This window comes from Leucoraja erinacea, chromosome 33, assembly GCF_028641065.1.
Source record: "Leucoraja erinacea ecotype New England chromosome 33, Leri_hhj_1, whole genome shotgun sequence".
Lineage (NCBI taxonomy): Eukaryota > Metazoa > Chordata > Chondrichthyes > Rajiformes > Rajidae > Leucoraja > Leucoraja erinaceus.
The window spans coordinates 9,422,395-9,710,752 of record NC_073409.1 but is presented as its reverse complement, the minus strand read 5'-3'; the positions used below and the strand labels follow the sequence as shown (position 1 = coordinate 9,710,752).

At 39.3% G+C, this 288,358-nt stretch overlaps 3 protein-coding genes across 21 annotated transcripts in view; 2 read left to right on the top strand and 1 right to left on the bottom strand.

Moving 5' to 3' along the window:
* Positions 1-12,535: 12,535 nt before the first annotated feature.
* On the bottom strand, positions 12,536-85,499 carry znf280d (zinc finger protein 280D). Its single transcript, XM_055661247.1, has 23 exons — positions 85,374-85,499; positions 69,953-70,103; positions 59,863-59,955; positions 59,500-59,645; positions 58,345-58,462; positions 56,990-57,193; positions 52,128-52,307; positions 48,375-48,475; positions 47,874-48,094; positions 34,430-34,587; positions 33,991-34,091; positions 30,534-30,680; positions 29,673-29,807; positions 28,572-28,834; positions 27,736-27,876; positions 26,628-26,690; positions 26,098-26,219; positions 25,461-25,488; positions 20,662-20,730; positions 17,076-17,118; positions 16,153-16,214; positions 15,260-16,012; positions 12,536-12,995 (listed from the first exon to the last, which is right to left on the bottom strand). Exons 2-22 carry the CDS (start codon positions 70,089-70,091, stop codon positions 15,271-15,273), a joined length of 3,276 nt encoding a protein of 1,091 aa, XP_055517222.1. The 5' UTR covers positions 70,092-70,103; positions 85,374-85,499; the 3' UTR covers positions 12,536-12,995; positions 15,260-15,270.
* A 33,556-nt stretch (positions 85,500-119,055) lies between these two features.
* Positions 119,056-260,329, top strand: tcf12 (transcription factor 12). Of its 17 annotated transcripts, none has more exons than XM_055661230.1 (21): positions 119,056-119,279; positions 121,158-121,250; positions 121,839-121,911; positions 144,089-144,162; positions 153,671-153,773; positions 180,042-180,106; positions 188,341-188,476; positions 192,285-192,337; positions 209,654-209,759; positions 210,126-210,262; positions 213,914-214,055; positions 214,306-214,370; positions 230,233-230,311; positions 232,053-232,123; positions 235,815-235,886; positions 236,375-236,581; positions 253,488-253,602; positions 253,715-253,877; positions 253,992-254,221; positions 256,180-256,330; positions 258,033-260,329. In XM_055661230.1, exons 2-20 carry the CDS (start codon positions 121,179-121,181, stop codon positions 256,320-256,322), a joined length of 2,106 nt encoding a protein of 701 aa, XP_055517205.1. In that variant the 5' UTR covers positions 119,056-119,279; positions 121,158-121,178; the 3' UTR covers positions 256,323-256,330; positions 258,033-260,329. The 17 variants fall into 17 exon arrangements, with proteins under 17 accessions (XP_055517205.1, XP_055517206.1, XP_055517204.1 ...); XM_055661231.1 differs by lacking the exon at positions 119,056-119,279 and adding an exon at positions 120,318-120,474 and having other exon boundaries at positions 253,760-253,877; XM_055661229.1 differs by lacking the exon at positions 119,056-119,279 and adding an exon at positions 120,318-120,474.
* Positions 260,330-272,187: 11,858 nt separating this feature from the next.
* Positions 272,188-288,358, top strand: part of cgnl1 (cingulin-like 1) — a 126,630-nt gene continuing 110,459 nt past the window's right edge. For 2 of the 3 annotated variants that reach the window (XM_055661228.1, XM_055661225.1), the window contains exon 1: positions 272,338-272,495. The gene's annotated coding sequence lies outside the window, so the exon portion shown is untranslated. Of the gene's footprint in view, positions 272,262-272,337; positions 272,496-288,358 lie in introns of those variants that run through there. The other variant, XM_055661227.1, reaches the window with a different exon arrangement.

Here is a 288,358-nt window from a genome sequence, read left to right as displayed (position 1 = left end):
AAAAGCTTGAAAGTACATACCACCAGACTCAGGAATAGCTTCTTCCCTGCTATTGTCCTCGCATAAATTAGGATCCAATCCCGATCTCCCAATTTAATTCATTGTGGACCTTGCACTTTTTAAATCTGCACTTTCTCTGTAATTGTAACGGCGTAACACTGTAACAATACATTCCACACTCTAGTGTTTTTTATTTGTTTGCACTATCAGTTGTATGTATGTACGGCTTGATTGTACTCATCATGTATAGTATAATTCCTCAGGAAGCACACAAATGTTTTTTACTGTATTTTGGTAGACATGAATAATAAACCAATACCAACTGGGAAGTTTGTGGATGAGATAGTGAAATAGTACAACAGGAAAAATCATGGGAAATTAAACCAGCAAAATATATGTGAGGTCTAAGCTTGCTGGTCAATAATCATCTATTTATCAAATTTAATTAACATAATCGTCAGCTAATAGCATAAACAAGGCCACCACTCTTTGCTGTTGACCAGTCTCTCTTGAAGATAGACACAAGATGCTGGAGTAACTCAGCGGGACAGGCAACATCTCAGGAGAGAAAGAATGGGTGCCGTTTTGGGTCGAGACCCTTCTTCAGACTGAGAGTCGATGCCACTCTAGAGTTGGCCATAAATGGCTAGGTGAGAAAACCATCATGTATCTTCTTTCCACTATTTATTTTTCTCCTGACAAAATAGTAGCTTTCAGCTGCTTCTCTTGTTCAGTCTGGTGATGAGGGCTAAACTGAAACTTATAAAGGAGTCTGCAAATGGCAGGAGATCGAGTATCAGCCATGATCATATTGAATGGCGGTGCAGGCTCGAAGGGCCGAATGGCCTACTCCTGCACCTAATTTCTATGTTTCTATGTTTCTATTTTGAAAAGGCTTTCTCCCAAATAAAAGTGAGTGATTTAAATAGTCGACCAAATACTATATTTAAACCTGTCCAAAAAATAGCTCCAGTGGTAGCATGCTGCTTCTCCATAAAATACCTTTAAGTTTAGACTTGGTTGACTATCCTTGTTTGAATAGTCTCACTTCCTTTCCATGAATAGAGAGGTGCTTTGAATTCTGCAGTCAATATTATGCAAAGTTACCCATCCTTGTCACAGATGATTTATTACCATGCTCCTCACTGCTGGATCTTAAGACTCATTTCTCGCAACTGTGAGAAATATATGTGTAAGCATATTTACCAACTAAACTAAAAGGATGTTACTTTATGTTTGAACTGGGGTTTCTTGTGTACAATTTCTGCATATTCTAAATCCATTGAGCTGATTTATTCTAAATCCATTGAGCCTAAATCCATTGTATCTGCGACTGGAGCATTATATGAAACTAGTTTTGTTTCATTAAATTATTCACTTTTCTCATTACTTTGCTTTCACTGCTTTTGGTTACTTTATAGAAACATGAAAACCCTGAAATGAATCTTAATATGTTGTAAATAGGACATATGTTCATCTTTGCATTATTGATAATAACTTAAATACATATTCATTTCAATGGTTGGGTACTTTTATGGCTTAGACTGTGAATATGGAAGAATTAGCAAAAATAATAGTGTTTACCTTCAAGCCATAACTAATTTCATTGAACATTTCTCAATTGCATAATTATAATCTAGAGTTAGAAAATATTAGATTGAATGGTGATTATTCTAATGAATCTCGCAAGGTTTCATTCAACATGTTGACCACAAGATGGCGGAAGAACCTTCAGCGTTACAACCATGAATATTTGGAGAGCAAGCTGGTTCCATTTTAATTAAGTTATTTTTAGGACTTTGGGATCTATGTCACATTGGAGATGGAAACCGTTGTCACCAACTAAGAGTACCATTTTTAAAAAAAGTGCTTCCTTTATTATTAGATAATTAAAGGTTTATCCTAATCCAATCACTTACACACAAATTATGGGAAATCAATAGATCCCGGAGATAGACAGTATGTTGGGATAAACCATGAGCCGGGTGCATTTTTGTCATGCAGGCCCTGATCACGATCTAGAGCTTAATGTTGTTCTATTTAACTCAGAGCGGCCGCTTGTATATCTGTACCATTCTCCCCCAACATGGCTGCACCAGCTCAGGTCCCCCCTGAGTATTGAAAAATAATGTTATCTCCCACCCAGTACCACAATTCTGTTTATGAGATCTACTCTCTGAAACACTTTATTGGCCACAAAAACAGTTTTGGATTGTCCCAATGTTGTGGGTTCATAAATTCAAGGGTTGGTTCACAGCCTCTTGTAGGTCAAGCTGGACATGTTCTTTGTTCACTTTAGACTTTATCCTATACCATTGCCTCCTGTGGTCTCTTTTTGATGTTTCCAGGAACCCACAGCTTCTCATTTCCATCATTAGGTTTGCATTCTGTTTACTATTGGGGAGCAATGGGTATAGAAACATAGAAACATAGAAATTAGGTGCAGGAGTAGGCCATTCGGCCCTTCGAGCCTGCACCGCCATTCAATATGATCATGTATGATTATCTAATTCATATAAAACTCTTTATATAAATATTACAAAGTTATTTTGTTTCTGAGCCTATCCTTATCTCAGAAAAAACTCTTTCCTTCTCTCAGTTCCTCCTTGCCCCCAGTACAAGGCTAGGCTATCCAACCTTCCTCACAAGGCAGGTACTAAACCTTACCTGAAATACTTCCAGTGGATTTCCACCTTTCCTTTAACTAGGAGGTCAGTTATATGTACAGTGCTCCAGACATGGTTTTACGAGTGCCTTGCAATACTAAAACATCTCAGCCCAAAATGTTGGATATTCATGTTCTCCAGAGATGCTGCCTAATGCTCCTGTTCCACTTAGGAAACCTGAACGGAAACCTATGGAGACTTTGCGCCCCACCCAAGGTTTCTGTGAGGTTCCCGGAGGTTTTTGTCAGTCTCCCTACCTGCAACCTCCGGGAACCACACGGAAACCTTGGGTGGGGCTCAAAGTCTCCAGAGGTTTCTGTTCAGGTTTCCTAAGTGGGACAGGGGCATAACTTGCTGAATTACTCCAGCATTTTGTGCCTTTTTAAAACAAAGTCTACTTTTGCATTCATTCTGTCATAATAAATGGTAACATGATATACATTTCCTAATTGCTTGCTACAACTACATGCTAGCCTTTTGTGAATCATGCACTGGGATGCATAGAGCTCACTTCAGAGCTCTATGTAATCTTTCATCAATTGATCTTGTTGCCACCTTATTTGCATTTCACTAGCTCTCTTTCTGTCTTCAGCAAATGTAGCACCCACAGCTTTAGTACTTTCATTCAAGTCATTTATATACTCAAAACAAAAAGTTTATGCTAAATCTCTGTTCCCGTTACTCTCCTAAGTCGTGAGATATTATTTTGTGCAATAATTTTCAATGCAGCACTTTGTCAAATGCCTTCAGGAATACCAAATAAGGATACCAAGTTGTTATTATTCATGAAGAATTGGGGTATGGACTTCCCACATACAACAAAAATCTTGGGTACCATCAGAAGTGGTTTACTGATGTTGCTGCTCACTACAGCTCAATTGACACAGGTGTACGTCTAGCTGTGAGGTTTTTCTTCAACTGAGGCTGCTATACGTTTACTAAGCTTGCAAGTGGTCTGTGTTAGCAGAGAATGATCTTTGCTTGCACTGCTGCAAATTGTAAATTCAAAACTGATCACTGCTTGTATCATCTGCACATGTTCCTGTGTTTCTGTTTTGTATGGCTCAAACCTATGGAAAATATAGAGGAGGGGTCTATGATTTCAGGTGTCAAGAAGCTCTGGGCCACTTGCTGAGGAATAGGTTTGTTTTAAAATCAATTTGGTGGCACAATAAATGCAGCTGGGAGCAGCTGCAACAAGGACTTCAGAGTTGACCTCAGCAGCTGCTTGCAGCACCTGAAAATTTGGAGCAATTATATTGGAGTTTCAACAGGCAAATCATAGACATCATTAAAATTGCTGAATGCTGTAGCATTCCTAGAGATACTAAACTGCCGAAAAATAGCATTCTTTATAACACGTGAAAGATAGAAGAAACAGAAGAGAAGGAAGTAATCATTCAGTAGGGTTTAATACATGAATAGAAGTGAATAGCTCTGCTCTAAGTTTCCAAATACTGGCAGGGAAAAAAGATGCAGGGATTAGAGCACTATGTCATATGATTAATACCAGAGTTGCAGTGGCCAAGAGAGGGAACACTGGTCTTCCTGTTTGAGAAAGAGAAAGTGTATTAATCTGACAACATGTTTTGGAGGCAGGAGTGACTTACCTTCACAGTCCCTGTAAACAGGGCCACTGGTTTCAACCAAGAATGTTGACTTATCCTGGAGTCTCCCTGTGATGTTGAACTGTGATGAGAGCAAACACACTGGGTCCTAAAGCAGCTGTGATTTTAACTGTTTATGTAGGATTAATACTGAGGAATGGGAATGTTACTGTTATGAGTTTGCTTTGGATATAAACTGCAAAAGCAAACACATTTTTAGAATGACTCAAAATATCCCCGACTCCGCTCATTGAGTTTGTCTGTAAAACTACATTTCAAATGTAGTGCACACAAAGAAATAAACAAGAACAAATATATTTCTGAAATATTGAAATAAGAAATATGACCATTTTTGCTTCAAAGCCTGAAAAATATGGAGCAAGAAGGATTTTCAAAAATCAAGTACCATTAAAAGTGCGAGAAACATCAATGGAAAGATAAAAGGAATTACAATGAAAAGTAGCGATGAAAAGAATTGATGCAGTGAGAAACACTGCAAATTTCACAGCCACAACATGCCTGACATCAGTGCACACACATGCCACACTGGCAGAACTCCTGAGGTATCTACAGTGCAACTGAAAAAGAAGGCATATGTCAGGTATAGGCAGCTGATACCAAGTGAATCTCAGGGAAATCAGGAGGGCAAATGGGGCACGAGATAGGTTTGTCAGATAGGACAAAGGAGAATACAAAGGAATTCTACTATTAAGGGCAATAGAGTAACTAGGGAGAGAAAACATCTCCTTAAAAGTCATTACAGTACATATGGAAGCACAAGAGATGGGTGAGGTGTTAAATGGATAGCTTACTGTGGAGAAAGACAGCGAGGGAGCTTGGGGAAGTTATGATATAAAATAATTTAAATACAGAATGCCTTGAAGGGTGCCAGATTATAGGCAAAGGTGCTAGGAGTTAAATTGCATAAAAATAGATAAATCCCCAGGACCTGATCAATTGTATCCTCAGACATTGTGGGAAGTTAAAGAAGAAATTGCGGGAGCCCCAGCAGAGATATTTGTATCAGTGACAACTACTGATAAGAAAACCAGATGGTGGCTTAAGCTGTGCCTCCATTTAAGAAAGATTGCAAGGAAAAAGCCTAGGAACTAAAGACTGTCGAGTCTAACAGCAGTGCTGGTAAGTTATTGTTGATCTGCTGAGAGGAAAAGCAAGTACTGAGTAGGGATAGTCAACATGGCTTTCGGTGTGGAATTATTTTGAACCAAGAAGATTGATGAGTGCATTAGACATTGTTTACATGGAATTTGGCAAGGCCTTTGACAAGGCACTGCATGATAAGCTGATTTAGAAGATTAGATCATGGGATCCAGGGCAATCTAGCTAATTGGATACAAAATTGGCTTGAAGGAAGACTGGGAAAGATTTGGAGGGGTATAAGTCAGGCACATGTAAATAGGAATATCTTGGTTAGGAAATTTGGATGGCATGGACAAATTGGACTGAAGTGCCTGTTTCTGTGCTGTACAGCTCTAAGGCTGTGGGGTTATCGGAATATTGTGCACATCTCAGGAAATATTGCATCAAATTAAGATCATCTTATAATTTGATGGAATTGAAAGCTTCAAACCTGTCCCAAGGTTTGCCTCTGCCCATAACACAGGCTTCCCAGCTCATCAAATCCAGGTTGGAGAGCTTGCTGCAGATATGGTAAACAAGTTTCTCATCCTAAACCTATGTTAATTTTATACACCGTCCTGAGATGGTGGACAGTGACCATCACCTTGTCTCTGCCCTTCATAATTTTATAAAGCTCTATAAGGTCACCCCTCAGCCTCTGTCGCTCCAAGGAAAACAATCCCAGTTTATCCAGTCTGTCTTTGTAACTCAAGCCCTCCAGTCTTGGCAACATCCTTGTGAATCTTTTCTACTCCATCTCCAGCTTAATCACACCCTTCCTATAGTGTGGCAACCAGGACTTCACACAATATACCAGCTGTGGTCTCACCGATGTCCTATGCAGCTGTAACAACCGGGGACCTAGCATCAGTTCTTGCTGCACTCCAATGGGCACAGAGCTATAATCTGAAAAACAAACCTATAATCTGAAAAGCAAACCTCTACAGCCACCAGGAATTTAAAAATGCTTGAAAGAAAAAATAGATTGTGGGGTGCAGGAACAGGATGCCAGGTGTTGAATGTCCTCCACATATTACCATTGTATGATTCAAAAACAAATCCTTGAATGGAGATATCTGAACCCCATTGTCAGCCATCAGCAAATATGGCAGAGAGCTGGCAAAACAATATATTAATAAACAAGATCAAAGGTAGCTGCCAAACAGGTTGCACTTTTTCTTCTGGAATCATTTAGCTATGAACAGGCTCTCATTTGCATAAGGAAATGAGGAATGCCACTGGGCTGTAATGAAATATACTGAAATCTCTTGGAAAGCAAATGCCTATAATTTACTTCAGGACCAAATATATTTGCTATCATTTGTATCCATAGATACTGGAAAAGCAGTTTGGAACAAGAAATGGCGTCTGAACATATTTTCTCTCTGCAACCATATGGAACAAAATAAATATACATTTTAAAGAAGTGCACAACTGATTGTCACTAAATGATCAATTCCCTGTCCTAGATCCCTGGATAAGTGTTAGAGTAACTCAGTGGGTCAGGCAGCATCTCTGGAGATCCAGGGATGTTGCCTGACCCGCTCAATTTCTTCACCACTTTTTTGGTAAACCAGCATCTGCAGTTCCTCGTTTCTACATCCCAGGATAGATACCAACTCTGACACTTGAACTGGAACCTAATGACAGTTTTCAATCTTGTCCTTAAGGTTGTTTTAATTAATCTGATCAATGTATTATCACCGACATAATTACACAGTAATTTTAAAATGGCATGTCACCACATATTTATGACATTTTTTAACTGGGATGGTTTTTCAGATCTGGGATCGATCTAATTCAATTATGAATTGAGAAAAAACAACTTTAGCTACTTTGATTTGGGGATATCTTCAGTGGATTATTGCCTTCCAAATACAAGAGATGCAAGTGTTGCTCTAAAGCAGGAGACCTAGTTTAGTGAAAGGGTTAACAGTGCCAACACTCGAGAAAGAGAGAATGCTCAAAACTAGTCCAAAAGCTGCAAACTCAGAGGGTGACCTGCAGATTAATATTGAGACATTGCTTAAAGTGCAGTTAGACAATGTATTATTATTGTGACCCGAGGTGTACAGTTTGGTCTATAGCTTTATTTATTATGCAAAACAAGTTCAGATTTATGCGAATTCTCACCAATTAACATCTGTTGTGCATAGAAACTGCCAAAATCTCAGCTAGTCGTGTGCACGGCAAATCCCTGCCTCTTGAATGAATTGCAAAATAATATAAAGCATCAAAATCTGTCACGTTTGTCAAAATGGCTGCTAATTCTATACGTTTCTTACTCGAGTATTTCTTATATCTTGCAAACATGGTCGTTTGTTTTCTCATCCTGTCTGTTCCCTTGCATAGTAACCAGGCTCAATGAAGAAAAAAAACTGATGATAAAATGTAGTGTGTGCACGTGACTGTGTGACAGAATTGGGAATGAACCTCTCGATCTTGGACAGGTTTGAATTTATAACTGGCTCATGAACAGAGGTGGAGCTAGATATGTGCAATCTGATTATTATTTGAATCTGAAAAAACACATAAATGTTAACTGTTGCAGATGTTGAGGGTTGATATTTGTGCTATTGTTGGGGAAACAAAAGCCTATGTTGATCCAATCACTAATTTTAGCTTAAGGTGGATACTTGTGCAAATGTGACTTTTCTTTCTTAACATTATCTGATTAAGGTAAATATACTCTATGGGAGGATCCATAATTTCACATCAGAAATATCTCTTATTAAATGTATGTAGCATTTTCCACATAAATCTATTTGTATACTGCAATCACGTGCCAGCAATTAGTGATGAGAGAAATTTGTGTGATTTTTCATAGTAGAATCTATTGATTCTGTCAACAATGGGAGCTGTCAAATAACATTTGGACACAATTAGAGCTTTTACTTCTAACTGCTCCTGTGTGCCTAAGATTGGTTCTGTGCATTGCTGTTGATAAGATTATCTCACAACCTCAAGTGTTCTGTTGATTGAGATTTACATCAAATGTCCACAGTACTATTTGAAGGAGAAAAATGTGAAACAAGTTACAATGACTAGCGTGTAATTTATCGGCTTATTTTAGGCAAGGGTCCTTTTCTCTGTATTCTAAACGCACCAATCTATTTTAACTGACATTCATCCACATAGCAGTAATAAGAATCCTGGCCTTTTGAGTACCACCATGTGAAAAAAATAGACATTCAGAGGCATCTGTATAAATTGGCCAAAGTATTATACATTTTAATGCAATATGCAATAAATGTAATATAACCTGCAGCAGAATAAGAAATTAAAAGTCATATACACAATGTAGTTATTAACAAATCATTAAAGCATCCAGACCATATAAAACAAGTGACAGTTGGTACTCCAAGGGCATCTGATCGTAAAATGTGAAATGATATTAGCAGTTTAATCCAGTGTCTTGTCTCTTTGATGGTATTTCACATATTATTTCAATGAAATACTACCACTTGGAGGGCACTGTAGACCATCACCAATAGCACAGAAAACATCTTATCAAGGAGCAATTAAACTAACTACCATTTATTCACCTAAAGTAAATTCCAGCATCCCTAGGAAGGAAGAGATTGTATATGTAGCAAAGACTGCAGGGGTTGGTGGCATTATCAGCAAGTAATATCTTCATTTTGCATTTTGTCTTAAGTTACCTGCAACTGCAAACACATAATGGTCTCTCTGAAGCAGAATTATCAAGAGGTTTATTATAATCATAAATCACATTTACTGGTTCTTAATATGCCACATACTTGAGCATCATGTTTGAAACCCCAAATCTCTGATTACAGAGCAGCAGAATGCATTACCCTTAAAAATATGTTTAGCCCATCTTATGTCAGCTATTTTCAGTATTCCCTTTGTGACTTTGGTTGTTTTGAACAGCAGACTTACAGCTTCAGTCACTTAATGAGTTTCTAGAAGCTGCAGGTTGCATGAATGCCTGGTGCTGATAAATGTGTCCCTAGACAGATTCCTCCACATATAAATCTGCATCCATGTGTCAAATCACTGAGCACAACAGGTAACATTTGACTGGAAGCAATTATGTTCCAAAGGACACCTACATTATCTAATATTATGTGCTGACATATATGCTTTGTGCTTTCTTGGGAGTTATTGCAGTCAAATATTGCAGTCACTGATGGTAACTCTCCCTACTCTGTTGGCTAAAATATATGATTGTGTAATTCAGCTGTAGCAATTTACTGCAAAATATTACCTTGTGGGGTGCAATTTAATTTGAAGCACTGGACTTCCCTTTACAGATGTTCTGTCTATGCCTGATTATAACCAGTAAACAAAATATTTGCATTAAAAGGTGATACTCCAATTGCATCCTTTCACAGTGCACTTCTAGGGATAAAATATTGGGACTTTCTGCCATGGAATTCCTATTAAATAGTAAAGTACGACTGTAAAAAATAAAAAACAACATATGCATAACACATATAAAGTATATATGTACAGTGCCCTCCATAATGTTTGGGACAAAGACCCGTCATTTATTTATTTTCCTCTGTACTCCACAATTTGAGATTTGTAATAGAAAAATCACATGTGGTTAAAGTGCACATTGTCAGATTTTATTAAAGGCCATTTTTATACATTTTGGTTTCATCATGTAGAAATTACAGCTGTGTTTATACATAATCCCCCCCAATTCAGGGCACCATAAACATAATGTTTGGGACACATGGCTTCACAGGCATTTGTAATTGCTCAGGTGTGTTTAATTGCCTCCTTAATGCAGGTATAAGAGAGCTCTCGGCACCTAGTCTTTCCCCCAGTGTTTCCATCACCTTTGGAAACGTTTTTTGCTGTTTATCAACATGACGACCAAAGTTGTGCCAATGAAAGACAAAGAAGCCATTATGTGACTGAGAAACAAGAAATAAACAGTTGGAGACATCAGCCAAACCTTAGGCTTAACAAAATCAACTGTTAGGAACATCATTAAGAAGAGATGACTGGTGAGCTTACTAGACACAAAGGGACTGGCAGGCCAAGGAAGACCTCCACAGCTGATGACAGAAGAATTCTCTCTATAATAAAGAAAAATCCCCAAACACGTCCGACAGATCAGAAACACTCTTCCGGAGTCAGGTGTGGATTTGTCAATGATCACTGTCCGCAGAAGATTTCATGAACAGAAATACAGAGGCTACACTGCATGATGCAAACCACTGGTTAGCTGGTACTGGCTCACTTATCTTCATTGATGATACAACTACTGATGGTGGTAGCATAATGAATTCTGAAGTGTATAGACACATCCTATCTGCTCAAGTTCAAACAAATGCCTCAAAACTCATTGGCCGACAGTTCATTCTACAGCAAGACAATGATCCCAAACATACTGTTAAAGCAACAAAGAGTTTTTCAAAGCTAAAAAATGGTAAATTCTTGAGTGGCCAAGTCAATCACCCGATTTGAACCCAATTGAGCATGCCTTTTATATGCTGAAGAGAAAATTAAAGGGGACTAGCCCCGAAACAAGCATAAGCTAAAGTTGGCTGCAATACAGGCCTGGCAGAGCATCACCAGAGAAGCCACCCAGCAACTGGTGATGTCCATGAATCGCAGACTTCAAGCAGACATTACATACAAAGGGATTTCTACATGGTGAAACCAAAATGTATAACAATGGCCTTTATTAAAATCTGACAACGTGCACTTTAACCACGTGATTTTTTTCTATTACAAATCTCAAATTGTGGAGTACAGAGACGAATAAATAAATGCTGGGTCTTTGTCCCAAACATTATGGACGGCACTGTATACCTCTTCTCTGTGGTTTTCATCATAATTATACATATGAACTATAATGGTCTGTTCCATGGTAAAGTAATACATCCCCGATTTAGCAACATTGCCACAAACACTAGTTTAGCAGGTAAATCAACATCTGACACCCATTCAGAGGGATGCAATTGGTCTCCATTTGGAAAGGCCAGGATTGATCAGGGATGGTTAGACCCCATCCAAAAAATTGTGCTCAGTTCTGGATGCCAACTATAAATAATGTGATTGAACTACAGACAGTATGTAGGAGATTCATATAGAGGATGTTGAATGACCTATCCATGTTCACCAAAGATGCTGCCTGACCCACTGTGTTACTCCAGCACTTTTCCTGGCCATTCTTTCCACAAGGTTCGTGCCTAGAATGGAATATATCGGTTATGTGACCGAATAGACTGGACTTATTCTCCTTGGAGCTGAGGAAACTTGAGGTATTTAAAGCCAAGAGAAGATAGGTACTAAGAAACTTTTCTCCATGGCTGAGATATCTAAAGGGCCGGTCCCACTTGGCCGTCATTTGCGCGTCACGCAGATGACGCAAAGATTTTGTACATCACAAAATCCTGCGCCGCCGCCCGTCACTGCCTATGTCATCACACACCATGCGCGCATCACGTGCATGTCACGACTTGTGCGTCGCGTCGCATAAATTATGTGCAAATGACGGCCAAGTGGGACAGGCCCTTAAGACTGGAGAACAATTGATTAATGGTGCACAATAGCTTTAAACCTGGGTAAGATGTTTTTCACTCAACAAATGGTTGCAATCTGGAAGGCACAGCCTGAGAGTGTGGAAGCATCACACCATTTGAGAACTGCTGAATGAGCACATGAGTTTCCAAAGCATTGTAGCATTGGATCAAGTGCTGGTAATTGGGATTGGTATTGATGGGTAATTAGTGGTGGGCATGGACACGATCCTAAAGGTGTACACGGAAACTTCAGGAATGCAGAAATCCATAGCCACAATAAATTGGGAACTGACCCAGAGTATAGGTACTATTTAGCCAGTAGTTTACTACATGATCACGATTCACTCTTCCCATTTGATTTGTGCTAACATTTGCTTTGATACTTCTGGCCTGTGGGAAACGAAGGAAGAATGAGTTGAGGAGAACGAGCACCTGCTATCTCCTGCTGGGCAGAATTAGACTTAGTTGAAATGTACCCCACCATAAAATATCTTACCAAATTTCAGGTTGTCACGTGAAACATGGTTATTAAGGGAAGCTCGGGAGGATGACAGGGCCCAACAGCAGAGGAAACCATAGAAAGATATAAGATTACACAGACAAGCGGAAACAGAAGTACAAGTCATGAGATGCATTGTCTTTATTTGAGCTTGCAGGCACTGGCATTAAAGTTACATTTAACTTCTACAAGAAGAAAAGTATACAAACCATTATTTTCACCCCTCCCTGTGTACAGTAATTTAACTCTGAATTGGAATCAATTGAATTCCAGAACTAAAAGTAGCAACGGTAGCAATGGAAACATATTTCCTCATCCAAGTTAACCAGTGTTAAATATAGTCACACTGAAAGGAAAAGCCTTTGCCCTGTGTGCTACCAATGTTATTATTTTCAGAGGACCAAATTCTTGACAACTGAGTCTAGTCCAATAATGTAAATTAGCCTAAGATCTGGCATCTGTCCATTTGCCAAGATGCACAAGCATGGGCATCTATAATATTTATTCAGTTGCACATTGCTTTGTTTACAGTTGCATCTTATACCATGAACAAATCATGAACTGAAGTGCGAGTCTCCTGGAGTGGAACAAGAAAATATACAATTTAGAGGTATAACGACAATGAAAGATTAACATAACTCCAACATACAAATATGGTGATTAGACAAAGTAAAGTACTAACAATTTCTAAATTAATCCTTTTAAAAACACAAAGTATTTACAACCCTGCTATAAATTAACTGTAAAGGAAATTATATTAGATGGAGCTGCATTTCTCCTTTCCCATACAAAGTAGACTGCACATGCTAAACTATAAAGACTGTGGGCAACTACAATGAAACAAATCTCATGTGATGTCTTCACATGGAATAAAAACACAGCCTAGTCTCTTGTTACAACCAAAAGTTTTAAAAATATATTTCAAAGGAGCAAGTTATAAGGGACTTTTTGCAATGAATTAGTTTTACCAGTCTGAAAAACAAATGCGTTTCATTATAGAGAGGAGTTTTTACACCTTCAATATCTGATATCTAATTTTGCATTAGGATAGCGTTTTTAAACAGATTTTTTTATAATACTTCTATGAAGTCAACAGAACTGGCCATATGGGTTTGTCATATTCCATTGGTGTCAAAACACTGTCATTAATTTTCAATTTTTTCCCCCTGGTAATTAGTTTTAATTGATAGTTAAAAGGATACAGCTGACTAATTCCAAAGCCACTTGAAATTTAAACTCGCCAGAGTAATCACCAGCAATTGAGAATTTTGAGGAGGATAAGGAAAAGCCACAACCAACTAATATCATGAGCAAGAACATATTCAGATATAATTTCAGAAGCACATTAATGGCAATCAAGGACAAGCCCACCCGAACATCCAAGGAAAGAGGATTGATATTAGTGTGGGTATAGGAAATGATATGGAAGTATTTGTTAAGAAATCCTGCAGAAAATGTCATGCAAAAGTATATTCGTTTTTTTTCTATAAACCAATCAAAAATTAATATTAATTTCAAGGGAGTTCTGGAATTCTATGAAAAAATTGTCACTTTAGAAGGTTTGGTAATATGTTATTAAGCAATGATAGGGGAGATTTCAATTTACTCAAAGAACATAAATAAGAAATGTTTTCATTTTACAGAGTGGAGAGTGCAACTGTTTAATACATTATGCAATGTAAAAGGAATTGAGTTTTATGTTTTATATATTGTTTTGTGGTTTTGAATCTGGAGTCTAAGAAAAGCTGTTCAATATTAAAATGGTAAAAATTATTTTTATTGACAAACGGACGAAGAATATTTTCAGTTTTTTTCCCCAAGAACTAAGAATATTTTGAAGAGCAATTTAAAAAGTAGTTATCCTATTTTAAAATCAGTAAATTAGATTTATCAACTTTTGATGCATGCTATTTTCTATTGTATTTAACTAATCTTTAGCAAAATGCACTTAACAGAAATGAACAAATATCAGCTTCAGGGATATCAGCTATTCCAAATCAGGTATTCATAAAATAAAACAACCTTTATAACAAAGTAAAATTAGCCACCTAAAAGAATCAAGTCTAAAGTTCTGAATAGGAATTTGTTTTCTGCAGAAACTGTACATCAAAGCAAGCCACTGCCAACCACTACCAAAGTACGTATCTGAAGCTATTTACCAAATATGTAATAAAAAATATTAAGTATAATTTTAAGCTGCTTTATTCTTCCTCATATATTCAGTTAGCTTGGCACTATGAAGTACTGCAGTTTACCAAAAACAATCCATTGTTACACATCCTGCAGTTCCTTCGTTGTACATCTACTGCCAGAAGCAGAATAACCTGCTGAACAATGAAAGATACATGCCAATACAAATAAAGCATTACTTAACACAACATATCCTATTTTCTACAGTGAAAGGAAAGGATGAACTGCACTTTGGTTTACCATGTAACCCATCCTAAACGGTCTATATCTATGGCAAAAACTAATAATATGCACTGGGTTACAGCAACAGCAGTATTATGTCGTCTTGTGCATGACCGATTCATTTTTTCTGCACAGCTGCACAATGACATAATTATGCTTTTTTTGTAATGATTCCACTTTCACTGAAAGTTTACGTAGGTAAGCCGAGAGCTTGCCAAGACTGCACCCATCCAAAGGTGCTTAATTTATTACAGAATTCTACAGATTTTAGTATTTTCTATTCACATGCCATTTGTTTATTTTTCAAAGACAGGAATGTGAATTGTAATGTGAACAGGATAAGAATATCAAAGCCTTTAACAGTACAAGTACTTGTGTGCTTGGTGTATGTGTATCTGTGAATGAAGTCCAGTGACAGAATCAATGTACCATGCAAAACTTCAGCTCTTTTCATTTTCTTCTAGATGCTCTGAGCTTAGTAGTATTGGAGCAGGAGTAGTTTCTTTATTATTTTCCTCTGTTGATGCTGTTCCCTTTCTCTTGGTAACCGTCACCACACTCCCTTTCTGCAGAATCTCAGTAGCTTCATGTTCTAAAACTTCAGAAGGAGTGAGTGGTTCCAGCTGAATGCTGCCCTGCTCACTCACATCAGAACCAACAGCTTCTGGCTCATCTTTGCTCCTGAAAAACTGGTCAAAGCAAACATCTTCTTTGGGATCCATATTCTGTTCCACATTTGCATCATTGCTCTTTTCTTCAGTACATTTTTCATTATCAATTCCCTCATTCCCTGTCTGTTTACATTTCAGTATTAAATCCGGAAGAGTCTTGCAATCTTTAGGTTCATCACAAGTATCAATTCCCACAAACTCATCTTGAACTATTTCTACATCATTATCCACTGATTTTAAATCTTGTGCTTCGTTAGTATCTGAAGGTGTGAGTGCTTGGTTGGAGGAATTATCCTGAACTCTCTCTCCAGCATCATAGTCTTTCTCAGTTGTCAATTCAGACAGCGGGCCATCTGCTGTATTCTCAGTACTTTGATTACTTTCTACATTGTTATTGGAGTTTGTTTTGTCTTGTTGATCACTTAGTTTGTCACCTTTGGGTGAAGGCACAGCTTCCACAGATGGATTCTCAGCCTTGTACAATAAAGGTTGGTCAGTTTTCTCCTGGTTTCTGTTGGAGAGAGAGAGAAACAGGCATTTCTAATTTTAAAAAGTACAATCAGACTTACTTTCTAGTTATAAATAAAATATTTTCAATAGTCCATGCACCGACCCCCAGTTTATTCAAATTATACAAAATATTTCAATTACCCATCAGCAGTTAAATCAACTTCCAAAGTTTCTGTGGCAAGTAATGCAGAAGATGGATTTGCCTGAAAGTTTGAACAAAAATTGAAACTTAAGAACAAAGAATTGGAAAAATGATTGCTTTACAATTCTGAGCAGAAAAAAAAATGATTTAGAAAATGCAGTTTATTTTAAATGAACAACAATTTTAGTAATTTGAATTAAACAAAACAAATTATGCAGTTATAGGGGGAACACAAAAAAACTTTAATCTGCTTATTTAAATATTTTTTTTACTTTGAAGAGCTAACGCTGCATAGTCTCAAGGATTAAAATTAGAAATGTTAGTGCCTTTTAGGTGGAAAGTAAATATCTAAAATAACTTTTGTTTATCTCAGCACTCTCTACCCCATAATATTTCTCATATGTAGATATAACTTTACTTTCCACTTGGCCACTGTTTAATGCAACCTCATTAACTTTTTTCTTTATCCTTCAAATTGGGTTTGGAGGTGGGGCATTTCCAAAATGGGTCATCTTCTGTCCGCTCCAATGTTCATTTTCCAGCCAATAGGTGGATTCTCAGCCATTGTACATATGTGGTGCAATTGCCAATGGCTGAATCACAAGCATGACTGAGTCATCCTTTAAGATGAACAATCATGCCTTAAAGCACCCAGAAAATTTAATTCATCCAGTGTGCTGTAAGAATAAATCAGTCATACATGTAAAGAGTAAAAAATAATAATTGAATTGTTGCCACTTCTGAATACTCCACAAGTCGGTATTTAGCCTGGTAGTGAACCGTCATTTTAGATTTTCATTACTATTGCGCCCATTTAAATGAAGGGTATAACCATTTGTAATGTATCAGACACAGGATTTTCACTAGCAGCTTGTAAGGTTTTGATTATACAATGCAACAGATACAAAATGATTAAAATTACCTCAGTCTTTATTTCGTCAAGTGTTGAGATTTGCTCGCTCCTCCTGTGAGATGAAAAAACGTTTGCCTTAAATTATTTTTAAATGTGGCTAGAGAACAAGAAGCTGATAGCTTAAATAAATGTATCATCTTTCAAAGCAACACAATATGAGTATTTTTAAGAGTTTTAATCGGCTAAAGATCACTAAATATTTTGGCTGCTACTTCAAACCTACATTTAAAAAAAAAAGTATAACAATGCCCACTTACTCCTCTTCTGGTCTTTCCTGTTGATCAGATAAGCCAACTTTCAATTCCTTTCACTTCTTGTCCCCCAAATTAGAAAAAGCAGACCTTTCAGAGTGCTGACATGCAAAGTTGTCATCTTCACCCGAACATCCCTATGCTACATGGGCAGTTAAAGTTGGCGCCAATGGTTTGGAGAGCAATTTTCTACACAGATGTTGGGCTTTTGACTTCAACTGAAGCACTTAGCAGAACTTTGCATCATCTGCCTATCTACAAGTCCACCACCTCACACATTAATCAATTCTTCGGCATCTTCTGTAAGCTTCCCATTCCTCTCGTAACAAGCATAGGCAGCATCTCGAGATCCTCTTCAATATATCAGCCTTTTTTCTTCCAATCTATACATTATGAGTCTTTATTCTGAACGATTTATATCTGTTTTGTCTTCTGTAAACATTCTTAAAATGCTGTTATAAATTCTGTCTTATCATGACCACAAACCAAAGTGTATCATCTTATATGACCTCTTTATTCCCAAGCTGTTGATCACCTGGTGGCTATCTCTGACCACTTCAACCTTTCACCATTCCCATCCACTGACCTTGCTGCCAACCCAATTTCCTACTACATCCCCTCTTATCAAATCTTCATTTATTCCCAATTTAAGCTATTCCATTTCCGCTCACTTTTCAAGGGATTTAAACTTGAACAAGTCATATAGGCACAGATAAGCAGATACTCTGGACGCTGTCTTTCTCTATTTTCTGTCCCCCTTGTGCTCTTAGAGATTAGCTCCGTAAAACCTAGTTTGCACATATGATCTCATTCCTATTAAATTGCTGATCAGCTAAGTTCTCTTCCTAGTCTTAAAGGATACCATTACTCAGATCACAAATCCAATAACCACTACCGGTGATTATCCACAGCAAACTTGTTGTCTATTCATTTTCATATCTGATCAACAGAAAGATTTCCTCTCGACTAATCTGCCATGTACCATACAAATGCAGACTAAATTTTGCCTGATTGTATTTTTGTATCACGACAGTCAGCCAAAAATTCTTAATGTTAAAGCCACAGGCCTCTTTTTCATTCATCATGCAGTCCTAATGTTGTACAACTAGATATTCTTTACAAAAGTACCACAGATGCTGAGGGCTTGAGTTACAAGGAGAATTGACGCACATTCTGAGATTTGGATGAGAGAGCATGAACAGCACTGATCCCATGACAGTTCACTGGAGTTTAGGTTTATTATTGTCACATGTTCTAAGATACAGTGAAAAGCTTTGTTTGGTATGCTATCTAAATCTGATCACATAATACTATACGCAAATACAATCTAGTCAAACCTAGTATAATAGGTAGAGCAAAGGGGAAAATAGGCAGAGTGCAGAATATATTTCTGCAATAGTTCTGTAGACAAAGTCCAATGTCCGAAATGGGGTAGAGGGTAGAGTTCAGAACCCTGGCCTATGGTAGAACCTGATAAGAGGGGAAAGTAGGGAAATGGGTTCAGTGATCTGTGAATTGACAGACGAACATAGAACATTACAGCACAAGAACAGTCCCATCAGCATACGATTCCAAGAAGGAAACATCATCTGGCTTGAGCTCGAGTGAACAGCTATTTCATGATTGAGAATGCCTGTGTGAACTCGTAAACAAGAGCAGCAAGGGCCTCTCTTGGGAAGTAAGACTGGACAGCTGACTGAAGTGTTAGTAAGATACAAAAAAGGACAGGACAAGTCCAAAAGTTGAAGTATTTTATTGGGGTCAAGGCCAATTTTGATGGTATTAGCCAGAAACTTTCATGTTGAATGGGGGTGTTGTGTTTGCAGTTAACAGGGACGTCTGGTAAGTGGGCGTCTTTTAAACACGAAATACCGAGGTTTAAGGCTAACATGTTCCCGTTATAGTGAAGGCCAAGGCTGACACAAGAGATATTGAGGCTCTGATCAAGAAAAGGGAGGCAAATGCCAGATATGGGCAGCTTGAATCATGAATCCCTTGAGTACTGGAGATAAACACTCTCGGCGGCTGTGCTGCTGTATGGGTGCAGACCTGCATTTTGTCCGTGGTCGGGGTCGGGTCTCCGGCGGTGTTGAGTTGCTGCTGGGCCGCCCCCATCCGCTCCCGAGTGTCCCATCCCTGTCCGGGGTTGGACAGGAATGTCCAGGGTGACCCTGGGTTGGTGGGGCGCCTGCCCGTTGGAGCCGGCGTGCAAGAGAAGCGCTAACTTCAGCTCAACTCTGCCTGTCCAGCTGGGTTAACCAACAGCGCTGGACTGACGGGACACCGGCCCTGAGCAGTGGAGTTGGTGCTTCTTCTCCACGCTGGTTGTGGGCCTGGGCCGCTGCTGCGACTGGCCAGTGTACCGTCAGTCCAGGGCTGTCGGTTGGCCTGGCGGAATTCGGCTGGAGTTGGCGTTTCTTCTCCACGCTGGCTGTGGGCTTGGGACGCCCGTCAGTCCGGGGTCGCCCTGGACGTCTCCGGCCGCTCCCGGACAGGGATGGGGCACTCGGCAGGGGACGGAGATGGTCCAGTGGTGATTCGGCAGTGCTTGCGGGACTGGAGACCCAGGTTCGATCCTGGTTGCGGATGAGGTGTGCATGTGGTGGCACGGTTGCCGAGAGTGTTTATCGCGAGTGACCTTTGACAAATCCCATGATTCCTTGCGTTTTTCAGAATACCGAACTCGCTTATTTACTTAAGAAGGAACTCAGGAGATTAAAAATGGGACATGAGAAAGCTTTGGTATGGGTGTCTAAAAGTAGAGAACATAGGTTTAAGGTGAGAGGGGAAAGATTTAGAAAGGACCTGAGAGGCAACCTATTCACACAGAGAGTCTGCATACATGGAATGAGCAACCAGAGAAGTGACAGAGGTGGGTATAATGAATTAGCATTTAAGAGATAACATTTAGATAAGTACATGAATAGGAAAGGTTTGGAAGGATATGGGTCAGGCGCACATGGATTGGTCAACTGGAACGGTTAAGAAACTTGGTCAGGATGTACAGGTTGGGCCGAAGGGGCTGTTTCTATGCTCTATGGCTCTATGGAGAGACAATATCATTCAGTGAAGCAGAATGCCTTTCTGTTGGAGATGGGTGAAGAAGTGAAGAAAATAATGGACTAGTTATATTATTAAGTATGTGCAGTCATCTAAATGCCAATTATTTTTCCTCTTAATTTTAACATAAAAAATGTATCAACCTAGAAATAAGGATGTATTTAAATTACAAAACTGGTTAATTTTAACATTCTAAGAGTTCCAAGTGAGCAGATCTGCTGAAAAGAGACATATTAAGAGATGCAGCACCGGAAAGAAAGTACATTCCTAAATTTGCTACTTACAATAGGTCAGCTGATTTGGGAATTTTGTCAGTCGGGATTTTGTATGAATTTATCAAAATGGACTCAAGACTTTGAAAGAAAATGAAATAACTAGTTACAGTCATCACACCAGAATGGTTTAGTCTGATTCCACCTATTCTCTAACATAATTAGTCTCACAAAACTTCTTACTGATTCTTGTCAGAAAATGAATATGAAACACATTCCAATTATAAAGAATATTGCTCCTTCTTGCATGTATTGAATTCACATTTTGTTAAATTGTGGCTTGGGAATTAGCAAGTTTTTCCAAAGTATTTTCAACCTGTTCATTCCACAAGGCCAGATATTATCATCTGAATAAGTACAAACTTAAAATTAAACAAGTGGTACAAAATCCATTCACGTAATTCTGATATAATTTTCCTCAGTTAAAAAGTTCAGAAATCGAATTGGTGAGATCCCTAGCCATAAGCATAGTTTACAAAGCAATTTACGTGTCATGTAGAGATGACACAAAAATGAATTAGTATTTGTTTTAATGTTCTGTTATTGTTTACATATTTCTTAATTATGTAAAGATATATTTCAATTCTTGCTTCTAATAAGTTCTACGTTTGCTTGGAAAATAACTGAAAGAAAGCACCTTTTAATTAAACAGAATCAAATTTGTAAGCATTACTGCATTAAAAAAATCATTGAATTAATTGAACCATTGCGAGAGGTTTGGTAGGCTAAGACTTTAGTGCTTAAGTGCAGGTGGCTAAGAGGTGATCTTCCGGAGGTGTATAAAATCATGAAGAAACTAGAAAATGTCAATTTTTTTCCCAGGGTAGGGGAATGAAAAAGCAAAGGACACAGGTTTCCGGTGAGGATGTAGCGGACGTGTCTTTTTTGGACTATAAGCTTGTGGCGAATGGTATGCCTTAGGATCCTGGTGCATCAGGGTCCCAGAAATGGTGCTGTTTGTGGTTTATAAGAACGATTTGAATGAAAATGTAGAAGGCATGATGAATAAGTTGGACACTAAAATGGATGGTATCGTAGATCGCAAAGACGGCTATCAAAAATTACAGAGGCTCTTGATTGGCTAGACTAGTCGGCTGTGGAATGGCTAAAGAAGTTTAATGCAGATAGATGCGAGGTGTCACTTTATTGGTAAGTCAAACCAGGGCAGGAATGATAGGGTTATGGGGAGTGTTGTAGAGCAGTGGGATCTACGAGTACAGGTGACATAGTTTGCTGAAAGTGGCATCACAAATAGATAGGGTGGTAAAGAAGGCTTTATGAACATGGGCCTTCATCAGTCCAGGTACTGAGTAAAGAAGTTGAGACGTGATGTTACAGTTGTGCAGGATGTTGGTGAGTCCACATTTGGAGACTTTGTTCAGTTTTGGTCACCCTATTATAGGAAGGATATCATTAGGCTGGAAAGAGTGTAGAGAAGATCTATGGGGATCTGACCTGGACAAAGGGCTGAGCTACGAGGAAAAATTGAGCAGGAGGCTGAAGGGTGATCTTATAGAGGTGTGTAAAATCACGAGGGGGATAGGGTGAATGCACCAGGTAAGGGGAATCAATAGCAGACAACATAGATTTAAAGTGAGAGGGACAACATTTAAAATTAACCTGTGGGCAACCTTTTCACTCAGAAGAAAAAAAAGTTGTGGAACGAGCTGCTACAGGATGGATGAGGCAGGCACTATAACAGCACTTAAAAGATAGGTACATGACTAGGAAATGTTTATAGGGATACCAACATAATTTATTTTTCTATTGACAAATATTTCAGTGTAAGTCTGTGTTGTGGACACAGCATAGCTAATGGTTATGTTCTTTCAATGCAAGAAAAACTGTGGATTTCTTTTGTGGATTTAAGTTTAAAAATGGTAATTAGTTGCATTTAACAGATTTAAAGATAATTGTATTCTAACATAAAGTGAATGTGTTGACAATGTTTCAATTTTTATCTACTATAGAAGAGCAGAGTATAAATGCTAGATATTAATCATTTATTGCATGATTCATGACCCTCAATGTCTAAATGATAGCTCTTTTCTGCCCCATCTGCTACATTAAGCATAATAAACAGGTACATTGATTTTATCTACAAGGAAACCTGAATAATGCATAAACATAATATCTGGATCACTAATTTGGTAATAAATTGGATTCTCAGTAAGATGTCTAGTATAATAAAAAATAGTACAAACTAACCCCACCTCTGAAATTTATTGTAAATCAGCTCTATGGATGAATAATAAAGTTAACTTTCATTAATGATTTCACTTCATTTACAGCAAACAGTCGTCCTTTTGGTGCAATTTGGTCATCCATTCACATTAGCTAATTTTAAATTGCTTGATTTATGATGCAAAGCTGTATTATAAAATTTATAAAATTACTCAACCCACATCTGTTGCTGTATTGTCAGGTAGATTATATCCTACAGTTAATTAGCAGTACAAATCATTAATAAAAGTAAAAATAATGAGGAAAAGCAAAATCAAAACACAATAAATGACACACTCGAGCCATTTTCAGGTCAGGGAATTAGAATCCCCAAATGTACTTAATCATGAACATAATCTTCCAATATGTTAAAAAGCACGAAGGAATGATATAGGTATGGATTACTTGTTCATTATAACCTTACTATTATTAATCGATAACAGCTAAATGACAAATTTATAATATTAACCTATTTCACAAAATGTTCTGAAAATGTATGACATAAAAGGTATCCAGTGGTGCAACGGTAAAGATGCTGCCTCACAGTGCTAGAGACCCGGGTTCGATTCTGACGGTGTTGTCTGTGCAGAATTTATATGTTATCCTAATGACTGTGTGGGTTTTCTCCGGGTGCTCCAATTTCATCGTTTACATTTTGTAGGTTAATTGACTGCTGTAAATTGTCCCTAGTGTGTAGGGACCCCGTTTCCATGCTCTAAACTAAACTAAAAAGGAACTATCCAGCATAATCCCATCTTCCACTGCTGGTTCAATAGCTTGGAGAAACAAGGAACTACAGATACTGGAATCTTGAGCAAAACACGATGTACTGGAGTAACTCAGCAGGTTAGGTGGCATCTCTGGAGTGCATGGATAGGCAAGGTTTGGATCGGAGCTCTTTGTCAGACTGACCATATTTGATTCAAAACACACATCGCTGAAAGAACTCAGCAGCTCAAACAACATCTACAGAGGCAAAAGGTACTACATCAGAACTGCTTGGCCTATTGAGTTCCTCTAGTGTTCTGTCACCTTTTTCTCCAGGTCTGCATAATTTACTCTATTTAGGCTCCTCAATTTTATACCACATAGGAACCCATTAGTAACAGCTGTCAAATTGAGAGCTGGTGTTGCCAACTGAAGAAGGGTGATAAAGGTACATCTGGAGGATGAGTTCACAGGAAGAGGTAAATGAAATCGGGAATACCATATTAGAAAATAATTGAATGCTGAAAATACAAGATGAGGCAAGATGAAATGTGGAATTCAGTATTGAGTCTTAAAGGTTATAGCATGCCTGGTTGGAAGATGAGGTGCTGTTCCTTGAGCACATGTTCAGCATTTTCACAGTCACTATCCTGCAGAAATGTCAGTGGGAAAGTGACATGAGTGCAAGCTCAAAGTCATTCTTGTGGCCTGAACAGAAGTTTCTGCAAAGCAGTCACCCAAAGTATGATTACTTTCCTCCATGCAGTCCACCTTCTAAACACTGAATACATGGAGGATGTTCAAGTAAATCCTTGCTTCACCTGGAAGGAGACCCTAAATGACAGGGCAAATGTTGTATCTAATGTGGTTGCACATGAAAGTACTCTAAGAAGTTAACTGGCTGTTGGTGGAAACAGAAAGAGTGGACCAGAATTTTCACGAGTTGAGGGGAGGGGAACGTTGTCTATGTTCCCATGATATTAGGAACGTTAGAAATTGTGGAGAATGGTCTGTGGTAAAAGCTAGTAACAGGAAGGTGAAGAAGACAAGTAGAACTCTATCCTGATGCTGAATTAGCAGAACTTCAATAAGCAGTAACATGGTTTCTTAAGTTATCTCTGCACCCTACCACAGTTTTCATGATTTATAAAACAACGATGAAATCCGTTCAAATTAGGTTACATCGACGATGAATGTTCAAAATACATTATATAAAATGCCATTTTTTATGACATTACATCAACTGTAAAAGATTGTCACATGAAAAAAAAGCCCCATTGTTTCAGTTTAGGGAGAAAATATTGAGAATATTGCATTTTAATACCTATTCCATGACTCTGTTCTGTGAATGTTGTCATAGATAAATATTCAAAACAAATTGTCAAATGCAGATTTAAGGTGCAAGTGATTGCTGGATGCAAAATATAATTACTCTAAATAAGTCAAATTGTGAGAACACCCATATTACCTTTTGTATATCCCCAGCAGCCAGCTATTGAGGCTTGACAACAAGTCTCCCTTTTCTAAGCTGCTACTCTTGTTCAAATTAAGAGAATTGAATGTATTTATCTACCATAACCAAATAATTGGTTGCAAAACACTAAACAAATTGCAGCACAACCTTATTAAAAATATACCGATAAATCATAAGCAGTAAGTTTTCCAAATCGGTATTGAAAGTGAAGAAATACCATCCCAAATTTACATGTTAATATTTAAGTTGCTTACAAATTATTTACATGGAGAAAGAAATAGTCACTCAAAACCAGCTGAGGGGATATCCCAACTGTTTAAAATACAATTTCACAGAAAAAAATGTCCTCAAAACGATTTGAAGGGTCCAAATTATATTGAAAAAAAAGCATACTAAGCATACTTACTGGACTATGTTGTCAATAATACTGGAAGCTGAAAGAAAAAGAACCAGAATTATTTAAAAAAGATTTCTCCTCTCCATCTTTTGTGGCCTTGGATACAAGACAACCATGGAACAAGGTTGTTTGTGATTCACTGTAACCCCTTATCTTCACAGAAAAGGCTTGTTGGATGTTTAAGTAACTTATTGTGTACCTTATCTTTCCTGTTCTTATTTACATTTTTAATCTAACCGTGTTGAATGTTGCTTTCTTCTTCTTCAACCAAAACTATACTTATACCAAAATTATACTAAAACATTAGTTCATTTATCCTGTCAATCTGAAATATTAATTATTTGACTATAGGTTATACTTGTGATATTTACTTCAGTTCTGAAAAATAATAGTAGAATCACAACTATCATTGAAGAAATTCTGTATATCACTCCCCATAACAAGAATTATGATTCCAGTAGGATCATTTTGAATAATATTTATCTTTCAAATAAAAGGAAGTATACCTACAGCATACACATTTACAGATTTACAATCACAAATATATTTTTTAAAGTTAATAATAATCTTTATTAATATCATTTTGCCTATGAAGCTAATAAGTAAAAATAACATAACATCAAGAATGTCAAGCTTTTCCACTTACCACTGGATTTTGAAACAATATGACAGACATGGAACTTGTTTTGATAAAGATGTTTTGCCATATCATCTGAATCAGAAACACTGGCTTCAAATGGACAACTAGAACATACTAGTTTTATATCGCTGAAACAATATGAAATACAGTAATTTACCCTGAGAAATGTTCTTAAATTATGGCACAGGTATCACTCAGTTGTACACATATGGTAGGTGGAAACTATAGTCACTTATAATAGGATTGGCTTGATACAGCAGGAAGATGCACTGACTGTGTTAATGAGTAATTTCAATAAGGCTAACTACGGTTACTAGTTAGGAAAAAATGTATGATTATTCCTTTAATGAAATGATGATTGATCTGTTATGCATTTTTTAAAATCGAGGTATTATTTTCATTGTTCATTAGTCAAGATCACTTTCTGCATTCATTTTAATATAAAATTCACTAATCAGTGGCAAAATTATATTCTTTTAAAGTTCACATTTTTTTATTGATAAGATTTAGGCTAAAAATTCTAATGCATTTCCTACCTCAGTTTGTTTGAATACTCTTTGAACATCCAAAAATTCTTTTTACATGGGACAGTGTGAGAGCTGCAAAACACAATCGACATTTAAAAAACATTGAATCCATTGCTTAGATGTTTCTCAATTGTACATTATTGGCATCATAAAAACTTAATATCCTTCCACATGATAGCATCCAAGAATAACCTAATATTTTCAAACATGCACATTGTTGACAGAAATTAATGTAAAGTATTTGAAAATTCCAGTGTGTCATAAAAGTAACCCATAAATTGGCAAGAATTAGTCGGCTTTGAAAACATGATACAAACTGTTCTCTTGATTTTGCTTTTAACATAAAACTTAAGAGATATTAAAGGAATTCAAGGTAAGTGACAACAGCTATGAGCACAATTTTAGTAAATAACTTTTATGTGACCACGCTTATACTTACCTGCAAGATTTTTTTTTTTTAAATAGAAGCACCATTTGAAAAAAATATTTAGTGATGTGGCTCTAGCTATTTACTTGGTACTATGAAAAAACTTCAAATAATGTTGTAAATTATGCACACAAGAACAGTTACAACACAGCATATAGAAAACAGTATCTTAGTGCGTAACACAAGTTAAATTTTGATTGATGGTTTCAGTCTGCAGAGGCCTATCAATTTGATAACTGTGTCAATGCTTAACTTTGAACCGTATTCAACTAGGAATGAATGCTAAAATGTGCTGCAGTAAGCAGATTTCAGATCACATTTTAAAGATTACCCAGATTTGCATAAAATGGCTAAATTCCTTAAGGCACAGATTTAATTCCTTATTCCTGCTAAACACAAAGTCTAAAAATGCATGTGTATCACATCTGATAAACATAACAAGCAAACATGCAACACACGAGTATTGGAGTTTGTGAGCATGCAAGTCTTGGGCCTGACTTTACATTGTAAGGCAGGATTGGTGGTGGAGAAGCAAGAATAGGGGAAGTGGAAAAAGGAAATTAAGAACATTTGAAAATTTAGAAAAAATGTGATAACTTATTCATGAAAATAGATTAAATAATTTTCATAATCCCTCAAGTCTAAAGTATCCAATTTGAGATGCAATTATTTACTAAAGAAAACTCGTACCTCATCACATGGGCTACATAAGATTTGTTGCAGCTACTTCTGAATCGACAAAGAGGACAACGGGTGTAAGTGGCGAAGTGACTGGCGAATTCTTCAATTTCTGTGTCACATTCAATACATTTGTGAATGTCACAGCTCGCCCTGCAATTAAACAAGAAAATTCACCATTAATGTTGTGATTCCAAAGTATAGAAAAGCATGTGCACTAAATACATGAGAAGCATATAATGCAAGCATCTACACATGTATATGCATTTTTGACCTTCTCTCACAAATGCATTCTAGGTTCAATTACAAAATAAACAACTGCATGCCTTTTCCACAATGCTCATTTTATCTATTTTTTAAATTATTCACATAAAAATGGGAAAAATCTCTAAACAAACACAATACCATTATTTATGGTATTTTAAGTTTGACATCAAATGTTTGGTTGGTTGTTAAACACCCTCTTGAAATATATGAAGAGTAGGGGTGTTGGTCATAATCTGTGTCTTAATAAAAACAATTTCGATTTGATTAGCCAGGCATTTTTCTCATTGGGAAATTTGTGGGATTTTAACTATACGGAATATAGCTGTCACACTTGTCCACATAGGAATAATTTTAAAGAAATAGGAGTCATGAAAGAAAGAAGTGTATAATTACAAATCATTCCTTCTTCATGGAAAATTGATATGCATTCAATATTTTTACTGAATGCGTAACAATTTTATATGAATGTACATGAAAAAGGCTAGCTGACAATATCAAGTATATAATTATTTCTTAGGCTTTAAAGCTCTTATTTAGACAATGGAGTGAAAATGATGTAAAAATTACCCAAGATAATTTACCTGGAAAACTGAAGATCAATATTAAACAGTTTTGTTACTTTTTCGTTTGCTTGATTTTTCTTCTTTTCCTCTTTAATGTATGGCAATTGTTGCGAACTTCCTATGGTAGTAACTTTGTTTATAGTTGATGAGTATAATTTAGTGTTTACCGTTACTGATGATGAGCACTGGAGTGTAGAGCTAGCTGCAGAATTAACTGAAGGCTGGGAAGATGATGATGATGATCCTACTGGACAAGGTGTCATGGAAGCTCGAATAGTAACCTGCCAAATGAAAGAGACCGTCAATCAAATGAAATTGGATTTCCAGCATCATTAAATACCATTAGTTAGACAACCAAAAAAAAAAGAATAAGACAATTTCTAAGGCTGCTTTATTTCATACAATAATACTTATTGCAAATGCAATTCTGCATTCTCAGCTCCCTACTATACTCGTTATATATTCATTGACTTTACAGCCAAATACCAATCCAACTCAATTTACAAGGTCACAGTTGATAACATTTGCAGATACAGGTAGTCTGAAGAAGGGTCTCGACACAAAACGTCTTGCCCCTCTCACCTATTAAGGTGAGAGCGGCAAGATTTTGTAGGATACTGTGGGGCAACCTTTTCACTCAGAGAGTGGTCGATATATGAAATGAGCTGCCAGTGGGGATAATTGAGCAAGGTACTATAACAGCAATTAAAAATCACTTTGACAGGCACATGGATAGAAAGGTTTAGAGAGATATGGGCCAAACGTGGAGAAATGGGACTAGTTTTGATAGGGCATCTTTGTTGGCATGGACAAATTGGGCTCTTGAACTCCTACCCAAGCACTCCAAGCAATTTCTACTCCATTAATTTTTTTTACAAATAATTAAAAGATCAAAGTAAGTTGTGCACCTTACATGTGTTTGTTATATATCACAAATACTTGAGCAAATTGATTGATCGATAATTGATTTTCTGTTTTTACAAAGTGCAAACCAATCATCTCCAATAAATGTAAAACAATGTTATGTTGAAAACGGGTAAAAAGCCATGAACTTATCAAGTATTAAATAACTACAACGTTCGATTTAAAAAAGCATACATTTCAGATCTGTAATCCTACCTTTGTGCCAGGAGGTAGACCTTCTAATTGAGGAGGTTTTCGAAATGTCCTATGATGTTGAGTCTTATGATCCACCTTTTCTTTGCAGGTTAAAAACTGAAGCTTACATTTGCCGCAACGGTAAACCCCTTTTTTCTGGACAAGAATTTAAAATGTTTAATTGTACCAGAATATACATACAAAACATATGAAAGAGGAGCAACAAACAGCCAAATAGCCCCCCATCATTCAACAAGATCATGGATGACCCAATCTTGGTACCAGCTTCAATTTTCCTGCTGAATCAAAAATGGGTCTCAAGTCCATTTAATAAGTCAGCACTTTCTCTGAGGTAATGTATTACAAAAAAATTGTGATCATTTGAGAGGAAGAAACCCTCACTTTAAATGGGTGATTCTTATCATAAGTGAACACAGCAATCTTTAAGTAGGTTTCTGTTTATGCTGACTATTCAAATTATTCAGCTATGAGCTACAAATAGATTTCTCCCCTGACAGTGACAAACTGAGATGTTCAATAAACCTAACAAAGAAAGTCAAAAACAACGATAATGCTGTAACTGATCACTGACCTACTTTTTTCATTTAAGTACATCATCCCTACTATTCACCATTTTCACATGCATTTCAAAATTCAAAGAAAGTGACGTCCCTTTGCTGAATTTATTTATCCACCTGACCCTATTTGTGTTCAAAGTTCTTCAAGCGATCATCAAATCATATGGTACATATAAAGATCATTACTGATATCATCAAGTCAGTTACCCACTTTCAGGAAATGTTTTGGAACCTTTAGGAATTTGCAGTGTTATTGCAGAAAGCCATTTGTAAAATTCAATGTAAATCAACATTGATACTATACCTGATGCTTCAAGTAATGCTGGACGTAAGCATTTCCAATTTTGATGACTTTAAGGCAAAACGGGCAGAGTAACTGCTTGGTATTTTCATGAACAATGCGGAAATGGATATCAACATCTGAAAATACTGATGAGCGGAAGCTGCAGACCTAAAGGTGGGGTGTACAAAAAAACAAGAGTAAAAATAAGTGAAGGCTAATTTGACTAGAGAATACTTATCTTTTTTACTTTGTTTTAATTAAATTTTCTAATTTAAGAACGTAATTAATACATGCACCGATATATTTCTCGTGCTAAGAGTCTTATACATTCCCAGATTTTGCTTACTTAAACTAAACATGGAGGAAGCGCAGTTGTCCTCTATGGATGGGAAAAATAGAGATTTGAGGGTAGATAAGGTGCTTGAAAAGTCTTATTAGTTATTAATGTGCCTCTAGCTAGTTTGGGAGGGATGCAAAAGGCGGAGTCAACAGTCAATGAAACTCACAGAATGTTCATGACAGGGTAAAGAAATGAATTTCAAAGCTTTTATAGAATTATGCAGCACCGAAACATGCCATTCAGCCCAACTCGACCATGCCGACCAAGATGCCCGATCTAAGCAGGTGCCATTTCCCTCGCATCCCGTTTGGCATACAGTGCCCTTCATAATGTTTGGGACAAAGACACATCATTTAGTTAATTACCTCTGTACTCCACAATTTGAGTAGAATAGAATAACATCTAATAGAAAAACATCTGGTTAAATGTGGCTAAAGTACACATTGTCTGATTTTAAAAAGGCCATTTTTACACATTTTGGTTTCACCATTTAGAAATTACAGCAGTGTTTATACATAGGCCCCACATTTCAGGGCAGCATAATGTTTGGAACATAGCAATGTCATGTAAATGAAATTAGTCATGTTTAGTATTTTGTTGCATATCCTTTGCATTCAAAGACTGCTTGATGTCTGCGATTCATGGACATCACCATGCTGGGTGTCTTCTCTGGTGATGCTCTGCCAGGCCTGTATTGCAGCCATCTCTAGCTTATGCTTGTTTTTGGGGGCTAGTCCCCTTCAGTTTTCTCTTCAGCATTTCAGTCATGCTCAATTGGGTTCAAATCGGGGATTGACTTGGCCACTCAAGAATTGATAATTTTTTAGCTTTGAAAAACTCCTTTGTTGCTTTAGAAGTATGTTTGGGATCATCGTCTTGCTATAGAATGAACTGCCGGCCAATGAGTTTTGAGGAATTTGTTTGAACTTGAGCAGATAGGATGTGTCTATACACTTCGGAACTCATTATGCTACCAACATCAGCAGCTGTATCATCAATGAAGGTAAGTGAGCCAGTACCTTCAGCAGCCACACATTGAATTGAATTGAATTTCCTTTATTGTCATTCAGACCTTACGGTCTGAACGAAATTTCGTGCCTGCAGTCATACATACAATGATACAATAATAAACACAAATTAACATCCACAAATTAACATGCCCAGGCCATAACACCCCCGCTACCGTGTTTCACAGATGAGGTGGTATGCTTTGGATCTTGGGCAGTTCCTTCTCTCCTCCATAATCTTGCCATCACTCTGATATGTTAATCTTCATCTCACCCGTCCACAAGACCTTTTTCCGGAACTGTTGCCCTTTTAAGTGCTTCTTGGCAAACTGTAACCTGGACATCCGATTTTCGCAGCTATCCAGTGGTTTGCATCTTGCAGTGCGGCCTAGTCATTTCTGTTCATTAAGTCTTCTGCGGGCAGTGGTCATTTGACAAATCCACACCTGACTCCTGAAGAGTGTTTCTGATCTGTCGGACAGGTGTTTGGGGATTTGTCTTTATTATAGAGAAAATTCTTCCGTCATCAGCTGTGGAGGTCTTCCTTGGTCTGTCAGTCCCTTTGCTATTAGTAAGCTCAAGAGTGCTCTCTTTCTTCTTAATGATGTTTCAAACAGTTGATTTTGATATGACTACGGTTTGGCTGATGTCTCTTACAGTTTTATTCGTGTTTCTCAGTCTCATAATGGCTTCTTTGACTTTCATTGGCACAACTTTGGTCCTCATATTGATGAACAACATTAAACGTTTCCAAAGGTGATGAAAAGACTGAAGGAAAGATTAGGTGCTGAGATCTCTTATACTTGCATTAGGAGGCATTTAAACACGCCTGAGCAATTACACCACCTGTGAAGCCATGTGTCCCAAACATTATGGTGCCCTGATATGGGGGAACTATGTATAAACACAGCTGTAATTTCTACATGGTGAAACCAAAATGTATAAAAATATCCATTTAAAAATCTGACAATGTGCACTTAAACAACATGTGATTTTTTTTATGTTACAAATTTCAAATTGTGGAGTACAGAGGCAAATAAATAAATGATGGGTCTTTGTTCCAAACATTATGGAGGGCACTATATATCCCTCTAAACCTTTCCTATCCACCTACCAGTTTAAGTGTATTTTAAATGCTGTTATGGTGTCTGCCTCAACTACCTCCACGGGCCACTCGTTCCATATACCCACTGAATTGCCCTTTGGTTTTGTATTTAATCTTTGCCCTCACACCTTCAGCATAAGTCCTCCTGTTTTTGATTCCCCCACCCTGGGTGAAAGACTGTGCACTAACCCTATCTATTCCCTTCACGATTTTATACACCTTTGTAAGATCACTTCGCAGTCTCTTGAATTCCAAGGAATACAGGCCCAACCTCTCCCTGTAGCTCAGCTCTTCAAGTTCTGGCAGCATCCTTATAAATCTTCACTGCACTCTTTCCAACTTAATGACATCCTTATTAAACTCCATTAACCATTCCTCAGCCTACTTGCCTAGCTGTTCCAAGAGCGTGCAGTAATTTTTGATAACCATTTTCACTGTCTACAATATCATCCACTTTGGTGTCATCTGCGAACTTACTAATCATGCCTTGCACAGTCTCATCCAAATTGTTACTACGAACCGCAAGCAGCAATGGCCAATATTTCTTGCACATATGATTTCTAGTAATTGGAGAAATCACAGGGTGGATAGGATTAATTTCATTTTTTACTTGAGGATTCAATAATCCTTGATGAAATGATTGTGTAGGTGTCAACAAAATCAGTTAAGAAGAAGAAAAAAAAAGAGAGAGAGAGAGAGAGAATATGAAATGTGGAGAGAGAGAGAGAATGAAATGAGGAAGAAATAAAGGAAGAAGGGACAGACAGGTAGACTACATCAACCTGGACCAAGAAAGGGATCTGAAGATCGTTTATAACTCCTGAGCATGATTCTAAGAGTTGGAGCTATGATATGCAAAACACTTATAACAGCTTGCCTATTAGAATTTTGCTTAAAACATAAATTTGCTTTTTATTCATTGAAGTGCACTCAGCTGAATATTAACTGTTATTCCTGAATTAAGGCATAACTCATCACTTCTAAACAAAAACCTTTAAAAAAAGATTTTCAAATTGCACAAATTACCTGACAAACATATGGCATTTCCCCTGGTTTATGATTGTCTTTCATATGCTGTAGAAGGACTTGCTCAGATTCGTAGGATAACTCGCAAATTTTACAAATTGCTAGAAAGCAACCAAAGAACAAATTACATCTTCTCTACATTTGATACTGCAGATACCTTGAATCTTATGAACTTCAATACAATAAGGAAAAATAGAACATGATGCAACTTGAACAAACAAGCGTAACTATTTTTTTAATTATGATGTGGCCACTTAAGCAAGATCAAGGCACCCTCCCTGAGGCACAGGCAGAAGTCTTATTGGTATTCTACGTGGCTGAAAGCAACAAACAATTCTAAATATAAAATATATTTTGCATTTTAATCAAATTAATAAGAAAAAACAGATGTCAAGTAATTTTACTATTTTAAACCTACGAAAGGCAACTAAAAACGTACTTGTTGACTCGTAGGGACAGTGAGCTGTTTCAATGTGGCATTGTAACTGGAAAGGTGTGGGGAACTGACGATGGCAATGCTGACAGGTGGTGTGGCTTTCCCAGCTCTCACTACTTTGCTTCTCCAGATCCATATGATGCTTCATGTGGTTCATAAATCTAGCAAAGATGAAGCAGTAACTGAAATACTTATGCAGCACTTAACATTTCTGTGTCATATATGAACGTAAATCTAGACAGTTGTTCTAACTTTGCAAAATGCACACAATGAAAAAATGTTGATAAAATGCACAAAATCAAGTACTTTAATGAATTTATAATCTTTGTTCATAACTACAAACTTAAGAGACTGTCATCTTAACATGGATAAAATGGTTCTGTCCAGTGTGTCTGCCCATAATGTTAACTCTTAATAGTCCTCAGTGCTGAATTTACTAATTAGGTTATCTTGCAAAATTTATGTGGACCAGATGCACATTAAATAAAGAGAATTGTATAATGATGAATAATGATCCATAGTTGCAAGAATCTGGTTCAGCAACTTTTTGATATTTACTTGAATGGGATTATGAAGCCAGGGTGGGGTAATTTTGGTTGTGAAATGCAGCATTGCAACTCCACAATTTGTTTTCCCCAATAAATCCAGATTCCCAACCTGAAAACCAATTTGTCAAGCTTGGCTGTCTGCTAGACAAGAAATACCCCAGAAGATGATGTGAGATTGGAGCAGAAATTGCATTATTTATTTGGGAGTGGATGAAGGAGCTCAATGTAATTTAGATATGCAAATGCAATTATGGTTGCTGGGGACAACAGGTTTGTTTGGCAGGACTGGGGAAAACAATATGCTTGCTCCAAATTTAAAAACAGTATTTCATAAACACCTCTTTCACAACACTGGCCCTGCCCTTTCACTGTGGATTTCTCAAACTGTAGTTTAGAAGGTTGAGGGGGAACTTTATTGAGACTTACAGAATAACAAAAGGCATATAGATGTGGAAAGGATGTTTTTACTGGTGGGAGAGTCTAGGACCAGGGGTCATAGCCTCAGAATTAAAGGGCGCTCTTTTAGAAAGGAGGTGAGGAGGAACTTTTTAGTCAGAAGGTAGTTAATCTGTGGAACTCATTGCCAAAGAGGTCTGTGGAGGCCAAGTCAGTGGATAGAGTATGGGCAAATTCTTGATTAGAACGGGTGTGAAGGGTTAAGGGGAGAAGGCAGGAAAATGGGATTAGGATGTAGAGATCAGCCATGATTGAATGGTGTAGAGTCAATGGGCCAAATGGCCTTATTCTACCCATACAACTTGTGAATGTGAAATCTTCTGAGAAGTGCTAAGCTTTGAGCAGAAGAGTGGGAGAGTTTAAAGGAGATTTGCGAGGTAATTCTTTTACATAAAGAGTGGTAGGTGCCAGGGGAAGGATTGAGAGCGCACCATGACAGTCATATTTGAGACATTTAGCCAAATACATGGACAGGCAGGGAATTGAGAGATTTTGATCATGTGCAGGCAGATGTACATTTAAAATTGGCATCATGGGCTGAAGAGCCTGTTCCAGTGTTCTAGTATACAGTGAACTCAGTATACTATGTTCTATGTAGAATACGAGAACATGGAAGGCCATTTAGTCCCAGAACCAAATCCACCAATCTGTGACTGTGAATACTTGCCATTTACACAGTCACCTCAAACCAACACATCTCACAGATTTAAAATTAATGATTGACCTTGTATTTCCTCTTAAATCTCTACCCTATCACCTTAAGTCTAAGCCTCCTAGTTTTAGAATCCTCAACACTGGAAATGGACTTTGAGCATTCACTTTATCCATACTCATCATGATGTTGTACACTTCAATACGGTTACCATTGAGCTTCCTAAAGTGCCATAATGTTTGGGATAAAGACCCATCATTTATTTATTTGCCCGTGTGCTCCACAATTTGAGATTTCTAATAGGGAAAAAAAATCACATGTGGTTAAAGTGCATATTGTCATATTTTATTAAAGGCCATTTTTATACATTTTGGTTTCACCATGTAGAAATTACAGCTGTGTTTATACATAGCCCCCCCGTTTCAGGGCACCATAATGTTTGGGACACATGGCTTCACAAGCGTTTGTCATTGCTCAGGTGTGTTTAATTGCCTCCTTAATGCAAGTATAGAGAGCTCTCAGCACCTAGTCTTTCCATCACCTTTGGAAACTTTGGGACGAAGATTGACTTATATCCGAGTGATGGCAAGATCAAAATATGGAGGAGAGAAGGAACTGCCCAAGATGCAAAGCATACCACCTCATCTGTGAAACACAGTGGTGGGGGTGTTATGGCCTAGGCATTTATGGCTGCTGAAGGTACTGGCTCATTTATCTTCATTGATGATACAACTGCTGATGGTAGTAGCATCATGAATTCTGAAATGTATAGACGCATCCTACCTGTGCAAGTTCAAACAAATGCCTCAAAACTCATTCTACAGCAAGACAATGATTCGAAACATATTTCTAAAGCAACAAAGGAGTTTTTCAAAGCTAATAATTGGTAAATTCTTGAGTGGTCGTCAATCGCCAAATCTGAACACAATTGAGCATGCCTTTTATATGCCGATGAGAAAACTGAAGGGGACTATTGCCCCAAAACAAGCATAAGTTAATTATTTAAGAAGGAACTGCAGATGCTGGAAAATCGAAGGTACACAAAAAAGCTGGAGTAACTCAGCGGGTGCAGCAGCATCTATGGAGCGAAGGGAAAAGGCAACGTTTCGGGCCGAAACCCTTCTTCAGACTGATCGGGGGTGGGGGGGCGGGGAGAAGAAAGGAAAAAGGAGGAGCCCGAAGGCTGGGGAATGGGAGGAGACAGCAGGAGGGCTGAGGAAGGGGAGGAGACAGCAAGGACTAACAAAATTGGGAGAATTCAATGTTCATGCCCCCAGGATGCAGACTTCCCAAGCGGAATATGAGGTGCTGTTCCTCCAATTTCCGATGATGCTCGCTCTGGCCATGGAGGAGACCCAGGACAGAGAGGTCGGATTCGGAGTGGGAGGGGGAGTTGAAGTGCTGAGCCACCGGGTGGTCAGGTAGGTTCTTGCGGAACGAGCGGAGATGTTCGGCGAAACAATCGGCCAACCTCCGCTTGATCTCACTGATATAGAACTGCTAACATCTAGAGCAGCGGATGCAATAGATGAGGTTGGAGGAGATGCAGGTAAACCTCTGTTGCACCTGGAACGACTGCTTGGGTCCTTGAATGAAGTCGAGGGGGGAGGTAAAGGGACAAGTGTTGCATTTCTTGCGGTTGCAAGGGAAAGAGCCCGGGGAGGGGGAAGTACGGGAAGGAAGGGAAGAATTGACAAGGGAGTTATGGAGGGAGCGGTCTTTGCGGAAGGCAGATATGGGGGGAGATGGGAAGATGTGGCGAGTGGTGGGGTCACGTTGGAGGTGGCGAAACTGACGGAGGATTACTTGTTGTATGTGACGGCTGGTGGGGTGAAAGGGGAGGACTAGGGGGACTCTGCCCTTGTTGCGGGTGGGGGGGGGGGGGGATGGGGAGAGAGAGCAGTGTTGCGGGGTATGGAAGAGACCCTGGTGCAAGCCTCATCTATGGTGGAGGAGGGGAACCCCCGTTCCCTGAAGAATGAGGACATTTCAGATGCCCTGGTGTGGGATGCGGCGTAAATTAAGCATAAGTTAATGATGGCTGCACTACTGCCCTGGCAGAGCATCACCAGAAAAGACACCCAGTAACTGGTGATGTCCATGAATCGCAGACTACAAGCAGTCATTGCATAAAAGGATATGCAACAAAATACTAAACATGACTACTTTCATTTACATGTCATTGCTGTGTTCCAAACATTATGGTGCCCTGAAATGGGTGGACTATGTATAAACACTGCTGTCATTTCTACATGGTGGAAACAAAATGTATAAAAATGGCCTTTATTAATTGCTGACAATGTGCACTTTAACCACATGTGATTTTTTCTATTACAAATCTCAAATTGTGGAGCACAGAGGCAAATAAATAAATGATGGGTCTTTGTCCCAAACATTATGGAGGGCCCTGTCTAAAAATGTCTCCAAGCCAATTTTCAATCCAATTGGCTCGTTCGTCTTCAATTCCATGCGATTTAACCTTCAAAGACAAGCCTACCAAGCAGGACCTTGGTTAAGCCTTACTAAAATCCACATAGGCAACGTTCACCAACCTGCCCTCATCAATTCTCTTGGTAACCTCTTCAAAAGACACAATTTCCCATAATCAGTTTGCATCTATGGAAATGCTGGTCGTTCCTATCTGTTAGAATCTTCTGCAAACACTTTTCCACCACTGACATCAGGCTCACTTCAAGCCTGCACTTCCCTGGCTTGACCTTGCTGCCCTTAAATAACCATATGAAATGAGCCGCACTCCAACCTTTCAAAACTTTTTCTTTGGGTAAAGTTTGAAATTTAAGTTTATTGCAATATATACCGTGTGTGCTAACCAGTCAGCAGAAAGACAATACATGATTACAATCGATCCACTCACAGTGTACAGATACATGACAACGTGGATCACTTTCAGAGCAAGATAACGTCCAGTAAATTCAGATTAAAGATAGTCCGAGGGTCTCCAACAACTGGCAATTTTCAAGTTGTTTATTCTTAATTTTTAGATTCAAGTAACTCAGAAAAGGGTTGGGATAATATTTCTATAGTTTTATTTTTTCCTTCCATTGTTTTTCTTAAATGACAGATTAACTGGCTATTTTCCAATTTAATGGAGTGATTTTATTATATTTCCTTGAAAACCCGAGGACAGAAAGCCCAGGACTGGTCACTTTTATGTGGTAAGGTCATGTCCCTGATTCAATTTAATTTTGCTTAGACTGCTCCAGTTATAAACATTGACACAAAGTAATTCCGCAATTTAAGACATTTTCTTTCACAGTACTTTATCACCATTACCCATTTTTTAAAGGCTCACATGATTCCTAGCCATTCTTTCTCCAATTACAGTTATAAAATAAAGTTGATTTTGATATCCTTTGCAAGATTTTTTTCATGTTTATTATTTCTTTCTATTTTGTCAGCTTTTCCAGTTCTCTGCAACTCTGCCACTTGCCAGGATTGATGTTAGTTTTGCTCTTTGCCCCAGTTTTACAGTCCGTTACCAGCCATCCATGGCTTCATCTATAATAATTGGAGCTCTTGCAACTTTAGGATAGAAACAAATTAAATGTTTTTTTCTAAAACAACCTATTGCTTTTCTCCTTTGGTCATGTCAATAAAGTAATTTGCCCTATTTACCGTGGCAGTTTAATGTGTTCTTCATTCTGTGGAAGAATTGTCTTAAACACAACTGGAATATGCGCAGCTGTTTCGGGCATTTCCATGTCTTGAACACCACGTTGAACTCAAACATAATATGAAAGCTTTTAGATAAACAATTGTACACCAATATGCTGTTAACTAAATCTGGCCTGTTACTCAAAAATAAAACTGATTGGGACTTTTTTTTGTTCTTCTGGAAATTCTGAACAGGAAACCACCTGCAATAATATTCCATACAAATTTTAAATTAAATTGAATTTTTACTTGATCATCCTTAAATTCTCCAAACTATATTATGAAAGAAATAGTTATACAATACCTGTTTGCGTGAATGTTTTTTTTGCTATTTTAATAATTATTTATTGAACGTTGATTGATTGAAAGGTACAGCAAGGAAACATGCCCTTCGAAAAATAGGTAAGGTACAGTGACCAGCCAATGAATAATTTTCAATCAGTCTCAAGCATCACCTTAATGCATGCTGAGTTAAATTGTGGAAAATAGACCATTTATCAAGTGCTTGATATGCCATATCATTTGCAACTTTATATTGAAATGATAAGCTAATAACATTGATGCTGGTAACCATGAACATATCATATCACACCTTTTCCAAAAATGGCAGACAAATGACCATAAGCAAAATGTGTGGAGTGGAAATGATAATAGTTGAATACTTACAAAAAAAATTATAGTCGTACAGATGAACTGCTTTCACATTCAATACTTTTCATACATAGAACTCACTAAAGTATTCATTAGCTTTCAGCTGCTCTTAAGACAAATCACTAACACAACTACGAAGGTCTCTGCTTTTAAGTGCATATAATAGTTTTAAATTCCGTCAATCACATATAGCGTTTGCATTATTTAAAAAAGCTCACCTCACCTTTAATAGACATGCAACATTTTATCATGCAGGCAATGCTCACAAAAGCCATGATCATATTTCATTTTTTACATTTGCTATTTCAGCTTTCTTTTAAGGATTCATATTCAAGGCAACTATGACCTTAACTGCCAGCAAGTGGCTGTGATACAAACGGGTTTGGCTGTTAAAACAGCTTACAAAAGCTTTTTTGCTGCATCTTACAGTAAAGTTATTCAATCACAAGAACAGTTCTTGCACAGTATAAAGTCCCAACTATTTTTCACCATGCTTTCCCAAAGGGAATACCAACAAAATCTGCTGATAACACCATCTCAGTCTGTTAAAAAAAAAAGGTAATGAAGATTGTGGAATATCGTACCATCTACTAAGAGTGAAGCACAATCAGTGATTAGTGATGTGCCAATAAATACTCAACAGATTTGGTTTTCTGAAGGTTTTGCGTTTTATTCCTCCAAGTGAAATAAGACTATTTCCTTTTTTTACACTGTACTATTTTTGTAGAACAATGCCAAAAAAATTAAAAGGGAAATATCCAAGCTAATTACGATAAAACTGAAACATACCTTTAACATTTTAGTTCACTCACATCATACACACACACACACACATAAATATATAATGGGGGAAAAAAGAACTCAGTTCCCATAGATAGAGGTCATAGAACAGAAATGGGTTCTTCGACCCACTACATCCATGCTTATTATTTTGCTCATCTGACCAATCTGTTTGAATGTGACTCTACCACTTCCACTAGAGCAAGTTCAAATATTTGCTGTGTAAAACAAAATTTGCCTCTAAATTTCTCTTTATAACTTATTCCTCTTAAATCTCGGTGCTCTTGTTTTTGATACCCCTACCATGTGAAAAGGATTTTGCCTAATTACCCAATCTGTGGCTTTCTCAAACTTAAATACTTTTTTAGTCACTCCTCAGCATCCTTTGCTCCAGCAAAAAATAAACCCAGACTATGCAATCTCTCCTCAAAACTAATGTCCTTCAATCCAGGCAAAAATCAGCTGTATCTCCTCTGCATGATTCCCAGCAGAATTAAATTCTTCCTAAAGTGTGGCAACCAGAACTACACACAAAAATCCAAATGTTGTCCAACCAACATTGTGTAGAGTTGCAACATAGTAACTTATTTCCTCCGCTCCATAGATGCTGCCTCACCCGTTGAGTTTCTCCAGCATTTTTGTCTACCTTCGATTTTCCAGCATCTGCAGTTCCTTCTTAAACATCTGAACTTCTAGTCTATGCCCTGATCTATGAAGGCAAGCATGTATTATCCCTTTTCCACTACCCTATCTACCTGTTAAATAAACATATATAAACATAATACATGTATTATGCACATGTATACATAAACATGTATTTATTTTAATGAATATAGAGACTATTATGTAATATTTTTACCAGTTTTTTTTTTAACTTCTCCATCAACCTACAATTCTGTGGGGATGACAAAAAGTTAAATATACTACCGGACTACCAAAGCAAGACGCAAAAAAAATCGAATTAAAAAGTAAAATTGCTGTAAATACCCATTAACATTAATCTGAAACATTAATACTGCTTTGCTCTCCACAAAGCAGACCTATTGAGCAATAACAGATTATGTTTTAATCTAACTATCCTGGGTTCATCCATCTGTCACTGTCATCTGGAAGTACAGGTGCACAACCTTTTATCCGAAGATCCAAATAACGAACACCTCCGAATAGCGGAAATTTTTTCAGTCCTTGAAAAAAGGTCCTTGAAAACGTTCACGGAGGGCGGCCCGCAGAGGTGACAGCGGAACCTCCGGTCGGTCCTCGAAGAAAGGGGAACTAAATCCCCATTCATAAAAGATAAGGTGAGCGTATATTGCGCGGGAGGGTTAATAATTGACAATATGCTGCTGTCTGCCCGCTGAGTTAAAAAGTTCCCACGGTAGACTCACGATACACAGTGTATCGTGAGTCTTGCGTGGGAACTTTTTAACTCAGCGGGCAGGGAGCAGCAGATTGTCGCTCCCTTCTGTTTCACCCCACCTACACCCCTCTGCTTCCCGGCCATGTGTGTGACCCCTTCCCTCCCCTCTCCAGCTCCCCGCCCATTGCACCGGCGTGGGGGCTTTGCACTGTCTTCACGTCGGCAATGCCAGTCACCGGAGACGTCAGGACCAACGGGACACCGACCCCCAGGCCCACTGCAAGCACGGAGATCCCAGAGACCCACAGCCAGCAGCAGCCCAGCCCTGTTCCAACTCCAGAGGAAAACTGCAAACTAGCGGGAGACATCGGGACCACCAGAAGCCGCTCCCCAATGGGCCGCTACGGCGACAAGTGGCAGTTCGCCCACAGCCCGAGCTGTGCCCCCTCATCGGGACACCGACCCCCAGGCCCACTGCAAGCACGGAGATCCCAGATCAGCAACTCCAGCCCCGCTCCAACTCCAGAGGGGCAGAAACTGATGGTGCTCAAGGTGCGTCTTGTTCTTGGGGTCGCGCAGCTTGGGCTGTGGCCGAACTGCCACTTGTCGCCGTAGCGGCCCATCGGGGAGCGGATTCCTCTGGAGTTGGGGGTGGGGGGGGAGGGGGAGTGTGGTATTCTGCTGTTTGATCGCCCCCTGCTATCCCAGGGACAGGGAGATGGGACATCCACCGAGGGCGGCCCGCAGAGGTGACAGTGGAACCTCCGGTCGGTCCTCGACGAAAGGGGAACTAAATCCCCATTCATAAAAGAGAAGGTGAGGGTACATTGCGTGGGAGAGTAGGAATTCCAAGACAAAGTTGAGTGAGCATTCACCGAGGGTGGTCCGCAGAGGTGACAGCGGAACCTCGGGTCGGTCCTGGAAGAAAGGGGAACTAAGTCACCTTCATAAAAGAGAAGTGGAGGGTATATTGCGCGGGAGGGTATATCGCCTACCTGGAAGAAACCAGACATTTTTTCCAGGATGTCGTCTGCACACCAAAGCTCATGTTTGGCGCCTCTGCTGCACACGGATATAAGAGTGTGAAAATGTCGCCTTAGGCCGCCTTAGGGCATGTAGCCCCGCTAGGGTGACATGAGTGCGGGAGGTGATTCAATGCTGCGGTCACATTTACAAATTCAGGAATTCATTCAACACACTGCATTTCATACAGACATTTATTCTGCAAGAAAAAACTACATTGAAGACTCAAACTCGCGACCGAGGAACTGCCGGGATCAAGGCGCAAACTCGCGACCTTGCAGATATGAGCCGGGCACTCTACCACCGAGCCAGCCATTAAAATCTACGCTAAAAAATTTCCATTCCGAAGACCGACAAATTCCAAATTACGAAAAGTGTCTGGTCCCAAGGCTGTCGGATAAAAGGTTGTGCACCTGTACTCAAAAATAATCCATGACAAAGCACTTTTGAAGACGTCCTGTGCACCATTCTGCAATAACAGACAAAATGGGAACAGATCCATGTTGAAAAACGTGGGCGTGCAAAAATCCACATTTGATCAACACTGGATTTCAACTGATTATACTAACCCTCTTTGATTTAAAGAAAACATTCTCTTGCCCACAACAGTTAATTACTGTGACGGTATGTTACAATTCAATTATTGTGAAGTGAAATGCAATAGAAAAGAGAATTAGTACCAAGTCACTAAAGTCCTTCACTACTGCACACCACTGAATAATTGCAAAATAAAACACAAACAAAGGTGTTGATTAATAATATATTAATTAAATAACCTGTGACACGATGTCCCAACAGCACAGTCAAAAATGAGCATTACAGAAATATCATTAAGTATGTTCCCAAAGGGGATATGTTAGCTTATGCTGTGTAAAAATATTAATTTGTATTTTGTTAGATATTTTTGGTTCCTTTCACAGGTTATTTTCTCAAAATGTATTTTTGCTTCTTAAAAAGATTGTCTGCCAAATTCATAAACTCATTTAATGAAATCAGCTTCTATAGTAACTTTCTGAAAAGGAAATTAATGCACATTCAAAATCACCCATTACTATCTGAGATTTTATTTTACTGATTTGGCTTTCCCCGCACCCCCACCAACTATCTGCCTTTCTTGGACAGTATTACCAGACTAACCACACAAACACTTGTCAATTGTGGCAAGGTTTGCATGCTATAACAGGCCGCATAGTGACGGTGGGTTGAATCACTGGTAACGATGCTTTTTTCCCTGATGAGCTCAGTGCATTCTGTGCTCATTTTGAACGGAAAACTAGCGGACGATGTCATCCATCCCAACATCTTCGGGTGTATCTATACACAGGGTCACAGATATCAGATCAGCCTTCCCAAGAGTGAATTCAGACAGGAATTGACCCCAAAGGAGCCCCTAGCCTTGCATCAGAACTTGCACACTTCAGCTGGTGGGAGTATTCATAGCTATCTTTAACCTTTCCCTACTCCAATCTGATATTCCCAACTGTTTCAAGAAGGCCACTATCATCCCAGTGCCAGAGGAATGCAAGGTTATGTGCCTCAATGACTGCTGCCTGGTGCTCTGACGTCTACCATCCTGAAGTGCTTCATGAGGCTGCAGATGACATACAACTCCAGCCTCCCAAGCAGCCTAGATCCATTGTATTGCCTATCACCAAAACAGTACTATCCCTGGCCCGACACTAATCACTGGAGCATCTGGCTAGCAAGGCCACCTACATCACACAATTTATTGACTATGGTTCTGGCTTCAACACCATAATTCCAGCCAAACATATCTCCAAATCCTGGGACATAGGACTCAGCTGCACCATCTGCAACTAGATCCTTGACTTCCTGACCTGCAGTCTCCAATCAGCAAGGATAGGTCACATCACATTCTCCACAATCTTCAAAATTAGTCTCCCACAAGGTTGTATAGATACCCCTTACTATACTCCATATACATTCACCATTGGCTGAATTCAACACCATCTACAAGTTGAGTAGGAAGGAACTGCAGATGCTGGTTTAACTCGAAGATAGACACAAAATGCTGGAGTAACTCGTATAGCAATTGTTCTGCCTGAGGTGGCAATAAATTAGAGAACATTGTGAATGCTACGCAGTCCATCACACAAACCAGCCTCGCCTCCATTTACAATTCCTGCCGGCTAAGGAAAGAAGCCAACATAATCTCCTTCCATCATGGCCATACTCTCTTCTCTCCTTTCTTGTCAGGCAGTAGATACAAAATGTTTGAAACACATATTTCCAGACTCAAGAACAGCTTCTTTCTTGTTGTAATCAAGTCCTCTCACACTCTAAGATGAATTGAAAATACAATCCAACCTACCTGGCTCCAGCTTTTTTTTTTTTTTTTTTTTTTTTAAACTTTCTCTGCAGTTGTAACAAAATATACTGCATTCTGTGTTTTTATGCTCTTTCGCACTACCACGATGATCTGACTGGACAGAACACCAAACAAAAATGTTCACTGTACGTGTGATAATAAAGCTAAATCTTAGCCAAACATCTTCCACAGACAAATGCAATGTTAGCGGTCCGTATACAATATCCACTATTTAAAACTGCACTCTCAAAGCAAAATGCATAGATGACATTATAAAACATAAGCCTCGAAACTGAATTAAAAAAATATTTTAACTGTTTTTAAATGCATAAATTATACATAAGATATGTTATGTGCATATTTTGAAGTGTTCATCTCCATTTCTTGCAGAAGGCAAATTGGAAAATTGGACTGAATAGTTTCTCTTGTGATCCGCCCTGACATAGATATTATTTCCTGGTCCTATTTTGTTTATGTGATTATGTCATCATTGCAAGCGCTGTACACTTGCCGGTCACGGTCACACCTGCAACCTTCACTCACAGTAAAACATGAAGCAAATCACACAAAAAGTCCACATCCATACACAATTTTAATGACTCCTGTTGGGACCTTTGTTCGATTGCCACTGAGTCCTCCATATTGATTTCCATGAGCTGCCCTTTTGCCGACAAACACCACTAATAAAGATCACGACATCTGTGCATGTCAGTCCAAGCTACTGTGATATATGACTCTGATGATCATTGTGGCAATAGTGATGCAGCTCATCACATACCAACGTTTAATCCCCATCCCCCTACATCTTTCCTACTCTTCCTGTATGTCAACTTATGAGCAATCAGGTTACCCGAGTGAGGCTGACCCGCTTCTCAGCACACAGTGTTTAAATTAGACTCCTACTGCCCTTTGTAATGCATAAATCAGGTTCTATCCCTTATAAATGGAAACAAACTACAACATGTGATAATAATGCAATGATTCCTAATTAGGCAATAACCCCCAAAGTAACAGGTAAAATCTACAATATTGAAAAACAAAGACAATATTGTTTTCTGTATAAAACAAAAAACAATGATAACCAGTGTTTTTCCAGTTTCTACTGGAAAATAGTGAAAGATTCTAGCCCAGTCATTCAAATCTGGTTTTATTTTCCGGTATCAAAAGCATCAAATCAGAATCTTGCAGTTGCATTAATGATTTCCTTTCACTAGGATTTTCAAATGATTTAATACAATTGGATGAAACCTTTCTCCCAAAATATAAGCAATAATGCAGGCATAGTTTCAAATGTCGAAATGGTCCCTTCATGCAGCAATTCCATGAAAGAACCTGTAATGCCTGTAAGAACCAGACACACCAACAATCCTCTAATATAACTGATCAATCACTTTTAGTAAATTAATGAAGGTAGGGTGGATATGAAAATACGCACATGGGTCCTTGCCATGAATAAAAAACAAATAAGAGCTACAATCAATCACAAGATGGTAAACAGTACATAATATATATAGCATGAATTATTGTCATAAGATACAGAATAATATTTCCCATCTTAACTTATAAATCTGAGTTTGCTGTCAGTCATATGGAAGCACCAAGTAGAATGAGAATCAATTCATGCTATTCTCACCTAGCCTTCTTCAGAGCAGCATAGATGAGACTTAAAACAACAATAGCTAACAGCCGGCGTAAGACCAATAGCAAAAAGGGAATCTTGGACAAAGTAATTCAAATATTTAATATTATTATCCTTTATCTCATTCTCAAGCCAATTTGGAAGATGCTGTGTAATTGCAGAGCATCTAATTGAAAAAAATAAATATAAAGAATTTAAATTAATTGTAGATTAACTGGATAATTAAAGTTATAACAACTGGTTAAACAAACTGTCATTTTGAACAACATGCTGTTTTAGAAATATGTGACAAGCTGTATATTTGACTAATTAATTTATACAAAACACATTATAGTACCTTATATTACTTTTAAGAATCTTCAGACAGCTGTAGCACTTGAAAGTTGTATTTGTCTTCTTATCTTTCTGATTTAGGTGGGCATCGCCATCATCTTTTCCATAATAAAAGTCATTGACCAACATTATAAGTTTCCCTTTTTCAATTTCTAAAACCTTAGTTGGAGTCTTCTCAGCTGATGATACAGTGCAGTAGCTGGATACCAGATCTGGACAGCAAAACTCAACAGATACAAAATAGTGGCATCATTCATCAGTAGTTATAAGATAAATATATTTAGATATGATCATTGTATTTCATTTCTTGTACACGGCATACATTAAAACTAACTTATGCCAATAGGACAAGATAATGGTTGTCCTGATTATTACTTATTCAGAATGGCTTTATCAAAACAATAGGGTATAGAAGCTAAATATGTTTCAATTATTTGCAGTCAACCTCAAGTTAAAGATTACATGCTCTTCTTATTCAAATGAATAATTAAAATAATATACTTACAACCATATGATGTCGTAAAGAATCCAAGACATTGAAGTGAATGTTGCATTTTGGACAAGCTCTTGGGACCGGTACACCATTTTTAATATTACTTGGTGATCCTGCCAAAATAAAGTAGTATTGAAACAACAAATAAATTGTTCAGCTTAATCAAATCCCTAATAGTTTAAGCAGTAGAGTTGAACCTACATATTTTACAAAAATCATTAACTTTCACAATTATTCAAAAAGAATTTTCAATTCAATGCACAGTCCATTGGCATTATTTTCCTACTACTAAACCCACGTTTATTTTTCAACAACTAAACCCAAATTTTATCATGTAGTCATAAATGTCACTTTATTTTGCTGTCATCCTTGTGCATTATTTGTTGCTGGAGTTTAAATTATAAAATATACATACAATTGCTTACCAACATCAAAATGTAACTGTATTACAGCAGCACACAGAAATGAAGATTTGAGAAAATATAACTAACAGAAATAAAGATCATAAAACAATACAAGCTTAACTGTGTTACAGTGGTTAGCTCACAGTGAACATTGGTTCGATATTGCTGACAGAGTGAAGGATATGCCAGTCATGACAATCCAGATTGTGGTACATTTCTGGCTCTGATAACGACCCAGTGTCCCCATGGTTGCTCAGTTGTGAGTTGTGAGATCTACACAATTTACAGTGCCCTCCATAATGTTTGGGCCAAACACCCATCATTTATTTACCACTGTACTCCACAATTTGAGATTTGTAATTTTAAAAAATCACATGTCGTTAAAGTGCACATTGTCAGATTTTAATAAAGGCCGTTTTTATACATTTTGGTTTCACCATGTAGAAATTACAGCTGTGTTTATACATAGTGATTTCAGACCGCCATAATGTTTGGGACACATGGCTTCACGGGAGACTGTAATTACTCATGTGTGTTTAGTTGCCTCCTTAATGCAGGTATAAGAGAGCTCTCAGCACCGAGACTTTCCTCCAATCTTTCCATCACCTTTGAAAACTTTTATTGCTGTTTATCAACATGAGGACCAAAGTTGTGCCAATGAAAGTCAAAAAAGCCATTACGAGACTGAGAAACAAGAATAAAACTGTTAGAGACATCAGCCAAAACCTTAGGCTTACCAAAATGAACTGTTTGGAACATCATTAAGAAGAAAGAGATCATTGGTGAGCTTACTAATCGCAAAGACCTCCACAACTTATGACAGAAGAATTCTCTCTATAATAAAGACAAATTCCCAAACACCTGTCCGACAGATCAGAAACGCTCTTCGGGAGTCAAGTGTGGATTTGTCAATGACCACTGTCGGCAGAAGACTTCATGAACAGAAATACAGAGGGTACACTGCAAGATACAAACCACTGGTTAGCCACAAAAATAGGATGGTCAGGTTACAGTTTGCCAAGAAGTACTTAAAAGAGTAACCACAGTTCTGGAAAAATGGTTTGTGGACAGATGGGACGAAGATTAACTTATATCAGAGTGATGGCAAGAGCAAAATATGGAGGAGAGAAGGAACTGCCCAAGATGCAAAGCATACCACCTCATCTGTGAAACACGGTGGTGGGGGTGTTATGGCCTGCGCATGTATGGCTGCTGAAGGTATTGGCCCATTTATCTTACATAGAAACATAGAAAATAGGTGCAGGAGTAGGCCATTCGGCCCTTCGAGCCTGCACCGCCATTCAATATGATTATGGCTGATCATCTAACTCAGTAACCTGTACCTGCCTTCCCCCCTGATCCCTTTAGCCACAAGGGCCACATCTAGCTACCTCTTAAATATAGCCAATGAACGTGCCTCAACTACCTTCTTTGGCAGAGAATTCCAGAGATTCACCACTCTCTGTGAAAAATGTTTTCCTCATCTCGGTCCTAAAAGATTTCCCCCTTATCCTTAAACTGACCCCTTGTTCTGGACCTCCCCAACATCGGGAACAATCTTCCTGCATCTAGCATGTCCAACCCCTTAAGAAATTTGTAAGTTTCTATAAGATGCCCCCTCAATCTTCTAAATTCTAGCGAGTGCAAATCCAGTCTTTCTTCATATGAAAGTCCTGACACCCCAGGAATCAGTCAGGTGAACCTTCTCTGTACTCCCTCTATGGCAAGAATGTTTTTCCTCAGATTAGGAGACCAAAACTGTACACAATACTCCAGGTGTGGTCTCACCAAGACCCTGTACAACTGCAGTAGAACCTCCCTGCTCCTATACTCAAATCCTTTTGCTATGAATGCTAACATACCATTCATCTTCTTCACTGCCTGCTGCACCTGCATGCCTACTTTTAATGACTGGTGTACCATGACACCCAGGTCTCGTTGCATCTCCCCCTTTCCTAATCGGCCACCATTCAGATAATAGTCTACTCTCCTGTTTTTGCCACCAAAGTGGATAACCTCACATTTATCCACATTATACTGCATCTGCCATGCATTTGCCCACTCACTCAACCTATCCAAGTCGCCTTGCAGCCTCCTAGCATCCTCCACACAGCTAACACTGCCCCCCAGCTTCGTGTCATCCGCAAACTTGGAGATGTTGCATTCAATTCCCTCGTCCAAATCATTAATATATATCGTAAATAGCTGGGGTCGCAGCACTGAGCCTTGCGGTACCCCACTAGTCACTGCCTGCCATTGTGAAAAGGACCCGTTTACTCCTACTCTTTGCTTCCTGTCTGCCAGCCAGTTCTCTATCCACATCAATACTGAACCCCCAATACCGTGTACCGTACCTTACTTCATTGATGATACAACTGCTGATGGTAGTAGCACAATGAATTCAGAAGTTTATAGACACATCCTATCTGCTCAAGTTCAAACAAATGCCTCAAACTCATTGGTCGGTGGTTCATTTTACAGCAAGACAATTATCCCAAACATACTGCTAAAGCACAAAGGAGTTTCTCAAAGCTAAAAAATGGTAAATTCTTGAGTGGCCAAGTCAATCACCCGATCAGAACCCAATTGAGCATGCCTTTTATATGCTGAAGAGAAAATTGGAGGGGACTAGTCCTCAAAACAAGCATAAGCTAAAGATGGCTGTAATACAGGTCTGGCAGAGCATCATCAGAGAAGACACCCAGCAACTGGTGATGTCCATGAATCGCAGACTTCAAGTAGTCATTGCATGCAAAGGATATGCAACAAAATACTAAACATGACTACTTTCATTTAAATGACATTGTTGTGTCGCAATCATTATGGTGCCCTGAAATGGTGGAACAATGTATAAACACAGCTGTAATTTCTATATGGTGAAACCAAAATGTGTAAAAATGGCCTTCATTAAAATCTGACAATGTCCACTTTAACCACATGTGATATTTTTTCCATTACAAATCTCAAATTGCGGAGTATAGAGGCAAATAAATAATGGGCCTTTGGCCTAAACATTATGGAGGGCGTTGTAGTAGATTTAACAGAACCATATGGAGTTTTTCTGGATGTAAAGATGGGACATTTTCAAGAGGAGTTTAAATCTGTTATTTCTACCAATCTACCATGAGCAACATGGAAAATTAAAGCGTTGGCTCTGATCAGTGGAATCGCTGCAACATGTCGAGGATGTAAGATCATCAGTCTATATTAACAGAACTGAAATTATTATTTAACAGTGGTGTAAATAACCACTGAAAGAAATAACTCCATCTCACTTCATCTGAAGTACTAATTCATTCTAAATTCAACAATGACAGTTGAACAGAAGATTTTCTTACGATGAAAAAAGACTAATATAAACCTTTTGATGTACTGGTATATGATGAGACCTTTGTGGGACATCCAGTTGAAGATGGTGATAAACTTGATGTTTTATTTCCAGATCCAGTTTCAATTTTTTTTGATTTCTTTGAACCGATATTGTTTATCTCACAGGCTGCTGGGCGCTTGTTGCTGACATTTGTGCTCTGGGCTGCACTTGCTGTGAGAAAGAAAATAAATAACTTTTAAAACATATTACATTAAAAATTAATTTAATTGGGTTTATACTGCAACTTTTTTTTTATCATTTTGATTTTTTAACAGCTGTAGCAAAGAATAAACTATCCAATGAAATGGTTCAGATACTGTCATATTTAGCAATCAATAAATTTGTTTGACCATTAAGGAAATTATAATCTAAACTAATTACATAAAGAAGAAAAAGTTATTACAAAGATTTTGAACTGATAAAAATGTGAAAACCGTTCAAGCTTGGTCTCTCAAATGGAACTCAGTACCTTGGAATTTTCTGATGGGACACTGCCTATAAACAGGATATCAACAATTTTGCAGTTGCTACCGTGTGTGGCAGTTTACTGTTTGGACAGTTAACAAAATAGAACAATGTTTAATGTAAATTTCAGTAGTAAAATTTGTGTAGAAAGGGACTTGCCAGCCACTCAAAGTCTGAAGAAGAGCCGTAATCTGAAATCTGTCTGCCCAGTTTGCAGCCGAGATGCTGCCTGACTCGCTGAGTTTCTCTATCAGTTTGTTTTTTACCTCTAATTATTCGGTATTACTTTTATTCTCCCCCCCAATAATACAAAAAAAAGCCATATAAAAATAGGAACAGATAGAATCTGATCAAAAGCTATACCAATTCTGGAACAACAGATATGTGCCTAAACTGTAGGGATGAGGACATGCTGTGTTTATTTAACAGAACAAATCTTGTACTCCAAGGTTAAATTAGATGGAAAACCTGTGGAAGCTAAGATTATTTTACCCAGAATTTATAAAACTGTAAAGGGACCCGTTTATAACGAATTTCGATTATAGCGGACGAACCTTCCAACTCCACCCCTGGCTCATAAGGTGCACCAGCGAGCCCTTCTTCACCCACCACACGGTCCAGTTCACGTGTTGTTGCGACAAACATTGTAGCCGCTGTGGACAGCGCTTTCTTCAGACTACCGGCAATGACATGATGCGCTTGGTCACTGTGGGATCCCTCCTCTCTCACCAGCTACCACATCTTTCTATTAGTCATCGCTTTGTCCACTCGGCCTCCCCCCACAACAGACCCTCCTTCACCGCCGGAGTTGCCGACATACTCCATCTTAAAAGATGTCAGCGACTCCATGGTAGAAGGCGGATGATGCTTCAGGGGTGTGGACAAATGACAGGTGAGAGGGGAAGGAGCCCCACGATGACCAAGCACGTCCTGTCGGTAGTGGCGGCCTGAAGAAAGCACATCCTGTCGGGGGGCTACAAGGTCGGCCGTAATAACAGTCGCGTCAACCGGTGAAGAAAGACTCACTGCTACAGACCAGTGGTATCGGTGCCTATTTTAAGGTGAAACAACATAAAGCGCTGGAGTAACTCAGCAGACTGAATCAGTCTGAAGGGTCCCAACATCACCTATCCATGTTCTCCAGAGATGCTACTTGACCCACTGAGTTACTCCAGCACTTTGTGTCCTTTTATGTATTAACCATCATCGCCAGTTCTTTCTTTCAACTCCATACAATAAGACCATACCCGGTTTTAGTGGACTATATGTAATAATGAACATCCTTCACCCCTCCATGGTCCATTATAACAAGGGTTTACTGAATTAAGGATAATCTGATTCAAAGTTTTCAATATTAATGGGAAAAGATTGGTAAATGGAGTCTAAGAATTGATGGGGGACATTAATAGAGGAACCAAGTCATTCATGTGTGAAGTCAGAGCAAACAGAAAATGTTAGAACTCTAAACTCCCTTCTGCAAAAGGAAATTGATGCTAGGTCAGTTGCTGATGATAAATCTTAGATTGGTGTATTTGTATTACCAAAGAGCTATGTGGGAAAGACAGGTAAATGATATTATGTCACAAATCAACTATGATCCTGCAATGGCAAACAGGGTTGATGGGGGGAGGGATTCATAGGACAAAGTCCTGCTCCTGGTCCAATGCTTGCTTCTGCTTTGCTGTGGTTTATTTAATATACTTCAGCCATATTTTTGTTCCTTGGTCTCCAAATCTTAATCCTTTCTACCCTTGTTTTACTAAATGTTTCATGCCAATCTTTCAAAGTTTATTTAACCTCTAACCCTTCAAACACTTCTTGCATATTCTAGAAATAGCCGTTTTTAAACAGTGGGTTTGATTGTTTTCAATTCCTTCACTGCCTGCTTCAGCACAACAGAATATAGTAGGCATGAATACAGAACAGAACAATGTGTCCATATACCATTATATAAATATATACACACCTGAATAAACAGATAAGGTGCAAATAAACAAATAATGGTCTATTAATGTTCAGAGTTTTGTTTGAGTTGAGTTAAATAGCCTGATGGCTGTGGGGAAGTAGCTATTTCTGAACCTGGACGTTGCAGTCTTCAGGCTCCTGAAACTTCTATCTGAAGGTAGCGGGGAGATGAGTGTGTGGCCAGGATGGTGTGGGTCCTTGATAATGCTGCCAGCCTTTTTGAGGCAGCGACTGCGATAGATCCCCTCGATGGTAGGGAGGTCAGAGCTGATGATGGACTGGGCAGTGTTTACTACTTTTTGTAGTCTTTTCCACTCCTGGGCATTCAAGTTGCCGAACCAAGCCACGATGCAACCAGTCAGCATGCTCTCTACTGTGCACCTGTAGAAGTTAGAGAGAGTCCTCCTTGACATACCGACTCTCCGTAATCTTCTCAGGAACTAGAGGCGCTGATGTGCTTTCTTTATAATTGCATCAGTGTTCTCGGACCAGGAGAGATCTTCAGAGATGTCCACGCCCAGGAATTTGAAGCTCTTGGCCCTTTCCACCATCGACCCGTTGATATAAATGGGACTGCGGGTCCCCATCCTACCCCTTCCAAAGTCCACAATCAGTTCCTTGGTTTTGCTGGTGTTGAGGGCCAGGTTATTGTGCTGGCACCATTTGGTCAGTCGGCCGATCTCTCTTCTATACTCTGACTCGTCCCCATCAGTGATACGTCCCACAACAGTGGATTCATCAGCGAACTTGATCATGGAGTTCGCACTATGATTGGCTACGCAGTCATGAGTATAGAGTGGGTACAGCAGGGGGCTGAGCATGCAGTTAGAGAGAGTCTGCAGACTCCAAACAGTCCTGGAGTTGTTCCTCTGCCTCCCCCGAACAGCTCTGTACAGCCCTCACTTCTGGGGGTGCGCTCTTCAATTGCTGCTTGTAGGCAGGAAGAAGCATGGTTGGTATGGTCGGATTTACCGAAGTGAGGGCGAGGGATAGAGCGATAGGCTTTCTTGATGGTGGTGTAGCAGTGGTCGAGGGTGTTTGGTCCTCTGGTGCAGCAGGAGACATGTTGGTGGAATTTAGGGAGCGATTTCGTAAGGTTTTCTTTATTGAAATCCCCAGCTATGGTGGCAAATGCCTCGGGGTAAGATGTCTGGTGTTTGTTGACCACGGTGTGCAGTTCCTCCAGTGCCAGACGGACGTCTGCCTGGGATGGGATGTAGACCGCGGTCAGAATGATGGAGGTGAATTCCCTCGGAAGGTAGAAGGGGGCGGCACTTTACCGCCAGATGTTCGAGGTGTGGAAAGTAGGAGCTAGATAGGACTGCCATGTCTGAGCACCACGCAGAGTTGACAATGAGGCTCTCTCTTTCCCAGATGCCTGCGTACGGTCCATACGGTGAATGGAGAACCCTTCAGGCTGGACTGCTGAGTCTGGGGAGCTGGGGGTGAGCCATGTCTCTGTGAAACAGAATACAGAGCATTCCCTCAGCTCCCTTTGATAATGCCCTTATGTCCTCCACTTTATTTTCTAGTGACTGTACATTGGCCAGTAGGATAATAGGAAGAAGGGGCCGAAATCCTCTCCGCTTTTGTCTGACCTGCAGCCTTGCCCGATGGCCACGTTTCCGTACTCCATGGAGCCCTCCTCGGTGTTTGAAGGTAGAGTACTTATGGGTCTCCGCATGATTGGGAATTCCCATACAGTCTGCATCTCCAGCTCCGTTGGTGCTGGGGGATCCAGGCCGACGGCCTCGATTCTGGACTCCTTGAAGGCCTCCCCTGTGTTTGCAGGTAAGGTTCTTACTGTACCTGCGCGCCTCCACGAGGTTGGGGATTCCCTTCTGATCGGTAGGAGAATCCCTTCTGACCGGTAAGGGAATCCCCGATCAGAAAGGAATCCCCAACCTCGCGGAGGCGCGCAGGTACAGTAAGAACCTTACCTGCTAACATCGGGAGTTCTCAGTAGCGCTAATGAATTTAAATGCGTTAGCAGCTCACTACTTACAGCGTTGATTTCAGTGGATTTTCTGATGCAGGTGAATTCATAAATGATGTGTCTTACTGTTTTTCTTTGTGCCGTTCGCAAAATGTCGCCGCAGGTAGGCGCCATCTCAGGATCACCATATCTCCTTATATATTCAGACATTTATCAACAGATTGTGGTGGCTTCTAGAAATGTTATCATAGGAAATTACTGCATCTCATAACATAATGGTGCGGTCTCTTTAAACATCCTTTAGTTTTAATAATGCACATTTCTAATAATGAAACAAAAACAATTTTGCAAATGGATTAATATTGATTTCGCAACTGAGAAGAGCAGAGATAAATTAAATCTAATACTTCATTAAAAGGATCACATGTAAACAGAACTACACACTACAATACAGGAAGTGTAAACCAATTTATTTTTTGCATTTTACCTTTTCCACTGGCATGATTAAGGATTTGAGTTGCTTGAAGAGGTTTGACAGTGTTTTGCTGCCCCAGCTTCTGTCCACTTACAGACGCACTTGGTGCAGATGAATTTATTTGAGTAGAATTGTAACTGATATTTGGAATTGCTCTCCCAGTTCCAACTGATTTTAATTGAGAAACCCCTGTTCTCCCTGACAGAGAAGCGATTCCTGTGGATAACCAAAAAGGACCAATTCATCACAAATTATCAATTAACTACTTAAATCAAACTACAGAGAGCTCCATTAATTTAATTTTGGTCGTTTGAATGTATAAAATTCAACTTTCACATCAGTGCCTATTAGCATTTCTCATGAAATGCCACTTTCCAAATCACTGTGCAAAAATAACTCTGTTTCATTGAGCAAAAAAAGCAAAGTGCGGAGGAACTCGGATTTGTTCCAGCATCTGTAGTCTCATGCGTCTCCAATAATTTTTAATCTGAGAACAATTTGCTTTGATGTAGAACAATCCTCATTTTGATTTCAAAATATTTCCACTCCTTGTGACCTCACAGCTCAACATGTCAAAAGCTACTTCAGTTCTCAATGCTCTTTCATAATGGGAACTTGCAATAGACTATTCGGCTGCATTGGGAAAATAAAAAATTGGCAAGGAAGTTGCGATACCTGGTCAAGTGCTTGGTGGGAGAAGAGTTTATTTTAGTCACAGCTTGTGTTCCAGGACTCGTAAACATTATAAAGGTTCTTTTTGTAAGAATTAAATATATCCAGCAAGCTGGCCAAGTGTGTCGATTGTGGCAAATTCAGCCAAAGATGTGAATTACAAATAAGGTAATGAGCTAATGATTGAGGGTTCTAAATACAAATATAAATGTAGAATGATGCACTTCTGAACGAGGAACCTAAACCATGAATGCATAACTAAGGTGACCATGGAAATAACTAAAACCTCACTGCACTGGATGTGAAGCTATACTAAGCCAAGCTGATTAAAAGCGGCAATGATTCAGATTAGTTAAATGGCAATGTTTGGACTAATAAGATTTGGTTTACAATGAGTGATCCAAACTGAGTGATTGAGGCAAGATTCTTCAATCACTTAGACTGATGCAGTAAAGGACAGAATGAGTATTGGGTGATCTGGTTAGATGAAGCAATGGCTTTTTTTTTGTCTGTAATTAACTTTTACTTGAGGATTACGTTAATTGGATTGATCCACAACGGTCAGCAGATGTAACCATCTGAATGGTAAATTAATGTTTCCCTTTGTGTGCATTCATACATCCCTATTAGACACGTATTCTTAAATAATTTGTGAAACACCAAGAATTTAGCAACAATTCATAAAACATACTTACCAGATAATACGGGAACACTTGGTTTGCTTTGATAATGTGCATTCTTTACATTGAACATCATTCCACCTGAACTCTGAGGTGCAGATGTTAGCGAACCCATATCTTTTACAATAAAACCCTAACAAAGAAAATAGTTTTAATAAAATCAAAGAATTGTATTTTTTGAAAAGGGGGCAAAATCAGTCGCCAATTATCACAGTAACAGCTACGGTTGCAATCCCGTATGTGTTTATAAAGATTTAGTTATACAAAGGAATATTGCCAAGAAAAGTTCCCTTTTCTCAAGTTAATTAATTTTGAACTAGACTTATAATAATTGATTCAGGTGGGCTATACAAAAGAAGAATACATTTCACTGAATTAAGACTTTTCAAACTAGTTATTTGAATTATAGAAAAATGTATGTACAGCTCCATTATCAACTCCTCCCCCCCCCCAATGGCAATTTTATATAATTAACCTTTATTTATCATTCACAATCTATTAACCAGAAAATTACTGAACTTAATCATACTCTTGTGTAGATAAACTTGTGACAAGAAATAGAATAGAGATTCCCAAGTTTGGTTTCTCTTCAACTCAAAGAACTTGGGTTGGGATTGGGAGTTACAATTGATCTCAATGCTCAAAGTATAGGGTGGAAAGAGGAGCGACGGGAGAAACAGCCAGAGCTCGACGTATGACTGCTATCCAAAACAACCTCATAACAAGATCACTTAATTCTAATTTTTTCCAAATCTAAATTTAATCAACATCTGTTTATAGATGACAGGATCAACTAAGGTGAATCCAATGGCTAAAAAGTTAATTTATTTTGAATGTGGCCCCAACCTCCACAAAACAAATATTTTCTTTTGAAAATATTATTACAATTTTCAAATTACCAAGTTAAATATTAGCTGCACAGAGTTGTTTGGAACAGATTGGTGGCTGAACGACTCGTTTCTCTATTGTAACATCTACATTTAACTGGAGTCTATATTTAATGTTAAGAAGAGACTTAAAAAATACATCGAGACAATTATTTGGACATCTTAAAGCATCCATCAAAGTGAACAAATTTCAAGATAACAGACAGTGAACCTAGGTAGATAGCTCCAAGTTCAACAAACATGAAACATTTAAGTAAACAAGTTAGAATATATATTTTATTACCTGCAATAATACCACTGGCTGTAGTGTCAATGAAACAGGCATACTTTGAGATCCTGGCTGATATGCAGCCATTGTGCTTGAAATTGATGGAGAAGAAGCGATAGATTGTTGGTTGACTGACTGAATTGTAGAAGATGTGTCTGGTGCTGCAAAAATAGAATTAAAAAAAATTAATCAAGTTGCAAAGAATTTGTTTGAAAATGAGAACACTTAGAAATGTTAAGTCATTACTTAAATTACGCTTCAAATTACAATTCAAATTATGTTTGGATTTCAACAAACATTAAACAGGTAAAATTCCAAGTAATATCCCAGAAATAATCTGTGAAGGTGCAAAAATTGAAAAATCTTAGTATCACTTACCACTGCTAAAAGACACCATCATGCTTTTACTGAGTCCACCATTTTGCATCCCGCCTCGCTGTGCCAAATGAAATGTTGTGCCTCCTGTTTTACCTTGTAAGTAAATAGATAATGCTGACATTAGTCATATTCTGTACAGAAACTTGTAATTCTGTAATCATATTGAGTGGTTCTCCTTCAATCACTGTCCATCTCTCATTATTCTGTTTGTAAATTAGAGGTAAACAGGCTCTAGAACATGTAAAATTCAAGGGGTGTTTTAAATAATTACGTCATTGATATTTGAAATAATTTGCTTACCATGAATCCCTATAGAGAACAGTACAAAGATCTAATCCCATTGGGTATCATATTGATATTCTCATATCTGATAAGATGAAATAGGGAATTATTTTCTCTCTTCCCTGCTTGTTGAACTTGCAAATGATATTATTTTGAACAACATTTTTAATTGCCCATATAAAAAGATACATTTTGCAAAGACTGACCCTGCTAAAGGTTGTTAGGGGAGTCAAACTGTACAAGCTCGATGGACCCATGTGAAGAAACCTGCAAGATTTGCTTTGGTCATAATCCTACTCCTCAATCGCAGTTCTCTAAGAGACATTCACCGGAGATTTCATAACTAACAGGAGAAAGGGGCAACAAGCATGAACATTTTCATGGAAGAAAGTAGAGTACGAAGGAAACTGACCAGCGAGATGTTTTGATCCGTGTGCTCTCAAATGTTTAAGGCTTTTATCATTAATCTTCTGCTGAGTACTGAAACCAATTTTTAGGTGTGTACTAGACTAAGTGGGACCCGTTGGGTCCCAGTATCACACGGGAGGACTGGTCTCCCAACGCAATATTCCACCTCTCCACGAATTCCAATATTGGTGGCTAGTGGGGGGGTGGGGGCTTTCTGGAGCACTAGTATGGATGCTGTGGGCTGAAAGGACTTGTTTTCAGAGGGCTAGTATGGACATTGTGGGCCAAATGGATTCTTGGGCTGGGGGCTCAGTCACTCAAGCCTGTTGTGCTGGCAGCTCACTCACTTACAGCTGGTGGGCTGGCAGTTGACTAACGGCTATTCCTTCAAATTCCATTTCAAGCCCTGTGCAAGGCCACCAAATTCAAGTGCAGTTTCTTACCACTTCAAGCAGAGTGCAAGGTCACTAAAAACAGCGAGTCACGATCTCTCCCTCCTCCATCTTGCAGAGACTGAGCCAAGCCCACACTTCTGGGTTTTATAGTCCCTCGCCCCTCCCACCAGAAGGGGCGTAGCCTTCATGGCATGATTGACAGGAGAGAGAATCTCAACATTTATTAAACACTAATAACTCTTTTATTTTTTCATCGATGAGAGAAATTCTCTTGTCCTGCACAGCGGAGGGGGACTCTGAGTAAGATGGCCAAAAATCACAGCCGTAAGTGGCAGCGTTTTTTCTAAAATCAATACACAGAACATCAGGAAGTGGTCAAGATCAGACTTTTAGTAATATAGATTTCATGAATCTAAGAGAAATTCAGCAATAGAGTTGGGTTTAGATGTGCTGAATGTATGTAGTTTAATTTTAAATAATATAATATGAAAAGGAATGTAACATTGGATTCTGAAGTGATTTATTTTTCCCCTGCCCATCTATTCACCAAACGTAGTATACTGTAACATGGAAATTCAGTCAATCCTAGAAAGGAAAATCCAAGTATTTTAGAGGTACTTTGTTTTCGATGTAAATCACATGCTGAAAGGTATATTGTAAAATTCTAGAATTTTCCAAAATATGTTCCGAACAGTACAAGATACATAATGTATATAAACTTAATATGTTTCTCTTGCATACTGCTTTCTAAATATGGTGGCCTAGTTCTAGTCATCACTGATCAGCATTACTTCTATTTCCTTTGTTCATTTCCACTGAAAACTGTAAATCAATCATTGGCTAAGGAAAATGTCACATCTGGACCATAAAACTTAGATGACATTCTTGCAATACAAAGTGCAGAATGAACATAAACCAGAATGAAGACAGTTGACTACAGACAGAATACTTTATTATTTTGAAAAATAAATTTACACTTCACTATGCACTATATAGAGAGTGAGTTTAAAGGACCCTAACGCTAACAAGTGGTTATTATCAAAGTTTATTTGCGAAATGGAGCGATCCATCAATTAGAAACTGCTCAATTCTGAATGAAGTACAGATCTCAATGCCATCTCAAATTAACATGAAGAGTCATTCTACTTCACCATACAAAGATTTTCAAAGCATTGTCACTATACTAGAACTAGCTCACCAGGGAAATTGTACTTTGAGTGTTAGTGGTGCATTCATAACATGGAACTGTTATTCTGTCAATGCATCAAATCTTTCCTTTACAGTACACTGAATGAATCTGTCCTCGAGAAATGTATCTTGGGGCAAGGATTTGCAGGAAATACTATATATTTATATATATATATATATATATATATATATATATATATATATATATATATATATATATATATATATATATATATATATATATATATATATATATATATATATATGTGTGTGTGTGTGTGTATGTATATACACACACACACACACACATACATATATATATATACACACACATTATATACAGCGCCCTCCATACTGTTCCAGCTGTAATTTCTACACGGTGAAACCAAAATGTATAAAAATAGCCTTTATTAAAATCTGACAATGTGCACTTTAACTATGTGATATTTTTCTATTACAAATCACAAATTGTGGAGTACAGAGGCAAATAAATAAATGATGGGTCTTTGTCCCAAACATTATGGAGGGCACTGTATGTATACATAAATTGAAAATTACATTGTCAGATCAACTTCAACCTCGAATTGCAAGAAAATATCTATGGGTAGATATATAGACAAGATGAAAAATCAGAACAATTCAAAGATGAACAGACATTGATAGAAGTTCTAAATTAAAAAGATAACGCTGTTATTCAATACAAAATGCATATTATTTGGGAACAAATCTAATGCCTGCAGAAAGGAATAAGATTGCAATGTTGGACTGCTGAACGGAAATAAAAATGTTGAGAGCATTCAGGTCACAAGAATCGGTGGAGAGAGAAAGGTAGGGTCAACATTTGAGGTGCACAACCTTTTGTCAGAATCAATTAATGACTTAAAGAGTAAAGGTCATAGAAGTATGAGAAAAAAAGGAATGGACTGTGATTACATGGAGGGTAATCAAGTAGTTTCTGTAGAGGACCAAATATATCAGGGAGGCATGGAATTTCTGGCAAAAGTAGGGACCCTCCAATAGACTAAAGGGTACAGGAAATGGTAGGCGACTCCATGAATGCAGCTCTTCCCACAAGAGAAGGAATTCTCATTCAAGAAACAAATATCCTCACTTATTTGTGCTGTACCGAAAAATTGAGATAAAGTACATTTAACCATAAAGATACAAGTCAATCCCAACGCACTACAGTACTCTCCTTCAAATATAAAATTCCCACTGCTGTTTGCAAATTCCTCCTTGGTCTTGTTTGGCTTTACATAATATTTGACATATTTACATAACGTGCTGGGAACTGTGTTCCTTCAATTCTAATCTTGTAGACATCGCCAGCAGTTCAGACGCCAAGCTCTAGAATCGCCTCCATTTTTACATCCAACTTGTCTCCCACTCTCTTAAAACCAACCATTCTGCCCAGTGTTTAAAAAGTTCTCCACATTACTTCTATACGTAATAGCATTACATTTTGTCTTGAAAGTCCACAAAATATTTTGGAATATTTTAAGTAGAGTTTTTTTTAAATAACACCATTTTATTGTCATAGTTTATTGTCAGACATGCAATATGAAGATCACATTGCTTTGATTATTGAACTACTGGGGAAAATGCCTCTAAACCTTATTCTTGCTGGGAAATACTCCACGGAATTTTTCACCATAAAAGGTGAGCTGTAACCTTGAGGACTGTTTGAAGTGCTGGTGGAAAAGTACGAATGTCCGCAGGAGGAAGCTTATACATTTACAGAATTCCTGTTGCTGATACTAGAACTGATACTGGAGAAGAGGGCTACAGCAGCAGAATGCATCAGCCACCCTTGGCTTAACTCATAGCAACCAAATTAATTACTACCATTTTTTTTCTGCCCATAACTCAGTAGGTCACCTTGTTTAATATCTTAAACAGGTACAAATAAACGCTCCATCAACCTTTAGGTAGATTTTACACATTCAATTGAAAAATTACATGTACTGGAAAGGGGATGTTGCAGGGGTTTGGATTGGTTTAGAATACAGAAATGTGCATAGTCATTGCTGCCATTTGTTAGTTGCTAATGGAAGATCATTTGGTCCACATTCAACAATTATGCTGTTCAAAGTTTAAAGTAATTTTTTAATTTTTGCCAAGGGATTATAAAATCTGGAAGGTTTGGCCACATGGGAGAAGAGACCAGGTGAGATCTTATACTCGTACCAAAGAGTTAGCCAACTATGATTTGCCCGATAAGTATATTGCCCATTTGAATTGGAGTAAAGTATCTAGTACATTCATTGCTTTTTGCTTTGGAATGACTTCTGGCCAGTCTGCATGCTTTCAAATTAGCCTGCTTAACATCCAGGCTGTGTACCTGGTGTTTTGACCACGTTTGAAGAACTAAGATACAGTAGGAAATTGTTCCTTTCATTTGTCCCCTTTTGTGTTTGTATTTACTGCAGCTCTTCCAAATGTTAACTTTTTATTTCAATATTACTGTTTGCCCATTTTGTTTTTTGTACATCTTCTGTCCAGAAAATGTTTTTAAAATTGATTCATTGAATAATCCAGGAAAGATACTCGGATTGATCATTAATTCGTCATGTTCTGCTACATAGGAGTGTAGCTTGTTTGCTTAAACAGACTATATTTTGAAAAATAAAGGAACTTTTTGCATGATTATGTTAATACTGTACGTATGTATAAATAAAAATATAATAAATAAAATTCAAATTATTTTTTAAATAAGTAAATAAATAGAATGAAAGGCCGAATGGCCTACTCCTGCACCTATTTTCTATGTTTCTATATTTTTCTGATCGAAACTATTGACTTTTGAGTTTTGGCTATATTGATTTATTATGTAATTAGGTTACTCCATGGCAGAATTCTCAGATTAAATTCCAGTTGCAAAGAAACACAAGTATGGAGTAAAAGAATGACACTGAAACATAAGAAAGGTAGATTATTCAGCTTTTCTCATCTTGTCACTTAAAGCAATCAAGTCAAGTCAAGTCAAGTCAAGTTTATTCGTCACATACACATACGAGATGTGCAGTGAAATTAAAGTGGCAATGCTCGTGGACTTTGTGCAAAAAGACAAACAAACAAACAACCAAACAAACTATAAACACAATCATAAACATACACATATTATTTTACATATTAAATATTGGAAGGAAAAACGTTCAGTAAAGTTAGTCCCTGGTGAGATGGGAGTTTACAGTCCGAATGGCCTCTGGGAAGAAACTCCTTCTCAACCTCTCCGTTCTCACTGCATGGCAACGGAGGCTTTTGCCTGACCGTAGCAGCTGGAACAGTCCGTTGCATGGGTGGAAGGGGTCTCCCATGATTTTATTTGCTCTGGAGTTGCACCTCCTGTTGTATAGTTCCTGCAGAGGGGCGAGTGAAGTTCCCATAGTGCGTTCGGCCGAACACACTACTCTCTGCAGAGCCTTCTTGTCTTGGGCAGAGCAATTCCCAAACCAGATGGTAATATTTCCGGACAAGATGCTTTCCACAGCCGCTGAGTAGAAGCACTCGAGGATCCTCGGAGACACTCTGAATTTCCTCAATTGCCTGAGGTGGTAAAGGCGCTGCCTTGCCTCACGAGTGCTGCGGCGTGTGATGTCCATGTCATATCCTCAGAGATGTGGACTCCCAGATATTTAAAACAGCTCACTCTATCCACAGTATCCCCATTTATCCTCAATGGAGTGTACGTCCTCGGATGATGTGCCCTCCTGAAGTCCACGATCAGCTCCTTAGTTTGTTTGATGTTCAAGAGGAGGCTGTTGTCCTGGCACCAGAGTGCTAGATCAGCCACCTCCTCCCGGTAGGTCTTCTCATCGTTGTCTGAGATCAGGTCCACCTCCACAGTGTCATCAGCAAACTTAATTATTGAGTTGGAGCTGAACCTAGCCACACAGTCATGTGTGTACAGGGAGTACAATAGGGGGCTGAGGCTGCAATCGTGACTGATCTTGTATCTCCAGAACATATTACTATGCTCTCCTCATTATCTCCTCTGGAAATCTACTAATGACCTCAGAAATATTTTGCTACTCGACTTCCACAGCCTTCTGAAGTAGATAATTCCATAGATTTTTAAGCCTCTGAGTAAAGACATTTCTCATCTCAGACCCAAATATGTTCTGATTGTGACAATTTGTTCGAGAACATCAGGAAATATATCGCCCAACATCCAATCTGACAAATTCGGACAGAATTTTGTACATTCCAGAAATCTCCTTGGACTTTTCTAAACTTTAGTTGTCTTCAGGTCTCAACCCGAAACATCACCCATTCCTTCTATTCAGAGATGCTGCCTCTCCCGCTGAGTTACTCCAGCATTTGTGTCCATCTTCAGTGCAAACCAGCATCTCCTTCCGATTCAACTATTTAAGAATGTTACCTGCAATTCCTCCAAGTCTGCCAAAGCTGTTTAATTCTTTCTCACAATTGCCGCCTTTCTCTCTTTAACTCTCCTGCCATGTTTATGTTATACTTCATTATTTTCTCCCCCACGTGTTCTCTCTATACATCTGCAACTTAATTTTCTGTTCACTCCTTTTCTTCTCAGGCACAAAACCAGTCTTCGTGGGCTAAATCAATGAAAACTGCTAAAACTATCTCCCTAATTTTTCTAAGCGAAAGACTGCTGTAACCCTTATTGCAGCTAAACGTAAGCATTGAAATAAGTCAATAAGTTAGGAATTAATGCAAGTTATAGTTTCTCTTCTGACTGAACATGCTCAAATACTTTGTGAATGCAGTTCTAGTTCTATTCCACATCCTGTGCTAAAAATCAACACATTTGGACAGAACTTTGTATGATGAACTGCAGCAGTCCAACACAGCATCCCACCTTTAACTTTAAGGACAATTATACAGTAATTGCTGGCCTTAAAATTATATTTTCACAAACTCCAAGGATAAAAACTGCATTCCTGTTAACATTATTCAAATTTATGGCACAGAAATTCTTGTGTAGAATCCCAGATATGAACGGGTAGGGGAACGGAGGGTGTGATCCACACCAAAAATTAGAGCTGGGCGAGCATCTCACGTGTTCACTGAGTGGGTAACTGGTCAATGTTGAGGGGCTGTGGTAGTACAGTGGTCTCAGAAACACATGAGGGACTTTGGAAAGGCACAAATATCATTAAGGCAGAGAATTACTTCAGTAAGAAAAAGTCAGGTATTTAAGTAGACAAAATTGCTGGGGAAACTCAGCGGATGCGGCAGCATCTATGGAGCGAAGGAAATAGGCAACGTTTCGTGCCAAAACCCTTCTTCAGACTGATGGGGGGGGGGGGGGGGGGGGGGGGGGGAGAAGAAAGGAAGAGGAGGAGGCAGAGGGCTGAGGGAGAGCTGAGACGGGGAGGAGACATCAAGGGCTACCGGAAATTGGAGAAGTCAATGTTTAGGCCACCGGGATGCAGACTGCCCAATATGAGGTGCTTCTCCTCCAGTTTCCGGTGGTGCTCACTCTGAAAATGGAGAAGGCCCAGGACAGAAAGGTCGGATTCGGAATGAGAGGGGGAGTTGAAGTGCTGAGCCACAGGGAGATCAGGTTGGTTAATGCGGACCGAGTGGAGGTGTTCGGTGAAACGATCGCCAAGCCTACGCTTGGTCTCACCGATGTAGATCAGCTGACATCTGGAGCAGCGGATGCAATAGATGAGGTTGGAGGAGGTGCAGGTAAACCTCTGTCGCACCTAGAACGACTGCTTCGGTCCTTGAATGGAATCGAGGGGGGAGACAAAGCGACACGGGTAGCATCTCTTGCAGTTGCAAGGGAAAGTGCCCGGGGAGGGGGTGGTGTGGGTGGGAAGGGAAGAATTGACCAGGGCGTTACGGAGGGAGCGGTCTTTGTGGTAAGCAGACAGAGAGGGAGATGGGAAGATGTGGCGAGTGGTGGGGTCACGTTGGAGGTGGCGAAAATGACGGAGGACTATTTGTTTTATGTGACGGCTAGTGGGGTGAAAGGTGAGGAATAGGGGGACTCTGCTCCTGTTCCGATTGGGGGTGATGGGGAGAGAGAGCAGTGTTGCAGGGTATTGAAGAGACCCTGGTGAGAGCCTCATCTATGGTAGGGACAGGGAACCCCCGTTCCCTGAAGAACGAGGACCTTTCCGATGCCCTGGTGTGGAACATCTCATCCTGGGAGTAGATACGGCGTAGACGGAGGAATTGGGAGTAGGGGATGGAGTCCTTACAGGAAGCAGGGTGGGAAGAAGTGTAGTCTAGATAGCCATGGGAGTCAGTTGGTTTATAGTGGATGTCGGTCAAAAGTTTATCACCTGCGATGGAGGTATTTAAGTGCAGGTTTCTGTTTCCGAATTGTTAAAGGGCCTGTCCCACTTAGATGATTTTTTTGGCAACTACAGGCGACTAGGCTGTCGCCACATGATCACGGTGTGACACCTGTGTGGTCGTGAGTTGTCTCCTCAAGTCGCTTAAAGAGTCGTAACCTTTTTCTTGTTGCCGCTGGATTTGGAAAGGTTCAAAACCTTTTGGCGACTGTGGACTTGATGTAGCTTGTCTTCTCCTGTTGTATGCTGTCGCCAGGTGACGTAGGTTGTCACCGGGTGCTGACTTCGGTGAATTCCATTGGCGACTATTTACGTCAACTAACACCAACCGGCAACAGAATTGTTTAAGAAGGAACTGTAGACGCTGGAAAAAATCGAAGGTAGATAAAAATGCTGGAGATCAGCGGGTGAGACGACTGAATTGTCTTCAGTTGTCGCCGACAGGGTCGTAGCTTGTCGCAGGTGGACGTAGGTTGACTTCAGTTGTATGTTGTTGTCTGTGTGGTCGTAGTTGTGGCGATAAGTGGACGTCGCAATGGGTGGTCGGTGGCTTGACGTCGTCTAGATGGTTGATTGTCATAGACATTGTTGAAGGGGGGGGTCCAGTCGCCGGTTTCTCGGCGGCCTGCTACGACTGTGACTGTAGAAAAATTGCTGGTGGGACAGGCCCTTAAGATTTATTCAAGATGTGCACATTGATTAACAATTTTTTCAGCAAGGATTCTTGCAAAAGGATTCCCTTGAATCCTCATACAATTACTTTCTTAGCAAATGGAAAATCACAGGATCATTGAAAAATATATGATTCAATATTTATATATTTAAAACATGCTACAAGTTAACTGATACACAGCTTTTATGTATTTACAGTCCATCCTCGTGAATTACATACATCAAGTATGATTTTCAAGGAAATGATTAGTAATTTTTTTAAGTTTTGTTCAGTAAATTTAAATCAGATACAGAAACTAATCAGTAAGTTACAAGATAGCATTTATTTCATCCAATTGCCTTTATTTGTTCACTGAAGATGCACATTGCCATGGATGCACACTGAACCAAATACAGAAACAGATTTAGATGCATCCAATTCTTGTGGTTTGACGGAATTTATACCGATTTCTTCAATGCAATAGCATCAGCTGAACTGTTTAATTTTGAAATAACTACAGTTTATCTATTGAAAGCTAATCATTTGACATGTGCAGTTTTCTATTGTATTAAAATGATCCAATGCCAACAATATTGCTTTTTTTTTAAATCAAAAAATAAAGAAATGTATTCAATGATTCAATCAAGTGATTCCATACTCTCTAGCATTATTATGCAAAACGCTGCTTGCAGGATTCATTACAAGAACTTCATGGATTTCACCCGTATAAAACCAAGCAACATTGATTTCTCTATCAACAACAATATGTTATAAACAATTTCACAGAATATACATTTGTGGCAGATAGTTGTCATCAATTAAATGGATTGCTCATTCTTGGAATCTCAATTAACCCTAAAGAAACAAAATATGTGTCATACTTAGGTAACTGGTGTTTTTGGAGCTTGTAATCTCTCCCACAAAAATAGGCTCATCATCATCATCATCTTCATCGTCTTTATTCCCTTTTTGCCAAGGCGCCAATTCTTCTTCTTCACATTCCATAAATAGTTCTGCCATTCTTGCTCTGTCCTGATTTTGGAGGGGGAAGGAAAAAGTTTGCTTCACTTATAAATGATTATTTAAAAATGTAAACATTACATACCTCACAATGAGAAAGATTTTCTTCAATTCCTAAAATTAGTAATGTAGAAACATAGAAAGTAGGTGCAGGAGTAGGCTATTCGGCCCTTCAAGCCAGCCCCGCCATTCAATATGATCATAGCTGATCATCCAGAATCAGTACCCTGTTCCTGCTTTTTCCCTATATCCCCTGATTCCGTTTGCCCCAAGAGCTATATCCAACTCTCTCCTAAATACATCCAGTGAATTGGCCTCCACTGCATTCTGTGGTTGAGAATTCCAGATTCACAACTCACTGGGTAAAATTTAGTCAACTCAGTCCTAAATGGCCTACCCATTATTCTTAAACTGGGACCCCTGGTTCTGGACTCCCCCAACATCGGGAACATTTTTCCTGCATCTAGCCTGTCCAATCCCTTAAGAATGTTATATGTTTCTATAAGATTCCCTCTCATCCTTCTAAATTCCAGTCGATCTTTTATCATAATATAACATCAACCAATTCTGAACAGAATTTGGAAATATTATTGCTATACCTCTTTAAATTATATTTTATCATCCTTATGCACATTAACTGTCAGTTCCATAGTATGTATCACAACTATACAAAGACTCCAAATGTTAAAGAGAGTTACGGACCAAACACGGTCATATCACGTTTTATGATCATCCACGAAGCGGCTGCTTGTCATATCATGAAATTGTTTAAACTCAGAGACATGAGAAGCTGCAGATGCTGTAATCTTGAGCAAAACACAAGGTACTGGAGGAACTCAGCAAGCCAGAATGGGAAAGAGACCCGAACAAAAACATTATTTGCATTCCCAGATTCTGCCTAACCCATTAATTTCCTCTAGCACTTTGTGTTGTGTCTTTAAAGTTTGGTTTCAAATCCAAATAATTGAGCCTCTATAAATAATTAGTTGAATAAAATGTAATTTGTCTAAATAACAGGAAGCAACATTTAAAAAATATGAAAAATTATTGGGGAGGGGGGGGGGAGAAGAATTTTATAAAATGGTCCTGTGAGAACTGGATGAAAATAGTCTGAAAATGTATACAAGACAGCAAGTTAAAGTAACTCGCCCAAAAATGAAAAGTAGGTTTAATATAATTTAAGCTGGCACAGGTATTCCTAAGTGGGCACACAGCCCGCATTCCTTTGAACTTATCTTCTCTGGATCCATAGGAAGGGTTTAGGGGAAAGTCAACACCACAGCAGCATTGCTGCAAAATTATATAAAGGGCTGATATGTGTTCACCATAACAAGCTATAAATCATTATATTCTTCTCGAAACACATGGCGAAAACCACCCTCACGCTTTCCAAAGTTTCTGTATATCTCACGCATTCAGAAATATTTTGAAACTATTAACATTTAAATAAACAATACTTTTTAACAATCAAAATGTTAACCGATTAAAAAAAAAAATGTTCATATGTCTTCTGTATAGACGTACAACCCTATTCCTGTAATTAGTTAGTTAAGCTTATTGTCACGTGTACTGAGGCACGGTGAAAAACTTTTGATTTAAAAAAAAAAGTATATCTTCTGTATAGACACACAATCCTATTCTTGTGATCCATAATCCTGGAAAATGTGGGTCACTTCCCATGCCTCGAGGACCAACTCGCAATGAAAAGTAGGCATCAGTGTTGAAACTCATATGTGCTGCATATTTTTTGATCAATAGAGAAAAAAGGAATCTCAAGATCATGAAGACTAACAAAAATGCATGGTCCTTGGCATCTTTGTCCTCTCACTTTTAGACCAAGACTCTCTGCAGCAAGTAGGTTATAGCACTGGAAAAATACCACCATCATTGCATTATCAAAATACTTAGTAATTTGCTGAAAGAATTAGCAAACTATCCCCAGTGTCAAGCTTCTAGTTACACCCGGACAGCTAAAATAGGCAGACCAAGCCCAACACCAGACTTCCAGAACTTTCTGAGCTGTGACATGGATAAAGAGTCAAGAATTTGAATTTGCTGAAAGCCACCTTGAAGAAATGCAACATCCTCACCAACTCCAGGAGATCCGTGGCATGTAATGACCTAAAGTGAAGAATAAGCAATCTGATTCTGAGAACCTTGAGTACTGGGACCTCATTCATAAATAGCCTTTCATAAATAGCACCAAACAGGCAATCTCACAAACTAACCCCCTGCCCATCACATCAGGTATCTTCTATCTCATCACTGGAAGAGCCTGCACTTCCCAATATTGGCCTTGTTAGTCACTTCAAAAGCCACAAAATTGGAGTAGAAGCAAATGACCATTAATCCTGAGAGACTGTCCAAGAAGGAGGAATTCAATCCATCATCTTGTAAATATAAAAAGCCGGAGTAACTCAGCGAGACAGGCAGCATCTTTGGAGAGAAGGAATGTGTGGCGTTTCAGGTCGAGACCCTTCTTCAGAGACCATTCTGAAGAAGTGTCTCGACCCGAAACGCCAGCCATTTCTTCTCTCCATAGATGCTGTCTGTCCCACTGAGTTACTCGAGCCTTTTGTTTAAACCAGCATCTGCAGTTCCTTCCTCCACAGCTTGTAGATACAATCAAGTGCTGGAAAATCTCAATAAATTCCTGATCCACAAGACAAAAAAATCCAACAAAGAAATAACTAGGAAATCACTGGCATAGGCAGCCAAAAAAAATGGGTGTTTCTTCTATTGTATCATAGTTGTGTGATTTACCAGCACTAAAGGTGAGAATAGTCACGAGAACCCCACAAAGTCTATGCCTCCATGATTTCCAAATACTTAAGAGGTTATATTTCAATTAAAAGTGCTCCACCCGACAATGACATCACAATGGGATCTAATTTACATAAAATGCCCATCAACAGTGTTCCACCCAGTGCAATGAGAGACTGAGTACCCTTTACTCAGTACTTTGTTGAGGCACCTTTGGCAGCGCATATAGCCTCAAGTCTTCTTAGGTATGACGCTACAAGCTCGCCACACCTGCATTTGGGTAATTTCTCCCATTCTTCTCTGCAGATCCTCTCAACCTTTGTCAGGTTGAATGGATAGCGTCAATGCACAGCTATTTCCAGGTCCCTTCAAAGATGTTCGATCGGGTTCAAGTCCGGACTCTGGCGAGACACATCAAGGACATTCACAAACTTGTCACGAAGCCACCAATGCATTGTCTTGGCTGTGCACTTAGGGTTATTGTCCTGTTGGAAGGTGAACCTCCGCCCCAGTCTGAGGTCCAGAATGCTCTGGAGGAGATTTTCATCAAGGATCTCTCTTGTTCTTTTCATCTTTGACTTCGACTAGTCTCCCAGTTCCTGCCATTGAAAAACATCCTCTCAGCATAATGCTGCCACCACCATGCTTCACCGCAAGTATGGTATTGGCCAGGTGATGAGCAGTGCCTGTTTTCCTCCAGACGTTACACTTGGCATTCAGACCAGAGAATTCAATCTTGCTTTCATCAGACCAGAGAATCTTCTTTCTAATGGTCTGAGAGTCCTTTGAGAGGTGCCTTTTGGCAAACTCCAAGCGGGCGGTCATGTGCCTTTTACTGAGGAGTGGCTTCCATCTGGCCCCTCTACCATAAAAACCTGATTGGTGGAGTGCTGCAGATATAATTGGCCTTCTGGAAGGTTCTACCATTGCCAGAGGAACTATGGAGCTCTGTCAGAGTGACCTCGGGTTCTTGGTCACCTCCTTAACCAAGACCCTTCTCCCCGATTGCTCAGTTTGGCTGGGCGGCCAGCTCTATGAAGAGTACTAGTTGTTCTAAAGTTCTTCCAGTTAAGAATGGCGGAGGCCACTTTTGGACCTGCAACGCTGCAGAAATTGTTTTATACCCTTCCCCAGATCTGTGTCACGACACAATCCTGTCTCGGAGGTCTACAGGCAATTCCTTCGTCTCCATGGCTTGATTTTTGCTCTGACATGCACTGTCAATTGTGGGACCCTATATAGACAGGTGGATGTGTGCCTTTCTAAATCATGTCCAATCAATTTAATTTACCACTGGTGGACTCCAATCAAGTTTTAGAAACATCTCAAGGATAATCAATGGAAACAGGATGAACCCAAGCTCAATTTTGAGTGTCATAGCAAAGGGTCTGAATACATATGAAAATGTGATATTTCAGTTATTTCTTTTTATTTACTTTGCAAAAAAAAACCCTGTTTTCGCTTTTCATTCTGGGATATTGTGTGTAGATTGATGATTTAAACAACATTTTTGAATCCATTTTTAAATAAGGCTGTAACTTTACAAAATGTGGAAAAACTAAGGGGTCTGAATACTTTTTAAAAGCACTGTATTCACACCTCATAATGCACTGTTAACTTATGATAATTTGTCTGCAGAGTGAGTGCGTGATTTAATTTTTTTATGAAAAATCAAAATCACCTGAATGTATGTGTATTTAGGAGATGCGATGAAAGGTCAATGTTATCCATATTAGTCCTATAACGTATTCTGGCGCCTCTCTCTCCAACATCATTCATCTTTCAAATCACTTACAGAATAAAATACAACAATTTTTAAATTAAAAGCACTGTGTAGCAAATAATCATTTTCTTATCCATTAGCACTCCAATGCAAGACAACTGGGATAGAATACTTCATGGGGTAAGAACTATTCCATCAACAGCTTGGTAATTGCTGTTCTGGAGATGTAGAGGATGATATTCACTCACACCATCAGGTGTTTTTCCAAGGATCAGTTTTATTCTACATGCACATTTCCTATTGTTAAAATGTGGACGCTGTGAAACAATAATATTTATAAAATATTAACACTGAAATACGGTAAGATTAGAAATCTATTCAGCTTTATTTCGATAAATTCATTGGAACATTTTTGGATGTACTGTTCAATTTGTCATTCTCTACATTCCAGGTAAGTACATCTGCACATTACTTGTTTTGTTGGTACCTTAATGTAGTAACCTTCTTTGAGTGGGAGGGAGGGAAATAAACTAAGGAAAGGGAACCATGGGAAAACAAATAGTAAATACTTCAAAGCTAAGATCCTGGATCAGAATATCTGTATTTTTGGAAACTTGATTTCATGATTTTGACATGATTTAAAAAAGGCAACAAAGATTTCAACAAGCTCTTTGTCTGTCCCAGTTATTTCAACTAAAAACAGTCAAACCGTAGGAAAATCAATTTTCATTCATTGCACAAATCTTCATCCATAATCATCACAAAGTAAAAGTTCAAGTATGTGTTCATTTTAGGCCTTCACCACAATTGAGGCTGCTATTCCATCAAAAAACTTGTTTCAATTAATGTAGAGCTGTTAATTTTTAAAGCTGCAATAAAATCCAAGAGAAAAAACAGCTACCGTTTTAAAGTTTTGCATAAAAGATCCATCAACAATTCAAACTAAAATATTATATTAATATGCAAAATTTAGCACAGCCAACTCTACAACCCACATCTGTGGAACATTTAATGTATAAATGACTTGGGGTAATTTACAAAGTAGTAGGAATAGAATGGAACATCAAATGTGAACAAGAATTTAGAATGAAGGCTGAGCCAAAAATATTGCATCTGAATCTGGCCACATTTTTTTTTTAAACAAAGCCAAGAAGCTTCTTCCAGGTCAGACAAAGATTCACATGCACCACTTCCAATCTAGTTTTAGAGCAATCTGCAATTAGTGCTTCATATGTAGCCTCCTGTAAATAGATCTCACCGATATACCCAAGCCCTGTCCGCAATGACCATTCTGACCTCCAGTTGAATGTCATTTCCATTATTTTTCCAATTCCCTCACCAACTTCTTAAGGACCTGTCACACTTTCACAACCTTTTTTACTCGCGGACATTTATCATCAGGCTAGAAAAACGCCCTTGCCTACTTGATGCCACGAGTACCTACGGCTAACATCACGACCTACCTACGACCTCCTACGATCATGCTGCGAGTGCGAGTCAAGGACAAACTCGGCAGAGGTCGTGAAAGTGGGACAGGCCCTTAAGTCCTCAAATTTCTCCACTGCCAGAGTGCGGCCAAATACAAATTAGAAGAACAGCACCTTATTTTCCACCAAGGTGGTCCATAACCTAATGGTATGAACACCAAATTTTCCAATTTTAGGTAATCCACACTCCTTGTGCTCTGTTCTCACTCCTGTCTCCCACCCCTCCCCTGTCTCGAAGTTTAGTTCTGTCCTTTTTTATTCTATCTGCACATCATCTCCCTGTTATCTGGTTCTATTTATTACCAGTGACGTGCAGTGAGGTCAATGGTTATGGGAGGCACTGGCTAGTATCAGTGGCCCGGCCCTCCCTGTATTGATCACCGCGTCTCCCTGGGGGGAGAGAGGGATGGAGCCGGGGCTGTGTGCGTGAAGCACGGCGACTGGAGGGGCGGGAGTGCTGCCCCGGGACCGTGAGGGAACGACCCACCTCCCCCTCTCCCCCTTCTCCATTTCCCCCTCCCCGTCTACCCCTTGCTTTCCCCTCCATCTCTCTACTCTCTCTCCCCCCGGGGTAGATCTACCCGAGCCGCGAGTACATTACTCCAGCGCGGGGCCCCCTTAGGCGCAGGGCCCAATTAGGAGCTTTCAGCGGCCTGGAGCCTCAGAATTGGCCGCAACAAATCAACCTACCAGTCAGCGCCGCCCACGGCTGGAAAGTCAGCGCCGCCAGCGGCGGAATCCAGTGCTGCGCCGCCGCTGCTGAAGCTAGCTAACATGGAGGGAGAGTGAGGTAGCGTCAATTACGTGGGCTGAGCCTACTTAATTGACGCTCGCTCTCCCTCCACTGGGCTCAAGACACACCTCCTCAGTGAGGCAGATGTGATCGCCTGATGCTTTTTCATTGCAGTTTTATGACGAGACCAGCAAGCCTAAATTTTATACATTTATACGTGAAATAAGCTACCTGGACTATGGAAGGCGAGGACATATAATGAAGGGGTTTACATGCATGACATTGGTGACAGAGAGATAGTAGCAGGCACACGCTTATTGCCCGCGCTCCATATAGTTTCTGAGGGGGTTACGCAATCAGAGGGGAGGCTCAGCTGGTCGCTGCCTCGCCTCTCCCTGTATTTTCAGAGGAGCTGCGCAAATTTGGCGATTTTGACTATAAAAAATGATTAGATTCATATAGAAATGACATTTATAACACAGATAAGTGGAAAACTTTATATTTATATTTATTATTATTTTTCTTTACTTTTCTTAACAGCTATTTTCATTGGGTGTTTGACAGGTGAGGCTCTGCCTCCCTGTTTATTACTCTCCTTAATTATTAGATCCTGACATCTGCTTCCTCTCCTGTCTCCACTTATCTGCCAGCCTCTGTCTCTATCTACACTCTCCTCCCAATCTACCCGTTTTTAACCCCTTTCTTCTACCTCTCACCCACCAGCCACCATCCCCCAACATTACCCATCAAGACTCTTCAGTCAGAAGAAGGGTCTCGACCCGAAACGTCACCCCATTCCTTCTCTCCAGAGATGCTGCTTGTCCCACGGCGTTACTCCAGCATTTAGTGTCTATCTCCACATATCCTCATGGTGATTTAAGGAATGATCTGAACAGAATATTTAGACTTAAAACATAGCGTTTCCCATCATGTATTCTACATTTTCGATGACATCATATTCTACTCATCAAATTAGTTTCTCACACTAATTTTTAATCATTAGCCCAAATTTTTTGTTACAACCTCATCCATAATATTTTAGATTAATGCATACTTATTTTTGCTAATACATATGTTATAGACCACACAATTTCTCATATTTATATGTTACCTTGAAATGTCACTGTTTTCTTAAGTAATAAGCATTTGTGCATGTCTGAAAGGCCTTTTGAAATGTAACCACACTATATTGTCATTGTAAATTTCACAAAGTCTCTTGTGCCAAGCATGGATGATGCAGAGTGCAATTCAAATTGAGTATAACTTTATCCATTGCTCCCACATTCGGTTACAATGTAAATTCAATGCAGGGCGCTAATTTGATCAAAAAGTTAGAGTGGGTTCAGTAATAAGTTGATTGATAGGTATCATAGCATTATTCTTGTGGTATAGTTTTTATTCTTTTCTCAACAAAATAGAGGAATGGCAAGGCTCCTCAATCCTATTTAATGCACCTTATGGGCAATGCCGGATGCTATTCACATCCTGGACAATTGCAGATGCACAAAATGATATCAACTGGAAGAGCTTAAAGATTTTAGTCCTTGTGAAGCATCACTTACCAGATCCATGTCTGATCGTTAGCAAGATTATACAGTTCAGGAGAAATCAACACACAGCTGAAGTGGCAAAATGTAAAGAAGAAATGAGTGCCCAGTAGGCAGACATAGAAAACCAGCAGGTGCAGTCTCCCAAGTGTATCACATTTGCTAGTAAGTAAGTAAATTTTATTGATATAGCACGTTTAAATCAACTCGCATTGAAACCAAAGTGAAAAAAAAATGAAATGTCACTAGAAAAAAAAATTTAAGTTTCCGTACATCCATAGAAAAAAAAAAAGAATAATGACACAACACATTATAGAATTCAACATGAACGTCCCCCAACAACAGAATCAAAACTTTCCACTGTGGGGACAGGCATCAGAAAGTTTCAGTCCTCTTCCTCTGTGATCACCCGAGGTCGGGGCCTACTTGTGGCCTCCGCAGCCAGTCCGATGTTTTCAGGCCTTCTTGACGGGAAGAAGGAACTCCGGCGTCGGGTGAACACTCCTCAGTGGCTTGGAAATGTCTGCTAAATGGTCTTTACCTTCAAATACTGGTGATACCAATGGTTTCACAAATTCCACAGCCAGGGCCAGACAAACGAAGGTAACTTAACTATAAAAGGTAATGGCAGAAAGAACAATTATCCTGAAACAGTTAGGGAAGCAGATAGGCAGGTAGTTCTGTGGCTGCAAATATGATTCCAGGGTTAAACGCAGTCTCCTTGGTGTGAGACCCAACAATGGCATAAAATGCCGTGAGAACATTGAGGGGTTTCCCACCAGAGACCATGACCCTTATCTCAAGAAGCGGAATTAAAACTTGCAGGCAGATTACAGGAATAAAAAGATTAAAAGACAGGACCTCAAAGATAGTAATTACAAATTGGTATCATGTTTCTTCAGATCCAGAAATACATAATTGCAAATCAATATATGGCTGAAGAGATGGAGCAAGGAGGGCTTTCGATTAGTTCCAGATGGGGGTTGGGGAAAGCAAAAAAAAAAGTAGAACCTGGATAAATTGCATCTCAAATAGACTTGGCTGAATATCCTTGCAGGAAGTTTTATTGATAGCACCAGGAAAGATTTAAACTAGCTTGGAAGACGTAGTGGGATCTTGACTGAATCATACAACAGGAGGAGAAAATTAAATGCAAAAGCCAGACAGTTAACAACACATCAGGAAGGCTGGAATGCAGAGAAAACAAAGGCTGAAAAAATAAAAGGTATGGCAGGGAAAATTGTTCCAGATGAAATAAAGACAATAAAATGTGAAAAGCAAGGAGAGAATATATGTTGTGAATCATGGCCGAAAGATGGGTATAGATAAAAGTTCAATAGTTCTAATATAAGCATTTTTGGATGACACAAGAGGGGATTAAAAACAAGAGGGATGTTGGTTAGGGAAAATAAATATACTAACCAAGAAAAATCAATGAATTGTGTCATATGGGTTAAATTGGGGAAGAAAGGAATTGTTTGCAATTTACTGTAGAGAAACAAAAGAGTAAATATATCTGCGACTTTCAGCACAGTAACAAGACAAGAACAGTAGGAGACATCAACTCCTTGTGTCTCAGCTACCCAAACATTAATTGACGCAGTAAAGGGGGAAACACTTAGGCGATTTTTTATGCGACTGTCGGCGACTGTCATAGTCGTAGCAGGTCGCCGAAAAACTGGCGACTGGACCCCCCCCATGACAATGTCTAGGACAAGCTGCATCATTGTGTAGCTCCCCCCTCCCCACGTGAGTGCCGACTCAAAAGTCGAGTCCATTCATTGACTTCGGAAAGCGCCGACAGCCTACCCCCACTTGGGAAGGATTCATTGCCTCCAGGGAGTGCTGATGCCGACCCAAAAGTCAAGTCAATTAATTGGCTCCGGGAAGCACCCACTGCCCCCCCACCACCGGGAAGGATTGATTGGCACAAGAGAACGTCGACGCCGACCCAAATGTCGAGTACATTCATTGGCTCCGGGAAGCGCAGACTGAGTGGTGGAAATGGGCTGCGTTGGGGAAACGGGTGAGTGGTGGAATATTGCGTTGGGGAAACGGGGCCCAACGGGTAGGTAGAGGAGAGGGGTTATGGAGGGTGGGAGGTAGTGACTGAGGGTAGGGAGTGACTGAGGGTAGGGGAAAGGAGGGGGAGGGAGAGGTGAAGGAAGGAGTGGAAGAGGGGAGGAGGTGAGGAGAGAGAAGAGGGAGGGTGGAGCCCTGGGGAACCAGCCCTCCCGTGTGACACTGCCCCCCCCCCCACATTGGGGACAGGGCCCAACAGGTCCCACTTGGTCTAGTATATATTACTAAAACTCTCTATCTTGTTTGTTTCTATCTATCTATGTGATCCCATGTGATCCTGAAAATACGCTAAAACAATACATGATTGCACCACCTTAATCACCATTGTCCTGTGGTTATTTGTGTCAAGTTTTGTTCAGATTGCTGGTATATTTCACATTACAGGTGCACAACCTTTTATCCGGTGTTCCAGAAACCGAAAAGCTCCGAAAACCGGCCATTTTTTCCAGATGTCGTCTGCGCACCAAAGCTCGCGTTTGGCGCCAAACCTGACCCAAAACGACCCACGGTCAACCCAGGTCTGTACTACTGTAGCGGCTGCCTCCTCCCTGGAGACCGGGAGACGCTTAAACATCTGTAAATCATTGCTTAAATGTTAGTCAGTTAGTTTGGAGGGCTTTTATGTGAAGGGGGGTGAAGGGGTAAACTTTAATTCTTAGTCCCCTACCTGGTCGGAGAGGCGGGGAGCGGTCAATGCCTTACCGGGTCGCTGTGCAGTAAGCTCCGCAGCGCTGTGGCCGCCGACACACAACATCGCGGAGCGTCGCTGGATTTGGAGCCGCGCAGCCAGGGGTAGAGTTGCCGGGGTCGGAGCTCCAACCGGCGCCGCCCGCGGCCGGACGGAGCCCCCAGCTCCGCGGCTCCAAATCCAGCGACGCTCCGCGAATGTTGGAAGAAGGCGGCCACAGCGCTCCGGAGCTTGCCGCACGGCGACCCGGTAAGGCATTGCCCGCTCCCCGCTGGGGGCTCCGTCCGGCCGCGGGCGGCGCCGGTTGTAGCTCCGACCCCGGCAACTCTACCCAGCGCTGCGACGCCGCCGACTCCCGACATTCTCGGAGCTGGGGACGTCCGGCCGCGGGCCACGCTGGATTTGGAGCGCCTCGCAGCCAGGGGTAGAGTTGCCGGGGTCGGAGCTACAACCGGCGCCGCCCGCGGCCGGACGGAGCCCCCAGCTCCGCGAGGTTGGGAGTCACCGACCAGGTAGGTAGGGGACTAAGAATTAAAGTTTCCCCCTTCACCCCTACACCACCACCACCACATAAAATCCCTCCAAACTAACTGACTAACATTTATGCAATGATTCTCCCGGTCTCCGGGGAGGAGGCAGCTGCTCCAGACTTTTCAAGCCGCCCGCGCTACCTACCTAATCTACGCTAAAAATCTTCCATTCTGAAATCCGAAAATGTCCGAAATCCGACAAGTGTCTGGTCCCAAGGCTTTCGGATAAAAGGTTGTGCACCTGTATTGACATTTTTAGATTTACAAAACCTCAATTTGAGAAAAATGTCTTCCTTGTGCTTACAGCTATGACTTCACAATGGGTTTGTAGCCTTGCTCGCAACATTGTTGCTATCCAAGTACACTGAGTCCTGCTAGCTCTAGCAGGTGCATTTTTCTTAAAGTCACAGTACACTGAGTTCTGCTGGCTAGCAAGTGCAATTGCATTTTTTTTTAAGTTTAAGAATGAGGGAGGGTGGATAAGGTGAAATGAGCAGCTCCTGCGCAGTTGGGGGCTATGGGTGAGTGGTGGAATATTGCGTTTGGGGAACAGGTTGCGTTGGGGGATCAGGCCTCCCGTGGGGGCTATTGGTGAGTGGTGGAATATTGTGTTGGGGGACCAGGCCTCCCGTGTGACAGGGACCCAACGGGTTCCACTTGGTCTAGTAGTATATATATTACTAAAACTCTCATCTTGTTTGGATGTCTGCGTGAGATCCTGAAATTATGTCAAAACGATACGCTATGGCACTAACATTTTTGCACCACCTTACAATTGTCCTGTGGTATGTTTTCAACAAGATTTGTTCAGATTGATGTTATATTTTACAAGTTATTAACATTTTTACCGTTACTAAATCCAGTCTGACAAATATTCAGCAGTGGCAGTTAGAGCTATGACATCACAATGGGACCTGTCCGTGAGCAGTCTTCCAGCCCACAATTACATCACAATGGGATCAGCAGCTTCCACCTCATGGGGGGTAAGGAGGGAGTGAGATTTAAAAAAATATCAGTTTTAATCAGATTCTTGGGGAGAGCTTTCCTTTATATAACAAATTCTAGAATTTTCCTGGGGGGGGGGGGGGGAGTGAAATGTCCACGTGTGGGGGGGGGGGGGGGGGGTAGAATAGAGGAGAGGTTTCACTTCCAGAACTCTCCTTTGGGTGGGGGGGGGGGGTATAGGATGGAGGGATGGGGGTTTTCATTGTGAGGGGTGGAATAGGGGAGAGGTTTCATTTACAAAAAAAAATCCAGAAATTTCCTTGCGGGAAGGTGGGATGGGGAGTTTGAGAAAGAATCAGCAGTGGCAGTTAGAACTATGACATCGCAATGGGATCTCATTAACATAACCTGCCCGTGAACAGTCTTCCAGCCCACAATGATATCACAATAGGATCAGCAGCTTCCATCTCAAGGGGGCGGGGAGGTAGTGAGATTTAAAAAAAAAACTGTTTTAATCAGATTCTTGGGGAGAGGTTTCATTTACAAAAAAAAATCCAGAAATTTCCTTGTGATGGGGGGAGGTGAGCGGCGACGCTGACCCAACGTAAGGTTTCATTTAAAAAATTGTAAACTTTAAAAACGTCAGCCGTGCCTGCGCAGTTGACTATGGGTGAGTGATGGAATATTGCGTTGGGGGAACGGGTTGCGTTGGGGGAACGGGTTAGTGGTGGAAACTGGTTGCGTTGGGGGGAACGGGCGAGTGGTGCAATGAATATTGCATTGGGGAACAGGGCCCAACTGGTCTAGTATTAGATAAAACTGTCAGAAATATTCATGTTAGTTGTTTACATTAACATGCTATTTTTAAAGGTTCTTTATATAAGATCAAAACAGTAACTTTATTGTTTCAATTTTTTCTCGTGAAGTTTCCTGAGGGTAGAAATTTTCTGGAGCATGCTATAACATAAATGGAACAGACACTTGACAAAATAAACTCTTAACAGCTTTCCTTCTTTGTGTAAAAAGAAACTGCAGATGCTGGTTTAAACCAAAGGTAGCCTTTGTGCCTGAAAATATTCTCCAAAACAAAATTCAGGAAAATGAGTACACTTACCATCATTTTTTAAAACAAAAAGAGTACTGGTTATATAAAAAGTTATATTGCAATGAATGTAATACCTTTCAAGACTTATATCATTAAAGACAGGTTTTTATTTGAAATTAATTAAAATAAGTAAATTATTCACCAAAATTATTAATGTGTAAAAGAAAATTACACAAAGTTTTGAATAGGACTGCACACCAGTATAATCCTTAAAAATATAAAATTATAGCCCGAGCAACATAAATCACTTTAGTTCAAACTAATCACAATAAACTTCAATTTTCACCTTCAATAATTAAGAGCATCAGCTCTTTTCAAAAACGTTCCCTTATTTTTATGAAGCCTTGAAATAAAATAGGCACAAAGTGTACAAAGACAGGAATATGAAACTGAAAGTTGAAACTTTAAAACACCAAAAGGTTAGCCCAATAATTAATTTGGAATGGCATAGTATTATTAGCATTAACCATTAATTAGCAGCATGAAGAATCGGCCTTAACCAAATTTGATTTAATTGAATTTATGAATTGGAACCGGACCATGTCAACAAAACTTTAATTTAACCATTCTTACTTCTAATCAGCAAGTAATTATTAATTGGCATCTTTATTAGAAGTGAGTAAAGACATGTTACTGCAATTATAGAGGGCCCTATAGTAAGATATTAAACCAAATGATGTTTGTTTTTTATTATGCATTTTGTGGGACTCATAACTATCCTTGCCTAACTAAATAAACACTTATCTCTGAGTTTTCCTATCTGCAATAGTGACGTCACGTTGAAACCTCGTCATTATTAGCCAGTTAAGTGTTGCCAATGTTTATATTACTAAAAACACGTGCAATATGTAACAAACATAATCCAAATCTCTTTAAATCAAGTGTTCTAATCTATATGCCCGCAGTTACAACCGATAGCGCATGAATCGATGGCACATACGTCATCAAAATAAACAAGCAATTGAGAAACCAAAACAAAAAAGCAGTGTTCATATTCGAGGCAAGTCAAACAATGTCAGGCCTAATGTGAACAAGTATGTTTTAAAGGTTTATGACCCCATGTTTCCAGGAGGAGTCGTGCACGGGTAACATTTCTACGTTCTCCAATATTAACCCATATTTGGGGGATATACTCCCAATAAACACAGCGGGACTTAAGAACAAGACACGTGCTGTTCTTGTGTGGTGAAAGTTACTTTCGGATAGGACAGTGTGTGTTTTAGCGCCCGCTATGTTGAGAGACGATGGACGAACCGCCGCGGACAGCCCAGCCCAGCCCAGCCCTGCCCTGCCCGGATAGGGTCGCCCTGGATGTATTTCTATTTTCTGTTGCCGGCGTCGCGGTGTTTCTCTACAGCAATAATCACCGCCAAAAATAAATTGACGAAGAAGGCGTTAGTTGAAGTGAATACAACAGAGAAGGTTGTATTCGCGAAGAAGCCGCTCGGGAGGAGGGGACGGAGGGGGGTTACACAACGAGGCCCTCATGAAGTGTGAGTCAGCCGCCGATGGCGCGAGACTGGCCTTTAATGTCGCCGTCCGGTTGGTTTCGGTGAAGTAACCACCAAACATGGCGCCCGCGGTCGGTCCGTCCGTCCGTCAGTCGGCGCCACAGGCCCGCGTCTCCCGCTGCCCCCCCGACCCACCTCGCCAATGAAAACAAGAAAAGGCTGACTCACCGCCTGCTTATCCCCAGCTAAAAGCGGATGGTGGGTCCACAGTAATCCGCCGCCATGGTGGTGGGGGTGGGTTTCGTCGCTTGTGCGCACTGGGAACTGGCGAGGAGCCGGCGGAGGATCATGGGTAGGAGGCAGCCCGTGCGGCGGGCGGGCGGGAGGGCGCGCGAAACGTGCACTGCTGCGAGTGTGCCAGTACCAGCCGGCGGCGGGGCATGAGGCGGCGGGCAGACTCGACCACCTCCTGGACCTCCACTATAGGATCTTTGGGCAGGCCCACCCACCTCCACAGCTCTACAGTCACCATGGCCTTATCCAAAGATCTTATAGCAGCTCCACTATAGGATCTTTGACCTTATCCATCCATAGAAATGAAATGATTCAATTTATTGTCATTGTCAGTGTACAGTACAGAGACAACGAAATGCATTTTTTAGCATCTCCCTTGAAAGGGAGACACAGGGCGTCGCGGTGTGCCCGCGCCTGCCGCCGTACATTCCATTACAGGCAAAGGTGGGTGAAGTGTCTTGCCCAAGGACACAACGACAGTATGCACTCCAAGCGGGATTTGAACCGGCTAGCCCTCTTTACCCGGCCTAAATGCCGACAACGCAACAGAAAAAAAATCTAACAGATGATAGACACAAAGTTGGAGCAGCATCTCTGGAGAAAAGCAAATGGGTGATGTTGTTTCGGTTCGAGACCATTCTTCAAACTTAGAGTGAAGAAAGCGATTATTTTTACACCACAATATTTGTACTTGCGTTTAAGAAGGAACTGCAGATGCTGGAAAATCGAAAATTCACTGTTTCTCGGTATGAGTCACTAATAAAGTACCAGTCAACTATTTCAAGACTCAAACACAAGTACAAAAATGCTGGAGAAACTCAGCGGGTGCAGCAGCACCTTGAAGCAAAGGATCCTCTAGGATCTTTGCCTTGAAGGGTTTTGGCCCGAAACGTCGCCTATTTCCTTCGCTCCATAGATGCTGCTGCACCCGCTGAGTTTCTCCAGCATGTTTGTACTTGTGTTTGAGCCTTGAAATAGTTGACTGGTACTTTATTAGTGACCCATACTAAGAAACAGTGAATTTCTTTGTTTTGCCTAAAATCCAGTAAAAATTATATTTGTACAAAATAAACTGCAGATGTTGGTTTATACCGAAGATAGACGTAAAATGCTGGGGTAACTCGGCGGGACAGGCAGCATCTCTGGAGAGAAGATGACGCTTCGGGTTGAGACCCTTCTTTATTTCACTGGATTGCAGGCAAAACAAAGAATGTCGCTGTTTCTAGGTACGTGTGACTAAAAGTACTATTCAACTATTTCAAGTAGTATGAGTGAGTCTCCTCGTCTAGAGTGACATTAATGCAAACCAGAATAACTTCCTCACAACTTAAGGTAAAATGAATTAATTTTACTTAGTAGGAAAGAACTGCAGTTGCTGGCTTAAAATCGAAGGTAGACACAAAATGTTGGAGTAATTCAGCGGGTTAGGCAGCATCTCTGGAGAGAAGGATTGGGTGACGTTTCGGGTCGAGACCCTTATTACTTTTAGTTCGTTTTCAGTTATGAAGACTCGAGGGCCTGCTTGATTCGATTAGGGTCTGGTGTCTCAATTTGCCTCGGTCTTTCCATTCTTTTCCTTAGTTTTTGCCTTTAGGCTTTTGTTGCTGTCAAGTCCCGATTAAGGAACCCCTTTCTCAACAAGATGTATTTTGGGATTAGTAATGAAGCATGCCTCTGCACTCTTGGTGAACACTTTATAAACAATCTTACAGGCTTGTTATGATTTGGCCATTTTCTGCTTTGTCTTCATTTATGTCAGACTTGTTTCTTCCAGTCCATCTATGGTTTAATAACTTGTTGCAATGAGAACCAGGAGAGAACAAGTACTTTTAATATTATGAATTAATCATTAATTAAGCATACCATCAAGTTCTTCTATGGGGAAAAAAGGAAGCATTACACACCTGGATTTTCTAGTGTCAGATTGCTATAAAGTTTTGATGGTATTTGTTGTCTAATTTTCGTAAAGACTATCAATGTTTTACAATATAACATTATTGCTGTGTCCTGAAAGAGATGATTTTTTTTCCTTTATACTGGAAATACAAAAATTGGAAATATAAACTAACCTCTCTATGAGCCATAATTAATTCAACAATTTTAAGATACGACATCTTATAACATGGCCCCATAGCAGAAGCGTCCTCGTCGCGGGGCTGAAAACTGGAAGTATCCTGAACTAATTCTGCTACCACCATCCCTATTGCGACAAGTGATGGCTTCCACTGATTGTCGCCGGAAGTTTGCGTCCTTTTTAGGACGGACGATGACAGCGAGGTCAACATTTGTAACAAGATGGACACGAAAAGAAGAAGACAACATTATGACTATTCATCCAATAACCTCTAAAATCTGTCTCATTGCATTTGATTGTGTGTTTTATTACTTGTCTTTGCCAGCAAAATAAATAAATGCCTGAGGTTTCACAGAATAAAGAATTTAATCAGTCAAAAAGGTAATAACTTTTTCTTCATTTATGGAATGTGGGCTTCTGCAAGTTAACGTTTATTCTTGACTTGTGATTGCCCTGGTGATAAATTGCCTTTGTGAACTGTTGTTGTCTCAAATCTTTAAAGTTTGGATTAAGTTTAATTTATCAGTTGGCCAGCTGAATTATTTCAGAATAAAATGAAACCTGCTCAACCTATTATTTTGTTTCAGTCAGCACGGAGTGAAAAAATTGATGTTTTCTTATTGTATTGTGAATATAAATTTATCTGGATTTTATAAGGCATACTTACACTACTTTCATTTTGTTTTCAGCATTCAATTGCTGGTTTATTTAATTCACTTCCATGAAATTCTTAATTGCATTATTGTTAACAATGATTAGAAAATGTAATGCACAGACTATCTCAAACAGTTGAATCCTTGATCGTTTTAATGCAAATAAATTGGTAAATTTTCTTTTTTTTTACCTGGCAAAGCAATTAATACAACATTAATCTCTTTAGATTAATCATTTTTTGGAATTCATCGTTTTGGCAGTTTAAACATGGTGCTACTATTGTGCACTTTCCTTGAGATCTAATCTTGCAGTATGAGAGATGGAAAGAGTCGGTCATAAACACTTTGAACAATCACCTTCTATAATCATTATGTTAAATAGTTCACAGTTGAGCAATAAATGTTAAAAGTGTGAAGTGCTTCAATCAGTTCTGCAAATTTTACATAGTGTCATCAGCCCAAAGATGATTGTGGTATTTGTTCTGGAATATGATCCAATGGGTTTTGGAAAGATTATGTGCACAGAGAAGAATGGAACATTTAAAAAAAAGACAGTGCTGGATTAACTCAGAGGGTCAGAGAACAAGGAACCGAGGATTTATTGAGTGAGGTAGGAAAGTATGCGGAAAATTAATATTGGGAAGTATTTTTATTAGAGCGCAGTTAAAATCATTTTGCAACTGGTACAATTTAAATGGAATTGCCATAGCAGCTTCAAGTTATAGTTATGTTTTGCGTTGTTACTCCTTCACTTAGCTGTCAGTTGCCTTTCAACTGGAATGGATTTTAACCTGCCCTGGAGAATTATGTTAGTTGAGAGGTCGGACATTGAAGGATGACCATAACCCACCACTAATGTATCTCCAGTTTAACAGATGCATACACCTTGTGATGTTGGTGCGATAATTAGTACAAATAGGTAATTCATTCACTTTAATGTATAGAAATGAGATGATTTTTGATTAAATTTAACGTTTAAAACTCGCAACATCACTGGCAAACCTTGCAAGCACTTGCATTAAATTTAATTATTCCAGCAGATTTTTATCCTGAAGAGAATAATTGTTTACCTTTGTTTATCTACTGTCGGGTCTTTTAACTGAATACTTCAATTTATGCTGTAGTGGGCTTTGTTTGAATTTAAGAACTATCTTCATAACTGCAGCACTGACACTCTCAAAGTTAATATCAAATGTTTATTACTCTTCCCTAGTGTAACTATTCCTCTTCAATGATGAAGACACCAAGTAAATTGTTGGATGCTTTTCATGCCAGTTCTAGAACGTCAACACTAGTATTTGAAAGTGCAGTATTTTTGGCCCCATCATTTATGGATTGACAGATTTATAGAGAAATACTAGACCAAGTGCAGACCCGTTGGGTCTGTTCCCCCAACGTGTGGGTGTGGGGGGGGGGGGGGGGAGGCGGTGCAGCGTCACACACTAACTACCCACCCCCTCACTCACGCTAATGGAGGGGAGGAGGAGAGGGGGGGGGGGGGGGAGGAGGAGGGAGAGAGGGAGGGGGAGAAGAGGAGAGGTAGGAGGGGAGAGGGAGGGAGAGGAGAGGGAGGGGGGAGGGGAGAGTGGAAGGAGAGGAGAGAGAGAGGGGGGGGGGGGGGGGGGGGGGGAGAGAGAGTGCCTTTTTACTTCAACCCAAACCCAAACAACTATTTGCAGGCAGTGCTTTTTTAACTCTAACCATATTTTCATTTTCAAACCAAATTAAGGGTACTCACAGTGCTGTAGACATTTGTCAGTGTCATTCAAAGCTCTGATTGAGGCACACCACTTGCAGAGACTGATTGAGGCACACCACTTGCAGAGACTGATTGAGGCACACCACTTCCTGGTTTTATAGTCACTCCCCCTCCCTCCAGCAGAGGCAGCAGAGAGAATGGGGTATGTTGTAAAAACATTAATATCTCTGTCAATTTTCATCGACGGGAAAAATCCTCAGCACACACGCAGCGGAGGGGGGCTCTGAGCGAGGTGGCCAAAATGACGGCCGTACGCGGCGGCGTACTCTCGGAAACCTCAGCACAGAAAGCCGAAACCGGTCAAGAACAGAGTTTTAGTAATATAGACAACATAGAAACATGCCTTTCAGCCCAACAGATCCATGCTGGTAAAGAAGCCCATTTGAGCTAATCTCATTTGCTCGCATTAAATCCATAGCCCTCTAAATTGTTCCCATCCATGCACCTGTCCAAATGTCTTTTAAATGTTATTGTAGTTTACAAAATTGAGAGGCACAGATAGGATATTTTTTGTTTGAATTCAAGCTTTTGACCAGTTCTACTTTGGTGCCGTCAAGGTATGTGTGCTGCTTTGCTTCCTGAAGTCGGTCACAATCTCCTTTGTCTTGCTGATGTTGGGGGAGAGGCTGTTGTTGGCACCAAGTTACAAGGTTCTCGATCACCTTTCTGTGCTTAGTGTCATCGTTATTTGATATTCGGCCAACTCCAGTAGTGTCTTATCTCTCATCTTATACATCCCTTCAATTACTTTATTAACCATTCCTCCTGAGGAATGGGTCTTTTCTAATAGGGAACGGGGGTTCCCACTTCCATGATTGATGAGGCCCTCACAAGTGTCTCCTCGGTATCCCGCAGCTCCACTCTCGTTCCCCCTACCCCCAGTCACAAAAGGGACAGAGTCCCCCTGGACCTCACCTTTCACCCCATCAGCTGTCGCATACAGCACATAATCTTCTGACATTTTGCCATCATCGGGATCCCACTACAAGCCATAACGCCACCCCTTTACGCAGACACCGTTCCCTCCGCAACTTCCTGGTTAACTCATCCCTCCCACCCAAACCACCCCCTCCCCAAGTACTTTCCACTGCAACCGCAGGAGATGCAACACCTGTCCCTATACCTCCTCCCTCAACTCCGTCCAAGGACCCCAACAGACCTTTCAGGTGAGGCAGAGGTTCACTTGCACCTCTTTGAATCTCATCTACTGTTCCAGGTGTGAGCTATATATCAGCGAGACCAAACGCAGGCTCAGTGATCATTTCGCAGCACACCACTGCTCAGTCCTTAACCTACACGATCTCCCAGTTGCTAAACACTCCCCCTCTTATTCCCAACCTGACATTTCTGTCCTGGGCCTCTTCTACTGTTACACTGTTCCAACGTAAATTGGAACAGCCCCTCATATTTCGCTCGGGCAGCTTAGAACCTCTCTCTAAGCCCCCCCCCCCCATCCTTGTTCTCCCAATAGTCTGACTGTCCTGATTAAATTTTATCTTTGTATGCTTCGTTGTCGACTTCTAGCTAACTCTGATCTATTCTACATTTTCCTTGAGCTTCGTCACCTTTGAAATCTCGTTTTCATACCTTACCCTTCTATATCTCTGTGTCTCCCTCTCCCCTGACTCAGTCTGAAGAAGTTTCTTGACCAAAAACGTCACCCATTCCATCTATCTAGATATGCTGCCTGAGTTGCACCACATTTTGTGTCTACCTTCGGTGTAAACCAGCATTTGCAGGCACTGTTCTGGTGTCATGACAAAAGATCCCATTCTTCATATCTGACCTGAAAATAAAACCCTGCCCAGATCGTATTGAATCTCTAATAGCAGTTTGATAAGTCTGGTGATCTAAAAAAAAAAACATTCAGTGGGTTAAAGAACCTTCGTCTCATGCTTTAGTGCGAGTTGAACCACAGTAATTCCATTCCCATGATCCCCGGCAGTACAGAAGCTGAATGCAGAGTGTAAAGAGTTAGCAATCTGCACATTGGCTTTAGGCTTTCTGGCTTAATATAGCTATAATAGAATCCCAATTACACTGCTCCAAACCATGAAACACTATTTTGATGGTGTATATCATCTCTTTGCTTATGTGGATTCAAGTCATTCTAGTCATCTATCTAATTAACCAGTGGCTATATTTATATGATCAACATTTACACATGATATCTTGGTGAGGCTGAACATGCCTTGCCACAGTTCAGTTTTTCAGTGTACAGTAAACCCTTGTTATACCGGGGGGAGGAAGGGTGTCTATTATTGCCGATTGTTTGCTGTAACCGAGTATGGTGTTATTGTATAAATAGTAGAAACAAACAACGGCAGTTGCTGGTTAATAGATAAAAAACACAAAGTGCTGGAATAACTCAGCAGTTCTCTGGAGAACATGGATAGGTGACGTTTCGAGTCGAGACCCTTCTTCATTTTCTCGGTCCGGAACTGGGTCTGGAATCCAGGTGAGTTGATGGCCATGGCTGCTGGTAGCTAGGGCAGAGGGTCTGATCAGTGCAGTCAGTGGTCGGCGTCAGAAAGCAGGTAAGGTGCAGTGGAGGCAGTTGCGGCCTGGAAGCAAGTGAGGAAGCTGTGGGGGCTGGTGATTCCGGAGGTAGGTTCCATCTGGAAGCAGCGTGAGCCCGGGGTAGAGGTGTGCCGGTGTGGGCAGCCGATGGTTGTTCCTTCCGCTATAACCAAAATCAGCCATAAAGAGGTCCGTTAAAACAATGGCAAAATACTTGCCTAGATAGAATCTACGCTTCGGTCTCCTGCTGGGGCCAGATACAGACGGCTATCCTGTTGGCTTCCGGGCCCTAGAGATGGGCTGCAAGGTCCTGCTGATGATCAGGCCTCAGGCAATGTACCGCCAGACCCACCATCACAGTGTCCAAGACAAACCCCAAGCAAAGGACAAGTTGGAAGTTATAATTTAACTTTTTTAATGCTTTTGACATTCACAGCATTTGAAACTTATTAGAATAAAAATTAATTCAAATATGTAATTTTTCAGTTAATTTAAATACAAAAATAAATGAAAAATCATTAAATTTAAAAAAAACTAAAGCTAATTACCGTTGCTTTGCCCCTGCTTCACTGGCTGAGAATCCTACTGAAATCAATGATGTTGCAGATCTCTTGCTGAATCTTAACCAGGGTGCTGAGAGGCAAGATTGTTGAATGACGCATATTTGACTGCTACATGGTTAAAAAATAATAAAAAAATTTGGATAACATAATGATGATTTAAAAATAAAAGTTCAAACATCATAAAGAAGGTTTTTTGGCCCATCTGGCCTATGCTGGCCTCTCGGAGCATTCCAATCAGTCCCATTCCCCCACTTATTTTTCTGCAGCCTACTCTCTCTTGAATGTTTATCCCCACAAATTCTCTCACCATGCCATCTTGCCAATAAGCATCAAAGTTCAAGATCAAATGCTGGTCAATGGACCAATGCAGCAGCAGCTTGAACAGCTATGCTGCTGCCAGATGCAGGGGACGCAGCCCATCGCAAGGTGTTAAAAAAAAACATAAAGGGATGGAGTACTCCCTCGAGTTATTCCAGCATTTTGTTTTTTTTTGTGAACTAACATCTGCAGTTCCTTGTTTCTTCATCTCCAGGTGCTCCAACTTCCTCCCATGTTCCAAACTAGGTTGATTGCACACTGTCAATGACCTTGTATGCATGGGAGTAGGAGAATCTGGAGGGAGGGGGATAGAGTTGTAAAGAGTGCGTGAAAATGCTCAGTGGGCATTTTTCCAGAGTGCACAACTGAATCCAGCCATTCCATGCTCTTGAAATAACAAATGAATCTGCTGTTAACTTTTTTCAGACACCACCATTCAAACTCATTGGCTTATGTGGATAAGTACCATCAATTTTCAGCCAGATTTCAAGGAGGTGCTTTGCTTCCAGGTAGTTGGAGAAATTTGAGTTTTACAATTCTGATGCAAAGCAGACATTGTTTAAGTAATCAAGCAATATTTGATGATTACAATATAAAACAAGTGTGCGATCAAATATGGTATTGGTGTTTTAGCATATAGATCTATGCTACAAAGATAGCATAGTCCCAGTGCAAAATTGTGTTAATTGATATTAATTCAAATTTTAATTTATAAATCTTAAATTATATTATGTGAATTTAACACAAAATTCAACATTAACTGGTGGACCATTTATTGATTCATCTAGTTCTTTGATCTTTATTCAGCAGCTTAAGTACACATCAATTATTTTCTTTGTCGCCTTGTCTAATATTTAAAAATAAATCAAATGAGTAGAAGCCAGGGAAATAAATCAAGAGCTGTTCAGGCATTAACCCTTGCCGTTGGACTTGCTCCCAGCCTGACATCAACTTGGATTTTATCTATTACATGTAGAATTCTAATATACAAATTCTGCCCCCATCAACCTGAGTGGTTAGTCTTCTGAGCTGCCTGAATTAGAGGTATTAACTATAAGGAGAGGTTGGAAAAACTTGGATTGTTTTCTCGGGAGTGTTGGAAACTGTTAGAGGTTAAACCTGTCAGAAGCATATGAAATTGTGGGAGGCAGGGAAGAACAGGATCTGTTCTATTTTGTGTGGTCAATCTCACCTTTAAGCCACCAGAAATTAGATAATTATCATTCTATTCTCAAATGTTGCCTTGGCTCCAGCCTGAGGCACAAGGTTTTTCATTTCCTTTACTGTAAATAAAATAATTTTATATAATAATAATATAATTATCATTCTATTCTCAAATGTTGCCTTGGCTCCAGCCTGAGGCACAAGGTTTTTCATTTCCTTTACTGAGCTGTCATATGCCTATGAGAGTAAAATTATTATTTCAATGCAAAATCATGCCGATTTCTAAGTTTTGCGATACTGGTGCATGGCTGTTAGAAATGAGAGAAGCTAAAGCTGCTTGCTTTAATTCCACATACAATGTTTATATACAACAGACGAATTTGAAGACTATTCCCAAGTGCGTGACTAACCTTTCAAACTATTTAAATGGAAAGTTAACCATCTCTTGGAGACCTAGAGTCGCTGTAGTATGCATTAGGGGAAAGGGGTGTAAGGCACACTAGCACAATTAATCAACGACTGTTTCATGTCAGGATCAGGCCACACTTGCATGTTTAGTTGTTATTATGAATGCAAAACAAAACTCCACAAGCTTATGATGCCATAAAGAGTTTTACACAGCCATCCAGTTACATGGCACTCGTGCATATATTTCTAACCATATGCACATCTGAGAAACTATACTCTGGAGGCCAATGTCTCAATAAAAAGGGAATAATTTCCTGGAATATTGTTGTAAATTAAACCATGGGAGCAAGCGAAGGGGCCAGAGATACAAACGGATAATTTTTACAATGGTAAGCGTGATCAAGTCTTCTGGGTATGTGGGATGAATTAAGAAATGATTCAATGCAGAAATGAAGAAATATTAAATCATTCTAAAATGCTAAATTATGATGAACAGGACATCCTTGCTAATGTGTATAGTTACACAGAAAGGGTATTGACTGCTGCCTAGCAAGCAGTAAGATTTATTCCTCTAGACAAAACCTTTTCATACATCAATACTTATCTTTCCTCATTTGCATCGTACAATATAGCAGTACGGATTTCCCTAGCTGAGGAACACCTTAATCGATATGGTTCATTGGTCCTTTATTGTCACGTGTACCAAGGTACAGTGAAATTTGATTTACTGTACAGTCATACCAAAAAAGCAACAAGATACAAAACGACAAAGATTATACATAAACAGCCACCACTGCGGCGTCTGAGAATCCCTAGGGCACACAGCATAAGCGGAGACCAACAGCCATCAGTTCAATGTCCTGGCCACACACACACTCCTTCATCATGATGTGACCAGAGTTCTACTGTCCGCCTGAACAGTCAGAAAGCCGTCCACATTCGCACCAGATGGCGTGATATTCTCATGGCGTGATATCCATGCAAACATCGAGATCACTGCACTCACGGCAATCCCTCCGAGCCTTCACCAGTGCAGGCAGCACGTCCATCTTCTTTTTCATCACATTCCCCACTGTGATGGAAGGCAAATAACTTTTACCACCTTTCTTCCTTTTCTCCCGTGGTCGGGGCGATCGAAGCTCCCGCGATCGGTGCAGTCGAAGCTCCTGCGGTTGGAGCTCCCGCAGTCGATCCCTAACAAAGGGACCTCCAGCTCCACGATGTTAGGTCGCAGTGCGTACGGAGATACGATACGGAAAAAGTCGCATATCCATCGAGGGAAGAGATTAAAAAAAGTTTCTCTGCACCCCTCATATAATACAAAAATTAAAGGTACACTAAAACATAAAAAGAATACAGAATAAAAACAACAAAAGATGAAGCGGACAAGACAGACTGTTGGCGAGGCTGCCACTTACGGCGCCACCTGGTGTTTTTGAAAACTAATCCATGCATTCATGCCAACGGTAACAATATGTAATATTAACCCTAGTAACAAAGCCATTATAGTTTTTATCTGTGAGTTGATAATCGTCCTGGATTTTTGATTTTTTAATATTTTATAGCTCTTGAATGGTTTGAGTGTTTGAGTATGAAAGATTCAATGTGAAGAGTCATCTTAACAACTGGGAGTGTACAGGCTGTCAAACCCATTTGTCAGCACCACACGCCACTGGCGCTGGGAGACGGGTCCTATGCTGGTGTGCGTGGCAACTGGTTTTCCAATGAGTTAAGCTTCTAGTGGCAGGGGATTCCCGGGACCACATTGCAAGAAAAGTGACCATCAGGGTGCGAGGCAGCTGAGGTCCTGCTCCACTGGCACTTCCATATCCAGGGGTTTATCTTCCGGCTTCAACCTGCCCATCACTTGTCTCAATCGCAAACATTTCTGCAGATACTCAGATCCAGAAATAACGGAAAGAAAATACCGGACGTTCTGAGTGAATCAGGCAGCACCAGTGGAGATAGAGTTTACATGTCTGATTGGACCCTTGATAGAATGCTTAGAGATATGCTGGCAACCCTCCATGTTAAGATATTTGGGATATGGCTATTTGCCCTTATGGAATCCATGACTCTGCCCAAAAAATTGAGATAAAAAATACATACAGTGCTCTTATGGAACTTATGTAGAGGAGGAAATAAATAAATACAAATTACAAAAGAAACAGCAAATTTTGTCCATTTTAATTCAAATTACATTTCTTGATACATACACAGAAATTATGGCTTTTTTAACGCATGGCATTCATTTTGCTGTCTTACTTTTCTCTGACATGCATTTAAAAGTGTACTTCTCCATTCAAACAGGATGGAAGGTAATGAGTGAAGAACCAGCAGTCTTACACTGACTTTCACGCTCTCCTCCTCCTACCTGGTTCCATTTGACCTTTTCTTCCTCTCTCCTCATCTGTCTCTATCTATCACTATCACTTTCTAGCCTTTGGACTGTTCTTTTGCTCCAGTTTGCGACGACTGCAGTTGCTTTTGTTTCCAAATGCAGCCATTGGTTAATAAGAGAGTTTCTTTGGAAACTGACAAAGCAATTTCTTAAGTGAGGAGAGATGCTCCACTTTGACCTGATGCTGAGCTTCATTGAAAGTTCCAATCTAGACCTGGGTCCCCATCCTGCCCTGGTCTTTTGATATAATGCTGTCCTTGATTCCTCGCAATTAATGTTCCAAGGAATATTCTGCCAATCTAGTCTTAGTTGTAGATAATATTTTAATGCGCCTCCTAGTTCAGTTCTTCAGCCAGCAGGATCAAGGAAATGCAGCAATCATGATTCCAACAACCTCAATATTCGGCTGAGCAAAATGCTCAGCTTAGGCGCAAATTATTTTATCTAGTGACGCATGGGTCTGGTTAGTTTACTGCTCAGGTTCAGATTGTAGAACTTGCTGTAGTAACTGAAGGCTTCTCGAAGCTCTAACCAGTTTCTCCATCGTAATCTGGGCAAAGAGAATTATCTAAATCCACAAGTTTCTATATACTCTATGAATCCCTGGGCATTAGATAATGAAGCAATTGATAAGAGCTGACAAATTGTGTAGGAAGGAACTGCAGTTGCTGCATTACACCAAAGATAGCTGCAAAACGTTGGAGTAATTCAGCGGGCCAGGCAGCATCTCTGGAGAAAATGAGAAGGTGACATTTTGGGTCGAGACCCTTCAGACCTGTTTCGGGTCAAGACCCTTTAGCAGCCTTCTTTTTGCAGGGAGTTTGCCCTGCTGAACATGGTATCAGTGATCTTTTTATCTGGTCAGCATATTATCTGAAGATAACAGAAGCGAAAATCGGGTTTGCTTTAATGATCATCATAATCCTAAATAAAGTTGAATAGTGTCATACAGCACGAAAACAGGCCCTTTGGCGCACTACGCCCATACTGTCCATCAAGCACCCATTCACGCTAATCTGTTTTACTTGCTCTTAGTGCGTAGCCCACCATGCCTTAGCAATTCAAGTATTCCTTCTGCAGTAAATTGGTTTAAAAAATTCCAATTTCTAGGGATTTACGTATTTGTCTAGAAGCTTCGTAAATGCATCAGCCACCAGCACCTTTCCAGGAAAGTGAGTCACAAGATTTATTTTTAAACATCCAAAACAATTTTTTTTTAAATTGGTGATGCAATTTGTATAATAGCATGGACCCAGGATTGATGCCTTGTCCGGCACAATGTAGTTTGTATTTCTAATGCGTCTCCAGTTGGTTGAGCCCAGGTCAGCACTGTTCCGTCTGGTGATGGGCAGGTGAGCTGCAGATGCCAATTATATAACAACCACACCTGCCTCGCATAGCTCAGCAGAAATGCAACACTGAAATTGTGATCTGATCAGTTTAACTCCCTATTCAGTTTTATTTTCTAATTTCCCAATTTTGCATGGAAAATAAAGCAGAACCAAGGATTGTATTATCTGTTCTCCTCTTGTTATTGCTGGATTTAAATGCATTGGGAAGTTAATTACTGAAAGCACAAAATGTAGTTAAAATATATAACGAAATTCTGCTCGTTTCAATTACAGTCATAGAAATTAGATCACCTGCAGAGTGCTCAATTTCACACTCACTGTGTTTCTGTACAAATCACTATGCACAATGTTTTCAGTCCATCTTGCCAGTTCAAATAATCTTTATCTGGCATGTTAAAAAGCCTATATTTTTTGTGGAAGGTAGTTTAAGTGCAGCTATTTTCATAAAATCAAACTTCACATTTCCGTACTATATCCCTTTGCAGTAAATTGGTTAAAAAAACTCCCATTTCTAGGGATTAAACAGTTCTGTCGGCCACAGCACTGTTTCTCACATTTGTGCAGCTGCTCTGGATACAGGAATATAATGGATAAGTTACTGGATTGGATCCAAAGGCCTGGGCTATTGGTCCAGAAACAGAAGTACAAATCCCACAATAACAGCTGGAAAATTTAAATTCAAGTAAATAAATATATTTTGAAATGTAAAGTTAGTAGCAATAATGGTGGCTTTGGAAGTACTGGGTTGTTGTAAAATCCCATCTGGTTCACTGAACCCTTCAAGGAAGGAAGGAAGGCTGCTTTCTTGCCGATCCACATTTGCAAATGTAAACCCAGCAACGTGGTTCAATCCCAACTGCCTTCTGGAAGGGAAAAACAATTAACTGCAGATGTTGGTTTACAAAAAACAGTCAAAGTGCTGGAATAATTTATCAGGTCAGGCAGCATCTTTGGAGGACATGGATAAGTGATGTTTCAGGTTGGGACCCTTCTTCAGACTCCAAAGAAGGGTCCCAACCCAAAACATCATCTATACATATCCTCCATTGATGCTGCCTGCCCCGCTGTAGTACTCCAGCACTTTGTGGGGTTATTTTGCCCTCTGAAATGGCCTGGTCAGTTCAAAGGGCAATCAGGATGTAGAATCAGAAACATCCGTTGCCTGTGATGGATAACTTCAAGAAGCATAGTCCAACTACAATCCAGAATACAGATGATCAAAAGCCCTGTATCTTGGACTACAGAATTAGTCCAAAATAAGATCATCAGGCAGCTTTGCACTGGGTCCTTTCTTCCATCACTGATTTGGATTATGGTTGCAGCTGTATAAAGGAAAAGTCACGTGCTGCACAGAGCGTGCACGTGCCTAATCGCACCAAATGCATAGACTAACACGTACAGATTTCTGAATTGGCAGGCAACATCTGGGCACTCTCAGATCTTTTGGGATGAAAGCTTGTAATTAAAATCTCTAATAATAAAATGTAAATTATCAGTACTGCACTGAGTTTGGCCTCACACCATCAAACACATCTAAAAATGTTATTGCTGGCACTTGCTGCACTGTATTAACAAGAATTTGCTGTTGTTAACCCTCACATGACATGGAAAAATCCTGCAATGCCATTAACAAGGATTAAAATTTGACACTATGTTGGTGTCTGGTAAATTGCATTGATGCTGCAGATTGCACCACTGAAATTATGTATTGGGGATGCCTTTGTTATCAGATCTGCATCTGCAATGCAAATCTAGCATTTGACTATAACCATGTTTAGACTAAATCAAATGTGAGGAAGGAGAGTTAAGGTTAAGCTTGTTGTACCAACCATACATGATCTTAAGGTAAACACGATCTGAGCAGTCAAGGCAAGATCAGTCAAGAACTTGATGACAATAAACCGCCTAAGTTTCACTCTTCCATCTAATGTAATTCAAACCCACTGGCTGTGCGACTTTCTGGTACAGTGCTTCTAGACATCATTTATTCCCCAGAGAATGTTTGTTGAGTGAGTTCTCTGCTGTTTGAACGTGCTGCCTGAAGACTCGCACATTATAGTAAAACATTAGGCAGGCATGTGAGAGGCATGTAGTGATGTTGTCACTGTTTCTACCCGGTGGGTTCCTTATTTCTGCTTCACAGAACACGCAATTTTAATGCAGTATCTTGAGAACTGGTTCAATCCAGTTCTGCGCTTAACTAATTTATGCGGTGACCTCTTGAACTCCAGAAGCTGCACTGAACATAATGATCCCAGGTGTTTGCTGACTCTAATCTGAGTATTATGCAAATATTATTACAGAGGTGAAGAGACTACCACTATGCTGTCAAACAGCAGTGACATGCAAGCTCCATACTTGAGGCATTTGAAGTAGATAATGGTGCAAAGAATTGAGAACAAATTAGTGTTGAATTAGAAAGTAGAGAGCGCTGATAAATGGAGGCCTCCTCTGTAAACAGTTGCACCAGGGTTTGTTCCTAGCGTTCTCTGTTTACACATCATATATGACAGAGCGCAGTACAGTAACATGTTTAAACAAATCGTTAATGACATCAAATGATAGTGCTTGGAAACTGGCGTAGGAAAGTCTAATAATGGGAAAAGGAACCGCTATGAACAAAAGAGCAAAGTAATACTTAATGGATTTTAATGTGGAAAAGTGCCCTGTTATTCAATTTGGAGCAGGACACACGATTGTAAACCTAATGAGCATGGGCCATTTTAAATAAATTGTTGGGTTAAGGCAAAAATGGTCAGGGAAGGGTGGCACATCAGCATTGAAACAAAATAAAGTCAAATTGACCATGAATTTAAAACAATGTCAAATCATGGTGGAGTGAAGGGGAGCTAATGTAACCCCACTTTTTAAGAAAAGAGGGCGAGAGAAAACAGGAAATTATGGACCAGTTAGCCTGACATTGGAAGATGTTTAAGTTGATTATTAAAGATGTAATAGCAGTGACATGCAGTGACAGGATCGGTCAGTCAGCATGGATTTATGATGGGGAAATCATGCTTGACTAATAGACAGTAGGTGCAGGAGTAGGCCATTCGGCCTTTCGAGCCAGCGCCGCCATTCAATGTGATCATAGCTGATCATCCACAATCAGTACCCCGTTCCTGCCTTCACCTCATATTGGATGATCAGCCATGATCATATTGAATGGCAGTGCTGGCTCGAAGGGCCAAATGGCCTACTCCTGCGCTTATTTTCTATGTTTCTACAACAGATATTTGCCCTTTGGTCGCCACAGCCACAGAGCATGGAGCGCTAGTAGTTTGCAAGGGTGAGTACAATTTGGACTGTTTCAGGACCACCACCAGGGACCCAGTGTGGACAAGTGCATGGAATTGTGATAGTAGGCAAAACTCAGGTACATGAATAGAATGAAGACCAATGCAAATTGTGTGAGTCTGTAACTGAAGCGCCTCAGTGATAAGGTTCTCCTGGAAAAGGTAATCCTGTTAACATTTCTGTGCCGCTTGCTCGAATTGATTTTAAAGCAAACCACGATGGACTAAAATTTTAAATAGAATAAAACTGTCCTCTACATGCCTTCTATAGTTAAATCAGATCTGAATCCACACGCCCCAAGTCACAATGGATCCCATACATCTTAATCTTCTGGATCAGCCTACATCAAGTGCTTAATCAAAATCCAAGTTAACAATATTCACTGCCTGTCCTCATGAATCACCATCATCACCTCCTCAAAAAAATCAATCAATTTACTGAAACAGGACACGCTGCAGACATAGATATGTCGACTGTCCTTAATTATCCCATTATCTTCCAAATGTCCTATCCCAAAGCATCCTCTCCAATAGCTTCCCTACCACCGACCTGAGGTTCACCGACCTATAATTTCCTTCATTAGCTCGACTTCCCTTCTGAAACAAAGGCAAATGAGAATCAAAGCTTTGTCATGCCTGAATGTATTGTGAATAATCAACTATAGGTTGCTGTCTGATTAGGAATAAGTGCTTAATATATAAAATTAGCTTAACCCAGTCAGGTTTGCTATAGCAACAGGAATGTTCTGCAAAAAAACAAACAGCTGGATGAGCTCAGTGGGTCAGGCAGCATCTACTGGGGGCAAATGAACAGTTGGAATATTCTTCTATTTGTCCTAAGGATGTGGATAATTTGGCAAGCGCACAGTTCCAAAGGTGCTAGAGAACCCCATAGACCTGCTGCAGTGTTGGTACCATGACAATAGTGGTGTTATGTGAGAAATCCTTCTTGGCAGTAGAGAATTTTAACAATTAATTACCCTCCGCAAGAGAAATGTCCGCATGTATCAGTTTTAAATGATCAACCCCTTATCTCGAAGCTTTGTCTCTAGTTCCTTTCTCAGGTTAGCGTGAAGGTGGAGCTGAAGGATGAGCTATGATTAATAAATAGGAATCTGGTGCAGATGCCTTTGTTATCCAGGTGTTCCAGGGAGATAGTGCCTGCCATGGACCAGTTGCGGAGGTATTCGAGGATGAGTGTAACATATGTGTCATAGGTATTGTGGCCTCTACATATTAAATGTTCTTTTAATGTTGTCATCAATCTAAGGATTGCTTTATGTAACTAATTGTTGCTTAATGTGGCAAATATTTTCAGGGACAGGAAGCTTGAGAAAAGCTGTTGGAAAGAAAACAAATATAAATGCACATAGTTTTGGTTCCATTACCTAAGAAAGGATATACAGTAGTATCAATGGGGGCAGTCCAAAAGAGATTTGTCAGGCAAATTGAGTAAATTATTCTCTCAAGAGCCTTAAATAGGTTAGGTGTGTTTTATTTGGAGCTTAGAAGAATGAGGGGTGATCTGAATGAACATTATAAGATCCTATGGGGACATGACAAAGCAGATGTTGGAATGTTTCAAGAGGGAGAGTCTCAAATGAGGGGACATAGTTTCAAGATGAAGTTTGGTTGTTTCAAACTGAGGTGCATCTGAAATGTTTACACATAGAGGGTGTGTATCTCTATAATTCTCTCCCAGGGAGTATTGTGAAGGCTGGGATCATGAGAAGAATATAAAAGTGTGGGTACATACATGTTTGAAAGATTGGAGGATTGAGCGCTATGGAGATCGGGCACAGAGCGGAGCTGAGGCCAGCCTGACTTTATTGAATGTTCTTGTGTATGGATGGCTCCTGTCTATCTCATGAATGAAGGATGTTTGTAAATGATCGACTTTACTCAGTATTTTGAAGCCCATCCACTCTAGAACTCTCCTTGGCTCCTGACGTGGACTTTACATCCCCTATGCCTGAATCGTCTGAACCCCAGATTCTGATCTCCCAACAATCTCGCTGGTGATCAGAGATTCTCAACTCTCCAACCTCTTCATTGACCCCTCACCATGCCCAAGTGCCCATCATAAGTCCAACGAGTACTAATCACCAACAGCCAATCCTCTCTTCAACCTACACTTATGATCCCTGACTGAATCCTCACCACCTTCCCCTTCCCCATAGTAACTTAAGTCCAGCCCGAGCACCATATTTATCCATTTATTTTGTATGGCAGGTGCAGGTGGACAATGGGAAGACTATTCTTTAGTAAGTTATGTTTCATAACGCTACTTTATTGGGCCTCAGGCACTGTTAAATTTGAACAACCCCCCAACAACCAAAATGTTTTACTCGCATGCTTCCATCAGCACCATTGAATTTCAAAGTCTTTGTTAAGGAACATTAAATTAAGAAATCAGCGGTACTTCTCAGTTAATGCACCAAATGCTTTTCTCTGCCTCTCTTTACTCTCTCCTCGAAGGTACTGGAGCGCAGTTTTACAAACCTCAGAATATTTTGCTAGTGAACGTTAGAAAGCAATTTCATCATCACAGCTTTCATGTAGCATGTCAGAGAGGAGATAGGGAAGGGTGGGTTGGACAGAAGGAATAAAGAATTTATGTTCCCTTTATATTGTTTGCTCTTTGGTCAGACTTGGCCAATTATAATAGCCAACTGCTACCAGCTGGGTTCTGGTAACTCAGAGCAAATCTAGGATCAAACTGGAGAACATTTGAATTATGGCTCACAAATACATTATTGATTGTGTGCACCTGCTGAGGTTCTTGGAAATTTTCCTTTTGTAGAAGACCTGGAGAGAGAAATAAAAATAATAAATAGATGACTAGACATGTTATTTTCAGCACAGAGGATGAACATTCAACTCAACAACTCTATACAGGTGTTTATACTAGAGGGAGATGAAAGAAGGCTTAAAAATCTTGTCTTGAACTCGTTTAACTTCAACCTACAGCTTGTTTTTTTGTAGGTTTTATTTTATTGGAAACATTTATGAAGTGTGTTATTCATACACCAGAGTAGGTGTTGAACATACAACTAACTATCAACTGCAGACGTACTTGTACCACAAGGGGCTTCCACAATATAACTTGGCTAAACTCATGATAGTCACACAAGTCTTGCAAGGTGACTTGCTGTGAAGGTTTAGAGGAGATGGAGGAGTTTTGAGCCTCCACAGGAAGATACAGAAAGGATGGAACCACTGCCTAAAGAGAAGGCAAAGGATGCTGTTATGACACTTCCTTCTCATGAGTCTTCTCTTGAATGATTCTGGCACTATTTCAACAGCCCAATGAATGTCTTCCTCATTCACTCCATAAGTATAGTGTTGCCTTTCTTTGTTGCACTTGTACATCATCTGCCATATGCATCTGAATTCAGACTGGAGAACATGAGCACACACCCTCAAATATTTGTATGTTGAGACTCTTTCTGTGAGACAGAAAAATCAATGCCAATGAGATGCACAAATAGATGAAAGTGAACAAAGCATCAAAAAGAAAAAGAAAATTCTAATAATTCTGGGACACAGTAGGTGTGCTAATTATGGAAGAATAAACAGAAATGTGTGTGGTTATACTATATAACTCATCCTCACAAGCTTTTTATGTGCTTCAAGTCGCACTTATCAGGAAAATCGCTGGGAACTATAATACGTTTAGTTTTGAGCAGGGCTTGTTTTTGTGGCTTTTGTTTTATTGGAAACATTTATTAAGGGAACGCATTTTGTGTTCCCCCCCGTCCCCCCCTGAGCTATTTCAGCATTTTGTGTCTATCTTCAGTTTAAACCAGCATTTGCAGTTCCTTCCTACACATTTCCTATCCATTCATCGGTTTAAGGTTATTATTGTCACATGTAATGGGGTACATTGAGAAGCTTTGTTTTGCCTGCTATTCAAAGGCAGTGTAAAGTGTAGATGGAGTCAATGGTATGATGTCTGATCTGTGTGATGGACTGGGCTACATCTACAACTGTTATCCAGGGCAGAGCTGTTTCCACAACAAGCTGTTATGCAACCTGACAGCATGCTTTCTATGGCACATCTGTAGAAGTTGAGGTATTGACTTTTATGGTTGTTTAGGAACTGTGGTACAGCACGGTTAGGACAGAAGTGCCAAGTGCACCCTCACCCTGGAATTGAGCACAGCTGGGAAGTAACAGAGGATAAACTGCTGGAATAGAGGACGAGATAGAGAAGATGAGGAGCTCCCAAAAGAAAGTCTAAGCACCACAGATTATCAGGAACCGTTCTCATACCTTATCTACGGAATGGACAACTGCTTTAGATGCTTTGCCAATTTGTCCTGGACCAACCACATTAAAACCTCGTCCAAGAAAGCACACCAACGTTTCTACTGCTCCGAAGACTAAGAAAATTTGGTTTGGCTTCATCGACCCCAACCAAATTCCACAGGTACACTGTGGAAAGCATCCTAGCAGGATGCATCACAGCTTGGTTTGGCAACTGCTCTGCCCAGGACTTTGAGAAATTTCAGAGAGTTGTGGATATAGTCCAGCCCATCACACAGACTAGCCGACTCTTACATATCAAGCTGCCTCAGGAAAGCAGCCAACATAATCCAGGACCCTTTCTACCCTGATCATTCCATCTCCACCCTTCTCCCATCAGCTAGAAGATAGAAAGCTTAAAAGCACATACCACCAGATTCAGGAACAGCTTCTTACCTGCTGTTATCAGACAACCGAACAGTCCTCCCATAAGTTGTGGTGTAGACTTGATCTTCTGACCTAACTCACTTGAATTTTTTTCTCTGTAGTTGTAATACTATAATGCTGTAACATTATATATTCTGAACTCAGTTGCGACACTCTTCTCTGCACTACATGTATATGGCTTGATTGTAGTCAAGTACAGAATGATTTGACTGGATAGCGCACAATAATCTTTTCAATGTATTTCAGAACATGTGATAATCAGACATCAATACCAATGCTTTCTCCTCAATAAAGGGATGGTATCGATCAATGCCAAATGTTGCAGCCACAACAGCTAATCCAGGACAGGACAAAATCATGTTAATTGTGACTATTAATGTAACCATGGCTCTTGAATTCTGTGTTTCTCTCTCCCTCCAGGTGGCTGCTGGTGACAGAAGCAACTTCATGCAGTTTGCAGCATTTGGGTAATTGAGGAATGTCCCTGAGGCGTTCTGTACGGAGAGAGACAGCTTTATTTCATTCCCTCTTGCCAGTAATAAACAGATGGAGAAACCTCAAGGGTGAGCACAGATTTAGTGCAGGGTGTCACTGACACTATGCACATTGCCTTACATTTTGTTCATGCAAGTGATCACAGGCGCAGGTTATCCTTGCAACAGCCTCGGTTCCTGCAGCATGTAAGAGTGCTCTGTTAGGTTTATATATACCTCACTGCAGCAAGTTCAAGGCTGGCTATTGGGAACAAGAGTTATCCTCTGACGATGTGATTCAGATCTCCATTCTAAGACTTCATTCACGTGCTTGGCAGCTGTCCAGTAAATGCCACCATGCTCAAAGAACAACATAGACTGTACAATAAGCAGCTACAAGCTATATTTCTGAATGAACTTTGACTGACACAGTAGGGCAGTTGTATGGGTTTGTGCTGGTCATCTGTAACCTCTTCAATCTGTTCATTCTGAGGATCATCCCTTATTGCAGCAGCTTATTTGAGGAGTGGAGGGGTGGGTGGAGGAAGATTAAACTGAGGAAGACAGAATGCAATGGGAAAAGAGGGAACAGGAACAGGAACATAACGGGAGGTACAAGGTAGAAAGCTCAATTTGCCCGGATCATATAAACTCAAAACAATGCTGATGCCAGTAACCTCAAGTGCAATCTGGCATTCACCAACATTCCTGTTTCTCTCCCTTCCCAACACTGTCCTCCCTCCAATAATACAAAATCAATGACCATCTTCCTGATCAATTGGAAAGATGTTGGTGGGTGCTGTGATACCTCAGGTGATGAATCCATGACATTAGTCTCTTTCTTTAATGAAAGGATATCAACAAATTGGAAACAATGCATTGGATCCCATTACTGCAGCCTCTTTTGCTGCAGGCAGCACACTCACATGTGTGGATGCTTGTTCCATTGCATGGAGAGTTTCACGGATGAGCTGAAAGATATTATGTCACCTTCCTTCCATGAAGGACTTCGACACCTACACTTAATTCCAGGTGGTGCCGGACTCTTGCCTTTTCCTGCATGACAGACATTCCAGTAAATTAAGCATTCCATCAACTTTTCCTGTTGTCTGATCCACTGAAGTGGGCTGCCGAGTTCCCTGCAGCTGAGCTGGAGTGCAATTTCACTCTCTTTGAGATGAGAGGGGAAAGTTAAGATGAGAGCAGAAATATTCCCTGTCACAGAAGGCAGTGGAGGCCAATTCACTGGATGTTTTCAAGAGAGAGCAAGATATAGCTCTTAGGGCTAACGGATTCAAGAGATATGGGGAAAAAGCAGGAACGGGGTACTAATTTTGGATGATCAGCCATGATCATATTGAATGGCGGTGCTGGCTCGAAGGGCCGAATGGTCTACTCCTGCATCCATTTTCTATGTTTCTATTCAATAGAAATCTGACAGGCAACTTTTTCACACAGAGGGTGGCGGGTATATGGAACGAGCTGCTAGAAGAGGTGGTTGAGGCAGCTGCTATAACAACATTTAAAAGACATTTGAACAGATTCATTATAGGATAGATGTATATGGCCAAATATGGGCAGTGAAGATTCGTGTGGGTGTAGCCATCTTAGTTGGCGAACGCAAGGTAGGCCAAATGTTTCCGTGCTCTATGACTCTTTGACCATACGTAACCTCTGCAATCCTTATTATCAACCCCCACCTAGTCCCTAAGCACTTAAGATAGTGCCTCGATATTCTGGTTCAATCCTGACCTCAGGCACTGTCTGTGTAGTTTGTAAGTTTTTCTTGTGACTGTGTGGATTTCTTCTGCGTGCTCTGGTTTCCTTGCATATTCGAAAAAATGTAAATGTAAAGGCCTATCTATGTATAAAGGAAATGTTAAGGCTTTACAACATATTCAGTACATTCTTCTCATCAGGTTGCTTTGAAACAAAAAGGATGTAAATACAATAAGACATTCAAATCCAAAGGAGAAGGAGCCAGGAGGACATGTTAAAAATGCCGGCACTTTGTAGTTTAGGAGAAAGTGGTTATAGTTAAGATTTAAAATGTTAAATGGCATTTCTAAGCCAAGGATATTATTTCAATTTAGAAAAAAACATAGAAATTTATTCCGAATTTATACAGGAACAAGTGAATTTGGATAAAATGAAATACCAGGAAGAATTCTCTTACTCAAAATGATACTAAATGGTAAAAATAAAATTTCAGAGAAGGAATTCAAAGCACATTTGGTTCCAAATCTATGGGGAAAGTTTCAATTGGCTGAATTGGCTAATGACCAATAGTGTTTTGGCAATAACAGATTTTCCATTCTACTTTTAAGCTCTTGGTTACAGCACACAAAACAAACGTAATGCATTTCACACAGCAGGCATCTCCAAAGACATTTAAGTTGTCTTTTAACGTAATACCTTACATAATACTTCCAAAATTATTTACTGCAGAAATTAAGCACTTCCAGAACCCAAGAAGTGGGAAAACACTAATACAAAGAGGATTTTTAAATTCATGCAAAGAAACCCTGCTACAACTTGTAAGTGAAATTTATATTATTCCTCTATTCTTTGAGTAAAATTCTCATTGAACTTCAGAAACGCAAGCTGCTTTTTTCTGTGCGTTGGTTTACAATCCACAAAATATTGCTAAATTAATGTCATGCATAGCTGCCTTGACGCTAACTGGCTCTTCTTCAAATATGCAGTATAGTAATCAATAGTAATCAATCTCTTTATTCAGTAGACTCATTTGGTGAATGACATGCTTTTGTATTACACTAAGTTACATTAAGTTATTCTCACCTTGCAAATAATAAACAGAGTCAAACCTGTACTTACTAATTTACCACTTGCTGTTCCTGGCAATGCCAGTTTAGCCTTGAAATTTTTACAATGTTAATTGAGGGTCCATTTGCAACTGGAAATTGTTACCTGCCTATTTTCTAAGAACTAGTGGGTTTATGCAGAATGCACAAAAAGGTTATGCATAGAATAGCTGGATCAGAAAATCATTCCTAAGTAAATAGTAATCTATACTGCAGTCGACAGTGGCATTTGGGGAGAATCATTCAGCATCTGGAATAGAGCTTTCATGGCCGAAGATCAGTGAGAGCGTCTCTTATGAATGGTCACATTATTCTTCGGAGGCATTAAGCTCGGATCACAGCCTAATGTTCTGTTGTTAGACAGATCAGTGAACATGTTAATAGAGTAACCAGGAGCAATGACATGTCCCTGGTGAAAATGAATCATCTGTCTCCCAAGGTAAAGCACATCCAGCTCATCCCTGCTCAAGTAACTTTTGGTTTGCTGAAAGTGTGCAGAACCAGCCAGGTACGACACAATTGCATGTGGGTGACTTTGTGTTAGGTCATTATGTTGTAAACCAGAAGGATGCCTAATATTACCAAAGCTGTTAGTGAAATTCAGAAGAGAGCCTGCACATTTAGACTTTTCATGAGAGAAATTGTGTAGAAAATGTACTGAATTATCCTCATACTTTTGAAACAATTAAGCCCCCCGAGGGAAGAGAATATGGCAAATCAGACTAAATTAATTTTGTCTATTTTATAGTGTCTGTGTGCTTAACTGTGTTGAGAATGAATATATAATTCCTTAGAATAATATCCATGGTATCTGGTCCAGACTGGAAGGATCAGTCTTCTTGTCTGTTATATTTCCTCAACTAATTCCGCATTGTTTACATCACTTTCCTCTTTGGCTTGGCCACATGCTTCATTATTCCTACTCCAACATTGCAACAGTGACTAACATCAGAAGTATTTGATTAGCTATAAAAACACATTACAAGTGTCTTGAAATGGATGTGAATGGTGTTGCATTAAAGTCTGAAGAAGGGTCTCGACCCGAAACGTCGCCTATTCCTTCTCTCCATAGATGCTGCTTCACCCGATGAGTTTCTCCAGCATTTTTGTCTACCTTGTCTTAAAGTAAATATCTCTTTTCATGATAAGGCCTCTTTGCAGAGCAATATTTGATGTCTTATAGCAGAATCCACTTTGACTTAACCTATGAAATGGTTTGTATATCCCCAGGTTATGATGGTCACCATGATAAATGTATGTTTAAAACCAAAGGACCCAAAGTGCTGTAGTTATTCAGCAGGTCAGACAGCATATCTAGAGAACATGGATAAGTATCGTTTTGGGTCAAGACCCTTCGTCCCTTCTTCCTTTATGTACTTTTGTGTATTAACCAACATCTGCAGTTCTTTGTTTCTAATTTGAAGAACAGAACTGCAGCCTAGCTGAAACCGAGAGCCACTCTTTAGCATGTATTTAGAATACGGGTGTTCCTGTTTATCTAATGAACAGAACAATTAAACATTTTTTTCATTTTATTCAAGTAATAAATATATACAATACAGGAACTGTGCAAAAAATTCATCCCTCGGAGATGTTTTTATAGCCTCCGACATTCTCGGAGGATATACAAACATTCAATTCTGTTTACACAAATTTATCCCCCACCCTTACCACCCATGTGGCCCACTGGCGTGGAATCCCTTCCCTTATTTTTGAGGGGTGTCTCCACCACACCCTGCCCCCCCATATCTAGCAGCGGAAGGATCTTAGACTGTGGTCCTCCCCCACCGAGCCTTGGCGTTGGCTACACTGAGCTTCAGTGCGTCCCTCAGCAAGTACTCCTGCAGTCTGCAGCGGGAGAGTCGGCAAGATTCCCGGACAGATATCTTGCTCCGCTGGGAGATCAACAAAGCTCAGGCAGAACAAGGAGCGTCTTTCACCGATTTGATGACCTTCCAGCAACATTCGATGTCAGTCTCTGAATGCGTCCCTGGGAACAGTCCGTAAATCACAGAGTCCTCTGTGACAGAGCTGTACGGAATAAATTGTGATGGACCCTTACAGACCTCTCCAGACTCGCTTTGCAAAGCCACACTCTGCAAAGATGTGGGCAACCATCTCCTCTCCATAGCAGCCGTCCCAAGGGCAGCGTGCGCTGGCAGTGAGGTTCCGATGGTGCAGGAAGGATCTGATGGGGAGGGCTCCCCTCACTGCCAGCCAAGCCAGGTCTTGTTACTTGTTGGTGAGTTCTAGCAATGAGGCATTTTGCCAGACAAGCTGGGCAGTCTGCTCTGGGAACCATGCCACAGGATCCATCGAGTCATTTCCCTGCAGTGCCTGCAGGACGTTCCATGCTGACCACTGCCCGATGGACCTGTGGTCAAAGGTGTTGGTCCGGAAGAACCTTTCCACGAGCGACAGATGGTGCAGCAATGTCCAGCTGACTGGCACATTTCGTGGCGTCTGTGCCAGGCCCATCCTTCGGAACAACGGGGACAGGTAGCAGGTAGTGACACTTGGCTCTACGCTCCGTCTGATGCAGCCACACACAAAAGTGGCCATTATTGGGCACGCTTTTGCCTCCGTTGTCTGCCGACTTGTGCATTGTGGCCCGTCGCACCCGGTCCATCCTCGACCCCCAGATGAACTGGAAGACGGCCCGGGTGATCCCTGTGGCGTAGGAGGGAGGGACAGGCCACACTTCGCCAAGTACAGCAACATTTGGGTTTTGTAATTAATATGAAAAAGGAAGAGTATCCAAAATAATCTTCAGTCACTGACAGAGCATTGGACATGTTCTGTGCCAACAGCACAATCAGCATTATATTTACAATCTTGCTCAGAGACCACAAATAAATCTTTATTTTCAGCATAGGAGATTTATGCTCTCGTAATTCTGGCTTGCACGATTTTTCCACCCTGAATTTCCTATCCGTAGATTCCTGATTTTGCATCAATCTTTTCTGAAAGTGTTTACTTGTAAAACGAACCTCATTGACATTTTGCGTGGGTTTGGAAAATATTTACAATGTAAAAAATATTTTTGCCTTGTGCTTGCTGTGTGTATTTGGTATTATTACTGCAGTGGTCCACCTGCCTTCATGGAAATGGATGCCTTCGATGCAATCATACTTGGTGTAATCCTTTTCAGACACCAAGTCACATGGTGGAAGAAAGCTTTCATTATTGATGAGTTTTAATAGTTAAATAAGTGGTACTGAGGACATCTCTAGATACCCATAGGTCTGTGGAAGAATGTTTATTACAAAAATGTATAAAGAACATCCTGGAAAGAACTACACTGATATATTTTAAACAACAGTAAAATATTTGTGGTGAATGTTGGATGAATGAGCACTTAAAGAGCTTTAACTTACTAGGTCATAGACAACAAACTGAAATTGGGAGTAATCTAAATACTTCAATTTTTGACAGATATGTAACACAGCCTGAATGGTTCATTCCAAACCAGATGTTTCAACGAAATAATCCTCCCCAACTGACAGCCACAATTAAAACATTAGTAAGTCATGAGGGCTATTTTAACAAAATAATGTACATTTTGAAGTATATCTGATTGAAGTATCTTGGATGCGGCCTTATTAGATTACAGCTAACTTAATGTGGCATTCCAATATGAAAAGGTTCCCCACCCCTGCTCTAAATCTTTCCCCCATTAACCCATGTCCTTTATTTTTAGACTTCTTTATCCTGAGAAAATTCTGTGATAATTTGTGTTATCTATCACCCTCCTGATGTTATGTATCTCTCCAAGGTCCTTAGATCCATGAATGAAAATTACCCCACCCTATCCAGCCTCATTCCTATTCACCATTTACATCAGCTGAAGATATGACTGGACTGCACATATCCAGTCTTCTGGTTGTGACCCAATCATCACCATCGTCCATCATGCTCCAACTAAACCAGTAACATTGATGCAGATCAACTGGCTCGCACAGAGCCAGTCTTTGTTTGGAATATTTAAACGATGCGAGTATGCAGAAAAACTGACGATTGGTTGCGATTTATATGTTAGATGTTCTATGCGCACACAAACACTGCATATAATTTCAAAGTTATTGGCTGAACGGAAATACTTTTTTTAAAAGCAGCCTTCCGAGCATCTCAAACTGCTGGAGGGTCGCGACCCAAAACATCACCCATCCTTTTTCTTCAGAGGTGCTGCCTGACCCGCCGAGTTACTCCAGCACTTTGTGTCTATCTTCGGTATAAACCAGCATCTGCAGTTCCTTGTGTTCAAGAAGGAATTGCAGATGCTGGAAGATCGAAGGTACACAAAATTGCTGGAGAAACTCCGCGGGTGCAGCAACATCCATGGAGCGAAGGAAATAGGCGACGTTTCGGGCCGAAACCCTTCTTCAGACCCTGAAGTCTGCAGTCTGAAGAAGGGTTGCGCATGCGACCAATGACCGCCGGCGCTTCAAATTCACATCAGTGTCCCTTGAAACGTCGCCTATTTCCTTCGTCCATAGATGCTGAATGCTAATCCCCAGCTCAGAGAGCTGTTCTCCACAGCGTTAAATTTTCACGGTGCATCTGTGCGGTAACAGTACGGCATTCCTTTCCGCACACGTTAAAGCGCTTTACATTTGAAGTGTGGCCACTATTTTAATGAATGAACCCTGACAGTCAACTTGCGCACAGAGAAATCTCAAAATAGCGACTAAAAATGTTGACGGAGGGGAATATTTTGGAAATGGTTTTTGTCTGAAAGAGGTCAAGTTTCGCATTTGTATATTGTGTTGTACTCCACAGTGGCAACCCTCCTTTGATCAGTTGAAACAGTGACAGAGAAGGAACGTAAATGCTGCCTGGATGAAGAAGGCTTTGCGTCCAGCTGAGTCTATCTTCAAAGGACTGACCAGGACTGCCTCTCTCTCTCTCCCTCCCTCTCACACAGGCATGACTGGAGGAACAGGGACACGAACCATTCTTCAGGCTGCCTTTGTCTCTCGGAAACAACAGCTCCCACCCCAACAGCGCTCCTTCAGTGAAGGGCCGGCCGAGAACTGTGCAAGTCTCTGGGGTAGGATTTAAACCCACAACCTTATGAGTCAGTGGCAAAACTGCAACCGGAGAGAGAGTTGGGACGTGACTGCAACAACCGAGTTCCTCATGTCATGGCTGCGCATGCGACCAATGACCGCCGGCGCTTCAAATTCACATCAGTGTCAAAACTTGAAAGATATTTGTTTGGTTTCATTCGTCAACACAGAACACGGGTCCTTCCATCGGTGAGCGCACTCGGTGAATGCTAATCCCAGAATCAGCTCAGACCTGTGGTCCTCCAGCGTTAGTGCAGGTCCCTTTGGGCAATGCAGATACTGTACCCGGTGCTGCTGTCTACAAACTTGGAAGCGCTGTACAAACTTGGAAGCGCTGTCCGGCTTGTTTCAGCGTTTGTATTCAAGCGGAAAATATTTTTTTTAATACTTTTTTTTAAAGTTCAAGAGACCGTAAAAGCTCAATGGAAATCAACGGAAGTTAAGATTCTTTGGAGGATTGCTGAAGAATTCGGCTTTGATTCCAAAAGATTCAGCGCCCGGCAGCAAAGCCAAAAACAATGCGAGACTGGGCTGATTTAACACGTTCCGCTTTCTCGCTGCCAACAGGTGACGCTAATTGCATCATTTCAAATCCGTGGCAATTGAACAGAGAAAACCTGATAACGATTCTGAAGTACAATATTAACCCGTCTTCCACAGATATGAGCAGGTTTTATTGAATTTCTAAGGGAGTTATCCTGGACAAATGCTCCAATCTGCAGCCACCTTGTAAAGGTAATAAAACGAGGCACAGATCTCGTACTTTGCAATGAAATCATATGTGGTGCAAAATCATTCCAGCTCTCCACAATAACCTTCGCATCTCTCCGCTGGGATAAACACCGACTAATTATTTGGGTTGTTTAGTTAGAAGAGAAACATCTGAGGTATGTGGTTTTCAAATAGACTTCTGTATTAGAAATATTTATTAAATCATCCGAAAATCAGTTTCACTTTATCAGCCATTTTCAGTGTGGAATTTTGCACGGGAATCCCTGCAGATCACTCCTTTCTCCTCGCCCTCTCTGAGCCGGGAGCACCTTTGTTCGGCTGTCAATACAGTGACACTAGATGCTGCTGGCGGGAATCGTCTTCCGGGCAGAACTTTACAAAGTCTTCCTCTTCATGCTGCACCAATTAGCCTGAATACCGAGGTACGTGCTCTCCTTTTTCATTTGCAATGTTCCTGTTTGTGACGGCGTTTGTGTTTTTATTATGTAAACACAGCGGATGTCAGACATCAACTTTAAGCAGCCCGCTCCGTGCGTGCAATGTACTGCTGTCATTCTATGTTAGCATTCTAATGCAATATCCGAACTCCACGGAAACAGTCGGAACGTGATTTTCTTTTAAACTAACGTCAGTAAAATATAGATGCTCAAACCATAATTGGACCACAGTGCAGCGTGAAAAAAGCTACAATTAGTTATCGTTTTAAATCTGCTGATGTCACCGTTAAATTCAATAACAAATGAAACATTGTCGATAATTCCTGTTTACCTCGTGATCTTGCCGTCTTAAAAATACACCAGAGTGGAACAATTTCCAATCCGCTAATTAAATCTGGGTGTAACGGGACTGTCCTGGTATGTGGCCTTTCTGGTGTTAAACAATCGCGGCAAACGAGTAGAATTTCAACGTGGATTCCCGTTTCATTAATTAGACCATCAGAGCCTCCAAAAGAGCCTCGAGAAGCAACTGTAAATTAACACTCAGTCTACCAGCCTTGTAAACACGAGGATTACTTCACCGGGTTGTCAGTATTGCTGATATCATATTCGGATACACGGAGCAAGATTGACTGCATATTGTGTCAGCGTAAATTGTGAGAGATACTTCCTCTGAAAGCTGAAATTACGTCCCAGGCAATGCAATGCAAAGGCCATGATCAATTCACGAAACATTGCCACCAAGACGCGTCAACACACTTAGACTCTCGTCGCTTTCATATGGAAGTACGTGCTTTATATTTGGGATTTTATTGATAATAGATAGATAAGTAAATTAGATGGTACACAAAAATGCTGGAGAAACTCAGCGGGTGCACCCGCTGAGTATCTCCAGCATTTTTGTGTACCTTCGATATTCCAGCATCTGCAGTTCCTTCTTAAACATATTAAGTAAATTAGATGGTGAATAAATACCAGGAAATTAAAATTCTTCGTTGCGTGTGCAGAAATAATTTCAGATGTGAGCTTGTGGGAGTCATTATCGAAGTGCACATTTCTTGACAAACTTGTTGGGATAATATAATCTGATTAGCAACAGAATAAACTTGAAGGTTCAATTCTTAGGTTGTTTTCTGTTTAAATGAATGAAACACCCCGTGGGTGAATAAATGACAGAACATGAAAACCTATACTTGGCAGCAGACAATCTCGGTATGACTTCTGTGACTTGAGAGAATAAATATAGTTTCTGGCGACATATCCCAAGCTCCAATTTGTCCATCTGCATTTTAAAGGACCATGACAATGTTTCCCAGATACATTACTTAAACGGGTTCATAGATACGAATGGACTGCCCTTTAACGCAATGTTTGGTGGGTTCTCTTTTGCTGATGATTATAATAAACATTTCTCTGCCGCCTTAGAGCAAATTATATAGCAGAGTGGTTTGCGGTTTTCCTGTGGTTTAAAGACCGTTGTTCAGATTGAAGTAGAAATCAAACATTAATATGGATTGAATGCAAACACGTTATTGATATACTTTCATCTCCTCTACACAATATTTAAAGATTGTCTGAATGGGACCAGACCCGAAACGTTGTCTGCTTATTCCCTCCATGGATGCTGCCTGATCTGCTGAATTCCTCCAACACTTTGTGTTTTACTCAAGATTCCAGCATCTACAGTTTCTTGTGCCTCCAATCTAGGAATTGTCTACTGCATGAAATTGCAAATTGCCAGGTTAATGTAGATATTAACTGTCATATCTAAGTACTTTTCAATTAGTTATGGTTTAAACTAGTTAGAAGATAATCTAAATTGAACAGCACTTATCACATTTATTTGCACACTGATATTCTCTATCATAAAAAGCATTTTCATACAGGAAAAAAAAGCACCTCCCACGACTTTCGGGCATCTCAAAGGCTTCACGGCCATTGAAACAAATTATCAGATTATTTTCTTGAGAGATGTGATGTGATATTTTAGATTAACGAGCTACGTTGTGCCATGTAATTGACAATAATTATATACGGAGTTACAGCTGACATTGATCCTCATCCTGACACAATTTGGTAGTCCCGTATCTTTCGTCTGTCAACTGAGGTCACAGCAAACTATGCAGTGCCGTTTAGTTTACCGGAAGGCCATTCCTGTTAAAACGGACATTATCTCTCACCAATAGAACACCTTAAAATAGGCAACGTTTCGGGCCGAAACCCTTCTTCAGATTGTCTGAAGAGGGTTTCGGCCCGAAACGTTGCCTATTTCCTTCGCTCCATAGATGCTGCTGCACCCGCTGAGTTTCTCCAGCATTTTTGTCTAACTTCGATTTTCCAGCATCTGCGGTTCCTTCTTAAACACCTTAAAATAGTTGCATTTAGCATTTCAGTGGATGAAATATCGGGATATTAAAGTTGCTGGGTAAACTCAACCGATAAAGAGTTGGACCTAGAAACAGAGGGAATTAATGTGCATGGGAACTGTTATTTTTTAAATGTTCATGATAGTTTGTTTTTATTTATATTACTTTGCCTTTTCGTGTGAAAGAATTTTCCACGAATAGCTATGGGGCTGTGGTTTCAACAGATGAGGGGCGGGGCGGGTGGCTTTTTAACCCTGTCTTGCCGCTGGAACCGGGTGCTTTGTGTCAAAGGTTCCCAGCGGCGGTGACCTGGGCATGCGGCGCTGCCGTCTGATAGCTCGGAGCTGCAGCAGCCGCTGCTCTGCCTCCACCCCGAACCGATTTTGTGGGATGAAAGAACAGGGGATCTTGGGAAAGGCTGGATGGTGCCCGAACTTCCGTTTTTTTGTTTGCCGGCAGGATTTCAATACAATTGTAGTGTATTTGAACCCAGTTGAGAGCAACGTGCAAAGACCTATGTAATCCTCTTCAGTGGGTCAACTAAATGGCGCGGGTCCGACAAATGGCACATGTTGCTTTCTGTGTTAGATGTGATGGCCCTCCATAAATCTTTCTAACTTCAGTTCGATTCATCGCCTCCCCTTCCGCTACCTTTCGATCGCGTGGGGATTGCCGAGTCCAGCGGCGAACGATTAAAACTGAGCATAAAACCGCGAAAATCATGAATGAACGCAGGTTTGTGTCAAGAAAACTGGTGCTAGTTTCTACATTTGGGTTTTTGTTAATTCGATCTCTTTTCAATCTCGAGTATTTTTGTGGTGATTGTTATTAAACCAAATCAGATTTAGAAATCCCACACTCTTAATTAAAATTACATTCATATCGCCATCATGTTTGAGTGTCCCATTAAATTGAAAGTAAGATATGGTGTGACTGACACAAGAGACTGCAGATGCTGGAATCTTGAGTGAAAAGCATACTGTTGGATATCTTGTTGAGTTCGGACATATGTAAATGACAAAAATAAACATTAATTCCAACTAAGTATGAATAATTCAACGCGTTAGTTATTGTTAATATGATAAAGCGATTTCCTTTCTAAAGGCATTAATTAATTCCAAGGATTGTCTCGTTTGTCCAGATATAGCTTTGATCTTCCAATGTCTATGACAATGAAATAGTTTCACACAAGCCACGATTCCAGACAATGCACAATTAAAATTATTCCAAGTTTAAAAACTGTGTAGCCTATCTTTATCAACATGAGCAGTTGCATAGTTTTTAAGTAACATTATTACCACTGCCATCTATTTGTTGATATGGTTCTGTTCTCTTCGACTGATGCCAGTTATTTCGAAGTCATTAAAGATTGCCTCCAGGATGAATATATATATGTGTGTGTATATTGGCCTCCGTACTACAGGAAGATAACATCTGACTGACCATGCGTGTAATTCGACCCCATCAACTAATCCGCCGTCAATCAACTACAGGGGGAAACATACCGCTGCCTACTCCGCGCAAACAAAGGATCCTTCGCACTCATTATCATTCTTTTTTTGTAATCTCAACATCCACCAAGATGCAAGTGTAAGCATTAGATTGCACACTGCATAGTCTGTCTCCTGCAGAGAAGGGCAGGCAAGGAAGGTACATGATTGCACAAGCGGCAGCAGCTCGGAGGGATACAGCGTCCTCACACGGCGTGGTGACGCGGCTCAGCCCTCTCACTCAGTTACCCCCCCCCCCCCCCCCCCAAAGAAAAGTCCGCGAGGGATCGGCGGTTGCGGAGGGCGAGGGTTGAGGCCGCCTCACGCGCCCACTCGCTCCCGCGCTCCCGCCCGCCCAGCCCTGTTAGTGGAGGCCCGCACGGTGGCCGATCGCGGGGTGGGGGAGTCGAAGCCCTCACCCGAGAGCGGCGCCGCTGGAGGTTGGATGTTTGACGGAGTGGGGGGGAGGAGAGGAGAGGGGAGGGGGGCGGACACGGACAAAGTTGAGGCGGCAGGGAGGGAGCTGGAGCCTGGGCCTCGGGAGGGCAAGAGCAGGGTAACTGGGAGGCCGGGCCGGGCCGGGCCGGGGGAGAGGCACCGTCGGCTGCAAACGTCGCCCGGTGCCCGGTGCCCTCCCCGGGAGAGCGGGGCGGCCGCAGCTCCGCTTAAACCCTCAGAAAGAGGGGGAACATCTGTGTAGGAGTTCGCCCCCGCGGAGCAAACACTGCTGGAGGCTGCTCTACACTAAACTTAATACTGGTGATTTACCCTCTTAAAAACACTTACATGGGGTTTGCCAGTCGAGGTTAACTCGTCTTTGTCATGTGGAATGTTAGCAGATTGCCTGTCATTTAGGGTAAAGTAACTTATACTTTTGTGGTTGAGAAGGGACGCACTTTCTTTATGTGGTTGGAGTCTGATGCAGACTTTTACTTGTTCAGGAAGTTCCCTCCAGTCTTATTTGTTAAGAGAGTTGGAATCGTGGATTTAAACTCTTTGCTCCATTCTTCTGATCCTCGCATCCCTGCAAACTTTTAGAGCATTTGTTGGCTTTTTAAAAATATATATATACAACTAAATGCATTGTTTTTAAATAACGTGGGTTCCTGTGTTTTGTTCGTAGGTTTAGTGAGAAGAATTCAAGATGAATCCACAGCAGCGGATGGCCGCTATAGGAACGGACAAGGAATTGAGCGATCTGCTGGATTTTAGTGCGGTACGATGCTTGAAGGCTTTATCTTTAACATGTTTTGCCCATCACACAAACCATGTGAAAGCATATGGTATTGCCAGGATCCAGTTTAGTCGCAAAGGAGCTCTTGAAGTTTTACATTATGTCTAGACTTCAAGTCCAGTAGTTTCACAGGGATAGATTCACTTGGAAAGTGCTACAATTTTTAGTGACGTTCAGCACACGTTTAATTTTTGGGTTAGCACTGAATTAACTTAGAATGTTTTCTCCTTGCCTAAAGTTGTCTGACGATGCTTTGACTAGCTCCAGCTTTCACCTGATCAGTATTGTTAGATTGGTGGAAATGGCAAATACATTGTTATTTAAATCGCACAGTACTATGTTTTTATTAGAAGTCGCTCTTCATCAGTTTTGTAATTTCTGGTCCTGATGATCTGTAAAGGCAATCCTTGCAATATGTTGTAATTGGTATTAATTATAAAAAATGTAATTACATCACAGTCCTTGTTTCAATCGCAAATACAGATTTTGTGTATTGCATTATCTTTTTAAATGGGTTTAGATGTATTAAACCACAAGAGTAAACTCATTAATCTCAATGTCTTTTTATAGATGTTTTCTCCTCCTGTTAATAGTGGGAAAAATGGACCAACTACACTTGCAAGCAGCCAGTTTGGTGGCTCGGGTAAGATTTAAATACCGTCTATAATAAGTATTTTGAAATGGTTTTATTAAGAGACATCTATTTTTCTAATTGTATGTCATGGATGTATACCTCCTTTTGGAGGTTTGTTAGTGCTGACATGTTCTGAATGCTGGTACTTTAAATGTCTTATTTTTCAAGTCTTCATCTTAAGCCACAGTGAAGACGAGTGGGGAGATGTTAAGCCTTTTGGGGTTAATCATAAATCTTTGGAGGTTTTAAGGATTAGTGCAGAGATAAGTAATATGGTCTGCTATTTACGGTTTCAGGAAGCGTGGATTGAAAATGAAATACTGTTCAGTTTGTGAAATTAAAACTGAAAGGTTTTATGAAATGGGTATTACATTTTGATATGTAGGATTAAGCTGAATTTATTCCGTCAAAAATTGAATTATCCCATATACTAATGGTTATTAATTATGTGTACGTTTTGTAATAATGTTTCCTTGGGTAATGTCAGAGGCCAGATAGTAGACTTGTGTTTCACAATCTAACATTAAAAAAGAATTGCAAAAAGGACCAAAAGCTCTCTATCTATGTTATGTTGAGCCCCCCCCCCCCCCCCCCCCCCCCCCCCCCCGATTTTTGGTTGTCTTGGCGTTTTTCACTGAGAGATGTGTGACAAGTTGTCAGAGGTTTATGTGGTCGGGTCAATAAAGAAGATTTCTTTTAAGCATACTTTTAAGTGTAAAATGGGGAAATGAAACAGTTTTGGATAAGTAATTTGTCTACATGGTTTGCTCTCTTTAAATATGTTTAACTATGGAATATGCATCTTTGTCGGCAGTTTTTTGATTTTTGAATGTTGGATAATTTTATTGGTATTGGATAATTTTAATTTTTCACTTTGTATATATCTTTTGTTTCTGACTGTGCATTTTGATTCAAGTTTACCAAAACTAGTCCAAATTTGAAACGTTATACTGTATTGCCTAAATTTTAAGGAAAAATAAATAAATCTATGGTAATATTCCATTTATTTAATTGAATTAAATATTGAGTATCAAGGAGAAAATAGTGATTTTCAAAAAACTAGTTGCATATGTGAATAAAACAGCAATTTAATTAGGCATTTAAACGTATGGATTCTTGCTTTATTTACATGTCATCTAAATGTAATCATACATTTCTGTTCTGGGGCTGCTGGGTTAAAGTTAATGAATTTTTGGTTGATTTTACAAAATTGTCTTATAAATGATGATTTTACAAATTTCCTTGAGTCTTGTGCAGGTTATTAATCTTTCATATATTGTTCTTAATAACCAGGTCATGTAGACATGTCTCACTGAATGAAGATTGAGAGTACAAAGATGTTTATTTGGAAACATTTGAAATGCAGTCTCACTTGCACACCTTGACGTTGTTTTTTTTGACCAGTTATTGCTCAACTAACCTGGATGCCATTTACTTGCTTCAATATTCTGTTTTTAAGTCCTCATGCCAATATCATTGTTGGCTGTGTATCATTTAGTAAATTCTTGTGAGGCAGCAGGTTGTGGCTTCGGGACTTATTTTGGAGACTGGCAAAGAAATCCAAATTGACATGAGAATAGTATGGTGGAAACAAATAGCGGTCAGGCGACATTTGAAATGTTAACTGTTTCTATTTCTTCAGATGTGCTAAGATCTGCTGAATCTTTGTAGTGTTTTTTATTTATTTCAATTTTTCAGCATGTACAATTTTTAGAGGGACACATTGGTGTAGTACCATGAGAGTGCTGCACTGTTGGAGTTGATCTCTTTTGGATGAGATTTAAGTTCTCCAACTGTACAATTATACATTGCTCAGATTATATAAATATTTTCCATGGATTCCATCTCATTGGTATAGTTGTGACGTAAAAACCCCCCAGAAATGGTATGTTTTGTCTATTGGTGTTGGAGAAAGGGTGTCTCTGTACTTCACAGTGGCATTTGAGTCAACTAGCATCCCCCCCCCCCCCCCCCCCCTTGATTGATTTATTATCCCCTCCATTTCCCTCTCAATTTAATGATGGCTACAAGAATGTAAAACATTGATGCCTGTAAATTGTTGAGCTTTCTGTCATGGAATTGGATTTTTTGTAAATGTAATGGGTCTGACTCACTTGGCGATTTAATAAATGTTTTTTTAGGCAACTGCTGGTGATTGTCATAGTCGTAGCAGGTCGCTGAAAACCCGGCACCAACCTACGTCATCCTGGCGACAACCTACGGCAGCACTTACGTCAAGCTATGCTCATTGGCGTCAAATCACTGTCGGCAAAAAAATTTCAACTTGTTGAAAATTTTGCGGCGACCAAAAAAGACGTCACAACTTTTTGCGCGACTGAGGAGACTACTCCCACCAATCATGCGACGACAAACTAGTCACCTGTAGTTGCATAAAAAATCGCCTAAGTGGGACAGGCCCATAACAGTTTTCAATTGTACACAAATCAGGAGGCTTGAAAGAGTGAATAACGGAATAGAAAAGGTTTGAGGGCAGGTTTTCGGTCACAGCTTTTTTTGGCTGATATATTTGCATTTTGCATATTTACTGGTGCACAGTTGCGTCTAATTCCATAAGTATTTAACAACATTTGTGAGAGTAAAATAGTTTATTAAAAATCTTAACAAGATCAAATTTAGTCCATATGGTAGCAAAATATTGCATGATCATTGTTCACAGTTTGCAATTTAAAAGTGAAAGATATTTTGCCGATTCAATGTAAAATGAAATTACAGAAATCGCTTTTGATGACCGCAGTTAACAGTATACCTTGCTAAGCATCTTTAGCTTTGAACTTTGAAATTTTTGTGTAACATTTTAATTCTTTTTAATTCATCGTTTGCGGTGATGAGAAGCTTGTGTGTTTTTTGGGTGAGTAAGCCGAGGGAAGATCGCTGAAGATGCTTGAAATTATAGTGCACCAAATCAAAACATACTACATCTTATGGCATGAGTAAGTGGATGTCCAGAGTGCACAGTTTGGAATTGACTGGCAAAATAATCCAGGGATAACAAGAACATCGTCATCAGACACCCTATTTATTGATTATAGCTCTGCCTTCACCAAAATTTGAACTAAATTCCTGGACCTAGGCCTCAGCATCTGCTTCTGTAACTGAATGCTTGACTTTCTCACCTGTAGGCCACAATCAGTAAAGGGCCTGTCCCACTTTCACGACCTAATTCACGACCTCTGCCAAGTTTGCCCATGACTCATACTCGCAGCATGGTCGTCACAAGGTCATAGGAGGTCGTAGGTAGGTCGTAGCAGGCCGTGATGCTAGTCGTAGGTACTCGTGGCATCAAGCAGATCGGGGTGTTTTTCTAGCGTGATGAAAAATGTCCACGAGTAAAAAAGGTTGTGAATTAGGTCGTGAAAGTGGGACAGGACCTTAAGGTTGCGCTGCAAAGCATCCTCTACGATAATTCTCAACACCTGTGCCCCGCAAGCTAGGTCCTCAGCCTTTCACTGTATTCCATGTGCATTCACAAATGTGTGGCCAAATTCTGCTTCAAATAGCCCTTTCCCCTTCCCCATTGACTCCATCTACACGTCAAGTTGCCTCTGGAAAGCAACCAACGTAATCAAGGAACACTTACACCCTTGTCACTCCTCCCTCCCCCTTATGTTAGGCAGGCGGTGCAAAAGACTGAAAGCAACGTACCAGATCCAAGAACAGCTTCTGCTCATGCTATTGTCAGAATTTTGAACAGACCGCTCATGCTAAGGATAAATTCCTAATCAACCTCGTTGTGGCCCTTGCGTTTATTATCTGCACTTTCTTTGTGGCTTGATCATTATATTTCTCTTTTAGTATTAGCTGTTGTACTGTGTGTGGTATGATCACACTTGTGTTTGATCTGCCTGGATAGCACATACAATGCAAAACTTTGTTTTATCTCGGTACTTGTGACAATAATATGGATTCTAGATATTTGTAGTACCGTAAATCTTGAGGTGCCATTAATTATCTTAAATGCTCACAGGAATGCATTTTATACGGTGCTTAGTTTTAAACTAGGTTGTGCAACATATGTTTGCAAATACTTTATTCCCTAAAGCCAGAAAATCTATTTCCAGTCATTGCTTGCAAAGGGAACTGAAGACTGAACTGCATGTATGGAGCATTCCGAATTAAGTATTTGGTGCATTTTAGATGTTTATGGTTCTGCAATGGCATTCCTAATGGAAGTTTAAGTCAGAATTTCATTCATAGCCATTGACCAGAATGTTGTTTATTTTGGTATAGGCAATGGGTTACAGGATTCTGGATTAGGTCGCTTAATATTTTCAGTAGCAAGACATACTTAACGGCATTGTAGATCTTGACAATGTTTCTGTCAACAGTAACTGACTTGAACAGTTAATATTTACCCTTGAAGATTTGTTACTTTTGATAGATTTGATGTAGTTGAAGCAATAGAGGTAGTTAATGGTATAATGAATAGTGGCATTCTTTCACGCAAAGTGGTTTTTATTTTCTCCTCTAAGCTTAAAATTCCAATATTGAAGTACAAAAAGCACATTTGGTTGAGAGTAAGGGTGAAAGAGTTTTTGTTTGCTGGATATATTATTTTCCAATATTGTCCATTGATTTTAACGGTTAACTGGCACCTATAGAATGATACTTTGTACTTTATTGTCATATTATACTATAGGCGCATTGTGTCCCTATTTATCATTTCTGTGTGCCTGATGTTTGTACACTATGGAGTGACTGCAGCCTTGTTGCTTCCAATGAAAGTACTACGATTGTAACAAATGATTTTTAAATTCCTGCTTCCTCATCTCCACACCAATAGTGATCTGTATGGCTTGATGCCTGAACAAATCTTTCATTGGGAATGGAGTGGAAGGAAATCCTGGTAGTTACATGTTCTTGGCATGTTTTAATTTTGATAGAGTGGAGTTGGTTTATGGTGATATACTTTATTATCTATCAATCAGAAGAAAGATGTTTGATACAAATCCAAGAAGAATTCCATTAGTTCTGGACTTTATCTTCAGTTCATTTTTATACTGAGTTGCATGATTTCCTATAGTGAAGGGAACAGTCTGCATCTGTTCAGCTGGGGTGAAATTTTCACCTTTTCACATTTTCATTTGTTCAGGACATCACCTATTCCTTTTCTTCAGAGATGCTGTCTGACCTGCTGAGTTACTCCAGCATTTTGTGCCTATGTCATTTTCAGAAATTGGTAATTGAGCAAACCAGGTTCAAGAGAGGCAGAACTAGTTTCTTTATACAAGGATTGGTAAGCAGTATACTACCATTGCCTTTTCCTGACTGGAAAGGAGTAATTTGAAGATCAAACAAACACAAAACGATGGTTTACTGGGCAGCTCTGCTTCCTAGTCGTGCACTACCTATTGTGGGTACAGGACCACCACCAATTTCCCCAGCAAACTTGGTTCCAGAGCCTTTCTGGATTATCCGTTTTATCATACCATCAGAGATCATGGTCTTTGGGAGGAGTCCAACAGTCCCGGAATGGTCCTCCAAGGGGCCATGATACCGGCCTGCAAAGTTGGCCTCTGAAGTTGGCGATGGGAATGGATCTACTGGCTCCGGCCGAGCCAGGCACTGTTTTTTTTGGGGGAGTGGGGGGAGGGGCAAGGTATGTTCTTGTAATTTTGTTCGGATTAAAGGAGGTGCCGGACCACCTGTTGCCAGAAAATTGTAAGTGGGCCAAAACCTGGAAACACTGGGGTGATTTTCCCCTATGTTACATCTGCAAAAGCCTTTAAATCCACTGTAGAATAAGCAGTCTAATGTCTTCTCCCAAGCCAGTGATCATAGCATTTAAGCCTGAATTACATTAACTTGGTTTCAATGGGCAGGTATTTATTTAGTGCAAGACTTCTGAAAGCCACCTCCCCTTTTGAGCTTATCATAGCAAGCAGTTATCAAGTTGATAGAATAAATTATTCAGGGTTGCTCTTGGTTACAGGTAATGTCCCTTATTGACTCCTGCCAAGCACTCAACTGGAAATCGAGAAATATTCTTGTTCTGTAACCATACTTTGTAAAAGTGCCATGAATTGGGTAATTGCAAATGGAGAAAGAACAGAATTGGACAAATGCAGGGATCTGTCCATATATATTGTGCTTTGCTTCAAAGTGGGTTCAATATTCTTAAATTTGGTATTTTGTAAGTTGCTTTTAGTAGAACTTTCCTTTTAAATGCTTTTTTTTGTTTGGTAACCTCATGGAGTTGCCTATTGGGCTTTTGCATCACCTTTAAGATGTCCAATGCGTGTTATTTAATTAGTAGTTTATTTTTGGGTGACCAGCTGACCTTTTTAACAAGTGTCCTGCTTAATTCTTTGGAAGATATCATTGACAATTGCTGCCTCTTTGAATGACTGGCTGGTTTTGAAATGTTTGAGTTTGGGCATCATTTGTGTGTCATAGATCATTTCAATCATTCTCACTGAGGAGCATGTTTCCATAGCAATTGTGATCTATGGAAAGGAAGTGATGCCTTGGGAAGCTGCAGAATCGTTTACGTTCCTCTATGTGGAAAGATTTGTCTGATTGCATATAAAAGATTAATTTAATGTTGGAAATAGGCATTCAACTTTAAATATGGTTTAATGTTTGCCTTAAATGGTGTGTCTGTTCCTTGCAAATGTTTCCCCATATTTAAAAAAAATATTACTTGCAGATTAGTTTATAATGAGTGGAATTGTTGATTAACGACAGCTATAGCAAATTTAAACAACTCTCAATACTACTTGGTAGTGCAAACTAGATCACCTTTCAGGGAAGGGATACATTGAGCAGAACACTCAGTAGCTAAAGTGTATTTTTTAATAAGATCATGTCATAACATATTTTTTGTCTAGTCATGGTAATCTTACACACCCTTGTTTGCATGTATCTCCGCTTTAACAATATTCAAAGACTAGCCCCTGCAATTTGCTCAACTCTTATGAAGAAATGTAATCTCTTTTTAATGGAAGACCTCATTTTTGGATTCTCCCGAGAAGGAAATATCCTCCCAACATTTACATGACCTTCTTGTTTTGGTCATTCGCTGTTGCTCTTCGAAACAAAATGAAAACTTAGCCTATTCAAGCTTTACTCATTAGACAACTCGCCCACTCCAGATACTAGTATGGTAAGCTTGCTCTGAAGTCCTTCCAGCTCATTATGTTTTTCCCTCCATGAGACCATGATGTACACAGTACTCCAGACGTAGTTTCCAAGATGAAAGGCAAGCCCTCTTACTTATTTATTGCTCATAGAATTGAATACATGAGAACATTGTGGCTTTTCTAATTACTTGCTGGGGCTTCATACTGACACTTTGCAATTTGTTGACTTAAAAAAAAGATCTTCTGCAATCTCTTGCCATTGAGATAAAATGCTGCTGCTTTTCTTGTCGAGATGGACAGTTTCATATTTTCCCGCGTTATACCCAATTTACCTCGTCTTTGCTCCTCACTTGATTAGTGAGCACAGGGATAAATGTCCCCCTGCAGCAGTATAAGATTTACTTGGTTCTAAATTTGGCTTTGCTAATGCATTTGCACTTTGTGCTAAGGAAAGAAGCTACTTTAACGGTTTTATTACACGAAAAAAGAAGCTGAGTCTGCAGCATAAGGAAAATTGCCAGTTGACATTTTGGGTCTGAAAGGCAAATTTGGTAACTTCATGCTGTTTTCAAGTCAGCTTTATGAATTCTGAGTAAATAATATGCCAATATTTGTGCAAGAGACAGCTAAATCAGTGTTTTTGGAGAACACAATTTTAGCAAAATTAATTTGACATTTTTAATAGTTATTCTGATTAATTTTCTATTTTCTGTTTTAATGTTTTGACACTAACATAAATGGAATGTATTGATTCTCTAACTGCATCTCTAAATATTAGTGACTTCCAATCATAAATATGCAATATTTCTGCAATGAAGCATTATTTTTGACTATTGGGTAAAATTATAAATGTCAACTGGCTTTTAAAATTTCATTCAGAAATAGACTTTCTCTCGTAATTCTTCTTAAGGTCCTCCAACCATGATTACAATGATGGATCCTTTTCTCCCCCACCCCAAATAGCAAGAAGCAGAAGATACATTTATCCTTAAGGCAATGGTAAGTCAATCCCATAAATCTTTCAATAGCTTTGAAACTTGGACAAAATGCAAGGAAATGGCTGGAAAAAAAAGACCAGCTGTGCAATTCAACTTCTGTATTTCACTTATTTCGTCTGGGTTTCCAATAATGCCAATTTGCTGAAACAACGTGACAAAATTGGTGAGAAAGAAACTTGCCTGGAAGACTTGCCAATATGCTTTAAAAAAAAAATCTAGTTGCATCTAATTTTGTAACGTATCTCTATGTTCTTGGCATACTAGGATCTGTTTTTACCTGATCTTTCTAATATATCATTCCACATTGATTACTTCTGTGAATTGGAAGGGTCCGATTTATTCCGATTAGCTTTTAGTATGTGGCATTCAGATCACAGCCTATTTCGTTAGATTAATGGCTCCTTCAATTTTGTTATCGCAGAATTGTATATAGTAGGATTGACGCTATAAATGATTTTATTTTTGGTTTGGTGAAGAATTCAAGTAGCTAAATTAAATATTAACCTGAGGCCATAGCATAATCTGGTCTGTTGAAGCTCTCATTGCCTTCCTGTGATAATTGATTATCCAAAGTCTTAAATATCTCCGTGGGTTTCTAAACAAGACTTAAAAAATATGCCAGTTTACTAGTTATGCTCGCATCTATTCGGTACATGGGTCTGAGAATTATTTTCCTTGCCTTTATGAATACAGTTCTGTTCTCATCTAATTTGACATCAAGAGTAACCAGCTAACAGTTTTATTTTGTTTTGCCATGTTACATAGAAACATAGAAACATAGAAATTAGGTGCAGGAGTAGGCCATTCGGCCCTTCGAGCCTGCATCATTCAATATGATCATGGCTGATCATCCAACTCAGTATCCCGTACCTGCCTTCTCTCCATCCCCTTAGCCACAAGGGCCACATCTAACTCCCTCTTATATAGCCAATGAACTGGCCTAACTACCCTCTGTGGCAGAGAGTTCCAGAGATTCACCCTCTCTGTGTGAAAAAAGTTAACTGTACAACTTTTAGGATGTTCATGTTTTAAACATGTGCATTTTTTTTGGTTCTGAATTTGACAGTATGCCCTTAATTAGAATTGACAGTGTCACACCTGAATTCAGAGTGATGGGGGTTGTCATTTACATTCATAATTTAATTATCTAAGCTAGTAATGTAGTAATAGATTGTAACATTCTCATTTTTCAGGATCTCTAACTAGTATCTTCAGTTTATTTGTTTTGTGGAATCTGACCCTCCATGGGATAATTGAAGTAAATGGAGGAAATGGGTTTCACGAAAATGCTGAATGAGAAATGAAGATCATTAAGTAAGGTTAGTTGAAGTAAGTTTTGTGGAAAGCTCACGTAACGCACAAACACTGTCAAAGGCAAGTTGTATAGGATGGGTTCTGTCTATAGATTTCTGTGTAATTTCATTGTCTTGAATGACCTGCACATCAGTTGTAATGGACATAGCTAGATTGTTCTCGTGTGGGCATTTGGGCAAATGTACAATCCTTTTATGGCAAGAAAGGGAAGACAATAGATCAGATTTGATCTCTTGTCTGATTTGATTGATATTAGTTGATGTTTGGGCTGTTGCAATTTCTCAATACCCCCAAGTGATGAAGAGCAGAAAAATGGGAGCTAGTTTCCAGCTGCTTGAGAAGTATCAATGAGTTGGATGACTTCAGGATTCTGCCGAGTGCTGAGTGTGATCTCTGGTTTGCAAAGAAGAGAGTATTTTAAGGAAGAGTCTGCATTTCGATCTTTCTACTCACGGAGTAAAGTCCTTTACTTAAAATTTGAGTGTATATTCATCCATCCAGTTTTTTTTGACTAAAATTACTTTGTAGACTCGTTTGTGGTTAGTATTTTTTAACTTTTAAGATACAAACACTTGGACCAATATTTCATGCTTAAAGTATGATTTCAATACTGAGATACATTCATCAACTAGGTTAAAACAACTGCTGATGCTAGGGGGAAATAAAGCTTTTGTCCCAACTTTCATGTTGGAGTCTCTCGGGGATAATTGTTGCATTCACCATGATCCTTGTATAAGCTTGAGGACTTGGAATGCTACTTAATGCCAAGAAATAACTGTCATTAGATATTGGACAGATTCATTCTTCAAACATTGAGTAAAATTGCAATTTAACTTAGTATAAATTTCCAGCCACTGCCTTGAATCCCAATCTTCTGTCAGTGAAGATCTTCTGTTACAAATGCATACGTATCACCCCTATATGTTAAATGCAGTAAATCCTTTCATGTATTTATATTTAAATGTTTTTAAGTTAAAACGTTTCACTTTTTTGGTTGGAACGCACAGGTGTTCCACTGCCACTGAATCCCAAAATCTTTTGTGGCCTTTCTTAACAAGACTTTTAAGCTATTGGTTCTTTTGCTAATGAGATTATTCAACATAATGCATTTGATCCTCTGGGTGATCAGTGGGGGAGAGATTTAATTTCAAAGTGTGAGGTTATTCAGCAAATTGGCAAAAGTTCAACCTTTTCCACATCTATGTGTTTTGTTTTAAAAGTACGTTGCTGCCTCTACCTTAGTCCCATGGTTCAGGGTGGTAAATCCTAATCTCATGCAAATGAAAGTCTTGGTGCTCTGCAACCTTGCCTGCAAAGTAATCTCCTGGAGTCAATGGGGGGAATATTTAGTTATTGGTGTTCAGTTGTTTATAGAATGTATCCTTATTAAAATTGTTGACTGCGGATGCTGATTTTGTGGTTGAGTTTCAATGCCAGAATAACAAGAGCATTTGCTTTTTTTGGCATTTAATGCTATATTTCCTTGTGAAATATTTTCCAAATGCACCCATTTTAAGGCAAATAAATTGAAGAATGGAATGACTATGGTGGTGATTGGGGCATTAAATGCAACTCGCATGTGTCTCCTCGGTACCCCACAGCTTCAACCTTGTTCTCCCTAGTCGCAACAGATACAGTCCCTCTAGCCCTTGCGTTTCACCCCATCAGCTGTCGCATACAACAGATAATCATTCAAACGGGATACCACCACTAGTCACACCTTCCCATCTCAACCAACTTTCCACCTTCCGCAGAGACCGTTCCCTCCACAACTCCCTGGTTAACTCATCCCATCCCACCCAAACAACCCCGTCCCCAGGTACCTTCCCCTGCAACTGCAGGAGATGCAACAGCTGTCCCAATACTACCTCCCTCAACACTTTCCAGGGACCCAGACAGTCCTTTCAGGTTAGACAGAGGTTCACTTGCACCTCCTTCAACTTCATCTACTGTATCCTTTGTTCAAGATGTGCACTCGTACATCGGCGAGACCAAACGTAGACTGGGCGATTGTTTCGCTGAATACTTTCATTCAGTCTGCCTGGACCAACCTGATCTCCCAGTTGCTAAACACTTTAATTCTCCTTCCCATTCCCACACTGATCTTTCTGTCCGAGGTCTGCTCTATTGTCAGAGTGATGCGAAACGCAAATTGGAGGAATAGCATCTCATATTTCGCTTAGGCAGCCTACAGCCCAGTGGTATGAATATTGATTTCTCCAACTTCAAGTAACCCCCGCATTCCCTCTCTCTCCATTCCTCCCCCACCCAAGTCGTACCAGCTTCTCGTTTTCACCCAACAAGCTGCTAACAATGGCCCGTTTCCTTTATCATTGTTACTTTTTTGCATATCTTTCATTCATTGTTCTACATCTCTCTACATCATCATCTATATCTCCCATTTTCCTTCCCATGACTTTCAGTCTGAAGGAGGGTCTCGACCCGAAACGTCACTCATTCCTTCTCTCCAGAGATGCTGCCTGTCCCGCTGAGGTACTCCAGCTTTTTGGGTCTATCTTCGGTTTAAACCAGCATCTGCAGTTCCTTCTTACCTATAAAACTACAATTGTTATTGTGTTATACTCACAATTTTTCAGGATTTTATAGTGGAAAATGACTGTAGCATTAACAAATGAAATGGAAAGTTGCATGCGAGTTTGCAATTTTATAGTTGATTCATTTTTATACCAGATAATGCTAGATTTTATTCACCAGGAAGGGATTTTTATTTTTTTCCTTGAACATACCACAGTTTTTCATCCTCTGTAATTTTTAATTATTCTAATTTAAAAAAAAAAGCATTTAAGATTATTTTACTTTGGAGTATCCTGGGTTGAATAGTATAATTATGTCCCCCCTCTCGTATATGTTCAGTGTAGATAGTCAACCTGTTCTTCTTTAACTCTTCTCCTGCCCAACCTGCACATTAATTTTTTTGGCAGGCTATGTGCTCATCCAAAATCTAAAACCTTTCCCAGTCATGTTGCTAAGATAGAGGCTTGAACTAAAAGATTGGGTGCTAGTGGAGATTAGAGTTGAACCTTCACAATGGTAGTCCATATTGAAGAATCTGGCTGGTGAACTTGTAGCCCAATTAGTTTTATCCAGTCATGCTCTTATTTCCTTGATGGCTCACTCTGCCATGCTCAAGGATGGAACCAAATCTTATCTTGGGAATTCTGGACACCACCCCAAGCAAGCACTGTCAAGTATTATGAATTGTTTTTGGGCATGGTGAGTTTCCTGCAGAATAGGTATGCCTGCTGTGCACTCCACTGCCTAGATTAACGATCGAGTAGGCTGTTCGTGCAGACAAGCAAGGGGCAGAATATTCTGCTGGCATCCAGAGTGCATTGAAGAGTTTGACATTTCAGCAGAGGTTTTGCTGGATGGATGAAAATACTTCGGGAGTTGGGCTTATGCAAGTGCCCAAGGCAATTTCCTATCCTCTGCAAAGAAAAACTTGTAATTGTTGGCAGTATTGGCGGTTCCACTAACAGGCATTTGGGCAATTTGCTCTTTTGTCCCTCGGTTTCCTCTTGCTTTATTGAAAACTGAGCCTAAATTCAGCTGTGCCAAGGTGTTACCAATATGTTCCAAGTAGTTGTGTTTTGTTAAATGCGATAATAAGGGGCTGTTTCTCAAATAGTTTTAAGATGTCAATGTTTTGAGCAATAGAAGCAGACCATTTGGCACTAATGATGGTCTGCTTGAGCCTTGTCCAATTTTTCCTCCATTAAATCTATAAATTGTATTTCTCTGTTCCCTTTTTCCTTGCACTTGTTTTTCTTCCCTGTATGTTGCTAGTGTTTGCTTCAGCTGCATGTCATGTATGGTATCCTCATCGGTCTTTGCTTGTCGATTTTTTGATTGATTATTCAGGACTCGGTAAATGAAATTGTGCTATAGTCTGAATTTCAAATTAAATAACTTCCTTAAATAATACTGAGATTTAATTGGGGGGGGGGGGCATGTGAATTTGAGCCTTGTGCGAGGATGCATAATGTAAACGATGTATCAAAACTATTTTGATTTTGAATGATAGTTATGACATCAACCACTTTTAAGTCAAGAAGCATCTTCCATAAAATTGTGTAAATAAAAATATGCTCTTGGGGAGTGGGTATTAAATATAGACTCTGGCAGTTCTGTGATTGCGTGTATCTGATTCGGGTATTGTACATTGACAAAATATGCAATTTCTCTCATGGACCTGTAATATAGCCTAGTACATTAGAATGCAAATTGAGTGCATGCAAATCGGTGCAGTATTTTTGTAGGATTAGCAATTGCTTCCGGCTTAGGGTTATTGTGATGTTTTGTGATTCACGAAATGTATTATGAGAAAAAAAAAATCTTGAAGTGAAGGCTAGACTTGGTCTTTATTCACTCTAAGATTATATTAAATGATGATTAGCTGAATATCTCTGGATTCTGCCAAAAACAAGTAGAAGGCAATGCAGAGAAAATACAGCATGGTGTAAATCAACAAATCACTTTGCCTGATGTGCACTGCATGCAAATGAGATCAGCATTGTTTATTAATAAACACCAGAACATTTCCTGCTTTAAAGATGATGAATTTGATGTTTGTGGTGTAAAGCTATTAATTCAAACCGACAGTTGTAGAAAATAAATATGTTTATTTAACTCGCTGAACCAAGTGATGATTTAGCACACTACATTGCCAAAGCTGAACGTTGTTTTAAACTCATTGATAGGATTTAGCAATGGTCGAAGCTAGTTTAAGATAAGACAAGATGAGCCATCATGTTGAACTGTTGCAGTCAGCATGGTGAGAATGCTCCTGCAGTGCTTTGGGGTAAAGAAGTCAAGTAATTTGTTCACAATTGTGTAGTTTTAATATATAACTCACTAATATCACAAAAATAACTGGGTATAGACCTTCACCAAGTACTGAATAGGTTTTGTTTTTAAATGTCCATGAATCAACTTTTGTCTGTAAATTGGAAAATACATAATCACTCTACAGTACCATACCTCCACAACATTGTAATGAAAGACACCAGAAGCATAAGATTGTTCAGAACAATTCCTAAAAGTTTAGAGACGGGAAACTGGTTTTGCCATTTGTAAGAATAAATATATGTACTTTGAACTTTTGAAGATTTAGAGGCATGCGTTCAGGTGGGCACCATGGAAGAATTGAGCCGAAGGGTCTGTTTTATTGCTGTTTAACTCTGATTCTCAGGGAGCTTGTTCATATGCACAGTGACAAAAGGCAGATGTTTGTAATCCAACAGTAATTGTGTTATTTGTCTTGTTGCTTGAAGATAGCTACAGGTATGAAATATTTGAGGTTTGCAGTGATATCCTTTCCAGTGTGCTCAGTAAGATTGTGGGTACATAACTAAAGCTCTTAAGTTTTGATACTTTAGTGGCAAGAACTTTGGCCCTCAAAGCCATTTATTTTTTATCTGGAAACAAAAGTTTTAACCTCGGGGGAAAAAAAAAGACAAAGTGCTGGAGTAACTCAGTGGGCCAGACAGCATCTCTCGATAGTATTGCTAGATGATGTTTTGGGTTGGGACCCTTCTTCGGACTGATTGTGGTTGGGGTAAGGAAGCTGGTAGAGAGGTGGGGCAAGGACATGGCCTGGCAAGTGAAAGGTTGATAGGTGAATACAGGTGAAGGGGGGTGGGAGTTGTTTAGCAAGTGGTTGGACAAAGGCCAGAGATGAAAACATGAAGCCAGAGGAAGGAATTTGGTGGGAGGGGACAAATACCGGGATAAGGTGGTGGGTAGATGAAAATGCTGGAGTAACGCAGAAGGACAGGCAGCATCTATGGAGAGAAGGAATGGATGACGTTTTGGTCTGAAGAAGGTCTTGACCCAAAACGTCATCCATTCCTTCTCTCCAGAGATGCTGCCGGCATCCAGCATTACTCCAGTTACTCCAACATTTTGTGTATCCCTTCGAATCTGCAGTTCTTTCCTATACGAGAAGGTGGTGGGGTTTGGTTAGTTACCTAAAATTGGAGAATTCAATACCCATACCGTTGGGTTGTAAACTACTCACTCGGAATTATTACTTACTGCCTATTATGCCTCCTGGCATGTAGGGCAGCAACGAAGGTGCTCCACTTAGTGTTGATTTCTACAGTTGCTGTTTCCGTAACATATTTGTTTTTACGAGACAGGGTTGTTAACCCTGTGCGCAACCTACAACCTCGAGGACCAGTGGATCGCTCTTCGTCTCACCTCTACCCTTCGACCTGCCCAGCATGGGAGACCCTAACTGGAGTCGAATCTCCTGCTGGCATAGTTCTAGGGGTCACTGAGACACATAAGCTCCCCGACCACGACAAGGTTGCAATCCAACGGGGAGAAGCGGAATTATGAAGGTATTCATATCTCCAGTTTGGGTGTGGCCTCTGGCAATAGATGTGGCCCAGGACTGAAAGGTCATTATGGGAGAGGGATGAGGAACTAAAATGGCTAGCAATCGGGAGATCCACTAGACCTTGGTGGATCAAGTGCGTGTTCGGCAAAACAATTGCCTTTTCTACGCTTTATGCCAACATAAAGGAAGCCATATCTAGAGCAGCGGATGCAGTAGATGAGGATAGAGGAGGTGCACATGAATGTCGATAGCTTCTTCCAGTGCTAATGGTCTTCACAAGCCATGACTATCTGAGTTGATGAGCCCTCTGTGCTGTCTCCGTCTACCATCTGCTATTTGATGTTTGAGCTTCCTCTGAGCATCTGGCTTCAGTTACCTGTATTGCTGTTGCTTTTCCTTTTGGGGATCAGTGGGACTTTTCAATCCAGGAACACGTTGCAGCTAATTAACTGCTTGATCTGCTGGCTATCCTCATCAAACCTGGCCTGGTTCTTGCTCAACGTGCCAATTATTGCAGACTTCATTGGCTGTGGACACTATGTGGCTCTCATAGGTGAGAATTGACAGGTTGTCTGTGAGGTGTGGTCTGAAAAGAGAGTTTTGTGGGGTTTTTTGAATGCTTTGACATTGAATATGTAACAATACGTCTGCTGATGCTAATGTTTTGTTGCTGCTGATGTTTTGCTGCCAGGTTGATCGGGTTAATAGAGCAGATTAAGCAACGTTCAGTTCAGCAGTTCACCTTTAGTGGAGTGGGTGATGTAGACATCTTTGCAATCACTTGGATGATATAATCAAACATGGTGATATTGCTTGGAGCAGGTGCGTTGCCAAGATGCTTTGTGCTTATTATTCTGATGAAGTTGGGTGTTTTAATAACAAAGCATTTTCAACAGTAGGTCCCTCTTTTATTCCTTGCCTATCATACCATTACCAGAGGATTGTGTCTCATCCTGATCTAATGTTGAAATTGCTCTTAACGATCAATATTGTGCATTCCTTTAAAATGCGCATTAGGATTTTAAAGTTGGAGTAGATGCCCTTTGAGATACTGGATATTTTGATGCTTTTGACTGAAGTCTAGTATTTTGTCAACATTACAATAATCCTGTCTAAGAAGATGTATCTGATATGCTGCATCCATAAATTGTGGAAAATCCAAAATGGGACAGCTTGTTTAGAGCTTAGTTGGATGTTGGATTCTGACCCTTATCGTACCACTTTGATTTGTTGCATTGGATGGCTTCTATCTCAAAGGAATTGGGAGAATGTTTCAGATGGTCTTGTAATCCTCACAATTTGGAGTGGGGGTGGAGGTTGTTGCTGAGAAAACATGGTTGATGGCAAAAATCTTCATGGTGGGAATCTGAATAAAAATTAAATCCATCCTGATTGTTAGTGACATAACCTGTTGGAAACTCTCAGCGGGCCAGGAACTGCCAGTATTGCAGTCTGTCTTTTTACAGATGCTGCCTGATCTACTGAATACTGGCAGTTCTGCTCGAAAGTGTTTCACTACAGATATAAAACGATTGTATCACACTCATGGTCAGTGAAGTTGACAGGCAATTGCTTCTAATGACATTTGTGCAATGAAACTCAAACAATGTAAAATGCAGCCATTATTATTTTAACTAGAAAAACAGACGTAGCTCTTAAAAATACCTTTTTGTTGAAAATCATGCAGTAAAAATAACAATGTTAATCTGAAACTCTAGTCCCTAACGCCCCCCCCCCCCCCCCCTGCGCCTTCCTATAGACACAATTGTTTTTATATGCAATATTTTGTAAGAGAGCAGCTATCTAGTTATAGAAGATCTACCTGTTTGAAACTTCCAGCAACATGTGGATTTTGTGTAACCATTGTGACGAGTGACATGAGTTTCAAGTGGACATGCGAGTCCATTATCTGGCAGTAACTTGTTAATATTGCATTGCTTATGGGTTCTGAAGATTGCTTATCAATCACCATTAACTTCTCAGCACAGATTTTGACTATCCAAAGATTTCATATCCTGAAGGCAAACTTAAAGCAAACCTCTTGGATGTAGTCATAATTATAGCTTTTGCCCACAAGTCTACATTTTGTGCTTTTGGCCTGATGGATTTTGACATTTGAGTGAGTGATTTATTGCTGGTTATATAAAATAGTTGAGTAATAAAAGAAGAAACAATAAAGAATTGTCATTAAAATGATTGCTCAAAGCTCCTGGAATTCACTCTTGATTTATTTTTATCTGCTTTATGATTATTTTGTCGTTGTTGCAATTTTCCTGTAATTCAACAACCTATTGTTATAGATTTGCTTCCTTGCATTCCTTGGTCAAAAAGCGTTGGCTTGAATCGGAGGCAGAAAACTATCTAAGACTCAAAGTTCTGCGTTCAATGTTGTCCTCTGAGCCTTGTACATGCGCATGAAAATTTACACCGATCCCTTACCAGGAAAATAAATTAACTATTTATTTATTGATTGCAACATCTTGAAGATTTAAATTGGGTGGACTCCGGTTCTCTGTCATGACCTATGGTCTGATTGAATGTAAAAGTGAAATTGTAGACTGGGCAGAAATTAGTAAAGGAACGTTGAAATATTTCAGTAATAACTAATTTTCTCAAGCCTCTGTTTCTGGGGAGAAAGAAATCAGTTGAAGAACAGACACCTTCCATGCTTTATGAGAAACATTTATTTCTGTGCCCAGTCATTCCATAGTGAGGGCGAGAGAGTGAGCAGATGACATTTGGCATTGATAGTGTGAAGGTCAGGATACCTTCCCCTTGTAGCTGGCTGTGCCACCATTTAATCCATCCAGCCCGATGAAGGGCTAACATTCTGATATCTTAGCAGACACTTCGGCATTTATCTCAGTCTCCAGTTGCTTATCTGGATTGGCATGTGTGCTAATTTCTTCTCTACTCTTTACATGCACTCGCATGTGTACGCGCATGCATACATACACGCACACGTAGTTTGACACTGGTCAGCCTGATTCCCTTGCAGCTGCTGTTGCGACATTCTCTCCATGTTGAACAATGCTGGGATGGTATTTTCTAATGGTATTTTCTCTCTCCACTTCCTATTCCTTCCAAGAGAATTATTACGCATAGACTGGTCTGCTTAACGTATTAACGTCCAATCTTGAACTGAACTGTATATGAAGACCAAATTTAACCATTCTTATAACTACAAACCTCTCATCTTGGTGTGTGTGTGTGTGTGTGTGTCTCTCTCTCTGTCCCTCTCTGTCCCTCTCTGTCCCTCTCTGTCCCTCTCTGTCCCTCTCTGTCCCGATGGGATTGTAGCCCTGCTCGCAACATTGTTGCTTTTCAAGTACACTGAGTCCTGCTAGCCTTAGCAAGTGCACATGCATTTGTTTTAATGTCACAGTACACTGAGTTCTGCTAACTAACAAGTGCAAATGCATTTTTCAAAATTTTACAAATGAGTGAGGGTGCATAAGGCGAAATGAGCACCACCTGCGCAGTTGTCGGCTACGGGTGAGTGGTCCCACTTGCTCTAGTAATATTATAAAATTCCCAGTTAAATATTAGCTGAGTTTCATTCAATTGGCTTTTCATATCTTGAATGGAAGTGCTGTTTAATAATTGTTCTATTTAATTTTGGTTCAACTATCTGTTAACTGATGAGTAGCTATCCTTAACTGTACATAATTGGCCATGAGAAATTGTAATCTGCATTGGGGATCAACTTCAAAGCCAAACATATTCTTAATTGAAGTTAGACACAAAATGCTGGAGTAACTCAGCGGGACAGGCAGCATCTCTGCAGAGAAGGAATCGGGTCCGAGAGCCTTCTTCAGACTTAATTGTTCTTAATTGACTTGCCTTTTGGAATTTGCAAACTAAAATTCCTTCATGTTGGATTCAGCATTTAGAAACATCAATGCTCGAACAGATGGAGACTGAATCAGGAGTGAATGCAATCATGGTTGAATATTGGAATGTTGAATATTTCTACACAAGACAGATTTAAACGCTAAAGTGCATTTCTTTAAGGATAGAATTTTTGATGAAGCAAAATTACATTTTTATTGATGGAAATTTGCACATCTCAAATTGCATTTCATGAAATAAAATGGATTGTTCACATGATAAAGGTAGAAATGATGTAACAACTGAACATTACCATTTGATAAAACAATTTCAATGGAGTTAGGCAATTTGCTGAAACCATTTCAACATTGCATCTTCATGGAAGTTGGGAAAATTTGATTTGAAAACATGTTCATGTTATTTGGTGCTAGATAGAATCTGTACTTAAGAGTATCATTATGGGTGAAATGAAGTTAGAAACTTGGGCACTGGCTTGGCAGAAGCATAAGTACACCTGTTATTACTATATCGGAAATCTAGTTTTTATTGGTTAAAATCTATCATTGGATCAGCCTAGTCAGCTGGCAAGCTTGAATTTACCATTGCTTTGAAAATAAATGTTTTGATCCATGGTTTTTCATCTTGAACTGAATTATTAATGATTAGTTGTTTGGATATGGCATAAAAGACCTACAATTGTTAAAACTTGGAATTAAATCCAAAAGATTTCTTCATCATCCTAATGTTTGTATATTTACAGGTTTTAAAAACTCGAAGACAGTAAATATAAATATAGAAGGAAAGATATTGTGTGATATATATATATTTGCACTGTAAATTATCTTCTCCTTGACCAATTGTTTGCATTCATGCACAGTATGAATGCACACAATTAACTATTGTATCCCAGATGATGGAATTTGTGGTGAAAAATCTTATTGCCATTGAAGTTAACATTTAAGAGGTTGCTAATACATAGCCAAATATCAGAGTAGAATATCCAAATTTCACTTTTTCACAATGTGATTGGAAGGAAAAAAAATCCCGTTCAAGTATGAAGCTCCTGTTTTGTGCAGACTTAATTTTATTTGTTCAGTTGCATTGTATAATTAAATCATTTGAACATCCAGAGGTGTGATAAATTTGCTGATGGACATGAAAGTTGTTCTGAAGAGGACATAAAACTACAGGGGAGGATGTAGTTTAAGATAATGTCAGAGATTAAGTAGAAACTGTGAAAGTTCATTGGTCTCATGGACAATATTAAAAGTGTATATTATCTAAATAATGATTGGTTCAAGAATAGAGATGTGCAAAAGTTTCAATCCATGTCTAGTCTACTGTATTTACTGTCATGTCTAGTCTACTGTATTTACTGTACATTATACTTGTTTGTGTTTTGGTCTATTTTATATCAATTTCTTAATGAAAAACATTGTAGTATATTAATATTGGTCATGATAGTTGGTTGGAGAAGTGAAATGTTAATGCTGCTGATCCACTAATTATTGGAAGTGTATATGCAGTTGGTAGAAACAAATCAAAAATAAACTGGTAGTTGGGTCTAGAAATCTGTGATGGAATTTTCACTGAAAGGTGTGGAAGACAAGATACAGTCAAGTTGTGGAAAGCTCTATTCTGTAGATCTATAAAGCGGCCTTTACAAAAGAAGATTAAAGCATGTTAAAATTGCAGAAACAGTTGTATAATTTTTTCCTGGGTCAAATATTGTTTTTCACTAAAGACCAGTTCTAGTTTGTATTATACCTGTTTAAAGTTGATTGTTAAGAGATATTGTACTGGACCTCTATTACTTGTATCAATGTGCAAAAAAAATCACAGTGCTGGTATCTTGTGAAAGGATCGGGTCCAGTAAGTCATCTCATTTGCCATTTCCCTCCACAAATGCTGCCTGAGCTGCTGAATTCCTCCAGCACTTTTTTTCCCCCTCAGCATCTACAGTCTCTTGTGTCTCCACTGTGGTCTATCAAGGACTTTCAGTTCTGAAATCTTGATTTGAATCTAATCCAAATGGATACGTTTTCTTTACCAGCTTGAGCATCTTCATTATACAAGTCGGGGCAGTATCAAAAATATTTCCAAGTACAAACATGCCTATAATTTTATACTAATTGGCACCTCATTTGGTGGTTCAGGATGGAAAATAATTTGTGAAGCAAATGTGTTTTTTGAGGATAGGTCCAAGATGTTTGGTTAAAAATAACTGAGGAAACCTGTTGCTTTTGAAGAATCTTAAAATAATTGGCACTGGTCTAAAATGGAAAATTTGTCTCATTTCCTTGTGCTCGTATTCTATCACAGTGAGCACCTTCAGTTAAAGAATGGAAATGAAATTACATTTTTGTCGATCAACAATACATAGTTCTAAGAATTTCTTAAGAACTAATTTGGCAGGATGCTATTGGGTTTGCCGATATTTAGATAATGTTTGAGGAATTTATTATTATGTTAAATTTACCTCAAGTTTTCATAAAAGTAATTTAAGAAACACAAATGATGCAAACGCGTTTTTTGAGCGCTATCTTCAGTCTAAGTAACGCTGTATTTTCTTTTGATAGTAATGGAAGAAAGAACAGGTACTAATTCTTGGGGATCAGCTGACCAGCCAAGCCCAACGTATGAATCCTCGAGGGTAAGTCTGCTTCAATGCTAGCATTTCTCATAACATGCAATTCAGTGTTAGTTGCAAATAAAATAGATTCACTGTATCTGTTAAATGACTTGTAATTTGAGTATCTACTTTTAATTTCCTACTAGTGTCAAAATCGAGAGAGGTGAAACCATCTACTTTGATTAAAAGCAGAGAATTAATAGAGCTTATTTAGTTTCTCACGTTATCTCTCATTGTTTTTGCCAGAAGTATTTTTTTTAATGAATGTGAAAACAGCCCTTGGCTCCTCTCTCAGAACAGTTGCAATCATGACCGGCATTACTCACTTTTGAGCCTTGTTTTCCTATTTGATTCATTTGTCATGGATAGATGAAAATGGAAGAGCTAATGAGGAGAAATGTAAAGTTGGATGGTAACATTTAGCACTTCTACGTTTGTTTATGCGTAGACAGGAAGGTTTTCATAAATGGTTTTAAATTATAAATTGATATAAATCCACAATGCAAAAGTTGTTGCCTTTATCAATCATAGGAGAGAGGAAGAAATGATGTATACTTCAGATTGGAACAATGAGAGTTGACTTCATGGCATCAAAGATTCTTATCAAGATTGACATGATGGATGTTAAGAGGATGTTTCCTTGTGTTGCAGGGACTGGGATATAATTTTAGGGTAAGGTGGTGGCTGTTTAGGTCTAAGATGAAGAGAAATTCCTTGACTCCCTGAAAATATTTGTTCTACCTCCAGAGGGCTGTAAATGCTCTGAGTATGTTCAAGGCTGATAATCTTTTGACCGTGAGGACTTTTTGAGAAATTGCATCAAAAGTGGGTGTAATCTTGCGGATTGTTGGTCCATGTGGAAAAACTAAAGGTTACCCTTGTGAGAAGTGGTGAGTCCTTACATTTGTCATCAGGAGTTGAACCAAAATGATGAACGTACCATATGTAAACAATGCAACCGCTTAAATGTGCAATGACTAGGTGAGTTTTTGGTGCTCCAACCCAGATTTTCAATCAAAATTTGGGGAAGGTGGATCCGTGGCATGACTTGCTGAAGAAGGTGGAGAGTTGTAGTGTCGTTTGAAATGGGGCAGTTACAAGAAAGTTTTTGTTCAGATTGTATTTGAGGCGAAGATTGAACCAATCTGTCCAATGACTACCACTAGTTTAGATTTATTTGGATTTAATTGTTTCAGGGCAGGAATCATCTCTTGATGACATGTAACTGAAAAGGCTGGATTTTGCCTAAAACTAAGTGTAAACAAAAAAGAGATTTGAACCTGGTTTAATATCGAATAAATAATTTAAGAAAGGATAATTGGGCTTCTCTTTTATCGCCTTGATATTTACTCTTGTGATCCTCATTGAAATTGATGATTGCAATCCTGAGGTCTAAACCGACACAATATTCAATTGACTGTTTCCCTCAATGCAATCCTTGAGAAGCCAAGAAACGTACTCTAGTCCTTACAGTTGGACTCCAATGATGGTGAATTGCCAGATATAACTCTCACCAGGTGGCGCCACCAGCAGTGGCTGCCTCGCCAACAGTCTGTCTGTCCTTTCTTCTTCTTGTTATTTTTAGCATGTGTTAAAAGGTATGTTTAGTGTTCCTTGGTTCGTTTTATGTGGGGGGGGGGGAGGACTTATTTTCAATCTCTTACCTCGACGGGGATGCACATTTTTTTTTTTTTCCCTGTATCGTATCTCCATCCCCACTGTGGCCTAACATTGTGGAGTTGGTGGCCTTTCCTGGAGACGATGGGCGCTCTATGCCGCGGGAGTCTGCGGGACTTTAACATCGCGGAGCATGAGATCTCTTTGCCGGGGATCGAAGCTCCAACCGTGGGGCCTGTAGACATCGTGAAGGCTGCGGTCTCCGGTAAGAAGAGGTCGACTCGGGAGAAAGTTTCAATTGCTCCGGCGCGGGAATTTCGATCACCCTGACGGGGGCTTCGACCGTCGGCTGCGGGGGTTTTGATCGCCCCGACTGCAGATGATTTGACTGCCCGGACCGCAGGAGAACAAAGAGGAAGAAGATTGAACTTTATTGACTTCCAACAGTGAAGAATGTGGAATCCACTATGATGGATGTTTATGTTAACTTTTATGTGGTTGTATGTCTTGTTGCTTTTCACTTAGTATGGCAACTCAGATTTCACTGTACCTTCATTGGTACATGTGACAGTAAACTGACCTTGAAACCTTGAGTCCCAAATGTTTATGCTGCACAGCACACTCGCATGGGAATCCAGGATTGGAGTTATGAGACAGACAGCAAAAGTTAGGATCATGTTTCTGCACCCTTAGTGTGACTACTTTGTGCAATTGAAGTAGTTTTTTTCTCACTGTAGCATTTTTTAATTTGATACAACCTGCGTTTGTAGTTTGGTAAGTCGTTCCTGGCATGATGGGGGTTTTTTTTTGAAGTTCATTCATTCTCTAGATAAATATTCCAGCGTCTTCATAAATATTCCAGTGTCTTGTCAAACATAAAATACATTAATAACAGGTGCTTAACATTTTAAAAGGTAGCATGGGAACATTGCATTTTTATGTGTACAACCAATTGCATCTGTACAGTGTCCTTTAATCAGTAAAGCTTGTACACCTCATCTTGTGAAGTAGGCAAATAACTGAACAGCAGAAGAAGCTGTGACATGCATCCATAAGCAGGCAGTGATTTGACTTATTTAGCCAGCAGTCACGAGCCCTTTGGTTGAACTGATGGCACGTAGCACAGATCGTGTAGCCTGTTTTTGCCCTATTAATGCTGTCTTGAAAGTTTGCCTTCAGCCTAGGGAATGATGAATGTTCAGTGACTGCTGATCTAATAGTCTCGGAGGATTCAAGGTTTTAGGCTGCAGAAATTGTCTTGAACCCTATTTTTGTGAGTCTTGTGTTGCCCTGTGGTCTTGTAATTCTGTATATTTTTACTTTGTTGCCCTTGATCTTCATGTTCATTCGGTTGTCATCCTGGCTTTGAGTCAACAACAAAGATATGAAAAGAAGTTGCTGAAGAGGTTCTGTATTCTCCTGTAAATGTACTGTTAACCTTTCCAGGAAGGTAGCTTATTTTCCTTAAAGCAGATGTGGGTCATAATTACAGGAATTAAAATTGATTGATATGCTTTGGTAAGTTTGTAATTCAGCCATCCTAGTTTTATTTCAAATGCATGGGTATTTTAAGTAACATTATTTTTCAGTTTTAACCATTTCTGCTTGCTAGAAAATAAGATGATCTTATTTCAGCTGCTATTTAATATTAGGAAGCCTCTTTTGGCATTGCACACGGGCATGGAATGCGGTTTAGAGAAGCCACTGCATTCCCAATATGACGGGTTCATTTATAGCTGTACAGATCCTCCCAGTTCCTAAGAGCAGTTTGTTGCCCGATGAGTTTGCAGGTTGGAAAAGTGGCTGCCTGGCAAAATACTTAAATAAAAATATTGGTCAACCAAGGCAGTGTGTAGTTTAGCCAGGGCATTTAACTTTGCTGTTCAGATACTGCTCAGAATAATGTTCCCACATAGCAGAAGATGTCTGCAGCTCCATCGCAGCCGGCAAATCCACCCTACTGGTCTCCCAGTAAACTGGGGAAGAACCATATTGTAAAGTTAATTCATCAACACACTAGGCGGATAATGCTACCGCAGTGCTAGATGACTACAAATTATTTGTTTCTTCTGCACTCTGCCCTTTTAAAAATAATATTCAAACATAGTGTCAGTGTCTACTGATATACACCTGGCTGTTCATTATTTGTATGCTGTCTCAAAATTGGCAGATTTTGTTCTGTATCTAGAACTGTTTGAACAGAAATCTCTTAGTGAGACAGTGAAGTTACTGTCTTTGGTCTCAGCTAGAAATTATTTTCTTGTCAACTGACTAAAGTTGAACCTTGGTGTCATTTGATCCCATGATGACTTAAAACTGCGTACTCATTCCAAAGCTCTGTTCATCTGCTTCCACTCTGGTGTTTTGATCTAATTATCTCCTCCATACTTCCCCCCCCCTCCCCAAGCCCATTTCAACTCCTTGTTCATACTTACAAAGTTTGATTTTTCTGTCTGCTCACTATCAGATTTTCATTTTCAAATTTCACTTGGACTTCTATAAAAAATTACTTAATTAGATACTGGAAAGTCTGCCTTTTCCTATCATTTATTTATTTTGTGCAGGGGCGATAGTAACCTGTTCTGTAGACACTGCCAATTAATACTAAATTCTAGTTTATTGAAAGTTGAATGTATTTCATTTCATAAGATAGACAAAACACACTCTCTTTACTAATAAAATGGGCCTTTTATTTTTAGTATTTATTTCTGAGCAGAAAAGACTGCACCTGGGGGGGGGGGGGGAACAAAAATGGTTCTGATGAACAGCAAGTTGTCTAATATTTCCCTATAGTCTGCTCAAAGTGGTTAAATATCGTCATGATTTTTTGTTTTTGTTTTGGGAGATCAATCCCCCCCAGGAAAATTATTAAATCTTTGTTAAAAAGATTGGAGTGGCTATTTGCTCACGACAACAATCTCTTGCCTGATCACATATTGTTGGCACAGGCTTATAATCCACAGTGGCCTTTGTACCTGCCGCATGCACAGGCTTCTAGATTTGGATATGGATGGCCTGAAGAGTTCCAGAAATTGGTGGTGGGAAGTACTAAGAACTTGAAAAAGAGAAACCTTGAACTAAAATTCCCCTGTCAGTTGTCAAAATTGTTGAGACTTTAAAAAACATTCTGAATGTTTAAAAATGATTAATATTATGATATTTTAATATAATCCAAGGTAAAACCATGTGAGTATAAAGCACATTTTTACTAACACCCTTCAAACCATACTGAAATCAATGGATACGAAGGAACTGCAGATGCTGGTTTACACCGAAGATAGACACACAATGCCGGAGTAACTCAGCGAGACAGGCAACATCTCTAGATAGAAGGAATTGGTCAGAAGAAGGGTCTCGACCCGAAACATCACCCATTCCTTCTATGAAGAGATGTTGCCTGTCTCGCTGAGTTACTCCAGTCCATCGTCGCGGAAATCAATGGAACAATGTTTCTAGGAATTGAGAGCTGAATTTCTATGTGTAAATGCTGAATTGTCTGGCTGGGCTCCACCGTGGGGAGTCCAGCACCAAATGTTTGGGTGTCAAAAAGACGACTGAGTGAGTTTGCCATTTAGCGGGACTTCTGTATCATAGAAACATAGAAATTAGGTGCAGGAGTAGGTGCAGCCCTTCGAGCCTGCACCAATTAGGTGCAGCCCTTCGAGCCTGCACCGCCATTCAATATGATAATAGCTGATCATCCAACTCAGTATCCCGTACCTGCCTTCTCTCCCTACCCACTGATCCCTTTAGCCACAAGGGCCACATCTAACTCCCTCTTAAGTATAGCCAATGAACTGGCCTCAACTACCTTATGTGGCAGAGATTTCCTGAGATTCACCACTCTTTGTGTGAAAAATGTTTTTCTCATCTCGGTCCTAAAAGATTTCCCCCTTATCCTTAAACTGTGACCCCTTGATCTAGACTTCCCCAACATCAGGAACAATCTTCCTGCATCTAGCCTGTCCAACCCCTTAAGAATTTTGTAAGTTTCTATAAGATCCCCTCTCAATTTTCTAAATTCTAACGAGTACAAGCCGAGTCTATCTTCATATGAAAGTCCTGACATCCCAGGAATCAGTCTGGTGAACCTTCTCTGTACTCCCTCTATGGCAAGAATGTCTTTCCTCAGATTAGGAGACCAAAACTGTACGCAATACTCCAGGTGTGGTCTCACCAAGACCCTGTACAACTGCAGTAGAACCTCCCTGCTCCTATACTCAAATCCTTTTGCTATGAATGCTAACATACCATTCGCTTTCTTCACTGCCTGATGCAACTGCATGCCTACCTTCAATGACTGGTGTACCATGATACCCAGGTCTTGTTGCATCTCCCCTTTTCCTAATCGGCCACCATTCAGATAATAGTCTACTTTTCTGTTTTGTCACCAAAGTGGATAACCTCACATTTATCCACATTATACTGCATCTGCCATGCATTTGCCCACTCACCCAGCCTATCCAAGTCACCTTGCAGCCTCCTAGCATCCTCCTCACAGCTAACACTGCCCCCCCCCCAGCTTCGTGTCATCCGCAAACTTGGAGATGTTGCATTCAATTCCCTCGTCCAAATCATTAACATATATTGTAAATAGCTGGGGTCCCAGAACTGAGCCTTGCGGTACCCCACTAGTCACTGCCTGCCACTCTGAAAAGGATCCGTTTACTCCTACTCTTTGCTTCCTGTCTGCCAGCCAGTTCTCTATCCACATCAATACTGAACCTCCAATACCATGTGCTTTACGTTTGTATACTAATCTCTTATGTGGGACATTGTCGAAAGCCTTCTGAAAGTCCAGATATAATACATCCACTGGTTCTCCCTTATCCACTCTACTAGTTACATCCTCGAAAAATTCTATAAGATTCGTCAGACATGATTTACCTTTCATAAATCCATGCTGATTTTGTCCAATGATTTCACCACTTTAGAAATGTGCTACTATCCCATCTTTAATAACTGACTCTAGCAGTTTCCCCATTACCGATGTTAGACTAACTGGTCTGTAATTCCTCGTTTTCTCTCTCCCTCTCTTTTTAAAAAGTGGGGTTACATTAGCTACCCTCCAATCCTCAGGAACTACTCAAGAATCTAAAGAGTTTTGAAAAATTATCACTAATGCATCCACTATTTCTGGGGCTACTTCCTTAAGTACTCTGGGATGCAGCCTATCTGGCCCTGGGGATTTATTGGCCTTTAATCCATTCAATTTACCTAACACCACTTACCGGCTAACCTGGATTTCACTCAGTTCCTCCATCTCATTTGATCCCCGGTCCCCTGCTATTTCCGGTAGATTATTTATGTCTTCCTTAGTGAAGACAGAACCAAAGTAGTTATTCAATTGGTCTGCCATGTCCTTGTTCCCCATGATCAATTCACCTGTTTCTGACGGCAAGGGACCCACATTTGTTTTAACTAATCTTTTTCTCTTCACATATCTACAAAAACCTTTGCAGTCAGTTTTTATGTTCCCTGCCAGTTTTCTTTCATAATCTATTTTCCCTTTCCTAATTAACCCCTATGTCCTCCTCTGCTGGACTTTCTCCCAGTCCTCTGGTAGGCTGCTTTTTCTGGCTAATTTGTATGCTTCATCTTTTGTTTTGATTCTATCCCTGATTTCCCTTGTTATCCACGGATGCACTACCGTCCCCGATTTATTCTTTTGCCAAACTGGGATGAACAATTGTTGTAGTTCATCCATGCAGTCTTTAAATTCCTTCCATTGCATATCCGCCGTCAACCCTTTAAGAATCAATTGCCAGTCTATCTTGGCCAATTCACGTCTCATACCCTCAAAGAACCATTGTTTCTGAATTAATTATGTCACTCCATCCTAATGAAGAACTCAACCATATTATGGTCACTCTTGCCCAAGGGGCCACCCACAACAAGACTGTTAACTATACTTTCCTCATTACACAATACCCAGTCTAGAATAGCCTGCTCTCTCGTTGGTTTCTCTACATGTTGGTTTAGAAAACTATCCCGCATACATTCCAAGAAATCCTCTTCCTCAGCACCCCTGCCAATTTGATTCACCCAAACTATATGTAGGTTGAAGTCACCCATTATAACTGTTTTACCTTTGTTGCACGCATTTCTAATTTCCTGTTTGATGCCATCCCCAACTGCACTACTACTGTTAGGTGGCCTGTACACCACTCCCACTAGCGTTTTCAGCCCCTTAGTGTTTTGCAGCTCTACCCATATCGATTCCACATCCTCCAAGCCAATGTCCTTTCTTTCTATTGCGTTAATCTCCTCTCTAACCAGCAACGCTACCCCACCTCCTTTTCCTTTCTGTCTATCCCTCCTGAATATTGAATATCCTGGATGTTCAGCTCCCAGCCTTGGTCACCCTGGTCACCCATGTCTCCGTGATCCCAACTATATCATAGTCATTAATAGCTATCTGCACATTCAACTCATCCACCTTATTATGAATGCTCCTTGCATTGAGACACAAAACCTTCAGGCTTGTTTTTACAACACTCTTACCCCTTATACAATTATGTTAAAAAGTGGCCCTTTTTGATTTTTGCCCTGGATTTGTCTGCCTGCCACATTTCACCTTGCTATCTATTGCTTCTATCCTCATTTTACACCCCCTCTGTAATCAGTTCGGTATCCATGACCTAACTGATTACAAAGGAGCATTGTAGGGCTTGGTAAAATTGTTTTCAGGTATTCAAGTTTCTTAAACTGTTTCTTAAAATTTGAAAAAAATTCAATACAATTGTTTTTATACTTCTGTTGAGAATTATTTGCATTTTCAATATTTATGCTCACAGTATCTGCCATAGGAGCTATAGAAACGGAGCTTATCGAGTGCGCCCCATTCTAATAATTATAATGGGATGTGCAAACAATAAATTTGTATTTTCCTCTATCTATGAGCTGTTACTGTAGAAAAATGAGAAGGCAGACTAATTGGAAATATAATCCAAACTCGTGTAGGATTCCTATTTTTGCCTAATTTCTCATTTTTGAACAAGTAACAGCATGGTGAGCTCCTTGTGTTTATTCCAGTTCTCATCACTATCCAGCTGTTTGAGCAGATGTTACCATCTCAACTCTCTGGTAGTAAGGCCAATGTTCAGCATCAGCAATTATTGCCAGCTTAGCTGGATAGTTTGAAATCCATGTTTTCTGCCGCAGAGCCTAGTGTGAACCTAAAAGTGACCCATTGTCTTCACAGCTCTTGAGTTAACACACGGCCAAATCCCAATTGCCTTTTTTCTCAGGTGTTTCCGACTTTGGAAAGCTGAAATGCCCCTGTGCATTGTAGTGATTTCTTTTAAGAAATTGTTGATCTGAAATGTTTGCTTTGGGAAGATTGAGGAATGAGCAGGAAATCCATTTGATCTGTACTTGGCAAGATAACTTTGGCACTTGGAGTCACAGAGCCGTACATCACAAAAACGGGCCGTTTTGTCCACCTTGACCATGCTGATCAAGATGGTTTTCTAGGCTAGTGCAATTTGCCTTCTAAAACCCTCCTATCTGTAAATCTGTCCAAATGTCTTTTGAAACTTGTATTTGCTCTCACTTGCATTCAGAATGATCCCAGATGTATTGAAATCTGAGTTAGTAGTCAAGTATATTCACAATTTGTATTTCCTTTGTGAAATCTTAGCAAACATTTTGCAATAGGTGATTAAGGGACATGAGTTAGTATGGTTTAATTGTATGCATCCAAATATTCTAAGAACATTTTATTTTAACTAACCAAAGGACATTTTAACATGCTCTCGGTTGTTTTCTCATGGTTGTTTATAGAAATAGTACACAAGATTGCATATATGACCTCACTGATCATAACTCTAAGCATATAATAAAAATTGCTGTTTTAATGTTTTAATGCTTTTTTTCCATTAGTGTAACTATATAAACACTTTTTCTCTAGGCCTTTGCAGAAAATCCTCATTACAGTGAACAGTTGAATGATAGTCGATTAGGATCTCATGAAGGATTGTCACCAACTCCATTCATGAGCTCAAGCCTAATGGGTAAGTAGTCATTCTTATCAAGTAGACTCATAATTTCTAAACTCCTGAGAGCAAGAATGTTCATTTATCATTCCTTATCTGAACTGATATTTCCGGTAGCAAGAGACGTACAATCTGGCTGAAATTGTGTCATTGGGACCAAGAATCACCGTTTTTCATCGTAAGATCCTTTTCCTGATTTTTTGATGAAAGATGCTGTTAAATATATTTTGGTCTTTAAAGCAGCTTATATGGAGAGCATATTGTATTTTCTGATCATTGCGAACATACAACTTAGATTTTACTATTCTGTGATTTCCATAGAATTTCCGTACATTTTAACTTGAGGGTCAAATCAAATTTACTTTGTCCAAGTTTTGTTGATTACATTCTTCAAATCTACAAAATTCCTAAAATAACTAATGTTAAACCCTGGTTGAGAAAAGAAACATGCATGATTTTATGGTGATCTCGCATTGCTATTTAAGTAGTAATCTGAGTGAATTTTCAATTCCAGATTGCTTTTGCAGTAGGTATCTGCTGGAATCTTTACATGTTAACTTGTATTGATTGCAATGTTGTTTAAGTGTTTTTTTAATTACATGTCCGATATGGCAAGTATTTTTTTTTCTTACCAGTATATCGGTTGTTTGCACAGCTGTAATTGTCTTTTAACCAGTATTGCAATGGCATCCACGTTTCATATCTGAAATTGTAATTAAGAATAATGAGCTGCAATTCATGGCCTCAAATGTGTTTTTGTAGTGTTTAGACTATAGTTCCACATGAATGTGTGTGTGTCCTCAGCTCAGCAGCCTTGCTAACTTGATAATTACTTCAAAGAATAGGTTGCTTAAACCACCCCACAGCTCTTATCTAACCTGCCATCCAAGCTTGCCACCTGTTTCCACTCCAATTCAAATAGTATGATTTGGACATAGGCATGCATTTTATGAATTCTATCCTATTCAATTCTCTTGGAATAAAGCAATCCCAGTCAATATTGGGAAAGTGAAAATTCCCACTGGTGAAACCTTATTGCTTTTATACCTTTCTGCGATTCTATCTACATATGTTCTTATTCTCGTTGATTATTTGTGGGCTAACAGTATCACCTTTATATTTAAAAAAAATAAATAAAAAAAGGTTGATGTTAAAAGAATGCAGTGTTTCCCTTGGTTGGGGTGTCACTGTCCCAAATGAAGGGATTTTGTCTTTTGACGATTCGGATACTTTCGATCATCAATAAAGTAATGGAAGGGATAATTAACAGTGCTGTCAAGCAAACTTAACAACAACCTGTTCACAGAAGCCCCTAAGACCAAGAATGGACAAAATAGTTGAACATTAGAGGTGAAGAGAGAGAGAGAGTAGGTGCCTTTGACATTCAAGCAGGGTTGATTATGGCATTGATGGACTTGGCTAAACTGGAGTCAAAGGGAATTGGGGAAACCCCTCTGTTTGTTGGAATTACACAGCAACAAGAAAGATAACCACAAGGAGGTCAATCATCTCAGCCACATGACATATATGCAGGAGTTTCTTGGGGTTGTTTCAGAGGTTAAAAGATCTTCAGCTCCTTCATTCATGATCTTCTTTCAGTTGGAAAGTCAGAAGTATGCAAATGATGCAATTCGGTCAATGAAATGGTGCACTACAAGACCTGGACAATATTCTGGCATGGGCTGATTGATGGCAGATAACAGTTATACTATACAAGTACCAGGCATTGATATCCAGCAGGAGAAAATGCTATCACATCCAGGAACGAAGGAGGTTACAAAAAATGGTGGACACTGCCTGATCCATCATGAGTACTGATGTCCCCACCTTCGAAGGGATATATAGGAGGCGTTGCCTCATAAGGGCAGCCAGCATCATCAAAGACCCACACCACACTGGCCACATTCTCATTTCACTCCTGCCATCAGAAAGAAGGCTCTGACATCCTGGTTCAGGACAGCTACCCGACAACTATCAGGCTATTGAACACTACAAACACTACCTAAATTGCATAATAGAAACTATCTTTGTTGCTACAGGGACTTTGGGCATTTGTTTTATTTTACACAAATATTGGGTATTTTTATGAATTTGTTTGCGATATTATATATTGAGTGCTGCGTTTACCGACCTGTTAAGGTGCTACAGGTAAGAATTTTATTGTACTGTTTCGGTACAAATGATAATTCAACACTTGATTCTTGACTAATGTTCAGGGCATTACTATCCTTGATACTTGCATTATCAATACCATGAAGTTACTGTTGACCAGAACTGAACTGTGGTAACCACAGTCATAGTGTGGATACAAGATCAGGTCTTGGAATGCTGCAGTGAGTACCTTGACGCATAACTCTCCAAAGTTAGTTCCAACTAACTATGACATGGACACATTCACCCCCAATTTCAGGTGTCATTCCCCCCCACACTCCTCGTGTACTCGGCTCCCCACCTCACTCGCATCTATGTACTTACTTTTCCACTTTCCCCAGCCCCATCACCAAATTCCATTTCCCTTCATCCATTTCACTCACCTGTGCTCCTGTGCACTTACTTGCAAGATCTTGATGTAGTGGCATTTGGCCTATTTTGCATGTCATTGTGGATGGCATGTTCCTTTAAATTTTAGCCAGCCCGTTATAATGTGGGTGGGATTTTATGACGTGTCTTGGGGCGTGTTTATGCAGCTTAACTGCTTGCGTGTTAGTTTAGTTGAGAATTCGTTTTGGACAGGAGAGGGAGAAGGTTTATCCTTCGACCATGTTACACAGGTCAAGCATGTCAAGCATGTTACACAGGTCAAGCATGTCAAGCCTCATGTGAAGAAGAAGACACGAGGAGTTTTCTAGTATCTGAAGCAATGCGCTGGAGTTCGAAGAAGATTGCTGGAACAAGTCGGAAAACCTTGGATGTATCTTACTGTTTTATATCTACAATAAAGAAAATATTCATTAAAAGACTGTGTGCTGAAGCTTTATGAAAGTAGAAGCTCTGAAAGTCTCTGAGGCAGCTTGCATGCGTACCGAAGATATTCCCCTTATCCCCTCTCGCCCAATTAGTGGCTAGGGAGTTAATTTCCTGAAAGATCTGAAAAATCTGCCGCTACACTTGAGATAAACTTTATGGCCTGCCAGTCTTGATAATCAGAACAATTGCCTATTTTTGTAGTTGTGATTTTCGGGTTTGCTTCCCAGTTAAAGGAATTCCAATTACCTCAGTCAGTCTGATATTTTCTGCCATTGTGTTTGAGACGTGGGTTCTCCTGGACTTTTATAGATTGAACCATAGGACTGGTCGACTGATAATGTTTGGTATAGGTAATATATTTTGAGTGGATTACGGCTGCAGGGAAGGAGAGAAGGTGAGAAGATCCATTTTTAATAGTACACCTAGAAAAAAATTGTATGATGTCACTTCTACAGCAGGAGAATGGGTTGGAAAAGTTTAAATTATTGAAGCAGTTGCCAGTGCTCGGAAGGTATTTTGCCACAAAGGGAGATTGAGTGCTTGCCAAGCTATTTGTGCACCTGGATAGCTCGGGCGGTATAGTTGTGTCAGCTTGGTTTTGGGCTTTCCAATTGTCCCTTGCTGTACAGGTGGTGTTTTGGTAAAGAGGATGAGGACACTGAAAATATATCATACATGGAAAGAGTGCATAAGTTGTGTGAAGTGGTGTGTGGACAAACTCAATTAGTCACTGAACAGATATATTTTCTTACAGATTGCAAGTAGGAGATTTATATGGAAGATCTTTCTAATTAGATAATTATGTTTAAACAATTTACTTTAAGGCTAATTTACCAAAGAGCTGTTCCCTTGTCTGGGCTCCAGCTAGTAATGTCTATTGCGTTGACTCACTCTGTGCACCCTCTACTGTTTACTTTAAGTGCAGATGTGTCGGGGCAAGCAAATGCAATGGAGTTGTTCTGCTTTGATGCATCGGTGAAAAGGGTGGAGCGAACTCAGAACATAGTTGAAAGTTGTGCCCCCTGCTGGCGGCAGTGTACTCATCACTCGGTATAATGATGATGATTTGGTTGGTGCAAAAACAGTTGCATGTGTCTTGTAAATTCATGTGTTCAAAAAGTTAGCAAACTTAAAGTGTGATCAATTATCAGTAATTGAAATTTGCACCTCAGATTTTATTAAATTTGAACTCTAGAATATTTATGAATGATTAACGTCCTTTTTTTGATAAATGCATCAGTGTGAACTTTATTCTGTTTTATTGTATTTGTAAATCCTTTGTCACCCATGCAGCAAAGTGTTGCAGTATTTTTCATAGTGTAAAGAAGCATAATATTGAAACCAATAGTTAACAACTTTTGAAATACGGAAAGCAAATCAATAGGCCAAGGTATAGATCATCAAAACTCAAATATTTAATGTTCCCCTTTTGGATCCTAATCACCATTTACTGGTAACGATGTGTTTTCCTCCCAGATTGGAACCAAATGTTTTCTACAATGTCACTGCACAAATATGTAGTTTGCTTCTCTTATAAGCTGAAAAGATGATAGTGAAAGCTGTATACGGTCAGGAAATATTGCAACCAAATGTGTTTGTGGTCTCTCTTTTTGTTTTTAGTATTTGGCCATTCATGCATAGCAAAACTGAAAATATAAATATTCTTTTGCAGTTAATTTTTTTTCACTGATCGATGAAAAAAGTTTACATTTTTTAATAAGGAGACTGCGCTTTCCAGCCCACAAAAGATCACGCATCAGCCTAGGTTTCAACCAAAATATAGTTTGCATTTTTTTTTTGAAATACCTGTGCAGAAATCTACCATACATTTAGCTTTGCATAAATCACTAATCTGCGTCCCAAGGTATCTATTGCTCATAGCTGTTGATTTTTAAGTCTTGCTGAATTAGTCTCTGTTAAATCATGTGAATGCTGAGAGAGTATTTATGCTTCTTTAAATCCCACGAGGACAGCCCTGTGATGCAGCATTAACGCAGGTTGAAGTCTCCTGCTAATTCAATGCAACTGACGTCGATTACTTTACCTTTCAAGAATGACAATATATATTTTGTATGTTGAATCCTAGGCATCTAATCTCATACATAAAAATCATTATCGACTATGAACCAATTTTAAAAGAATAAAATGGTAATTTGATCGTATAAGTACTTTGATTCTGAGTTCATTGATAAAAATTAGTTCTCTCACCATGGCATCTTATGAACCAGCAGGGCAACCCTTTGTGAAGGTCTTTCTCAGGCTTGATCGTTGTGAAGCTTTAATGTTCTAGAATGTTATGTTTCTGTATCAACATTTACCTAACTGAGTGCAGTAAGCTTACTTGTTCATAGCAATGCTTGTATATGCAATTGAAACACTGCACAATTCAGCTGCTGGTTATCACAACATTTTATTGATGCTGTTCCTTATAACAACTAAAGCAGATGTGCACTTACCTGTAAATGGGATTGTAACAGTCTACAAACTGTTGCAATATTTTTATGGAGACAAGGAAGTAATTTTGAAGTGTAGCTGCTGTTATAGGAAATTTGGCAGATAATTTACATGCAAGATTTCACATGCAGCTCTCGTGATCAAGGGTTGTGATCTAGGATGAGGGAATAAATGATGACCAGAGCACTAGTGAGAATTCCTTTGACCTTTCAATAGTGAGCGGATAGTCTGGATCTTAATTTAAAGACCCCATGTAAGATGATGTTGACCCTTTAGAAATGTAATTGCTTCTATTCAGTTTCCTTTAACTGAAGTTTCCAGGCCTAAGTGGTTGGCTGCTCTGGATTGGAGTAATAAGTATGCCTTAACTGTGAATTTGTCAAATTTTTACTACGAGTTTTTAAGATGCTTATTGTGAATATTCAACAATATTTTGAGTTTAAGGGAATTGAGCCAAATGGGATTTGACCAGGATTGTGGATGATATTGTGAACAGATTATTAGCTGGAACTTGATGTCTGAACAACTGGAGGAACTGGTCTACTTGTGGCTGTTATGTAAAAATAATGAACTTCACTCTGTTGTTACCGACATTAGACCAGTTTCTAAATTAAATACTATTTCAGTTTATTTAAGAAGGAACTGCAGATGCTGAAAAATCGAAGGTAAACAAAAATGCTGGAGAAACTCAGTAGGTGTGGCAGCATCTATCGAGTGAAGGAAATAGTCAACGTTTCGGGTCAAAACAAACCTGTATTACTTCAGTTCATTAGGTTGGTGTAATTTTCAAACACATATTGTTAACACTTGTCTGGGTATCCATGTTACTCGATTCCTTACCTAATTCAGTAATAACGGTAATATCATGATTAATGAACTTGTGAAATGAAAATAGCTACCCTAGAAAAATCGTTTTTGAAGCATCTATATTCTCAAAGCCCCGCATACCTTTTAAAGGTGGGTGGTTTCTACATTATTTAAGGAAAATAATCTTGTAGATCTCTTGATCTTTGTGCACCTGCAAATTTTCTTGTGCTTTGTTGAAGGCTGGAATCTAGAGCATAGTGTAACTGACATTTGAAGAACACAGTACCAACCACCCTCCTAACCAAAGTGGGAGTGTAAATGTGAGCATTGAACCGGCATTCTCAGCTATGGCATCTGGTAAAATGCAGAGATACCTAGTTGAACATGATGCTGATGTGGTTTGGCATAGTGTCAATGAAAGTAGATTGCACAAATAATCTTCAAGTGAACTTTGTACTCTGCTTTAGTTTAATTTAGTTTAGAGATACAGCGTGGAAACAAGCCCTTCGGCCGGCCAGGTCCGCGCTGACCAGCGATCCCCGCACATTAACACTATCCTACACCCACGAGGGACAATTTTTACATTTACCAAGCTAATTAACCTACAAACCTGTATGTCTTTGGAGTGGGGGAGGAAACCGAGATCTCGGAGAAAACTCACGCAGGTCACAGAGAGAAGGTACAAATTCTGTACAGACAAGCACCCGAAGTCGGGATTGAACCCGGGTCTCCGGCGCTGCATTCAATGTAAGGCTGCAGCTTTACCGCTGCGCAACCGTAACCGCTCTTAGTCTTTTGGTGTTTTATTTTTAAGCATGGAGAATTATTCTGTAGTGTAGGACAGTTTTATTTCATTTATGAGAGTCCAGTATTTTATCGATCTAAGTTTTGTATAGAAATACATTTAAAGGATTAAAGCAATATTGTCTTGCCTCGGTGGTGATTCAGCAGTATTAATCATGTATAATATTGCAATATTACAAAAGCTGCAATGGTCTGAAGTATAGCACCAATGAATTTTGCTCAGTGAGAAATTACATTCATCTGTTTTTCATTTTCTTTTGATGCAGCATAATGATTTTCCTGGAAATTGAATTACCTAGTCATTTATTGACAGTGTGGGCCTTTTATTGTCCATTGTTTTTGTGTATTAGCAGTGAAATCTGTGTCATTGTTTTTTATTGCCTGTATAAGAAGGAAAATACTGCATTTTCTGGCTAGTATTCTAATTGGGCCTTGAGGCTTATCAAAGTTCTGCATCAACTTCATGTCCTGCACACAATCACTGCAGCAGGTGTCTGGTTGGTTTTGAATTCCCTGGAGAGGTCGCTTTCTTCCCAGTTAGCAGCTGTGACAGGAGCACTGATTTGTCACTGTTCCGTTAGGTTTAGGACTAGTCGGGTAGTATAGGTCATAAATGCTTTCCGGGCTTTGCCTGCTCTTGTAAGCTTTCTGTCTTCATTATTCTTGTGCACATTAATCTATTCTTCTCTCGCACTCTTGTCTGCTCTTTCCCCACTCGTTAATTGCTGTGCCCTTCTCCCTCAAGCCCCTCCCCATGTAATTGTGGGACTTAATTACGATGAACGGTACTCGTCTCTGCTGACCGTGATGCCTATCTACAATAATCCCATTTGTCTTCAATAGGCCTGTATCCCTCCACTTTCCTGTCTTACGTACCTGTCCAAATGCCTTTTAAATGTTGTGTTTTAAACATCAACTATTAACTTGGTTTCTTTCACTAGAGATGTTTGGTCTATGAATTCCTGTTTTTTTTTTCTCTATATTCAACATTCAATTGATTTTGTTCTTAAGTAATAAACTCTTTTGTATACCCGGCGTGAGAGAAATTATGTAAAATTAGTGTATTCTAATACATTTAGCTATTAAAAAATTAAGACTCGTTAGTTTCTCATGTCTTCATTATTCTTTCTGATGGACTTTGGAAAATATTAAAACATAATTATGAAAGTATATATCTGGTCTTTCCAAAGGTGCATTTCATGTGTTTCCCAACATTATGCATAATAATGTCTTTTGAGTCAATGTTATTGCTGATGCAATTTTAAGAGTTTTAAGAATTTTAAACAAAGTATCAGTGTTTTTGACAATTAAGTTGCGTTTTAAATGATCAGTATTGCTCTCTAATTCATTTTTGGCCAAAATCTACGTTAGTAGCTGAAAATATAGTGAAATATTTAGTTTGTTGTATTGAAGAAAATTGAGATGACATAGTATATTTTAAGGTTGCTTCTGAAATGTTTGGGCAATCACTGCATTTGAACTTCATTAGAGAGGGCATGTACTTAATATCCGTCCGGGAAGATGTGCCAGTTAATGTCAATGAAAATTCATTGTAAACCTTCCTTGTCAAGATTTTAAATATCTCCAATTCTGTTTTTATATGGTGGTTCTGTTGGTTGTTTTCCTTTTCATGTTTGAATCCAGTACATTTGAGTAGTTTCCTGATGGGATCCAGTTCATTTTTGAGGATATGTCATGATCTGCTTTTGCCCACCAAAATTTGTACATTCTTTTTAGAGGAATATAGCATTTTAATGTTACACATTAGCTAATTACTATTTCAATTTGAGCATAAAGGGGGAATATTATGTCACTGGCTGTAGCAATTGCAATCAAATTAATATTTACATCTGGATAATCAGATCAATGTTGAAGAAATGCTCAGTTATCAAAGTTATCAAAATCTGAAATAGTTGCCGTGAAATATTGCCTGCAGCAACAGCAGCAGAGTTGTTGTGCATTGTAAGGTCAAATATGAAGTGATAAAATATTAAAAGTTCTGCTATTTTCAAGAAGTGTTAATTTAGTAGTCGGGAAGATCAAATCAGATTGGATGCTCACATTATAGAACAGTTCAATTAAATGTATAACTGTTCCCCGTTACTGTTGGTGCTATGTTTATTTGCATTGGAACATAGGCTGCATCTTGGATTAACTTTGGTTGTGAAGTTCTTTTGGGATATCATAGATTGTTTTCTGTATCAAAGTCTGCCTTGCACAAAAGACAGCTAAAGAGGGAACTTTTATGTCCTGAAATGGTGGAAGAGTCGCGATGAAGGCTAATGTAATTTGCAAAACCATACCTTAATCAGAAAATCTTTGGAAATTGACCTATTAGTGTGCCTTAGACCATGCATCTGTCCCGTGGAGGCTAGGAATGCAATTTCCCTTTTTAGTTGAATGTTGATCTCATTTATATACTAGTGTGTTAATTGAACAGGCTTTCATAGTTGTTAAATCATTGCAATTTCAATATAAACAGACAATAAGAAAATAGTTGTAAGTGCTGGAGATGTACTTCCACCCCTAAAATCCCTTTCGCTAAACCTTGTAATTGAAAATGTGGTTCGTTAGCCTCAGCATATATCCTCTGGCAATACTTCATGATATTTGTATGCCTGTATATTTGGAGAAAATCAGTCAATTGCAGTTAATGTTAGCAATTAACAGTATACTTTTAAATGCTTGAATTTAATGTTAAACATATGTCATTTTTGACCATGCATGCTGCCCCAGGACAACAGATCCAGTCTGAAGAAGAGTTTCGGCCCGAAACGTCGCCTATTTCCTTCGCTCCATAGATGCTGCTGCACCCGCTGAGTTTCTCCAGCATTTTTGTGTACCAACAGATTCAGCTCTGGGCACAGCTCGTTTTTGTAATTTTCCTGCTTATCCCAGAACATCATTTTGTGCAAATTTACCTTGAACAAAGTCACCTAGCACTCTGATTTGTGCACTTTATGAAGACTATAGTAGTTGCACCTTCCATTTACATCTCCACCTCTTGCTTTATGTTGACTTTGTCATGCGTGAAATGCAAAATGATTTAATTGTTCTGAAGTTTTTTTTTTTAAATTCTTACCAGTTGCATTGATTTTTCCATCTTTTTTGCCTGGTGGGTTTAACTGCCCAAGTATCACTCCTCCAAATGTCATATCTCCAAACCTGCCTTTTAAAATTTCCATAATTTTAAATTTGTGCCTTTACATTATTATTACTTCATCATATCGTAACTTAATGCTTTGAATTGATCAGATTGTCATACTGTTCTCCATGTCTATCTGTACTTTTCTACGTACAAGACATAATGCCACAAATGTTGAAACTATTTGTGAAGCGAGTCTAGAACATGTCAGAACTGTATACAAATCATTGTTAACTAAAGAACTACTAGAGGAAACCAAAGGGCCAGGCAGCGTCTGTGGAGAGAAGGAATGAGTGGAAACAATGGTTCTGGTTGGGACCCTTCTTCAGACTCCAGCATCTGCAATCTCTTTTGTGTCGGAAGGAACTGCAGATGCTGGTTTACACTAAAGATAGACACAAAATGCTGCAATAACTCAGTGGGACAGGCAGCATCTCTGGAGAGAAGAAATGGGTGACGTTTCAGGTCGAGGCCCTTCTTCAAAATAGAGCAGCTGGAAGAACTCTGAGAATGCAGCAGGTCATGCAGTATTTGAAGGGAAATGGACAGTTGAGATTTCAGGTTGAGACCTTTCATCGGGTCTGATTAAAGTAATTGATAGAAGGCAGATGGAGGAATATGGAAACAAAATTCAACAGAGGGCGATGAAGCAAAAAATAACTTTAAAATGACGAACAGTGACCTGCAGTTCTGTATACTAGTCCTGTAAAGTGATAGATTAGGTGGGGAAGAGTCCTTGTGATTGTTGTCCACAAAATGGGCTGACTGCCCTCCTGTGTCATGAACCTCCATTGATTTCTACAAAAGGTGTCATTGGATACGGTCAATTTGGCTAAGATATTCTGAAACTTTAAAAAAGAATACGAACACTTTTGAGAAAATAATATCAACTGAAAAGACTTTATTTAACATTCTGTGCTTTTTTTTTAAAAGTGTGAATTTCCTTTATTTTAGATTCCTCACCAGTAGATTCTCCAGTGGAAATGCTGTAGAATAAAAGCACAGTCCTGTTTCTTCTGGGGGCTCAGCTGGAAAATATTGGCTGTGCTTAAAGCCTAAAACTTCTGGGGACGTAAGCTGAGAAATGCTAGTACTTTCATGTGCAGCTGCTGGCAAAGCGTAGTCACTTATATCAGAACCATAATGTAAGCAGCATGTTCTGGAGCCTGTCTGATCTTCGCACATCCACGTTAACAAGTATTTTAATAATTTTCATCAGTAGCTCAATTCCGATCATTAATCTTTCATTTTCCACCGTTTATTCTAATCGGTAGTTTCACAAATATAATGTGGCTTTGAGTACATTAATATAGTTGATTTTTGAATGTTTTGTTAATGTGTGTTATTCCATTGTCAGCTTGCTTTAGACACGGATTTGTGCAATAGCCTTCCTGAGATAATATGCAACTGTTTTAAATGTGTGTTCCTTGTCTTGTGCACTGTGCATTGTGCACAAGGATGAGACAAGTACCTCACTATCATCAGTGCATTTATTAATATGCACAACATGACCATTTCCAGTGGAAGGTTATTAGTTTGATGTTTTGTATCCTCCAGTGAATGAAATGATGTGTGATTATGAAGTCATCAGGCATGGACCAGTAAGACTCGTGAGACCCTCCCCCTTTCTGAGTTCCTCGGGGTGCCATTGATTGGTGACCATGTGTTTGTGCCTGATAGACTGTGAAATGGTGTGTTGCTGCACGGCTGTGTTGCACCTGCGCCCCTTGGAGGTGATTGATTGGTTTGGTCATGTGGAATGTTCCCATCTGGTCTGCAGTAATTTTTTTTTTTCATTGTCAGTGAATAGCTTGTGTTGGCTGGAGGATAGTAACAGTGAGCTGCTCTAAAGGCAAACATTATTCTTTCCCTGAAATGAAGCTTGCATTTTTCATTGCAAATATGGGAAAAGTAATTTTGCTATCGGAATGATTAAAAAAAAAATCTAAAATGACTAAAATCTTGTGATCTGAGGAATTGCTAAAGTTGCATTTTAGATGCTTGTGTTACCATGGTGCAAATTGAATCTTATTTTACTACTTTGCAATGAGCACTTATGGAGAGAAGATACACGCAGCATTCTCTTGATCGGAAAAGTTTTCCACCTCCCTTAAGGATTTTATTATTTTTTTAAATTCAGCTTTCTATCTGTATTTCTTGTTTTATATTGCTTAATCCTGGACCTTTCTCATAATTGATCTATTCATTCCACCTAATGACTAATTACATATCAGAGCACATCAGCAGTAGCATTCATCATGGTAGAATGTAATAATCAATGACATTTCAACAAAGGGAAAAAATAAATATGCAAATAAGGACTCATTAACATTTGCATGAGCAGTTTGAATAATCACGTTGCTGACAAGGCTGTAATTAACAGAAATTGATGCTGAGTTCAGGATTCGATAGTGTGTTTTCTCAGCATTTTATTGTTGTCACTGCGGGAGCTGAAATGCAGTTCAGCTCTAGTTGTAGGCTCCAGATACGCTTGATGTGAGGTCTACTGTCAGGTACAATAGGCTTCTGGGAGTTCTTAATTCTATCTTTGACCTGCTCATAATGGATATAATGTTTTTTTGAATTGGAGATATTGATATTAATTGCAATTTTCTAATTAAAAATATTAATCAAGAATCTTCTAGTCTGATGTTGGTTAATCTGGATTGTGCAATGGATTTACATGTAAATTGATTTAATGTTGTCAATTAAAATTGTATACATGCAGAACATAGTTTGGTATGAACTCTTAGAAATTCACTTGTGCTGCTTAAGATTTGGTTGTGAAACTCCAGACTCCTATCAGATAATTGTATAATCCTCTTGGGGAATATTTAATATGCGTAATGTATTGCATGCAACTTTTAAATACATGAACCCACTCACTGGAAAATGAAGTTCGTTGCATTGCTGTCCTTTTCGGCCAACATTGTTGTCTGTTGTTTCACATTAGCAAATTTCACTAGTTGCTCTGTTATTCCTTGACTGCAAATAAATTTGGCATTGTTTTGCATTGACCCATTTACAGCTGAGTCTGGGTTCCCTGGAACTGTGGATTCAGAGTTCACCATCTGCATTTTTACCCAGCTCCCTCTTGCTCCCATTACTCCCACTTTTCCTGTCCTGTTTCCTGTTTTTTTTGCCACGGATATTAAGAAAATGTATAAAACACAAAACAGTATCAGTTTTTGGGATGGTTGCAAGTGCTGATTAGAACAAGTTTGGGGAATTTTCTTTGAATGTGTATCCATGCCATATGGCTCAACATGGAACATTAACTTGACACAGATAATGGATTGTTATGAGTGGATACAATTTTGCCTCTAGCTTGATAATTCATTATGTTTGGATATGGGATAATGCATGTAGATTTGTAGAGCAGAATTCCCTTTTTCTCCCACTATAGGGAGTTAAGTTTGTTTACAGCATAATGTGAAAACTTTAAATGCTATTTAAAAATTATTTGTCTTGACATTATGAACCTTATTATAAACAGTTGTATGATTTCTTGTGGTTTAAATTGGATCAATAAAATCTGTTTGTGAAGTACAAACTGATGTTGCATACTTTTTGTTCAAATAACTTTAATGTAAATTCTGCAGTGTTATTCTCACAATGATCATCTCCAGAGGCATTTGACCTTATGTATAACCAGCTTTCTCACGATGAACAACCAAGCTTCATCCTTTATAGGGAAGACTACTTTAGTTTAGTTTAGAGATACAAAGTGGAAATAGGCCCTTTGGTCCATCGAGTCCGCACCAGCCAGCGATATCTGCACATTAACGCTATTCTACGCACACTGGGGACAATTTATAATTTTACCAATCCAATTAACCCTCAAACCTGTACGTCTGGAGTGTGGGAGGAAACTGGATCTCTCGAGGAAAACCCACACGGTCACGGGAAAAATACAAGCTCCGTACAGCCAGCACCATAGTCAGGATCAAATCCGGTTCTCTAGCTCTGTAAGGCAGTGACTCTAACGCTGCGCCATCTTGCCGCACGGCCCTGTTCACATTCCTTTCTTACATTAATCTTACATACATTTGCCTTCAAGTTATTTATATATCTTTGTAAAATGTTGTGGGTCCAGGGCTGATCCCCATTACACCATGCATCACATATGCTAACCAGAGAACAGGATGGTGGATGACTGGAGAGATTCAGAGAATTTCAAATCGTGGGGTCTAACAGTAGAAAGCATGGTTACTGGCAGCTGAGCTGGGGATATGTAACGAGGTGACGATGCAGATTTGAAAGAAAACGAATGCTGACAATGCTCTGGGTCGGGCAACATCTGAGGAGAGAGAAATATTGACACCCTGCATCAAGACTTACAGTTTAAAGAGGAGATGGCCAGCATAAAGAGGTGAGGGGGAGGGGGTGAGACAAGAGCCGGCAGGTGTTAAATGGGTTAGGTTGTGCAGGAGTTGATGGGTAGATGAAGCCTGGTTGGGGAGGGAAGGGTGGAAATAATTATATTGGTTGAGGTGATTAGTAGCAACATGGAAATCGGGCGGACGGGGGGAAATGCACGTTATGAGTTGGTGTATGGCATAATGTTAGATAAGATTACATTTGTTTAGCAGTTAGGAGGTATTCCAGAGCAAACATTGAAACAAATAAATATGGGGTTCAAATCCAATGTTTTGATTGGAAATTTGAGTTGGACTTTATGGAGGGGGATTGGGAGCCATGGTGATGGTATGAACCGGTTTCTGCAAATGAGTCATGAAAGGTTGGGGTCAGATTCCTACAGTTGTAGACAGATTGCTGAGATTAGTGGCAGGAAAATACACAACTATTTATCTGGGGAAATTTATGCTCATCTAACAGATTTCAAATCTGAAAGTTTAGAATGGTTTGCAAGAAGTGAGTTGGAACTGAGTGTTGTCACTGTACTTGTGGCCTTTACTGTGGAAAGATGTTAGGGACAGCAGGCATAAGAAAAGTATCCCCAATATTTGGGAGCTCTCAGTGATAATGTGGGGGCAAGAGCAGAAATTCCAGATGATTCTGTGGCTACAAATTACTAGAGGAAAAATTAAAATGAAGGTATGTGCTTTCTCATTCAGCGGTGTTATGCAGCAAAGTTTTGGAGGAAGATAATGTGGTTACCAGTGGTGATTGTAGGCGAAATGAAGGGAGAAAAGGACCAGGGTGAAAATGAGTTTCGGAAACATCAGTAATAATTGGAATTGAAACACAGCTTGCCAAAGATGCTGTGCCAATTGAAATGTTGACGACTAAGAATGTGTAGGCATATAGCGCAATTTGTGTAGATAGTTTTGATACAGATCCGCTGATGTGTAATTGAATTCTAAAATTAGCTTGTAGGGGTGAATGGTTATACTTAAATTCTTTTGAGATGACGCAGATTTGTTCGTGAAGCCTGAGGTGCCACTTGCTTATCACTTTGTGTTTGTTGAACTTGTGCTTTTGATTACTTACCTTTTTCAAATAAGCAATACACTGCCGGGTAAACGTGCTTTATTTTTGTCAATAGTAATTTTAGATAGAATTGCAGATGCTGGAAAAATCTAAGGTAGACAAAATGCTGGAGAAACTCAGCGGGTGAGGCAGCATCTATGGAGCGAAGGAATAGGTGACGTTTCGTGTCGAGACCCTTCTTTAGACTGATGTGGGGGGGGGGGGAAGAAGAAAGGAAGAGGCGGAGTCAGTAGGGAGGGAAAGAAGGCAAGGACTACCTGAAATTAGAGAAGGCCATGTTCATATGGCTGGGGTGTAAACTGCCTACGTGAAATATGAGGTTCTGCTCTTCCAATTTGCGGTGCGACCCACTCCGGCCATGGAGGAGGCCCAGGACAGAAAGGTCGGATTCGTAATGGGATGGGGAATTGAAGTGCTGGGCCACCGGGAGATCAGATTGGTTATTGCGAACTGAGCGGAGGTGTTGGGCTTGGTCTCACCGATGTAGAGCAGCTGACACCTAGAGCAGCGGATGCAATAAATGAGGTTGGAGGAGGTGCAGGTGAACCTCTGCCTCACCTGGAAAGACTGCTTGGGTCCTTGGATGGAGTCAAGGGGGGAGGTAAAGCGACAAGTGTAGCATTTCCTGCGGTTGCAAGGGAAAGTACCAGCTGAGTGGGTGGTTTGGGTGTGAAGGGACAAATTGACTGGGGAGTTACGGAGGGAGCGGTCTCTGCAGAAAGCCGAAAGGGGAGGAGATGAGAAGATGTGGCCAGTGGTGGGACCCCGTTGGAGGTGGCGAAAGTGTCGGAGGATTATCTGTTTGGTGAAAATGTCGGAGGATTAGTATGTTTGGTATTTCAGTATCCTTTGCATGCAATGACTGCTTGAAGTTTGCAATTCGTGGACATTACCTGTCGTTGGGTGTCTTCTCTGGTGATGCTCTGCCAGGCCTGTATTGCAGCCATCTTTAGCTTGTGCTTTTTTTCGGGGGCTAGACCCCTTCAGTCTTCTCTTCAGCATTTCAAAGTCATGCCCAATTGGGTTCAGATTGGGGATTGACTTGGCCACTCAAGAATCGACCATTTTTTAGCTTTGAAAAACTCCTTTGTTGCTTTAAAAGTATGCTTGGGATCATTGTCTTGCTGTAGAATGAACAGCCGGCCAATGAGTTTTGAGGCATTTGGTTGAACTTGACCAGGTAGGATGTGTGTCAGAATTAATTATGCTACTACCATCAGCAGTCGTATCATCAACGAAGATAAGTAAGCCAGTACCTTCAGCAGCCAAACATGCCCAGGCCATAACAACACCCCCACCACCTTGTTTCACAGATGAGGTGGTATGCTTTAGATCTTGGGCAATTCCTTCTTTCCTCCATACTTTGCTCTTGCAATCACTCTGATATGTTAATCTTCGTCTCATCTGTCCACAAGACCTTTTTCTAGAACTGTGGTTGCTTTTTTTTTTTTAAAGTACTTCTTGTAGCAATGTTACAAAATTTTGAGATTTAAAAAAATCAAGTCTGCAATTTATCCCATCAGATTAAGCATAACAATAAGTTTAATTTGACACCTAATTCACTTTCATATCTCAAGTTTCAATTTTCATATATGGCCATTTTCATACTCGGAAATTAGCATCTTGTTCCCTATTGATTTTCTATGGACATAACAAAAAAGCTGTGATCGAGGACAGTCAAAAGCCCATAACCTTCTTAAAAATTAAGAGAACTGAATGAAATTTTCAGTTATCATAGATTGAACCATTCTGAAACAAATATAAAATAATCTTACTTGGAGGACCTGAAATTAAAGCATATAATTAGTTAGTTACCCAATTGTAGCTAATTTCAAACTTCAATTACTAGATCTAAACATCTATCCATTTCTTAATAAATGATTAACATTTTAAATAGCCTAAGTGTCCAAATAATATTCACAAATAATTCACAATAAAACATGATTTTTAAATCTCATTTACATCAATTTATAGGCCAAATGGAAGGAATTTAGTGTTCAATTGCTGTAAATTAAAGTCAATTTAAATCGGCTTTCTAGTGGGTTCCTGTGAACGCGCTGGTTTAGAACGTTCACATTGCAGTGGATTTGTGCCCCCAAATGCTCAGAAAAATACTGCGGGATATAAAGAGCCCAAAATGAACTATTCGTTATAGAAAACTTTATATACAGGGTTCTTAAGAAGCCTCTTTTAATGTAAAAATAAGGTACATACCTTTAATTGTTTGCTTTATAAAACCCTGGGGCTGCGAGAGGTCGCGGGTTTAGAGAGTGATTTTTAAACTACTATAACTATTATACAAGGCCATAAAAACTAATAATACCTTTTGCGACGGGGTCTATCAGCGATTTTCCGTTAATGATTTACTAGGCTGAACATTTTCGATTGCAACAGCCTAGTAAAAATCGCGTTTTAAACCCGCCCCCTCTAAACAGCGCCAAAATCACACGCATGGGGCTGAGACAGATTCTCAATGACGATTCAGGTAGGTTTTGTAACATATTTACTTCTTGGCAAACTGTAACCTGGCCATCCTATTTTTGCAGCTAACCAGTGGTTTGCACCTTGCAGTGTAGCCTCTGTATTTCGGTTCATGAAGTCTTCTGCGGACAGTGGTCATTGAACAATCAACACCTGATTTCTGAAGAGAGTTTCTGATCTGTCGGACATGTGCCTGGGAATTTTTTTAAATTATAGAGAGAATTCTTCTGTCATCTTCTGTGGAGGTCTTCCTTGGCCTGCCAGTCCCTTTGTGATTAGTAAGCTCACCAGTGCTATCTTTCTTATTAATGATGTTCCAAACAGTTGATTTTGGTAAGCCTAAGGTTTGCTGATCTCTCCGACAATTTTATTCTTGTTTCTCAGTCTCATAATGGCTTCTTTGACTTTTATTGGCACATCTTTGGTCCTCATTTTGATAAACAGCAATAAAAGTTTCCGACAGTGATGGAAAGACTGGAGGAAAGGCTAGGTGCTGAGAACTTTCTTATACCTGCATTAAAGAGGCAATTAAACACACCTGCGCAATTACAAACGCCTGTGAAGCCATGTGTCCCAAACTGTAATTTCTACATGATGAAACCAAAATGTTAAAAAATGGCCTTTAATAAAATCTGACAATGTGCACTTAAACCACATGTTTTTTTCTATTACAAATCTCAAATTGTGGAGTACAGAGGCAAATAAATAAATGATGGGTCTTTGTCCCAAACATTATGGAGGGCACTGTATGTGCCTGGGGTGTAGTACAAACATCGATTGTGATTGCCTATGTGCTGGGCTGTGCAATCAAGCTGTTGGCAACACATGAGTTTTTGAAAATTGAGGGAAAAAATGAGCAATATGTGGTTCACAAAACAATCAAGTACATACTAATTTTGCACATTGGCTCATCCTATTTATTGCAGAGTTTAGTTAAAAAGGTTAATGCAAAGGTAATATTAGCAATTCAAAATTAAAATCAAGATAATTGCATGTTCTGTGAGCATTGATTGTCATTGGCATCAGAATCATTTGGATGGGTGGAGTTTATAGGTGATCATCTAAAGGTTAGGTTGAAATAGTGATTGTGGTTGAAAACTTGTTTTGTCATTGATCTCTGCAGGGATCCTTTAGTGTATTGTTAATGCTGTATGTTGTAGTTGTTATTTTCCCCTGCACTGCTTCCCCATTGTTCATGGCTGAATGAGTAATTTGGCATGGAATTGATTTGTCCAGCAGCTGTGGTTTTTGGCAAAAGGCAGTTAACATCTCCGCTATAGATAGAAGTAGGGTTGGAATATTTTTGAGAATTAAAGTTAAATTGTAGAATGGATAAATTGTGTGACTCTTTCATCCAGAAACCTTTGTCCAATTTGCCACTAGGGTAGTAATTAGATATTTGACGATAGACATAAAAAGCTGGAGTAACTCAGCAGGTCAGACAGCATCTCTGGAGAAAAGGAGTAGGTGATGTTTCGGGTCGAGACCCTTTTTCAGACCTCTGCATAGTTTCCCCAGAATACATTTTAATCTCATTTTCCTAAGAAGATAAGAAATCCAAATAACAGTTCAGCAGAAATCTTATTCATAATTGCGAGAACATGGAATGACTTGTTTCAGGGAATGCTCAGTAACTAGTAAATAGAAGATTGCACTGTTTGGCAACAGAAACCAAAACTAGCCAATGGATCATAAACACAAGATAGATACAAAAAGCTGGAGTAACTCAGCAGAAGAGGAGAGAAGGAATGGGTGGCGTTTAGGGTCGAGACCCTTCTTCAGACTCATAAACACAAGGGCTGTTTGGCTAATCACCCTGTTTCTGTGCTCTATGTTTGATGCAAAGATCTGGTCATTAAGTAATCTTGGCCATTTGTATGACCCAGTAGTTAGAAAAGGTGAATAGTTGACTGCAGTGGGAGGCAGTCATTGGACTTGCCAATTGAGAGCAAGCAACCCAGCTTACCTCTGGTTTCTCATCCTCCGGAACACCCGAGACCAATTATGGCATGCTAATCTTCTGGGTGATAGCAATTAAGTCAAACAAAACCCAGCTTGTGATGTATGGGGTTCAAATGAGTACTGAATTCAGGACAGGTTTCTCATTTTGACTGCATTGTGTTATTTTAAAGAAAGTTTTGGATCTATTTGCAAATTTCTGGCGAATCCTGATCTGAATTGAGCCATTATTTTGGTCCTTGTGGTTTTCCTCCGCATTTTTGACTTTGCTTCCTTAAACTGTTGGTTCGACGTTTGTGTCATTACTACTTCCATTTTGCAACAAAAGCATTATTTATATTTATCTTAAATCAATCAAGAGTGGAATGTTACTTTTTCGCTAGGTTGGCATTTGTGGAATTGTAGTTTTATCTGCTTACTGGGCATTGAATACTTCACAGGCCAATTATGCTAGAATGTTCCATTTGCAACAGTTCACATCTATTGTGTGATTTGTTAATATTGCAATAGTGCTCACTTTGCCCAATTATCTAAATTATTAATCAGATGGAGCCTAATGATTTTACCTAACAGTTGTGGGATTTGGAACCTCAATTGGTGTTTTTAGGACCACATCAGTTGCAACCTGTATACTGCCACTGGGATTTTTACATTTTAACAGATGAAGAATTTTCTGAAAGCACCACTTGAACACAGAATCGTTCCTTATGGAATATTTTACTTACCACCAGAGGGCTTACACAAGTACTTCACAAAATAAGATTTTCAGTTGCATGATCAAAGCAGCATTTGTCTTTCTTAAAGTAATTTTTGATTGCTGCAGTTGTAGATTGCAAATTTGGATAAATGTGTCCTTTGCCATTTTCCCTGTATTGGCTTTCTGTCCAATTATTTTAAAATTCTGCTTTTTTGGTATCCAGATCTCTCCATAGCTTTGTCCCTGTAGAAATCCATCACCCCAAAATAAAACCCAACAATCACCCAAGGTTTTGCTGAGAATTAAGTGACATTTCAGCTAAAGACACAAAGTGCTGGAGTAACTCAACAGGTCAGGCAGCATCTCTGGAGAACATGGACAGGTGACCTTTTGGGTTGGGACCCTTTTCAGACTGATTGTGGTGGGGGGGGGGGGGGGGGGGGGGGGGGGGGGGGGGTCCAGGTTAAAGACTGGCTTCGTAATAGGAGGATACAGATGGTAACGTAGGCAGATGGTAGGACTAAGTTTAGAGACAAAAATCTTATTCCGTCTGGGGAGAGTGGGAAGCCTGAGCAGAGCTTCGCAACACAGAGGAGATGCAGGCAAGGGGTCCATCTATGACAGTATGGGGGAAATCCACATTACTAAAGAAAGAGGATGTCTCTGATGTCCTGGAATGCAAAGCCTCATCTTAGGATCTGATGCAGCAGACACGGAGAATTTAAGGGTAGGGGATGGCGTCTCTGCAAGGTACGGGTGGGAGGAGGTGTGGGTCGGTGGGTTTGTAGTAGATATCAGCCAATAGTCTGTGCCCTGTGACTGGGGAAGAGGTGTCAGATAGTGCAAGTGAATTTGAGGGCAGGGTGGAAGTTAGTGATAAATGAAATCAATAACTTCTGGACAGGTGTAGGAGGCAGCTCCAATATAGTCATCAATGTAGTGGAGAAAGAGTTGAGGGGATAAACTCAAAATGCTGGAGTAACTCAGCAGATCAGCAACTCAACATTTCTGGAGATAAGGAATAGGTGACGTTTTGGGTCGAGAACCTTCATCGGGTCTCAGTGTGTGTTTGGAACAAGGACTGTTCAACATAACCAACAAAGAGGTATGCAAACAGCAAATGATCATATTCAAAGGTCCAGGTGGTTGTGAGAAGTCTTTAGAAACACTTACACTGTGCTGTGATGATTTTGAATTTGCGTTTCTCTTTCTTCGATGCAAACTTGAACTGTTAAAGTGACCCTGGTTCATGCCTTCAGTGAATTCCAAAATTATACCTATTTGATAAGCACTTATGAACTCTTAAATAGCATCATTTAATTAAGGGAAATGAAGGTGACCTCTTTGCAGGTCTCATTCAAAGGAATATATTTAACAGCTTGGCTTGCTCTCCTGATTTGTTCTCTCTCCCTCTCTCTTTCTCGCTCTCTCTCTTTCTCTCTCTCTCTCTCGCTCTTGCTCTCTCTGTTTCTTTTCATTGAATCGACTAAGGAAATATAAATTTCTATTATGACCGAGAAGCAGTTTTGAAAATTGCGGTATCAGTATAATAATTATGAAGTTAGCTTCATTGGTTTAAGTGACGTTAATATGAATTCTAAATGCTTAAATATTTCCATTTGAATTCTGAATTTAAGTTCTATTTATACCTGGCCGTCTTACATAATGACTGCCTTGAATATTGATGTTCTTAATAGGTATGTATCACATTGTTCATGGTTTAAGTTAAAACAGCTAATTTTCGACAAATGCTATCATAAACCTCATTTTGTTTTTTTGTTTTGTCGGTCCTTTTCAGCTGGGTTGTTTTGGTGGAGAATTTTGGAGGAATGGTGTGCAGATATACAGGAAATTATGTAAAATAGGAAATTGTATGAAAAGTATTTCTTGTATCTTTATAGTGAGAAAGGAGCGGCGGTGAAAGATCTTATAAATACTCATGATGTTTTTGGTTTGCATCTCGGAAATAGAAAAGCAAAGAAGTATGCTAATCTCTTGCATTTATATCATTCCCTCTGTTTTCTTCCATTCCTTCCTTTCAACATTTTGTTTTGATTTTCATGTTTTGAACCTCCTGCAATTCGAGTAGAGGAATAATAGTTCTGCGGAGGATGCAATCTCTCTTGAACTGCATTCAACTGTGGATAACCTTGGCAGCAAGATCGTAGGTGAACCTATGTCAGAATACTATTCATTGACTACAACTCATTCTTTGTTACTATTATACCAAGTAAGCTAATCCCTAAACCTCTGAATCTTAGCCTTGGACTCTCCATCTGCTATCGGTTCTAGACTTCTTGACCCTAGGTCTCAGTCGGTTTGAATTAGTCATGCCATTTCCTCCACATTGATCCTGCATACTTGTACCCCACTGGGATGTGTGCTCGATCCCTTGTTCTTCTCCCATATCTTTATGGCAACGTACAACACCAACTCAATCTTTTAAGTTCACCGATGACTGTTGTGGGCTGCATCTGCAATAACAAGGAGACTCAGAATAGGAAAGAGTTTGGTAACCGTGTGTCCTGGTATTAGGGCAATAACCTAACCATGATATCAACAAGATGAAAGACTTGGTTGTTGAACTAAGGAAGCACAGCAGTAAACACACACCCCTGTCCTCATCAACTGAGCTGCTGTAGAGATGGTTGACAGCTTCATGTTACAAGGCATCCCTATCACCAGCAACCTATCCTGGTCCTGACATGTTTATGCGGTGACCAAGAATGCAAATAAGCATTTTATTTTCTTAGGTATCTGATGCTTCGGCATGTCCATGAGAATTATCTTGCACTTCAATAGATATGCTTTAGGAAACATTTTAGGCGGGATGCATCACCGCCTAGTATGGCAACTACTTTGTTCTTGACTGCTTGATTCTGCAAAGAGAGGTGTATGCATGACAGTCCATTGCAAGCACGTTGCTTCCTTCCATCCGGTCCATCTTCATGGTGTGTTGCATCAGGAAACCTGGAAGTATATCAAGGATGTCTGTTGCCCTAGCCATTCCCTTTTCTTTTTACCTGTTTCTGGAAAAGATCCAGGAGCTTAAAAGACTTATGATCAGTTTCTTCTCCACTTCTATCAAACTCTTTTTGGTCAATTTGGTCAGCCACGGTGGCGCAGCGGTAGAGTTGCTGTCTTGCAGCGCCAGAGACCCGGGTTCGATCCCGACCACGGGTGCCGTCTGTACGGAGTTTGTACTTTCTTCCCGTGACCTGTGTGGGTTTTCTCTGAGATCTTCGGTTTCCTCCCATACTCCAAAGACAGGTTTGTAGGTTAATTGGCTTGGTGTGTGTGTAAATTGTCCCTAGTGTGTGTAGGATAGTGTTGGTGTGCAGGTATTGCTACTCGGTGGGCCGAAGGGCCTGTTTCTTTGTTGTATCTCAGAACTAAACTAAATAAATACTCCGGTACACAAAAATGCTGGAGAAACTCAGCGGGTGCAGCAGCATCTATGGAGCGAAAGAAATAGGCAACATTTCGGGCCAAAACCCTTCTTCAGACTGAAACGTTGCCTATTTCCTTCGCTCCATAGATGCTGCTGCACCCGCTGAGTTTCTCCAGCATTTTTGTGTACCTTCGATTTTCCAGCATCTGCAGTTCCTTCTTAAACAAATAAATAAATACGCCTTTCACATCCCATTCCTGGAGTTTCTGCCATGTGCTTTTACTGTTAATTCTAAATCATTTGATTACTCAGTTATTGTATTTTTATATTATTTTTCACGTCTGTTTTTGCACAATAATCTTACATAATTCTGCTGTTTTGCATTCATTTATTTGTTATTATATGTATACGGTTTACTCTAAGCTTCTTGTCAACAAGGAATTTTGTTGCACCCTGGTGCATGATAAACTACCCGGATCTGAGCTCAGTTTTGTTTGCTGGCAAGGACACATTTCTGTGATTCATTCTTTAAAATATAATTATTTCTTGAGAAAAGAGAAATATTTCAACCCTTACTTGGCATCTGACTTTCCAAGCAATTGGTCATTTCCAGCTTCCTGTTCCTTTTCCAATCTTGCATATGTTGTTATCTTTATTTGTGGCTTTCCTGCTGCTAATACATTGAATCTCTCCCATCAGGTTTGAGTCCTTGTGGCCTTTTTTTTTTTTAATCACTGGGATGAATGTTTACACAAATAGATGTTCAAAATATTGCAAACTGTCCTGTATATGGAAAATGTACTGAGAGAATGGTATATTACAATGCAGAACATGTGGAAATCCCTATAAAAAAAAATAAAGTTTGATTGAATCCTATGGGATTAGTTTTTATAGATTAAAAAAACCTAAAGGTGCACAAATGTAAACATGTTTATTCAGTGTTTTAAGTGTGCCAGTGGTTCTATGGCCTGTAAAAACTGATTTAACTTTGAGGATTTTATTTGCAGCTTTGAATTTATAGTTTTTACAAACTGATTGTACGTTTCACATTTGTAGAAGCAGCCTGTATTACACTTTCAAGTTCCAATGGTTCTTGAACTTTATGATGTAAGTTTAAAAATGTCAAAGTATTAAATAAAAGTAGATTGTTCCTTTTGTCAAATGTGTTTCTTCTAAAACCTATTTCTCCCCATTTCCTAAAAAAAGTTCAAATTACCCATCTGGATATTCATTGGTGTTTTTTGTCTGTAGTAATACTGATTAAAAATTTGATTTCGCAATGTTATAAAGTCAAATTATTATATAAATAGCTTATTTAATTTGAGGACAACGGTTCTGTAAGCGGTCTTAGTCATTCAATAAAACAATAGCTGCTCTGTTTTTTGGCCGCAATTCAATCTTCTGGCCTGATCCTTGGAAACCTTATTCCTCGATTGTCCATGTATCTTGAATCAGCTTAAAAGTTGAGCATCCACAGCCCTCGAGGATAGAAAATTCCAATGATTCACAGCCCTCTGTGAGAAGAGAATTTTTCTCTTAAAAAGGTTACCCCTTGTCTTAATCTAATTCCCCTAGTTGGGGATTGCTCCACCCGTAGTAAACACGTGTTATCAAGTTTGTTCAGATTCTTGTGTTCATTGAGATCACCTCTTAATCTTCTAAACTCCAACAGTATAGACCCTTTCTGTTCAATCTTCCTTGAAGTCAAATCTGTAATCCTAGGAATAAATCCAGTGACCCTTAAATTAATTAACCTGAAGATCGATGTATCTTTGCTAAAATAAGACGGTTAATACTGTGTGCATAATTCTGGTGTGGACTCTGCCTTGAGGAGTTCCTTGCTCTCATACTCTGATCCTTGCAAGAAAGGTCACAATTCAATTTATTTTTCTTGTTGCCGTAGAGTACCCACATGTTAATTTTCTTAGTTACTTTTATGAGTTGTATGAAATGACTGAGATTTCTCTGAATGCCAACTTTTTATAGTGTCACGTTATTTAGCATCATTAATCCGTGTTCTGTTATTTTTGAACGCCCAAAAGATATGTATTCTCTTTAATCTGTAATGCAGGATGATCTTGTATACCACTAGTCTCCTGTCTTAAATTGGATTTTCTTTCTTTCAAGGAAAAGTTTCAGAGAGGAGTTCTCTTCCACCATACAACAGAGATCCAGTGATACCAGTATGCCAAGTAAGTTTATGCTTTTCATGGTGCTGACAAAATGTTTGTCAAGCATCTGAAACAAATTCTGAAGAATGCACAGTTAATATTTTGGCTTAATTCAGATTGCAACTGCATGTGAGATTTTATTTTGATATCTTGAATTTTGTATCATTTCCATCCTGCCTAAACTAGGACAAAGAATGAGAACCATCATATAGAAATTTGGTGATTTATCCATGTTCAGCTTGACTGTCAACAATATTATCGATATTGTCTATCATTTTTGAGAGTGTGCATCTCAGCATTTCTGAAAAAATGATTCAGTAGTTACTTAGCATGTCAAGATTTCCAATAACATTCCTGAGTTATAATACGATCAGGGCTACATCTTTATGGTTGATATCCTATTCTGATATGCACTGTGGTGAACTGTAGTGATTTTCTTTATCTGGCTATTTCTGTGTTAATTATTTGCCCTATCAAATCCTGTAACTGTATAAATATAAAAGGATGAAATGTATATCTACCCGTGTTTGGATTGTTGTTGCAGTGGTATCCTTGCACTTAGAATTCCTTCATATTGGCAAGGAGAAGAATGTCACTTGCATTGATGTGTGGACTCCATGTTGCTATGTATATCTTTTATTGCCAGGAGAACAATGAATTAGGGCAAAGCTGTCACAAAGTGGACTGGAAACAGCTACTAGAAGGTAAATTGGTCTTGGTGTAATGGAATGTGTTTTAAAAAAAAGAAATCCAAGGAGTTCAGGGTTAATATCATCCCACCAAAAAATCCATGGTACTCTACAAATAACAAGCCCCCTGGAAGATGATGTGCTTGGAGGGTAGGATAAGTAAAAAAAGGAAAGCATGTCAGAAATGAAGAACTTAACACACTCACAAGTTTTGGAAGAACATCAGAAAGTGAAATTCAGAAAGAAAATGAAGAAAATTTAGAGATAAATAACATTTAAAAAGAAACCAAATGTTTTGAGGTTTGGACAAAAAAAACCCCTATAATTTAATTCTGAGAAGTGGGGTAAATAAGGGAATGAATAAATAAGATTTTGTGTGTGGCAGCACAAAGATTTGTTTAGAAGAATATGATGGTGTAAGGAAGTGAAAATGCTGGGGAGGAGGGTGTGAATGGAAATTAATGATGCTGATGTTGCAGTTTAGATTAGTGACTGAGATATTGGAGGTGTAAGCATAATAAAGAATTCATGATCTTGAGGGTTACATCTCTTCAAGATCATCTTTGAAATAAGATTATTAGTTTTGTGCTTTAAAAGAATCCTGCAGCCCCATTTGAGTGACATTATTATATTTGTGTATCCTCTGAATCCTCTTGTGTTCACATCCATTCTGGGGTGAGTTGGTCAAAACTATACATGGGATTCTAGCTGTGGCCTAACTAGTATCTCAAAACACTTGTATGTTCTCCATTCTGTTCGATGTCTTAGCTGAAAAACGAAGGAATGACATAAGCTACGTCACTCCCTTTTCACCCCTCTCCCATCAGCGTGGTGCAGAAGTTTAGTTGATTGTCACATGTACTGAGGTACTGTGAAAAGCTTTTGTTGTGTGCTATCCAGTGAGCAGCAAGACAATAAATGTTTACAATTGAGCCATTGGAGATGCATGATAAAGGAATAACGCTTAGTGCAAGGTAAAGCCAGCAAACCCCAATCAAGGATCGTCTTGAGGGTCTCCAATGTGGTAGATAGTAGTTCACAGCTGTTCTCTAGTTGTGGTAGGATGATTCAGTTGCCGGATAACAGCTGGGAAGAAACTGGAGGCAGGTTTGAGGTATAAAGAGGTATGTAGAAGAGGTAGTGGCAGTGTGAGGTATAAATGGAGTCAATGGAAGGGAGGTTGGTTTGTGTGATGGTCTGGGCTGCGTCCATAATTTGCTGCAATTGCGGGTTTGGAAGTTTGAGAATGCATATCTTCAGATTCAGGAACAGTTTCTTCCCAGCTGCTATCAGGCAACTGAACGATCCTCTCATCGACTAGAGTCCAGTCCTGACCTCTCGACTCTCTCATTGGAGACCTTCAAACTATCTTTAAGCAGACTTTATCGGACTTTAATTTTATATCTTGCACTTAATGTTGTACCCTTCATCCTTTACTTGTGCACTGGGCAGCTTAATCATGTTCATGTATAGTCTTTTCTCTGGATAGCACACAAACAAAAGCATTTCACTGTACGTCGATGCACATGACAATATTAAACTAAACTTAAAACTAAATTTGATTCGACCACTTATCTATCACTAGGAATAGCTACTGTGACCAATTACTGTTTAATTGCTTGTTTGTGCTTTCACTTAAAATTTATTTCAACTACTTGTTCACTGTCAATATTAAATTGACTTAATGTATGCCTTTTTTTAAATAACAGTAATATTAGTGTTCTTGTGGTCCACTATTTCATCTTCGATGTAAACGAGCATCTGTAGCTCCTTCCTACACAGGAAGATAAAGAGAACGCATGAAAAATATACTTCCAGCAAAATCAAGAAAAATCCTAAAATTTTGAATTAGGTGGTAGGGAAGATGCCACAGAACATCACAGAAGTATGTACATCCCCCTCTTCCGCACTCAGGATACACTTTTAATTGCAAACTGGACTTGTATGTGTGTAGGAGATAAGAATTTAAAGATGCTGAAATCCTGATCAAATAGCAAATTGCTGGAGGAACTCGGCAGGTCAGGCAATATATGTGGAGGGAAATGGACTTTCTGTAGGGATGCTTCAAAGTGAAATCTTACCCAAATGCTACCTGACCCACTGAGTTACCGCAGCAGTCAGCTGCTTGCGCAACTTCCCTTCCACTAAATAACTTTAGAGCATGGAATAGGAGGTATCAAGCTGTGTGAATGCTTTATGCCGGTGCGGACATGACAAAAGGAAGAATTTATGAAGTCTTGGTGAACATTGGTGGGGCAGGAATGCATGGATAAGATGAGAGAGAATCTAACATCTTTGAAAGCCTGATAACAAAATGAACAAATGGTGCACAGTTTGACCATGAAGCTCCAACCCTTTCCTTGAAGATAGACACAAAATGCAGGAGTAACTCAGCTGGACAGGCAGCATCGCTGGAGAGAAGGAATGGGTGATGTTTTGGGTCGAAATATCACCCATTCTTTCTCTCCAGAGATGCTATCTGTCCCGCTGAGTTGCTCCTGCATTTTCTGTCATGTGCAGCATTTTTTAATTGAATGCATCTGCATCTATTTGCTACATTCTCAAATATGTACCATATGTTATTGGGAAAAGCAAGATTATGTTGCAGAATTCATATTAAAGTATTGTTTGAAAGATGTGGGAAAATGTACTCACTTAAATGATTGAAATCTGTATGAATATAGTTACTGCAAAATAAATATTGTTAACTGCAGCTAGAGCCACCAGCCATTCACATAACACATCTTCAAATGTTTATTTTTCCCTTCTGGCCATAAAACTAAAGCCTGATGCACCGTGTGTTTTAATTAGAACACAAAGTGTGGAGTAACTCAACGGGTCAGGCATCATCTCTGGAGGATATGAACATATGACATTACGGGTTGAGACCACCAAGTTATTCTAGCACTTTGTGTTGTAAGCAAGATTCTAGAATCTGCAGTTCCCTGTGTCACTCTTGGATTTAAAAAAAAGTTAATGTAGTGCTATCTGAGAAATCAAATGGAAAAGTGTTTGGAAATGCTTCATCTTTTGGCTGATCTCTCAGCTCTGTTTACATGGTAACCTACTTGTCAGGAGCTGACAATTTGCAGATAACCATCAGTCTTTAATTGTTTTGCTGCAGTCATTTAAGAGCCTCCGCTCATGGCTTGTTAAATGCAGAAATCCTGCTGTTATTGGATTTGGACATGGAGTCCAGTGTCAGTAAGATACCCAGACATTTATTCTGAGGCATCACTTTTCAGATCTTGTACCAGTTATTTTGCAGAGTAGTTTTGTGGGAAATGTAAGACAGTTGATTTGGGGACAAGTGGGAAGGCAAATTCCTTTTTAGTTCGTTCTTTTTGAGGTTGTTTTGCAATGTTTTGGGGTTACAATGGTTTTTAGATACAAGCAGTCCCTGAGTTACGTAAGGGTTCAGTTCCTGATTCTTCCATAAAAGAACAATTTCATTGGGGTTCGATAAACCTAAACATTTGTTCATGTCTTCCCCTCTGTGATTACAATGTTATAGAATTTGAATGTCCTACATCCAATGGCGAATTTCAATTATCTCAGTGGATGTTACGTTGTTTAATAAAGCACTTTTACAAGTAAAAAAGACTACCTTGTCTGTTTTCAAACAAATCTCTTAAACAGCCTCCATTCTCTTAAACAGCCTGAATCGGCAGCATGTGTTTTTATTAGACAACGGCGTCAGTTTGATTACTGCAGGGAGGTTTTATGTCAAATCTTTTTTGAACAGCTTGTCTTTTGAATTAACTATGTGCTACTCCCATCCCACCTATCCCATGACTCCTGGAGGTTTTTAGAATTCTGCAACTTGAACAATTCTTGAATTTATGGGAGAATTTGAATGAAGGGGGGTGGTTGGGCAGTTAGCGCTAGCAAACACTGGGGTATTTTGTTTCTTTATGCAAAAGTTGTAAAATGGCTTTTATATGATGAATCTGAAATTTCCTTCACACGTTACTTCCACCAGTTGCAAAGACATTTCTCAGATCAGGATGGGGCTATTGGAGCAGTAACATTAAGTTTGACTGTCATTTACATTTTCTTGATGTATGTAAGGTAGACTTTGATACTCTATATCCTGAATATTTCTAAAACGATAGAATTGCAAATTTTGCAATTGAACATGTTTATGAAGATAACGTGACATATCGGATGAGAAACCAAATCAGCTGATGGTAATTTTCAAGTTTATTATGGTACCTGCTGAGTACTACGTTTACATACCTGTTGTGCTGTTGTAAGTAAAACATTAATTATTCTGATTTGGGGCATATGCATTAAAACACTCTTGACAATTGGGGAGAAATTCACCATTGAGTGGAATTGTATTTTGCACCAGATGAAGCTGATGCCTTGTTGGAGAGTGATTGTTCTAATCTTGGAACATAATTGGAGGGATTTCTCGGGCTAGTGAATTAATGACTTACTTTCCATTAAAGTCAGATATACGGATGTTCTCTGAAGATTGAATAGTGTTGACATTCATTGAGAACACAAGCTAATGAAGCAGTCCATGCATGTGCTGATCAATGGTATCTAACATTGCTACTGCACAAATGCCAGGATATGATCGCCTGTAATGTCTTTGTACTGATATTTTTGACCCAAGAAACATGGGAATATCTTCACCATATGTTTCAAGATGACAGCATTGATCGTAAGGTCAATTGGGGATGGAAAATAAATACTGGCCCAGCCTGTAACACCCACATCCTAACTGAGTTTAGAAAAAACCCACTTTATTTAGTGATGGCACAGCCTAACAAAAAGAATGGCATCGGTTTAGGCGAGAGCAAGGTATTTTATAGAGGGTTTGAGCGAGAGGAATGTTTTGTTCCCTGCAAAGTGATTTATACCTGGAACTCACTGCCAGAGGAAGTGGTGAAACTTGATACAGCTATGGCATTTAAGCGATTTTAGACAGGGACTTGAAATGGCAAGACATAGAAAGGTGGTGAAATTGCATACAACCTCAGCATTTAGGTGATGTTTTGACAGGAGCTTGAATAGGTAAGACATAAAATAATATACATTTAATGTGGGCAAATAGGCAATAGTAGATGGGCAAAAAGGTTGGCATGGACTTTGTGGGCTGAAGGGCCTGCCTTGATGCTGTATAACTAGCTCTGCGAATAATGGTTGAATTGTTTAAGTATAATAAATGTGAAACCAGATTCCATACTCGATTTTTCTTTTGGTACTTTTCAATGGCTGGAGGAGTCATTTTGAGTCAAGACTACTGTGTAGACCTGGTTCTGCTAATCCTGCAGCCATTTTGTGACGAGCTGTAGTTGGAGCACTCCATTCCACAGTCCTGTGCAAGAGAGTGTGGGCTGCTGGTGGTGAATTCCACTGTCCCACCTGAGCAATACTGACGATTTATGACTGCCTGCTGCTGTCAAAGGCATTACTGCAGATTCTAAAGCCTTGGATATTCAAAGCTGTTTAAAAAGTTAAAATGGGTTTATGAAGTATCATTTTTTTTTAAAGTACAATTTACTAAAAGAACTATACAGCAAAATTAAGAAAAACAACGTACTTGATGAAAGTTAATAGTTGGTAAGTTTAGGGGTAGAGTGGAAGGTTACTTGTGGGATGTGCAGATTCAGTAGTTGGAAATGCTATTTGTGTTGGAGACTGGATGGGCAACCAATGAATTGGACTTGATCGGGCTCACTGTTTCCATGCACTGGTGTAAATCAAGAGCAATGTTTACCCCGGACAACATTTACTTTGCATCTGTTTATTGTACTACAATGTTTTATTACTCGGTACCCTAGGTTGCTGTCTGTTTCTCCAGTGAGCTAGATTAGCCTGATTACTCGGGCAGGATGCAGTTGATGGATGACTGTCATTATCTCCATGTCTGCAAGACCTTTTAGCGTCAAAGATGATAATTAAAATTTCAAGAGATTGCCTTGAAGCATTGTGATTTTGCAGATGTTTTTGTCATTCAGTTAAAAGGTTTTTTTTGTTGCCAATAATGTAGAATCAGACATTTGTCAATTTTTCTTTGCATTCTTTTAAGCCTTGAGCCGAGTTCCATAAAGCAATTAAAACGGAGCACAATAGACAAGATTTGAAACATTGCAAGTTAATAAGAAGGGTTTAATAGAATCTTGCGTAGGACAAACCATTGGAGAGGATTATAATCAGTTTCTGTTTTTGTTGATCACATTTCTAAGACTTTATTTATTGAAATAACTCATTGATATGACACTGGTTTTGGCCTGATATCTTTGAAATAGAGCAAATAGATATTTTCTTTCAAGTTAATTTTGACCAAAACTGCTTGTATACTTTAGTTATATTTAATATTTATTTTAGGGATGCTTATTATTGGATTATGTTCCGTGTTTTTGTGAATCACGCATTAAAACTCACAATTACAAGTATTTAAATTACTTTGTAGAAATCATTGAATATTGACTGGTATGTTGAAGGAAATGAAGTGGACTGTTTTCTAGAGTGAAATGTATATTAAATAGTGACCCTGGTTTCACAGGTTTAGAGCAGATGGCAGATATGTGACAGTTTCAAATACTACCTCATTTTTCATCAAGCAGATTATCTTTCTGAATGCTTAAACCTCCCAAAGGAGTTGCAATCAATATTTATTGATCGTACAAAGCCAAAGATTCAACTATTGAATTTTCCAAACTGTAATCAGTAGGTTGAAAACAGTAAGGAAATGATCTGAAAAAGTGAAATGTTGTGCCTTGTTGTGAGTATGTTCTATTCAAACACAAATGTTCTTTTTATGGATCATGGTGTCGGTGAATAAGTTAATGTGAAGCACACTTTTGCAAAGATATAACAGTATCTCTTGAATGGATTGTATTGTTTCCATGAAATTGTAATTATTCAATATATAATCTCCAAATCAGTATAATATTTAAAACTCCGAAAAACAAATTCCCTGTCATGTTCAGGGTAAAGCGAGGTTACTAATAGGTGCTATCTGTGAAAAATTAAATTTTGAAAGCAAAGTAACATAAGTTATCCATGTCAATTTACAAATGATGAGAAATGAAAGCCTGGTATTTAATATTAAGAATGTATAGCATTTTACAGAAGGTAAATCTGGAGTGTTTAATCCAAATTTCTCGTTAAATGTATATCCTTAATAAATGCAATGTCACTTGAGGTCTGATTCGTGTTCTCGTTTAAATAGAATCTACAGCTGGTCTTGGTAATGTAACAGGCTTCCTCGTATTTGTTGACCTTTGTTAACTGTTGCATCACACATCTTTAGATTGGAAAAAGCTTGCTGCCTGCTAAATTTGGACATTCATGCCAATTTATTATATAGGCGAAAATTGAAAACTAGTATTATCAATAAATTGTTTCTGGTCGTTTGTAAAGTTGTTTCGACACTTAAAGCTGAAGCCAAAATTTATGCATTCAAAACTGTTCTAATTTTTCAGTTTGTTTATGAGAAAGTGTTGAGATAAATCAGATTAAAGATCAAATGTTGTTTTGAGTTGAATGGACAATATTGAACATTGCAGCAGAGTGGAATTAAGTGACTATTGTTGCATTGTTTTGCAGTCCAGTAATCATCGATCAGACGTGGGAATAGGCAGCCCTGCGCCTTTACCATCTTCAGGAAAACCTGGAACAGTGTACTATCCTTTTACTGCTACAAATCCACGCAGAAGACCTCTTCATGACACACCAGCTCTTGGTTTGTGTTTACAGTCAGTCTGTGAGCCCATTTAGTATCTTAGAAAGTTTGAAGAACCCGTAGTATAAACTAGAAACAGATACAGAGTGGATATATGGAATAACACAGTTAATCTGTTCTATTCATTGGAACATTGTTTATAGAATCCAATCTCCATGGATTTTCTCTTATTGAGGTTATTAAAAGGCAGTTTTCCCTGTCTCCGGTTTTAATAATTGTATGCTGCACTCGCACCTTCTCAGCTTTCTTATTTATTTGATTAAAAATATATTTTGCTTTTATACACGAGTTGGTTTACAGTCATCTGGAAAGTGTTCTGGCTTCTTTCTTTAAAACATTGCTAATTTGATCAAATGGCAGGGATTTTTTAAATTTGGATATTAATTGGAGAAATGCTTAACTTGTATCACACTGTAAGGGTCCCTGGATAACATTTGGATTGCAGTCCAGGAATCTAGTTATGTAGTCACGGTCAGATGTTGGCTTTCTAGTTGTATGGATAGCTGTCATCAAACATACAGCAAATACAATACAATATCGTTTATTGTCATTTGAACCTCAAATGAAGTTCAAACGAAATTTGGTTTCTGCAGTCATACAACAAGAAGAAAAAAACCAAGACACGCAATTAACACAATTTACACAAACATCCATCACAGTGAATCTCCTGCTCACTGTGATGGAAAGCAAAGTCATTGTCTCACCCCTGTTTTCCATTCTTCTCCCGGTGTTAAAGCCCCCAGCGGGCGATGGCAAGTCCCGCGGCTGTTAAGGCCGCGCCGGGCAATGTAAGGCCCTGCTCCGGGTCTTGATGTTGGAACCCCCGGCGGGCGATGGCAAGTCCCACAGCCGTTAAAGCAGCGCTGGGCGGTATAAGGCCCCGCTCCGGGTCGTTTTCAACCCCGCAATTCGGCCGGGAGAAGTTGCCGTTGTGGGAGCTCTGAAAAGCGGTCTCCCACCAGGGACCCGCGAGCTCCCGATGTCACCGTCCACCGGGCCTGCAGCTGGAGCCTCCGAAGTCAGGTCGCAGCCGCGCGCCACCACAACTCTCCATGCTCCGAAGCCGCCAGCTCCACGATGGTGAGTCAGCAGGCTCCGCAACTGGAGCCCCCAGGTCGTTCCGGTTGGAGGCCACGCCACAGTGCCAGGCCCCAACGACAACGGAGACCCGACAGGGAAAAGGTCGGGTCCCCCATATAGGGAAAAGATTTAAAAGTCTCCCGCCCCCCCCACATATACACAGCTAAAAACAATGTATAAACTACAACCAAACTATACACTCAACAGGACAAAAATGGAAAAAAAAGACAGACGGACTGCAGAGGCCGCTGCCGCGAGGCGCCACCATCTAAAAATGCATATGTATATCTGACTCAGTTCATGGGTGTCTCAGATAAGGTGCAACTCCTGAGCCTTTTCTATTTATTTGCCATTGTGATACATATTTCCTCTTCTCAGTCGCATTACAATGTGAAAAGACCCAACATTTCCAATCTCCCCCCCCCCCCCCCCCCCCCCCCCAATTATTCCCCAATTGTCATGAAGATTTTCTGAGCTCAGCTAGGATTGGAATGGGTACTGTTGAGCACAATATAGGAAAAGCACATCTCAGTTTAAACCCTCAGTATAGATTACAAGAAAAGTGAAGGGAGAACCGAGTGTCAAAGGGAACAGTTTTCTGAGTGTATTTGGGTGAGGAGCGATGCGGAGCTGGAGATGTTGGCTCCACAAAACAAATCAAAATATCTCTGTAACATCTTACTTCAGTGGCGGACTGGCCAGGGTGTCAGCTTGCCTGATGGCAAGTTGGCCCCTGATGAAGTGGGCTCCCCTTGTCTCCTGGCAACCAATATTTTTAGACCCAGTCCGCCATTGTCTTACTTCATCTGTCACGTTCACCTTGAAAGCTTGGAGGTATTCTTGGGTTGCAGACTGAGCATCTGTTATAAGCAGAAAAATCTGCCACCATCTTGGAGTATGATCAAACAAGACAAATCAATAGAAGAGCATGTCTCATGGCTTGGCAGTTGATAGGATGGGTTCAATTTGGCAAGAAGTTACGGAAAGTGAATGCTAAATAATCATAATTGATTTTGCGACTTAAATATATATCAAACCTGGTGTTGCCCATGGGGAAAGTGGAATAAGGCTAATCGTTACCCCCAGATAAAGCTGGGTTGTTGCAATTCATAATTGGATCAGAAAGTGTTGATATTGATTCTGAACACCTATATTCTAATTTTAATATTTATTCTGCTATTGAACTAAATGCATAAATGCCATTAACTTGCAATAGAAAATTAATTGATTGAAGCTGATGAATTTTGTTGAATATTTTCTCCTAATATGTGTCATGTCAGACAGCCAAGACAAAGCTTCTAAGATGCTTTGGAATAAATTCCCGAAAGAAGTAATCAATTTCTTTAGGTCGTCATGGAAACAGAGTTCCTTGTCCTCTTGAAACTTCATCCCAAACTATTTACTTGAATTCTGTCAAATGTCTCGTTTGTCTTCGTCAAAGAATTAGGAATTGGAAAGGGTGAGGGCACGCCTTTAAAACTAAAATTTTTTTTTAGTGGTGAAATTGTCTTGAATCAAACCAAGACAAACCAGCCCCAGTATCTAATTGCCTTCACAATGCCTGCAAAAATACAATGTGATGTTTCCCTAAATGTTGGCCAATTTTATAAAAAATATTGCATGTGCCTATCCTCACTCCTGCCCACTGTAGTTCAGTCATGTGGAACTATGACTGAACTTTATCAGATAACATCATTGTGGCTGCGACCCAGAATCAAAGCTGGGACCATGTGAGTGCATCATCTACCATTTAAGTTCCTCCTTATGTACCCTGCAGCATTTCTTTCTTTTCCCTTGGGACACTGCTACCAGTTGTCACAGACACTGGTATTTTTTTTTGCCTTGTGCTTTGGTATCTGGTAACCTCATCAAATTCTGAGTTGACATTCCCTCTTGCTGTAATTTAAAGATATATCCCTCATCTTCGTCAACTATCATACTTATTCCTACAATCTCATCAACTTCCACCAAGTTCTATCACATACCTACACATTGGGGGCACTTTACAGTCGGCAGTTAATTGTCAACCCCCATGCCTTTAGGATGTGGGAGGAAATCAGAGAAAATAGCCACTGCGAGAATACACACAGATAAAGCACCCGAGGATAGGATTGAACCTGAATCTCTGGCACTGTGAGGCAGTGGTTCCACTTGCTGTATCACTACACTGCTCAGTATAATTTATCTTTCAGACCCCTGTGGTCTTTTTCTCTCCTTTTTCATCCGGTTAGTTGAGTTTCTCCCTTTTTTTCCCCCACCACTAGCGGGGCACAGATCCATGAGGCAGTGATATCTGCTCTGACTATGGGTATTTAGGGAAAGGAGGCGAGGATGTGCTTTCATCTACCTACAGACGAAGCCACAGACTCAAAAATTATGTTAGCTCAAATTCTGAACTCCTGCAAACTTTCCCAAAATCTTTCAGTTGCTCTTCATGCAGTGCTTTGTATCCATCTTAACACCATGACATCATTAGCAACTTTCACAATTGTTTGTCCTGAAAACTATTGGAATCTATTTTGATCATTCTGTGACTTTATCCGTGTTATGCCCCATACCTCTTTTTAAAGAAAATCTTTTGAAGGTGCAATATACAACGTATTGCCAGCAACATTGATTTGTATAAAATCAAACTACTGGAAATACTAAATTTGAATGAAATTACATAATTTTCACTGAACAGGGTTTCTTGTATTTTCATTATTGCATATTATTTCTTTCCGCACAGATCCTTCACAAGCACAAAAAGTAAGAAAGGTGCCTCCTGGTTTGCCTTCATCTGTGAGTATAGTTTTTCGTAATGCACCCTTGTGATTGTCGTTGTATTTTTAATGAAGAGTTTTTTTGTCAATTTTATGTTGTGATCATGACAACAAAAGGTAGTAATGAAATAACTTGCAATGCTTATTGATGGCAAATGTCTAGTTGCTGGATTTAGTAACGATGATATGTGGCTTATTTGTACAATCTAACCTCTTGTCCCAGTCATTTGAATCCCTCGTGGGAGAGAAACCAGGACAGAAGCTGTCAAAGAAGATTGTCTGTACAGGTCTTTTGATGTTTAATTAGTCATTATGTTGCTGAACAGGAGGACAGACAGAGATTAATAGCTCTGAATCTTAGAAATTTACATTTGTAATAATCCCAATGGAGCTGAAGACATTAAGATTCCGAGGACATGTACAACTCAGATTGCCTGAGTAGGCTGAGGTTATTAATATGCATAAATCACCAAGTCAGATGTTCATTGTGAAGCCCTGGTGGATTTTAAAGCTTCATTAAGCCTTTCCTAACTTCAGGCTTACATCAGAAAGGCTTTCAAGCAACGCTTTTGTTGATTCCTCTTTGCACTGAAATTTATCCTTTGAGAATAAAATGCTTTGATGAATAAAGGTTGGTAGGTTTTGGTAAAAAATCATTAATACCTCTGATAATCTAATGCTTTCAGGATTTTCTGTAGCATTAGATGTGCTTTATTCTTTAAAACAACAAAATTGTAAATGACTGTTTATAATCCTGCGTGAAGTAAAATCCCATGGTGCCAAGAAAAGCTTGGTTATTCCAAATACTGAGAGGGCAAGAGAGAAAATGATGCTGTCTTGCCGGAATCATCTCTTTGTTGTGCAAATGCTGATATGGTTTTTATTTGTCAGCACTTCAGTTAACACATGGACGCAGGTGCACTTGGATGAGTCATATCTTGATATATGCTGAATGGACTGGTTGCGCGATGTTTAACAAATAGAATAGATGAAGACATTTTGATTCTGCATCGCCTGATTTTTTTTTGTAATTTTTTTTATTTTTTTTTTTGCAAGTGCTTTCTTAAACTGCAAATCTTGAACCTGGAAATATCTATGACCTTCATTCCAGATGGGACTGCAGTAGTTAGTGTAGCCATGGGCAGCTGTTCATAAAACCTGCAGCCTACCTGGAAGCCGTGTGTACAGCTGCAGACTCTCTTAAACGGCATGCTTGCATAAGCACTTGGCCCACTGGAGGCTGAATAGCTACTTGATAAACAGAACAAATGCAGAGCTTCCAATCATTATTCCCTAGGCAAAGAAAATTTGCATTAACTAAAAATAGATAGCAATTTACATTTTATTTATTATAGTTTGGTGTTATAATTGACTGCAAAGCACTTAAAGGAAGATGTGAACATAGCTCTGTATTTGCTGATTAAACTGAGTGTATTAGTTGAAAGAAGAGTAAGGGAAAGTCTATGCAGTGTTAATTTGAAATCTTAAGGTTTGTTCTAGTCACAGAAATAAATATTTGTATTTCAGATTATGAGCTGTAATTTTTTATGGCAGTTGTTTAAAATACTTCAACAAAGAAGCTAGGTTTAAATATTGGTGTCCTGCAGATATATCGCCAAAAATTGACATTTCTGTTTTAGTCAAGGTAGTGTATGAGGAAAAAAAATTGCTTGGGGTCAGCTGAGCTGGCTTGATCGCTGACAGAAAATGACAAGGAGATTGACTTCTGATTTTCAGCAGATCATTCAACTATAATCCTGCTCCACTGCCTTCTATATAGAGGGGTAAATATAAGAATTGCTTCCTTGTGATTTGAAATAATGTTGCTGTGCCTCAAGTATATGAGTGATCTGCATAAGGGATAACAATTCTGTAACTGGTGAGAGATTTTAAAACTTCCTTGAGTTTGTCTTGATTATATTTATGTATAATGTTATCCGATTTGATTGGATAGCCCTTTTCACTGTCCCTGGGTACCTGTGACAATAATAACCAAGGAAACCATTCTCTTCTTGTTGATATCTGGGCAGATAATGCTTGGACTTCACAGGTTGGGTTGTTTTGTAGGATTCTGCAATTTCCATTGATATGGGGGGGGGGGGGGGGGGGGGGGGGGGGGGGGGGGGGGAACAGCTAATCTCATTGATGGTTGAAAGTCATCTCATGTATTATTTCAATTCAAATTATTTACATTCTTATTATTTACTTAAGATTATCATTAAAATATGTCACAATCTTTTATTGAAAGTGCCATCTGCTGGAAATCAGAAGTTGTACCAGCCTACTACCTGCTGAGCATCATGCAGGTGTGTTATTCATTTTTGTGTGCATCATAATTCCGAGCTCTAGTGGTTTATTTAATGTATATACTAATGCACAACGCATAATTAAAATTGCTATCTTCATGTTGTCAATTGTTAAATCTAAAATCTCAATCAATTCCACAAGGAATTGTCTAATGAGCTATTTCTCTGAAGATATGGCTACTTAAAGGAATATTATCATAATTATTGGAGCTGCTCAAATTGAATATTAAGGTTTAAATATTAGGCTTTATTCAGGTTGTTTTTGTTTTCTTTTCAACTGGTGATGACGTACAGGGATTGGTGACTTTTAACAATATAGTTGGAATAGTGTGTCCTATGCCCTCATTGAAGGGTTGTATTATTTTATTAAGCCATGTAACAGAAACATCCTGTAATGAGTTAAATTTCTGTTTGGTTGTATTAAGTATGCTGATTTAATTGAGTTTTTGTTTATCCTTTGGGACAATCATGTCACTGTGAGCCCGGATATTATTGTCAGATTAAAATTGCAGATTGCAGATTTTAATCTCTATATAACATGCATACCACTTGTGTTCCAAAGCTCTAAAACTGAAAATGGTTCAAATACTCTGCAAGGCGGGAAACGGATACACAAAGAACGGGTCAATTTTTAAGGTTGGCTGTTAAGTAGGGCAGCTTATATACCTCCAGCACATTCTATTTCCCTTCCTTACCGCTACCCTTCCACAATCTCCTGCACAATTACTTCCTTCCCGACTGTGCAATCCTATCGTCGTCTCTCATCCCCCAACTCTCACCTTCCCCTCTCCTGGGCACAGTTCCACCATTCCCCTGACCTCTACTGCATTTCCCAATTCCATCCTTCCACATAACCTTCAGGTGCCACCTACATCCCTCTCAATCCCAACCTCAACCCCATCCCCTCTACTGATTGTGGATAGTCTGGCCACGTCTCATTGTCTTGTTGATAAGTTGTGATTTTGATTAGCCAAAATAGTAATATTAAAACACATTACTGTGTGTTGTGGAAAATTTAAACATTCCAGTCTCAAACAAGGGTTACTATTCTCTTAAGATATTAATATGTATATTTAATGCTAATTGCCCATAACTATTTCTGTGAAATTGAGTTGCAAGTTAGATTGGTAATCTGATTACTTTGTAGCTGAATTGGTGAACATTTCTGTTACTTAATATCCATCAGTATTGTCCTCACTGACTTGAATATTATGCAATTGTTTTATAATACAGCAACACTAGGTGGCAGTGGATATTTGGTTAGCCTGTGTGTTTGTTTTTTTTTGCTTTCTTTAATTTTAATAAAATTAATTTAATCTTGCTTCAATAGCTTTAAAAGTTATTCACATTTGAATGTTGTAATGATAGCTCTGCATCAAATGGATTTAATTCACTGCACCCGAATTTCACATGTTATCCAGTACAGGTATTGTTTTTTAAATGTGGGATTGAATAACAAACCATTGCTGCAATCCTTTCTCTTTTTTCAGTTCATTCCCTAAATGTTACCATTATTGTGATGTTAATTATTATTTATAATTAATATTGAGAATTTTGAAATCAACTAAATTTGAAGAATTTGAAATAAGAAGGAAGGATTTCTAAAAATAGAATTCCATCTACTGGATTGAGGGGTGGGGCAGGGAGTTAATCCCTATGGTTCTGTTGGTAATAAATTAAGGCTGAGCCAATACTTCATAGTTCTTGTTTACACTTGATATTGTGTGCCACTTATTTTTTAGTATGGTACGCAATAGATTTTAATAATTTACGTTCTTACCTCTGACTTAGTTTAGAATTTAATGTACACCAAATGATAAATATGAATATTTTATCATAACTGTATTTTGGTCAGTCTGAATCAAAATAATGTTATCCTCAAATTTGATGCAGGTATCATTGTGCTAAAATTGAAGTAGAAATGGCATTGGTTGGGATGAATGATCTCAGCATATGAAAGGGGTACGGAATATTTGATTATGTTTATAAAGATATTTATCTTTTCAAATAAACTGAAATATCTGAAATTTTCACCTTTGAATCCATCTCAGATGAATCGCATTTTTCTACACTACTTTGGCAATTCTTTCAATTAATTGAACGATTCCACAGAACAAAACTCCACATAGTTAGTACATAAAAAAGCTGGAGAAACTCAGCGGATGCAGCAACATCTATGGAGCGAAGGAAAAAGGCAACGTTTCGACCCGAAACGTTGCCTTTTTCCTTCGCTCCATAGATGCTGCTGCACCCGCTGAGTTTCTCCAGCTTTTTTGTGTACCTTTGATTTTCCAGCATCTGCAGTTCCTTCTTAAACACTCCACATAGTTAGTTTTTATTTTCATTGGGGTGAATGACATGGATGTTGTGGGCTGTTGGTCACCTTTATTGTGAATATTCTATGAAGCTTGCCATCACATAGCAATTCATGATTGCTTGACTGAGCTATAAATCACATCCCTGCTTTCAAAGGTGTAATTTATCCAGCACATTTGCGCATGACAGATATATATTCCTAGCCAGTATGATGTCATGGATGACAGTCCACATTATTTTGTATCATCTTGTTAATCCCGTGTCGGCTGTAATAAAGTTTTGAAATCAAAGTTATGTCCTGCTGGCTTATTTGCCAAATAGAATGTAGGATTAACCATGCAGATATGCCAATAAGATGCAGTTGTTGATTAAAGAGATTTTGTTCAATGAAATAGTTTCTGCATAAACCAATAAATATGCTTGAATATTCTGAGAAGTAATACTGCTATTTTTAGTTCTGTTGAGTTTTTATATTCATAATGAAACAGTGAAGGCAAACATGAAGGCTGGGGTGCTTGGGAAAGTTAATATCAGTGTCTTGAGGATGGTCTATTACAGTCGAGGTGATGAATGCGCAAACCGATATGAAGGTAGATGGGCCCGGTTTTCTCCAAGGTTGGAGAATCGAGGACTACAATGCATAGATTTAAGATGAAAGGGGAAACTATTAATAGGAACTTGAAGGGACACTTTTTTTCCAGAGAGGGTGGCACATATATGGAACAGGCTGTCAAATGAAGTGATTGAGGCTGGTACAATAACAACATTTAAACATGAAGGTAGATGGGCCCGATCAGATATGTACTGTGGAAGGACACTTTGGGAAGCGAAAGGAGAAGTTTGGATGGTGGCTAATGTTGTGCCTCTATTTAAGAAGGGCAACAAAGAAAAACCTGGGAATTATAGACTAATAGGCCTAAGATCTGTACTGGAAATAATTCTGATAATATATACATGCATTTGGAAAGTGTTTGATTAGGGATGGTTTTGTGCATGGTTGATTAATTCTCCACTAATATGAGTTTTTAGAAGTAACGGAGAAGGGTGATAAATGCAGCAGTGTCGCCACAGTCTCTATGGACTTCATTCAACAAGGTCTTTGTTAATGTTCTGCATGGTTGGCAGTTCTGGAAGGTTCGGTTGCATTGGATCCAGTTAAAACTAGCTAGTTTGATGCTTAATTGGCTTGACCGTAGAAAGCAAACCATGATGAAAAAAGGGTGAGTTCCAGACTGCAGGCCCTTGACTCGTGTGCCTTGAGTTGGAGCTAGGCCCAATCTGTCATTTATATCAATGATTAGGATGAGCATGTAGAAGGCATAGTTAGTAAGTTCGCAGATGATACTGAAATAAGACAGTATCACAGACAACAAAGTAGGTTATTGAGAATTATAGCGGGATCTTGATCATCTGGGTAATGGGCTGAGGAATGGCAAACAGAGTTTAATTCAGATAAGTGCGAGGTGCGATATTTTGGTAAGTCAAATCAGGGAAGAACTTCCTCAATTAATCATAGTGCCCTCAAGGGTTGTAGAGGAGAGGGACCTCGAAATGCAGCAACATAGTTCCCCAAAAGTGATATTGCAGGTTGAAAATGAAGAAGGCTTTTGGTACGCTGGCTTTCATCAGTAAAGGCATTGAGAAACAAAGTTGGCACTTTATGTTGCAGTTGTAAACATGTTGGTGTGGCCGCACCTGGAGTTTGTCTTCATTTTTATACAAACTTCTATAGGAAAGATGCCATTAAGTTGGAGAGTGTAAAAATGATTTAAGAGGAAGTTGCCAGGGTTCAAGGACCTGGCTTTTCAGGAGAGGTTGGGCAGGCTAGGTCTTTGTTGCCTGGAGACAAGGAGGGTAAGGTGTGATCTTATAGAGGTGTATAAAATCATGAGGAGCATAGATAAGATCAATGCACAATTTTTTCTGGGGTTGGAGAATCAAGGACTATAATGCGTAAATTTAAGATGAAGAGGGAAAGTATTAATAGGAACCTGAAGGGACACTTATGTATGTGGAGTTTTATATATGTGCCACTCACTGAGGGTGGCACATATATGGAACAGGCTGTCAAATGAAGTGATTGAGGCTGGTACAATAACAACATTTAAAAGATATTTGGACCGGTGCATGGATATGATAAGTTTAGAGGTATTTGGGTCAAATGTGTGTGTGTATGTGAGATGAGCATAGATTGGCATCGTGGTCAGCATGAATCAGTTGGACCGAAGGGCCTGTTTCTGTGCTGCAAGACCCTATGACTATAGTAAGACAATTTAAATACTTGATGGAAGTTCACAACTTTGCAATCTATTAAGATGCTATTTTTTCCTATAAACATCAAAATGTAGTATTTAGATATAAAGATTTTATCTCATGGAATACTGACGTCAAGAGGGACTGGGAGATTGAAAGCTCTTTGTAACATAATCACGCTTCCAGAAAAGACAAAACATTCGTAAGGAGATTCAGTGAATGGAATTGTTAATTGTAAATCAAAGCTTTTCCACTGGCCTCACAGGACCAAAATAGGCCCTCATAGTCTCAGGAGGAAGTTGTACGTCATTCTGTCTTGCTTTTTATTAGCCTGACGTATATATTGTCCTTCTGCAGCTGCTGCTGAGCTTTTCTAACTGTAGGGCAGACTCCGTGTGTGTTAATGAATTTGCTTTTTCTTGTGAGGGTGCATTTTCCTCCTTTTGTTAAAGGAAACATCCATGTAATTTTGTTTTGACCCAGCCACCCTGAAATAGAGAGAGTTGCAACAGAAATTAAGCTAGGCTGCTTTCTATCTGTAGATTTTTAACACACTTGCTGGCCTACATATGATTGTGATGCAACTTTATGTCTTAATGTAAAGCAACCAGACTTTCACAATAGCATGAACCTCATTGTCAATAACTAAATGCTAGACTCTTGGGATCCATGTTAAAATGAGGGTAAAGAATATAGCTTTATTTGAGTTGTTTCCTGTTTCTGTGCTTCATAGATTTATAGTAGTCAATTGTTTTTCTCCCATGTGAAATATTTTGTTCACTGTGTGTGTGTGTGTGTGTGTGTGTGTGTGTGTGTGTGTGTGTGTGTGTGTGTGCGCGCGCATATTTACTGGTGCATCAAAGAATTTCCAGTCTTTTTTAGCTAAAGTAAGCATTAAATTTAGATTTAACTTTCAATATTTTTTGTCCCTTTTGCATTAATTGAAGTTAATGAACAAACTAAAGATTTCAAAATATAGCAATCGATTACATTTTCTGGAGATCACACTTTCCCTGGTCCTATCCAGCTGTATTTGAACGTTGCTCTGGTTATGTTTGCTGTGACTGCGTCAAGTGCTGAATGCGGAATGTAGCCAATAAAGCTCAACTTCCCTCCCCAGCTCTTGCGTTGAATGGTTCAGCCTACTTTGCATAAGTTCCCTCTGAGTAGATCCATGTGTGGAAAGATTAAGGAATTAGTCTGCCTGAAATTGAGTAGTTGAATGTGTCGCACAGTGAAGTGCACAGTTGCTGATCTCTCCACGCTAGATTTTAGCGAGCAACATGTATTGTGCTTATACAGTGCCTGGTATGGGTAGTAATTCACTTATGTATTACTACAATAGGAAAACGGTAAGACTGACTTTCTTTTATGCAACATTTCTGTTGTAATCTGATAACATAATTAGTGGATCAATAGATAATAATGCAGACCAGTGATCAGTTATAAATTATAACTGCTCAGATATTATTCTAATTAGTTTTGTTTAAGTTTTTAATAGATGGTTATTTAAAGTAAGATTCTATGTGGTTTTATATATTGAGATTTTAAGCTGTTATGAAAGTTGCATTAAAGTATCTCTGCTTAAATTGTCATTATTAACAGTTGTGATCACAGAAGATTTCAATATGAAATATTCTGAGTTTGTGATTGCCATTTTAATCTGTGCTTGTATTTTGAACATGAATGAAAGCTTAAGGACATTTTAACACAAAAGATGTGTTCATTTAGAAACAATATGAATCTCTGGGAACAATTAGGAAACAGCCAGTTGGTTAGCTCTGAATTTCCTGTTTAAAGATGAGGTCCAGGAGCTGGCTTTCATATTGTTCCATCTGCTTCTAATCAAAGAGCATTCTTGACCCTACAGGGAGTTAAATCTAATTTTCAGCCACGTCATTGAAATTCTCTTTGAAACTTGGGACTTTGCACACAGTTTTGCATCTTATCCTGCAGAACGATGCATTGTGTAAAGTAGGAAGTGAACAATCAGACTTATCCCCCCAAGAACATTGTTATTGTGGATCAAGTGAATGAGAAAACAAAGTATTATGAACAATTTCAGGATCTTGTGTTGGTAACCTTAAAAATCAGATTTTAATGTTTGGGACCGATCTTAAACACAACTGTGCCTACATTTTCCATAAATTGAAAGCATTCTTTACCAAATATGTGGAGAACTGAAATAGATTTAATAAACCCTGTGCAAGACTGCCTCGCAGGACTTGGCTTTTGCAATTGTGGGAAGTTGTAGTTTAAAAAAAATGTTGCCTGTCATGTTTAATTGCAGCTGTTCTTATGTGATCTGCGTTCTTGGGGCTTGTGAGTAGTCTTGGAAAGTTAATGTAATTTTGTGTTTTGTGTTATTACTCCATTAGAATATGCTCTTTGTTCTTGAAGCAGTCAAGCACAGCTTTGATCTTTTAAGTATTTCCAGCTTATTAAAGGATAGTAGGATTGGATATTGAGGGGCATCCAGAGAAAATTGATAGCATGTGCCTGCAGTAGGTCAAAGGTTAGCTTTATGAGCTAGCACAGTGAGTAAATAGATAATAAATTATGCCAGAGACATGTGTGGACCGTAGTGCACTGAAATCCTATGTGAATTCCAAATAATTCATTATATGTGGTTGACCCAAGAACGAGCCTGCAATATTCTTTGTTTTTATGAAATGTGGCACCAATAAGCATGGGAAATAACTTTCTGAAACTGGGATAAACTTGCAGAATTGGGTTTACGATTTGAAGTTTAGTAATCGGTAATCGTGGTTTTAAAATGCCAGAAATGTTGCTTGCTTGTAATATTTGCAGATTTTAGAAAATCAAATGCATCACATTCAGTTATGGTATTATTTGGATATTGGAGAAACAAATTAATCTATTTGAATATGATTTTTTTTTTGGTCAGATGTTTAGTGTTGATTACTTCAGTTACGATAACTAACTTTTATTCTGGCTTTAAGAGAAAGCGCTGAGATTATATTTCAATTGGCAGGGACTTGATTGTAATTGCATTTGATAAGCAATTGATCCAGTGACATCACTCCAATAATTGGTGACATTTTTGGTTTTCCCTAATTTCTTTATAAAATAACTTTTATAATTTGCCTGCGCTATTTTTTTCTTTAGTTGAGAAAATTGAATCTGTTGGGCAATGGATATCTCCAGAAATGCCGTTTTCAGAGGGTGCTTATTAGATGTTCTTTTCCTTCGCTCTGTCTAAAGTCTTGTTGCATCATGGTTTTTATTTTTACTTGAGTAAAAAGCAAGAAATTAACTGAGTTTGTTTATGTGATGGTCAACACTGGAATAGGGTGCAGAGTTTTAAATCGGGTCACCTGAATGCCATCCAGGCTCTGTTCTGCATTTCATTCAGGTTTTTAAGTAAATGATAATGACCCACCGCCATGACATTTACAAAGTAGGAGATAATTGACTTTGTATTTGAGTGAAATTGCTACCATGCAGTAAACACTGGGGTCATAGCAGTACAAGATGATGGATCACCTAGTGCTTATACAAAGAGCTATGATGTAGTGGTGTGAATCTAGCATATTGGGGTTGCCATATGGAGGTACAGATTTGAAGAAAATCTAATTAGAATATTTACCACTCCTAAACTATAATTATCCCATCTAAATGCAACAAGGATCTCATTTTAGGGTGTATTGTTCTCTTGTTTGGAGAAAACCTTTTGCCTAATCAATCTTTGGTTCAAATCAATATGATTTAAATGTTTAAACTTACTGCATGATTACACACAGTTATATTCCAAGCTAATATGTATTCTAAAATTATGTTTCTTTATTGATTGGTAAAGTTTGGGAAGCTGCTAACTCAGCCGCAGTGATTAGGATTGAACCCTGGTATGGTCAGTTTGATGTGCTCCCTGTAACCACGTTGATTTTCTTCTGGTGCTCCAATTTCCTACCACATATCACAGATTTGAGTTGGCAGTTTAATTGGTCAATGTATATTGCCCCTGCTGTATAGAAGGGTGATAGAATTGATGGGAATGTGGAGAGAATACATTACATTAAAAATTATCGCGGGAATGGGAGAGTTCCCTGTGTCAGCATGTCCTTAATGGGCTGAATGGCCATCTATGTGGTAAGAAAATATGGAAGTTAATATAAAGTAGGATGTAATTACTTGATTATTTAATTATTTTAAGAATATATTTTAAAGTTTTTATTAGTGGAGATAAATATTTAAAATATGGAAGATACAGGGCAAGAAATTAGTACATGGAATAAGTTTTGGATTGATATTGCAATGCACCAACACAGATATTATTTATATGAAACCTCTCGTCCACACTATCTCACGTTTGTTCGTGATACTTAAAATCTTGTTAAGATGTACTGAGATGTTAATATCCATGAATCGATTGATATTCGGTGGTTTTACCATGGTTGAGTCCCACCATCAATACTCATGGTGATAGGGATGCAGCGTTCATGTTGGCTCGATGATTAACTGAACCATTCTCACAAGTTGCTATAAGGGCAGAGGCTGGATATCTAAAATATAATCACTTGATTTATAATACCTCAACCTTTTCTTTATATGACAAAGTTGGGAACATGATAGAATGCTCTGCATATTCCTGGCTGAGTACATTACCAATAACATTTGAGGCTCAATTCCATTCAGGAAAAAGTATTTTTGAGCAGCAAAAACTCTCCCTTACAGATGGATTCCCTCCACTAAAATACACTGCAATTATTGTCCGAGTGACACTGAATGCATCTCCCAAGCCTGCAACTTTTATCATGGAGGCTGTGGGCGGCGTATGCATGGGAACCTGTTCCCATAAAAGTTGCACACAATCACAATATTGGATGTAAATCATTTTGCATCACACTATATGACTGGATTATTGAGCAAGAGACTTTTCAGTCATCCATGATCCATGCTCTTCTGCTGATCAGAAAAAGTGGGAGTTCATAAAATGTAAGAACCTGAAATCATTGTTTATCCTCTTTCGCTTCTCAGTAGGTTTATGATATTTGTGGCTTATGCTGCAGTAGGCATATAATGCTTTTTCAAACGTGAGCAATGGCTTGAATGCCGTATCAAAATATTTTCTTTCCTGTTATGTTGTAGACATATAATCGAGGTACTAATTTATTCCTTTGCATTGTGTGATCTATCATTCAATTGATTACGCTGATCTCACCCCATCTTCATTTTAAAATCTGTAAGAGGCCAATTGTATGATTTTAATAATTACACATTTGTATTGAATAAAAACTTCTTATCATGGGACTTGGGTAATTTGTAGTCTGGTATTTAGAGGTTTTATTAAAGTGCAAGCCATTTTGCTTGTGGATTAGGTTCTGCTTACATTTCAGCATATGTTATTGAGATGAGGTCAAAGCAGATGCCATGAGATTCAAATAATAAATGACCTTTCTGATTTGTTTTCAAGAGATTTGGGTTAAAGAGCCTTTGTTATTTAAGGGTCACTCCCCGCTGTAAATTACATCATATTTGAACTACTGTTTGCCATAACTACAACTGTTCACTAAGCTATGGGTTCATTAAAGTATGTTCAATTAAGCCACTACAGTTGTGACACTTTGGTTAATGTGTTTAAAAATAAAAGATATTTTGAACTTTAATCTCCCTTTAAAATGGGAGGTCTGCGTTTGCAGTTCAGTTTTATCCTGTGGATTTAAGAGTGTTATTCGTCGTAAACGAAGGGCATTTCTGCTTTTAGAAAAAACACTTTTTTTCGGCAGAAATCATTAACGAGGGCTGTGTCAGTAAAGATGAGTTTTATTAGCTTTTTGCTTTAACTCCTGTGGATTCTTCTAAGATTCTATTGAGCTTCACTTTCTGCCAGGCAGGCATATTGTCCACCAAAATGCTTTATTGATGATTCAGCATGAAAATTATGTTCATTTCTACCAGCATATCAAAAGAACAAGGAATAGGATCAGGTGCAATACTGGTCTGATCTATACTGCTGAAAATTATGTATATTCAAAGAATGACATGCTCATCTGTTCAATCTGTTTCCAGTTTGTAAATGCATGAATTAAAGATTAACTCTATGAAAAGGGTTTGAGGATTGCACTCTTGTTTCATAATGGATGTCTGTATAATTTTGTTGCTGATCAATCACTTATTGAGTGGCATTTGCTGAAAAATGTTGTTTAGATTTCTTGGCCAGCTTTTCTTGAAAGTATTGAATTTCTATGGCGGGTGTACTTAAAATCAAAGGCACAGGATGCTGTCTGGTATCTTTCTGTTAAGGTGTAAACCTAGCTGTTGAGTGCCAATGGATTTTGGATGTAAGAAGCCATTGCAGTTGAATGTGGCTGACATGTTTAACTTCATGACTAAACTAGATAGTTATCAACCCTTCTGCAGCCACTTTTATTGTACTGCCGAACTTAATTTTCATGACATAAACTTTTCATCACTGGTTGGGCATTATTCATGGGATGTTCTGGTTTCTGTGACCAGATACACTTCTTGAGCCATCAAAATGGTGTTTATCTGTAATTGTAATTAAGCAATATTTCTAAGCTCTGTTGTTTAGTTTCATGCTCTGTGTGGTGATAGTGGGATGAAACTTGTGAGTAGCTTGTTAAACGTTTAATTGGCAAATGATTTGGAGGAGGTTGGATGACTCGATCTGTTTCTCATTTGTGATCTGTTCTGATTATAACTTGGAGGAACTCGGTCCTTCTGTGGATTGGCTGACTATTGATTCTCCATCTGGAGTTGATTAAATTATTGAGACCACATCAATAAGGTTCGGTGCACAAAGCCTTTGATCCTAGAATTGAGGCTGTTTGCATATTTGAGAGGTATGCATATTTTTGACAGGCAAGAGTATAGGAAAAAGAACAGATGCTGCTTACAAAATAGAATGCTTATTTAGAGCCAAGATTACTTAATATGTATAAAACGTTTCAACAATGCTTTAGTTTAGTTTAGAGATACAGCGCCGGAACAGGTTCTTCAGCCCATTGAGTCCACACCGACCAGCGATCCCCACACATTAACACTAGGGACACACATTAGGGATAATTTACAATTTATACCAAGACAATTAACCTACAAACCTGTACGTCTTTGGAGTGTGGGAGGAAACCAAAGATCTCGGAGAAAACCCACGCGATCAAGGGGGGAATGTACAAACTCCATACGGATAGCACCCGTAGTCGGAATTGAACCCGGGTCTCTGGCACTGTATACCCTGAAACTCTACCGCTGCACCACATGTTTACACATTGCCATTTTATTTGCTAAATGTGGCAATAAAATAAAGAATATATACAGTGCCCTCCATAATGTTGGGGACAAAGACCCATCATTCATTGTTTGCCTCTGTACTCCATAATTTGAGATGTATAATAGAAAAAACTCACATGTGGTTAAAGTGCACATTGTCAGATTTTATTAAAGGCGATTTGTTTACATTTTTGTTTCACCATGCAGAGATTACAGCTGTTTTTACAGTCCCCTCCCCCCCCCCCCCATTTCAGGGCACAATAATGTTTAGGACACATGGCTTCACAGGTCTTTGTAATTACTCAGGTGCATTTGAAAGCCTCCTGAATGAAGATCTAAGAGAGCTATCATCATCTAGTATTTCCTCCAGTCTTTCTGTCACCTTTAGAAACTTTTATTGCTGTTTATCAACATGAGGATGAAAGTTATACCAATGAAAGTCAAAGAAGCCATTATGAGACTGAGAAACAATAATAAAACTGTTAGAAACATCAACCAAACCTTAGGCTTATCAAAATTAACTGTTTGGAACATCATTAAGAAGAAACAGAGCACTGGTGAGCTTACTAATCGCAAAGGGACTGGCAGGCCAAGGAAGACCTCCACAGCTGATGACAGAAGAATTCTCTCTATAATAAAGAAAAATCCCCAAACACCTGACTGAAGATCAGAAACACTCTTCAGGAGTCGGGTGTGGATTTGTCAATGACCACTGTCTGCAGAAGACTTCATGAACAGAAATACAGAGGCTACACTGCAGATGCAAATCACTGGTTAACCGCAAAAATAAGATGGCCAGTTTGCCAAGAAGTATTTAAAAGAGCAACCACAGTTCTGGAAAAATGTCTTGTGGACAGCTGAGACGAAGATTAACTTATACCAGAGTGACGGCAAGAGCAAAGTATGGAGGAACTGCCCAAGATCCAAAGCATACCACCTCATCTGTGAAACAAGGTGGTGGGGGTGTTATGGCTTGGGCATGTATGGCTGCTGAAGCTACTGGCTCACTTATCTTCATTGATGATACAACTGTTGGTGGTAGTAGCATCATGAATACTGAAGTGTTTAAACACATCCTATTTGCTCAAGTTCAACCAAATGCCTCAAAAACTCATTGGCCGGCAGTTCATTCTACAGCAAGACAATGATCCCAAACATACTGCTAAAGCAACAAAGATGTTTTTTCAAAGCTAAAAAATGGTCAATTCTTGAGTGGCCAAGTCAATCACCTGATCTGAACCCAATTGTGCATGCCTTCTATATGCTAAAGAGAAAACTGAAGGGGACTAGCTGCCAAAACAAGCATAAGCTAAAGATGGCTGCATTACAGGCCTGGCAGAGCATCACCAGTGAAGACATCCAGCAACTGGTGATGTCCATGAATCGCAGACTTCAAGCAGTCATTGCATGCAAAGGATAATCACCAAAATACTAAACATGACTACTTTCATTTGCATGACATTGCTGTGTCCCAAACATTATAGTGCCCTGAAATGGGGGGACTATGTATAAACACAGCTGTAATTTCTACATGGTGAAACCAAAATGTATAAAAATGGCCGTTATTAAAATCTGATAATGTGCACTCTAACCACATGTGATTTTTTTTTCTATTACAAATCTCAAATTGTGGAGTACAGAGGCAAATAAATACATGATGGGTCTTTCACCCAAACATTATGGAGGGCACTGTAGATCATGACTTTGTAAAAAAATACCTTGGCACTGTTGAAATCTCTCTTCCTTTTCTGTTCAAAAGTGGTTGGAAACTGGAGATGACTCTTGATGTAAAACATATATTTTTAACTTTCTCAGTGTTTTCTCACAATTAAAACACAAACTACCTTTTTCCTTTGGTTTTCAGTGAACAGTGGATAGATTAAACATCAGGCTGATCAAATGCTGTTTGTTTGTGCAGCAATGATGGAATTCACATGACAAAGTTCCCTAAGACCCAAGTTAAAACTATGTTATTATATGGTTTCTTTTTCTGGTCAGCACATAACCTTAGGATGCTGATGCACAAAAGCATGGATTTGATAGGGAGGATAAGTTCTCAGTTTATTCAACTGTTAGCCAGTTTAAATTGTTCACATAGTTTTTTAAAAGGAAAGGTTTGTTGGGCGTACAACTCCCATTCCCTTGGTGTGGGATTCATAAAAACAACACAACAGCTTTTGAAAAGATTTAAAAATACAAAATACAAAAATATTTACACAGGAATATGCACTCATTAATCATCGAACTAGCGTTTTCATATCTGAAATATACTTCTTGCTAAGTAATTTGAAGCAAACTTTCAATTAATGAACTATTGGTATTGGTCGCATGTACTGAGACATATTGGAAATTTTGTTTGGTGTGCTTTCAGGTCATATCGTATTTTACATGAGTGTAATCAAGCCATACACGTTTACTACAGGTAGTGTAAGAGGAAACATTCCAGAGTGCAGAATGTAGTGTTGCAGCATTATAGTGTTGCAGCAACAGAGAGAGTGCAGATTTACAATAAATGCAAGGGCCACAATGAGAAGATTGAGAAATCAGGGCTGTACCCTTGGCTGATGAGAGGACCATTCAGTAGTCTGATAATTGAAATGCTCCTGAATCTGGCAGTAACTAATCCACCAAATTGTGCCAACAGTCCTTGCCTTACCCCGGGAACAATTCTGACACTTTGACAAAAGGTAAAACTGCAGGCAAGGCTTTGTCTTCTCAATAACTTTCTTAGTTTTAGTGTCTCATTAAAATCCACAAATAAAATTAATTCATTTAAAGAACCAAAAGATCTAAACTTTTTAAAGTGTTGAAGTAAAATAATGAAAATAAAATAATTTACTTTCCTCTTTGCCTCTAAATCCATGAATCCTCACAGAAATCATAACATGCAGTCATAGACTGCCTAGACTGATCTGTGATCAGACAGGTGATTTCCCGACTGTAATTCTGAAGAACCCAAGCACGTTTGGGCTCTGTGATTGAACCACACACTGAGTGTAATGATAGATGTGCAACCTGTCATTCATCGAATCTTAGACTTCAGATTTCAGCAGCACTTGCACGGGATGTCAAAGTTTGCAGTTTCAATGGTAGTTTTTAGAATGGCTATTTTATTTTGATACTTGATTGTTGATATTTAAGTTTGGAATAGAAATAATAAGAGTTTCAAACACATAATCTGACATTAATTTTGATATTTCTGCCTTCAGGTTTACGCACCTTCTCCTAGCTCAGATGATTTTAACAGGGATTCTCCCAGTTACCCATCACCGAAACCACCCAGCAGCATGTTTGCCAGTACGTTCTTTATGCAAGGTAAGTTTGGTTATCAAGCATTCTATAAGAATAATGTATGGGGGTGAAGAGCACAATCAGTAAAGAGCATTCCAAGTTGTGTTGTTTATGTAAAATGCTGCTTGAATCCAAAAAAAAAATCATTCATAATATAGTGGTCATAACAACTAAATTATAAATTAACTTTTTTATTGTTGGCATCTGCTACATTTATCTGTAATGAATTTGTATCCAAAATTGATTTAATCTGCTAAGAATTATGGCCATGTTGCTTATTCTCCAGTTGTCATTGAACGCCTTGATTTTTGTATTATATATTTTCCATTGTTGTGAAGAAACTGTTTTGATTTTCTCTGTAATTGATAAATAATTTATTTTCCATATTAGAAGGAAATCATAATTCTTCTGATCTTTGGAATTCCTCAAATGGAATACACCAGCCAGGTTATGGAGGAATGTTGGGAAACTCTTCTCACGTCTCTCAATCTACTAATTACAACAATCTCCATACACACGATCGCTTGGTAAGGATAATTTGTGCTTGTCAATTAATTACACTTTTATTGTTTGGAGAACGTGAAATGGTAGTTTTGTTTTAAGTTTATGCTGAGAATTGTTATGAGTGAATTGCGGTGATCTTTGTATGAACCTTTAAGTGGATCTTTACATCTGTTTTAATATTTCAATAATTAATTAACTCTTAAGCAGAGATGATAGGCAATAGGTGCAGGAGTAGGCCATTCGGCCCTTCGAGCCAGCACCGCCATTCAATATGATCATGGCTGATAAGTACCCCGTTCTTGCCTTCCCCCCCCCCCCCCCCCCCCCCCCCATATCCGCTGACTGCGCTATTTTTAAGAGTCCTATCTAGCTCTCGCTTGAAAATATCCAGAGAACCTGCCTCCACCGCCCACTGAGGCAGAGAATTCCACAGACTCACCACTCTCTGTGAAAAAAAGTGTTTCCTCGTCTTCGTTCTAAATGGCTTACTCCCTATTCTTAAACTGTGGCCCCTGGTTCTGGACTCCCCCAACATCGGGAACATGTTTCCTGCCTCTAGCGTGTCCAAACCCTTAACAATCTTATATGTTTCAATGAGATCCCTCTCATCCTTCTAAACTCCAGAGTGTACAAGCCCAGCTGCTCCATTCTCTCAGCATATGACAGTCCCGCCATCCTGGGAATTAACCTTGTAAATCTACGCTGCACACCCTCAATAGCAAGAATGACCTTCCTCAAATTAGGGGACCAAAACTGCACAGATGAATGCATATAAAGTTCACTGCCTACTCCTATACTTGGTAGATTGAAAAGTTTAGAATTCAAAAAAAGCCCCGAACAGCTGTAAAACATGAAACCTATGTTCAGCCAAATACAGAATATTTAAGGGATAATCTTTTCAAGGTGTCTTAGGTGATTGTGGAATTTGATCAGTGATAAGAAACTAATCCCTCCAGTGAATGTTTTCATATCAGGGGACAAACTTTAAAAGATGCATGATTCAGAAGGTAGACAAAAATGCTGGAGAAACTCAGCGGGTGCAGCAGCATCTATGGAGCGAAGGAAATCGGCAACGTTTCTGGCCGAAACCCTTCTTCAGCCTGAAACGTTGCCTATTTCCTTCGCTCCATAGATGCTGCTACACCCGCTGCGTTTCTCCGGCATTTTTGTCTACCTTCGATTTTCCAGCATCTGCAGTTCCTTCTTAAATGCATGATTCAGAAATTGTAAGAGAGTGGTTGGTAGTAGTGGAGTAAGGGGAGTGGTGAGGCAGTGAAGGGATTTTGACATGACACCAAGAATTTTAAATATGATACATTGGATAAGGATACTTAGAGATATAAGTCAGTCGAGTTGGTTCTGTGGGGTTTAATCTGGGAAATGCAAAGGAGATCATGTAAATTTATGTCAAGTTTTGTTTTCCAATAAGTAGCTTTGATGTTCAAAGCGGAAGGTACATCAATAAAATAAAAAATCAAGTGCTTCAGCTCATGTTTGGAGCAAAGGCACAAGTTACTAAGGTAACAGTTGCATTTTGTCAATTTGCAGCTGAGTTTAATCAGCATTACATTCAATGGCAGCTGTAGTTGGAATGGAAAGAGCAATTGGGAAGCACAAACCTTTTCTGGCTAATTCTTAACAAATTTTGTTTAGAACAACAATGGAAACAAAGTCTTTTTTAGAGTTGAGTAGAGTCATATTTGTATTGAGTAGCTTGACCTGAAGTTATTTGAATTATATTAATTTACAACTCATGAAAATCAGAATGAAATATTTTTTGATAAAGATTTGTTTTTTAATTGCATTGTAAACTTAATTTATTAAGGATGCATTCAATTGTTAAAGAGCACCAATTTCATTATGCCATTAATGAAATATTTGACAACTTGTTTTTAATTAGTTTGGACGAATGAGAAGATGGAATTATCAATTTAATCATGGGGGTGGCTCTGAAATGCAGTTTATCACTGTTGTGATTATATATGCAAATGTATTTAGCAAACTGCTCTGGGTTTATAAATGTGTATCTCTTGATATTGCAGTGAATTCCACGAGGTTAGTTTATACAGATGTAGAATCATGAATTTTAGCACTGAAAGCTTCTGTTTGACTCGTAAACATGTTAGCTCCAAACCTTTATTTGATATTCTTATTTCCTCCCTCTGATACACTATTTTGGATATATCAATTGTCTGTTTAACTAATTCATGGTTTATGTATTTTTTGGCTTCAAGTTATTTCTTTGAGAAAGTTGGTTATTTTCTTTCGGTTAAGTGGCACCTTTTCTTTTAGAGTCATACAGCATGGAAACGGGCTCTATGATCCAATTCCTCTGTGCCGACCAAGGTGTCTCATCTAAGCTAGTCCCATTTGTCCATGTTTGGTTCATACCCCCTCCAATCGTTCTTAACCATGTGTGTGGCCAAATGTCTTTTAAATGGTGTTATTGTACCTGCCTTCAAGATTTCCTCTGACAGCTTCTTCCATAAAGATACCACTCTTTGTGGAAAAAGTTGTCTCTTGGGTTGTTTCTTACCTGCAATCTACACCCTCCTGTCTTGGTTCCCCTATAATGGGTGAACAGATTCTGTGAGTTCAACTTATCCATTCCCCTCAAGATTTTATATAATATCTCTAAAAAGTCACCAGATCTCTCTCTCTTTCTCCCTATCCCCATATTTATTGTCCAGTGAAGCCAATCTGTAGTTAGATCGCCAAGAGGTGGATTAAGGAAGTGTGTTTAATAACACTATCTCTTGCACACAAGCTCCTATTATGATGAGGCATGTTTTTGATTACTATGGATAAATTAGCATTTTAGTGTCACCATTTTCAATTCATTTTGAAATTTCTAATTCAAGAAAATACCATATGCTTTTGACTTCTTTTTAAAAAAAAAACTAGTTTAAACGTTTGATTGAATCTTATTTCAAATAGGGATGTTGCAATGGATATTTTAAGAACTATGTATATATTTTAAATAATATTTAAAATCCAGTTCATTTAATTTGAGCAAAAAACATTTTTTGTAAGAGGCATGGTCGAGGAAGTGCGAGACTTTAGTGCTTATGGTGTTTGATCATCTTGAGTTGCTGGACTGATAGTTATGAAGTCATGTACAGTGCCCTCCATAATGTTTGGCACAAAGACCCATCATTTATTTATTTGCCTCTGTACTCCACAATTTGAGATTTGTAATAGAAAAAATCACATGTGATTGTAGTGCACATTGTCAGATATTAGTAAAAGGTATTTTTATACATTTTGGTTTCACCATGTAGAAATTACAGCTGTGTTTATACATAGTCCCCCCCCATATGAAATGACATAATAAAATCTGACCATGTCAAAGTAACGTGTCCCTTATTATTATGTTGTAGATTTGTTGTTTGTAAATCAAAATCCACCAGTAACGTAAAGGGTTGGTGAAGTTTTAATTTTACTTTGATTATGTGTCTTTAACATGTTTGACTAATACATCTAATCAGTTATTTTTCAAAAAGAAGGGTGTTTGTAAGCATGTTCTTGTGGTACGAACCAAGCAGTTCCATTCCGATTTAGTGCGGTTTCACGGAAGTCTTCTCTGTCAAATAGGATGGCTGTTAAGCAGGTTCTACTGTAATTATTTGACTGTTCTCATCCAGGGTTGTTACTTGGTGTTTTTATTTTTATAGAACTATCCACCACATTCAGTTTCACCTACAGACATCATCCCCAGTCTTCCCCCAATGTCTAGCTTCCATCGAGGAAGTACCAGCTCCCATTATGCTGCAGCCTCACACACACCACCAGTCAATGGATCAGAAAACCTTTTGGGTATGTTACAAAAAAATGTTCACTTCCACGCCCAAGTGGAAAGTAATAATCAGCTAATTGATTAAAAAAAAAATGAAGTTGCATTACTTGCAACTGCTAAATTGCAATTTTGTTCCTTAATTTAAAAAAAAAATCCAGCTTATGCAATTAATTGAAGATATATGGAACAAAATTTTCATTCAAGTGCAAAAAACAATGTTGATCCTTTGAATAATCCAAGTGTTTTATGCTCCAATTATATTGTATATAGGGAACAGAGGAAATGCAGCTTGGGGTGCACAGACAGGTGATGCACTTGGAAAAGCTTTGGCATCTGTGAGTACTGAATCAAACCTTTTAGCATCTTTAAAAAAAAACTTAATTACCCAAACTAGTTTACAAAAATTCTTTGACAAGTAGCATAATTTCACAGGGGAGCAAAAAAAGACCCTCATGTTTGATTTTTAACCAAAATACTGACCTCAAGGACATTCATCAACAACACTAATGTGTGCTGATTTAACCCTTTGAGAACAATAATATTTATTTTCATAAATCAGAACCTTTAAAATAAAACGGCATTTGCAAGAATGATGGAAAATGCACACATTTTGAAAGCTGCAAGGGGCGTTCAGTACTCAAAGGGTTAACTAACATTTCCAGTGTAATATTATCCTATGTTTTTTTAATTTTGATTTTATATTTGCACTAATTTAACAATTTCACATCTTAAAAGTTGCATGTTGGTAGATCACAATTTAGTAAAGTTTTCAATTTATTTTCCAGAGCATCAGCTTTGTTCAAAAGAAGTAATATTAAAAAAATAAGTACAATAAATTCCTTCTGATTTTTAGGCTGTTGAACTTGCAAGTTCAAATACTAAGCTATAATTAATCCAAAATGCTAGTAAGTGGAATGCTGAAAGTAGAATTTTCTGATGTCAGTTTTGACGTTTAACCCGCTTCTGTTGTCTGGGAAGTCTTCCTATTCGATTATGTACTAAGCTTTGAAGTTCTCCCGAAAGAATGAAGAGTGACATTTTGAAAGTTATGACAGAGGCTGGAGGCAAGTGGGTTGCCATTTCAGCAAGCTTTTGGGTATTTGGTTGAAATTGTAGTATTCACAAATAATGGATATGCACATCATAATCATAGTGTTAATGATAACTATATCTATTTTTTGATTTGGACACATGAGGTGCTGACGACAATTGTGAACATCTTTATGGGGAATTGAGTTATTAAAAATGCATATGAGTAAAGCGATTGAAAACGTTGGCAGGACAGTTTTTCCACTGCACAGTATGACATTATTGACTGAATCAAGTTGAAGATTATATCGTTTTTGTGTTTATAGTATTACTTCAATGGAGACAGATTTTCATTTTGGAACTGAACTTGAGATTTAAATCCTGCTGGATTCAAATTGTCAAATAGTAATAGTTTAGTGATTATCTAGAAGAGTAATGATTTATATTTGTCTTTAACATTGAAAAAAAATGTATCACAGAAATGCCATCAACCAATATTTGATTTCGAGCCACATAAGGGGATTAGGGGATATGGATTAAAGTTTTGTCAAAGATCTGAGAGGAAAAAGGTGTTGAGAGACGAAGGCATTAGCAAAATAATTCCTGAACTTAGGGATCAATAGCTGAAGGCACAATCATCAGGAGTGGATTAACTAAAATTGGATTTACTCAAAAATAAAGTTCTTTGAGAGCTATAGGCATTTATGGAGTTACATTAAAGTGAGTTCATGGGAGAATTGGTTGAGAATTTTTTTAATGAAACATTGTTGAGTGTTGAGTTCCAAAATGACAAATTGCAGTTCTAATGCTACATTTGAAAGTCATTAAACCTTGGTGTGAGGAGCTGGTTTCTGAAAGTAATATAAAACATTTAAAAGTATGAAGAATGGCAAATATTTGAAATTCGGTCATTGAAACCAAAATTAAGTAAGAATGACTATGCAAGTAATCAAGCAAGAAATATTTGTGAAGCTTCTACATTCTTTGTTTAATGGAAAGAAAGAAACAGTTAAAATAAGTCCCTGCAAGAGACAGGATAGAAAGATAATCGGGGAATAACTGACTCTGGCATTTGGCAAATATTTTGTAAAAGTAGATGACAATAAATTATATATAGAGAACTATGGGTCATATGAATGAGAAATTGATAATTAATATTAATGAATGTTTCTGCGAAATTTAATAGGGCCAAAGGCCAACATATTACTTGTACATGAGGTTTATTTACCCACTTTGATTGAGAATACAATTGAAGTTTTTTTGCAAAATGTTCTGCATTCGCGAGTGACCCCAGAAGATTAGAAGATAACCTATGCAGCACAAAAAAAATCATAGATAATGGGAACTTCAGTTTTGTTAGCTTAACATAATGTGTAGAAAGGGCCGAAATTCATGATGAAAATGATGACAAGAAATTTTAACATCTAATTAAGAATATGCAGATCTGTGGAAGAGAAATAACATTTTATAAATGTACTTAGGGTTTTGAAGATGTAGTTTGGATCAATAAAGAATATATATTGTTCAACAGCATTAGTGTCTGCAGAATTGGCATGGCCATCAGAAAATATTGGAACAAGTAGACAATTTTCTGGTTGGTGAATTTGCTGTTGGAGTGCTTCAAGCATCAGTCCTCATTCTCTGTTAACGATCCAGATGAAGGAATAGTGTGCAAACTGATAATTTAAAGCTGGTTAAAAGTAAAGCTGTATAACATTCGCACGGTGTCCTGAAAGCGAGTCATGAAGCAAACGGGTTAAAAGAATTGGAACCATTTTTGAATTTAGAGAATTAAAAAATCCTTTTACATATAATTGTGCAACAAGCAATTTTGAGAGCAAATTATATTTTGGTCTTATGCAAGAGGAATGGAGTGCAAACTTTGCTGCAAATTGTACATGGCTTTGGTGAGACCACACCAAGAGTGTTGAGTGCAGTTTTGTTTTTTGAACCCAAGAAAGGATATGTTTGCTGTAGAACCAGTATGTGCAGATTCCAGGGATGGGGGGTATCGCCTTATGGGACTGAATAGGATGGGCCTATATAATCGATGGGAATATAATGGGAATGGAATGCTGAATCTCATTCTAACATGATTCTGAGTGTAATTGGGAGGATGGAATCCGTGGAAAATATTTTCATCTATAACTTCTAGAGGTTGGAACCCACTGTGCAGCCTCAGAATAAGGGGAAGCTCAAATAGGCATGAATCTACATTTTTTTCTGCTCTCGAGGGGTGTGGTTGATTTTTTTAATTCAGCACATTCAAGATTGAGATCAAAAGATTTGGGGCTAAAGTGGGATGGGGGGGGGGGAGGCTGATACATGGGTGAGTGAATGAGTAAAGGATATGCAGTAAATTGCAGGATATTTTAGTGATGCTAGACTGGCAGTTTCTGAAAAATTGTATATTAATCCTATTAATATGCCAACGTGCTTTTAATTCAATTTGTTTGCACATTGTCCAATTTCATAATAAATATTAGTTTCGGTGAAGCTATTGTGTTTGAAGAAAGCATGAGAAATGGTGCATATAAAGTCAGCATGGGGAAGAGGAGCTCCAGTGAACCAGATGCCGAACAATCAATATTTGTGTGGTGTGGTCGATTATTGTTTTACTGTTACCTTGTTTTTATTACATTTGTGAAGCAGACTTGGTGGAGTGGACGTGGCTGGCCTTAAAGGGTTAGCTCTGCTCCTTCTTGAATTCTTAACTGGAATGTAGTGTAACTGAGCATAGGTGAATGTGAATAGATAAAGATGCAAGGTAAAGCACAACGTTTGAAGGGGTTTCTTTAGGGAGGGGAGAACAAGGATACCTGGCCTTTAGTTTGATGGAATGATGAAGTCTAGAGGCCCACATTATATTACACACTGATTACATTTTCAGGACAAGAAGTAATGGTATGTGAGAATTTCAAGGTGACCACTGCTATTGTTTTAAACCTATATTCTATATTTAAAGTTTGGTAAATGGATGAGATTAAGAATCTTGAAACGAGATGCAAAATTGAAAATTGATACTATCCATTTCTGTATGGTTGATATACATTTCTCTTCCTGCTGGGTCACGGACTATTATCTCATACCTTACCTGAGTGTCTCCTACTGATAGTTAAACACAAAATGCTGGAGTAACTCAGCAGGACAGGCAGTATCTGGAGAAGGATTGGGTGACGTTTCGAGTCAAGACCCTTCTTCAGACCGTCTCCTACTGATAGTTGAGTGCTGGGTTTTGGAATGCTAACGGATGACCAAGATTGAATTTCCTAATTGTTGTCTCATGTATGGACTCGAGAATGATGATCAAGAGTGAGAACAATAAACAATTTCCCCTTTTTGATTAGGGAGTTGAGAAGTTGATTCTTATTTTCCCAATATTGTCCTTGATTGAAGTGTCATGATTCAACATTGGCTCATTTCGTTTATACATGACTCTATCTGTTTTTGCATGTTTTCTGGGAAACGGGAAAATTTGTATTTATGGACAAAACCAACAGGGTTGTATTTTATTTGTATTTAACATATTAATAATGCTGGAAATTTAATAATTTTCTACACTCTTTTGTCATGCTATTTAATGGTAATTCACAGTTGGACAAATGATAAAGAAACAAAGATTTTAAATTGTGCTTCTAAATAAGTGTTGCTGCCATATATAATAGTGTACCATATATAATATTGTAAACACGGCTTAATGAATTTTGAGGATTAACTACCTTTCTTCCTTTCCCAATTCCTTAACTATTCACAGCCCTAGGTTTGAATCTTGTATAACATGGAAGTACCAACAAACGTTTACACAATTTAATGAAAATGATAGAAATAATAGGTTGTTAGAAGGTAGTGCAATCTTGAATGGTCTATATTATCCATTGTGTACCATTTGGCAGTGGCACGTCAATCTCACAATTAGAATGGTTATCAATTGTGAAATTGTGAGCATCAGTGATAGGATGAGAATTTTTATACTGACGAATTGTAATGTTTATGTTGGCCTAAAATAGGACACCTTGATAGTGTCCTCTGTGATGTTCAAAGGAAAGACTCTGAACTCTTGAGTCCATTCAGAATAGTTATCAAATCCTTAGATGGGGTGGAAGTTTTTATCGCAATAAATATCCCAATTTGAACCATCACAGTATATTTTCAAACGTAGTTACTTGTGGGTCTCTTTGTCTTGATTGCTCTTTGAGTTGTTTTGCTGTTATCAAAAGTCAAAGAGTTAGCTTTCTATTGCTTTGTGATGGAAATATATCTTATACTTGTGTGTTGATTAAAATATTTGTGGAAGATCATGTTTCGGGTCAGGTATGATGTACAGATGGATAAGAGGTTAGAACTGGTGCAGCAATATGTTATCCATTTTTATGTGTCTAAGCACGAGGTGCAAAGCAAAGCTGATTTATCAGCCTATTTTTATAAGATCTATGTATCCCTCCAGTATCAGTTGCTTTCAACAACTTGGTTCTGGTTACTGATTTTGCCCCCTTCCTTCGTGCTCTCTGCCCACCACTCATGTTGTCCCTTCTTGTTAATACATGTTTTTCCCCGCTCTCAATGAGGAAGCAGTTTAGGTCCTTGTGTACTGTTTCAAATTGAAACTCTTCCCTGTTAGTTCCTGGTGAACATTAATTGTCAATGAGAAGAAACTGTCATTGTCTGAAGAAGGGTTTCGGCCCGAAACGTTGCCTATTTCCTTCGCTCCATAGATGCTGCTGCACCCACTGAGTTTCTCCAGCATTTTTGTGTACCTGTCATCTCAGTATTCTGGATTATCTTTGAACAGAGATAGAAGAGCAGTGTGCTAACTCAGTACACCAACCAGGCCCTATCACTTTGCATTTTTTAATCTTATTTTTTTAATATATGCTTGCGTGCATTTGAAAGAATGTGATTTATCAAAATAATTTGTCACCTGCTTCAAAACCAAAGTAACTTATCACCAGATTGTTGAGTGAATAAATTGAAAATATGTTTTTAAATGCATTGTTTGAGGAGGGAAGGTCAGAATGGAAAAGTAGAATTTCACTGATAGTTGGACCTGGGTTGCTACAGTAACTTGATTCTGTCATCCCATTTTACTTGGCAAGAGAAGCCAGGTTATTCCTTAAATCATTCTTGTTGTAGCTGATGATGATGCATTCCATCTGCTCCATCATTACATACCACACTGCAGACTATAAATCCCTTGTTTCAGTCCATCTGTTCTTCCTGACTTGCAATTGTTTCAACATTAAATTTGTAACACTGAAGTTTTCTGTTAAAGAGAAAGCATATGTTTTAAATTACCAACTAAGTCAAACATGTTTTGCATCTAGCTGTAAAACAGAATACTGAACAGAATTGATTCGATTTTTATATTGCAAAAATAGTCTAATATATAATTTTTTAGAGGATTTTGGAAATTACTTACACTTTTGTTTTGCTAATTCTGTACAGCAGGGGCATCGGATAAAGGAGGATAAATGTTTTAAATATTTCATTCGTGTCAACCGATAGTGAAATATGATTCCTGTTAATTTTGTACATAATTAGTTTGTGAACCAAACTTTAAAATGACTAGAGAAAGTGCATATTGTTTACTTGGCGTCTGAATTTAATATTGTAAATGTTAAATTAAAAATATTTACTTTAGGGTGCAATGCACTTGGAGTCTGAATTTAATATCGAAAATGTTAAGTTAAAAATATTTGGGGTGCAGTGCCTGGTAAACCCCCTGCCCCACAGCTCCAGTGACCTCAGTACAGTTCTGACCTCCATTGCTGTATGTATGAAGTTTTCTCTTTGTGATGGTATTGGTTTCCAGAGTGCGATGGTTTCCTGCTACATCCTAAAGGCAAATGCATTGGCAGGCTAATTGGCTACTATAAATTACCCAGAATGTGAAGGTGAGTGATTGGAACTTGGAATGTGGGGAGAATAAAATGGGTTTAGGATAGTGTAAATGGATACTCGATCACACTCGCGCATACCTCTGTGCTGTATTACTCTAACTAATCTACCAATGTAAGAAAGCCAATTTATAAGGTTGGCTTTGTGAATTAGGATGCCAGGATGCAATTTTTCAATTTAGTCTCAGACAGATTTGTACATTTCAGGGGGGTTATTTGCATTGCAGGTTGATTTCCAATCTCAAGTTTTTTCTACTGAGTTTATAATCACAACCGTCTTTACAGGCAATCCCTTTGTATGTTTGATGATTTGCGCATTTCCACCTAATTTCCACCTTAATATTTTAGATTAATTAATTTGGAGGGTGGGTCTGTTGTTATAAAAAACATATAAAATTGCAATTCATCATCATGATGAATGATATAATAACAGTTCATGGTTGTACAGTGTGAAATGGGCCCATTGAAAACTATTTTTTTTCAGTCCCTACCTGGTCGGAGATGCGGCTTTTCTCTGGGCCGTATCTTCGCCCCTTCCTCGCGGCCTACCACCGGGACTGGAGCGGCATTTCCTGCCGGGGCCAGCTAGAATTTTGACTTCGGCGGCGGCACAGCGCTGGGGCCCCATCGCGGAGCGGGCGATGCCTTGCCCGAGTCGCCGTGCGGTGGGCTCCGGAGTGCTGAGACCGCCGACTCCCAACATCGCGGAGCTGTTGTTGCGGAGCTTCCAGCCGCGGCGGTGCTGACTCTGAACACCGCGGAGCCTGGGATCTCTCGCCGAGATCGACAGTGTCGGAGCTCCGACCAGCGCGCCCTGTGGACTTCGGGAGCCGCGGACTCTGGCAGCAAGCGGCCGTTCCAGACGCTCCAAGCCGCTGAAGAGTGTTCTCCCGAGGCTGAAGCCCCATCATCCGGCGAGAGGGCCTGAACATCGGTCCGCCATTGCGGCGACTGCGGAGGCCTCAATAGGCCCGGCCATGGGTGAACGAAGGGGAAGAGGACTGGACTTTATGTTCTTTTTTTAATGTGGTGTCTTACCTTTATTGGTGTGCTGCAAATGGCAACTCAAATTTCACTAGAAATGGTGTATGTGACAATAAATGTCCTTTGTCCTTTGTCCTTTAATGAAAGATGACTGTGATTGTTCATATTATATCATTTTTGTTTGGAAACCTTTAGGATAAATGATAACTTGCTTCCAAGCCAGTTTTGTGGATCTGATTAATCTAATGTAATTCCCTTGTGAACTTTTGAACAAAAAAAATTAGGCAGTAGCCGATACTTTGCTGTTGTAATGATAAAACTATCGTCATTTTTGTCATGACACTATGTAATATATAAGCAACCTTGGGATTGTCAACCAAGTGAATTAGTGGTGAAATCTGAAGTTGCTCACAATGATTTGATTCTTTACATTGTTGGCAGCCTTCTTTCTAATCAAGGGAGTAGATGAAGATTTCTAGTATTAACAATTGAGTTTAATTGTAAACCGCAAAAAGCTTACAATTTGATGGGCAGTGTCAAAATGAGCTTTAAAAGAGATTCTGTGCTTTAATCGTGTCTATTTTGTAAAGTATGGAAATGTTACATTGTGCCTTTTAAACCTTTGTTTGCTGTTCATTGCTAATTTGTGATTGGCTACTTAGCCATGTAGGTAAATGTTTTTTAGTTTGAACTTGGCGTTGATACATTTTCCAATAACTATAAGTAATTTGATGGAAGGAATAATCCATAACTCAAGGCATCATGTCAGTGAGATAGAAGGCTGGAAGCTAATCTTCATTTGCACCAGAAGATCAGGTTACAGCCTTTAACTTATTACCGGATGTTTCTCATACAATAGGCAATGCTGGGAATTTTAAATTAATGATTTCCTGTGAATTCCAGGATATGATGCAAGTACACGCATATTGCAATATCTTTCTGCAGAAAGAAATGTTCATTAAAAATGTTGCTTTATTACAGTAAGACACTGATACAGCATATTTGGCTTTAGATTAAGTATTTGCAAAAAATTCACAATGTATTATAATTTATGCAATTAAAGCAACTATCTCGTATGGAAACTAAAGGAGTATATTTATAAATCGGTTGATGAATGTTCAACCCATTTATCATCTTGATTTTAATATTTTTGAATGTTGCTTTGGTAATCATTCAATGGTTCTTCATTGTCACATCTGGTCAGCACAGTGAAATTCTTTTGCACAACTCACAAATGCACAGTCGTCATATTTTGACGTGGTTTGCAAAGGAAAAAGAAACAGTCCAAAGTCCAGTCCACTTGTTGGAAGTACTGGAGCACACCTGACAGGATTTCTAGTACTATCTCGGCAGCTGCAGGTCCTGCCAGGTCCTCGCCTGTTTGCCTCTGTCCAGGGGGACGCCTCCAGCAGCCAACCTTGCAGGCAATGCCCTGGTCCCTCTCCTACTAGCCCACTCCTCGCCTCTGTCACTGCCAATGGCTCCTTCTTGACTGTCTGGTCTTCCGAGCTGCTGAGCTTCCCCCTGCAGGCAGTGGTCTGCCGGGCCTGTCTTTGCAACGGAAACCAGGCCCGGGTCTTTGTTCTTGGCCGGCTGCCGGATCCACTCTTGCGGCACCACGGCGCTCACCAGGAATTTCCTGTGGCTACTCTGGCTATTCTGTCGGGGGAAAAAACATTTATTATTTTACAATGCAATTGTCAGAGAATGACCAGCACTTCTCTGATCACATTGATACTTATGCTATATCCTTGGGGCCTGTGCACACGCCTTACATTGTGATCTGCAAGCTCCCATCTTACCTCCCATAGCAACAGCCATAAACGCACACCCTTTTCCTCAATCTATGCTGATAACTCCAGAGTTTTCCAAATGAATATCAGCAAAACCAAAGTTAAGTATCTTTAGTAAATGTTCCTTCATCTCTTTCCTTTCAATGTCCAAAATAGAATCAGATTGTGCAATGCTGGTGCCATTTTTGAGAGATCTATATTTTGAACCATGTATCACTAAGTCTACCTATTTCCACTTCACATCACCCACTTCTGTCGTACCTTATCTTCTGTCTGCTTTACCTCTGAACTTTAATTCAGATTTACCTCTAACCTCCTCTTCCATAATCTGCCACCCTGGAATTACCATGGATCAAGAAATAGTTATCGAAACAAAGCAAAGATTAGGAATAAGCAAATCCTTTTGGGTTGGCAGTCAGTGCCTGGTGGGATAGCAAGGAGTGTCTTGGCTATTCACATTCTTTATCAACACTTTCGCCGGCAGAACTAATATCATATTTCATATTCTAAACTCGGTGAATGAAGATAATAAAGGCTTTAGAGGGACCTCAGAAAGCTTAAAAGTCTGTTTCCACGCTGCATGATTTTAACTGACTAATTATCCTTTTGGATCTTTATGGAGGAGGTAAAGGAGGTGTGTTGTGCCTGATAGATCTCCAAATGAAATGAGGGCAAGGTCCTGCTGAGACTATCATCATTAAGTATGATTTTGCCCTCCACTATAGTTAATGAGACCAGCTCTCATCCCCTCTTCTCTCACCCAGATCAAGGTTTTGGGTTCTCCTCCGCTTCCCTTAAGCATTCCAACAGGATAAATTCCCCGCCCCCCCAGATGCTTTGGATCCACGTCCACACATACATTCATCCAGTTGCATGTCATTGCCTTGTACAACAGCAGGACATGCAAAATTTGGCCCTTTGACGTCCTGTTCAATGCAGGCTTGAGAATCAGTATGTTATCTTCCAATTTGTCATGCAATAGTTTCCTTGATTCCATATTAGAAATTCAACCATTTTAGAAAATCAGCCATTCCAGACTGGTAGTGCATATTTCCAGTGTTTAATTTTTCTTTCCTGATAATATTGTCATCTCCGATTTGCACGTTCCGCAGATACACCATTTTGTTATTTAGGAACCTCTACCACCTTTTAGCCAGCACCATCGCCACCACTTGATTTACTGAACCTCCCTTAATCTCTTCGTCTCAGTGGCTTGCCTGTTGTTCTCTTTTCCCTTCGACCCTTTCTGTGCAACAAATATTTTGTTACTAATTTTTTTAAATCCTGATGATAAATGGTTGACTAAGAGCATTAGCTTTTTTCATCCATCTGTGGATACAGTCTGACCCGAATATTTCCAGAAATTTCTATTTTTATACCTTGATGCTATCTATTGAAGAGGAATCCCTGATAGCAAAAACATTCCAGTGGACAATCACCATTCAGCAAGAAACACCATATATTTTATAAGCTAAAAACAGTTTTGTGTAAAACATTTTTGGAAAGCAGTCAAATTCTGTAGATTATAGTCAAACCCCAGATTAAAATTTCTCATGTATTTTCCTGAACATTTGCCAAGAAGTTTTTCTTTCAAGTTTTGCCCACAATATTGCACTGAATCATTCAAAAACATCTGTTTTATTTCAACATTCAGTGCTAAATCAAAATACTTGGATTCTTAACAAAAGAGTTTTTCACGTTTTTCACGTATGGAATCTTCATGTAACAATGATGGTTCTAAAGTAGATTGTATTTAAAGGTTTCTTACAACTAAAATGAAGAGAAATTTGACCAAAACTTAGGTGGTGAGAATGTGGAGTTCTGTACCACAGAGTCCTAGAGGTTCTGTTGTTGATTGCCTTCATAAAAGAGGTTGATAGATTTCTGGAAATGAAATTATTTGAGGCTTGTAAGGATAATGCAAGAAAATGGCACTGAGGTGGAGGTTTTGTAGTCTTGATGAATGGCACAACAGTTTCAAAGAGTCTGTTTCTGTTCTTAATTATGTTTAATAGCCTTGGTGCTTTGGATACCATGTTCTATGTTTATTTATTAATCCAATATAATAATGCTCAAATTCAGTTATCATTTCAATAAAATCAGCATTTACATTATGCTCTGTAAAAATTAAATAATATCAGTACATGTAAACACCAATAATGGGTTTCAGACAGACCATTGGACAGATATCATCATTCCTACCAAATTGTGCACTAATATTTTAATTCTCCTGTGGCAGAATCATTACTGATCATATTTTTGCTTGCTAAAGAAATAATATGTTCTGATGAATATTTTTAGTTTATCTATTGGAGTATATTATTTGAGTTAATTTTTGAAGTTTCCATTGATATAAAAATTTAGGTTGTGTGTCGGCTTTTAAAATTTGTTCTTGACATGTTTCTGCACTTTGGTCAGGTATTCCTCACCCCCTTCCCTCCTTCATGTTGTATTGTGGCACATAAGCATTTGGAATCCTTAATGATTTATTGAGACCAGGCCATTTTTGTTGAGGAATTTGTTTTGGTATAATTCAAGCTACAGCGTTTCATGTAAGACCAAGTCCTCAGTATAAGGAAGAAAGCAAAGCACACTACTCCAATGATGAAGAGAAAGTATTGAACTCCATTCTCATAGCTTATTGTGGATTTATTCAACCAAATTAGTGTGGTTCACACTTTCATTTGATATTCTTGGTAATGAGGACAACTTGCTTCTGGTCCATTTGTCTGGATTTGAAGGTGGCTGAGGCCGATGTTGGAACTGTCACTCTGCCACAAGTGGGTTAGTAGTTAATAGTGTTAATAGGGCAGGTGGGTGCTTTGTGGTACATTTTTTTTCAATCATTAATGCTGATTTTCCGTATGCTGATTTTCATCATGAGCTATCACGGCCATGAGATTCAATGAAGTCTTCAAGGCTGTTGCATTTTCTACATGAGATATAGGAAGGAAGCTGGTTGTGGTTGACTAACTCTGCCAGTGGATTTGGAGGAATTTGTGGAAACAACTTTGCAGGCACTTACAGTTATTTGAGATGCCCAGACTGGTGACGTGTATTGGAGACGGAGATCACTTGCATGGCAGACTCTCATCTTTGTGTAGAAACAAAGAGCAGCCGATGCTGGTTTATATCAAAGATGGAGACAAAGTGCTGGAGTAACTCAGTAGTTTAATCACCATTTCTGGATCAGAATTATAATATAAAATGGGGATAGGTTTGGTCACAAGGCAGGAAAGTCTAAAAATAGGGGGCACATTTTTAAGGTGAAAGTGAAAGATTTAAAAGGGACCTGAGGGTCAATTGTTTCACAGGTTGTCGGCTATGTAGAATGAGGTAATGAAGGCAGGTACAATTACAACACTTGGATAGGTACATGAACATGAATGTTTGGGGGAATATGGGCCATTGACCTTCATCAGTCATAGTATTGAGTATAGACATCGGGAAGTCATGTTGCAGTTGTATAAGATGTTGGTGAGTCCGTATTTAAAATATTGTGAATATCTGGAGAGGGGTCTCGACCCGAAACGTTACCCATTCCTTCTCTCCAGAGATGCTGGCTGACTCACTGAGTTACTACAGCATTTTGTCTACCTTTAGAATACTGTGTTCAGTTCTGGGCGCCATGTTATAGGAAAGATATTGTTGAGCTTGAAAGAGTTCAGAAAAGATTTATGGGGTTGTCGCCAGGACTAGAGGATGTGAGGTATAGGGAGAGGTTGAGCTGGCTGGGACTCTACTCCTTGGAGTGCAGGAGGATGAGGGTGATCTTATAGATATGTACAAAATCATGAGAGGAATTCACAGATCAGATGCACAGAGTCTCTTGCCCAGAGTAGGGGAATCGATGACCAGAGGACATAGGTTCAAGGTGAAGGGGAAAAGGTTTAATAGGAATCCGAGGGGTAACCTTTTCACACAAAGGGTGGTGGGTGTATGGAACAATCATGATTTTAAAAAATCAAGTATAATTGATTGCATTTTGTTTTGTAAGCACTCTAACATAAAATGAACTTTGTTACCTGATCTGTTGGCAGTGTTATTAATTTATACTCAGTAAGGATTTTGAAAAGGATACTTGGTCTCTCATTCCACATCATGAATGTTTGATTTTGTTTTCAATGTGCAGTGGCCAGTATTTTCCAAACATACTAATTTTATAACTTTGATACAGCAGCAGTATTTCTGAGGTATCAATTTAAGGTGCAGCCAGGAACTTTGTTTTTAATGTCACAAGATAGTTATACATTTACCTTTGCAAAATAAATCTATTATTTTCACCTGGTCAGTGTTTAGTAAATTGCAATAAATTTACAATATATTGTAAGCCTGAGATAGTCCATGGCTTCTTGAGGAATAAAAACGTTTTACTTGAAGTTAGTGTTAATTCCATTTCCATTAGCTTCCCTGGGAAAGTTTGCCTTTTTTTCCAGCTTGCTTGTTTACCTTGTAAAGCAAGTGCAGAAGCTGCAAGATATTATAGCTCATTTCTGTGAGTGATCGACCAGCTAAAAATTCACAATGACGGAATGGGAGAAAAAGTTTAAAATTACATAATGACAATGAGATGCTTAAGCAAGTAATCTGCACAATCTTTCTGACCAAGAATGCTACATGATTTGTTTGACTAATGACATCTTCCATGCTGTGCCTAGTTGGTAACCAGTTAAGAAGGCAGAACTGTCATAATTTGTGGTTTAAATCGTATTACACTGTACCTTTATTGGTACTCGTGTAATTTGTCTGGATTTGAAGGTGGCTGAGGCCGATGTTGGAACTGTCACTCTGCCACAAGTGGGGCAAGATGTGTTAATAGGGCAGGTGCTTGTGCCAATAAAATACCTTGTAATCTTTTTTTTTGGGGGGGGGGGGGGGGGGGTGGGGGGGGGGGGGGTCAGTCTCAGTCTACCCCACTACAGAAGGGGGAGGAATTGTACAGTTTGATAGCCACAGGGAAGAGGATCTCCTGTGGTGTTCTGTCCTGCATCTTGGTGGAACCTGTCTGTTACCTTTGGTTGACTGAGAAACAAGTGGGCTATGTAGATGAAAATAAAATGTTGCAGTGGTATGCACCAGAACGACTCATGCACTTACTTAGCTTTCAATTGGTGGTCTTGCAGATTGACTGAGATTCCTGTTTTCTTCTGGAATAAAATACATCTAGAAAACAATTTTGTAAAATGGACCTGGAAAGTTAACTGCTGTAGGAGATATTAAGGTTAATTGAGAAGTTCATAGATTCCTTATAAAAATCCTTTGCTCATCATAATTTTGAAAAGAAATGCAGGAAGTTTACTGAGATGGGAAAAAATAAAGTTGCGACATATGGTGGTATCTTTGATCCTTTGTGTTTGAATGTAATTTCTCTTCGGGCTTTCTCCAAGGCAATTGCCTAGAATCTCTGGAGTTATTTGATGTGGTCACTTGAGCATTGTGGTTTTTAGTCTCCCATTGCTATCTCTGTTTTACTTGGGTGTAACCTTGAGCCTAAGCAGAGATTTAGTTGGCAATATCATATTGCTTTTTACTGTAAAATTATGTGTAATTATCTTTTAAAATAAAATGAAACAATTATTTATTTTTACATTTTTCTCTTTGCTGTTGTCTTGTTTTTCTTTGCCATTGGGATCCCTTGCCCTTGGTCAAAAGAAACATTGTATTCTGGAATTAAATCTGCATAGAGCAGAATAGAGAGGATCATGTAATCAAAGTGACTGAGCAAGTGATGGGAATTTGCTGAAGATAATTATAGCTTGCGCAATTCTCTTTCCACCTTCACTCGTAACAATGAATGTTAATTGTATATGACATTTTAGTAACAAATAAAAACCTGTACTTCTGTTAGATATTGCAATGTTATCCTTAAATATATCTTCCATCTTTAACATTTTTGTAAACTTAATTTATTTTCCAACTCGTTGACCTTGAGGGAGTGGATGTCAGACATCCATTTATTGTTGCTCCCAAATGTAAACTGGCGATCTGCTGAAAACCGCTAAGTATATTTCTGTGCTGGAAATGCACTGATTTATGTTTGACAAGAATTATGTTTGCCAACAATGCTTACTTCGTGCAATGTGCTTTTGACCATACACACAAAATAGTCTCTATACTGTGGTCTGTGAGCTCCAATTATGTCAAACATTAATATGTTTCATGCATGTGTTTAGAACTAAATTTTTCAATGTATACAGAGGAATTGGTGGTAAAAGTCCAGATAAATGTAGGATTATGTTGCAAGGATTCAACTTTGGTATCCTTCAAATGCAACCTGAATTGGAAAGATTAAAAGACTGGATATTTTGTGATTAATGGCTCTTTAGCAAATAGATTTTAGAATATTAAATAGGCGGAATCCCTTGAGTATTTTAGCTTCTTGGAAGTTATGCCAGCAAGAGTTATGGAGATAATTACTCCAATCATCATTTCAAAGTAATAACAAAAATAAAGGGCAATTTTGACTCCTAATTTTGTCTGTTTCTTTTTTTGTTCAGATTTATTCACCTGATCACACCAGTAGTAGTTTCCCATCGAATCCATCAACACCTGTTGGATCGCCATCACCTTTATCTGGTAAGGTTTGACTATTTTTGTAATTTTTAAGATAGTCAATGGAGCTGAAGGCTTAACTAGTTCTATGTGTGTTTATGGTTTGCAAAATTAATGAATTTACCTATTGAACATCAAATTGAAATCAAAAGGAGTTAACCTCTCAGCCCTTTGAGCCTGCATCATTCAACACGACTTTGATCTGATCATGAACCGCTCTGCATTTCCATCTATCTGTTGTATCCTCTCACCCCTTGCTCAACAGGAATCCATGTGGTTCCATTACTTTTGCTATGTCCAATTGAATAGGCTGGCTTCTGTGATGATAAGGACCTCTGGCAGAACTTGAAATAAATCACCCATTTCTGCATTGGTGAGAATGCATCAGTCTTTTTAGCAATCATTAGGTAGGCCCTGCTGTCATTGGGGATTGGAATTTTCTTGAAGCCACCATTTCTGTTTAATTCTCCATCACAATTCATGTAGGACTGCGTGTATATGTGACAATTGCATATCTGATCTGTTGGTTGCTTACCTCTTATTTCATACTCTTTGTTTAGCTGTCCTGTGTTGCAGCTTCACATTGTCGCCTTCTTTAGGTTTGTTCATTATTTTTAACTTTCTGCACTTCTCTTTGAATCAATGGCAGCCCCAGGCTTGGTGGGAGTGGGAGAGTGAGTGATATTGTGGGCAATTCAGTTGTGGTGATGAGTATTTCTGATGCTGCTCAGGTACATATTACAACAAAGATACTCAGTTGTGAATGGGCAAATCTGTTTTGAGTCTGTATTTAACATGATTACAGTGTTCACACAACACAATAGAGTGTGTCCATGCAGTTAAGCTGGGTCTTTGTCTCCACCAAGTCTGTGCAGACCCATTCCTTGGACAGATGCATCTCACAGGTAGATGGGCAAGAAGCATCCTTCCATTGGTTCACTCACCAACTGCCACCGAGCTGGTCTGGCAGCTCCATTTTTCAGTCTTTGGTTGATTGTTTGTGGAGGTGCAACCAAGTCGTTCTTGAAGTCCCCCACCCAGGGTACAACCTGTGACATTGATATTCTGTTATTTATTTTAAATGTTCTTCCATGTGGAGAACACTGATTCGTCAACTGAGGGAGGTGATTTCCTTGTTCATATTTGACCTGAATCCATGGAGCTTTATGGGGGTCTAATCCATGCTGAGCATTTCCAGAGCTTCTGCATCTTGCTTGTTTTTTACTGTGGGCCTGTCCTGCTGATGGGACAGGACAAACCTAGGAATTGTAATAGACATTGAGTGGTATGATTTTGTGAGTACAGCCATATCTGTCTTTTGCTTGATTAGTTTGTGCTAAAGCTCTACCAATGTAGTCAGTGGACTGCAGATATTTACAAAGAGGACTTTGTAAGTTCAAGGTAGACAATTGTGCTGGAGAAATTCAGCGGGTGTGGCAGCATCTATGGAGCGAAGGAAATAGGCAACGTTTCGGGCCGAAACCCCTCTTCAGACTGTTCAAGTTCAACTGGGCTGGTGTAACTTTACAGTTTGGTGCGTGCATTGATGGGTAGTTGTCTAGGTGTTTTTATTCTTTCTCAGTTTCGAAATATTGTTCCTATTGCAAGTTGTTTGAAACTCCAGTTTCGAGGCCATTTTAGAGTAAACAACATTGGCCTGTGTAGGCCAAACTAGGTAAGGATGCTAAAAACTTTTATTTGTTGTATCTGATTCGCTCAACTGCATATTAAGTTTATGGCTTACTTTGGGTTTTAATTTACACAGGTGCTAATCAGTGGTCAAGACCAGGAGGAACTCCATCATCTCCGAGTTATGAAAACTCTCTTCATTCACTGGTGAGGCAGACCAGATATTCTAAAATGTTTGGCAATGTTGTACTGTGATTGTAATTCGGATGTTCTTGAACTGATAAATGCATTTTTTTTGCTGGGATCTTGCTTGAGGGGTATAAAGAGGCTGTAGTAGCTATAATTTTTTGTATTCTTCATCAATTCTCAGGAAGGGAATTCTGAAATCTAATATCTAAATAACTTTGGGCTTGTTTACTTATCCATCACAAGAAATTGGTCTTTAAACCCCTTTTAAAAAAAAAAAAAAAAAAAAATTGAACAAAGTTGAGATTAAAACATGTCAGCCCTGACGAACCAATGATGGTTTGAGCTTTCTCCGAGAAGAAGGAGGTGCCGGAAGAGTTTTAAGGTGGCTAATGTTGTGCCTCTATTTTAAAAGGGCTGCAAGGAAAAGCCTGGGGAATATAGACTAAATATTAAAATATATTGCATTTGGATAGACAGGATGATTAGGGATAGTCAAACTGAGTTGTATGTGGGAGATCGCGTGTCTCAGATCTGATTGAGATTTTTGAAGAAGTAATCAAAAAGGTTGATGAGGGCAAATTTGTAGATGTTGTCTATGTGCATTTCAGCAATGCATTTAATAAGGTTCCGCATGGTAGGCTGCTCTGGAAGGTTGGATCGCATGGGATCCAGGAAGAGCTAGCTAACTAGATATAGAATTGGCTTCATGTAGGGTGATGTTGGAAGGTTGTTTTTCGGAATGAAGGTCTGTGATTGGTGCTGTGCCACAAAGATCAGTGCTGGGCCCATTACAGTTTGTGGTTTATATCAATGATTTGAATGAGAGGGTAGAAGGCATGGCTAGCAAGTTTGCAGATGATAGTAAAGTGGGAGCTCCCGATTTTACCGTCCACAGGGCCTGCGGCCGAAGCCTCCGAAGCCCCACATGTTTGCGGGTAGTTGCCGGGGAGTCACCTTCATGGTCGCGAAGTGTTCCCGCATTCTGGGAACTGGTCGCAGCCTCATTATGGTAGCGGCAAATTTTTCAACATGTTGAAAAATTAGTGGTGACTAGAATTAAGCCGCCATGAAGAGTAGCAAGGATTCACGTGCCAGGAGGTCGAAAGTTCTTGGAGATTATCGCAGGTAGGAGCCGGTGCTGACTGGAAAAATTCATTGGCACATTGGGGAGAAAGAAAGTTAAGCAGTAGTTTTCAGAACCAAGGAACCAACCGGTAATGTTAAATGTCTCCCGAACTTCACAGTTTATCTCTGCCTTCCTAAAAGTTGTCTCCATTCCTTCTCCCCTCTCCCCCACTCTTTTTAAGGACTTACGGTACACTGTGGTTTTGCTGTCTTAATTACAGTGCCAATCTTCCTGTTCATCGCGGTGTGTGTCTGTATCACCTTGGCTTTTCACCGTGAGAATTTTTTAGACAGCGCTCCCCTGCTTGCCCTGTTCCCCGCCTGCATAACAGGCTGGTGAAAGAAGCGATGTGTTTGTGTGTGTTCCATTCTGACAGTCGCCGTTCCAGTTGCTGGTTTTTCCAGGCGACTGTCGGCAACTTGACAGTCGTATTCTCATTTGTACATATCCATCTGCCCATACTAACAACCTGAAGTGATGTTAAGTGCATTCATGAGCTGCTTCATGTTTTTCAAATGTTAACCTATATGATCTGGCATTATAAAATCCAGCTAAAACTCATTATGTTCAATAGTTGGATAATTAAGGACCGTTGACTCTAATTGAAATTTCAGCATGTTTTTTTTTAAGTTCTGGCATGTATAACACCTTGAAGTTGGTGTTGATAGAGCATACTTAACACATGTTTTCAAAGGCAATCATTTGTAGCCTGGGGTGAGGGAATACATTTTGAGTTGAGAGAGATGTGAGGCATCGAACCAGAAGCCTGGTTGAAAAGGTGCATTTTGAATTGCACTAGTGGTGAATTAGATTGAACATTGGTATATTGTACCAGTGCACACCTAGACCAGTGCTTCTTTAACTGGTGAATGGTTCACCCAAGGGCGAATGACATTTTTTGGGGGTGAATTAAACTAGAGGGGTGAATGATGGGTGAATGACTTAATTTATTCAGGTATTCATTTTTTTTCTATACTTAAAAAAGGCATTGCCATTAAAGTGTTTACTAAGCTCTTATTGGTTTTAATGGCAGTGGAGCTGGAAATTGGATGTTTTTTTCTCTCTACCTATGGTTTCTTAATTTCAAAGTAGCAGGATATTTCCCAAATTTACTGTAATATAACCTTTTAGGGAAGACCAGGAGCTAGTGGGATCATAAATGTATAAATGGCAACACTGGAGGATCGCCGTAGGCAACTATTGAACTGTAACTTTACTTTGTGTAGCAATTTAGCTACCAAAGTTGATATTTGGTGGTATAATTAGTACTACTTTGGCAATTTTAAGAAGCTTACTTTCTCTCTGATATGAAATTCATGAGTACTCTAGGGGTTATTACGAGCTTATTGATCAAGTCAAGCCACGTTTATTGTCACATGCACAAGTATGGTGAGGTTCAATTACAATACAAATCTTGCTTGCTTGTGATAACATCGCAAGTACATACAGACAAACACAAAAGCACAATTTTAATTTAAATTTCATGTAAAATTTTAGAAAGAAAGACAAATGTGCATAAAAGCAAGACATTTGTGCAAAACACTCTTGACAAAAATAAGTATATAAGTGCATGAACTGGATTGTAGTGCTCAGTTCTTGAGGCATGAATAGATATAGAAAAGTACAGTTGTAGGAAAGTAGATGATATTGAATCTGATGGTGTGGGACTTCAATCCTCTGTACCTCCTGCCCGATCGTAGCAGCAAGAATGGTGCATGGCCCAGATGGTGGACATCCTTGATGTTAGTTGCCACCTTCTTGAGGCAAAGCCTCATGGATGTTTTCAATGGGGGGGGGTTAGTAATGCTCGCGGTGGATGGGGCTGAGTTCACCGCTTTTAGCAGTCGGATGTCCTGGAGTGGCAGATGCTGCTGCAAACCCAGTACAACACTAATCGTCTGGGTTTTTAATACATTTGGCTTTCTGGAGAATGAATTTTAGTTGCTAATGCCCCTGTCCCACTTAGGAAACCTGAACGGAAACCTCTGGAGACTTTGCACCCCACCCAAGGTTTCTGTGTGGTTCCCGGAGGTTTTTGTCAGTCTCCCTACCCGCTTCCACTACCTGCAACCTCCGGCAACCACCTGCAACATCCGGGAACCGCACGGAAACCTTGGGTGGGGCGCAAAGTCTCCAGAGGTTTCCTAAGTGGGACAGGGGCATTACTCTGTTAAACAACAGTTGAGGAAGGTCAGTGAACATTCTATCGCAAGACTACTTCAAGCTGGCCAGAATATTTGGATATTACTCTTCATGCAGTGGTTGTGAGATAGCCATATTTGAGCAAAGAACGAATAAGATCCAAAGTAATTATTAATCAAAAGTAAATTTAAAGCTGCCTGCCGCCCATCCTACTCTTTGCTTCTAGTATATGCTTTTTGAGTTATTTATTACAAAAATAGGGGATGAAAGTCATTTTTCAATTGAGCACAACCAGAGAGATAATAATTGCCAACTAAATTTCTCCTCTGTTCAATAAAGTTATAACCTCAGTATTAATTTACTGGAGCTTTTGGATTTGCTTCACTTTTGTGGTGTTCCTATTAATGCATTTTGCTTCTTGTTATGTCTTGGCCTCACCAGAAAAACCGGGTTGAACAGCAACTTCATGAGCATTTGCAAGATGCAATGTCTTTCTTAAAGGATGTCTGTGAGGTACTACTTCTCTTTCAGCAGTGCATTTCCTGGTTTACTATTCTAGACCTGTAGACCATCTGCATGAATTACAACAACGTGCCAAACATTTTTTTTTCCCTTCTGGCTTAGATCCACGTTTTCTGTTTTAATAATTTTGATTTATTTATAGATGGTTATCCAAAAAAGGAGCATGTCAAAGAGCAGAAATACCATCTTAATATTTCTTTCTTTTGTTGAGAAAATTAGAACTGGTCAAATTGCCTCCACAAAATAAATGGTCCCCTTTAATGTGCAGTTTTTTGAAAATTTCCTTTCCTCAGATATCCTACTTATAATTTGAAACATATTCCAAATGCCTGTGGCTGCTGTTGAAACCATTTGTTTAGCTTCTATCCCTTTCATTTCTTATTCATGACCTATTATATTAAGCAGTCAGCTGTGAGTTTACCTCAGCAGAATTGTTGCCTTTGCAAATGTCTTTATTCAGCATATTTTTTTCTTGACAGCAAACCCGAATGGAGGATCGTCTAGACAGACTGGATGATGCCATCCACGTTCTCAGAAACCACGCTGTTGGACCTTCAACCAGCATGTCTGGTGGCCATGGCGACATGCATAGTTTACTGGGACCATCCCAAAATGGGCCAATTGGTGGACTGAATTCAAACTTTGGAGCATCTGCACTGGTAACATCCAGTCGGCAAGCATCAATGGTAATTTTGTATTATCACGAGTTTCATTTTAATGTGGTTGAAAAGTAGTTAATAGGTGAGAAATTATTCTCACAACTTTTATGCTTGATTTAAACCTAAAACAAAAATATGACATGTGAACGAGGTATACCTTTTCCAAATGTTGGAAAAATCAGTTGCTTTGTAAAGATTCTTTGTATTGGTTAAGTTATTAAATGTTAAGATTTAGTTCAGTAAATGATTATGACTAACCTCATCCAAAATTATAACTACAAAGTTTGATACACTGTTGTGCATGAAGATGTTTCTGCTGTAGGTGAAGTTCATGATGTCATCTTACATTGAAATTCCAATGTGTCATGATTGATTTCATTTTTTTTTTTTAAATCTGCTTCTGAATCGAAGATGGTAATCTTTGGCTGCAATGCTGCTGTAGAAAATGTAATATATGTTCCTGTTGAGTTAGTGCTTTCAAACTTGCATTAAGCCACATCTGTTTTACTCCCCAATTCATCAAACCTCTATCCTTGTGGTAAATGTTCTTATGTAATATTTTATATCAGTTGCTTTCCAATTGGGGAGAAATATGGTTTTAAAAACGGTTAGTTTTCAGCTTCAAACAATTTATCTGCCGGTTACTTGTTCAGTATTGTTTACTTTGTTACAAATATTGAAGTAAATTGACAGATTGAATTTGAATGGTGTTGATTAAAATTTGGTGATTACTATTTGCTGTTTCTGGTCAACTGGACCAACATTAGCTAAAATTTATCTGAACGGCTTAAATGTACGCTAATCATTTGTTTGCCCAGTTAATCTATTGTCACCTTAAACTACTCAGTGAAATTGGCACTCAGCTGACTTTTAAGAGAGTCTGCAGTATGTGGCACTTTATGTGTAAATCATTTTGGAATGCTTTGATAGTTGGTTAAATTCAGTTTTTTTGTGCTATCATAGAACTTGAAAATTAAATCACTCAAAACAGATAGGTTTGGATATATTAATCATCAAAAAATTGTGAAGATCCTCGTATTTGTTCCTCAGAGCGCTCTCTTTGAATGAATTGGGCTACTGAACCTGCACTACGTCTCGCCTGGGAAATAGTGAAGGCTTCCCCTGTTCTGATGGAGCTCAGAGCTTAACTCGGGGGAAGTTTAAATCTCCACCTACTTATTAAGTTCCCATCTGGACTGTGGCTGCTTTAACTCATGGGTTCAGATCATTTAAAGCAGCTACTCTGAAATAATTTTATCATTGCCAAGTTGTTCAGCGAAACATATTATTCACTTCTGTATCAAAATTGATCCTAATCTAAGTATAAGGAAATATTGTGCATGTACATAAATAATTGGAATGCATAAATCACAAAACTGGTACGAGGTTTTAATTAAATAAGATTAATTCTCTGCTGTGAAATCATTGAAGAGAATGAACTTTATTTATTCAGGTGAATTTATGTCCTTTCCTGGGTAGTCATCTGCTTAATATTTACGGAAAGATCGCAGCTTTGTCAAATTTATGTGAGAAACAATTCACGATTAATTTCTAGGAAGTATCGAACTGTGTCGGAATTACGTGAAAATGTCCTTGTGTTTCTGGATTTATGTTGGAATTTCAATAATTTGCTAAATCAAGCTGTTCAATGTTTGTGCAGGTATAGTGCTCGCACAGTTGTTACAGCATCAAACAGCACAATGCACAGTTAAGATGTGGAAAATCAGTTAAGATCAGTTGGACTGCAAGAGTCTGTCTTGTGAAGGTACTTGGTGCTATCGAGACCCAGAGTGTTGTGGAATTCTCTGCCACAGAAGGCAGTGGAGGCCAATTCAATGGATGTTTCCAAGAGAGCTATATATAGCTCTTAGTGCTAACGGAATCAAGGGATATGGGGAGACAGCAGGAACGGCGTACTGATTTTGGATGATCAACCATGATCATATTGAATGGCAGTGCTGGTTCGAAGGGCCGAATGGTGTACTCCTGCACCTATTTCCTATGATTCTATGAGAGTGTTGCTGACCATGTGATGGTAGGAAGGTCACCGATTCAATTCAAGATGGCCTTGCTTGCGGAGACTGCCCAAAAATAACTAGTGCAGTTATGTCCAGGTTCTGAGTTGATGGTCCCAGCATTCACCAGTCTGTGTCAGTCTGTGTTGGTGCTCAGTATGCTCCTGAACTCTCCAGAGTTTTTAAGAAGGAACTGCAGATGCTGGAAAATCGAAGGTAGACAAAAATGCTGGAGAAACTCAGCGGGTATTGGTTTGAGCTATACAACAGTATTTTTGATGCTACCTTGATGTCATGGTTAGTCAATCTAAACTCGGCTCTGGTGCATAATATACCAAGGCTATGGAAAAACTTTGGACCCCCAAACTCAAACTGGGCACTGGTGAGTAGGTTATGGCAAGTAAGTGCTGTTTGATTGCACTGTTCACACCAACCTTTCATTTTGTTGATGATTATGAATAGACAGGGCGGAAGTTAGCTAATTGGCTTTTCCTGGATGACTGAATATATTCGTAATCTGGAGCTGTTTTAACAGGTACTGCTCAGTTAAGACTCTTGCCATTTGAAAACAAGCTTATCTACAATTTTATCAGTTTACTGAAGCAACGATGAATTGGTACATTTTATTTGTTGGTTTCAACGTTGTGATCTTGTAATCTTCTTCCTCTGAAACAAGTTTTTTAAGTGGTTTATCGACACCTGGAAGTACAGAATTAATGTATTTCTGATACGTTCATGAGATATCCTTGCAGTTTTTAATATTTTTGAACACGACTACTATCTCAACAACTGCCGTCCAGTAACATTAGATACCAGTGTCAGATGTCATTCTAATGACTCTGTGAGCCTTAACATGTGATATTAAAATTATGTATTAACTGGTATTTTCATTTACATTCTCTTTCTTGTTCCTTCTCTGCTGATGTTGGTATTAAATGCATAAGGATACTGCCTTTTGAAGCCACTTGCAGATGTCATTAATGATTTTAGTGATTGAAGTATAAAGTGCAGTCTTGTGAATCTGTTTATTCTACCATGAGTGGATCCTGTTGCATGCCCAAAACTGATTAATCAGAAGGATCTACTTTGCAATGTGGTTTAAGTGCTGATGCAATTTCAAACATTCATTTATGGTCGTGGTTCCAATTAAACCTTAAATTAAAAAAGAAAATCATGTTCTTTTAAGTAGTTTGTGTGGAAAAAGATAGGCTTGTTGTAGCAGCTCATCCTGATGAATAGAATGCTGGTGATAAACTGCACCTGTAGCTTGTTTTTGTTAACGGAATGACTGCCTTCTCTCCCATGCTCAAGAGTTGGTGTTAACGTCATGTGAAATGTAGTCAGTATGGAGAAACCAGATTCTCCATAGAGAGTTTATGCTCACATTTTTTCCAGATGTGTAACAACTTCCACATTAGTTTTCTGTAAAATGTTTTGGAGCACACAGATAAAGCAGGCAAGATGATCTGCGTTGCAGAAGCTAAGGGAATCACTTTGAAGGATTGCAGCAGCCAAGAGGACACGAGCAGAGTCGAGAGCTGATGGAATGTAATGTTTAATTTGTGGTTGAGCAACTGAGCTTTTTAATGAAAGGGATTTGGGCACAGCTGTAGTCGGAGTAATTTACTGAGGCAAACAATTCATAGATTTGTCCCTAGATGGAACCAATTAATCAAAACCATCTTGTCTTCAAAATGTGGGAACCATTGACATATTTAAGAAAAGTCAGAACAAAGCTGTACAGCTTGAAAATGTTCAAATATCAGATTTTCATTGCTGTTGTCCAGTAAAACAAAAATAGATACCCATTTTTAAAAAAATTGGCTGTTTTCAGCAAGTTTAGAGCAAAAACTCAGAATATTTGCTTCCAGCAACAGAGGATAAAGTTGGTCGTAACATATGGCAGACACTAGACTATTTGCTCCTTGACCTTTTTCTTTTTCGTCATCTCTCTCTGTTGCCAGTTATATCTGTTCCTGGAGAGCTTTGCCAGACCCTTTTATAACTTTGCTTTGCAGAGAAGGGACCTGCATACCAACTGGTTCCCCTCCTGCCATGTATGCTGGTGTTTTTTTTTACCCCCCCCCCCCCGACCCTTCGTTGTGTGTGACTCACTTTCAGCATGAAAGTGGACAGCCATTTGCAGTCTGCCTGCGTTTTATTCTCACGGCTGATATTATTGTTTGCAGATTTTCTTTTGGTTCTTTTAGAAGGTCACTGTAGTTGAACCTCATTGAAGAGAAATTATGAAAATATTTTTCATTACTATGACTTTCTCTTTTCTCAAAGTTATGAAGTCTCACCTTTTTAACGTGTTGGATTCATTGCTGTAAAAACTTGATTTCATCTGAACTGTTTCCAGTCTCATTCCCACATTTGGCAACAATTTATTCTATAGCAGTAAACATCAAAGGGTTTAAGATCGCTGAGAAACGCATATCTGGCAGAATGTCAATTTTCTATTTTGTATTTCTAAATTTTGGTCTAAAACATAAAAGGCTAAAAAAATACTGAGTTGGCAAACTTCAAGGTTGGATATACTTTTTTTCTCCTGTTTTGTTTTATTTTCTGGTGTCAGGGCAGATTGATTTCCAAATATATCTCCATTTATGAAGAGTTGGTATGGTTTTGTTTGAAGATTTTCTGTTTGAATTTTTGTGGGATGCATAGCGTGAAATGCCCCACAAACAAACTAAAATTTAAAGATGGTGTTTCAACCTCCATATAGCATTAGAGTGTAAAAATAAGTAACTACAGATGCTGGTTTACAAGAAAAGGCACAAAGTGCTAGAGCAACTCAGTGGGTCAGTCAGCAACTCTGGAGAACATGGATAGGTAATGTTTTGGGTTGGGACCCTTCTTCAGACTGAAGTCATAGAGCATGGAAACAGGCCATCCTGCCTAACTCATCCATGCCAACCAAGATTCCCAAATCCAAACTAGTCCCACTTGGCCCAAATCCCTTAACCCTTTCCTATCCATGGACCTGTTCAAATGTTTGTTTTTTTAATGTTGTTATTGTATTGCCTCAACTACATGAGACAGCTCATTACATATACCCATTAACCTTCTATATGAAGAAGCTCCTTCTCTGGTTCCTGTTCAATCTTTCTTCTTTCACCTCTTACAACCTCAAGTTCTTGTTTTCCCAACCCTGGGGAAAAAGACTGTGCATATGGCCCTTGTGATTTTGTATACCTCAGTCTGTAAGATCACACCTCAATTTCTTGTGCTCTGCCGAATACCAGTGATACTGCTTATAGCCTTCTGCACCGCAATTAAAGTAAATTACCTGGAACTAACCATGAATGTAAGTTACCTTGTGTAGAATACCCTAGAAAATCCTGCCATTCGTTACAAGGAGGTTAGGTGAGTGTTTAGAGCTATAATTACTGTTCTGCATATATGGCTGGGTTAAAACTAATGTTTACCCATGTATATAATTTGCCTGTGAATATAATAGAATATAGGGAATTTTAAAATGTTTTTTTTTGTGCACCGGCTTTTAAAATCAATATCTGTTCTTTGGTACCCAGGGAAATGTTTAGAAAATTGGTAAAACGTTAGGTTTTTAGTTCCGCAATCTGTAAGCTTACCCAACCGAAGATGTGAATTTAATTATGTTTTTAGTGAATTTGCCATCCTGAGTTCTTTTGCCACTGTTTTGGTGATTGAGTTCTTACATGTTCACTATTCAGTGGAAACCTTAGTGTCTGCTGTTTATTTTGAATATTAACTTGCCTTTTACTGTACTTAATTTATTTCACCTACTGCGCACCATGGTTCACTTGAACTAATGTGTAGGAAAGAACTGCAGATGCTGATTTAAATTGAAGGTAGACACGACAAAAAACAACATTAGCACAATATACAATTAGAAAGAAACCATGGAACCAATGCCATTTGCATCTACCCATCCATCCCCTTTCTGCTTTCTATAGAGATCGCTGTCTCTGCAATATGTTGATTTGCTTATCTGTCTCAACCTGCCTCCTCGTTGAGCAGTTTCCTCTGCAATCTCTTCAGATGTAATACCTCCTCTCTCACTTCCATCCAGAGATCCCAGCAGCCCTAACAGGTGAGATGGGGTTCATGTGCACCTCCTCTAACCTCTTCTATTCCATTTGGTGCTTCCATTGTGGCTCCCTTTACATTGGTGAGACCGAGTGCAGACAAGGAACCATTTTGCCGAACTGTCTGTCAAGGCCTGCTGGACCTTCCAGTTGCTAACCATTTTGATTCCAATTCCTATACCCACCGTTCTGTCAGAGTACGGCTCAAGTAAGAGTTCCACTAGCACTTTGTTTTTTGCTCAAGATTCTTGAGCCCAAGAAAGGCAATGCCCTTTTTTCCTCCATGAAGCTCAATTGATTGCTTTTTCTAGTCTGTATCGCAATGACTAGTCTTAAGCATTTCAGTTCAGTTCCCTTGGATTCATTATTTAATTGTGTGGGATGGGATGGAGGGAAGGAAAGCATAATTAGACTTTATACAGAGTAATTATTTAAAAATACTGCAAATTGCAAATGGAGTATTTCAGTTATTTGAAGATATTAGGGTTTGTTCATGATCTGAATGCAGTAGCTGAAGTGGCAGATTTTTATATCGTTCAAGAGATTACTCTAGCCACTAAAGAGACTACATGGCTGTAGGAGAATGTCGTAATACGCATGTGAGCTCTCCGTGAGACCTTCAGATCTTCTTCACAAGTAAATCTTCATAACACATTCTTTTGATTGATAGTTTCTTTATTGTTGAAGAAAGACAATAAGATATTCATCCGATCTGATACTCTGACTCGTACACTTTAATCTTCGTCAAACTCCAACATATCACTTTAAACGTTAGAAAACTCCTCGTGTCTCGGTTAAACTTCACATGGTCGAAGGGTGTTCCTTCCTCATGTAGCTCCGAGCTGAACTAAAAACTAAGCTTCTGCGCAAGAAACCCAGCACCAAACACGCCCTTGATTACTTAATAAATCCCACCCACATAATAACGGGCAGCCTAAAATTTAAAGACAAATACCACAATTAATGACACACAAAAGAAGCCAAATGGCCACTACAGATATCCTTCAAGTAAAAAGTCAGTGCTGTTCACTTTTAAAATGATACCAAGAGGCAATATGGCTTATAAATACAATTGTCTTGCTACTAAATTACACAATTGCTCTGTTATCAATCAAGCAAAATTAACTGAAAATGTATTCAGAAGATTTCCTAGATGTTCTGAGATTACAGGTGTTTTAACTTGTTCTTGGAATGGTATGGATCAAAATGGTACACAGCAAATAATAAGTCAATACAAAAAAGCAGAGGGAAAGCTGGTAAAAATGTTAAGGGCTTTTATTTTAAGACCTGTTGTCATTACTTTTTTTCAGCATACAAAGAATAAGTGATGTAGAATTTGTGTGGTTATATTGTTTCTGGACAATGTCTTCTGTTGATTTGCAGGCTTTGATATTTCTTCATGAAGAAAAATTTGTTCAAACATTGAATGTAGATAATGATGCATAGAGTGTTCTAGTTCTCTCCTAAACTGCAGACTGTCAGCTGTATGCTAATGAATTGAACTTTCTCGCCTTGCAGAACAGACTACTGCTCAAAGGCAGTGAATAGTTTGCACACCTGTTATGTTGATGTAGACCCAACCACATTTTAGTGTGTCGACTGGAACGGATAATTGTTAAAAAATAATATTGATGACTTGTGCTTGTCCTTGTGAAATAATGATAGTGAATGAAGTGGTGAATCATAGTATTTTAATTCATATCTCTTTGCTTTTGTTTGTAACTGATGCCACGCTGTCCACATTACTTAAGCACGTAAAAAAACGTTTTTGTTTATAAGTGCACCGGCTGTTTTATAGCATAATAACTGTAGGCAAATGCAACTGTTCTCTTGTGTAATAGTATTGATTGATACGTTGCTCTTTCATTATTTGCTGAGATAATATTCCAGGATTTTTAACCAGAAGCCTGGGTGTCAGCTTATAGGTTTTTGCCATGTACTTAGAACCATTTTCAAGTAAGAAAGCTTACCAGATGCAAATTGGTGGTGTTGAAATGTTCAAATTAAATAGTTCAATTCCCCTTTGAGCATCTATCAGCTTCCAAAGCAAAGCTGATCTTACGAAATGTTAATGATGCACAATTCTAACTGATTAAATTAATCTACTAAATATTAACACTGTCAAATCTGCTGTAGAAGTGCTAATATTTGTTTTTAGCTGGCTTGATGATTTTTTTCCTTTCTGCTTAATATTTATGATTTCCTACGTTGTGCAACTATGATTATATCAACATTTTCTAAAGATGCATTTGAGTTCCATCTGCAGACGGAAAATAGGAGCTGGAGGCCAGCTCCTCCATTCAATATGATCATGGTCAAAGCTCTACTTCTGTGTTTCATACCTATCTCCTCTTTAAATATATATAATGACTTGGCTGCCTTTGCCTTCTGTGGTAGAGAATTCAACATATTTATCCATGTGGAGAAAGTTTGCCTGATATCAAATCTAAATAGAAGCCAGGGGCTCTCAGAATTCTACACTCCGGAACTTTCTGGATGATCCTCTATCATTTAGTCTGGCTAGTCCATTTCAAATTCAAATTTTATAGGTTTCTGAGATCCCTACTCATTCTTTTGAAGTCAAGTGAATATAGGCCAAATTGTTCCAATTTTCTATCATACATCGGTCGCAGGAATTACTCCAGTAAATTTTTGTTGCACTGCCCCCATGGCAAGAACGTCCTTCCTCAGAGAAGGAGACCAAAACTGCTTGTATTTGAGATGAGGTCTGACCAAGGTCCTGTATGCTTACAGGGAGGTATCCTTGCTCCTGTGCTCAAATCCAAATACTTATTTCCAGCAACTGGTGCACAAGGGCACCTTCCTTGCACCTTATCCCTTTCCATTCATGTTATGTTTTTCTGTTAAATAACCTTTCAGTCATCTGCCATACATTTTGCCACATCCAACTAGTCTAAATCAAATTATGGCCGCTGCATTCTCCTCACAACTTACATTTCCCCAGCCGTGTGCTGACTGCAGATCTGGAGATACTATATTTAGCTGCTTCATCCAAATAACTGACATATGTTATAACTGCGTTTTACGTTAAACCATCTGACCAACAATTAGAATTTTTGTGTTCATTTTTAATTAAGAATTATTGTTAGAATTATAGAGTTGTACTGCACAGAAACAGGCCCTTGCAAACCACCTCATCCATGCCTACCATGATGCCTTTCTACGCCAATCCCATATGTCTGCATTGACCTGCATCACTCTACTTCTTCCCTATCCATGTATCCAAACGTAATTATATCTGCCTCGGCTATTTATGGCAGCTTGTTTCATATAACATATGCCCTCTCAGTCTTTGGACCCAGTTTTGGCTCTTTTTTAAAAAATACGTTGTATATTTTTACAAAAACTGAAAAACAAAAAGATTGAAGTTCATAAAAAATACAGTAGGAGCAGAATTAGATAATTTGGACCATAGTCTTTTTTTTCTCACTCAACTCCATTCTCCTGCCTTCTCCCATAGCCTGTGACACCCTTCTAGTAATCAAGAACCTATCAATCTCTGCTTTAAAAATACCCGATGAATTAGCCTCTGCTGTCTGTGGCTAGCCTCTGCTGTCTGTGGCAATGGATTCCACATATTCACCACCATTTGGCTAAAGCAATACCTTCTCATCTCCATTCTAAAGATATGTTCTTTTATACTGAGGCTGTGGCTTCTGGTCCTCAAATCTCTTTCTAGTTAAAACATCTTCCCTACATCCACTCTATCTAGGTCAGTTAGCCATTTGCTGTAAGCAGTATTAAAATGAAAAGCTGCCCTTGGAGGTATCATTTTTTTTAAACCCTATTGTTCTTTCTTAAAGTAAATTATGTTTTAATATTTAAAACAGTTCACTTATTTCATATTTTGTTGATGAGAATATTCTTGGGGAATGGTGAATTGCAAATGAATTAGTTGTTGGATAAAAATTGGAGAAGATGGAAAATGTGTGTGCATCTGTGTCAAACCAGATGGAAATACTGAATGATCAAAAAGCATTGTTCCTCCCCGCACTCTTCTATCATAATCTGGTCTGCATAAAAGTTAAAATCTGTAAACCATCTTAACTACTGTTCTCTTTAAAAAAACATTTGAATGGGTCTCGGTTGTGTATTGATTTAAGACATGTTTATATTGCCGTGACTGCTCTTTCCTGCTTTCAATTGTGATCAAGTCGCCATTCAAACAGAGAACCAGCCGATACAGATTCTTATTATAAATCACAATTATATAACAGGATACAAGTTATATTGTGGAATTGATTCAATTATATTTTTAACCGCATTTACTTTCATGATGTGATTATCACCCAGACTGGCTGAAATAAGCAGCCTTTAGTTATTAAGAGCGATGAGTCATCAAAGAATGGCTTCAGAGGGGATAATTTTAAATGCTGGAGTTTAATATATCACCCTTTGTAAAGAGAACTATCAATACATTTTTATAAACTTTTTTTAATTTCAGCCATAAAGAAAACATCAGATACAGAATTGTATTAATGTGGAATCTGTACTGAATCTATCAGTTGGTGGTTGCAATGCAAAACAACCTTAAAAAATTAAATCATATTCTCTTGAGCCATGGTAAAAAAAGATGGGACAGATCATGTGCAAAAAAAATCTTCATCAAAATTCCATTTTAAAGAAAATTAGAGAACAAAGAAACTGAAATTTGTTCCATAAATGTCCTTACTGGAGGCTGCTGCTACCGTTAACAATGACCACTAATTGAGTTTGAAGTCCCTGTGAGACCAGGTTACCTAGCGTTTACTTATGTGGGTTAGAAAAGGATTTTGTACAGAAATAGGGATTATGTGATTTATTGGGATTGAGCAAATTGAATCTGTACTGTTTACATGCCTTAATAAATGTACTGTGTTGGCAGTTTTTTGCTGCTATCTAGGATTAGAGCATAATTGCCTTTTTATTGGATTATGGAAGGCGAATATATCTCATGTATACTGATTGGAAATTGATGGTAATTATGCTCATCTTGCCCTAATACTGAGGGAATTATGTAATTCTTATTTATAAATATGATTAATGCTTGGAGCCTGAATGCATCTCCAAAAATGTATCCTCACAAATGGGCTTGTCAAAATTAGAACTGGTTGAGAGTAATGCTCCTTTGTTTAAATCTCTTATCGTTTAAAAAATATATATGAGATTTTTTTTTCTCACGAACGAAGGAATAGTCTATAGGGGGAGGGGGGTCCGAGTTCCTGAATGATGCCGAATCGTTTGCATGGGAAAAATATGTTTATTTTTACACAGCCCATCCCATAGCGCTTTTTAAAGGCACTGGCAAGCTTTTTAAAATGCCATCACTGTTTGAAATGTAATGTAGGACATGACAAGTGTAATGTAAGCACACATTTGGCTAAATATCTCTAACTCGACTATCCGATGACGTTTTCCTGAACTTGCATTAAAGACCAGCTGCTTGTCAATAACTGAGAGTTTCTGGCACTGTACATGAGCAAGCAGAACTTTTGTCCGAGGAAGACACAATTTCTCATTTATTGCCTACGAGGGAAGACTTGAGATTTTTACCTTGGTAGATATTAGATTACTTGAGTCAAAATACTGTAGGTTCAGTCCCAGAAGCTATAGCTTGATGTAGATTGGGAATATATCTAAACTTCTTTTCATAATTTCCTAGCCTCAGGTGAAACTACTCTGATTTTGTTTTAAATATTATAAGCCTTTGTCTTTCCTTATTTCTTATTCCAAGCTCAATAGCCCTTTACTAATCACTAGACCACTTAAGACCATGTACGCCAGATTGTTCTTCATCGCCTGCAGCTCAGCATTCAACACCATCATCCCCTCCAAACATATCAGACTCAGAATACTGGTCCCTGCTCATCCAATTTCCATAACTGGATCCTTAATTTCCTCATTGACAGACCACAATCAGTATTAATTGACAACACTTCCTCCTCGATAAATGTCAACAGAGGAACACCTCAAGGCTGTGTACTCAGTCTCCTGTTCTACATTCCACGTTCTCCAGTTCCTATGCCATCTTTAAATTTGCCGACAATTCCACCATTGTTGGACGAATATTCGGCAATAATGAGTCAGAGTACAGAAGGGAGACTGAAAATCTGATTGAATGGTTCCAGAACAACAAAATTGATCTCTTATCAGCTGGACCAAGGAGCTGATTGTTGACATCAGGAGGTGAAAGGAGAAGACCCACAAGCCTGTTTTCATTGATGGACAGGGGTGGAAAGAGTCAACTTCTTGATGGTGAATCTGTGACATTCTTTGCCACAGAAGGCTGTGGAGGCAAAGTAAGGCAGAGATAGATTCTTGATTAATATGGGTGTCAGAGGTTATGGGGAGAAGGCAGGAGAATGGGGTTAGGAGGAAGACATAGATGAGCAATGTTTGAATAGCAGAGTAGACATGAAAGGGCTAATTCTGCTCCCATCTAATGATCTTCAAGTTCCTCAGTGTGCATATTGATGAATGACAAAGAAAGCTCATCAGTGTCTCTGCTTCCCTAGAAGATTGCGAAGATATGGTCTGTTGATGGATACTCCATTGAACTACAGGTGCATGGTAGAGAGATAAAACTGCACGCCTGGTTTGGCATCTCGAATGCCAAGGACTGACGGAGATTACAGAGTGGTAGACACTGCTAAGTCCATCACAAGTTATGACCATCCCACCATCCAAAGAATCTGAAGGAGGCACCGCCTCAAAAAGGCAGCCAATATCATCAAAGACCCACGCCAACCCGGCCATGCTCTCATATCGTTCCTACCATTGAGAAGAAGGTACAGGAGCCTGAAAACCATGATAACCAGGTTCAAGAATTGCTTCCTAGCAATTATTAGGCTTTTAAATACAACACAACACTCATCTCAGCAACTATATACTTCTGTGGATTGGAGCTATGGTTGCACTACAGACTTCTGTTTTGTACTGTTATGTCTACCTAGTATTACAGTTATTAGCTTATATAATGCTTTATATAATTACTTTTTATTGGTGTGTTGCGATTTTGGGCCCGTTATGCTGCTGAAAAGAACAATTTCATTATTCAATTGCTGGTACATGCCACAATTAAACCACACTTCACTCTTGACTCCTGAATAATGATTTACACACTGCATAAGGTATTAACTTCAGAAAATCTATTGAAATGGATCTTGTGCTTTCCTAGTTGTTTTGGAATATTATGTGCATTGCTATGACAAACAACATACCTGGTTTGACAATCCCTCCAATACCCCCCATACATTTGGAAATCCAAATCAACCATGATATTGATATACCTTTGACTTTCTGTCATGCAGTGATGTGTGCTTAATTACAGGAGACAATGGTAGGACCAGTAAATTCCAAGCAATTATTATAGTGAAGCAAAAGCATTAGATTTGTTAGACTTCACCTCAGTTGATTATGGTGACCAGCGTGAATAGATGTTCGCAATGCAAGTACTTGTAAAAAGATATTTTGCATTTTAAAAAATCCTTTCTGAAGTGCATAATTCTATTTAAAGTACATAATTAAAAGTAGTACTTGTCTATGAAATATATCATATTTTCCTATGAAATACAGACCTTTTAATTTGTGCCGATTAAACTTTTGATGACATCTGACTTTGGGAGAACTGGGGATGGGGACTGGACATTGAGTCTTCCCCCACAGTGGTAACCATTGTGGGGGGGATGATTTTTGTGTATAAGTGATTATTTTAGTTTGTGTCCAAGATGGCTGTCGGAAGGGAGAGTGTACGCTGGCGCGGTTTAGCTGCCGCTGCTCTCTCTTCACATTGTGTTTTTGATTTTTTTTGTCTTTGGATCGAATTCTGTCGTTAATTTGTGTATTGGTTATGTCTTTATTATTTATTTTACTCTGATTATGTTTTTTACGCTTGTTAAATTCTGTAAGGTGTCTTTGAGACTTTTGAAAGGCGCCCACAAATAAAATGTATTATTATTATCTGTGTGATCAAGCTGAAAATGAGTAATGGTGGAATTAATTTAAACCTAAATTGGTGATCCGCTGACTTTAGTCATATTTTAATACATGTACCTTTCAACAAATACAGTGAAACCATGATTTGCTGGGCTCTTTATTGCAGGAGAAAGCTGTCTGGAGATTGCAGAGACAGCTTCCCTGGTTATAACTAGCCAACTGGCTTTGGATCTGAATAAATCCTCTCTGTCTTGGCTCCATATCCATTGACTTCCTTGGTCAGCAGAAACGTATCTGTCTTGATGTGAAAATCATTGAATTATTTTCAACATTGTGCAGGAGTGTGTTTGTCAATTTACTGTCCTTTGTGTGTGGAAAAAAGATAACGTTGTAACGCTGCAGTCAAAAACATGATACAATGATACAACTGTGAACTCTTCATGGAATTTGTTGTTTTTCATCTTCCTTTATAATTAGCAACAAAGTATTTGGAAACCTGCTCCTGCCCCTTTCATCGTACATTTGAAAGTTTTTCTGTATAGTTAGATTTTCTTGTGTATTAAAATATGCTCTAACCTAGTTAGATTAGTTTTCATTTAAAATACTTTGGAACCTTTCGAAAATGTAATTTGTATCACACTGTAACAGCTGTGGTGCATAAATCAATATTAATATTTTGCTAAAATATATTAAATCAGCCCATCAGATCCTGATTGTACAACAGGAGCAGATTGTAATGGAATATTAGTTGTACTTCTGCCTTTAACCATATAACAATTACAGCACGGAAACAGGCCATCTCGACCCTTCTAGTCCGTGCCGAACACGTATTCTCCCCTAGTCCCATATACCTGCGCTCAGACCATAACCCTCCATTCCTTTCCCGTCCATATAACTATCCAATTTATTTTTAAATTATAAAAACGTACCTGCCTCCACCACCTTCACTGGAAGCTCATTCCACACAGCCACCACTCTCTGAGTAAAGAAGTTCCCCCTCATGTTACCCCTAAACGTCTGTCCCTTAATTCTCAAGTCATGTCCCCTTGTTTGAATCTTCCCTACTCTCAGTGGGAAAGCCTTATCCACGTCAACTCTGTTTATCCCTCTCATCATTTTAAAGACATCTATCAAGTCCCCCCTTAACCTTCTGCGCTCCAAAGAATAAAGCCCTAACTTGTTCAACCTTTCTCTGTAACTTAGTTGCTGAAACCCAGGCAACATTTTAGTAAATGGTCCAAATCACAATATTCCGCAATGGGAAGCCATGTTACCTGCACACTCGTCAGTACTCTCTCTATTTTTGTTGACATCCTTCCTATAATTAGGCGACCAAAATTGTACACCATACTCCAGAATTGGCCTCACCAATGCCTTGTACAATTTTAACATTACATCCCAACTTCTATACTCAATGCTCTGATTTATAAAGACCAGCACACCAAAAACTTTCTTTACCACCCTATCTACATGAGATTCCACTTTCAGGGAACTGTGCACAGTTATTCCCAGATCCCTCTGTTCACCTGCATTCTCAATTCCTTACCATTTACCATGTACGTCCTATTTTGATTTGTCCTGCCAAGATGTAGCACCTCACACTTATCAGCATTAAACTCCATCTGCGATATTTCAGCCCACTCTTCCAACTGGCATAAATCTCTCTGTAGACTTTGAAAATCTACTTCATTATCCACAACCCCACCTATCTTAGTATCATCTGCATACTTACTAATCCAATTTACCACACCATCATCCAGATCATTGATGTACATGACAAACAACAGTGGACCCAACACAGATCCCTGTGGCATCCCACTAGTCACTGGCCTCCAACCTGACAAACAACCATCCACCATTACTCTCTGGCATCTCCCATTCAGCCACTGTTGAATCCATCTTGCTACTCCACCATTAATACCCAACCATTGAACCTTCTTAACCAACCTTACTGAAGTCCATATATACACCATCCACTGCTTTACCCTCATCAATCTCCCGAGTAACCTCTTCAAAAAATTCAAGAAGATTAGTCAAACATGACCTTCCAGGCACAAATCCATGTTGACTGTTCCTAATCAGACCCTGTTTATCCAGATGCTTATATATATTATCTCTAAGTATCCTTTCCATTAATTTACCAACCGCTGACGTCAAACTAACAGGTCTATAATTGCTAGGTTTACTCTTAGACCCCTTTTTAAACAATGGAACAACATGCGCAGTACGCCAATCCTCCGGCACTATTCCCGTTTCTAATGACATTTGAAATATTTCTGTCATAGCCCCTGCTATTTCTACACTTACTTCCCTCAATGTCCTAGGGAATATCCTAGGATTAAGGAGTTTTTAGTTGCATTATGTGTAGTTTCAGTATTCAACTCATAAATTTGAGATTCAGTTCTACATGTAGTTTGGTAGTCTGCATTTGTACTTCGTGTTGAATTTCTCTGTTTTAGCTCTGTTCAACCACACTTTTCAAACTTTCTGATCTCAATTGATCATTTCAAAACTTTTGAAGTCTGTAGGCCAAACTGAAGAGGATATTGTGGAGGGTGGAGTTCAACTTGCGAAAATAGAGAAAATTAAGTTAAATAGGTATAAGAATTGAATAAGAAAGCACTGGAATAGGATATTCATATTGTCTTTTTATTTGATTACAGTTATACATAATATGAGCTGGGAAAGCAGTAGAAATGTTGTACTTTTGTATTATCTCAAGTCTCCTTCACTGTGCCCAGCTAATAATTATATAAATTTGGCTGTATTCAATTTAGTTTTTGTACATTTCTGTATACATTTATTAAACAATTTATATCTAAGCAGCGGAATATTGATTCTCTTGTTGATATTTTTATGCTTAAATTAATTGGATTATGGCTTAAAGGCTTAAATTGTCATCTTTTGTAGGTTGGTTCTCATCGGGATGAAACTGTCGGTCTCCATAGCAACCATTCGATCCTCCCCAATACAGCCCCCCCTTCAAGTGCAGAAATAAATAACCAGGCACAGGATAACTACAGAGGTATTTTTTTAAATTATGTTATTTTACTGATTATGAATTCTAACTCCCTAATTATTTTTAGTTTACAATTAGAAAGTGTTTTTATCTTGGGATGAATATATTTTTTGCACAGGTCTGTCAAGTTTACAAAGTCACTCTGCTATCTTGGGTCCTCCAGAAGTCAAAACAGAAGAGAAAGATGAGAACACAAACGATTCCTTCTCTTCCGACGATAAGAGGTCAGATGATGAAGGATGCAAAAATGATCCCAAGATGCCATCTAGAGGAAGGTCAAGGTAAGTCTATGATATGCGTAATTACCTTTTGGCAGTAGTAGATGTGTATCCTGGTTTCACTTGAATGTCATACATTACTAGCACTTACTCCAATCTCTTACTGATTACTTACAGTCAACATGAAGATGAGGACCTTAATCCTGAGCAAAAAGCAGAAAGAGAGCGTGATAGGAGAATGGCAAATAATGCCAGAGAGCGTCTCCGTGTTAGAGACATCAATGAAGCATTTAAAGAGCTTGGACGAATGTGTCAACTTCACTTGAAAAGTGAAAAACCCCAAACCAAACTACTTATTCTTCATCAGGCAGTTACCGTCATCCTTAACTTGGAACATCAAGTTCGAGGTCAGTAGGCCTTTGGTTTACTATTAAATTTGATGATCAGTAATTTATCAGCATCGTCAGAGCTGTTTACATTTAAAGTTACATGTTCAGATATGATCATCATCTCATCTGCTGGCAGTAATGGATAACTAAATTGTACTCAAAATAACCTCCCCTGCCCAGATTTTCCACCCAGCAATAGCCTTTGCATGTCTGAGATAGGATAATGTTGATTGTCAACTTCCCTGCTGTATAGGAGACATGTTTGAGGAAGGAACTAAACTGCGCACGCTTCCTGTCAAACCATATGAAGGTGAACATTGTGCTACTGTCTTTTGGGTAATGGATATTCATTCTGACAGAACTCACAATCACTCCCCAAATATTTAAGATGCAGAATTCGTTCTCAGGGTTTCTATGTGAAAAAATAAATTAATGCAAAAATGTTAACTGCCGTTTCCTGACGAGTGTGCAGGTAACATGGCTTCCCATTGCGGAATATTGTGATTTGGACCATTTTCAAGAAATGCAATCTCTATGCAATGCAGGGGGGGTAACCTGTAATCTGAAGGAGTGGGAATTATATAAACCAGCGTTAGATGAGAGAACATTGCATAGAGCTTTTTAAATGCATCTTCTCCCAATTGTTCCACAATTGCAATGACCCTTTCTATGTTGTGGGGGCTTTTGATGCAGTAATAGGTACTCCAATAAATAACAACCCCTATTATTTATATCCATTATTGAAGCTAGACTGGTACCTCTGTTGTTAGGAATGCAAACAACTTTTTATGGATTTGACAACTGGTTGAGATACCTAATGAGACACACTCACTCAGTACCCAAGAGTGACCTGCTGGGCAAGTGACCATCAGTTTCTTTGCAAATCTCAGGTTCATTTTCTCTGTGACTGGGAGATTTATTCCTGACTCACTTATCCCTGTTGCAGTAATCTTTCATAGTATATCTTTAAATAGGGCCCTCTATGCTTCCTGTTGTTGACCTTGGTAATGTGATACTCTTCAATTTGTGATACTCTCCTTTAGCTACCCTATTCTCAGAAAAGTATGAAGCGTGACTTCATTGGTGTTGCTCTTTACTCTTGGGCTGGAGAGATAGTTGTCAGTTTGTCCTGGCCAGAGACTCGATAAATCCTGTGCAAGTAATTCAAACAGAACCTGCTGAGATATCAAAATACAAATCCTTCAGCTGAGATATCAAAATAAAAATAAAAATCCTTGTTGCCCTCATAAGCGCATTTAATTAAAAAAAAGTCTCTTGGCATTTATTTCAAATGAGAACGGAGGAGATTTCTCTCATGCTTTGAAAATACTTGAAAATAAACTAGCACCCCTGGCAGATGAAATGGTCAGTAACCTATTGGTGTTTGTGTGAAATTTGCCGTAAGCAAACTGGCTGTTACATTTAAAGTTACATGTTCAGATATGATCATCATCTCATCTGCTGGCAGTAATGGATAACTAAATTGTACTCAAAATACAGTCATATATTGCAGCTGTGACACCACTTCAAAGTAGTGTTTGTTGTGTATTATTTTTCTGTATCGAATAAGAAGGGGGGGAAAATGAATGTGGGACAAAGGTGAGCTCGTGGTGACAGATCTGCCATGATCTTGTTGAATGCTGGATTTGATTTGAGAGATTCAATGGCCTGCTGCTGTTCCACATTTGCATTTCATTCCATATGAATTAATTGAGGCATCGTGATCATTTCTCACATCAAAGACTCTCGGTTGGAGAAACCAACGTTTTGCAGGCTGTCTCATTGGAAATTTTACCTGGCTTTAAGAATTTGTCCCTCAGATAAATAAGAGATATCACTGATATGTAATGGCTCCAGTGTTCAGATTGTGTTAGTAAACTATGCACTTGGAGGTTTATGCGCCTTTACCTTGTAACAACCGTGAATTATTTTGGCATCTATTTAGTGTGCATGTACTTATTATTTTCAACGTGCAGAGAGGAACTTGAACCCAAAAGCAGCCTGCCTTAAAAGGAGAGAAGAGGAGAAGGCATCTGCCGCATCGGCAGAGGCACCAGCAGCACATCCTGCAGTTCACTCTGGACTCAGTGACACTACCAACCCTATGGGTCATATGTAAACTGCCAGGTACTCCAACAAACTGTTAAAGCTAAAATCACACTTTTGCTTCACCTTTTTCACTCTCTCTTTTCTCCCCTTTTTTGCAATAATTTTCAAGTGGGTGTATTGTGTAATCGTGAGGGGAAAATACTGAAACTAAGGAGCTCTCGCTTAGTTTAAAAAGCTCATACCAAGTGTGAAATACATTTATAACATTGTGTAAAATGTTGTAGTGATTATTCTGCATTCCTCGTTAGCTTTAAATGTTTCAAAACATTAATCAAGGCACTTTAGAATACGTTTTATATTTTGCCCCTTCAGTGGTGCTCAAGGTATAGAGATGTAGTATATAATTAGATGGTATGCTGAACAAATTTTCAGAATTATCCAAAGACTACAGCTTCCATCATTATGGAGTTTGTTGTTAATCCTCCTTATAGTAATGATGAGGCAGAGCAATATGTGAATGTCCTTACCAAATTTGTGTGCAGTTACAAGATTGAACATTGCAAGTCAGCCTGTTGCTTGGCTCTTTTTGCATTCACTAAATAAATAAATTACATGCATGATCCAGTATTTTAACTCTGTGTAGATTTGTAAAATGAACATGGGCAGTGGTTAATTGATGTATCCATGCAATCCATTAACAGATTCCATCAGCAGATATCTAGATATTTTATGGTCTCTTTAAATCACCGCTCCTTCAAGCTTATGTAATTTTGAAAAATGAGCCTGACATTGCCCTAAAAATACTTGCATATGTAGCAACTTGGGCTTCTTTTGGGCATATGAAAGCTATGAAGTTTATATGGACATATGAAAACTAGTGAGGTTTAGTTTTACAATGTGTTCTAAGTAATGTGCATGGAATGTTTAATGAACATTATCAATATTATGTGGTGTGCTGCAGTTGTTGGGTTTCAGTTCCAGAACGAATGGAAAGGGTGGAATTCCCCATGTTCTGATGGGAAAGTATTATAGCTACAAAAAATATTCTTCCAGAAATTTGGCGTGAATTAAGTGCAAGAACTTGCAGAATTAAATTGAATGAATTCACAGCAGAATGAAAACATTGGCACTTTGGTCTGTGAACTCTGCAGTAATTTGATTCATGAAGATATGTGCATTTAACAGTTCTGTGTTTACAAGCAACGAACCAATTCCAGAAGAAATTATGAAATGAAATATGAGCAGTTCTAGCTGATATTTAAATTTTTTGTTTTTAAATTTCATTTGTTTAAATTATTAAACAAATGAAAAAAGCATTGAATCCATTGATCAGTTTTCACATGAAAACTATGCAGGATAGATACAAAGATTTTGAAGAGGCTCACAAAAATCCAAGGATTATTGAACATGAGCTATGTAACCTATTTCAAAGTTTAACATACTAAACAAAGTGTGAGATATAAATTGAGCATACTTAGGGGGCCGTCCCACTTACGCAATTTTTTTTCGGCGACTTCCCTATGGACGTGACTCCTGTATGGTCGTTTATAGTGTCCCAAAGAGTCGTACCTTTTTCTGGTCGCCTCTGGATTTTCAACATGTTGAAAATTTTCGGCGACCTGCTGCGACGATGACGGGTGCCAGCAAGTCGCTGAAATAATTGAGTACATTTGACAGGCCCTTTAGGGTTTAACTCCAATGTTTATTCATGTTCATAATCAATGTCATTTTTCTTGGGTTTGATTACAAAGTTACTGAATCTTTAATTTTTTTCTTGCAGGTCAAAAGTCTGGATTGGTTTTGTAAAATTGCAAATGAGTCATCTTTCCATACAAGGACCCAGCCAACTAACTTTCTTTCATAAAGTCACAGTTGGAATACTTAACGCACTTGAAACAGAAACCCAGAAGCAATCTCTTGATCAATATGGCATCATATTCAGCCCGCTGAAAACTTATTTGACCCGAATCTGAATTTTGGTCCACAGTACATATCAATCTGTTGCAAGCAGTATTGCTTCCACACAATCAGAGACTGTTGCAATTATCCCAATTTTCGTGGAAGTTGCCTTGTGCCTAAACTTGTTGGTTGATGAAATGCATTTAAGACAAAAATTATTTATTGCTACTGAACTATACGGTCTACTTTGAAAGGGAAATGTTAAAATCTGATTTTTCATTTTCAGCTGGGCTGATGCTTGTATCTGTTAAACCTGTTCACATACAGAGAACAAAATAGGAATGACCTCTAACTAACCCCCAGCATTCCCAGAACCTATTAGTGTCTTAAGAAAAGGAGGGGAAGTCTTAGTTGTCTTCGCCATTCTTTTTGCCACACCAATAGCATTTTCCATGTATCAGAAAATTCCTTGTTAGTGTGTTTATTTATTTTTTGTTCTCTGGTTATCTGAACAGTTATGGTCACAATTATTATTTCCCTAAATTATGTTCAATGCCTGTGTCATGAGCAGAGTGCTATAATAGCAGAATGTGTTTTTATTGAAAAAGGGCAGGTCTGATCACAGCATCACTTAGCTTGAAATAAGGTTAGCTTCCTTTATTCTTTCAAGTAAATACCCATGCTTATCTGTTTTATTTGTAATTATACAAACTTTTAAGCTTCTAGGCTTCATAGTAAAACTTGTAACGCGAAGTGTAAATTAGAAAAATACTAATTTTAGAATTGCTTTGTCTTTTCAAGCATTTAATACTACATTTAGTACATGTGAAAGTGTTTGCTGTAATTAAGCACAGGTGTAAAACAAAGGTTTCAGGCTCAAAAAGTGTTGGAGCTGATAAAATCCTTGGATCACCAGGGCCAGTAGTGCTGACATAGAACAAAGTGCTGTCAGCTTAACAAAATATCTAGAGGGAACGAAGAGCAATGGTCAGCAGCTTTCTGAGACCATACTTTGTTTTTGATATCTCCTTATCTGCATGGCTAGTCAGTGGCTAGCGATCCGGAGACTGATGCAGCCTAAATGCAACTGCCCTTTTGAAGCCATCATGACAGACTCCTATGAGTTGTTTTAAACCACTTGGAATTTCTTTGCGTTTCCTTTTGGCTGGTCTCCATTTTTTTTTCTGTGTGGATTCAAGTTCCTTAACTTCCATGTAAACTGTCTTCCATTGAAAAGGAATATAGAAGAGAAAGTATCTGACAAGGTTTCTCACTGTTATCTGAATGTTGGCAATTGGTTCAACAGAATTAACAAATGCATTCCTTTGTTCTGGGCACTAAGGCAACTGAAGAGCAAAATTCGTGCAAGTTGCCATGGTGGGCTAAAAGGAATGCCAAACACTTGAATTTGAAGGATTTACCAAGAATTATTATTTTTTGACAAATTATGTATGATTTTGTTATCTAATTGATTCATGTTGACTAATTCAAAACCAGTTAACACCTATTTTTCTGTATTTGTGGCCTTGTTCAGTTTGTTGTTTGGGCTAACAGCTGCTTAAAACGTGCTAAAGTGATCTCGTGACACGTTCTGGCCTTTTCTTCCAAGCCTGGTTCTAAGCTTTCTTTCCCATTGGCTATAATAGATGCATTATGCCCAGAAGCTTTGCTTCAAAAAGAAGAAAAAAAAAGAAACATTTGGCTTATTTTTCACTGTAGCTAGTCTTTTATACAATAATCTTGTAAGAAAATTTCTTGAATTCTAAATATTACTCTTTCTAGATTTTTGAAATCAAAAGTTTTCAGTAAAAAAAGTTTCTTACTTTATTTTACTATATTAGGTAGCAGAAGTGTAGGGTTATTTACCATAACCTGTCCATTAATATCAGAAAATAAAATAGCATCCTAAGAACATTGTAGGTTCTAGCTAATCTGTGTAGTACCTCTGGAGTATTGTCCAAGCTAAATGTCTGAGATAAGTTGCTTCACATCTTGTTCTCCAGTTTCCATTGTTGGTTGATGCAGATTTGTACCCGTGTCAAATTTAAGGTATTGTTGATGAACCTTTCTACACAACAGCAAGAAGAAAAAGATTTCTGTTAGTGACAACATAAACCATAATATGTATATATAACATTTATATAGCAATAAATGTGCCATCTTTTTTAACAAGACCAATGAGATTTAATGTTTCTTTGTGAATTAATAATTTAGAATAAATATAAAAATCTTTGCATAGGTTTGCCCAGTGATGGGAATTGCCCGTTGCAGGAATACTGGTGGGATGACTTCACTTAGTTATTCGTTTATTTATTTCAAAACATTCCACTTGTTTTGAATAAAACGGCTGGTATGTTCTTTTCATTTGAGTCTTTAAGTGAACAATCATTGTTGCTAATTTTATAAATCAAAATAATTTTGTTCTGAGAAAATGAACCTTTTTGTGGGTTTTTTTAATCAATATTTTTAGCCACTTTTAATATTTTTGGAAAATTAGCAACCCAACCACAAAAGCTGAATTTAGTTATTGTGCCACATGAAGAAAATAAAATCAGAATATAAATAGAGTTGAGGGAAATGTTTAATCCATCTCAATTGAGTCATCTGGTATAAAGATGGTTTTATTTTCTGAAAATCAAAAAAATATACAAATCTGGAAATCTAAAATAAATACGAAATGGTGGCAAAAACGATGCAGGTTAGAAAGCATCTGTGGAAAGAGAAACGGTTAACATTTCAGGTCTGAGACCCTTTATCTGAGGGGAAGAGTAAAAAATTGATCTAAACATTCACCATTGATCTGAAATGTTTCACTTTCCACAGATGCTGTCTGATTTGTTGAGGTTTTCCTGATCTACCTTTCTCCTTGATTAATAGTGAAGCTGCCAGTCCCCGCCATTGTACTCTCTACTGCTTTGTGAAGATAGTACAAAGATAAGTGGGATGAGTCAAGAGAGTGTAGTAATTTTGGTAGCTTACGTGTGGGAAAAACTCCATTAGGAATTTCATGTGGGGAAAAGTGAGATTACCTGCTTTGGGAATTAAAACGCAAAATATTATTTAATTAGTACAAGGTGATCAAATGTTAGTTTTCAGAGAGGTTGAGGCATTCTTATTGCAGAAACAAAGATGACATACTGCCGAGGTAAGCAACGGTGGAACATCTTGAAGATGGTGGACACTGCAGGAGTGGTGCGATGATGGTGGAGACAATCTGTGTTGCAGCAGTCAGAGCAGTTCATCAGCACAGGTACAACCCTGAGCTTGACTGCTGTCGTTGCGGAGACTTGTGGACCAACTTTCCATGACCATGAAGGTTTCCTCCGAGAGGCTTGGTTCCCTCCCATGTTCCCAGGACGTGCTGCTGGTTTAATTGGCTACTGTACATTATACTGTAGTGTAGGTAATGACAATCAAAGGTGAGTTGATAGGCACATGCGGGAGAATAATTTACGGGAGAATAAGGAAAGGGCAGTTTGTTCTGGAATTGCTCTCATAGAACACCAAGGCCAAATAGCCGCTTCCTGTCATTACATGATAAGGTGCCCGATCCCATAGCCTTTGCTGTGTTTGGTGTTCTTAGCCGTTTCTTGCTATCACTTGGAGGGAATCAAATTGGTTGCAAATTGGCTTTGGTGTTGACAGGGATCTTGGGGGGAGCAGTGATGGAACGTTCGTACTGTTCATCCAGCTGGCAGTGGCTGTGAATGTTTACACCCTGGTATTTAGCCCTCGTGTGTTGTATCCCATCCTTTTATCCACTACACATCATGTGATGTGGCAGGTCTGCCGAGCTTTGATGTAATTCCTTGGCTGTTTTATCTTGTATATATCAGTTGCATTTTGTTTTTTATTGTTTAATATGTCCTGTGTCCAGCTCTACGTTTGGCATCTTATTTATAGATTTACTTGGTGCTGCTCCCTACATGCTAATTTGTACTCAACCATGAATGATCAATCCCCTGTATAAGTAGAATGAGGGTTATTAAACAAACCTGTAATAACTATCCAATGTGTAAAATATTGCAAAGAAATATTGTTAAAAGGAACCATTGTACTTGATGGCCTCCGTAATGCTCCTCAAATATGGTGTGATGTTCTGCTCTCAATGATGCAGAGGCAGATCTAGGGTTAATACATGCTTCCCCTTAATAAAACACTATGTTTACAACAAAATATCGTCAGGAAATTTAGAGACTCTACATGTGTTAGGGTGAAGATTAAACAAGTTTTAAAATTAATTATTGGCCAGTGGCAACACAAAATACTTAGCGATCACAAAATGTGACCACAGAGCTTGCATATGGTACATAACCAAGGCTGCATTCAATTTGACAATTAAATGCTCATCCAAGGCTCTCTTTTAGAAACCCATGGGCCCGAATCTGTGCCAGAGTTTGATGAGAGCAGGATCTAGGAGGGGTGACTTAATTCACAGATGGTGAGCCATTTATAGGTTACTTTAACTGCTGACTGGGCCCTAAGCTTTATAATTGCCATCACAAACCTGGAGTTCTCTCCTATTTAAAGTACTCCTTAAATCCGACCTCTTTACCTTTCAATAACTCTTCTATGTGGTTCATAACTTGCGTTTGATGACAGTATCATGAAAAGCCTTGGAATGTTTTGCCATTTTAAATGAGCTATATAAATGCCGTTATTAGAACATTCATTTTAGATTAAAAGTTTGTTACCGACTATTTTGTGAGGGGCTCCACGTTGAGACTGTTATGTGTCTACTCATCTTACTACATTGCAGCAGTGGGTCACACAGGAGCAAGCCTGTAATAGACAGTCCTGTACAGTTAAATATATATTGCCTTAACATAGCACACTTGCTTCTAATTTTAATGCAAATATCAAACCACTTAACCAAATATGATGTCCTGTCATTTCCATCATTACATTCAGTTCAGATAACTACTCACAATAAAGCCCAGGGGTGTGTTTTATAAGGGTAAACAATTGATGGTGTGCATCCAGCTCAGGCGTAAGGTTCTAGTTACCGGTGAATCTTTGAATAACTGTTGGGATTAGCTATGCGCTAATCTTCAGATTGCAAGCTTGGGCGTGATCATTGGGTTAGAATACAACATAGTATTTGGAATAATTATTGATTCAAGATATTAAAGCTTTACTACATTTATACCAATTCACTTGCAATAAAGTGTTCATTGGAACGGTATAGAATAATACTCTCATTTACTAATTGCAACTTTTTCTAATATTTGTCACCTTCCCCTCGCAACATATCCACATCTTTATGCTTTCCACACTTGTGTTATCTTTTCATCTACCCATCTGTCTCATTTTGTTCTTCATGCTTTGCAGACCCAAAGGGTGCAATTTTAACCTATTTGGCTTGAGGCAGATTGGAAGGAAATAGAGGCAACATAGATTTTACACACCACAATTTTTTCCTCTTATCAATGGGGAATGAATGGGATCTAATAACAATACTCCATCCAATGTCTTTGGAATCCTTCTCAACAAGCTGGGTTAAAAGTCTAGGTTTTCTAATGTGGGCAAAAAATGCAATCAACAACTACCTACATTTAAATAGCATGTTTAACTTAATGAAAACGTCAAGGTGATCCACAGGAACTGTAGCTGACAAAAAATATAGCGCCACGTCGGGAGAAATAAGGCAGATGAGAAAATGTTTGGTGCAGAAGAGGACCTAAAAGCTGATGGTAGTGGGAGGAGAATAAAAGGGTGAGGGTAAGGTTAGTGTAAATGGATGCTTGGGACAGTGCAGAATTGGTGGGCCGAAGGGCCAGCTTCCATGCTGTATGACATTGGGACCTAAAGGCCTGTTAATATTTACCAAAAGACAGTTGCAAGACAAAAACATTTTAAATACATTTGATCAGCATTGATTACTTTGGGAAGTATCTTTTAGCAGGGCCGAGCAAGGAAGTGGTTTGATGAAGATGGAACATGCGAGAAAGGAAATGCTGCTCTGGATCACGCAACACTCATCAACTCAGCACCAGGGGACTGAACCTCATACTGAGAGCAGCTCGGCACAGAGCAGGAACTTGTATAGGCATGTGTGGGAATTCTCCAGATTTGACCCAGGGTCTCTTGTTATTTATGGAACTGTCTGAGCTGCGAGGATGTTGGAGAAAGCTCCAGGTCACCGCAGCCCAAAACATCTCCATGGTTGCTCCCTGTAAGTCACAGTGCTGACCTTTACGTTTTCATATATATGTAAATACTTCTTATAGCCTGTCCCCCTTTGAAATAAACAAAAAATACACCTTGATCTGAATACAATCTCTAGTTTTGTGCAACTATGATGTCTTGTTGTTAACAGGTACAGGGAAGGGATGGGGTGTTGAAGGCTGATGCTGATTGTTGACAGAAGTCAGTCAATGTGCAGTATGAGACATGACTAAACCTGTGTTCAGAAATGCTGAGGGCAGCCTTGAAATCAAGCTCATCATTTTTGAGTATTCTGGAATATAAATCTGCTTTTTATAATGGAAGCAGAAGTATAGCAAAATCACTAAGCATTGAGTTTCAATTGTCTGAGTAAAAGATCAGTTCTGTAGGGAGGTGTGAGGAAAGAGAAAGAAACCAAGAAGGAATATTAATATAGGGGCACATGAACAAAGAAATTATGCTTGGATATTCACTGCACTGTGCCTAATTATGGAAAGGTTTCATTGTATAAATCAACCATCCGTCAGCTATTAATTGTTATAAAGCTGCATGTCATGTACTTTATATAAATGTTGTTTATTCATGCTTTGATCACTATTAGTGCCATGCAGTAACCTTTTTACATCATGTGAGTTAGTTAAATATTGAGTGGCAGGTTGATGTTCAAATGAGAAAAGAAAGACTTGCATCTACACCACTTTTACAATCCCAGAAAAACTAAAAATACTTGCACGTTCTTCAGCAGTTTGATCGCAGCCCCCGGTGCCATGTGGAGTTTGCATGTTCTTCCTGTTATGGTGTAGATTTTCCCCAGGTTTCCAGATTCCATCACCATGGGAGGCCGGCAGACAATGAAGAGGAAAGGCCCCTTGTGTATACTTGCCAGAACTTGTGGGGAGTGGAGGAATCATTGCAGGATGTGCAACTCTTTTGGCACGGGGATCAAAGGGTACTGCAAACGTGCCACATAATGTGAACTGGAACATGATCAACAGTGGAATATGATCAACAATGTCAAAAGCAGCAGTGAGATTAAGACATGAGTGGTCACGATCAGGTTCATCAATATATCATTGCCTCTGGTCTTGTGGTTGGAGAGGTAGATGTCATAGTGCATTGAAACAGGCCCTTTGCCGCAACTCGTCCATGCACCCCAAGATGCCCCCTCTAACCTATTGTTTGGCCCATAGCCCTCTAAACCTCTCCATGTATCTGACCAAGTGTCTTTCAAATGCTGTTATAGTACCTGCCTGAACTACTCTGGCAGTTTGTTCCATATATCCACCATCATCTGAGTGAAAAAGTTGCCCCTCAAGTTGTCAATAAATCTTCCACTCACCTTACACCTGATTCTTGATTCACCTATCCTAGGTAAGAGGCCCTGCATTCACCCGATCTATTCCTCCATGATTGTATGCACCTCTAAGATCGCCTCCTGCGCTCCAGGGAATCAAATCCAAGCCTCCCACCTGTCCCTATAGGGCAGGACCTTGAGTCCGGGCAACATCCTCGTAAATGTTCTCTGCACTCTTTCCAGCTTAATGACATCCTTCCTATAGCATGGTGCCCAAAACTGAACAAGCACTCCAAGTGCAGCGTCACCAACAACTATTACAACTGTAACATAACGTCCCAACTTCTATACTAAATACCATGACTGATGAAGGCCAACTTACTGAAAGCCTTCCTTCCCATCCTATCTACATGTAATGCAACTTTTAGGGAACTATGTCCTTGCACTGCTAGATCCTTTTACTCTACAACACTCCCCATTCACTGTGAAGACCCTGTTTTGGTTTGACACCTCACATTTATCTGCACTAAACTCCATTAGCCAGTTTTCAGCCCACTCGCCTAGCTGATCAAAATCCAGTTGTAATTTTTTGAAAACCACCTTCACTATCTACGATACCATCTACTTTAGCATAATCTGAAATTTACTAATCGTGTATTGTACACTCTCATCCAAATAGTTGATATATAATAAACCACAGACAGCAATGGGCACAGGACCAATCTCTGAGGCACACTAAATCACAGACCTGTAGTCTGAAAAATAACCTTCCACCACAAACCTCCACTTCCTTCCACGAAGGCAATTCTGTATCCGGTTGGCTAGCTCTACCTTGATCCCATGCAATGTAACCTTCCAGAGCAGCTTACCACATGGAAACACACCAAGGTTTTTGGATTTTGTGGCATTTCCGTATATCACCTTTTTTGTGAGGTTTTTTTGGATACCTTTTCTCCTATTAACATTAAAATTGTGTTTTATCATGGATAAATTGAAGTTTTTTAATTTTCATTGGATGTAAAATGAACTATTGTAGCAGTGAAAAACACTGGCCAACCTGAGCAGCTGTTGAATAGAAGGATGTTGATCTCGAGTGCAAATACATTTTGAGTGTTAATCATCTCCCCTCTTGGTAATCCATCTCTGACACTTACATATTTTCTATTTTTGCTATGGTCAGCTCCCTGTGTTTTAGGCTTGTTGGAGGGGCATTTCCTGAGTCTTTCTGGTGATTGAACTGAAATGGGCAACCTGGATTGCAGGGTGAATCTAGCACTTGGCCAAAAAGGCCTTCTGGCAGAAACCAGGCAAGATGTTTTTTGCTTTGACCATGTGTTCAGCCTTGGCTGAATGGTAGCACTTCCTCTATGTCATAAGGTTGTGGATTTAAACCAGAGATTTGAAGCACATAGAGATAGACACAAAAAGCTGGAGTGACTCTGCGGCTCAGTCTAAAAAGGGTCTTGACCCAAAACATCACTTATTCCTTTTCTCCAGAGATGCTGTCAGACCCACTTAGTTACTCCATCTTTTAGTGTCTATCTTCGATTTAAACTAACAACTGCAGTTCCTTTCTACAATTGAAACACATAATATGGATGAACAATTCAGTGTTGATGGAGTGGGAAGTGTTGATATATTTTGGATACAATGCTCAACAGCTTTTCCTCAAAGAATACTTATCCTTCACCCAACTTAGCTAAAACAGAACATAGTTCATTAACTCCATTGCTGTTTCGAGAGAACTTGCTCACACAAATTACTAATGGTATTTTCTTGGTTTACTCTAATAACCATTTCTGAGATATTTTGAAGTAACGAAAGGTGTTAGAAAAAAAAATAAAGTTATTTCTTTCTAAGGGGTAGAAACTGCTTGATATCAGGCATTGGATGATTATGCTGGAGTTTGGTGTTGTCAGCAACTAGATGGAAGCTGACTGCATACCTGAAAACAATACTTAACTTTGGCAAGGTAATTACACATGGAAGAGCATATTATTAAAGTGAAGCAGAGAAAAAAAGACACTTAACTGAACTTTGAAAGCGTTATCATATTGCTGGGCAATAACTGTTAACATCAGATGTAATAATAATAGGGCTACAAATAGATTCACCGAACATGATCCTAATAGGCAGTCTGTAACCCACTGGGGATTTGCCACAGTTGAGATCAACCAGGATACATTTTGCTCTTTATTCATAAGCAATTAGTTCAGGCTAAATTTCTTGTTTCTTATCTTTAACTTGAGCAACCTGATAATTCAGTTTCAAATTGTTGAGAACAAATTGTACTGTATTCTGTGTTTTCATTGAATTCTCAAAACAATTAATGGAAACTAGGAAGGTTTTTAGAAAAGGCAATAAGCATTGTGTCCAGTCCATGAGTTGCAAGGTAACGGCACTAATCATGATGCTGAAATTAAACTTAAGGATATACGTGGTCCAATTGTTTTAAATCATTAAGGAAATTGGTAATGGAAGTACTTTGCCTGGAAGATAGATGATCTAAAGACCAGGACTGCATATCATTGTAGACAAACATAAACGGTAAGTAAGTAAGTTTATTGGCCAAGTATTCACATACAAGGCATTTGCCTTGGTGCTCTGCCCACAAGTAACAACATGACATACAGTGACAGTTACAAATGACTCAGAAAAGACTTAACATTAATAATAATAAAACATTAATGATAAAACACCATTGATCAAGCATGTGAACCAACAAAATAAACAGTAAGCCTTCATAATTTAGCATGAAACAGATTGCTGCATCAGTGAACAAACTGTGCCAACCAAAAAAAAATTCAAATGTTGAAAATCACCCAAAATGTGGAAAATATTCAACACCACGGCAGCTTCTGTTTCTGTCTCCAAAGATGCTGCTTGACCTGCTGAGTATTTTCAGCAAGTTCTGCTTGGGCATTTGAAATTTTGAAAAACAGGTCGCGTGTTGGTAAACACAAAATGCTTGAGTAACTCAGCAGGCCAGGCAGCTTCTGTGGAGAGAAGGAATGGGTGATGTTTTGGGTCGAGACCCTTCTCTGGGTATAGGTGAGGTGTAGGTGGCTGGTGTGGAATCTGGAATTATCAACTTATTGCAAGGGGCCGATCTCCAGGAGCGATTTCTGTTCCAGATAGATGTGGGGATCACAGAATGGACTTTGATCAGAATTAAGCACAATTTAAAAGGAATGACAATGGCTCCCCTACCATGGCTGCAAAACTGGCTTGTGTGGAAATAGAAAAAAAGTAAAGAAATTAATTTGAGGACAAACAAACACTGGAATTATAAGATATTACAATCCAGCGATGTCTGTTGTATTTGATAGGAATGCTTCTCATAGCAATTAAAAACGATAAATTATTGGCCTGAACTGATTTCTCTCCCTGAATAAATGCAGAAAATAATCTGTGTTGTGAAAATAGTCTGTATTTCAGGACTTGATATTTGTTCCATTTGAAACACAAGAGGGCGCTGCAGGGTGGCACCAGCAAGACTGTCAAGCCTCCACGACTTCAGAAAGACAGTTACCTTTTTCACTTTAAGTGCATATGCTTTAAAGTTCTCAGATCTTCACATTTAATAAAATTACAGCTTCTGGTTCAGAGCTGTGCATTGAAGGTACTAAACCACCCACAGTCTGAGAATATAGAAATCTCAGGACTCCAGGCACCACTTTCAATCAAGTTGTACCAGTCTGGAAGGTAGGAAATGGTCCATGGCAGGTTTTACAGCTTTAGAAACAACACTTTGAGACATTCAGTTAAAATTTTAATTAACAGTGCATAATTGAAATGGCATTCTAATTGATTATTCCTGGAGTTGTACAAGATATTTAAAGCTGTATTTAATTATCTGTCAATGCAGTAAAATCCTGGCAATTCTTCATCTTCACAAACCCAGAGACTGGATAACATTTATACCCTGTCAGCAAGATGATCAGATCGCTGGTGAAAAATATTCACATCTTTATATAGTATATGACTCATGTTAAGAGACTAACTGTCGTTCTTTCTGTGAGCGTTTCACATATGCAGTATGTGCCAAAGCTGCATTCATTATTACAAGTCCTATTAACTGGATGTTAAATTCTATGAGTGCAGCAGGGCAAATGTTCTGCAAGGAGTCTCCATTACTGGTTTTGTTTCATGTTTATTTTGAAAAACGGCAAGTGCTTCCTTTCCTGCCGCTGTCAAGAAACTGAAATCAGAGCACTGTTGGTGTCATGTTTTACTCCGTATCCAAACAATCACTGGTACAGTCACCACATAATATTCGGGCTCCTACCCAAAATGTCACCTATTCCTTTTCTTCAGTGATGCTGCCTGACCCGCTGAGTTACTCCAGCATTTTGTGTCTATTATCGCTTCTCTCACTCTCCTTCAACCCCTCTGATGTTGGACCCATCGCATGTGTTCTCTCTGCCTCCAGTGATCACCAAGCTTGCTTCAAATGGACAACCTGAAAAATATCCACATTATTGAAGGTCTTGAAGCACACAAAGATGGGTAGATTCCCAGGGCCTGACCAGGTACATCCTGGGTCATTGTGGGAAGCAAAGAGCCCTGGTGGAGATTTTTGCATCTACCTCAGCCACCAGCAAGTAACTATTTGAATGAATCTCAATTATCAGCATTTGTTCTGTCTTCTTCTATGCCTTGACCATTCAACTACTTGTCCAGAGGTTTCTTAAATGTTGTGAGGGTACCTGCAACCATAGTCTTCAGGCAGTGTGTTCCAGATTACAACCACACTATGGGTGAAAACAATTCTTCTTCAATCCTCTTTAACCCTCTTACTCACCTTATACCGATGCACTCTGGTCTTGGACATAACCTGTTATGGCAAAACATTGATTACTACCCTAGTGATGCCTCTTGTAATTGTGTATACGTGTACCAAGTTCCACCCACAGCCTTTACTCCGTGGAAAATGAACCCAGCCTCTCCTCATAACTAAAACTTTGATCCGATCCCAGTACAATCACATCCTTCAAGTGTGTGGTGATCAGAACTGCCCCTAGAACTCCCACTGTCGTCTGAAGAAGATTTTATAAACCTGTATCCAAACTTCCTTTCACTGCCATTTTACACATCAGGTGATAAAGTGAAGCATTGTCTCTTCTCTGTCATTGTCTACCTGCGCCACCTCTTTCAGGGAGCGTAGTATTTGCACACCAATGTTTACGTTTTCTGTTAAGAAGAGGGCTCGACCATTGATGGCATAAATCTGACCTGTATGGAATTGCTCAGAGTGCATCACCTCATGCTTACATGGATTAAATTCCATCATCAGTTGCTTTGCTTAATTTACCAGCTGATCAATGTCATTCTGTGGTCCAGGACTATTCTCACTTTCAATACCAATTTTCAACTCATCTCCAAATTTACTGATCATTATCCCTACATTGACATCTAAGTCATTAATGTACATAACAAATAGCATGGGGTCAAGGAAAGAGCATTTACATCGCGGCCCTGTGTTCACCAATATTCCACGCACAAGAAGCGCAAGACAGACACTATTGTATGCAGGTGCCGAGAAGTTGCACTGGCTGAACAACATCTAGTCTTGCGTGTGGAGGCGATAAAAAGAAGAACAAATAGCATTGGTCAAGCACTTGGTCAAGAGTCTGAGGAAGAGTCCCAAAACATCACCCATTTCTTCTCTCCAGAGATGCTGCCTGTCCCACTGAGTTACTCCAACATTTTGTGTCTATCTTCGGTTAAAACCAGCATTCGAAGTTCCTTCCTACACATTGGTCAAGCACTGATCCCTATAGTACACAGTTGGTCACAGACTTCCAATCACAAAATAACCACCTTCATCATCCTTTGCCTGCTATTTGCAAGACAATTTAGGAGCCAATTGAAAAAAGCTAATGGCATGTTGGCCTTCATAACAAGAGGATTTGAGTATAGGAGTAAAGAGGTCCTTCTGCAGTTGCACAGGGTCCTGGTGAGACCACATCTGGAATATTGTGTGCAGTTTTTGGTCTCCTTATTTGAGGAAAGACATCCTTGCTATTGAGGGAGTGCAGCGTAGGTTCACGAGGTTAACCCCCGGGATGGCGGGACTGTCATAATTGGAAAGACTGAGGCTTGTATTCACTGGAATTTAGAAGGACGAGAGGGAATCAGATGGTAGAAACATATAAAATTGTAAAACGACTGGACAAGCTAGATGCAGGAAAAATATTCCCAATATTGGGGGAGTCCAGAACCAGGGGCACAGTCTAGGAATAAAGACGAGGCCATTTGAAACTGAGATGAGAAAAAAACTTTTTCACCCGGGCCAAAGAGTTGTGAATTTGTGGAATTCTCTGCCACAGAAGGCTGGATTAATTTAAAAGTTAGATAGAGCTCTTGGGGCTAGCGGAATCAAGGGGTATGGGGGAAAAGGCAGGCATGGGTTATTGATTATGGATGATCAGCCATGATCACAATGAATGGCTCGAAGGGCCGAATGGCCTCCTCCGCCAGCAATTTCCCCCCGCATCGCCCCTCACCCCCCAATCACCCCACCTATCAAGCATCTAATGCGCGCGCTCCCGGCAGTTCTGCCCCCCCACCCCCCGCGGGCACGCGCCCCGCGCGCTCCCGGCAATGGGACGCGCTCTGCGGCGAGTGTGTGAGACGGACGGGCAGGTGAGTAGTGCAACTTCCCCGGGACTTTGCAGAGAGAGTCGCCCCGCCCGCCCGCCCGCGGGAGGGGAAGAGGGAGGGAGGGAGAAGGAGGGGGGAGCCGCTCGGCCCTGGTTCTCTGCAACTTGTTGCACTTCGCTTGAGTTTAGTCGCTGCCCACTCTCGAGCCGCCGGCGCTGATGAGACTGCGGGCGGGCAGTGCCTGTCGAGGGAGCTCCGGCATTTATTCTGCCTGTGGTGAGTCGTGCAGACAGGAGCAGGAGCAGTGTTTTGGAATAATCATTGGATTTATTTACTCGGTTATGTACTTAATGCAGAAAAGGTCTTTGCTTGTTATTGGCTAGGATTCCCTCAGTGACCTTCCCGCTATCTTTCAAGGTAGTGTGAGATTGAATATACTGTTAATTTATTGGAAGGAACTTGCGCTCGTATATATTTTGAAAGGAGTTGTTTTAACCGGGATTTCTTGGCGAAGTTGATTAATTTGCAAGGAAATGCAGATGATACCTGCCTGACCCGTTGAGTTACTTCACCACTTTGTATTTTTGGGCCGGGGTTGGAGATACGGAGCGAGCACAATATAATATAAATACGGCTCCATTCAGACAGAATCTAAAATGTAAATAGTGAGAGGAAACGAAACGCCCGCGTTGAGATGTGGTGTCGAGTGTGTGTTTACATCAGAGGTCGGTGCCGACTGGTGAAGATGTGGGGGCCACGGGTACGGAGGGAGGAGTGGGGTTAGGAGAACACTCCACAATCCTGAACTGTGCAGAAAGGAACTGCAGATGCTGGTTTAAAGCGGAGATAGACACAAAATGCTGGAGTAACTCAGTGGGACAGGCAGCAGCATCTCTGGAGAGAAGGAATGGGTGACGTTTCGGGTCGAGACCTGAAGAAGGGTCCCGCTGAGTTACACTTGTTTATGTGTCTATCTTCCGAACGCTACAGTTTTGGGGAGAGAAAAAACACTTACAGGAGTTGTCGTTTTAAGAAGCCTAATTTTAAAATAAAATTGGATGCCGATTTAATTATTAGGAGCTTTGGGGTTTAATTGGTAAGTATGCCGTCTGATGAATGGTGGGCGAGGGCCATTATTGCTCAGGTGGTGGCATTTTACAGGATCAGAAGGTGGCATTTAAGGAGGTAACGACCTGAAGCCATGGCTTTTAACAAAGATCTGCTGATTGATCCTTGACCCGTGTAGTGTTAACTGTTGCTGTCTGACTTTGGCTGGTGTCCATATCCCTGGGTTGGTTCGTTTCCCTGCAGCTGGTAAACAGTGAGTCCCGTTGGAAGTACCGGTAGGTGAATAGCAGCGAGGTCAGGGGAGAACCTCGTGGGCCAGGATTTCCCCTTGTGCCAGTGAGGATGACACCTTTCCTCAAGGAGATGTTTAAAGTATCCTTGGAGCAATTCCTCGGGTACCTGATATCAGCATTTGGACAATGGACAGAGTGACCCCCTTCTCTTCCTCCACCCCCATGATCTGCATGTGACACGAGTCTTCATGTTACCCCTGGAGTAGCATAGAGGGAAAAATTATGATGTTTGTAAAATGAGGAATATGCAGGTGCAGCAGCATCTATGGAGCGAAGAAAATAGGCAAAGTTTTGGACCAAAAGCCTTCTTCAGACCCGCTGAGTTCTCCAGCATTTTTGTGTACCTTCGATTTTCCAGCATCTGCAGTTCCTTCTTAAACTGCTTATCTTCCCAATTGATTTGGCTGATTTTGTAGAAACAACATCAGTGTGTCATTGGGCTGAGACAGATCATCGTTGCCTCCATTGGAAAGTAGGAGTCCTATTGCCTGGGGCATCACAGGCCTAGCGCCAATTTTTAACGTTTTATTCACTGAACACTTTTCTGCAGTTGGCCAAGGAAGCTGGAAGTGGTGGTGAACTTGGTTGTCAATGTTTGCCACTGTGAAGAGGTGGCTCTAATACATGGAATAGGTCCAGCTTTCATAAAAAATGGCCTTTCAGCCCCTCGTTGTGCTCTGTATTATTTAGTGCTGTTCAGGCCACCCCATTACAGTATTCTGGGGAGGGTGCAGATTGGATGATGTCTGGATGAGAGGGTATTAGCCAAACGGGGAGGATGGACAAACTATGGTTGTTTTTTCTGGAATGTTAGAGGCTGAGGGGAGACCTTTACTTTAGACTTTAGAGATACACCGCAGAGATGCCCTTCGGCCCACCGAGTCTGCTGACCAGCGATCATCCCGTACACTAGCACTATCCCACACACTTGGGACAACTTACATTTTTATTGGAACCAACAAACCTGTATGTCTTTGGAGTGTGGGAGGAAACCGGACCACCAAGAGAAAACCCACGTGGGCACAGAGAGAACGTACAAACCCTGTATAGACAGGTGCCATAGTCAGTATCGTGCCGGGTCTCTGGCGCTGTAAGGCAGCAGCTCTACCAGTGTCCCGCCTTGATAGATGTTTATAAACATTTTGATAAATATGGACAGGGTAAATAGTGAGAACCTTTTCCCCAAGGTGGAAATGTCATGGACCAGAGGGCATAACTTTGCAATCTGAATGAGAAAGTTGAAAGTAGGTGATCAGGGCAAGCTTTTTTAAACAGAGCGGTGGGTGCCTACAATGTGCCTCCAGGGGTGGTGGTGGAGATGGGTACAATAGTGGGGTTTAAGAGGCTTTTTAGATAGGCACGTAGATGTACAGAGAAAACAGTTTTTACCCCACTGCTATAAAAGCACTAAATGTAGCCGCCAAGGAACGCAGGGACGATACAGACTAAGGGACTGTGGTAACTGTGAAATCGACAGAAGGATGGAGGGTTGGGTGTGCATGCGTGCTGTGTTCGTGATATTTATTTAGTTGTTTATCTTTATTATTTTACCGTGTATGTATCGTTAGCTTTTAGAAATGTTTGAATGCTGCACTGACTGGCTGACATTTTAAATTTCGTTGTACATGGTCCATGTTACAATGACAATAAAGAAACTATTCTATACTATTCTATTCTATATGAAGCATGTGCTAACAGAAGGGATTGGTTTAATTTGGAGACATCCTCAGCACGGATTAGAAGAGCCTGTTCCTGTGCCATACTGTTCTATGTTATCCTTATGCATGGCAGATAAATTATTGTCTTAAACACATTGGACCAGTTTTCTCTGGAAGAATGTAAAAGCAAGGAATTGCAGTTGCTAGTTTACAAAAAAAGGACATAAAGTGGAGGAATGGTTTAATGGGACAGGCAGCATCGCTAGATAAACCGAAACACCACCTATTTATGGTCTCCGGAGATGCTGACCATTGTGTTTCTCTCTGGAACAATTTGAGGTGATCTCAATGAACCAGAATTCTTACAGGGCGGTCGAGGTGACGGGTTGGGGTGTCAAAACGTCGGCATAAGGGGTCAGTCATTCAGGACAGAGATGAAACTTACCCCGTAGTCATCCTTCACATGAAACATAGAAAATAGGTGCAGGAGTAGACTATACAGCCCTTCAAGCCAGCACCGCCATTCAATATGATCGTGGCTGATCATCCAAAATCAGTACTCTGTTCCTGCTTTTTCCCCATATCCCTTGATTCCGCTAGCTCCAAGAGCTAAATCTAACTCTCTGTTGAAAACATCCAGTGAATTGGCCACCACTGCCTTCTGTGGCAGAAAATTCCACAGTTAAATGCTTCATAATATGAAGCTGCAAGGCAGGAACACTTTACACTGACAGTCACTGCAATTCACTGACCCATTGATTAAAACAGGGTCAAAAGGACAATGAAGCCAACATCCTAGCAGGTGTTATTATTTCGGTAAGGCTTTTCTGCACCTTCTCATGTCTTTCCTAATGTGTGAACCCCAGGCATGGACACAGCATTCCACATATTGGTCAAGCCAATATTTCATAAAGGCTCTCCTTGACTTGCCCTTGGACTCTTTTGGTGACTATTTATAAAGTCTACAGTCCTCAGTGCTTCATCCACTTTCCTAATGTATCCTGTCACTTCCAACAAGCGGTGCACGTATATCCTGGATCCTTATTGAATTATTGCATCCAGTTGAAAATGTGTAATTCTCATTCTTACAAATTGTAACAGCTCGCATTTCTCAGCATTAAACTTCATCGTCTGCCCATTCCACCAGCTTGACTCTATCTCCTTGAACTCTTATTACTGTCCTCACTGTGTAATAAACGTTCAAGTTTTTTGATCATCTGCAGGTTTATTAATTGTACTCTATCTACCCAAACTATGAAATTAAGAACGGGTTGATCAGGTTTCACCCTTGGAGGGCTCATTGTACTGTAGTCGGAGAGATCACTGCTTTCTCTCGCATTCCTTTGCTAATTTTCCACCACACTCCTCCAATGGTATAGATCAGATACCAAGTTATCATGGGATTTTGTCATGCCTTTAAGAAATCCATATATATATACTACTTCAGCAACTTTCCTACATCAATTCTTTCTTTACTTTACATTGAAAAGTTAGTTGTGCAAATTCAATACTTCCATGCAGTCTTATTATAATCAATCCACATTTTTCGAAGTGACTGCTAATTCTGTCCGTGATTATTCTGACCCTGCCACTGACAGTAATTACTGGATTTATCTCCACCCGTTCACATTTATTCAGATTAATACACCTGATCCCTATATTGCAGTTCCTGGAAAACACATCAGGAACTGGTCCTGCACAGTAAATTTTTCCTCTTAAATATATTTGCTTTTTAACTGACTTTCTCAACTGCCTTGAGCATCGCAATCACCGGTGAGGAGTTTCCTGTCCCAAATGTGGAAATACAACTTTAATTTTTATCTATTTTGGAGCTGGATGAATTTCTTGCCATTTAAGTGCATTTCAGTGTCGAGACAGTGAAAAACCTTTCATCTAAACTGATCCTAGAAGAGATTAAATGTTTTTGGACTGATTTTACATTTGCTCATCGCCTCAAATTGGTTACTCTTTGCACCATGTGCTTCACTGTTATTTCAATTGGAAGAACTGTTCTAACTGTTTTACTGTTCTTTTTACAATCCATGTTCTCGGGATATCTAAATCCAAATTTTATTAGTTATTTATGTTATGATATCGGTTGGAAGCTGCATACCAAATCTCGTTGCGTTTATGTGCAATGACAATATTATTATTATTATTAATTATTATTATATTATTATTATCTGGGAACATAGTATAGTCTAAGTCTATCTTAATACCAGGGGTAGGAAACATTGTTTTGACAATGTATTACAAAACTGCATTGTGCAACAGAAAATTAATATTACGCAGTTCTTTATGGTAGAATTGTTCTGCCTGTTTGACAGGTTGAGCAGTAAGAACATTCCTGTGATTCTTTTTTACAGTCTTTGTTTATTTTTAGTAACTTTGAACAGTTAGTTTCTCGGTGATGATGGGTGTTATGATTTTGACCTGTTGGAGCTATCACTCTGTACCCATTCATAGATGAGCTTAGTCGTGGACCTGAGATGTCAATTCTAACTGAATTAATCTGAATGTAAAACACAGAACAGGATAGTGCAGGAACGGACCTGAAAAAGAAAGCTACAAAGTGAATATTTGTTTTTGATCGGATCTAGATGAAAAGGAAAGCATGTTAGCAATGTGCAATGTATACTCTTTGACAGGCATTTTGTCTTGAGCTATAAACTATAGAAAGTCACTCTGTCAATTGTATCGAAAAAAAAAAAACCCCATTGGCGCACAGTTTGCTGGATAACTTAATCTGCAGCTCATTTTCAGTTTTTTTCAATTTGAGTGAATTTCAAATTTTTAATTTAATTTGGACTAGGCATTTAAAGAGATTTAGTGTGCCTTATTACACGTGTTATTATACGCAGGCATAGGTCACAGACATTTTCAAATCTGTGTTGAGACAACAAAAGTAATTGCAGCTATATTTGGTTATCATCCACAAGTATGTTTCAGAGTTATAGATTCTGCCTGATAGGTTTAGACAAATAATCTCCATGCGAGAGCAGCGCTTGCTATAATAGACGACCATCCTAGAGAGTTAAATTGCCTGCGGGCAAATGTATAGCAGTGAATGGCTGGGTGATCCATGCTAATTGTGCCTCTTTACTCAAATGGATACTTCAGGGTGTAATCGATTGCTGACAGTCTATTGTTCGACGACTTTCTTCTCTGCCGAGATGTCGGTGTCATTAGCTAGGCATGTGCAACCACCCATCCAACATCGCCTTGAGGAGTTAGTACTGGTGTACAACCTTCACCTAGTGCTCCAGTTTAAATTGCAGTTCAAACCCGAACAGGAGCAGCAGAAATCCACGCAAGGATGCAGCTGCGATGACGACTGGGAAATAAAAAAATCAAACCACTGGAGGTACTCGGCGGGTCAGGCAGCATCTGTGGGGGTAAATAGACCGTTGATGTTGCAGGAGCAGATCCTTCCTCTGGACTGAAAGAGTGTTGGGGAGATAATCAGTATAAAGAGATAATGGGGGGAGAATAGGGCAAGAGCTGGCATGCGATGGTTCCGAATACATTTCAAGATCCTCCTTTATGTCTACAAAGCCCTCGATGGGTTTGTAAAGCCCCCACCTACATCAAAAGTCTGCTTACCCACCACACCACCTCCAGGTCCCTCAGATCGGCCGACTTGGGGTTGCTGACCATCCCGCGGTCTAGGCATAAGCTCTGGGGCGACCGCGCCTTTGTGGTTGCTGCTCCTAGACTGTGGAACAGAATCCCTCTTCCCATCAGAACTGCCCCCTCCATCGACTCCTTTAAGTCGAGACTTAAAACTCATCTCTACTCCCAAGCCTTTCTTGATGACCTCTGAGCGAGGGCTATATGTATGTAGTGATGTTTGTACTTAATCTATGAACCACTTTTGTTTGTTAAACTATTCTTATACCAATGTAAAGCACTTTGGCCAATGAGAGTTGCTTTGTAAATGTGCTATATAAATAAAAGTGACTTGACTTGATGGATGGATGGATGGATAGGTTAGGAGGGATAGATTGGTGGATAGAGTCAGATCGGGGAGAGAGGGGTGGAGAAAGAGGCAGGAACATGATTGAAGTTAACCAGGGGCTGCAGATGATGGAGTGTGATGGGAAATGAAGGTGGGGAATGGGAACAAAGAAGTGAGGTGGGATGGACAGTGGGGAACAGTGTGAGGGGGGCACCATCAGGAAGAGCATATGGGTGATGAGCAGACGGAGTAGGTTGGGAAGCAGATTGCGGAGAGGTGGCTGGGTTAGTGTGAAAGAAGCACATGAGTGGGAGGATCTGAGTGGAAGTCTGAGTTGGTGAGATGAGAGAAGTCTGTTCATGGCCTCTGTTTGTTGACTATCTCGACTATTTAAAGGCAATTCAGAAGCATCTGTAAAGCATTAAGTTTTGTTAAAGTTACGTAAAACACGGATACTATCTGATTTATTGAGCATTTTCTATTTATATCTCCAATCGCCAGCTTGCCCTGTTCGAATTTTGTTCTCCAGAGGTTTGAAAAACAATGTTGCTCATTGTTAGCCAAAGCAACGTTGCTCCCCTGTGAATAAACTTTGAATCAGAGTCCAAGGACTCTCAGCTCCTGCTTGTTGTAGGTGCAGATCAATGGGCAGCGTGTCTTTTATATGTGCCCTGGAGGTTATGTGATATGCAACAATGCAGCTAAGAGAGGTAAGGAACGGATTACACCAACATTGCTTTATTGTTGCATGGGATACGGTGGGATTCTATTGGATTAATTTGAATGAGATTGCCTTTACCTTGATTCCTGATGCGATCAATTTTTAATATTTTAACATTCTCAACAAAATAACCAGCACCCTATCATTTGAATGATGGTGTCAGACCCTGAACCGGACCTCCTGTGGTGGACATACAGATATATCGTTATAAAACATACTCCTGGGTTACTGGGTATAAGATTTAATTTTGTAGTTATCACACAACGGGCAGAATGCTACTGAATTAATCTTGGAGGCTTGATGGGTTGGCAAGATGTTGAGATCAATAATGTTTTCAAAAATTAAATTGACTGGGAATCTGACAAAGATCTTTCATGTGGAGGTGGTAATTTTGCTGAAATGTGTAACCGTTGATCAAGATTTGCAAGCAAGATTTTCATTGTACCTCACTGCACTTGTGCATATGACAATAAACTCGACATGATTTGATCTGTGCTTTGAAATGCCACTGCTGGTCAGTCATTAGCATGGCATAGATCCCAGGACTTCACCAGAGGTCTGCAGCAGTCCAGGTCAGCTGAAGTCAATCCAAGTCTGAAGTCAATCCAGAACTGGGGTTCAGATTGTACTTCATTAAATCAGTCCAAAAATGTACGGTTTGGTAAAACAGGAGCAGGAGTAGATAAATGCTTTTGCTCCTGGCTGTTCACCCAACTCAAAATCACATTCCTGCTCTCTTCCCCAGACCCTTGAAGACCTTTTACGTTGAGAAATCTATTAAGTGACTTTGTTTCTGCAGTCCTTGGTGCAAAGAATACTCCAGGTTCATTGTCATCTTCTGGGTGAAGACATGTTTCCATATCTCAGCCCTTTGTGTCTTCTCCCATAACCTGAGATTGTGACCCGTCATTCTCTACGGCCAATTGTGTGACACATCCTTGCACGTCAGAATGCTCTAGCATTCAAGTAGATATTGCTCTAGTAAACTTGTGAATACAAACCCAGTTGACCTAGGTCAACCTACCTGCATATTAAAATGGTGACTTTGGTGCTAACATTGTATTATATGACTCCTTCTATTCTCGTTATAAATTCAAGTCGTCAAGTTTATTCGTCACAAACACATACGAGATGTGCAGTGAAATGAAAAGTGGCAATGCTCGCGGACTTTGTGCAAAAAAACTAACAAACAAACTACAAACAGAATGGAACAGAATCACATATTCTTATACATATTAAATATTGTGGGCGGAAGGAAAAAGGGGAAAAAACAGCAATTAAAAAAAAAGCAGTAGAGTGGTACAGTAAAAGTTAGTCCCTGGTGAGATAGGAGTTTACAGTCCTAATGACCTCTGGGAAGAAACTCCTTCTCAACCTCTCCGTTCTCACTGCGTTTGCCTGACCGTAGCAGCTGGAACAGTCCGTTGCAGGGGTGGAAGGGGTCTCCCATGATTATATTGGCTCTGGAGTTGCATCTCCTGATGTATAGTTCCTGCAGGAGGGGCGAGTGAAGTTCCCATAGTGCGTTCGGCCGAACGCACTACTCTCTGCAGAGCCAGAGCAATTTTCACCATGGCTCTAAACGTTGCCACGTCATAACTGCTGCCGTGTACCATTACTGATCTGGTTTTATCACAGTATGTCGCCTGCTATCTCAGGTGACGTAAATTAAATTCCTGCATTGTAACTACCCCTATCTCCTGGCTTCTCAAATTCATGAAAGTTTGTAAAAATATTAAATAAAAATAAGATTGTTTGTATGTTATAAAACAGGAATTGAATTGCATCTCAATGTCCAGCCCCATTGTCTTCTGCCATCATGTCCCTTCTAGCTCTGGCATGTTTGGTCTTAAATTCTTGTGCACACTTTCACCAGTAATCAACTAGTTGTTCTTAAACCATTTGTTTTAAGTAAGTCCAAGAATATATAATTGTATTGCATCACACATATAATCTTAACTATTTAAAAAACCAACACTTGCACAAAGATTGTACATTTATAACTGTATCTGATACCAAAGAATGAAAACCTTTGAGCAGGATGTGTGTACGTTTTACACAGTGGGAACAAGCTGCTAAAGGAGGGAGTTGAGGCAGATATTATAAACAATATTGAAAATAAATTTGGACAGTGACATGGAGAGGAAAGGTTTGGAGGGATATGGGCCAAACGCAGGCAGGTGAGACAAGTGTTGATGCGGCATTTTGGTCAGCAGGGGAAGTTGGGCCAAAGGGCCTGTTTCCATGCAATATGACTGACTCTAGACTGATGCTTTTCATAACTGATCTATGAGATTGGATTAGACAAAAATGCTGGAGAAACTCAGCGGGTGCGGCAGCATCTATGGAGCGAAGGAAATAGGCAACGTTTTGGGCCGAAACTCTGCCTATTTCCTTCGCTCCATAGATGCTGTCGCACCCGCTGAGTTTCTCCAGCATTTTTGTCTACCTTCGATTTTCCAGCACCTGCAGTTCCTTCTTGAACAAATATGAGATTGGATTGCTGCTTCTGATCCTGATTCGTACCCCTGGCTTATTTTTATACTGCATGTGTTATAACATTCTGTAAGGCACTGTTTTGTGGTGACAAATCTTCAGTGGAGTGAATGGTTTTAAGGTATACAATGGCAGAGGTGATCCCAAATAACCTCTTGCAGAAATAATATGTGCAGAAAAGTTATTTACATTTCAAGTGTAAAATGTGGTTTTCCAGCTAAATTATATAGTTTAAAAAAAAAGCCACAAATTGCCTGAGTAACTGTGCGGGTCAGGCAGCATCTCCAAAGAATATGGACATGGGGCATTTCTGGTCGGGGCCTTTTTTGCCAGAAGACACAAAACATCACCTATCCATGTTCTCCAGAAATGCTGTCTGACTCACTGAATTACTCCAGCAATTTTGTCTTCTTATTGTAAACCAGCATCTGCAGTTCCTTGTATCAACAGGTACAGTTTGGTAAAATTTTAATGAAATACAAACACGTACAGCAGAGGAACAGGTCCTTCAGCCCACAATGTCTGTGCCGAGCACGATGCCAAGTTAAATTAATCTCCTCTGCCTGTACATGATCCATGTCTCCCCATTCCCTGCATATCCACGTGCCTATCTAAACGCCTCTTAAATGCCACCATCATGTCTACCTCCATCACCACCCACAGTGGCACATAACAGCCACTCATCACTCTCTGTGTTTAAAAAAAAATGTCCCCACATATCTTTAAATTTGCCCATTTCAGCCAAAGCACTCTCTTGTCTTTGGCATTTCCACCCTGGGGAAAAAAATTATTTCACTATTGAAATATGATTAGCAGCATGGATGGTTATTTTTAATGCCACCTGTTTGTTGCATGTGTGGAAAGGAACTGCTGATGCTGGTTTAAACCGAAGATGGACACAAAATGCTGGAGTAACTCAGCATCTCTGGAGAGAAGCAATGGGTGACATTTCGGGTCGAGGACTGACGAAGGTTCTCAACCCGAAACATCACCCATTCCTTCTCTCCAGAGATGCTGCTGCCTGTCCTGCTAAGTTACTCCAGCATTCTGTGTCTATCTTGTTGAATGCGAGGATGGTCCGCGCTCTAACCTGATATCTATGTTGATCAAATACAGTTATTGTTTTATCCTTGGTTGCTGGGTGTTTCAAAAGCTCTGGAAACTGTTCTCCTTTCACCTTTATTGTGGATTTAATTTTAGATCTGCCTCATGGCTTTTTGCCAATATCTCTAATGCAAATTTGCTCTGTGTTCATTGTGGAACTGTTAGATGTTTTCCTCAGGTCAAATATAAAATGTACAATGTGACCAAAAATACCCTCTTGTAACACAATAAAAGGAACATGTTACAGGGTCGAAAGCCAAGTGCACTTGGATTAAAAGTAGCCATTGTATTACAGTGAATATTGTTTTTGCAAAGATTAAAGCATGTGCATTACTCATCCATATTGTTCAGGTTTCCTTTGCAAATCTAAGGAAGTGATTGTATGCTTTTCTAATTGATTTGGCAGACGATCTTGTTTTAGTTGCCATTTTTCTGGCCATTTGAACATTCAGTCATTTGTTTTCGTAGATTCATAGTTATACAGCTTGGGGATGGACCATTCGGCCCAATTAGTCCGTGCTGGCCAAGGTTGCACAACTAATTTATATAATTTACAACTTGCTAATAATTATTACCGAATTTTAACAAGAAAATAAGTCTGAACTTAATTATCGAAGTACAGAACAAGCAAGATGCGTTTCATTACGTTTAGATTTGGTGACATTTATCTTAAGTTTTGCCAATTACTCTGCAAGACGCAATTGAGGTTATGCATCCCAGAAAGGATCAAAAGTTTTTTTAATATGGTTTATTATTCAGGATCAATGCAGACTCATTTTTTTAGATAAATCGCATTTATCTAGCTATAGACATTTTATTTCCATTTTATTGAAAGGGTCGGCATCCACGATTTATTTTTTTTTTAGGACATTTCTGTAGTGTTTTTAACACCTTCCACCTGCACTGCTAGGGAGCAAACTGACGATGGAGCTCCATTGGTGTACTCAATCACCAACTACCTGACTGGACGACCACAGCACGTCAGGCTACAGAATTGTGCCTCGGACAAGGGTAGTGAGCAACACAGGGGCCTCACAGGGCACAGTCCTCTCTCATTACTGTTCAACATCTACACCTCGGACATCAGGTACAACTCTGACTCCCGTCACTGGCAGATGTTTTTGGTTGACTGTGCAATTGTGGGCTGCATCAGTGATGGGAGGGAGTCTCAATACAGAGATGTAGTCAACGGCTTTGTTGAATCACCTGCAGCTCAACACCGACAAGACTAAGGAGTTAGTGGTGGACTTTAGGAGGAGAGGAACTCCCCTGTCCCCTGCCTCCATCAATGGTGTGGATGTGCAGTTTACCAAGGAGTACAAGTACCTTGGAGTTTACCTAGACAGTAAACTGGACTGGTCCAGGAATGCTGAGGCCTGTACAAGAAGGAGCAGAGCCGGCTGTATATCCTGTGGAGGCTCCGCACTTTCAACATCTGCAGTAAGATGCTGCAGATGTTCTATCAATCGGTGGTGACCAGTGCCATCTTCTTTGCTGTCATGTGCTGGGGCAGCAGGGCCAACAGCTCATCAGGAAGGGTGGCTCTGTCCTGGTCTTGGTGGGGAGCATCTTGGACACTACAACTCACCCACTCCATGACACTCGGGTCAACCTGAAGGAGCACCTTCAGCAACAGATTGGTTCCACCAAGATGCAGCACAAAGCGCCACAGGAGATCCTTTTTCCCTGTGGCTATCAAACTGTACAACTCCTCCCCCTTCTGGCATGGGGTAGACTGACTCCTCCTCCCCCCCCCCCCCCACCCCCCCCCCCCCCCCCCCCCCCCCCCCCCCCCCCCCCCCCCCCCCCAATCTTTGCACAACTCAGCACATAAAACAATGTTTTATGATTGTTATCAGACCAATTTCCCTCCTGGGATATATAAAATCCTGGCGTATCATAAACTAAGGGTTTTCTGAAATTTAATTTTTAGTGATTTCAAGAATTCATGTGCAAAACAAAACTGAGCATGAGAAAGATCTGTATTCCCATGGAATATCGATGAACATTGTGGAAGTGCGAATCAAAATTGCTTCATTAAAAGATAAGCATAGAAATACATAGTTGGCTGGATGTTCTGGATAAGTGAGGCCATCGGTGTTCACTGTTATAGAATAAGTCAGGCAGCAACACTTTGCATCCAGACATGCATTAAAGTTCTTGACATTGCTGTCCATGTTGTCCTTCTCCATACAAGCCATGCTGGCCATGCGAGTCCCAGACCCTCCTTCACTCTAGGGGAAACAAGCCCAGTGTATTCAATATCCTTCTGCATTAATTTACATTGTCAAGCTGGATTGTTCAGTCTGTGTTTGTGGGTCATTGCACAAAGAAGGCATGTAAGGTAATAATTTTTCAACACTTAATCAGTTCTTTTGTGTGACCTTTTACGCATGCTGACTTCTGAAACCCGAAGATAAGACTGATCAGATTGGAGTTTGTTGCATACATAGGAGTACAAGTTGTTTCTTTCCGACACTTGTGATATCCTGGAACACTCTGCCTCAACACTACAGTAGTTTTTTTGTATTTAAATCATGTTTGCTGCAGAATAGTGATCTGGAATACGATTCTGGCTGATTTATTCCTCACTGACAAAGAGTGAAGAGGTTCAATGTGCTGGATTTTCCAGAATGGGACCCATTGTTATACTTGCTGCCCTCATTTCCCAAAGGTCTGTGCAGAACAAGATGCCAGAACAGGTGGATCTGGTAGGCAGACCTTGCCCTTTAGATGGTGATGGAGTTGTGTTGGGGCTCAAAGGCTCTGTTAACCACTGGGTTCTGACACATCTCTGCCCCCACCTTTGCCAGCTGTTAACGCAATATAAGAGTTTTTGACTCGCCTACTGTCCTGTCCTTCAAGCAGTGTGTGTAGGAAGGATCTGTTGATGCTGGTTTAAACTGAAGATAGACACAAAATGCTGGCGTAACTCAGCGGGACAGGCTGCATCTCTGTCACTGAAACGTCCAAAACATCACCTATTCCCTCTTTCCAGAGATGCTGCCTGCCCCGCTGAGTCACTCCAGCATTTTGTGTTTATCTTCTGTATTTTAAGCATCCATCTCTTGGGAAGGGCAAAGTCGCAGATCTTTGAAAGTGGAGCAAGCAGGGAACATAATTAAAAAGAAATTGCACTGTCCACATTAAGTGACTAAAAATAATTCAGCGATAATATGCGTCACCGATGAGTTATGTTCAAATAATGTTTGACGTAAATTCAAATGGAATTGAATTTATTCTCAACAACCTCAGAACCTTTATTAATTTTTATATTTCCCAATATGACTGGGTAAAATTAGAAGTTACAGTCAGTTTGACACTTTGTTAAAAGTTCTACCTGGCTGCCAAATACTGATAAAAGAACCTATACTAACTCTATGATGGCAATATAAATATGAAGTAACATCATCTGATGCTTTTATATATTAATTTGCAGCAAGTATAATGTCCACTACTGATTCGATGTTTGGTTAATGGGGGCAGTGGTTTCACAAACTGACTTTTAAACTAAGATAGACACAAAAAGAGGGAGTAACTCAGCGAGTCAGACAGCTTCCCTGGAGAAAAGGAATAGGTGACGTTTCGGCTCGAGACAAAACTGCTCTACCCAGTTTTGAATTCAGCCCAGCCTCAGGGAATTAATTCTAATTCCATTGACAATGGGAACATCCTCAACTCAGCTCCTTGGAAGTGTAACTGGAAGTACAGATTGTACATAAAGTAGTTTAGTACCTCTTCAGTTTCATTTCAAGTCACCGTGCAATCTGCTAATCCAGGAATGCTAATCCACTGTTGAGAAATAGTCTCCTGAGATTGAGATTTATAATTTCTTGCAGGTGAAGAATGCATTTTATTATTGAAATCCTCGTGCTGTTTCACAAAAATGTTATAGTCTGTTAATATTTCTTGAAGTTGGTACTTATTTTCTCAAAGTGTTAATCGTTAATTGCTGTATTGTACCATACTCATTGCAGAAGACTGTGTAGTTAAATGTGCAAATATTGTGCAATATTTCACCGCTGCAAGTAGCTCTGACAATGTAGACCTACTGGGATTAATGAGCAGTGATCAGCTGCAGAGTTCCATTGAGATAAATGGTTTGTTTCAACACAATAAAAATGGCACTTGGAAAGATGATGACATGAAATGTTGCCATGTAGTTTTTTTTTCCCCCCAAGGAGTTTTATAGTGAGATGAATCTTAATTCCTATGGTTCAAAATAAATATCTTTAACAGACAGCCAATAGAGTGTTGCGTTCCCTTTGCAATATTCACCAAATCATTTACAGAACAGCACAGCTATTAAGTGGGTTGCACTTAAGAAGAACACATAATTATTTTTACAGGGTGCAGTCTGCGACGAGGTATTGTAAACTTGTAATTTCCCCACATACGCGACGTTAGAATGAGCCACGTGAATGTAAAACAGTCTCACTCTTTAAAAACAGTGTTTGAAAATAAAGATGCCGCTGCTGCTGCTGCTGCGACTGCTTTGTGCGGTTAATTCTTCTTCTCTGTCCATTGTTGGCCTGGAAGACAAACAAGATATTTGTCATGCAGTGCACTCACTGGCAGGTCCTCAAAGCAGCAACCAGCCTGTCAGGCCTGAGCTTGAATTATTTGGACTCAACTCAATTGCATTTTCCCCAGTGCCCAGGTGGAGACAGTTTGTGTGATTTTACCACTTATAAAATCGGACGTGTAAAGTAATATTCAGAATTAGGATAGATGCGATCAAAACACATTGGCCAGAGAGCTGACAGTCGCCAGTCACTTCTGTAGACTTGCAGTGGGGTTTTAGTAAGAACTTTGTCATGTATCTGTGACCCAGAGCACAC

Coding starts and splice junctions, on each gene's coding strand:
- znf280d (XM_055661247.1), bottom strand. CDS start 70,091: ATGGCAGAACTATTTATGGAATGTGAAGAAGAAGAATTGGCGCCTTGG. Junction 30,681..33,990: donor AAATGCCATATGTTTGTCAG/GTAATTTGTGCA, acceptor CCCCACCTTTAG/GTCTGCAGCTTCCGCTCATC. Junction 26,691..27,735: donor TATGTAGCCCATGTGATGAG/GTACGAGTTTTC, acceptor TGTGTTTTGCAG/CTCTCACACTGTCCCATGTA.
- tcf12 (XM_055661230.1), top strand. CDS start 121,179: ATGAATCCACAGCAGCGGATGGCCGCTATAGGAACGGACAAGGAATTG. Junction 192,338..209,653: donor CTCCTGGTTTGCCTTCATCT/GTGAGTATAGTT, acceptor TTCTGCCTTCAG/GTTTACGCACCTTCTCCTAG. Junction 253,603..253,714: donor GGCACAGGATAACTACAGAG/GTATTTTTTTAA, acceptor TTTTTTGCACAG/GTCTGTCAAGTTTACAAAGT.